At 49.2% G+C, this 217,717-nt stretch overlaps 4 protein-coding genes and 1 non-coding gene across 8 annotated transcripts; 1 reads left to right on the forward strand and 4 right to left on the reverse strand.

The window, feature by feature from the left end:
• Positions 1–20,286: 20,286 nt before the first annotated feature.
• Tmem177 (transmembrane protein 177) lies at positions 20,287–23,736 on the reverse strand. 2 transcript variants are annotated; one of them, XM_006980939.4, is made up of 2 exons: positions 23,627–23,736; positions 20,287–21,739 (listed from the first exon to the last, which is right to left on the reverse strand). In XM_006980939.4, the coding sequence occupies exon 2, from the start codon at positions 21,517–21,519 to the stop codon at positions 20,584–20,586; it is 936 nt and encodes a 311-aa protein (XP_006981001.1). In that variant the 5' UTR covers positions 21,520–21,739; positions 23,627–23,736; the 3' UTR covers positions 20,287–20,583. The 2 variants fall into 2 exon arrangements, with proteins under 2 accessions (XP_006981001.1, XP_042113935.1); XM_042258001.2 differs by having other exon boundaries at positions 23,280–23,692.
• A 10,558-nt stretch (positions 23,737–34,294) lies between these two features.
• On the reverse strand, positions 34,295–111,577 carry Cfap221 (cilia and flagella associated protein 221). Of its 3 annotated transcripts, none has more exons than XR_013043196.1 (24): positions 111,458–111,577; positions 109,409–109,594; positions 105,682–105,782; positions 100,890–100,976; positions 100,622–100,720; positions 97,819–97,919; positions 76,138–76,241; positions 70,133–70,292; positions 68,610–68,727; positions 68,421–68,532; positions 68,120–68,228; positions 65,593–65,680; positions 63,580–63,669; positions 60,176–60,274; positions 58,191–58,296; positions 53,954–54,081; positions 51,598–51,678; positions 50,155–50,262; positions 49,708–49,839; positions 47,577–48,609; positions 46,405–46,496; positions 39,806–39,898; positions 36,554–36,649; positions 34,295–34,574 (listed from the first exon to the last, which is right to left on the reverse strand). XR_013043196.1 is itself a non-coding variant. In XM_015999382.3 (24 exons), the coding sequence occupies exons 2-24, from the start codon at positions 109,545–109,547 to the stop codon at positions 34,466–34,468; spliced, it is 2,511 nt and encodes an 836-aa protein (XP_015854868.1). In that variant the 5' UTR covers positions 109,548–109,594; positions 111,458–111,577; the 3' UTR covers positions 34,295–34,465. The 3 variants fall into 3 exon arrangements, 2 of the variants coding, with proteins under 2 accessions (XP_015854868.1, XP_076403359.1); XM_015999382.3 differs by having other exon boundaries at positions 48,451–48,609; XM_076547244.1 differs by having other exon boundaries at positions 48,451–48,609; positions 111,372–111,460.
• A 13,418-nt stretch (positions 111,578–124,995) lies between these two features.
• On the forward strand, positions 124,996–176,613 carry Sctr (secretin receptor). Its single transcript, XM_006980962.4, has 13 exons — positions 124,996–125,338; positions 138,592–138,709; positions 147,021–147,128; positions 152,634–152,737; positions 157,643–157,740; positions 158,777–158,909; positions 160,409–160,562; positions 167,349–167,409; positions 167,963–168,032; positions 169,006–169,097; positions 170,105–170,231; positions 174,881–174,922; positions 176,062–176,613. The coding sequence occupies exons 1-13, from the start codon at positions 125,243–125,245 to the stop codon at positions 176,233–176,235; spliced, it is 1,377 nt and encodes a 458-aa protein (XP_006981024.1). The 5' UTR covers positions 124,996–125,242; the 3' UTR covers positions 176,236–176,613.
• LOC121821478 (U6 spliceosomal RNA) lies at positions 154,014–154,120 on the reverse strand. The gene has a single exon (XR_006062299.1). It is a non-coding gene; the product is annotated as a U6 spliceosomal RNA (small nuclear RNA).
• A 3,112-nt stretch (positions 176,614–179,725) lies between the features above and the next one.
• On the reverse strand, positions 179,726–186,825 carry Tmem37 (transmembrane protein 37). The gene is made up of 2 exons (XM_006980941.4): positions 186,464–186,825; positions 179,726–180,550 (listed from the first exon to the last, which is right to left on the reverse strand). The coding sequence occupies exons 1-2, from the start codon at positions 186,482–186,484 to the stop codon at positions 179,978–179,980; spliced, it is 594 nt and encodes a 197-aa protein (XP_006981003.1). The 5' UTR covers positions 186,485–186,825; the 3' UTR covers positions 179,726–179,977.
• Between the last annotated feature and the right edge of the window lie 30,892 nt (positions 186,826–217,717).

A 217,717-nucleotide genomic window follows, 5' to 3' on the forward strand; every position in this document is an offset into this window, starting at 1 on the left:
CTGCCTTTCCTCGAGTTTTGTGGCAATTAGATGAGGAAACAGCCTGGCTCCCTGTTTGATAGCTATGATACTGTTCCCTGGAATAAGTTCCTGTTGCTGGAGGGCTTTTCTTCAGGTTCCCCAAGCCCCGCAGTCCTACAATCCACTTATAAAATAATCACTCAGACGCTTATATCACTTATAAACTGTATGGCCGTGGAAGGCTTCTTGCTAACTGTTCTTATATCTTAAATTAACCCATTTTTATAAATCTATACCTTGCCACGTGGCTGGTGGCTTACCGGTGTCTTTACATGCTGCTTATCCTGGCGGTGGCTATAGTGTCTCTCCACTTCTTCCTGTTTCCCCAATTCTCCTCTCTCCTTGTCCTGCCTATACTTCCTGCCTGGTCACTGGCCATCAGTGTTTTATTTATATAGAGTGATATCCACAACACTTCCCCTTTTCTTCTTTTTTTTAAAAAGGAAGATTTTAACTTTAACGTGTAAAATTACATATAACAAAACAATTATCATGCAAGAATTACAGTTACAATATTAAAGAAGATGTCCTATCTATCTTATATTTGTGAGTTTAAGCTTTTATATCTAAATTATCTTTTATCATAACTGAGGAAATTACAACTATCTAGTCTTTAACCACATCAAAGACCCGAGAAGGAACATAATGGTACCTGAGAAATGGTAGATGGATGCAAGCAACTTTCGGGAATCTTGCAAGAGTAGATCAAGACAGCTGGCAGCCTGGACAGTCACCTAATGTTTTTTAGCATTGTTGGTGCATTCGAATTGGCTACAGGCCTAGAGTATCTGACAGACCATTTTCAGAAGCAGGAATTCTGAAAGACCATCTCACCCTGTCTTGGCAGAGTACAGTGGTCACTTTCCTTGTGTCCAGCTTGTCCAGAAAGGACAGCATTGCATTCATACTGTCAGCCGTCAAGGAAAGGGCAGTTCTTTGCCCAGTAGGCCATTTTGTGTCAAGAAGACAAACTTCCAAATGGAAATGTCTTAGAAGCCCAGCATTCTCTCGGGATCAAATTGGTGCAGCCAGGAGCAATTGTGTCTCACGTCAACAGAATTCTAAGTTATTTAAATGCCATATTCTCTAGGTCTATGAAGTGTTTGAAGACTACCTATCTATCTGAAATATATCTATGTATACCTAGAAGACTTAACTAACATGGCTACAAATATGATTATCATATATGACTAATTATTAATCTATTTTTAATTATCCATTACAATTTTAAATGAGTTACATAAACATAATACCTCAAACAAGAATAGAAATGTATATATATATATACAGTGTAACAGAATTAACTTCAAGTTTGTATCAAGAAACTAAAATTTATACCAATGTAAAACATTTTAAACACTAAACTAAAATCTATACCAATGTAAAACATTTTAAACAAGTTGTTTTTTTAAAGTAGGTTCATTAATCTACCCTTTTATCTTATCATCTCTCTATATATATCCTATATATCTATATCATATCCGCTTTTCTTTTTTAGAAAGAGATCACATTTAAAATCAACCTGCTTTAAATAAAATTATTGGTTTTTCTCTGTCCCACACCAGAGGGCTCTTCTGATTTGGGACACAAGAATCTCTTAACTATTTTTTTTTAAAGCAATATGTCTGGGTTTAGAGGGGGAGTGAGTCAATTCCACCTCTAAAGCCAGCTTGGTATATTTGGGAATTTGGGCGTAGCATCTCTTACTACTTCCTGCTGGAGGGGGGCGCTGTATCTTATGGGGACACAAAGAAAATTTTAGGCCTATGGAGTAGTCCATGAGGCTGTATTGTGTGAACCAGTTGCCTTGAAACCGCTCTGGATGTTAGATTATCTGGGCCATGGTGTCATCGGAGACCTTTCAGGGGGTCTTGGCTGGTGAAACCTGATGTATCTTAATCTGGAACAAATCCACAGCCTCTGGCTTTCTGTGGAAACAAAAGCAGAACCTCTTTTCCAAAGCAACATATCCTTAAATCCAAATTTTGAAGTCAAGGTACCTTTAAAATATACATATTGGTTTAATTCAACATCTTTTTTGATAAAATGTTTTTTTGTAGTTAAAAATCCCAAAGACAACACAATCCAGATTTTTTGTGTAATATTCATCTTTACGTGGCTTTTTTATATTAATTTATCTTTTTTTGTCTCTTTTAAGCCTACGTATATTTTATATCGTACATTGTAAACGATTTTATCTGAATCAGTCTTTTTGTGAGCCTATTGCTTTAAACTGTAGCCTTCTAAGCCTGAAACGGCGCTGTGGCTGCTGGCTCTGCCCCCTTCAGCTTTTTAACATGGCGGTGGTACTTTTTTTTTCAGCTCTGGGAGTCATCAAGTCTTAGAAATAGTAGGTCTACGCTTTTATCAAAGCAGCATGTAGTCTAGAAACCTCCTTTTTTTTTTAAAAAAAAATAGTAGTAAAGACTAAATGTACCACACAGCATAATGTGCCGCTGGCAGACGCCTCATTCCCACCATACTGCCGGTCAAACGCACACGCCAGGAACCCGCCAGTGTTCAAACCTGCATTTTGCGGCGTCTAGCTGCCCGTATGAGACAAGAAGCAGGAAACCTGTTTTTGGCTCTGTTTAGAATTGGTTATTAAATATTCTCAGGTTTAAGGTGGAAACTCGAGCCACTGGGCGCCATTTGTTGCTGGAGGGCTTCTCTCCAGGTTCCCCAAGCCCCACAGTCCCACAATCCACATATAAAATAATCTCTCAGACGCTTCTATTACTTATAAACTGTATGGCCGTGGCAGGCTTCTTGCTAATGGATCTTTTATCTTAAATTAACCCATTTTTATAAATCTATACCTTGCCACGTGGCTGGTGGCTTACCGGCGTCTTTACATGCTGCTTGTCCTGGCGGTGACTGCAGTGTCTCTCCCCTTCTTCCTGTTTCCCCAATTCTCCTCTCTTTGTCCCACCTATACTTCCTGCCTGGTCACTGGCCATCAGTGTTTTATTTATATAGAGCGATATCCACAGGAAGTTCCAGTGTTGAGCTGGGCAGAGTAAGGTGAGGTAAAGTCACCTTCATGGACTGTCAAGAACCAACTCTGCTGAGGGCCACCTCCGCTTTGGCCTTGTCCGAGACCTGAGCCTGTTCCTCTCACCTGCACACAGGCCCAGGGCTGCAGCTTACTGGGTCCTGTTGTTGTCTCAAGCCGGCCCTCCCTCTCCCTCCTTCTCCTTCCCTCCCTTGCTTTGGATTCCTGCCTCCCTCAGGTTAATGTGGCCCCTGATGAATTTAGCAAACCCTCCCCTTGCTCATCTAAGGGCCTCATCACAAGGCCAACCAAAATGGTTTCGTACATATGCAAGCATGCCCCCAACAGCTGCCACAGGCTGAGGCAACAGATGGTGCCTGGCATTCATTGGTTGGCAGCGACAGCCTCAGGGGCCAATCAAAATGGGTGGAAGGCGGGGAAAACAGCGGCTCTTCAGGATCAGCAGGAGTGGGCACCAATGACAGGGCGAGGTGGTTTGGGTAGACTCCCGGGAACTCGCTCACCCTGTGAGCTGGCTGAGGACATTTGCACACATGTCCCCTACAGGGCTTCATTACTGAGATACTTTCCCCCAAGGACCAGGCAGGACAGTCAGTGTGCCAGACACCAACCAGGCAGATCTGGGCTTGAGGAACGATGTTTGGGAGAAGCCTCTGGCCGGAGCCAGGAACACGGTCAGAAGATGGGGGTTCCCTTTTGAATTGCATTAGCGGCGGGGGTGGGGGTGGGGTGGGGTGGAGGTATGGGGGAGTGGGGGTGGGTGGGAGGCTGGGGTTGAGATCTCTGGCTGTGTGGTCCCTTGGGAAAGGTACACTGAGATGACTCTCACAGTTCAGTCACTCTTGTGGCTTGGATCTGGAGCCACGTCTTAACTGCCCGCATCCGGTGGGGCTATTTTGGGCAACAGCAGCCTTAGACACCGGGGCCCTGCTGGCAGGAGTTGGTCACTCTGAGTGGGCCTTAGAAGGTTATGCCCAGCCTCTGCTTCCTGTTGTGATCTCTGTTTCCTGGTCCTCTGGTCCAATTTCATTTCTGGTGCAGTCATAAAATGCCCTGACCAGAAACAGCTTGTGGGGTGGTCATTTGGCTTACAGTCCCGGGCTACAGTCCATCATCGAAGGGAAGTCACCGGAGAAGGAGCCGGGGACCGCGAGTATGAGGTCCTTTTCTGTCACTGTGATAAAACACCGTGACCAAGGCAACTGATAGAAGGAAGTTCTTTACTTCTATGGATTTACAGTTCCAGAGGGTTAAGAGTCCATCATCACCACTGTGAGGAAACATGGCAGCTGGCAGGTGAGTATACCAGCTGGAGCAGAAGCTGAGGGTTCACATCTTGAACCCAGACACAAAACAGAGAGGGTGAACTGAGAATGGCATGTGGCCTTCAAACTCCCAAAGCCCACTGTGATAGCTTTTCAGAACCAGCCCCCCCCCCCTCAAGTGGAAAGCACACCTGTGAGGGTTTTTGTTTTGTTTTGTTTGTGTTTTTATTTTGGCTAATTTGCTAATTTGAAGTAGGAAGATCCACTTCTAATCCAGATCTTTGAGATAGGAAGACACAACTTTAATCCAGATTTTTTTTTTTAATTTTTAAAGATTTATTTATTTATTATGTATACATTGTTCTGTCTGTACATATCCCCACAGGCCAGAAGAGGGCACCGGATCTCATTACAGATGGTTGTGAGCCACCATGTGGTTGCTGGGAATTGAACTCAGGACCTTTGGAAGAGCAAGCAGTGCTCTTAACCTCTGAGCCATCTCTCCAGCCCCCAAATCCAGATCTTTTGAGATGGGAAAAGACATGATTTTGATCCAGATCTTGAGGTGGGAAGATGCACCTTTAATTCAGATCTAATCTGGGCCATGCCTTCTGCTGGAGTCTACATAAGGATGTTGTAGAATATTATTTTAATTAGGCAAAGTTGTGTTAATTTTGTTTATGCTCCATTTGTTTAATTATGTAATGATGTGTTGCATTTGTTTCACCTTGCTTGCCTAAGGCATCTGATTGATCTAATAAAGAGCCAAACAGCCAATAGCTGGGCAGAGAAGGGATAGGTGGGGCTGGCGGGCAGAAAGAATAAATAAGAGGAGAAATCTAGGCTCAAAGGGAAGAAGGAGAGGACAAGGGACATGCCCAGGGCAAGAAGCCAGGCAGACACAGAGAAGCAGCGAAAGGAAGATATACAGAAGTAAAAAGGGTAATAAACCCTGAGGCAAAAGGTAGATAAAGAGAAATAGGTTAATTTAAGTTAAAAGAGCTAGCAAGAAATGTGCCTAAGCTAGGCAGAGCATTCAAAACTAATAACAAGTCTCTGTGTCATGATTTGGGAGCAGGTTGGTGTCCCAAAAGAAAAAGCTTGGACATAGGATATGGAAGAAGCAGAGGTTTGCTCACTGCTGCTTGCCCTTGCCTTCCTAGCAGGTCCATTGTTGTTTTTACTCTTTTGGGGACCCGCCATCCACCTCCCAAATAAATCACACATGGAGGCTTTTTCTTAATTATAAATGTCCAGCCTTAGCTTGGCTTGTTTCTAGCCAGCTTTCCTTAACTTTACATTATCCTGTTTATTTTTTGCCTCTGGGCTTTTATATCTCTCTATTTCTGTATACCTTTCTTTCTTTCTTTTTTTTTTTTTACTCCATGGCTTGCTGTATAGCTGGGTGGCTGGCCCCTGGTGTCCTCCTCCTTCTCTGGCTACTTCCTTTTCCTCCCACATTTCTCCTTCTATATCTTCTCTGTGTCTGCCAACCCCACCTATCCTTTCTCCTGCCTTACCATTGGCTATTCAGCTCTTTATTGGATCATCATGTGTTTTAGACAGGCACAGTAACACAGCTTCACAGAGTTAAACAAATGCAACATGAACAAAAGTAACACATCTTAAAATAATGTTCCCCAAAATTTCCTTCATTTTTTTTCCTAAACAAAAATGAAAGGTTTTAACTTTAACATAAGATTGTATACAATAAGAACAATTATCAAGTAAAGATTACACTCACAATATACTGAATTCCAATTCATTTCTGTCTGGTAAATTTAAAGAAAATACTCCCTAATCTATCATATCTTAGAAAATCCAAAATTTCATACTTAATTTACTTTCTATCATATCTAAAGAAAATTGCAACTATAACTATGTAGTCTTCAACTCCATCAAAGACCAGAAGGATGCAATATTATTTAAATAAACAAAAAGTGAATGCAAAAAACTTCCAAAACTCTAGCAATGACAGAGACATCTGACTGCCTGGACAGTCACCCAAAGTTCCTCTGTAACATTGGAGCATCCATCTTCAGCCTACAGGCCCATAGTATCTGGCAGACTTTTCAATTAAGCAGCAAATTTGAAAGACTATCCTATCTATATTGGCAAAGTATGTCAGCCACTTTCCTCTGTGTCCTGTAGAATGTCTGGCAGTTTCTTCTGCGAACCCTGAAGGACCATCCCACCTTGTTTTGGCAAAGTTCAGTGGTCACTTTCTTGTGAATCCTGCATGTCCAGTTTATACAACATACTGTCAAGCAATCTTGACAAGAGCAGCTTCTTGCCTAAATGTCTAGCCTTGCCACTTTGAAAGCAAACCCCATAAAGAATTTCTTTGATGCCCATCAACTCTGAAGTAAATTGGTACTGCCAGGAGCAGAAGTGTTTCATTGTCATGAAAAGCCCTAAGTTAACAAAACATTTTAAATGCTATATTCTGTTTGTCTCTGAAAGGTTTGAAGACCATCTGTCTATCTAAAATATATCTCTGTATGATCTGGAAAGCATACTTAACATATCTACAATTTTGATTGCTATAAATTACTAACCACTAACCTATGCTTCCTGGTTATCCTATATAGCTTATAATAATAGCTTTCAAAAACTAGAACTTCATCCTACATTTCCAAACGAACTGCATAGGCACAATTCCTCAAACAAAAATAGAAACATACATACAATATGTTGTAACAAAAATAACCTTAAATTTTTATTAGTATACAAAAATCCTTTAAACAAGAGTGGAAACATATATACAATGTAACAAAAAAAATCTTTAAATTTGTCTCAATATACCAAAATCCATGCCAATGTGAAATATCTGAGATTAATAATTGGGTTTTTATCCTCTATTCCCCTAAATTATAATAAACATTCATGACCCACCAAATAACCAAAGACTATCCACACCCTGCAACTCTTGGGAACATGAATGTCACTTTCTCCAAACTGCTTCCTGCCATCTGTAGGCAAAGGTATTTTTTAGGGGTCCCTGAGAAAATTTGAGCTAATGGCCAAGTCTTGGGAAGACAAACTATAATCTTTGTTGATAGATATCACCTGTCAAGATTCAGGAGGTCTCCCCTGATCAAACCTGATCCATCCCATTCCTGAAGGGTTGATTTCCATTGGAAAAATATATTTCTTGACTTCTTTTTTAAAGTTTAGATAGCCCTAAAGTATCTAGGTTGGTTCAGTTTTGCAGTCCTGCTCACAATCCCATTGTCTGTCAGCAGCAGATGCCCATCAGCCATCAAAAAATTCAAAATCAACACAATAACATACAGGATCCTGACTCCATGTATTTCCCATCTTACATGGCCTTTTTCTTTTATATTACTTGTACTGTATGTTTAAAGACTTTATTTTTTATTTTATTTTATTTTTTTTTGGTTTTTCGAGACAGGGTTTCTTTGTGTAGCTTTGCGCCCTTCCTGGCACTCACTTGGTAGCCCAGGCTGGCCTCGAACTCACAGAGATCCGCCTGGCTCTGCCTCCCGAGTGCTGGGATTAAAGGCATGCGCCACCACCGCCCGGCCTAAGACTTTATTTTTTTAAACTATTTCTTTCTGTAAGTGCTTATACCCATTTTTTTTTTTTCGTTCTTAAGCCTACACACATTGTAAAGCACACTGGAATCTGTTTAGAGTTTTTGTTTTGTTTTGTTTTTCATCTGGACCTCTTTTACTGTGTATCTTTTAGCCTTTTTTGACTGCACGAGCAAACTTACAAATTGCTAACCTACACCTGGATCCTTCTTGAGTGGCTCTCACCTGGCTCTGCCCACTTCTGGGCTAGTGAAAGCCAGCCTAAAGCTCATGGCCCGGTTGGAGGTTCGTGACTAAAAACTGCATTCAACCTTTTTAGAGCTCTAGAATGCGATGCTTGCACTGTGGCAGGCATTTTTACTTAGTTTTTTGTTCCTACTTAACACACTGGGTACTCAAGGGCTCACTGTCTAGCAGAAACTGTCCAGCGGGAACTCTTAAAGGAGCCATTTAAAAAAAATAAAACTTTCTTAGGCACTATGGAAATTCAAGCCCCATGATGGGTGCCAAAATGTTGTTGTTGTTTTTACTCTTTTGGGAGGGGGGCATCATCCATCTCCCAAATAAATCACACATGGAGGCTTTTTCTTAATTATAAATGCCCAGCTTTAGCTTGTCTTGTTTCTAGCCAGCTTTCCCTAACTTTAAATTATCCTGTTAATCTTTTGCCTTTGGGCTTTTATCTTTCTCTATTTTTGTATACCTTTCATTATTTCTGGCTCCATGCCTTGCTGTGTAGCTGGGTGACTGGTCCCTGATGTTCTCCTCCTTCTTGGGCTACTCCTTCTTCTCTCCCAGATTTTTCCTTCTATATTCTCTCTGTGCCTGCCAGCCCTACCTATCCTTTCTCCTTCCTTACCATTGGCTATTCAGCTCTTTATTAGACCATCAGGTATTTTAGACAGGCACAGTAACACAGCTTTACCCAGTTAAACAAATATAACATAAACAAAAACAACACACCTTAAAATAATGTTCCCCAACAGACCATTTCTTCACTGCTTCCTAGGGATTCAGCATACACTGAAGACCAGCTGAGACATCCGGTTTCATAGACTGAGTAACTGCTAAATTCTTGGACTTACTGTTCACAGCCAGCTATTGTTGAAGTATCTGGACTACAGCCTGTAAATCATTCTAATAAATCCCCTCTCTCTATATATATAAGTCTATAGAGATTCATTCTATAAGCTCTGTTACTCTAGAGAACTCTGACTAATGCACTCACCCCCAGTGACATACTTCCTCCAGCAAGTCTGTACCTTCTACACCTACACAAACAGTGCCACCAACTGGGGACCAAGTCTGCATGTATGTATGTATTTATTTACTTTCTATTTATTTATTTATTATGTATACAGCATTCTGTCTGGCTTTATGCTTGCAGGCTGAAGAGGGCACCAGATCTCATTACAGATGGTTGTGAGCCACCATGTGGTTGCTGGAAATTGAACTCATGACGTCTGAAAGAGCAGTCAGTACTCTTAACTGCTGAGCCATCTCTTCAACCCCCAGGACAAAGTACTTAAATGCCTGAGAATATGGGGATCATCTCACTCAAACTGTGGAACAACAGGTTACACCACAGCCACAAGCCAAGAGCAGGGAGGAACTAATGCGTCCTTGCTTTCAGCTAGCTTTCTTAACCCCTACAGTTCAGAACCACTGCCTAGGGAATGGTGCTGCTGGGGCAGGCTGGTCTTTCTATATCGGTCAGCAATCCAGACAGTCCCCCACAGACATGCTTTCAGGCCAACCTGATCTAGACAATTCCTCAGCTGAAACCCTTTTCCCAGGTGACTCTATATTGTTAGAACTAACCAGCGCATCCACATGAAGTGAACAGTCACACACACACACACACACACACACACACACACACACACACACACACGCACACTACTGGAGCCATGGACCAAGCTTCTCCACCCCACCTCAGTCACGATGGGCTGAAAACCTTCCAAAGCATGAGCTACAATCAATCCTGCTTTCTTATGCCTCTTCTATCCATCAGCCATCTCACTTCAGTTCATTCAGCAAATACTTCCTGAACACTGACTGTCAGGGGCCAGGCTAGGACAAGGTCAGTGATGGCCGCCGTTGTTCTTTTTCTTTTGTAGTTTTAGTTTTTTGAGACAGGGTTTCTCTGTGTAATTCTGACTTGGAACTCGCTCTGTAGACCAGGCTGGCTTCAAACTCACAGAGATTCACCTGCCTCTGTCTCCCAAGTGCTGGGACTGAAGGCATGCGCCACCACCGCCTGGTGCTACCACCACCTGATGCCACTGCTGCTTTTATAAGGGTACCAGGCCAGGGTGGAGCCAAGCACATCAATTCATTAGGGAGATGGGTCAGTCAGTAAAGTACCTGTTATGCAAGCATGAAGACCTGAGTTGAGATGCCCCAAAATCCAGACCCTGGCTCAGTCTCCAGCACCCACATGGCAGCTCACAGTCATCCATAACTCTAGTTGCAGGGGATCCAGCAACTTCTTCTGGCTTCCACAGATACCAGACATGGGCATGGTGCACATACGTACATGTAGGCAAATATGCATATACAATAGGTAAATAAATAGTTTTTAAAACACTGAACACGGCAGTGGGCTTGGCTAAAGCCACACGACACAGGCCAACCCTGGAAGCTCACTGTCCAGCCAGCCTAGCTGAATTGATGATTTTCAGGTTCAGTGAGAGACTGTATGTCAAAAAATAAAGACAAGGGAAAGACATGTGACAGTGATGTCTGGCTTCCACATGCATGCGTACACATGTCCACATGCATCTATCCATACTAACAAATATACCCCCCCCCACACACGTACATGCATACGCACAGGCACACGTACACGCACATGCATACACTACATAAATGAGAAGCTCTACTGTAGTTTGGGCATGGCTGCCACTACATCTACTATCACATGATTCTATGAGTGCCATGCCAGGGTAGCTCTGATTCAGTGACGTCCTGACAGACATGAACAAAAGTGATGCTCAGCCTCAGACTCACCTGTGGGCCAGGCACTGCTGACAGTGCTTTACGAATCAAAGCTTGTGACAGGAAAGAAGTGGACATTGTCACTCTTTCCCCCCACTTTCACAGGGGGGGAAACCAAGGCACAGAAAGGTTAGCATGCCCAGGATATCAAGTTGCAGAGGCAGATGTTTTTGTGTGTGTGTTGTGTTATGTGTGGTATGGTGTATGAGTGAGTGTGTGTGTGTGGGGGGGTTTACACGTGTGTCCATGCACACACATGTGAGGATAGAGGACAACATTGGGTGTCTTGCTCTATCACTCTCTGTCTTATTCCATTGAATTCTGGTCTCTCACTGCACCTGCAGCTTGCAGGCCAGCGAGTCCCAGGGATCCTCCTGTGTTCATCCCCCACAGTGCTGCGGTTACAGGTGCAGCCACACTGGGCTTGTTAACATGGGTTCTGGGGATCCCACAGTATGTTACCCACAGAACCATCCGCCCAGCCACAAGCTCTCCCCCAACCATGTGTGTGTGTGTGTGTGTGTGTGTATGCGCGCGCACACTCATGCACATGTGCACATGCCATGTGTGGGGGTACCCAAGGAGACCAGAAGAGTATATTGTCAGATCTCCCATAGCTACAATTACAGGCAGTGTAAGCCACCTTGTGTGGATGCTGGGAACTGAGTTCAGATCCTCCGGAAGAGCCACAAGCACTCTTCACTGCTGAGTGGTCTCTCTGCCCCCAGAACCTGTATCCTGATGCAGGCTGCCTGGCTTCAGGGCCGAGGCTGCCTAGGGAGGTAGCTGTAGATCCTTCCTTTAGGGCTTGCCAGGACCCTGGCTCCAGTTGTTCCCTGCCTCAGTGATTTGACAAAGACATGCATGCTTGGACCAGTGGGTGCTCACAAGCAACAGAATCAGCAGGGACATCCTCTCCTGCTGGGTTAGCTCTGCTATGAACCAGCTCAGGAGCTTAAGCTCAGGACAAAGGAGAGAGAGAGAGAGACAGAGAGAGAGAGACAGAGACAGAGACAGAGACAGAGACAGAGACAGAGAGACAGAGACAGAGGGTCCTTACCGCTGGGGAGGAGGGCAAGGCCCCTGACCATTTCCTGTGTAGACAAAGTTTGGAAAGATTGGGCTGGGCTGACAGCTCAGTTAGGCAAGTGCTTGCCTTACAAGCATGAGGCTCTGAGTTCCAGTCCCCAGAACCCATGTTGAAGAATAGAAATAGCTGAGCATGGTGGCATATGCTTGTAATTCCAGGGTTGGAGGGGTGGGGACAGGAGGGTCTGCCAGCCTAGCTCATTTGGTGAGCTCCAGGACAATGACAGACTGTCTCAAAATCAACAAAGCTAAAAAGCCGTGAGGAATGACAGCTGAGCTTGTCTTCTGGCCTCTGAACATGTGTGCATTCACATCTGCACACACACACACACACACACACACACACACACACACACACTCACTAGATATCTCGGAGAACCAAGTTTGTGAGTAGACAGTGTCCTGCCCTGGCTCCTTCTTGGTCCTGTTGAGGCTTTGCAGCAGTGAGCTTTGGTGAGACCCCTCCCTATCCTGTGAACAGCTGCCTCAGCATATAGCCCAGGATGGCTTTGAACTCATGCCTTAGCCTCCCAAGTGCTAGGATCACAAGTATGAGCCATCACAGTTGGCTCCTGGCTGGGTTTGTATGGTTCTGAGCACCTCCTGTAGATGGCTTCTTTGTCAACCCAGAGTGCAAATTTCCAGCCACTTCTGCTGGAGTCACACTTCAGAACACCTCAGCACCCATGGCTCATGGGCATATCTTCTTCAAAGAGATCTGGACCGCATTGCTGGTACGCAGGGGCTGCTTCTTACAGCTGGTATTTGTGTACTCTTAAAATCTGTTTGATTTCTTACAACTGAGTTCCATGCAGCCCAGGTTGGCCTCATATTTGCTGTATAGCTGAGGATGACTTTGAACTTCAGATCTTTCTGCATTCTCCTCCTGAGTGCTGAGGTTGCAGGCATGCATCACCATGCCTGGTCTAGGAGGAGCTGGGGATGTGAGTGTTTTGTGCATGCTAGGCAAGCAGTCTACCAACTGAGATGTCCTAACCTCTTGTGTCTTACTGAGTAATGAGTCTTTACCATGAACGTTCCCTGTTCCAATCACCGCGGGGTGTCAGCCTCTTGCTTGGACCTAAACTGACACACAAGCCTAAGAGCCACCTCGCTGGTGGCTCCTGCCCACGGTCTTCTGATAGAACTGGCCAGTGTGGTAACAGTGCTGAGCCAGACCACCTGGGTTCAAAGTGCACACACTGGCTGGTGAACGCCACTCAGTTTCCCTCTATTTTTATGTCCTGTGTAAGATGGAGGTGTCCTGGTACATTTGTCCTGCTGTGACGAAATGACCAAGTAGCAATGTTTGGCTCCTCCCTCTGGAGGCTGAGAAGTCCTGGGTCAAAGTGCAGGCTGATTTGATGTCTGGGGAGGGTCTATCATTCACATGTGGTATCTCCTGTGCCTCTACCTGGCAGCAGAGGCAAATGGACTCCTTCGGTCATTCTATAAACACCTCAACTCCAGTCTGCCTTCACGGTTTAATCATGTCCTGTGATGGTTGGTTTTTGTCAACTCTAAAAACTAGAGACACCTGGGAAGAGGAAACCTCAGCTGAGGAACCGTCTCCATCAGACTGGCCTGTGGGCATGTCTGTGGGCGCATTATTTTGATTGCTAATTAGTGAAGGAGGGTCGAGCCCACTATGGGTCACGTCTCCCTCGGACAGGTGGTCCTGGGCTGTATAAGAAAGGTGGCCCATGTGAGCCGGGAAGCAAGGCATCCGTCAGCATCCCTTCACGGTCTCTGCTTCAGCTCTTGCCTCCGGGTTCCTGCGTCGATCCTGCCCTGGCTTTCCAATGAGGGACTGTAACCTGTAAGCCAAATAAATGCATTCCTTCCCAAGGTGCTTTTGGTCAATGACCTGTCACAGCAACAGAGAATCAACCCGGGACATCTCCCCAGTGGCCTTACCATTTAAAATGACCAGACAAGAGGCTCAGGTCTCAGTGCATGAAGTTTGGAGTGACACAAATATTCAGACTACATCAGAGTAACATGACCATTGCAGGACTCACCAAAGCTAATGTATGCGAAACACATGGCACATAATAAGAGTGTCATATAAGGACAGGGCATTATTACGTCGGTCAACCCTTAGGGTTGGGGCAGCAGGGTTTCTCTCCTAGGATGTCCTTTCTGTCCCTTCAAGCTGAGTTAGATTCCCTCTCCTGTGTTCCTTCAAGCATTTCCCACGTTCTGGTCTCACATGTTATCACTGCAGGTGTGACTGTGGAACTGAGAGCTACCTGAGGGCAGAATTGAGGCCCATGGAGCTCATATACCTGCCTGGATGAGGGGGCAACGGTGTTTGTTGAGGTACCCCGAGATTAGACAATCAGATGGGAGAACACCGGGCGGAAGGCGTTTAAAGGACCAAGGGGGAAGAGACAGGAGAGGTTGGAGGTGTGTCTGGATGGAGCACAAGTGTGCATATGTGTGGAGGTCAGAGGTCAGCTTTGGACATCTTCAGTGACTACCCATCTTTTAAAAAAATCTTATTTATATATATGCCGCATGTATGTGGGTACCAAGGAGTTCAAAGGAAGGCGTTGAATCCCCTGGAGCTGGAGTTATGGGTGGTTGTGAGCTGCCTGTTGTGGGTGCTGGAAACTGAACTTGGGTCCTCTGGAAGAGCAGCAAGTGATTTTACCCACTGAGCCAGCTCTCCAGTGTGGTGATATTGTGTTCCCCAAAATATTGTGCACCCTAATAAACTTATCTGGGTTCAGAGAACAGAACAGCCACTAGACAGACACAGAGGCCAGAAAATGGTGGCACTCACGCCTTTAATCCTAGCATTCCAAAGGCAGAGATCCATCTGGATCTCTGTGAGTTCAAGGCTACACTGGAAACAGCCAGGCATGGTGACTCACGCCTTTAATCACAGGAAGTGATGGCAGGAAGCAGAAAGGTATATAAGGTGTGAGGCTTTTGAGAAGCAGTTCAGCTGAGATTCATTCTGGATGAGGACACAGAGGCTTCCAGTCTGAGGAAACAGAATCAGCTGAGGAACTGGCAAGATGAGGTGGCTGTGGCTTGTTCTGTTTCTCTAATCTTCCAGCATTCACCCCAATACCTTGCTCCAGGTTTATTTTCATTAATAAGACCTTTTAAGATTCATGCTACACTCCAGCCCTGCTACCATCTTTTAAAAAGCTTTTAAAATTACATTTATTTATTTATGTGTGTGTGTGTGCTCAGTGCCACTGCACACGTGAGGTCAGAGGACGGCTGTGGAGTTGGTTCTCTCTTTTCTCCATGCTCATCAGGCTGTCGGGTTTGGCGGCAAGTGTCTTTATTCTGTCTTTGTCTTTTCTTGCTTTTTGAGAAACTGTCTTTCAGTTTACCTGGAAATCGATGAACAGGCTAGGGTGGTTGGCCAGTGAGCCCCAGGGATCCATTAGTCTCTGCCTCCCGTGTTACAAGCCTGGCTTTTTAAAAATGTGGGTTTGGGGGATCAAACTTCATTCCCCATGCTTGCAAAGTATGCACTGTACTGACTGAGCTACCTCCCAAGCTCCAAAAACTCCTCTTGACACCAGAGAGGGCAGAGGAAGAGCCCCAGACTCCGGAGTTCTATGAAAGGCTGCCTGGGACCATGAGGCTCTCAGTGCCAAAGTCTCCCATTGGAGAGGATCTGCCTGCAGGGGGCGCTGTCACCGTGCCCACGCTCAGCTTCATGGGACTGTAGGGATGGAGCTGCCTGCAGGGGGCGCTGTCACCGTGCCCACGCTCAGCTTCATGCCACGGTGGTGATGGATCTGGGGAAACAACTGGAACTGCCAGGGAAATCTGCTTCCACAGCAGGTTCGAAGAGGCTTTCATGGCTTCCACAGCTACCGACAGACACAAGGTTGGCCACACCCCAAGAACGCAGGGCCAGAAGCAGGGGTGCCAGGATCTGTCACCTTGAGGCAGAAAGAGAGTGTCAAGTCCACGCCCCTTTGAATATTATTTCTCTGTCTGTCTGTCTCTGTCACACACACACACACACACACACACACACACACACACACACACACACACACACGAGTTTTCTCCCAGGTCTTACATGTTTCCATTGTTGTGGCTGTCAAACACAAGTCTTGTTTTTTGGGCTTTTTTAAAAAATTCTTCTTGACTATCAATATATATTTGACATATGTATCAGTTATAACTAATATCCCCACACATTCCTACAAGTTCTTGAGATTAATTTCTTTTTTTGGAAATGGGTCTCCTGTATTCCGGGCTAGCCTCAAATTCATAAATCCGAGGATAACCATAAACCTCTGCTTCCTGAGTGCTGGGATTTGCAGGGGTGCACCACCATGCCTGGTGCTGAGGACCAAACCCAGGTCTTTGTGCTGCTAGGCAACCACCCTACCCACTGGGCCCCATCCTCAGCCTAATTACCTTTGAATACAGTTTAGTGCCTAAACAACATTCATGGTTTCCTAAGTCATTGCTAGTCAACAATTACATTATTTCTATTTTCTAAAACTACTTACAGCATGTGCATATTCTTATGTATAGCTTCAGACATACACTGTTTAAGCCTGTGGATTATACTCCTAACACAAATTTCAGTGCCTGAAGTTACTGAGTCAAAAGAGTCGACTGTCACCAGGAGCATATGCTTGTATCAATTTTACAACAACCCAGGAACACTGGATATTCTTCACTGTTATGGGATTAGTGTAGTTGTTGTAAAAGACCATCTCTCACTCTGTGTGTGCATGTGTGGTATACACCCATGTGTGTGCCTCAAGAGGCCGGAGGAAGATGTCAAGTGCCTGGGTCTACACTCTCCACCTTAAATTTTTTTTTTTTGGTTGTGAGCCTAGCCTTTAACGGCTGAGCCATCTCTCCAGCCCAATTTTTTTTTTTTTAATTTTCATTTTTAGTTGTGTTTCTGTGTGCGATATGTACGTGTGAGTGCAATACCTACAGAGGCCAGAAGAGGGTGCTGGATCCTCTGAAGCTTGAGTTACATAGGGTTATCAGCTGCCCAATATATGTGCTGGAAACCAAACCCAGGTCTTCTGAAAGAACAAAGCACATACTTAACTCCCTAGGCGCCTCTCCAGCTCTCTGCTTCACCGTCTTGAGCCGGCCTCTCACTGAACCTGGAGCTACACTGGCAGCCAGCAAGCCCGGGTGATGTCCCCAATGTCTCTGCTCCCTCATCACTGAGGGGATGACATGCACATAGGTAGCCGTGCTCAGCTTTTGATATGGGTGCTAGGGGCCCACACTCGGGTCCTCACGCCTGTGAACCAGCCACTCTTACCCACGGAGCCATCTTCTTTGGTCTCCCCACCCCCTACCTCTCGCTTTACGTTCATTTCCTAGCATCCTCTACCCCCAGAGGAGCGCATGGGTCCTTTCCTCTCGGTTGCCGCCAAGGAATTTCCCAGCGGATCGCTGGAGGGTTAATGACCTAAAGCTTCAAGTGGACTGAGAAGCTCTGGACAGGAAAGGCCACTGCTGACACCTGAGGGTGGGCCGTCAGGTTCCACTTCTGAGGAGAGGATTAACATGCCTCTTTGATGAGGCTGTAGGGGAACAGACCTGCAGGTAGAATCTTCCCCCATGTCCCTTTCCCTCCTGTAACACCCCCACGGCCCTGAGCCACGCACAGTCCCCACGTCCTCAGGGACTGTGGCCCTTCAGTCATTCCGATTAAAGTGACAAACAGTGCTGCTTCTGGAGACGCTGGTCGCCTCCACAATCCCAATCTAACAATGGTAGCCTACAGAACTACCAGGAGTGGCAGCAAATGCCGTTAACCCCAGCACAGCATCTCTTTTAGTTCAAGGCCAGCCAGAGCTACAAAGTGAGACCCCACCCCACCCCACCCCTCACCCCCAGATCACCAGGACAGGCTTTGAAAGGATCTGAGGAAGAGCTGCATGAGCAGCAGTGAGTTCAGTGAACAGGACAGCCTCAAGGACTTGCTAGGATGGCCACGGCTCCACGTCCCGAACATCCTGGTACGTGCACCGTGCAAAAGCCCTAAAGTCTAGGGAACCAATCTTTCAAAGCCCACTGCGTTGCCTTTCCAGGCTGTCCACGCTACAGAACGGCTTCTTTGCAAATGTCCAGCTTCAGACCCGGCTGGGTGGCCCTGAAAAGTGGACAATGCAGGAGACGGAAGCAGGAGGGCCAGCTGGAATCAGGCATGGGCAGAGCCATGCCATACCAGCCATACCTCTCAGATCTGTTCCCTGTATTCTGGCTTGATTGTGTATATTTGACTGTGGTGGTGGGGGCAACACACACACACACACACACACACACACACACACACACACACACACACAGACTCTGGGGGCAGGGAGCCATGTAAAACATGTGGGAGAGTGGAGACAAAGATTTTGCCCAGGAGCAGGAGAGAGAAATAAGGAGCTGTCTCAGGACCAGCTCTCCTCCACACTGGGGCTCCCTTCCTGTACCGGTGTTTTCTGCTGCTACAAAAAGATACTTACAGCTGGATATTTTTTAAAATGGTTTATTTAGCTCATCACTCTGGAGGTTCAGGAGACCATCACCTGCTTGTGCTCATCTCTGGTGGGACCTCACGGAAGGTGTCTCAGAGGAGGGCACAACAGGAAGCCAGGGGGAAGGCCTAGTCTTGCCCTTCGAGACAGGGTCTCAGCCTGGCTCAGTCTTCCTGGAACTCATCACTATAACCCATGCTAGCCTCTAACCCCTCCGCCCCAACCTCCCAAGCGTTGGGGATCACAGATGTGAGCCACCATGCCCAGGTTTTTGCTATCCTGAGACAGGGTATCACTATGTGGCACAGCCAGGCCTCAAACTAGTAATCCTCCTGCCCAAACCTCCCGCGTGCTGGGATTACAGGTGTGCAGCAGTCTGCTGCGTGTGTGGTGGTACACCAGCAGTGCTGGCTACCCAGGAGGCTGAGGTGGCAAGACCACTTGAGTCCACGAGTTTGAGACCACCCTGGGCAACACGGAGACCTCATCTCAAATCTTAAAGCAAACCAAAGCCAGTTACTTATGCCCGGCAAAGTGCAAGACCAGAACAAATCCTTCCTGAAGATGATGCCCCAAATGACCTAATCACCTCCCACGGGGCCCTGCCTCTCGGGTTTCACCCCTTTCAACACCGCCACAGTGGGACTGAAGCCCATTTAAACCCCAGCATTTGAGCAAATCAGCAGAGGCCTGCCGCCACCATCTTGGTTCCTGGCAAGATTGAAAGTAGATGGTGTGGGACTGGAGAGTGTGGAGAAGATGGAGCCCATGGTGTCCAGACTTTCCACCTAAGAATTAGGTTTCTGACGTGGCCTTTTGGCCCTTAGGATACAGCAGCAGCAGCAGCAGCAGCGACTGAGAGATGCCCCGGAGAGCCTGTGGGGTGCTGTTAGCCAGGATGGAGAGCCATTCAGTAACCAGCCATCTGTCCTGGTTAGCTGTCAACGTGACACAGCCTAGAGTCCTGAGAAGGGAAAGTCTCAGCTGAGGAACTGCCTAGGTCATACTGGTCTGTGTGTGTGTGTGTGTCCTTGGGGGATTATCTCAACTGTTAAGTGACGAGAAGGCCAGCCCATTGGGGACGGTCCCTTCCATCGGCAGGCAGTCTTGGGCTATATAAAAAAGCTAGCTCTGCCTAGGCCTGGGAGTCAGAGTGAACCGGCAGGCAGTGTTCCTCCGTGGCTCCTGCTCTGACTTCCCTCAAGGATGGATCAGGACTTGGAAGTGTAAGCCAGCTCTCCTGGAGTTGCTTTTGGTCAGAGTATTTTTACCACATCAACAGAAAAGGAAACTTGAGCACGATCCATTTATCAGGCCCACACTGTATGCTGTCCTGGGTGCTAGGGACCTGTGAGACATGAAGTCCCTGGTCCTCAAGTGCTCAGCCTGCCATGCCCAGGGGAAGGGCCTGCAGCTGGCACCACACTGCGCTCCAGACCACACACAAAGTCTGAGCAGAAGCCAGTGGTATCCGACGCTGTCACTTTCCAGCCTGGCCTGGTTCACCCTCCTTTCGTGTTCCACCAGGGATAACCAGACGCCAGAGTGCCCCTCCCTCGGTGTGGCCTAATCCCTTTCCCCTGCGTTACACGGGTCCCAGGCTGACATCCTTCAAGACTGCCCCAGGGAAGATGTCATTTCCAATGAGAAGACAACACCAATGGCCAGCTGTGGCCTGGCTCTCTGACCACAGCTCTCCCCATCCTGCACTGCTGAAGGATTAAAGGTGAGGAATAAGTTGGCTATTTGACATCAGGTATCGGGGTGGTTCTCCACTGTAGGAGAGGGTAGATGTACCAGAAACGTGTCTCAGGCTGACAGCCACAGCCCACTGGGATTCAGAGACCAAGAAGAACGAACACCCTGTTTATTTATGTTGCTCTCTACCAGGCCCTCAGGCTCACAATCTCATTCGGCCCTACAATCAATCCTTCCCACTTCAGAGCTGAGGTAAACAAGACTCAGGTTCATTTAGGGACTCACCCACAGCCACCAAGTTCATTCATGAAGAGGACAGAACTGTTTAACTCCAAAGATGGCCACTGTTCTGACCTTGGACTATGGATGCAGCCATATCCAAAGATTCCCCCAGAATTCACCACAGGGCGGTGCCTATGTGAGCCAGGAGGGCCCTGTTGACTGGCGTCTCAGGAACGCCCTGGATTGGGCGTCCCCCTCCACATCTGTAGTAGAGAGTCCCGGCGGGTAGTGTAGGGTAAATGTTTGATGCGGAACCAGTGTCCAGGGACAATGTTTCCACTTGGTGTGTACAGCTTCTCCCCTTGTGGGCCCAAAAGGCTTCGGAGGGCTAGGTTGCCTGACAGGATCTTCTCATAGAATTCCACTCCACCCTGGGCATAGGCGGCGGACAGAGAGGCTGTGCGGCGGTCCAGCCAGCCTTCCAGGGCAACAGTGAGCGAGTCCTTGCAAAAAGCGTAGACCACGTAGCCTGCCACTACTGCCACCAAGTTGAAGGCCGCTCGAAAGCTCATGGGGCCTCTAGAGAGCCCCAGGGCGTGCTTGATACCCACACTTAGTACCCAGGTTCCTGCCAGGCAAGCTGGGGCTGGCAGGGCCTGTAGGGTAGCCGCATTGCTCTCCAGGTATACCACCTCTTTGGCTAAGGCAAACTTCTGAGCATTATGAGACAGGGCCAGGGCGTCTCTCAGCCTGGCACCTGCTGGGCTTTGCCAATTCACTCTTTGCCCATGTATGATCACAGTATGGTCAATGGTGGTCACAGAGCCACCCAGGAAGATGGCGGGGATTCCCACCACGGCCCCAGTAGGAAATCTTGGGAAGCCAGCACTCACAGGCTGAAAAGTAAAGGCAGTGAAAGGCTTGTAGTGGTGACCTGAGGGGACACCCATGTCCTGTAGCACCTCCTGGAAGAGGCTCCGCAGCTGAGGGGTAAGAGGAGCCGGCTGGCCCTGAGGCCAGTACTGGTAGAGCCATTGGACTATGGGATCCGAGAAGAGGTGATATGAGATTTGAACCCCAAACAGGCCAAAACAGGACCCCACCAACAGTCCTGTCCTGTGTCTCTGTATAAAGGCTGTAGCCCTCCACAACGGACCAGCCATGAGTATTGTCTCTGCGGATAACTTGGCCAAGAATAAGAGAAGTCAGCCAGTGATTCTGTCAGGTTACAGACCGAGCAGCCTCCGGGGCCACACCGTGGTTAACTGAAGTGCCAGTGCATCGTGACTCAATGTGGGCTCCAGCGTCAGACCACCTGGGGGCTTCACAGCATCAATTCTCCATCCGCCAGGCCAGGCAGGCGTGTGACAGTGGCCTCAGTGGCTGTGGTGAGTAAATACACAGGAAGCATTTCAGTGTCTCCAAGTGTAGTGAACATCCTTCTGGCAACGGCTGGAATTGCTCTGGCTGCCATGGCTAGACACAGCATTAAGTATTCACCAGCCCACTCCACCCACCACTCATGGCATGGAGAATCCCTAACTGACTGAAGAATGAACCACATGGATAGTTCACAGAGAGCTTACTATATGCTAGACACAGTTCCGAGAACATATACAGCTGTCTCTCAGTAACTGCAAGGGTTCCGTTCCAGGATCCCAAAGACCATCAGCGGCTTTATATAAATAGCATAGTATCTGCATATAGCCTATGCATATCTCTTATATACTTTAAATTATCTCAATACTACTTATAATACCCGATACAACACAATGCTACATATAGTTACTCTGCTGAATGTCTTCAGGCTCAGCAGACACAATTTGTCTTGCACAGTTTTAATTCTTGGCTGACTGATTATGCATCCATAGACACAGAAGGCTAACTGTACTAGGAAGCACCTGTAATTCTAATAAACAGGGAAATTTAAAATATTATACATTAACACCCACTACATATGCATATCCTTAGGGGATTAGATTCAAGACCCCCACAGACTCCAAGACCTTCAGATGCTCATCTCTGACAAAAACAGCTTAGCATTTGTACATTACCTGTGTTCTAAGTCACCGCTAGATGACTTCCAGTACGCTACAATGCAAACGCTGCATCTGACCTTGTGATGCTGTATGCTTAGGGAAACAATGCCGTGTTCACCACAGATGAAAACTTCCCCCAAACATTTCTGATTTGCAGCTGGCTGACTCACTATAGTCAGTCCAAGAAAAATCCTCATAACTCTGGAACCTATACTACAACGGTTGATTTTTTCAGCTGTGAAATTAGTTTTTTTGGTTTTTTTGTTTTGTTTTGGCCAAAATCCCAAGTGGCAGTGTCATGTGCTGAATTGTGCCCCCAACCCCAAGTTCCCATGTTTGAGGCCAGATTTTGGTTATCTTAGGATGTGGCTGTATTTGGCACTTGGGCCTGTGGGATGGAAACCTAAGGTTCTTGGGATGGCTCTAATTAAATCTCAGTGCTTTGAGTCTAAGATTAGGACACATGCAGAGAAAATACCACATGAGGATACAGGGGAAAGATGGCCATTTGCTAGCTGAGGAGACCGGCCTGAGGGAGCTGAGCCCGGCCATACCTCTGTCTTGGACCTCCAGCATCTCGAATAAAGGGAAAATAAACTGTCAGTCAGGACATGCACTGTGTGGTGCTTTGTTTGGCATGTTAGTCACTCAGAGTACAGGCTCAGTATCTGACCACAGGCCGTTAGGGGTCCACAGCAAGCATTTCACTTCAAAAAATGTTAACTTTACATGTACACAAATAGACCAAAACTGCCCATCAGCCGGATTCATTATCATCGTCAATATTGTTTGTTTTTTTGAGACAAGGTCTCACAGGAGCACTTCTGAACATTCTGGGCACCTTATTTCGTCTACGACTGTCACTAATTATCACTGTTATTTACCTTTGGATACAACGTCATTGTATTCCTATCCACGCAGAGCGTCTGATTAGCAATGCACTGCTGCCAACATAACGCAGGATTCTGCATTAAGTCATTCATTCCAAGAGGAAACCGAGGCTAGGAAAAGCGGGGTCCAGGAGAGAGCGCCGAAGGACTCTCCCAGGTCGGCCTGTGAGCCCAGGAGCTGGCCCAGCAGCGGGTGTAGGAGGACTCTGGCTTTGGAAGCGTCCCCGGCACGGCTCCGCCATGCCCCACAGGGTTGCTTGCTACAGCCGGAACCCGACAGCACCCGGAAGCTGCGGGTCGCGGGAGAACTCCCCTGAACATAGCTACGAGTGAGCGCTCACCTCTGCAGAACCCTTGGAAAGCGAGACTCCCGCGCCGGACCCGGCAAGCGCAAAGCACGCCGGTCTAGGCCCTTCAGGGGCGGGGCCTTGTGGCTGGGGCGGGGCTTGGTGGGCGGGGCTTGGAGTAGCGCTTGCACGCTGGTCCTGGTGGAGCCTTTCTGGACTCTGAGCTCTCTAGGGTTGTATTCAGACTGCGAAGGAGCCGGCTCAGGGACTTTGTCATCCGGTTCACGTGTCGCGGACCCCATGGGAGCTAAGACAGAGCCGTTCTGGTCCTGATTCCTTTAACAGCATAGAATAAGTATTTGTGCAGTATGCTGGGAGGAGAGCCAAGCTTAGTGAGGAAGGTCTGGAATTTGCTACAAATGACCCCTGCATACCAAAGGTCAAGTGACCTTGGGAGGCCTGCAAGAAGTGAGGTAGGTATTGACTAGAGTACAGTTAAGCAAGAAATGCATACTGGAAGGCACACCCAGCAAATTGTAGAAGCGTGGATAGACCAGAGGTCAACCTGGGATGGCGCTCTCTCCTGGACCCCAGGAACCAGTCATCCACTGTTTGGAGATTGGGTTTCTCACTGGCACCTGGGGTTCAGCAATTAAACTAACCTGCCTGGTCAGTGAGCCCCAGGATCTACCTGCTTCTGCCGCCCCAGTGCTGGATGACAAGCATGCACCAAAACACCCGGCTTCTTATGTGGATGCTAAGGATTGAGCCCAGACCCTCGTGCTTTTGAGACAAGCGCTTTACCAATTGAGTCATCTCAATATTCTCATGAGTTTTCTAAAAACAATCCTGGGGTGCTTTGGGGTGTGAAAATAATACTGAGTATTACTAGTATTTTAGTTACTATTCCATAGGTTAGAGTAATAAGTTTAATTATCTCATATCTTTTAAGCCTAAAAATCTGTTTATAAATATTGCCTTAACCCATCCAGGAATCTTTGTATAAAGATATTATTCTACTTGATTTATGGTCAACTTTCAAATAGCCCACAAGCCTTACAGATTATCTTCCTTATATGTCCACAGTTTTCATCTTTAATTGATCAAGTTTCCTGAGACATTTCAAACCACACTTTGATTGAACTTAGTTGGTTTTTGTTGTTGTTGTTTGTTTGTTTTGTTTTTTTCTAGACAGGGTTTCTCTGTGTAGTCCTGACTGGCTTGGAACTCTCTGTAGCCCAGGCTGGCCTCGAACTCAGAGATCTACCTGCCTCTGCCTCCCAAATGCTGGTATTAAAGTCTTGTGCCACCACCACCTCCATTCCAACACCCTTCCCTACTAGTTGGTTCTTTGGGATGGCGGTGTGTGCGTGCGTGCATGCCTGCGCGCGCGTGCACGCGGTTGAGATAGGATTTCTCTGTGTAACAGCCCTGGCTGTCCTGGAACTTGCTCTGTAGACCAGGCTGGCCTCGAACTCAGAGATCTGCCTGCCTCTGCCTCCCAAGTGCTGGGACTAAAGGCGTGCCCCCCCACCCCCTCCCACATGCTCCCCCACCCCTGGCTTCATTGGTTCTTTTAAATACAGTAACCCCCAGGATTAGTCAGGGTTCTCCAGCGAAAGAACCTGCAGCCTGAGGGTGAGTGGAAAGAGTTAATAGAGAGCACTGGCCCACAGGCACGGTGGCCTTTGTCTTTAATCCCAGCACTTGGGGGCAGAGGAGGCAGCTCTCTGTGGTTCATTCGTACAGTTTAGAAGCCTGAAGGCCCAAGCTCTGCTCTCAGCTGCACAACCAAGGTTGCTCATGGTCTGGCACTGGTCAAAATATGAGCCCTTAGAGCAAGAGGACCAGTTGCAAGAGTTCTGATCTGAGTCGCACTCCAGGAAAACGCTGACCTCCTAGGCTGGCTAGTTCGCTTAGTTTTCGGTGTTAAGGACTAAACTGGGACTCAGAGAAGCTCTCTAAGGACACTCCTGGCCATGTCCCAGTTTTAAGGTGTGTGTGTGGGGTAACTCTTTCTTAGCCTGATTCTTATTCTGGTCGTGATAGTCAGGAGGTCAGCTGTGGAAGGGACTGATCCACAGCCCACCAACATCGGGCATAAAGAACAATGGCTGACCACATCCAGGCCCTGAAACGGGGTGTAAGGTAATGGTGGTGATTGAATGATGGGGGGGGGGGCAAGATATCAAGACAGCAGTGTTCTCCGCTGCGTTTCTCTAAACTAAGGGGTGAAGTTGATGCCCTGACAGCAGCTGTGAATGCCTGTATAGGCTGTGTCTGTCCATATTCTATCACAGAGCATGGAGGTCCTCACAGGCCTTACCCCTCGCTGAGGATTTACAGGTAAGTCCATGGTTGCTGGGGAGACAAAGAGACATTATTGTCAGTTGTGTAGCCCCTGGTAAGACGCCCGCACTCCTTCAGATAACCCCTCACCCATGCTCCTGTAAGCAACCCTCAGGAAATGCATTGTTACACACGTGGACATGAAAGTAGAGGAGAGAGGAATTAGGGAGAGGAAGGGGGTGGGTGGGAGTGGGAGGGGACTAGAGAGGGTGACTATGAGCAATGTACATTACGTACATGTGCGAAAATACCACAATCATAAAGAGACCATTGGTGATTTTAATTAACATATGCAAAAAAAACCTTTAATAAAAAAGGCCCCATGTTTATAGGGTTGGACCCGGGATGGGTGTGTTTGTGTATCTCTTGTTAATCTGACAGATGCAAAGAGAAAGGCCACTGACCCAACTCATCAGAGCCAAATTAATTAAAGCAAGCAATTAATTAAAGCAAGCTTTTTTTTTTATTTGTGTACATGGGCTGTCTCTCTCTAAAGGTGGGGTTTAAGAAATTAGCATTGGACAGGGGTAAGATAAAGTTTTTTTTTTTTGCTTGTTTGTTGTTTTTTATTTGCTTTCTAGACAGGGTTTGTTTGTGTAGCTCTGGCTGACCTGGAATTTACTGTGTAGCCCAGTCCCAAATAAACACATAGAAATTTATATTAATTATAAATGCTTGGCCAATGGCTCAGGCTTGTTATTAACTAGCTCTTACATTTAAATTAACCCATTTCTATTAATCTATGTATTGCCATGTAGCCGTGGCTTTACCAGACCCCTGGCCTCTTACTTCTTGGGTGGCCAGCTCTTCTCTCTCTCTCTCTCTCTCTCTCTCTCTCTCTCTCTCTCTCTCTCTCTCTCCCTCTCTCTCTCTCCCCTCCACTCACTCTCTTCATCCCAGTCCTCAGTTTGATTGTTCCTTGCCATAGGCCAAAGAGCTTTATTATTAACCAATGAGAGCTGCTGTGCATATTGCTTTGTATAAATAAAATGCTGATTGGCCAGTAGCCAGGCAGGAAGTATAGGCGGGACAAGCAGAGAAGAGAATTCTGGGAAGTGGAAGGCTGAGTCAGAAAGACACTGCCAGCCGCCGCCATGACTAGGAAGATGTAAGGTACCGTAAGCCATGAGCCACGTGGCAAAGTATAGATTAATAGAAATGGGTTAATTTAAGATATAAGAACAGTTAACAAGAATCCTGAGCCATTAGGCCAAACAGTTTAAATAATATAAGCATCTGTGTGTTTATTTTATAAGTGGGCTGTCAGACTGCCGGGGCTTGGCGGGCCCGGAGAGAAAACTCTCCAGCTACAGAGAGCAGCATAGATTCACAGTGTACAGAAGGACCATCCCACAGCCCAGGCTGGCCTCAAACTCAGAGGTCCACCTGCCTCTGCCTCCTGAGTGCTGGGATTAAAGGAGTGTGCCACCATGCCCCGCAAGATAAGGGTTTTTATAGTTCAGGAGTAGGGGTTTCCAGATGGGGGATTTGGCAGGCAAATAGGTGGAGTGACAGAAACAGAACGTAAGCATAACAAGTTGGTCATAACAACCTCCTGAAACAGAGACATGGTTGCAAGGTGGGCATAAGGTAATCATAACAAGGTGGTCATAATAACCTTTGAAAAAAAGACACAGTTGCCATTTCCTGGAACAGGCAGTACAGAACCATTTGCAGTTAAGGTTACAGGTGGGGCAGAACCCAATCCTTGAGAAACAGATTTAATCATAAACAGGAATGAGCCTAGTTTGTCTTGATTATAAGATGGCTTTCAAGCCTAAGATAGAGGAGGCTGGTCCATCACTCTGTGTAAGGTGTACATTGTTGGTTACTGGGGGTAGGGTCCTCTGACTACTTTCCATATTCATTTCACTGTTTGGTTTTTAAAATTTTCATGTGTGTGTGCGTGTGTGCTGATTAAGGCTTATGCCATGTTTCTTCCCCAGTCACTCCTTACATTATTTACTGAGGCAAGGTCTATCACTGAATCCAGAGTTTGCCAGTTTGGTAGTCTAGCAATCCAGCTCATTCCGAGAAGCCCTGTCTGTACCTGTCATGGGATGGTTTACAGGCAGGCTGCCATGCCCACCAGGCTTTGACATGGGTTCTGGGAATCTGAACTCTGGTCCTCACACTTGCCGAACTGTCTCCAAAGGCCTTGTTTCTATGTCATTTCCTCTAAAGTTTTTTCACAAATGGTTTTTAACGAACTTCTTCCTGAGTATTTAAAGGAATCAAACCAATTTCGGAGACTATCATCAGACAGACCTCTTGGTCACCACCTTGGCCAAGCCTAAGGTATAATGAGGTCCTTTAAAGTGAAGCTGTTTCTGAGAAAGAGGGTGTACTTGTCCTGGCTGCACCTAGGGCAGCTCACAGCTGGGCATCCTCCAGCTCCACCCTGGCCTGCGTCTTGCTCTGTGTGTTTGTGTGCGCATGTGCATGGAGATCAGAGTCAGGTCAACCTCCAGATGTAGTTTCTCAGTGTTAGGTCCAAAACCCTTCCCCACACCCCAGTGGCAATGCTCATGACATTGTCCTAAACAGAAGGAATGTGACATAATAAACTTGTTTTTCCATTGGCACAGCGGCTGCACCTGAATCTACTGTTGCTTCAGCCAGCAATTTCTGCTCCACAGTTCCTGGCCAGCTTCTCAGGCAGCAGCCAGTGGGACTTTCACATCCAGCCCAATCTGCCTCCTGACGCTGCCACCAAATGTAGTTTTAACTAAATCTCTATCATTCTATTTATCAGTAAGACTCAGGAGTCAGAGGCTGGGGTGAAAACCTGCTAGCTCAGAGAGGTTGCATCTCAGAAAGAGAGCATCCTTCCACTCTGCCAAACCAAAAAAGACTGCCACACTCAAATTCCCTCCCCACTACTTCCTGTGCATCTCTCTATCCAACTTCCGACTCCCTCTGACTCTCTATGGTTACTTTTTGTCAACTAGTTGCTGGCTCCACCTCCTGACCCATGGTTGATTTTATTTAATTAATCAAACACCAACTTTGGGGGTGATAGTGTGATCAAATATTCTGAAACAGTAAATAGAAGGACTGTTATTAGGTAAACACACCTGAAAATGGGTTTCTGTTTAAAAGAAAAGCAGGGACCCACCTAAATCTTCCAGAAACTGTTACTAGGAGCCCACCAGAGATGATCACTTGGACACAGTTTATGGCCACTTGAAAGTCTTTATTACAGCTGGCTGGGACTGCACTCGGGTATTACAGGACCCAAGTGTAGTGTTGAATATTTAGGGTAAGGGGTTTTAAAAGGCAAAAACCACATCCTGGTATCTTACTTGACAGATGCAGGTGAGAAGTTCTGCACAAGCAGGCAGTTCAACAGAAGCTAAGGTAAGCTAGCTGGGGCATCTTCACCTTGGGTTCTTAGAATAGAGTTGGGTAATTTCCCACAGGGTTTTCCATCAAGGAGATCAAATTCTAGTTAAACCCGAAATGGCTTCAGCAAGAATACAAGATGGAGGAAGCTTTCTTTGCACATCTTCCCTGTCACAGACCCTCCCCTAGAGGTCAACTACATTGGACAAGGACACGTAGTTCCTGTGGAATTTCAAACCCAGGACAAATGGCTAAGGTGTCTATTTAACATATCAAAGGACCTGGCTGCCAGGTTCTCCCAGCATGCCTCAGTACCACCTCCCTGTTACAGGGTGTGGCTGGCAAACTCTACCTTTAACTCTGTAACCCGGGGGCTGGGCTGCCCTTCCCCCAGGCTCTTCCCTATATAACCCAGACATTTTGGTTACCTCCCCCATTTTGTACCTTTGGCCTCCTGGCTGCTGTACCTGGTTCCCCTCTCTCCCCTCTTCCTTCCCCTCCCCGGCTCCCCACAGGGTCTAGCTCTATAAAATAAAAATGCCTCTAACCTGTGAGCCCCACTTGCCTAACTTCCTGAAGTGTGGGGGGCTGTTGTTCATGTAAGATAACAAGCCACGTATTTCCACTTGTGTAAACAAGATTGGTTGCCTCAATGTCACAGGATGTGATTGATCACACATGAGCAGGAGATACATAGGCAGGAAATGCATCAGGATGTATGCTTGCTACCAATTGGATGAAGGCAGGAAGTAAGGAACCTTGAGGGGTTTGCCTTTATAAGCACCTAACTAATGTAGTTAATTCGTGGCTATTCTCTAGGAATCCTGGGTATGGACATGGCCAGTGTCTACCATCCCGGCCAGTAGTTAATAAAGCTTGCTTCAAATTAGGCTAAAGAACTGTAGTAGTGGTCTTATTGCCACTAGTTAACAACAGTGCAAAACTTGTTTTCTGCCCAGAAGGCAGGAGCAGGGGTAGTTAACAGCCTGGTGACTTTGGGGCTATCTGTATGACGGAGACCACACCAGCTCCCTGAGATCCTCAGGATGTTACATGTAGTCAATCTATAGAATCTTTATGGAAGGGGTCACGTGTACTTTACGAAGAGTTCTTAAGCTTTATTTTGTACCTGGGATTGAGTTAATTATCAGGAAGAATTTTTTTTTTCAAATTGTGCTGTGATTAAATGTGCCCCAAATAAACTACCTGTTGTCATGCTCTTGAAGCTTGAACCAACACCAGCTACTGGGTTGCGTCAAACCAGAGTTCACCTTGCCTTCCTCGGATTGACACTCTGTTGGCTGTGGTGGTTGCAGAGACCCCCACACCTGGAAACTTAAAACAGAGGCCTAAAAGACCTACCTTGCCAATAGTTGGACCCTCCTGCTCCCCCAAGAAGTTCAAAGCAGATCAGGGCATGTTTTTACAGCAGTCGTGGGCCAATCAGCCACTGACCCTAAGTTAGGGGAGGAAGACCCTTCAAAGACTTAATTTGAAAGGGAAGACTCATATATGATGTGATATTTGGGGAGATCTACATCTGTGTTCCCAAGCCACGGACACACGTTTTTGGGTCTAGAATGATTCATGTTTTATTCCTTTGAGGTGAGAGCTGACTTTCGGTGGACAGCAGCCAAACCTGGTTTGTTGGAGTACAGGCAGTGATCCCCAAGTTCTGCAACATTGTGTAGAAAATACTTCACCAACTGAACGTCCTTGAGAGAGGAATCAGCTCTAACTAGTACGAAAGGAGAGCTATTGAGGGAGTCCTCCAGATCTTTGGTTCTCTAGCCCTAGTCTTAAGAAACCGTAAGGTCTTGAATTCAATAGCGCACACTGAGGCAGATTATTTCTTGAGGCCACAAGAGAGTGAGGAAAGGGTTATGGACTGCCCAGGGGAGTCAAGAAGTCTGTCGTAAGGCTTTGGGGGAAAGGCGTGCAATGTTTCAGACCAGAGGGAGGAGGAAGGGCTCTTGCTAATGTGACTACCTGATGGGGGGGGGGTGTCTGGAGGAGGGGCGCATTTCCTCAACATCTAGCCCCCCTCATGCCTGAGTCTGGCGATCTGAGCTCTGCAAGCCTCCTGTCATTCTCAGGAATCTTGACGCCTGAGGAGTCTGTTTCCAGACTCCCAGGCGCTCGGAAGAGTGTCCATGTCTCTCTGTAGCAGGAGGGATCCAGGGATCAACTATGAGGACCAGAGAGGGAGGCTCCAGATGGGCTTGAGCAACATCTGGTCTGGAACTTGATATTTCTTTCTAGAGTCCTGGTACTGGACACTGGGGGCCTGTTACAGATTCACAGATAAGCTCTCCAGATTAGCCCCTGGAACGGCGTGATAATGTCAGCAAGTGTGAGAGAAGGAGAGCTGCTGGATCTCTAGAAGCAAGTGCACCTGAGATTCCCAGTCACTCAGACACAATGCCAACCCTTGTTCCACCCACTATCCCCCAGAACCTGGGCGATCCCAGAGAACCTCTGAATATCGCATGGCCAATGGCTGCACTGAAGGAACTTATCCTTGGCATCGATTCCAGAATAAAACACAGATGACCTTCCCTGCCTCTTTTCATCCGCAGGAGATCTGAAGGGGGTGGGGGGAGCTCTTTGGACGATCTGGAAGGTGATTTGGGTCACTTAGGAACTGAGGTTACATTCAAGTCAAGAGATGTATTTCTTGTAACATCCACTAGAGGGCACAGGTTCCCCAACACTGTCAACACAACCATTCTGAGGGGTGGTAGCCTTAGGAAGGTCTGGAAAAGCTGGGAGTGAGATTAAAGAAATGGGTGCTTGCTCATAGGTGGGGAAACTGAGGCAGACACAGACACTCACTGACATGTGAACAGATTCAAGTTCATGTAACAAAGCCCGAGCCAGAAAGTCACTGTGATGTTAATCGTGATCTTCACTTGAACGGGTCCAAGCCTCCCTGTGAGGGAGTTTCCAGGCTGGGATGATGGAGGTGGAAAGACCCTCCCTACTTGTGAGTGACACAATCCCATGGACTGGGGTCCCAGATTGAATAAAAATGAGAAAGTGAGCTGGGCACCAGCATTCGCCTCTCTCTGCTTCCTGACTGTGGATGCGTGTGACCAGCAGCCTCACTCACACTCAGCCTGGCACCATGATGGCTGTACCCTGGCACCATGATCCCAAACAAATTCTTTCTCCCGTAAGTTGCTTTTTGTCACAGCAATGAAGAATGTATCAATACAGTCCTGAGTGCAATGTTGAGCACCTGGGAGAAAAGAGGGTGTGGCAGAAGAGCCAGCCAGAGGCTTAGGAACTGATGGCCGGGAGCTGCTGAATGAAGCAGACGAGTGTATCATCTGAACTCGGAGGGAATCGGGTCCTGGACTTGTCCTCTGTGGTGCCAGAGGCTAAGTGGACCTATGGAGTGCAGGGCCCAGTTTATGCAGCGCTGGGGATGGGACTTGGACGTCACGCTGCTCAACAGACACTGCCAGCCGGGCCCCATCCTCAACACAGCGGAAGCCAACTCTCTCTGCCAGACAGGCTCAGATGAACAGGCTGCCCACCCCACAGGACAGGAAATGAGGGGCTGCCCTGCAGATGATGGGCAGCTGAAGGGATCCTGAGCCGCGATGGTCTCCTGACAGTCAGTTGCTATGCTGTTCCAAAGGGGTAAGTCCTGGAATCAGTGTGTGTGTGTGTGTGTGTGTGTGTGTGTGTGTGTGTGTGTGTGTGTGTGTGTGTGAAAGAGAGAGAGGTTTTGACAATTTAAAATTATTGTTGACTGCTAATCTTGGTTGTTAACTTGGATCTAGAGTCACCTTGGAAATGAATCTCGGGGTGTGTCTGTCAGACCAGGAACTTTATACAGGGATTATCTGGCTTAGGTTGAGATGGGGAGACCCATCCTACATGAGCCAGAATAAAGCCTTCTTTCCTTAACTCAAATTTGTTGGGTATTTTGTTGCAGCAATGACAAGTAATTACACACACACACACACACACACACACACACACACACACACTCACACACACACACACACACACACACACTCACAAACAGAGAAGGGACACACACACCTGGAGTGTGACAGAACTCAAACACCATCAATCTTCCTGGCTTGTGCATATGAATGGAGTCCTGTTAAAAGGCCAGGATTCCTGGCATCTTTGCGATGACTTCCTGTCCCAGGTGCTTCTGGGAGTTCCCAGAGGGATCCTGTCCAGTTGTTCCCATGAATCTGCAGGTTCTAGTCTCACAGTGACCACCCCTGTGCCAGCCCTAGTCAGGCTCAGCCACCAGCACAGCTGGTCCAGAGCCAGTGTCCCCACCCAGGTGGTTTCCTTGGGAGTGACTGCTAAGGTCAAAGTCCTGGTGAGGTTCTGGGCAGAGGTGGGAAGTCAGATTCCTCCCAGATCCTTCTGACACCACAAAAGACTCCCAGAAACTCTCTTGGCGTGTGTGTGTGTGTGTGTGTGTGTGTGTGTGTGTGTGTGTGTGACAAATCTGGGTGCATGTGTAAATGTGGGTAGAGGCCAGAGGACAACTTCAGGTGTAATTTCTCGGGATGTTGTCCACATTGTTTTTTATGGCAGGGTCTCTCCAGCAGGGCAATGGTGGCACACTCCTTTAATCCCGACACAGGGCCAGCCTGGTATACATAAGTGAGTTCAGGACAGCCAGCACTGTTACACAGAGAAACCCTGTCTCAAAACAAACAAAACAAGCAAACAAAAAAGGCCATGGCCTCTCACTAGCCCAGAATTTACTAAGCTAGACTGGCCGGCCATTGAGCCCCGGAATCTTCTCCCTTCCCCAGTCTTGCCCTCCAGCACTGGGATTAGACGTGTGGACCTTATACACAGCCTTTTACATGGGTTCTTGGGATAGCATTCAGGTCTTCATGCTTGCAAGGCAAGCACTCTACTGACTGAGCCGTCTCCCCAGCCCCTGGCCCTTAGTCCCTTGTCTCGGTGACTCTTGCCTTGCTCAGGAAGGCAGGCATGTTCCAGCACAGTCTTGCACTAACAATCTCTCAGGGAGTCATCATGGCAATGACATATTTTTTTATTTTCAGAAAGAAAAATTACAGTTTTAAAACAAGGCATCTACATTTCAATTCCTGTCTCTAGAAACTTTAATTCCAAAAACCGACTGTAAATGGACTTAGAGGACCTCAGTGACCTTGTAAGGCGAAGGGGCCGCTGGTACCACAGTGGTTTTTACTCTAGAATCAAGTGCGGGTTGAGGGCTTTGAGCCGGAGGGTCTTCATCTCCTCCAGCACTTTTTCCCCCACCTTCTCCGGCGGCTGGGCCGTGTCCTTGACATCCCTGAATATTGGAAACAGAGCAGAAACACACTAAGCCACTTATCAAAACACGCAAGTCAAGCCAGCTCCATGGCTCCATGGGTAAAGGCAACAGCCCTAAGGCTGATGATCTGAGTCCCATCTGGGGCCCCACACCGTGGAAGGAGAGAAACAAGTGTCCTCTGGCCTCCACGGTCTGCTTACCATGGCCCATGCAGGCCCACACATACATTCATATGCACACACACACATATGCAATCAATGATGTTCTTTAAAAGAATCTAGAAGCTGGACAGTTGACTCAGTGGATAAAGTCACTTGCTGCCCTGCCTTGAAACAAGAGTCTGATTCCCAGGACCCACATCACGGAAGGAGAGAATCTCAATCTCTCTCTCTCTCTCTCTCTCTCTCTCTCTCTCTCTCTCTCTCTCTCTCTCTCTCTCTCTCTCTCTCTCTCTCTCTCTCACACACACACACACACACACACACCCCAAGTAAGTAAACTTAAAAAAAAAACCACACACACAAATTACTCTGATGTCCTGTGACGATTGGAAGTTCTGCTTTGATATAGAAAGAAAGTTTTGATTCTACTTGTAACTTAGTAACCAGTGAGAACCTTCAGCCCCTGAGTGACTCAAACTGGACCTAGGTCTCAGCTACATAGTTTCTTACAGTCTCCACCTCCCATTCCCGTCACCCTGTCACTCTGCACCCACCACCCCCTCCCGTCAAGGTGAAATAAGAAAGCAGTCACGCGGATTCGCAGATTCGCCAAGGTACTGTCTCAATGCTCAGACAGCAATAGCTGGTTTGCATCCGTGTGTATTCGTGTGTGTGTGTGTGTGTGTGTGTGTGTGTGTGTATTCGTGTGTGTGTGTGTGTGTGTGTATTCGTGTGTGTGTGTGTGTGTGTGTGTGTGTATTCGTGTGTGTGTGTGTGTATTCGTGTGTGTGTGTGTGTGTGTGTATTCGTGTGTGTGTGTGTGTGTATTCGTGTGTGTGTGTGTTCGCGTGTGTGTGTGTGTGTGTATTCGTGTGTGTGTGTATTCGCGCGTGTGTGTGTGTGTGTGTGTGTGTGTATTCGTGTGTGTGTGTGTGTGTGTGTGTGTGTGTGTGTGTATTCGCGCGTGTGTGTGTGTGTGTGTGTGTGTGTGTGTGTGTGTGTGAAAGAGGTACACGTTGGGTGTCTCCCTTGGGGGCTCTTAGCCTTAGTTTTTGAGACAGGGTCTCTCACTGAACTTGGAGCTAATTCAGTTAAGCTGGCCAGTTAGTCGCAGCAATCCTCCTGTCTCTGCTTCCCCAGGACTGGGATCACAGTACACACTCTCATGTCTTCCTTTTTTTTTTTTAATTTTTGAGACAAGGTCTTTCTATGTGGCTGTTCTGATATTCACTATGTAGATCAGGGTGGTCTTGAACTCGCAGAGATCCTCTACCTCTCAGTTGCAGGGAATAAAGGCATGCCCCACCGTGTCCAATTTGCCTCTTTAAAAAACAAAACAAATCATAGGTTCTGGGGGATTAAATTCGAGTTCTCATGCTTGCTGAGCACAAACTTACTGACTGATCCTCCCTATATCTCGATTTAAGTTTTAAAAATATTTTATTGTTATTTTTAAAAATTATGTGTATATGTACATGTGTGGGGTTATGCATATGAATGTGGTGCCCAGAAGAGGGGATTGGATCTCCAGGAGCTGGAGTTACAGGCTGTTTTGAGCTGATGTGAGTGCTGGGAATCAAACTCCGGTTCTCTGGAAGAGCGGTATGCATTCTAAACCTCTGAATCATCTCTCCAGCCCTGTGGATCCAATTTTTAAAGGCTTACTTGTTAAAGCATTTGACGGAGACACTTGTGTATAAACGTGACACACATTTAAATATTGGAAGCATTGGAGATATGCCCCTTTCAAAGCTTGAGATGCTGAGATCCGGACATTACGACAGTTCTGACCTTCCCCTAGGATGGATCTTAGTCCAGGTAAAGACACCCACTTACTTCTCCTTCTTGAACTCCTTGCTGTTCAGCACGGGGAATTCCACTTGGATCATTTCCGGAGTTAGCATGATTTCTATACTCTGCTCACAGAGATCCCTGGAAAAGAGGAAGACGTTGAGTGGGAATAGCTTCTTTCTCAGCATAAAAACGTAAAACTCCAGCATAAAAACTGGAGCTTTCCAGTGTGGCAGCTGCTTCTGCGGAGTCCATGTGCAGAGGAGCAGAGAACAGACAAACTGCCTCCACCAGCCAACGATGCTGGGGGAAATATTTATAACCAGGGAATGAAATGCTCTTTTTAAAAAGGGGGTCACAGATTCCAGGCTCCCTTCAAGGGCACCTGGACCGTTTATCAGATGGCCCAGGTCCCTACTGTAATGAAGCCCAAAAGATTTCAAAAGATTGGAGTTATTCAAGGATGTTCTCTGGACACAATGGGATTAAAATAGATTCAAGGCCACAGACAACTAGAAATCCACAGCTGCTGTGAGATCAGTGTATTTCTCCTGAAACTTTTATTTTTAAAAACAACATACAATGTGTTAAGTTACCATTGTGACATTTTAGAGCAAAGTATGTTTTTGTGATTCCCTTCCCCCATCTCCCCTCTCTCCTGCCACCCTTGCATCTCCCCACTCTAGATGAATTACTCTTCATGTCCCAGGTGTCTCTTCACCTATCCCCCTCCTTCCTCATCCCCTATTATCACCCTCTCTGTCTCCTCCAGATTTTTAGGCTTTATTCACACACACACACACACACACACACACACACACACACACACACACACACACCTGCTTACATGTTTATATGTGCACACTCTAGGTTAGGACCTGCACATGAGAGAGAACATTTTTGTCTTTCTGAGTTTGGATCACCTTGGGAACAATCTATTTCTAAATAGTCTTTAGTGAAAGAAATTCAAAGGATCTACTTTATTTATTATTTATTCTCTGTCTCTGTCTTTGTGTGTATGTGTGTGTGTGTGTGTGTGTGTGTATGAGAGAGAGAGAGAGAGAGAGAGAGAGAGAGAGAGAGAGAGAGAGAGGTGAATGCCATGGGATGCACGTGGATGCCACAACCTTGCCTTCTATCTTGTTTGAGGCAGGGTCTGCAGCACTTTCAAGAAAGGGTCTTCGACATGGGCTGGAGAGAGAGCGCAGCAGGTAAAGGTGTTTGTTGTGAAGCCTGGCCATCTGCATCCCTGGGACCCACGTGGTGGAAGGAGAGAACTGACTCCTGCAAGTTGTCCTGTGACTGCCTCACGAACAATGGGGCAACTATGAGGACACACACACACACACACACACACACACACACACACACACACAATTAAACAAATATTATTTCAAAGAATTTAAAAGAAAGGGCTGTATGCAGTACTTTGGGGGGAACTTCAATCTTCCTTTGAAGAGCTTGCTTCTAAGTGTGTATGCCCCAGTACTGTCAACTCTCAGAGCACATGGGCAGGCATCAGAGGAACTAACTATCTCTGCCTCGGATATTTAGGATTTCACTAATTGATTATTTTGCATGGAAATGTGTTGATAAGAGAGAAATAGAGTTTCTCATGAGTAACTATTTTTGAGTGTGTACTGGGTGTGAGATACTTCACCTGGCAAGAACAAGGCATTTCCTGTGCTCAGCAAGCAGGCCGGCATGGACCCTGGTCTATGGCACCGATGGATGGTCATTAGAGGGGTTGGCAGGATTTCTTTGCGTCACTGTAACTTATGGTATAATTTAGAACAGGAAAGTTTGGGTTGATTAAAAATGAAAATGAGGACTTGGAGATGGCTCAGTCGATCAAGTGCTTGCTGTATAAGCATGGGGACCTGAGTTCGGTCCCCAGAAACCGGGGTGGAGTAGCGCATGTTTATGACTCCAGCACTGGGGAGGCGGAGTCAGGCAGGTTCCCGGGCTTGCTGGCCAACCAGCCTGGCACAGTCGGTAAGTTCCAGGCTGGTGAGAGATCCTGTTTCAAACAACAACACACTAGGAAAGTATCATGGGTTGGCCTCTAGCCCCCACATGCATGGGCAGTGTGGCACAATGTGGCAGACACAGGCACGCACACATGGACAAAGTGATGATCCCTGTGGAGAAGCATTTGCAGAGTGGGCAGTGGCAGGTGGTGTAGCTGAAGCTCACATGCCCGAGGAGTTTGGAAATCACATCAAGGGGCTCACAGTACAGAAGATGCTCTGGGGCCTGAACCTGTGCCCTGTTTGGCTCCCAGCTCCTGTTCTCGTGTCCGCTGCTGGGTCTCTAGCTGGATTTAAGGACACATGTTAGATGTCGATTAGTAAAAGGATGCAGGTGCCTTGCTAGCTTATATTTCGTGTGTGTGTGTGTGTGTGTGTGTGTGTGTGTGTGTGTGTGTGTGTGTGTGTGATATGTGTCCATGTGGTATATGGGTCTGTGTGTATGCACAGAGTTCAGAGGTCAGTGTCTGGTATCTTCCTCTATTGCTCTCCTTTTTTTTTTTTTTTTTTTTAAGGCAGGTTTTTTTGCTGAATCTGGAGTGCCCTGATTCAGACAGACTGGCTGCCCTGTAAGCATCAACGATCTGCTTGCCTCCATGACCTCAGCATCATCAGCCGGGGATTACAGGTGTGTGTTACTATGTCAGGCTTTCCTTCTTCCTTCCTTCCTTCCTTCCTTCCTTCCTTCCTTCCTTCCTTCCTTCCTTCCTTCCTTCCTTCCTTCCTTCCTTCCTCCCTCCCTCCCTCCCTCCCTCCCTCCCCTCCCTCCCTCCCTCCCTCCCTCTCTCTTTTTTAAATTATGGCTGTTTGCTTGAATGTATGATGTGTACGATGTGTATGCCTGGTGCCCACAGAGGCCAGAAGAAGTTATTGGATCCCCCAGAACTGGACTTACAGGCAGTGGTAAGCTGCCATGCAGGTGCTGGGGACCAACCTGGGTCCTCTAAGAGCAGCCAGTGCTCTTAACTGCTGAGTCACCTCTCCAGCCCCATGTCTGGCTTTGTGTGTATGTGCTGAGGATCTGAAGCTGGTCTTCACGCTTCTGTGGCAAGCATATGACTAGCTAGCCATCTTCCCTGCTCCTCATGTCTCAGATGTTCGGGGCAGTCTGTTCTGCACTATGAGCCAAGTGTCTCACTTCCGGGTGGCACAGTTGGGCATCGGCCTTACCTGATCCTTTAGGGTAGACACTCAGATGCTGTGTGTGCCTCCCATGGAAAGCCACACCTTACACACAAAAAGCCCCAAAATAATGTTGGAAAAATACCTCTCGGTAGTTTCCAGTCTGTCTTCCTCTGGTAGGCCGTCCAGAGGGGCGGGGATGTCTTCCGGCAGCATCACAGTACTGTACCATTCACCTCTGTGGAAATAACACCAGCAGTGAGGACTGCAGCTGCATCGGCACTCACGTGGGCCCTCGTGGGACACAGGCCCTCACAGACGCCATGGAAGCCTCAGACTGGCCACTTAGCTGAGGATGACCTTGAACTTATGATCTTTCTGCCTCTACCTCTCAAGTTCTGGGATTATAGGTGTGTGGCATGGCGCCATGCCTGGTTTATGCTGTGTTGGGGGATGGAACCCAGGGCTTCCTAATGTTAGGCAAGCACTCTACTAACTGAGCTATATCCCCAGCCCCTAGATATGGATATATAGTATGTATGTGTAGTGTGTGCATATGTATGTGCATGTTTGCACGTGTGGGCACATGTGTGGGTGTAGATCTGCATGCATTTGCATGTGGAGCCCAGAGGTTGATTTCAGGTGCCTTCTTTCACTGGCCTCTACCTTATGCACTCAGACAGTCTCTCACTGAACCACAGCTCACTGATCGGGCCAGCCTGGCTAGACAGCTTACTCTGGGGCATCCCTGTCTCTGCCTCCCAAGGGCCGGGGTTACAGCTCACACCATCTTGTTCAGCATTTTCACGGGTGCTGGGGATCTGAATTCTTGTCCTGATATGTGCATGGCAAATACTACCCACTGAGCCATCTTCCCAGCCTCTAGAAATATAACTTACTATTTAACAAGTCTTGTGTATGGAGGACATTAAAACAGTTGTGCAAAGGAAATTTTTTTTTTTTAAAGTTTTGAGTAGTTCTGAGTTTGGGATACACATGGGTATTCTACATATTGAGACAATAACATTAAATTAGTCAGAAAGGGAGATTAAGAAGCTGGAAGGAAACTGAACAGTTAGTTCCATAGTTACAGTAGAGGGGGAGAAAGAAAAAGGATTGGAGAGAGAGTAGTGGTTAAGCGTCCTTCCAGAGGACCCGAGTTCAGTTCCCAGCACCAATTTGGATGGCTCACCACCGGCCGCAGCTCCAGGTCCGGGGGACCTGACGACCTCTTGCGGACACCATAGGCACATTCCCCCACACAGACAAGCACATATACACATAATCAAACAAAACAGATCTTTAAGGAAAGAAAGAAAGAGAGAGAGAGAGAGAGAGAGAGAGAGAGAGAGAGAGAGAGAGAGAGAGAGAAGAAAGAAAGAAAGAAAGAAAGAAAGAAAGAAAGAAAGAAAGAAAGAAAGAAAGAAAGAAAGAAAGAAAGAAAGAGAAAAAAGGGGTTGGAGAGAAGAAAGACAAGAAAACAGCCCAGTAATGTACAGGCGTGGTGTGTGATGCCACCCACACACCCCCAGACTTGGGCAGGCTGGCAGCAAAAGGCAATTAAATAACTCGGAGCTTTATTATTTTACTTGCTCATCAACCTGTTTATTCATGAGGCATTTCTGAGACCGTTCTCAGATCAGCTATCAGCTCAAAGGTTCTCACAGCACAGAAGAAAGGAAATACAAGCACGTGGAGGTTTCTGCAAGGACAGCTCAGCGGCTGAGTGCCACTCTAGCCGTGGGGAGCATGTGGCCCTGTGTTCAGTCACAGTACCACACTGTGGTGGTTTGCATGAGAATGTCCCCCACAGCCTCACGCGTTTGAACACTGGTCCCCATGGCGCTGTTTGAGAATGGTTACAAACCTTTAGGAGGTAGAGCCCTGCTGTTGGAGGATGACGTCATTCCTGATTCTCCTGCCTCCACCTCCCAGTGCTGGGATTACAGATGTGTGCCACCTGGTCTAGTTTCCACACTGCTGGGGATGGAGCCCAAGGCTTTGTGTATGTTACACACGCACTCTATCAGCTTGTGTATATTGCACACACACTCTATCAGCTTGTGTATGTTACACACACACTCTATCAGCTTGTGTATGTTACACACACACTCTATCAGCTTATGTATGTTACACACACACTCTATCAGCTTGTGTATATTGCACACGCACTCTATCAGCTTGTGTATGTTACACACAAACTCTATGAGCTTGTGTATGTTACACACACACTCTATGAGCTTGTGTATGTTACACACACACTCTATCAGCTTGTGTATATTGCACACACACTATCAGCTTGTGTATGTTACACACACTCTATCAGCTTGTGTATATTGCACACGCACTCTATCAGCTTGTGTATGTTACACACACACTCTATCAGCTTGTGTACGTTACACACGCACTCTATCAGCTTGTGTATGTTACACACACTATCAGCTTGTGTATGTTACACACACACTCTATCAGCTTGTGTACGTTACACACGCACTCTATCAGCTTATGTATGTTACACACACACTCTATCAGCTTGTGTATATTGCACACACACTCTATCAGCTTGTGTATGTTACACACACTCTATCAGCTTGTGTATATTGCACACGCACTCTATCAGCTTGTGTATGTTACACACACACTCTATCAGCTTGTGTACGTTACACACGCACTCTATCAGCTTGTGTATGTTACACACACTATCAGCTTGTGTATGTTACACACACACTCTATCAGCTTGTGTACGTTACACACGCACTCTATCAGCTTATGTATGTTACACACACACTCTATCAGCTTGTGTATATTGCACACACACTCTATCAGCTTGTGTATGTTACACACACTCTATCAGCTTGTGTATATTGCACACGCACTCTATCAGCTTGTGTATGTTACACACACACTCTATCAGCTTGTGTACGTTACACACGCACTCTATCAGCTTGTGTATGTTACACACACTATCAGCTTGTGTATATTGCACACGCACTCTATCAGCTTATGTATGTTACACACACACTCTATCAGCTTATGCATGTCACACACGCACTCTATCAGCTTGTGTATGCTACACACGCACTCTATCAGCTTGTGTATGTTGCACACGCACTCTATCAGCTTGTGTATGTTACACACTCTATCAGCTTGTGTATGTTACACATACACCCTATCAGCTTGTGTATGTTACACACGCACCCTATCAGCTTGTGTACATTGCACACGCACTCTATCAGCTTGTGTATGTTACACACACACTCTATCAGCTTGTGTATGTTACACACACACTCTATCAGCTTATGTATGTTACACACGCACTCTATCAGCTTGTGTATGTTACACATACACTCTATCAGCTTGTGTATATTGCACACGCACTCTATCAGCTTGTGTATGTTACACACACACTCTATCAGCTTGTGTATGTTACACACACACCCTATCAGCTTGTGTATGTTACACACACACTCTATCAGCTTGTGTATATTGCACACGCACTCTATCAGCTTGTGTATGTTACACACACACCCTATCAGCTTATGTATGTTACACACACACTCTATCAGCTTGTGTATGTTACACACACACTCTATCAGCTTGTGTATGTTACACACACACTCTATCAGCTTATGTATGTTACACACACTCTATCAGCTTGTGTATGTTACACACACACTCTATCAGCTTGTGTATGTTACACACGCACTCTATCAGCTTGTGTATGTTACACACACACTCTATCAGCTTATGTATGTTACACACACACTCTATCAGCTTATGTATGTTACACACACTCTATCAGCTTGTGTATGTTACACACACACTCTATCAGCTTGTGTATGTTACACACACTATCAGCTTGTGTATATTGCACACGCACTCTATCAGCTTATGTATGTTACACACACACTCTATCAGCTTATGCATGTCACACACGCACTCTATCAGCTTGTGTATGCTACACACGCACTCTATCAGCTTGTGTATGTTGCACACGCACTCTATCAGCTTGTGTATGTTACACACTCTATCAGCTTGTGTATGTTACACATACACCCTATCAGCTTGTGTATGTTACACACGCACCCTATCAGCTTGTGTACATTGCACACGCACTCTATCAGCTTGTGTATGTTACACACACACTCTATCAGCTTGTGTATGTTACACACACACTCTATCAGCTTATGTATGTTACACACGCACTCTATCAGCTTGTGTATGTTACACATACACTCTATCAGCTTGTGTATATTGCACACGCACTCTATCAGCTTGTGTATGTTACACACACACTCTATCAGCTTGTGTATGTTACACACACACCCTATCAGCTTGTGTATGTTACACACACACTCTATCAGCTTATGTATGTTACACACACTCTATCAGCTTGTGTATGTTACACACACACTCTATCAGCTTGTGTATGTTACACACACACCCTATCAGCTTATGTATGTTACACACACACTCTATCAGCTTGTGTATGTTACACACACACTCTATCAGCTTGTGTATGTTACACACACACTCTATCAGCTTATGTATGTTACACACACTCTATCAGCTTGTGTATGTTACACACACACTCTATCAGCTTGTGTATGTTACACACGCACTCTATCAGCTTGTGTATGTTACACACGCACTCTATCAGCTTGTGTATGTTACACACACACTCTATCAGCTTATGTATGTTACACACACACTCTATCAGCTTATGTATGTTACACACACTCTATCAGCTTGTGTATGTTACACACACACTCTATCAGCTTGTGTATGTTACACACACACTCTATCAGCTTGTGTACATTACACACGCACTCTATCAGCTGAGCTGCACCCTGCCCAGGCCCTGCTCCTGAATTTTGAGCTTTTATGCAATGGTAGTTTACATTGGAACAAACTGGCCGGACAGAGCATTCAGGCACAGAAACTGAGGCAAAAAGTCATGGCAGGAGGTTGTCATTGATGTGGCCTTTATGTTTAATGCATGGCTATTTGGGGCGAAGCCCCCTCCCGACTTCCCATTAAAAGGCCAGCCTTGGGAGATGTTTACAAGGACATTGCTTTGGAAAAACGAACTGGCTAATATTTAATACTTGGAATCCATGTATGTTAAAAGTGGGTGCACCGGAGTCCAGACACAACCCAGACCCAGCAAAGTCCAGTTTGCTGATTACATGCATCTCCCCCCCCACCCCCCACCCCCCCACTGCAGGGGCAAGAGCTTTATTTACTACTGAGTTATGCACCAGTCTTTATCAGGTTTTTCTGTGAGCACGCCTGTGTGTGTATGGGAGGAGTTCTTGATTGTTAGTCGATGTAGGAAGACCCCGCCCATTGCGGGTGGCACCATTCCATAGGCAGCAGGTCTTGGACTGCTTAAGAGGAGAAAGCCGGCCGAGAACAGGCAAGCAAGGACTCTGTCTCTGGGGAAGTGACAGTAGAGTTTCTGCCATGACTCCCCTGCGATGACGGACTGGAACCTGGAACCCAACAAACCCTTTCTTCCCTGAGCCGATTTTTGTCGGGGTGTTTTGTCACAGCAACAGAGAAACGAGAAAATGGGTCAATTTGAAAGCATTCCAGTCTTCCTGCAAAATGAGGGGTTGGGGGCCGATGCTGCCCTCTAGTGGCGAGACAGTGATTGCGCAGTTTTGTGAGCTCTGGAAAGTAGAGATCCTAAAGGCTTCTTTATACAGCCATTTGCCACGGCCCAGAGGAGTTGTCCTCACGGCCCTGGAGGGAGGTACTGCGTAAGGGCCGGGGTGGGATGCGAGGGATGAATCAAGACAGTGTTTGCCGTGCAAGCTTGCACACCCGAGTTTGATCCCAAGAACCTGAGCTCTACCCCCAGAACACACTTAAGAAATCGGGGTTTGGTGGTGAACACCTGCAATCCCAGAGTGGAAGAAGCAGAGTCAGGCGGCTCCCTTGGCCTCATTCACGGCTGGCGACCCCAGTGAATCGGCTAGCTCCAGGTGCTGATGAAAGACCTTACTTCAAAAACAACATCCCCCGCAAAACTTGCAGTTTCTGAGGAAGAACACTCAAGATTGTCTTCTGGCCTCTATAAGCATGTGCACACATGGACATGTGTACCTGCACACAGGCACACACACACACACACACACACACATACACACACACACGCGAATACACACACACACACACACACGTGCATGCATGCATGAACCATGCATATTTCAAAAGGAAATAGTCTTCAAAAAGAAAACATAGACCATGAATATTTCAGCAGAATTATATGATCAGTTAGTTCTCTGCCTGTGCTGAAACTCTGCCAATTAGCTAGCATTGCATTAATTTTAAAAAGTGTGTGTGTGTGTGTGTGTGTGTGTGTGTGTGTGTGTGTGTGTTTTAATCTTGCTTGGTTTTGGTTTTTCCAAGACAGGGTTTTTCTGTTCAGCCTTGGCCGTCCTGGAACTCACTCTATAGATCAGGCTGGCCCTTTACTCACAGAGATCCACCAGCCTCTGCCTCCTGAGTGCTGGGGTTAAAGGCGTGCACCACCACTGCCCAGCTAAAAAGTGTGTCTGGATTAAGATAAAATCAAACTCTGAAAATCAGCGATCTACTATCATAGCTCCTTGGCAAGCCAGCCCTCCCTTATGTTTGAAAGTGTGCCTTGTCACGGTTGGCCTTTCACACCTGGTCCCCCAGCCTCTGTGATCTACAGTGCAAAGGTCCCGGGAGGCCAGCAGTTTCCCTGCTTACCTCTGAGTGGTTTCCATCTTAGAGGGGTCAGAGAAGGAGGAGAAGACCAGGGGCTGGAACCTCTTCCAGTTCATGATCCCAGGAATGATATCCTGTGACGAAAGTTGGGGCAGGGGCAGGACATGAAGAGAAAGCACTAGGTGGTTGCAAGAGTTCATGTTGACAGTGTCTAGAGCCACCTAAGGGACAAACAAACCTCTGGGACGTCTCTGAGGATTTTTAAACATTGGATTAATTGAGGTGGAAAGACCCACCCGAAATGTGGGCAGAACCATCCCACGGTCTGGCGTCCGGGACTGAACACAGAGGAGGAAGCGAGCTGAGCGCCAGCATCCATCTCTCTGCTCCTGACTGTGACAGCCACGTGACCCGCTGCCCCACGCTCCTGCACCGTGCCTCCCTTCCTTAAGTTGTGTTTGCCACATGTTTTGTCAGAGGACCAAGAAGAGTAACTAACGCAGTGGGCAAATGTCTCAGAGGACCTTCGCTTCATTCAGCCGGCTGTCCTACAGTCACAATGGGTTAGATCTAAACTTCATTCAGCTTGACTGACTTCCGCTAACGCACAGACAGTTGCTCCAGTACAGGGTATGTGGTGGAGACCGAGGGCAGATGTAGTCTCCCAGCCTGTCTGGACGGCTGTGGAAGTGACGTTGATGCAATATCCAAAGAGGATGGACAGCACTCAGGCAGGGAGGCCGGGCAGCGGGATGCGCTGGCAGAATTAGGAGGTCACCAGCAGTTCAGCTAAGAGCAGGGAAGACGATAGGGATGGTGCCTGTGGCTGGAGGGGCGGCAGGTCACCAAGGGACTTGAGGGCCAGGCCGGTGGAGCTGCTCTGTGGGCAATGGATACATCCTGAGGATGTGTGTGTGTGTGTGTGTGTGTGTGTGTGTGTGAGAGAGAGAGAGAGAGAGAGAGAGAGAGAGAGAGATGGCAGAGGCCAGTGTCTCTGTCTTCCTCAATTAAGAGATAGCATCTCTTGGGGAACCTGGAGGTTGCAGTTTCTGCTAGACTGGCTAGTCAATAACCTCCAGGGATCCATCTGTTTCCATATCCCCGGTGTTGGGATTACATGTCTATGCCACCATGCTTGGATTTATGTGGGCACTGGAGATCTGAACTCCGCTCCTCACGCTTGTGGGGTTTAGCCATTCCCACAGTCCCCTCACCCACTGAGGTGTTTCCAGATGATCAGAAACTTCCTGTGGCAGCCTGGAGGTTGTGGTAGTGGTGAATCACCATGGAGATGAGAGGGGATCCTCAGTCATGTAAGAGTTAGGCTGGTGTGGGACATGGGAATGTTCCAGAGCTGGTAGGTCAAGGATGGTGTGAGTTCTGTACCTCGGAACACAGGGGCAAGTGGTTGATGTCTGTATACCTAGAGGGTCCAAAGTTAAGAGGAGGCCAGAGCCCAGAGTCATGGTACCACATGATTGTTTTCATGTGGTTGAAAAAGTAATAAGTAAATCATTTCTCCCTTGCGGTCAAAAGGAGTGTTGGGAAAGGGGGAGCAGACGGCAGAAGGTGGGTAGAGGCGGACAGTGGTCGTGCTGAGAATGATCCTGTGTCCTTCACAGCTGGCAGTGTGAGGACTGTGCTCACCATTCTTGGTCCACGGCTAAGGCTACGGGCCCTCTTTTTGTTGTTGTTTAAATGGCATCTATTTACTTTTAAACATGCATGTACACGTGTGTATGTGTGTGCATATCTGCATGTGTGCACGTGCATGTGCATGAGTGTGTGAATGTGTGTGCATGCTTGTGCTTGTGTGTGTTGTGTGCCTGTGTGTGTTTGTATGTGTGTGCACAAGCTACCAGAGGCGACACGCACAAGTCAGTGCTCTCCTGGATCTCCTTCCGTCATGTGGGTCCCAGGGATTGAACTCAGACCGTCTGACTTGGTGGCAACACCTTTACTCACTGAACCACCTTGCCAGCCCGGTCTTCTTGTTCTCGGTCCCCGTTGGTGCCCTCTCTCCCTGTCCCTTGCCCCTCCCCACAGCCCAAGGCCATCTCTGCCAAGGGAGCCTGGTGCTGACGTTACCGTATGATGGAGAAACTGCTTTTGGGTGAGAGGAATGCTGGACCCGATGTGGGTCTCATGGGTGAACTTGTACTTGGGGTGAGAGCACAGATGGTAATCTATCAGAGTTTCTGCGTAGGTCAGAGGGTGCTTCACGGAGAACAGTCCTGGGCTGGGATTCTGTGGGCGAGAGGGAGACCAGATTGATGGTGTTTACCTGTCTCCGTACCAGGCCCGGGACAGGCGTCAGCGAGCTCTCTGTGGCTCCCACTAGCACTAACAATGGGGATGCATGTCAGCTCTTCTAGCAAACTGGGCACAGGAGCAGAGCCTCAAGTTGGCCTGTCTTTCCAGCATCACCATCTTCATGTGAGCATTTGCTGGCTTAAGGCCTTCCTTAGATGCTGTTTAGATTTGCTGACCTCACGAGGAAAAAAAAATGTCACTGGAATTACAGTTTGAAACTGCTTCTAGTCATGATCAATGAGGGGGTTTTTAAATAAGCCAACTGGATTTAAGAGCAAATCCATTTCTGGGTCTGCCGTGGTTCCTTTTCCTGTTGTGATAAAATACTCCAACAAAAGCAGCTTATTGAGAAAGGATTCGTTTTGGCTCCCAGTCCAGCATGGTGGGGAAGTTGGGGCGGTGGGAGCTGAAGCCGTTTGCCATATCGTATCATCCAGAATCAGAAGGCAGAGGGTGATGAGTGCTCGGCTGGCTTGAAGTGCAAAGAGAAAACATTCCAGGGCTGGGGATGTAGCTGTTAGCAGAGCACTTGCCTAGCACACATCAAACCCCCATTCAATCCCCAGCACCACATAAAGATGGATGTGGTGCTGCATACCAGTAACCCTAGTACTTGGGAGGCAGACGCAGGAGGGTTATAAGTTCGAGGTCATTCTTGGCTCCACAGTGAGTGTGAGGCCATCCTAGGCTATGGGACACTGTTTAAAAAAGATGGGTCTGGAATAAGGCTTAGGGGCTAAGAGTGCTTCTTGCTTTATCATGAAGACTGGAGTTCAAACCCCAGTGTCCATATTGGATGGCTCACAAATACTGTAACTCCACCTCCAAGGGGTCTGATACCCTTTCTGGTCCCCACCCCCTGGCATACATACAAATAAATAACAAAAGTAAACACAGATATTTAGTAAAGAAAGATTTAATTAAAAAACTAAAAAGAGAAAACTTATTTCTAACACATACTTCCATTTTCATGCAGGATAATTGCTGAAATAAAGGGACACAGAACACAGGCATCTGCCGACTGGTACTTACGAAAATATACAGCGGCTCATATTCCACAGACATGGCTAAGCCCTCTGGTGCCTTCATACTCAAGATGGAGGGCTTGGCTGAGAGCTGTGTGGTGTCCTGCTCGGGTAGAGTTATGATGGTGGTGACCTCATCCTGTGTAAAGACCAAAAATGACTTGTTAGTTATTATTAGTCGTATTTTCTTCTTAAAGAGTTATTTATTTTACTTTACATGCATGAATGTTTGCTTGCCTGCATGTGCGCCGTGTGCATGCCTGTTGGATCCCATGAAGCTGAGATTATAGATGGCTGCAAGCCATCACATGGATGGTGGGAATTGAACCTGGGTTCTCTTTAAGAGCAACAAATGCTTTTAATTGCTTATCCATCCCTTCAGCTCAATGAGCTGTCATTCTTAGTGGAGGAACATGAGTAGTAAGAGCAGTTCTTGAAGTTGCAGATGCATTACCTCAGCACCTTGTTTCAGGGGTCGAGCAAGCTTCTGAAGTCTATAATTTGTTGAGGACTTGTTGACAGAAAATGGTTGATATCCCTTGATTTTGTATAACTGAGGAACCTGAAATTGAAAGAAGACAGCAGATTGGCAACACTTAAGAGCCTGCTTTGTGCAGCTACTTCCTTCAAATGGAAACATTCCTTCTTGGAGGAAAGCCCCACTGAGGCTCAGGTAGTGAATGAAACTCACAAGTCTCAAGTAGTCCCTGAAATTTACAAGATTCACAAAAACCTCTTTGTCCAAGGTTAACAATTTCTGGGGAGAGGAGCCTCTCTGATTAGCTGAGCTGCCTGAAAATTGTCCATGGTGCTTCAGAGATGCAGCTTTAGTGAATCCTCACCCATGACAATGTGGGGATTCAGTGATGTAGCTGCCTTTGAGTCATCCATGCTCCTATACGAATCCCCTCACCCATGCACCTGTAAGCAATCCCAATAAACATTCTGGATCATTAAACTAGACTGGGGAAAATAATTTCTTTGGTCTGATATCAGTGCTTTATCTAGGGTGAATAGATATTTGTAGTTCCTTTAAAAAAAAAGGCTCACAAGAACCCATTACTGTTTGGTAGGATTAATGTCTCAACAAAGGCTGCCTAACAGGGCCAGTCCTGAGCCTCATTCTGAGTCTGGGCACATGTCAGTATTCAAATTATTTTCTCATGCCAGATAGCTTCACTGGAGACATACATAAATGTATTTTTACTTTCAAAAGCACAAGTGGTCCCACACTTCAAGAACTAGTCAGGATGCCTTTAATCCCAGCTCTTGGGAGGCAGAGGCAAGTGGATCTCAGAGTTCAAGGCCAGCCTGGTCTACCAAGTGAGTTACAAGACAGTCAGGACCACACAGACAAACCCTGTTTCAAAAACCAAAAGAGAAAGAAAGAAAAAAGAAAAGAAAGGCTGACTAACTTGTGTCCTGAGTAGAGCCGCAGTTTCCTATATGTGTAATATATACTGTACCCACAGGAAAAATCAGTTTCCATATTTATGTTAGAAAGAACCTGAGGAGTGCTCAGCACACCATCAAATGATAGAGAAAACTACAGTGTGCCATTCTATATCAGCTAGAATTGAGTGATACCAACGAAATAATGCAATTCAAATTCAAGCATATTTTGCTCACTTGGTAAGGAACCTGAGGGCCAGTGAGATGGCGCAGTGTGTTAAGGTCCTTGTCATCAGGACTGATGGTCAGAGTTCAACTCTAGGATTCTCACTGCAGAAGGAGAGAACCAACCCCCAAAAGTTGTTCTCTGACTTTCACACAGGCACTGTGGCACGTGTGCCTCCTCAGTAATAGACAGATGATAGACGGACAGGAAGACAGATGACAGACAGACAGATGACAGCTATAAGCAACCAGGATAACTTATGTTCTACGCAGGTCTCACCTTCAAAGTGAAGTAGGGATAACTGTGCTTGACTTGAACATCGGAAGGCTTGATGGGGACCAGTCCAAGGCCATCGAGAGCCTACATGGGGAAATGAAAAGAAAGCTATAAAAGGACAGATGACATCTCTGTGGGTTTTCATTATGTTTTCAAACATTGCCTGAAGAGTTCTATGCTCAAAACAGCTCTTCCTGTGACCACAGTTGCTACCTTAGCTGTGGGCACAAAGGCGGCCCTCCCCAAAGCTCTTTGTGTCTGAATCTTATGGACTGTCATGGAGACTGCAACATGTCCTTCTGTGATGGTTAATCCTGGTTGTCAACTTGACTGGACCTTGGAATCAACTAAGAGATAAGCTGCTGGGCACATCTGTGACGGGGTTTCTTGATCAGGTTATTTGAAGTTGGAAGTCGTGCCCTGAGTGTGGGTGGCTCCACCCAGTGTCAGCCAGACAGAAGGTCTGAGGGGAAGCTTTGATGTTTTGCCTCATTGCCTGGGTGTCTCCCCAGGAAGCTCATCTCCTCTGTTTCTGCCACTGCTGTTACATTCCTGTGCTGAGATCAGAACTCAGCTTCTCTGGGTTTCCACTGTGGATTGAGGACCAGTGGCTCTCCAGGAATCCTCTAGGTCTTCAGTGGCAGGCTGGGACTGCTGATGCATGCAGCCTGTGGATCAAGTAGCTACCAGGTCCTCAGCCCCTCCAGTATAAGATAGCCACTGTTAGACTACCCCGGTCATATGGTGTAGACAAATCGAATAATCTTCTCTCAGTATATATATACATTCTATCAGCTCCTCAGACTTGACAGACTTAGCTCATGAACCCTTGGAAGTCAGCAACTGGTGAGGTCAGCCCTCCTCAGGAGTCCCCTTGTCTGAGGGAGCGCCTCACAACCTTCTGGTCTACCTCCTAGGACAGTTTGAAGTCAAAGTTCAAAGGTTAGCTCCTCTCAACCTGTGGGAGCTTCAGAGCTCCTCATGGGCTCAGCTGAGTGCTTTGCCAAGGAGCATCATGGTCCCACCTCTCTAGTGAGGCCCTGCCTCTGTGCTGGCCTTCCGTAGGTGCTGGTCCCCAGAGAGCTTCCTGCATAGCCCATCTGTCTCAGACACCCAGGGATCCTGGGGCAGGGCCTGGTACACTCCAGTACCCAACAAATGTCAGACCAGGGTGTGCTGGGCCGCTAATGCGCCATCATTTGAAAGAGATGTCTCAATTCCAAATTTGCTGCATGTTTTTTTTAAAAATGTGCGTCTTAGACTTGATGAAGTCTGGTACCCAAAGCCCTTAAGATGTGACTTGTGGGAAGTGCCATGTAAGGGTTAATTAACTATGATCATTATTACTATGGCATATTATTACTATGTGTGTGCTGATATGTGTGCAGCTCATGTATGTGCAGGTAGGTGTATGTGTATACACATGTATGTGGAGGACAGAGAACAGTTTGGCTGTGTTGTGACAGTTTATTTTTAACGTTACTGTGTGTGCCTGTGGGAGTGTGTGACATGTATGTGTGGGTGCTGTCTGAGTCCCCAGGAGGACACTGGATTCCCCATAACTGGAGTTATCGACGGTCGTGAGCTACCGTGCATGGGTGCTGGGAACCAAACTTGGATCCTCTGGAAGAGCAGCCAGGGCGGAGCCATCTTTCCTGCCCTCTGCTCTGTTTTGTGACACAAGATCTTTCCTTTCCTCTGGAACTCACCGTTCAGCTACACTGGCTGACCGGTGAGCCCCAAGGACCGACCTGTCTATGCCTCCCCAGCACTGAGGTTACACATGCTACCACGCTGGTTTTTTTTCTTTTTTTTAACCTGGGTTCTGGAGATCAATGTCAGGTTTTTGTGTTTAACTGACGTATATTCCCTGACCAATTAACTATTATTCTTTATAATGAAGCACCATGCTCATAAGGGAAGAGGAGATGGGGGTGGCAATGTGGGATTTCCCAGGCTGATGGGTTGGCTTGCCTGATTCTGGGCCACATGCCCTCCTTAGCAGACTGGGCCCTGACCGAAGCGGCCATTATCTCGGCCTTCCATTTGCCAGGCTGGGAGGCTCATGTGTGCACTGAGCTTCTCTCAGTTCCCACTCCTCTCCGCCCAGTGCCCATGCCAGGCTTCAGACTGGGAATCAGCTCAAGTCAGCAGGAAGCTCCTCCAGGTACCCATGGATACAGAAGGCAGGGCAGATAGGGCAGTGGATGCTCCCTGTTTCCTACTGCTCGTAATTCCCGAAGCACGAGTCTCCTTCAGAGCCTCTCAGAGGAGGTGGACGGACTGAGAGCTGGCTTGTCTGGCAATCCGCCCGTACCCATGTGATCCCATCTGCTGCCCTTACAGAGGAGACACCCACCAGCTCGTTGTAGCTCTGGGAGTCGGATGGGAAGGCGAAGGGCAGCACTTCCTCAGGCTGCAGCGAGAACGGACAGGGGCACTCCTCCTGACTCAGGTGGGCCCATGGGTATCTGTAGGGAGTCTCAGCTAGGGGAAGACAAACATTTCTGTGTGAAACCAGCATCTTTGGCTGTCTACTTACCAAATACCATTTGCAACAGAGCATTCGTGTTTACATTCTTCAGTGGTGTGGTGACTGATATGCCACGATCCCACAAACAGCCCTAGTTAAATGTATTGGGTCACCAAACACACACCCACACCCACACACCCCCACACACCCCTCATAACATATGCAACACACACAAGATATGCAACATACACACACAACAAGATATGCAATACATACAACACATGCCAAACACACACACATAACATATATACACACACATATACACACAACATACCACACACACACATACATATACATACAATATCCCTACAGTGTTACATGCACACACATAAAACATACCACACACAACACACAGCATATAACACATAACATACACACACAGCACACACCTCTCTCACACACATAGGACACACCACTATTGCACACACAGCACACCCACACAGAAAGACAGACAGACAGACAGACACACACACACACACACACACACACACACACACACACACACACGAAGGCAGAGGAGCGATCTACAGAAGTAGGGGAGAAAGGAGAAAACGATGGCTATGGGGTGAATACGAATGATTAAAAGACATATACATGGATGAAAATGTCATTCTGAAAATCATTACTATGATAATATATGCTTATGTAGACTTTAGAGAGAATATTCAAATTTATGCATGCTCAAGCATGTTTGCATACATATACATGCATGGCATATACATCTATTGTCAGTTTACTTGCATTTGTTCCCTTTTTCCCTCTCTCTCATTTTGCGACAGGGTCTCATATGGCCCAGCCTGGCCTCGAATTCACTGTAGCTGAGGATGACCTTGAACTTCTGGCCCTCCTGCATCCATCTCCCAAATGCTGGGATCACAGGTATGTGTTGTCAAGCTACATTTATGGGATGCTAGGAATGAAACCCAGGGCCTCGAGAATGTTAGGCAAATACTCTGCTAACTGAGCAACATTCTCAGTCTTTTTTCCCTTTATATTTATTTATTTGTGATTTTCTTTTTCGAGACAGGGTTTCTCTGTGTAGCCCTGGCTGTCCTGGATCTCATTCTGTAGACCAGGCTGGCTTCAAACTCAGGCATTCGCATGTCTCTGCCTGCAGAGTGCTGGGATTAAAGGTGTGTGCCACCACTGTTAGTTTTAAATTTTTTATTTCATTTTTGTTTATTAAGTTACAGTTCTCTTAAAATTTAATTTTATTTTTAAAAGATTTTATTGTTATTTTTAATTATGGGTTTGTGTAGATGAGTGCAGTCCCCAGAGACGCCAGAAGAGGGCGTTAGAATCCCTGGAGTTAGAGTTACAGGTGATTGTGAGCACTGGGGACCACACTCTGGTCCTCTGAGAGAGCAGCAAACTGAGCCACCTCTCCAGTCCCAGAGACCAAATTCCTTCTTTAACAAAGAAAAAGTTGAATTCTAGAGAGCTTTTGTAGATAACTGAAGAGGCCTAACTTAACATCAGCTATGACAGGCTGCAGACTAACAATACTGGGACTTGGCTTCACCATTGCAATAACCAGGAAAAGCCACAAACTTTACCCTGTGGGAGACCAATCAGAATTGAGACAAACAAGTACTAGATGCTCCAGAACGTTAAGGACAGCTTACATCATCTGTATATAGGTTGCCAATTTCCTTGGATCAACGCCAGTACCAATCTCTGTTTGACAAGACTTCTGTTACCTCACTCCTGCCCAATCAGGAGTCCAAACCCCATCTGAATCTGGAATTCCCCTACATCCCCATCCTTTACTCCTTAAAATCCCTGCCTCAGCTGAGCTCAACACTTTCCCTGATCCAACAGCTGTGTCAGAAGGGACGGGAAGCCCAAGCTTGAGCTTGTGATGAAGGCTCTTTGTGTTTGCGTATGAATTTGGACTCCTGGTGGTCTCTGGGGGACTCTTGACCCGGGTGTAACAATAACCATGTGTGATTTTCATGTGAAGTTTACTGTTTCGTTGGTAAAACACTTCCCTTGTTAGGAACGTCAATATTAGAAATAAATACTACAGGAGGAATAAAAGTAATCAAAATGCTGCAAAGCATTGTGGGAGAGAAGCAAGGTAGTCTTGGTGGGGGGGTGCCTTATTGCTTGGGGAGGTGGGGGAGTGATAGAGGCGGGCCTGGAGGAATGTGGGCTGGCACAGCTGCCTGTGTTCCTTCGTGTGAACTCAGGCTGGGAGAAAACTATGACACGACTTTTGGGTTCTTGGAAGCAGCTTGTGGATCAGAGGGTCAGAATGAATCGATCTCTTTCTCTCTCCTTTAACTTCCTTCCTTCTCGATTGAGATGTGCATGTCTATGTTCAAATGCTGCACACGTATGTGCAAGTATGTAGCATGTGGGTGTCTGCATGTGGAGGCCATAGGAGAACCTTTACTCTTGTTCCTTGGATGCAGTCCACTTTACTTTTTAAGACAGCCTACAACTTGCAAGGTAGACTAGGCTGGCCAGCCAGCCAGCTGCAGGGCTCCTGTCTCTACCTTCTCCGTGCTGGGATTACAAGCATGTGCCACCATGGCTGGCTTTTTCTGTGTGGGTTCTGGGGATCAAATCCAGGTCCTCACACTCACATGCCAAGACCTTTAGTGACTGAACTGTGTCTCCAGCCCTGATAACTCAGAATTTCCTGAAACAATAGACAGTATGTGGCTTAAAGCTTAGTGTGTAAATGCTAGGTTGAGTATACACGAGATTCAGTCATTTAGTAACTATAAATTGCTGGGGGATGTCTTTCTGTACACTGTGAATGTATGTTGTTTCCATTGGTTAATAAACAGGCTGCTTTGGCCTATGGTAGGGCAGCATAGAGGCATGCAGGAAATCCAAGGAGAGAGACAGGAAAGAGAAAGGCGGAATGGAGAAGATACCAGACTGCCATCCTAGGAACAACATGGAATGGGATGCAGGTAAAGCCACGGGACACGTGGTGATACATAGATTAATAGTTATGGGTTGAGTTAAACTATAAGAGCTAGATATCAAGAAGCTTGCTATTGGCCATACAATTTGTAAATAATATTAAGCCTCTGAATGATTATTTTATAAGTGGACTGTGGGGCGGGGCAGGACCGGAGAAACCTTCTGGCTACAATAAATGACAAGTATTCTCCTGTCTCTGCTGATGAGAGGCAGCAATGGGCAACAAGAGGTCAAGCTGAGGCCAGACTGCACAGGTGATACCACTCCGTCTAGGGTGGGCAGACCTTTGTGACTAACGGGGCAGGCGCTTGAGCCAAAGCTGTCATGGAGATCTGAGGTAGGTGTGGAAATAACTCCAGAGATATCCGTATCCCCACCCTCAAGGATGAGCAACCACACATGGTAATTCACACGTGGTGAGCTAGAAGATCTAAGTAAATTAGGGCTCCCGAAGTGGAGAGATGACTCTGTTTTTCCAGGCAGGCCTGATGACATCGCAGGGTCATCAGGTATAAAAGGTGAGAGGTAACAGTGACATGCGGGAGAGCCAGGAGCCAAGGGAAGCAGGCAGTTTTCAACAAGAGCCGCCAAGATGAAGAACTGCCATGCTGACACCTTGGTTTTTGACTCCAGATCTCCAGAAGCCGTGACATGTTTGTTCGTGTGCACACACATGTATGTTTGTGCAGATCACGTGGAGGTTGGAAGACCACCTTGGCTGTCAGTCCTCAGGCGCTTTCTACCTTTTGTTTGTGATAGGGTCTCCCACAGACCTGGAACTTCACCAAAGGCTGGGCTAGGTGGCCAGGGAGCTTCTGGGGACCTTGTCGACTCTGCCTCCCAACTCATCATCACTGGGACGACCATACCGCCTCTTCTGTGGTTTCCAGGGGCTGAACCTCAGGTCCCTACATTTCCCAAAGCAAGTGCTTTGCTTTCTGAACCATCATCCCATCCCTGACTTTGCGTCACTTGAAGCTGTGAAGTCAGTATTGGTTACTTTAATGGCAACAGGAAACTGATGTATAGAATTTGTGATGAGATTTGACTTCGCCAGAGCTGAGCTCATCGAGGAGAGACCTCTACGAGGCCATGGTCATCAGCATCACTCAGCTCTCCTTACCTTGTATTAGTGATTGCTTGGCTTTGTCGAGCCTTCTCTTTATGTCTTCTTTGTCCATGTCACGGATAGCCTCCAGCACAATGAGCATCCTTCGTTCAATCATGATCTGGAATTGGAAAGAACAGCTTCGGGTTAGGAGTTGATACCCGCTTCTCTTGGCTGTCCCAAGGTGAGCAGCTTCACGCCAGCAGACACTACCCACTGTGAGGCTCTCCTGCCACGGGCTCCAGTGTGATGGAGGGAGACCTGCGGAACTGAGCCAACACTTGCCTTCCCTTGGTCTACGGCGATTACTTCAGGGATTTTGTCACGGCAGCAGAAAGTTGAATAACACACCATGTCTTAGTCATTGCTCTCCCTTGCTTGAGGATGGCTTTGTCCCCTCGGGAAGCCACACTCAAGAGGAAGAGAGGTCTGCAGGTGGTATAAGATGCCGGAGGGGCTCAGCACACCCTTTGCGTCAAAGAACAGAAGGATTGCTCTTTTGAGGAGAGGTAGACCAGTTGTTCCAAAGCACAGGGGTGAGCCCTAAGGGGGCAGGGAAGTGTTCTGGTCAGTGAGGAGGAATGGGAATCCAGGTCCACAGCAGGGGATGATGTTCGTGGAAGAGGATGGGGACAGTGTAAAGGACAGAGGTGTGGCTGACTTTTACACAGGGCTAAGGATCCGGACCCCAGTCCTCATTCTTATGTGGTAAGTACTTTACTGCCTGAACCATCTGCCCAGCCCCATCAGACGCTCATTCACCCTGACAGTAGGAAGTCCCTGGAGGCTGTGGCTGTGCTTGATGGAGGACAGGTATGAAGGGGAGCCGCGGTTAGGAGGGGGACTCTGAGAGGAAAGCAGTGAGCCCAATGTCACCCCAGAAATCTCCCATTCTCCACTGAAACAATGCCATTGCTTTCGAGCCATTGTATGACCCCAGCAGCGCCTCTCCTGTGTGCACACCTTGGAGAGTGAAAAACCACGTTGAGTCTGACTTGGGTGTGAATGTTCATGGCAGCATTGCTCAGAATAGCCAAGTGGTTATATAATGAGAATTGCTGGGATACCCATCAGTGCGTGAACAAATAAAGAAAACCTGGTCTACCCCAACAGTGGAATATTACACAGTGATAAAAAAGGGTGACACGCCCGTTATGACACCACTGAACTTGAAGATGCAAGTGCAAGGAGCCAGTTACAAAAAGCCACATACTGTATGATTCCATTCACATGAAATGTCTGGAAAAGCCAAATCCATAGGGTTAGGATGCAGATTTAGTGGCTGCTTGGGGAAGAAGGGAGGGGGTAGGGACTGCTCCTTTCTGGGTAATAAAAATGTTCCGAAGTTAGCTAGCAGGCAAGGGTGTGGCTCAGTCTGAGGGGGCTTGCCTGGATTTCACAAAGCCCTGGCTTCTGTCCATAGCGTAAATCTGGTATGGTGGTGCACACCTGTAATCCCTACAATCAGGAAGTGGAGGCAGGAGGATCAGGAGTTCCTTGGCTACACGTGAGTTCAAGGTTCCCCTGGTTATAGACCCTGACCAAATACATAAAGAGGTAAATGTCACACACCAATGGTGACTGTCTAAATGTGACTACACTAAAACCTCACTGTCCCAGTTAGCTTTAACTCCATCCTAGCTGAGAAGGGAGTCTGATCTGGATTTCCCAGATCAGACCGTCTGTGGAATATTGTCTCGATTGTTAACTGATGTATGAAGACCCAGCCCACAGCTAAGTGCGAGCCTGAGCAAGCCAGCAAGCAGCGTTTCTCCACCGTTTCTGCTTCAGTTCCTGCCCCGATTCCCTTCACGATGGACTGTGACCTGGAAGTGTACACCTCTTCCAGGTTGCTTTTGGTCAGAATGCATTATCACCACAACAGAAAGGAAACTGGGATGCTTGCTCCATGGGACACTTTGCAGAGGCGATTTGATTCCCCCCCTGCTGACAACTAGACAATCAGAAGCTAAAGAAGGCAGTCTAGAGCCGAGAGTTACCCTGCGCGATGCCTGCTGGAACCGTCTTTGTGCCCGGAATCTGCTGAGCCACATGTTGTTAATAAGAGGATCAAAGTTAGGATGGAATTCCTGGACTTTCTGTGAATATAAAAACACAGGCACAGCTTACATTCAATGACAGACTCTTCGGCATGAGCATTTTATAAATGTGTTAGAGTTTGATCTCTGGCTGGGTGTGGTAATACATGAGTCTGTAATGCCAGCATTCAGGAGGCTGAGGCAGGAGCATCGTGAATTTGAGCTGAGACTATCAAAACAAGCAGAAACAGAGGGCAGCAAGGTCGCTTGGAGAGGAAAAGTGCTTGCCACCAAGCCGGATGACCTGAGCTCAGTCTCCGGAACTGCCATGTTGGTGCTGGAAATCCAACCTTGGTCTTCTGGGAGAAGAACAGACAGTGCTCTCACCACTGAGCCACCTCTTCAGCCCCCTGTAGCTAGAGTTTTCCTGCCTTGCCCACAGTCAGGACAAATCTTTGTCACCCGCCAGTCCCTCAGCCGCTCAGACCCAACCAAGTAAACACAGAGACTTATATTGCTTACAAACTGTATGGCCGTGGCAGGCTTCTTGCTAACTGTTCTTATAGCTTAAATTAATCCATTTCCACAAATCTATACCTTGCCACGTGGCTGGTGGCTTACCGGCGTCTTCACATGCTGCTGGCCATGGCGGCGGCTGCAGTGTCTCTCCGCCTCAGCCTTCCGCTTCCCAGAATTCTCCTCTCTCCTTGTCCCACCTACTTCCTGCCTGGCCACTGGCCAATCAGTGTTTTATTTATTGACCAATCAGAGCAATTTGACATACAGACCGTCCCACAGCACTTCCCCTTTCTTTTTTTTTTTAAAGGAAGGTTTTAACTTTTACACATCTCCAAAGTCAGCTTGGTATATTTGGGAATTTGGTCGTAGCTTCTCTTACTACTTCCTGCTGAAGGGGGGCGCTGTTTCTTATGGGGACACAAAGAAAATTTTAAGGATCATGGAGTAGTCTGTGAGGCTGTATCGTCTGAGCCAGTTGCCTTGAAACGATTCTGGATGTTGGATCATCTGGGCCATGGTGTCATCGGAGACCTTTCAGGTGGTCTTGGCTGGTCAAACCTGATGTATCTTAATCTGGAACAAATCCATAGCCTCTGGCTTTCTGTAGAAACAAAAGCAGAGCCTCCTTTCCAAAGCAACATATCCTTATAGCCAAATTTTGAAGTCAAGGTACCTTTAAAATACACATTTTGGCATAACTTAACAGCTTTTGCAATCAAATGTTTTTCTTCAGTTACAAATATCAAAGAGAACATAATCCAGATTCTCTGTGTGGTAGCCATCTTTATGTGGCTTATTTTTTTTTTCCGAGACAGGGTTTCTCTGTGTAGCTTTTTACCTTTCCTGGAACTCACTTGGTAGCCCAGGCTGGCCTCGAACTCACAGAGATCCACCTGGCTCTGCCTCCCGAGTGCTGGGATTAAAGGCGTGCTCCACCGCCGCCCGGCAATGGCTTATGTTTTATATTACCTTGAGCCTATTGCTTTAAACTGCAGCCTTTTAAGCCTGAAACGGTGCTGTGGCTGCTGGCTCCGCCCACTTCAGCTTCCCAACATGGCGGTGGTACGTTTTCCGCCATCTCTGGAAGCCATCGTGGGTCTATGCTTTTATCCAAGCAGCGTGTAGCCCAGAAACCTCTTTTTGTTTTGTACTAGCAAAGGCTAAATCCACCACGCAGCTTAATGTGCCACTTGCAGAGGCCTCATTCCCGCCATACTGCAGACCGAGCTCGTACGCTAGGAACCCGCCAGTAACTCAAACCGGCAGGCTGCCGCTCATTTGAGAGAGACAATTAGGAAGCTGTTTTTAGTTCCATTTTAGAATCTTTTCTCAGGTTTTAGGTAGAAACTTTTGCCAACACGTTGGGCGCCATTTGTAGCTAGAGTTTTCCTGCCTTGCCCACAGTCAGGACAAATCTTTGTCACCCGCCAGTCCCTCAGCCGCTCAGACCCAACCAAGTAAACACAGAGACTTATATTGCTTACAAACTGTATGGCCGTGGCAGGCTTCTTGCTAACTGTTCTTATAGCTTAAATTAATCCATTTCCACAAATCTATACCTTGCCACGTGGCTGGTGGCTTACCGGCGTCTTCACATGCTGCTGGCCATGGCGGCGGCTGCAGTGTCTCTCCGCCTCAGCCTTCCGCTTCCCAGAATTCTCCTCTCTCCTTGTCCCACCTACTTCCTGCCTGGCCACTGGCCAATCAGTGTTTTATTTATTGACCAATCAGAGCAATTTGACATACAGACCGTCCCACAGCAGCCCCCACTTCATTTTTTTGGGGGGGGGGGTGGACAGAGTGTCTTGCTGAAAGTAGAACTCACTAATTTGAATAGACTGGCTCTGTATCCCCAGTGCTGGGGCTAAAGGCACAGGCAACCATATCTGGCTTTTTATGTGGGTGCTGGGTTTGAACTCGGGTCTTCAAGCTTGCGTGGCCTGCACTTTACCAACCGAGCATCTTCCCAGACCATGATTATAAGTTTGGACATTTTCCTTGCAAATACATAGTATCCTAGTTAGCTTTAGTTTGTCATGGCCTACAGACATCTGAGAAGAGAGTCCCAGAGGAGGATTCATCTGGATCTGACTGCCCCGTGCCAGGTCTGGGGGTGGTGGTAGTGTTGGGGGTCCGGGAGCTTGTCTTGACTGTTAAGTGGTATGAGGGCCCAGCTCACCCTCGGCAGCACCACACCTTCGTAGGTGGTCCCAACTTGTTTAAGAAAGCTAAGTGTAAGCCTGCCTGTGAGCCAGCCAGCAAGTGTCCTCCATCGGTTCTGGGTCCTTCCTTGGCTGTGAAGTGAGTGTGTGGTCAGAGGTGATGCTGTGTGGAATGGCAGGCAGGCCTGCCTGGGAGCTCCTGCCTTTAGTCCCCTCAACAACAGAGTGTGATCCAGAGCTGTGAGCCAAATAAACCTTCACTCCTCCAAGCTGCCATTTTATATAAAGAATGTATTTGATTTTAAATCATGTGCCTGTATGTGGGTGTGTGCTCCTGTGAATGAGATGCCAGTGGTGTCCAGAAGGGGGCATCTAACACACTAGAGCTGGAGTTCCAGCAGGTTTTAGCTGTCTGACATGGATGTTGGGACCTAGACTTAGGTCCTTGGAGAGAGCAGCATGCACTCTTAACCACAGAGCCACCTCTCTAGGCTCCTGAAGTTACTTTTGGTCAGAATGGAAACGAAGACACCCAGTAAGACAGCACCCTGGGAATATAAGCACACTAAAAGCAATTGTTCCCTCCTAGTGAAGGGGTTTCTATAAAACTTGTTGGTGCCTTTGGGAATGAACAGTTAAAGAACTGGCACTTGATTAGATGCCAAGTGAAGGGAAGTTACTCACCTCCTCCAGCTCACGGACGACCCGCTTGTTGCTCTGCTCAGTCTCGAGTCGTTGAAACTCTTCCTCAAAAACAGGGTCGCCTCTTTTTTGCTAGATTTTTATATGAATAGACACATTAAAGTCAAAGACAAATGCATAAAACTTTCTCTTTAAAGCTTGTAGGAAGCAGGGCAATGGTAGCGCACCCCTTTAATCCTAACACTCGGGAGGCAGAGGCAGGTGGATCTCTGAGACCACCTGGTCTACAGATCAAGTTCCAGGACAGCCAGGACTACACAGAGAAATCCTGTCTTGGAAAAAAAAAAAACAAACAAAAACCACCACACACACAAAACCCAAAAACAAACAAAGAAAAAAAAAACAAAAAAAAATGAAGCTTGTAGGAACCAACTGGACAATGGGTTACCTGTGTCCTGCCATGGAGTACTGGCGGGTTAAAGTGTTCACTATTCTTACCGACATGGGGAGCTTTAACAGATACAAGGGTTTCATGTAGCCCAGGCTGGCCTCAAATTCACTATGTATTTGAGGATGACCCTGAACTTCTATCTCCTGCCTCCACCTCACAGAGTGCCCCAGGCTAGCTAGGAATCAGTCCCTCACAAAAGACAGGACTCTTTTTTTTGTAACTTGACTGCAGGTCCTGCAGTGTGGACTCTGTATAGGACAGCATATTGTAATGCCCCAAAGGCAAGAACGCCCAGAAGGTGGTAACTCCCGAAAGGCTGGCCACAGGGGCCTGAGAGGTGGCTTGGTTGCTAAGAGTGCTTGCTGGCCTTGCAGAGGAGCCTACATTGTGCTGAGTGGCTCACAACTGTCTGGAACTCCAGCTCCAGGGGAGCCGAAGCCCTCTTCCGGCCTCCACGGGCACCCCACTCACAGGTGCATATAATTACAAATAAACAACTCTTTAAAACAAGATTAACCATGTCCACATCCTTCCTACTCACTGAGATCCTGAAGTTCACACTACTAAGCTTTGCTGGTTTTTATTTTTTTGCAGGGCAGGTTGGGGGGGGGGAGTGTTGGGGGTGAACTGGGTTCCCTATAATTCATATGCCAGTGCCTGTAACACGAATTACTAAATCTGTCTTACAATAAAAAACCCAGAGCCAGATTTGGGGGTAAGTGCTGAAAGATCAGAGAGACAAAGGAACAAGCCACTGCCACATCTTACCTCTAGGACCCCTCAGCCTTAAAAGCCTCAATTCCCATCTCCTCACCCCTTACATACCTTTCTCAGCCCAGCCATATTTCCTTCTTAGTGCTGGGATTAAAGGTGTGTGCCACCACTGCCTGGCTCTGTTTCTCTCCTAGACTGAGTCAATCTCATTCCAGGGTGGCTTTGAACTCACAGAGATCCAGAGAGATCTCTGCCTGCCAAGCACTAGGATTAAAGGTGTGTGTCACCACTGTCTGGTCTCTATTTTTAATCTAGTGGCTTGTTCTGTTCTCTGATCTTCAGGAAAATTTTATTAGGGTACCTAGCGCCTTGTCACGTGACTATATTTGGCATTCAGCTCTGGGGTGGCTCCTGACAGCAGTTTGGGGCCTCTCTTCTTCATGCTCTGTGGACCACAGGACAGGTGCCTCACATCCGGAACCACAGCCTGGGTCTCAGTCATCTTTCTTTGAAGGTCTTGTTCTCTCTGCTAACTCTTGCTTTCTATTAAGATGGAACTCACTGTTGCTCTGGCTTCTGAATGTCCCCAGCAGACCCAACATAGGTCTCTTGTGTCATCTACAGACACCCTTGACTCATAATTAGCAATTTCTGTGTGATCAGGCCCCTGCCTTCACAGACCTATGCCAGGCCTCTCCTCCCCAGGCCCTTCTCTCAGGACTGAGCCTGGGCCTCACACACGCAAGGCGAGCGAGCGCTCTGACGTTCAGTGGTCGGTGGTCCCTCAGCTTTTCTGTGCGCGTTCTTTCTCCTGATTTGGCAATCGCGCATACAGCAGGAGTGAGAAAGACGTGGGAAATAAATGACAGTGAATTCGCAGCCATGCTGACCTTGTACTTGTCCTGTGCTTTCTGCCGTTCCTCGCTGAGCTCTTTTCTATACCTGAAAGTGGTGTGGTCACTACCAAGGTGCACCTGCCTGTGGAGACAAACAGAAACAAAAACACCCAACTTCCAGAAGCCATCAGCAAACACCGCCTCTGCAACGAGTGTATTAGCTATGTTTTATAACCAAGAAGGAAGGGGAGAAACTGGAAGGAGCCACCTCTGGGGTGAATAATCTGTCCCATAAAATGAAGCTTATCACAGGGTGTTGGTGCTGCAGGCCTTTAATCCCAATACTTAAGAGGCAGAGGCATGAGGATCCCTAATTCAGGCTAGCCTGGTCTACAGAGTGAGTTCCAGGATAGCCAGGGCTACCTAGAGAAACCTTGTCTTGAAAAACCAAAACCAAAAAAGAAGGAGGAGGAGGAGAAGATGAAATCAAGCTCATCTTCTAGTGATTCATGCTAAAACATTTATAAATTAATACAACAAGGACTCGAGAGATGGTTCATTCAGTAAAGTGTTGGCTTTGTAAGCAGGAGGACCCGGGGTCGATCCCCAGGAGTGGGCGCCTTGTACAAAAGGCAGAAGTGTGATATGCTCTTGTTATCCCAGTGCTGTGGAGCTACAGACAGATCCCAGGACAGCCAGGACAGCCTGCTCGGTGAGCTCCAGGCCAGCAAGACACCCCATCTCAGAAAACAAGGTTGGGGCTGGAGAGATGGCTCTTCCGGAGGACCGGGGTTCAGTACGTAGCCCCGACATGGCGGCTCACAAGGGACTGTAACTCCAGTACCAGGGGTCTGATGCCCTCTTCTGGCCTCCACTGGTACCACACATACACTGACAAACGTAGGCAAAACAGGATACACATAAAATAAAGTAAATGAGTCTTTGAAGCAAACAGTGTAAGGTGGATGGTACCTGAGGAGCAACACCTGAGGTTGACTTGTAGCTTGCACAAGCACACTCTCTTCCTCCCATTCTCTCTCTCTCTCTTTCTCTCTCTCTCTCTCTCTCTCTCTCTCTCTCTCTCTCTCTCTCTCTCTCTCACACACAGTCTCTTGCACTCATACACATTTATACATACACTCATTCTAATCACACACACTATCACACACACTCACTCTTCCAGACTCACATTCACACACACTCACACATTCTCTATTATACACACTCTCACACACATTCATTCACACTATCACATGCACACACACTCACACCATCTGTCTTTCTCACACAAACATACTTACACACTCACACTCTCTCACACACACATACACTCTCTCTCACACACACATACACACGCACGCACGCATGCATGCATGCATGCATGCATGCACACACATACCCCGAATGCTCAGCATCACTAGCAGTCGGGGCAATGCAGCTTTAAGCCATACAAAGCAACAGGTGTTTCTGAGGATGTAAAAAAGCTGCAGCTCTCCAGTGATGCTGATGAGAATGTAAACCCAAGCCAGTGGTTGAAATGTGGTGTGTCTACACAATGGAATATTATGCAGTCACAAAAGGTGTTGCAGTAGTCACAAATGCTGAGCTGTGGATGGAGCTTGCAGATGTTTTAGCTGACAGAAGCCTGCGACTAAACCTTGCACCATTGGCGAGTGCATTAATTTAGTATCTATTTTAAACTGTAAGTCAGAAGAAACTAAATGGACAGGTGGGATGGCTTAGCAGGAGGAGGGGCTTGCCACCAAGTCTGACATCCTGAGTTCAGTCTCTGGGACCTCCATGGTGAAAGGACAGTTGTCCCCTGGCCTCCACAGGTGTGCCTCAGTATGTATGCACCACATCCACAACAAACAAACAAACAAACAATGTTTTAAATTTAAATACATGATTTAAAAAAATCAAATGTGTCTCTAGAAAAAACAATGGGACATGTGCATTTTCAGCGACTCTTTTTTTTTTTTTTTTTTTTTTGGTTTTTCGAGACAGGGTTTCTCTGTGTAGCTTTGCGCCTTTCCTGGAACTCACTTGGTAGCCCAGGCTGGCCTCGAACTCACAGAGATCCACCTGGCTCTGCCTCCCAAGTGCTGGGATTAAAGGCGTGCGCCACCACCGCCCGGCCTCAGTGACTCTTACTGAAGCTGAACACACGGCCAGGCTCCTGGGGTTCTCTAGCTTCAACTGATATAAGAAGTCCATTTGACCCCAGAAGCACAAGAATGCTTCTCTCTGAGCCCCTGCTGCCAGGACTGTCCCCAAAGGCTCCCACTGCACAGGGGCTCACCCCAGGTCTGTCTGGGAGCAGGGAGGAGGGGCCAAGCCTCACACCGTTCACTGTTGTCCCGCCCTGTCCTCTCTGTGAAGGAAACAACATGTCTTAGCGACAATTATTTATTCTAATAGCCACCCATTCTGAGCTAGGAACACTGGCTGAGGAGGAGGACTAATTGAATTCACCAAGGGAGTTTATCAAGAATGGTGTGTCATTGTGTCTCCTGCGTCAAAGGCCATGCCCTAAAAGCAGTCACCTGTCACTTGAGACACATTAACCCTCAATATTTACCACTTAAGATGGTTCTCGCTCTCTTCCTGGATGTTCTGTCTGACCTTCTGTTCAAAGAGCGCCTCCTTCATCTGTCTGGTTTTGGAGATTTCATCACCCTGGTCCAGGACTGCAGGCAGGAACAGGCAGAGATCACGGCCATAATCAAATCAGTCATTTGTCCAGACAAACACAAGTTTCTAACCATGCTGCCTAACAGACATCTAACTGAGTTTTGTTCATAAATAATAAATGTGACTGGACACATTTCTTTCTTATTCTGCCCCAGGGACTGGTTTATGGCAGACCGAGTGGCTGTTACCTTGTTTTAATTCCTTAATCTTCAACTTTCCCGGTTCTTGGTTTAGGACAGTGGCCACAGCAAATGGATTGGACAGATCTGCTGGAAACCGCAGGTCGTGGTACTCGATTTCCTGGGGACCAAACCGGGAGGGAAATGAGTTTTCTCCCTGCCTTTCCTTTGCACTGGGGGGTGCCCCCACCCACGTACCTTCATTTTCGGAGGCTTGGCCATGGTGGGAGTTTGGTAAAAGTGTACATATCTTGTTTTTTCTGGAGGAACACTTACTTTCTGAGAACGAGTATTTAATCTTTTGAACTCTTCTAGTCTGGAGTTTAAAACAGATGTTAAATTAGTGTATAATCCAACTGTTTGGGTTTGTTTGAATGATTTATTTTTATTTTATGATTGTTGCCTGCATGTTGCCTGTGTACCTGATGAGGCCAAGAGTGCATCTGATTCCCTGGAGCTGCAGTTATAGACAGCTGTGAGCTGCCATGGGGGAGCTGGGAACTGAACCCAGGTCCTCTGGGAGAGCAGTCAGTGCTCTTGACTGCTGACCCATCTCTACACCCCCAGCTCAAGGTGTTTGTTTCTGTGTTCTTTCTGATAAAACTATCATTCATAGATCAATATTATAACTAAACTAAAAGTAAGTTTGTGGGTTAAAAGGAGTCCATGGGAACAAATTTCATATCAGTATATTAACATATAATCATATATAGGTATATGTACTTATGTATGCACACTTATACACACCAGTGGTTGTCTTCTTCCCCCCCCCCAATTCTTTAAAAAAAAAGCCAGTTATTTATTGTGTATGTGTGTGTACATGTGTGTACCATGCATGTGGTGGTCAGAGGACAGCACCACTCTACTTCTGTTGTGTGGGTCCCAGGTACAGAACTCAGGTCATCAACCTTGGCAGCGAGCACCTTTACCTGATCCCTCTCTCCTCTGAATTCCTCATGAATATGGTAAGTGGAAACACAGCAGGCTAGGGAATGCTCTGGTGGTCTAGTATCATTTATTTCTAGCCTGTAGTTCTTCAACAGCTTAAGCTGATTATTTTAGAAACCAGGACTTTGATTTACTTTCTTAGTAAAAGAAGAATTATGCTCTTTGAAGAACAAAAACAAAATGGGGGTGGGGATCTAGTTGGGCTGGCAGAGCTCCAGCCCCTAGGCGTGAAAGCGCTTTATGTAGATTCATCTTGTAATATAAATGTTTTTGTAGTGCTGGGTTGAACCTGGGGCTATGTACATGCCAGCCAAGAGGCCAATGACTGGCCTGCACTCCCAGCTTTAGAAACAAATTTCCGGGGGTATCACAAGAAAAGAGAACATTTGGATTTTTCTTATTTTTTTTTTAAATGCAGGTTCTTGCTATGTAGTCCAGGCTAGCTTTAAACTCATGATCTTCCTGCCTCAACCTCTTCAGTGATAGGATTCCAAATGTGTACCACAATGCCCATAACTGGATTGGATTTTTGATGAAGTGTTAAGTGGAAATTGGGGCTGCGGCTATAGCTCAAGTGGTACTTTTCTAGAATGCACAGAGCCCTGGCTCCCATCCCCAGCACCATATAAACTGGGTGTGGTGGTGCATTGTCTGTAATCCCAACACTCCGGAGGCGGAGGCAGGCAGAATGTCCAAGTCATCGTGGTTCCACAGTGAGTCTGAGGCCAGCCTGGGCTACATGGGTAGACAGAAACACCATGAAGAAGCCATACGGTAAGGCCATGTTGGGGTGGCAGGTTCCAGTGAAGACACATTCGTACGGCTGAGAGTTGAACTGTGAGATCCACAATTGAATTTTTATTTGTGCCATCCCATACTGGATGGGTGTGAACGTGACGGTTACTTTTGTCTTCCCGTTAGCTGGAATTATTCCTGTAAGGAGAGAGAGAGAGGTGGGTGGTGTTGATTGCATCAGTTACTTTTCTTACTGCTGTAGCAAAATATCTAACAAAGGCAATTTAAGGGAGGAGAGTTTGTTCTGGCTCACAGTTTGAGGGGACAGTCCATCATGGTAGGGAGTCATGGCTGCAGGAGTGTGAACAGCATCCACAGTCAGGAAGCAGAGAGATAGCGGCTGTGCTCAGCGCCCATTCTCCTTTTTATTCTGTCTGGGACCCCAGGCTATGGGAAGGGACTTCCCACTTTGATGAACCCATGCCCTGTTCAGAAGTTTTTCTCCCCCTCTGACATTGCCAGGCAAGATGAGCCGTTGCAGAGGTATCTGCTCTGCTCACCAAGTGCCACTGAAGAGGCAACACAAACCCCATCTTGGCAGCACAGCGTGGGTGCGCCTCTGCTTGCTCCACAGTCTCTTCAGTAAGTGCCCAGGACCCAACTTCTGAGTGTTGACACAGACTTGGTTATCAGTGGTTATGCAAATCCTTTCCAACAATCAGCTGATCATGTAGCTATACAAATACGGTCGAAGGCATCTGCATTTGTACCTCAAATGTAAGTTCCCAGAATGCTGACCCTAGAGCAAATGACCAGGATGCAATACCAAAGCTATAAGCCACACGGAAAATTAGGAATACACACCTGGGAGTTTGGGTCCAGACGGTTTAGTTCCCTGTGTTTCTCTGCAGCTTTATTCTTTCCTCTCAAGTCTCCCTCCCTCCCTCCCTCCCTCCCTCCCTCCCTCCCTCCCTCCCTCCCTCCCTCCCTCCCTCCCTCCCTCCCTCCCTCCCTCCTTCTCTTCCTCTGGTGTTGGGGCTGTTGCTTGGCAAGTGCTCTACCATAAAGCTACACCCCAGACCTCCTCCTTTCAAATCTTTCAGAAGAACTGGTGTTGCTTTTACCGTCAAACAGCTCACCTTGACATGTTGCTGTATCTCTGGTGCCATTTGGGCTTAGAACACTCACTGTACGTCTCAGCCTGGGCCTCCACAGCCTGAACAAGTCAGGCTGTGCCACTCATCCTCAGTAAGTCATTAAAGAGACAAATTGATAGCGGAAGATAGAAAAAGGAGATTTAGCCAGTGCACGGCCACTGAGAAGGACAATGAAGAGGTGCGATGACCCCCTAAGTCCACCCATGGGGTCCTGACATGAGGTTCAGGTTTAAATAGAAGATAAGAGGTGTGTGCACAGCTAAGCTGTCCTGGTCAAGGTGTGGTCCTACCCATCACTGACCCATCATTATCTCAGGGTCAGTCTCCCTGAAAGGTGGTCTGACAGGCTGTCAGAACTGTGTGACGTCTGTGTGGCTCCTACCTGGATGTTACTTTCCAGGGAAACTGTAAGCTCCCAAGACAGACATCAGCTCACAGCTCTTTTATCGACCTGAACCCTTCCTACGGTACTTTAATAACAGGTAGTTAATAGTTTCTAAGAGAGGGAGAGAAATTCTCTCTAAGTGGTGTTGCCACTGGCAAGGTACCCATGCCCCTGTGGACAACCCCTCCCCCATGCCCCTGTGAACAACCCCTCCCCCATGCCCCTGTGGACAACCCCTCCCCCATGCCCCTGTGGACAACCCCTCACCATGGCCCTGTGGACAACCCCTCACCATGGCCCTGTGGACAACCCCTCACCATGGCCCTGTGGACAACCCCTCACCATGCCCCTGTGGACAACCCCTCCCCCATGCCCCTGTGGACAACCCCTCCCCCATGCCCCTGTGGACAACCCTTCCCCATGCCCCTGTGGACAACCCTTCCCCATGCCCCTGTGGACAACCCCTCACCATGCCCCTGTGAACAACCCCTCACCATGCCCCTGTGGACAACCCCTCCCCCATGCCCCTGTGGACAACCCCTCCCCCATGCCCCTGTGGACAACCCCTCCCCCATGCCCCTGTGGACAACCCCTCACCATGCCCCTGTGGACAACCCCTCACCATGGCCCTGTGGACAGCCCCTCACCATGCCCCTGTGGACAGCCCCTCACCATGCCCCTGTGGACAACCCCTCACCATGCCCCTGTGGACAACCCCTCACCATGCCCCTGTGGACAACCCTCATGAAACACATTGGGACACATTACATACATATGTGAAAATACCATCACAAACCATTATATCATATAAATAATATGGAAGAGTGCGAGGACGGCTCAGTGAGCAAGATGCTTGCTGCACAAACAGAAGGATCTGAGTTTGGATCCCCAACACCCATGTAAAACCTGACAAAGCAAACACATCTGTAACCCCAGCACTGGGAGGGCTGGAGACAGGTGGATGCCTGGAGCTCACAGGCCAGCCTAGCAGGGACAGTGAGAGACCCTTCCTCAAAAGGTAAGATGGGGGAATAATTATGGTAGGCATCCCAATGCACCAAGTGCACGAGTGCATGCTCTCTCACACACACACAAATGCACGCTTGCAGCATGCACACACATACCTACAAAGTAGGCTTTGGTTAATTTCCTGAGCACAGACAGAGGTAAAAATTATTCATTGATGGCCACTATTGCATCTTAAGTCCGGGCCAGGTAGAAAGAGTCACCAGAGACAATGGGTCTGCAGGCCAACAGCAGGTCATTTGGGTAGGAATCCCAACTGAAGAGACTTGAATACCTTGACCATCACTTGGTCAGAGCATCACCCTGTGGGTCCTGCACACCATTCAGGACTTGAGGCCAAGAGCATCTCCAGCTCATTAACTTAAAAACATAAGGACAAGCTCTGGGGGTGAGGATGAGGATTCATGTTTACCTTGACCTGGGAGATGTGGTTTTTTAAGTGCTCCCAGCCTAGACATAATACATAAAACCCACTGTGGAGACGTAGCCCGGGCAACCAGAGTAAGCTGTTTTTTTTTCCCCCTGTTAGTGCAGCTCTGTCACTTGAACATGATGGTGGCAGGCTGCGTAATGTTGACAGTTGTAGACTATGTGCCAAGTTTTGACAGCCACTGCTTGGCCAAAACTCACAGTGGCACAAAGGAGTGATGTCCTGTGTTTTATAAGTGAGAGAGGTATTCTCAATATTCAACCTCATTTGGAAAAGTCTACCTCAGGGCTGGGGGTGTGGCTCAGTCTGTAGGGTGCTTGCCCAGCATGCATGAAGATCCCCAGCCCCACACAAACCAGCGTTAGTGGTTCCAACACTCAGGAGGTAGAGGCAGCAGGATCAGAAATTCAAGGTTATCCTTGGCTACATAGTGACTTCTGGGCCATCCTGCAAACAAGTGTCTGTGGAGCAGGCAGTGAGATGGCTCTCAGTAAAGGCGAATGCTGCCCAGCCTGATGACCAGAGTGTGATCTCCAGGCCCACATGGTAGAAGGAGAGAACTAACTAGAAACTTGTCCTCCGCTCACAACACAAATGTGCATACACAAGTACATGAAATAAACACATTAAAAGGTCATAAAAATATAAAGCCCAGAGCACTATTCTTAGATCAATTACAGATCACTACCTTCCACACAGCCAGGAATAATGAATAATGTTAAGTCACAGGGTGGGGAGCTGGGTGTGGTGATGTATGTGATGTACGGATGTGGTGATGTGGGTGATGTATCCCAGGACTTAGACTAATGCAGGAGGATCTCCAGGTCTAGGCTGGTCTACACTACCTAGCAAGACAAACAGAAGCAAACAAAAACAAGCAATAGCAACAACAAAAACTCAGAGCCAAGAAAGTCCTGACTGCAGAGATGGCTCAGTGGTGAAGAACAGTTACTGCTCTTGTTGATGGCCTGAGTTTGGTTCCCAGCACCATCATCAGGCAGCTCCAGGGGGTCTAAGGCCGTCTTCTGACCTCCATGAACACCGTATGCAGGTGGCATACATACACACAGGCACACCCAAATAAAAATAAAGAAGGCCGCTGTTTATCAATGTAAGCATTATGAAGAACACAGAACAACACTGAACAATGAAGTCAAGTGGGGCCCAGCTAGTTCAGTCTGTAGCGCATGAGACTTTTAATCTCAGGATCATGGGTTTGGGCCCCACATTGGGCAGCAGGTATGGAATATTATTAAGGACCAGCCTTAATAATATTCTTCCTAGGGGCCCAGGAGAGAAACTACAAACGCCAAGAATTATTTTCGGGAAAAGAATCTCAGCACACTGAGCCCTTAGTCCATTGGTTTATTCTTCATCCCCCTAGTCTCTCAGGTTTACAGTTATAAACCCAAGCAATAGCAGTCCTCCCCCTCCAGTCAGGCCACCAGGCCTGAATTCCTGCAAGGTCATAAAGGCAGGTAAGAGTTTTCCTCAGGCAGTGATGTCAGGCTTTCCTTCACAACCCAAGGAGGGAGTGGTTAAAGGAGGAGGTCAGCTGAGAGCTAATATCGGTTAGTATATCAAAAAGGGAACTTATGTGTTCAATCTACATTCCTAGAAGTGGTTAGGTAAGAAGTCAGAAGTCTATAATGTTAGTAAGGCTGTAAGAAGGGAGGGACTGAGCTTAAACTGTGCGAAACTATTACTTGAGGTCCACCTGATCTCCGTGATGTTTTTGTGTGGAATTAACCTTAATTCAGGAGTGGTGGTCTGGACTGCTATTTCTGTTAGTCCTTAGATGTGCTAAGGGAGATACCTGATTCTGGTGCTAAAAAGGGGGAAACAGATGGGTCTGAGGGAAGGAAGCTTCTCTTGAGGCTGTTCTCCAAATACCTTGAATGTATCTATCCAAAGAGTGATCAGTTCACACTGTTTGCAATTCTTAGGAAAAAAGTCAATTGGGAAAGCTATGAAGGCACAAATGATATTCATAGCAGAAGACAGCTGATATATAATGAGCCATACAGCACCAAATACTTCCTGGGATTTGGCTTCCTCTGGAGGAATTCCTTGATCCCTTCAGGTAGTGGCTTTGCCATAACCAGCTGATTCTTATAATATATCCCTGTGGCCTGCAGCACACCAGGAAATACTGCTGTGTCATATCCTAGGTGACACTAACATAAGACAAATATGGGCATATTCAAATATTTAAATAAAGGAATACAAACATATACAGGGACCTTTTAAATATGTAAGTAAATTAATAGAAAATACAGGCATGGGCAGTGACTAAAAGAGGATAGAAAATAAAAGTATAACATAGAGCACTAAGACCTAGATGGGGAAAACTTGAAAAAAGAAATCATCCCATACTGTTGTAGTTAGGATTTCTATTGCTGTGAAGAGATACCATGACCATGGCTTCTCTCATAAAGAAAAACAATTAATTGGGTGGCTTAGAGTTCAGAGGTTCAGTCCATTACCATCATGGTGGGACATGGCGGCATGAAGGCGGACATGGTGCTGGAGAGGGAGCTGAGTTCTAGAGTCTTGTAGGCTACAGGAAACTGGGTGTGGCTTGAGCATACATGAGCCCTCAAAGCCCTCCTCCACAGTGACACACTTCCTCCAACAAATCCATGCTTACTCCACAAGGCCACACCACCATGGAAACACAGCTCTGCATGTCCATGAGAGTGCTTCCAGACATGTCTAACCTGGCCGAGAGGACCTGTTGGATGTGGGCAGTGCTGCTCCATGAGCTGGGATTCTGGACTAAACAAAGAGGGGAGGGTGAGCTGAGCACCAGCGTTCATCCTTCTCTGTTTCCCGACTGCGAATGCCATGTGACCAGCTGCCTCACGCCGCCGCGCCTTCCCCACCAGGATGGGCGGGCTGTCCCCTGAGACTGTGAGACAGACAAGCCTTCCTCTCTTACGTTGTTTTTGCCACAGCAACAAGGAAAGCGACCGCTATTCCAAGCCCTGCCTCTGACCCTAGACTGCTGGGGCACCTGGCTGTGTGACGTCACACCATCCTCACCTGACCTCGGCGCAATTGTAAAGGCCTGGTGAGACCGAAGCAGAGTGATGTGGAATTCGAAATCCACGGGACAGCTGCACTGCAAGGGGATCACGTAGCTTTTGCTGCAAAAAAAAAAAACACAAGAAGGAAGTGGAACAGGGTCGTTCTTCTCTTTCACTTTCTTCTAGCTGACCTAGAAAGGACCAGGGACTCAGGAAACACACGCAGTAACACCCAGCACCAGCTGGCACCTCCTGTCCCACACTGACCAAGAGGTCTGTCTGGAGGTAGGCTCTCGTGTAGCCTAGGCTGGCCTCAAACTTGTTTCCAGAAAAAATCCCGACAGAAGCGACTTAACGGACAATGGGGCTATTCATTTTCTCAACGCCAGGTTACGGTTCATTGTAGAGAAACTGAGGCAGCAGGATCTTGAAGCAGCGATGCCCACAGCCAAGAGCGGAAAGCAATGAAGTGATGCAAGCCTGCCTGTGCTCAGCTCTTGCTCCCTCTTACACAGTTCGGGACCCCATGCCCAAGGAGTGACGCCCCCCACAGGGAACAGGCCTTCCTGTATCAGTCGATGTAATCAAGATAATCCTCATAGACACACCCACAGGGCAGTGGGATCTAGACCCCCCAAATTAAGACTCTCTTCTCGGGTGACTCTAGATTGTGATGCATTCATGATGAAAACTAACCATCACACCAAGGCTGATCTTGAGTTTCTGGTCTTCTTTTCTCTAGCTCGTAAGTGCTGGGATTACAGGTGCGCACCGCCATGTGCACCGCCATGTGGTGCTGAGGACGGAACCCAGGGCTTTGTGAGCATAGTCCGCAAAGACTCCACCAACTGAGCTCCATCTTTGTTCACGCTCGTGGGAGAACTCCACTGTATCCATTGTGAGTGGAGCTGCTGGAACTTGCCTTCTTGGGAGGTACCCACCTGACCTATCACTGTGGACTTCCCCACCACCCTGGGCCTCACCTGCCAGCACTAGGCTTTCCTGGATTTGGAGTCCTATACAGGTGGAGTCATATGTACAGGAATCTCAGTGCTATCCCAGATACACACACACACACACACACACACATACACATACACACACAATGTTCAATAAATATTTTGATTTCAGTAACTATTTAGGAGACTATAAATGTGGCTTTTAAAAGCATGTCTAAAGCATTTATATTGGGCTTTGAAATTCATTATCTTTTAAAAATCTGTGAAGTATCTAGAATAGTTCAAAGATAAATATTTTTAAACAATCAAATTTCTTTATTCATCCCTAAGAACTCTAAACCATTTCCAAAGAAATAAAGCATCACTGAGGGACCGTCCTTGTCTATCTCTGTTTCGTCTTTCTTTGCAGGGGTGACCCTTACTGAGGATCGTTTGTCTAAAATATCTACGTATTTAATAATATCACGACATTTGATGCTTGGGAAGACATGGCCACAGGAGGAGGAGGTGGCTGGTTACGTCACATCTCCAGTCAGGGAGGCAGATGGTGAGCAATGATGGTCTTCAATGATGGTCTTCAGCTTGCTCTCTCCTTTTTACTAACCTGGGACGCAACCCCACAAGATGGTGCCACCCACAAACAGGGTGGGTCTTCCCAGCTCAGTGAAATTCCTTTGGAAATGCCCTCCCATGTAGTGGGTAGCCATTCCAGCTTCGGTCTGGAAGTTCCAACCCCCATTGAGGCTTCGATAACTGTCTCGCCTACAAGGCGGGACCAAGAGAGGGCCCCGAAGACCCGAGATTCAGATGCGCCGCCTTCTCTTGGTTCCTGGACCCTGGACGCTGGAGGTAGACCTAGCAGAATTCTCCAGAGAACACCGCTAGACTGCGCTACGTCTTCCCCAGACTCTGCAACCTACCTATCCCTTCATTTGTAAGTTACGCCACTAAATAAACCCCCCTTTTAACTACGTGGAGTGGCCTTAATAATTTCACCAATACTCCCAGGCACACCCATGTGTGTTTTCTGGGTGGTTTCAAACTTGAGTCAAATTGCCAGTGCACATGAGAACTCTCAACAGCTGTGATTATTTCCTGAGACCTGCAGAAGATACATCAGCTGATCACAAAGCCCATTCCTGCGTCAGGCACTACTAGGAAAAAGCCAGTTTCCTTCGGGGACGTGGCCTTGGTAGGCTTCCCGGGCTCTAGGAGCCAGCTCTCCACCCATGTGCACTCAGAGGACACCAAATGAACTCAGCAGGTGATATGTTTAAAAAACTGGACCAGGACATGAAGTTGAGAGGAAGATCTGGATGGGGTGCACAGGAGAAGCTGGAAGGATTGGGGTGTATTGTATACATGCATGAGATCTCTAAGAATAAAAAGTTAGCTGTCACACTGGGGCTCTTGTAAATCAGCTGTCTTAGGGGACATTGCCCCCAGCCACTGGGCCAGCAGGCAGCTCGGCCCCCTCAGCATCATAACCTGATTGTCACTGTCCTCTATCTGCCTCTATCCCCAGCTGGGTATAGGCCAGGCCCACCCAGGTCAGGGAAGTTTCTTGGCTTTCCTGCATTGGATGGAGAAGAGAACCTGTCTCCACTCAGCTTCCAGGCAAGGGCGGGTGCTGCTCCCTGGGATCAGTGGGACCGTGGCCTCCTTGATCCCACGGGAATGAGATCCACAGCTAGGAGCCTGCTGCTGCAGCCCCTGAGCCTGCTGCAGCCCCTGAGCCTGCTGCAGCCCCTGAGCCCGCTGCAGCCCCTGAGCCCGCTACAGCCCCTGAGCCTGCAGCCCCTGAGCCTGCTGCTGTAGCCCTTGAGCCTGCAGCCCCTGAGCCTGCAGCCCCTGAGCCTGCTGCTGCAGCCCCTGAGCCTGCTGCTGCCCCTGAGCCTGCTGCTGCAGCCCCTGAGCCTGCTGCTGCTGCCCCTGAGCCTGCTGCAGCCCCTGAGCCTGCTGCTGCCCCTGAGCCTGCTGCAGCCCCTGAGCCTGCTGCTGCAGCCCCTGAGCCTGCTGCTGCCCCTGAGCCTGCTGCTGCAGCCCCTGAGCCTGCTGCTGCTGCCCCTGAGCCCGCTGCAGCCCCTGAGCCTGCTGCTGCAGCTCCTGAGCCCCATGCAGCCCCTGAGCCTGCAGCCCCTGAGCCTGCTGCTGCAGCCCCTGAGCCTGCTGCAGCCCCTGAGCCTGCTGCAGCCCCTGAGCCTGCCGCTGCAGCCCCTGAGCCCCCTGCAGCCCCTGAGCCTGCCGCTGCAGCCCCTGAGCCCCCTGCAGCCCCTGAGCCTGCTGCAGCCCCTGAGCCTGCCTGGAGCCCCATGCAGCTCAGGAGCCTGCCTGGAGCCCCTGAGCCCGCTGCTGCCCCTGAGCCTGCTGCTGCCCCTGAGCCTGCTGCAGCCCCTGAGCCTGCCTGGAGCCCCATGCAGCTCAGGAGCCTGCATGGTGCAGCTTCTCCCTGTTCCGCCGAAGGGCATTGTCTGATTGCTTCGCTTGCACAGGTCCCTCTGAGGTCGCTTTGGTGTCACAGTGCTCACTGATAGGAATAGGAGTAGAAGGGGTGCTGGGCAAGGGTACACTCCCTGCTCCATCTGTGTGTGTGTGTTTACATGTGTGTGTATGTGTGTGGTGTTCAGAGGAAGACACCTGGTGTCTTTATTATTCTCCACTTTATTTTCTTGAGACAGGTAGGGTGTCTCACTGAACCTAGAACTTGACAATTCAGTTGGGCGACCAAAGAGCCACCTGTCTCTGCCTCCTAAATTCTGGGATTACAGGCATAGGGGGCTATACATAAGGTTTTTTTTTTTCTTTTTCTTTCTTACATTCATGCTAGGAACCTGAACTCAGGTCCTCATGCCCAGCAAGAACCTTACTGACTAGACATCTCACCCTCTCCTGCTCCATTGGAGGAAGTGTACCTAATGACTTTGAAGAGATCTGTGCTCTGACTGAAGACCACTCCTGACACCTGCTAGGCAATGTCCGCTGGTAATTGATCCCTCCCTCCCTCCTTGAAACAGGGCTTCGGGTGGCCAGGTTCTTCTCAATCTTCCTATGTGGCCGAGGATGACTTTGAACTATTGTTCTTGTCTCCACCTCCCAAATTCCGGGATGACAGGTGTGTGCTACCAAAGTTGGTTTATGTGGTGCTGGGGATGGAACCCAGGGATTCCTGCGTGGTAGACAGGTACTCTACCCACTGAGCCACACCCCCAGCCCTCCCCTGGTATTTCTTGTTTAAATGTTGTTCCTTAGCTGTGATGTTCTGGGATACTAGGGTAGGTATCCCCCACAGGAGACAAGGCTGCCACGGGCTTCCAACAATGATACTTTCTGCATAATTCCTGGGTAATGGTCACATGGGCTCCTTTCTTCAGCCCAATTTACAGGATTTGCTACCAAACCTATACATTCTGTTCCACCTCAGGTGTGGTGGTATTGTGTTCCCCGAAATATTGTGCACCCTAATGAACTTATCTGGGGTCGGAGAAAGAACAGCCACAATGTTAAACATAGAGGATAGGCAGTGGTAGCACACACCTTTAATTCCAGCACTTGGGAGGCAGAGCTAGGCAGAAATCCATGTATTCAAGGATACAGCCAAGCATGGTGACTCACGCCTTTAATCCCAGAAAGGAGTCTTTAATCCCAGGGAGTGATGGTAGAAGGCAGAAAGATATATAAGGCATGAAGACCAGGAACTAGAAGCATTTGGCTGGTTAAGCACTCAGGCTTCTAGCAGCAATTCAGCTGAGACCCATTCTGGATGAGGACTCAGAGGCCTCCAGTCTGAGGAAACAAGACCAGCTGAGGATCCGGCGAGGTGAGGTAGCTGTGGCTTGTTCTGTTTCTCTGAGCTTCCAGTTCACCCCAATACCTGGCTCAGGTTTGATTTTATTAATAAGAACTTTTAAGATTCCTGCTACACCTCAGGTTCTGCTGGAGGCGTACAGCCAACCAGAACTCCCTGAGAAGTGTTCTGACTCTGAAAACCAGTGTGTACTGGTGGCTGCATTTCAAGGTGTGATAGTCCATCTTAACTGTCTACTGGATGGGGTTTAGAGTTGCCATGAACGGAGGCTTCTGGGCATGTCTGTGAGGAATTTTCTAGTTTGGATTAACTGGGGTGAGAACGACCTAATTGTGGGCAGCAGCAGCCCATGGGCTGGGACCCGAGACTGAATAAAAGAAAGGGAGCTGAGCAACAGTATTCTCCTTTCTGTGCTTCCTGAGTGCAGACGCCAAGTGGCCAGCGGCCTCGTGGTCACATGACCTGCCGCCATGCCTTCCCACCGTGATAGACTGTACTCTAGAACTTCAAGCCAAAACAAACCATTTGTTTAGTTGTTTTTTTATCATTTTTGTTGTTGTTATTGCTGTTGTCACAGCATCCAGAAAGTAGGAAAACTCATGGCTGTGGGAGGTCATACCACGCTGGAGGCTCCCAATCTTGTCTGCTACACAAGATGAGCCTGGCAGACACTGAGACACTCTTGGTGTCAGCCACTCCACCAAACTGCTGAGACTGAACTGACACCCTTCCTTACAGCAACAGGGGGCGGAATCCACCCTGAAGATGGAAGCGGGGTGTGGGCAATGGCTTCCTGCTGTCCACACGCATCTCTGGGGATAAGGCAGGGAACTCGACGGCTCCCCTGAACACCTGCAGGTGTCAGCTCAGAGCTCTCCCAGTGAGGCCCTCCCTGTCTGATGTTCAAGGCTCTTCTGATAAATGCTACACGGCTGGATGTTTTTGAACTGAAACAGTTTCCCCCAAAACTCCTTTGGGGGTTCTTCCCGTTGGTGATAAACGAACTCCTAAGCTCTGACAGTTCTCAGGAAAGGTGTTGAGGTGTTTGTTTAGTGATGATTACCAGGAGCCAAGTTCCCGATGCACTTGCCAGCCTGGAAAAATAAACACATCCTCAAGGAACAGAATTCCAAGCACAGGTTCAGAAGGCAGCAGACCCATGCCAGCCACCCAGGTCACAACGAGTCTGCACTGAGCTCCTGTTACTGCTGTTCCTTTATCAGTGTCAAGGCAGTCGGTATGGTGGGGCTGGACTGCAGCTCAGGAGCCCAGCGCTCAACTCCCACAGTGACTGGCTGTTTGTATTCTTATTATTTGCGTATGTGTTAAATCCCTGCGTGTATGCATGTGCACCCTGTGGATGCTGGGAACTGAACCTTGCTCTTCTGCAAGAGCAGCAAAGGCTTTTAACCTCTGAGCTATCTCTCCAGCCTTGTGTGTGTGTGTGTGTGTGTGTGTGTGTGTGTGTGTGTGTGTGTGTGCGTGTGCGCGCGTGCATGTGCATGCGTGTGCATGCGTGTGTGCGTGTGTGTTGATGATCACATGAGTGCAGGTCTCTGTGAGAGCCTGTGGAGCTAGAGTTACAGGTGGCTGTAAACCGCCAGATGTTGGTGCAGGAAAATGAACTCAGGTCCTCTGCTGTTTGTACTCTTAACCAATGAGCCGTCTCTCCACTCTCTATGTGACAGCTAATTTTAATTTGCCAAAGTGACAGAATCTAGAGTCACCTGAGAGACAAGCCTTGAACTCACAGATCCACCTGCCTTTGCCTCCAGAGTGCTGAGATTAAGGGCGTGCACCACAATGCCTCCAGCTCTGTGGAATTATCTTATGTTAGCTAAGGGAGGAAGACCTCAGAAGGTGCCCTGGGCAGAGGGTGAGTGGGATTCTGAGCCATAAAAGAGCAGAAAACAAGCAAACAAACGTGGAGGAAGCAAGCCGAGCACTTGGAACTGTGAGCCATCTGAGCCCTTTCTCCCTTGTGTTGCTTAGTTAGAGGCTTTTGTAACAGCATCGGGAAAGGAGACTGAGCAGACGTGAGGTCCTGGGTTCAAGCCCGGTACCAGAAAGAAGAAGACTAACATTGTTTGGTGTTTGCTGAGAGCGGTGGTGCAAATCTGTAATCCCAGGTGCAGGAGGATCAGAAGTTCAAAGCCAGCCTGCCAACTTTCTCGAGACAGCATCTCAAATAAATAAATGTCCTCGGCACTGGAGACGCGGTTCAGCCAGCTAAAGGTGTTTTCTGTGCAAGTCTGAGGGCCTGAGTTCAAACACCTAGAGCGTTGGGTGAGACTTCAGCGCACCTACAACTCTAGTACCTCGAGAGCGGAGAGTGGCCCGAGGATGCTGAGGCTTGCCGGCCGCCAGCCTAGCTCCAGGACCAGGGAGAGACTCCGACTCAAGGGGACGGGGCAGAAAATGGTAGAGCTAGAAACTTGATATTCTCCTTTGGCCTCTCTCTCTCTCTCTCTCTCTCTCTCACACACACACACACACACACACACACACACACACACACACACACAACTCTAAGCTAAATCCCTATTGATAAATACATTAAAATGATCTACAGTAAAGAAAAACACCTCATTCTTGTTCCTCAGAAGCAAACAGGACCTTAAGTCAGAGTTCTTCAACTGACAAGAATCAGGTAATTAAAACAGAAAAGCAGGTGGAAGTTAGTGCTCTGGGGTGGGGGAGGGAACCTTAACTTTTACCCCCCTTACTTTATTATTTAATCATTTCATCAATCTTGTTAGGACTGTATATAAAAGTACATTAATACTTTACAAGAATCACTTCCTGTCTTTAAATAAATTACAGCATAAAGCTTTTAAATTTCATCATCATCAGAAGAGATCACAAATTTACCTTATAGAAAGTAAGTATGAGAGGGGAGGGCTGGGGGTGTGGCTCAGTGGGTAGAGCGCCTGCCTAGCATGCGTGAAGCCCTGGGTTCCAGCCCCAGCACTGTGTAAACCCAGCACGGTGGTGCACGCCTGCAATCCGAGCAGTCAGGAGGACCAAGGCCATCCTCAGCTACATAGTGAGCTTAAGGTCAGCCTGGGCTACATGAGACCCTGTCCTAAGGAAGGAAGGAAGGAGAGAGAGGGAGGAAGGGAAAGGAGAGGATAGAAAGAAAGGAGAGGGAGAGAGGAAAAGAGAGGCAGAGACAGAGAGAGAATAAATTCAAATTTCTCTCATCCCATCTCTGATTTTTTTTTTAGAGTGAATTTATTGGAGATGACTTAAAATCAAATAAATTGTTTAAAACCCTGAGTGTCTGGAGAGAGTCCTGAACACTTTACCATAATAGGATTTGGCTCCTTCGCCAGAGAATGAAGGGCAAGGGACAATAAGCATGACAGATGTGGGCTATTCCACGATGGCTGGACTGAGCAGCCACAGCAATTTAATTGTTAGTTATTGTGTTTCATAAAACATTAGGGAAAGGCCTGTGGAAACGGAGCTGGCGAAGTACTTGCCTTGCAAGTGTGAGAACCTGAGTTAGATCCTCATAACCCACATAAAAAGACGGGCAGGATGAAAATGCGCACACACACACACACACACACACACACACACACACACACATACACACACACACACACACCCCGCCAGAGTTAGGAGCCCACTCATACGACCTTATGTACACCTAGTTACACATCCCACCTCCATCATGCACATTGGACCTTGGACATTAGGATTAATGTTCTTTGAAGTGGAAACACAAATCAACCCTCACTAGAACCAGCTCACATCGACACCATAAGCTTGGGCCCCAGAACTGTGAGAAATGCTGTCATATCCAAAGACACTGACTTCACACTTACATGTTTACATGAGGAAAATATTAAAACATTAATGCTAATATTTAATAGTAAAGTCTTGGTTTTCTAGAATTAAATCATTTTTTTAATTTTATAAACTTTATTGCAGAAAAACTTGCAAATAAATATAAATGTCACACTCCAAAATGAAGCAGACCCAAAGTCTACACAACTCAATGAATTTCTATACAGTTAGACTTAGGACCAAAACCCGAAAATCCACGACAGAGTCACAACTAGAAAAACAATCGGCTTTATATCCTCTTTATAACGTGTCTGTCAGCTGCAGTCAGTCCTCCCCTCCCTCTTCTGTTGGCCTTTCTTGTCCTTTCTTCATGTTACATGCATCTTGTCCTTTCTCTAGCCACATGCACAGTTGTTCACATATGAACATGGATTATTGACTAGATTCTGAATATGAAGGAGAACATGTAGATGTTTTTATTTCTGAGATTATGAGACCTTGCTTAATATTATAAGTTCTCAATCTATCCATTTTCCTGCAAAATTTAAAATTCATCTTTAGAGCTGAATAGTATATGTGTGTGTATATGTATGTATATGTGAGTGTATGTATATATGCATTCATATATAACACATTTTCACTATCCATTCATCTGTTGATGGACAACTAGGTGACTAGGACTTTGCTGTAGTGAATAAAGCAGCAGTAAACACAGGACCCAGTTCCTCTACGGTAGGGTCCATTATGTTTCTATTAGAGAAAAAACCTGGTGTGTGCCGTTCATAGAATGCAACAGTCTCCTATCCGAGCAGGGTTGTGCTGTGGGACAGCATGCAAAATGGACATGCCCTGTATTCAGAGGCTTCAGTGAGCACACATGGTATCTGCATGCAACACAGGCAAGCGCAGTGCGAAACACCTGAGATTCATGACACATTGGATTTTGAATTAATTTTTGGTGGACATACATTTGGAAGACTTTTTCTGTTGCCAAAGTTGTTACAACCCACATCTGCAATTATGACCAGCAGTTTGACACTAGGGAACAGCCTGGATTCAGTGAACTCGCCGCTCCAGACCTGATAGAAGATGCTCTTGTTTCTGGGCGTTGGAATAGAATTGAAATTAGAAAAAGAAGGGGCTGGGGGGGGGGATGGCCCAGTATGTGAAGTCCTGCTGTGCAAACACGAGGACCTGAGTTCTGATCCCCAGGATCAGCAGAAGCCAGGTGTGGCCCGGTGTACTTGGAATCCCAGCTCTGGGAGAGCGGGGACGGGTGGATCTCAGGGCCTGTCTGGGATCACAGCAGGTTTCAGATTCAGAGAGACCCTGTCTAAAAGAACAAGGTAGAGAGTAGGAGAAGATGGCCTCTCAATGCCAACTAATTTTAGCGCGCGCGAGTGCACACACACACACAGAAGGCAGAGGTGACATGGTAGCCGTCATCTGTACAGGTAATATACAGCTTATTCACATTTCATAAACACCTTCAGGTGTGAGGTTCTAGGTTCAAATCTCAGCACCAAACCCAAACCCACTCTTTAAAAAAATTGTGATAACATATATCACATAAACATTTTAGGCATGCCGTTCTGCGGCATTAAATACACCACACTGCCACGCCACCTCCAGCCACCCACAGGACCCTCTCTTCATTTAAACCCTGTCCCCATTACGCCCAAGTTCACATCCCCCCGCGCCCCCCCCCCCCCCCCGCCACTGGCAGCCACAACCACACCCATCCCCAAGGATGTAATGACTAGGGGTCCTTCCTATGACCAGAATCTTGCAGCATAAAATGTCTTTACAGACTACATGTAAGGGGGCTGGGGGCTAGCTGTCGGTAAAACACTTGCTATGCAAGCGTAGGGACCTCCGTTCAGATCCCCCACACCCATGTAAAAAGCTGGGTGCCATGGTTTTTGCACTTATAATCCCGATGCTGAAAAGGCAGAAATAGGCAGACCCCTGCCTAGGGCATGGGGGCGAACCAGCCTTGTGGAACCATGGAGCCCCGGGTCCCAGTGACAGAACCTGTCTTAAATAGCTCCAGAGAATGACACCAAGGTTGTCTTCCGGCCTCCACACGCGTGTGTAAATGTATATCGGACCCCGCCCCCGCCCCTGTATATGAACACAACAAACACACCTAAACATACACACACACACACACACAAACCCTAAATGTTAAATTCACTCAACACAAAATTCTTCATAGAAACAATGCGTTCAATAGCAAACAGTGCTTTACGGTTTTGGGTGTAGGGAACGTGGCCGCGCTAGAGGAGATAAAGAGTGAAATTCAGGGATGGCTCCATGGGAGGAAGCCAGGTCTGTGTCTGGAGCCTAGAGAAGAGGGTGAGCTGGTGGCGGGATCCAGGAAGGGAGGTGGGGGGCGGGGGGTGGAGGGAATAGGGAGGGGAGGAATGGGGGGTGGGAGGGGAGGGAATGGGGGGCGGGAGGGGCTCAGCTGGCTGGAAGGAAGAAGAAAGGCCTCCCGGAGGCACCGGCTTTTCATAGGGAGAAAAATAGAGCATTATGGGGGGGGGGGTAGATATGAAGACTAAAAGCTGTGAACAGCGGCTTCCTTTAGAGTAGGGATGGAAGCGACCGTGTGCTGACTGTATCCAAACCTGTTCCAGAGCCTGTAAGAACATTTGACGGACAGACGGATGCAGCCAGCAGGGCACCCTGCTGCCAGCCTGCCTGTCCTGGTGGCCCGGCCACCTGCAGCTATCAAAAGAAAAGGCTCCTTCTTTGTTGGCATAAGAAATGTATTTCTTTCATTTATTTAAAATAGACTTTCTCTTTTGAGATTATAATATCATGACATCATTTTTTTTCCCTGTCCTTTCTCCAAACTCTCCAGGTACCCCACCCCCCAGCTCTCTGTCAAATTCATGGCCTCTTTTCTTTAATTGTTGTTGTTGAACGTATGTGTGTTCCTAAATACATAAATGTAACCTGCTCAGTCTGTGTAATGTTACTTGTGTGTATGCTTACAGGGCTGACCATTTGGTATTGGACAACAATTGCTGTACTCTTCCCTTAGGGGAAGGAAATTGATTCCCTGTAAAGTAAAACAAGTGAAACTCAAATACTTGTGGTTTTGAAGCTGCTGTGTGTAAGAACTGGGACCACATACAAGAGCAGACAGCTGTGCATGAAGTTACAGCTGTGGCTGGGACTGTAGCTCACTTGACAGGATGCTTGCCCTGCATGCAGGAAGCCCTAGGTTCGATTCCTAGTACCACACAAACCAGGCATGGTGGCACACATCTGTGATCTCTGTGCCATAGAGGGAGTTTGGAGCTAGCCTGGGCTACAGCGTGACAAAGAAGGAAAGAAAGGAATTTTAATCGTAGATCTGGGAGCTGGCAGCTACTCCTTTATCCTCACTATTCGACAGGTACTCAATCTTCATACTGTAAAAAGCACATTTAAGACATACACGTGTCTTTGTGTGCCTACGTGTGCAATCATGTGGGCCTGTGCACACGTATCACATGTCATGTGTGCATTACTCAGATCTGGGATGCAGCAGCCATTCTGACCAACTGGCTTCTGGGGTGACATAAGTGTAGGAGATAGCAGTCATGTGAACCGAATGAGTAAGGGGAGCCCTGTTGCTCAAGCACTGGAGACCATCCAGAGTTCCCTTCGCGCCATGAAGGACTGTGCTTTGGGGAGACACTGCCATTCTTGGTGATATATTCTTAAGTGTTAGGCCTAGCAATTTATCCAGGAATACTTTGTATGTGTCAGTGCCCCCCTCCCGTGTGTGTGTGCACGCGTGTGCGTGTACAAGCCCCAGGGATCTCCCTGTCTCCACTTTCCCAGTGTTGGGATCACAAGCATGTACCACACCCAGCTTTTTGACAATGGTTCTAGGGATCTGAACCCAGGTCCTCATGTTTCCCAGCAAGTACTTCTGGACCTAGCCACCTCTCCAGCCTTCACCTCGTGAAGACTTTCTCCAACAATAAAGATCGTCAGGACTTGGTGTGTGACGCTAGCCTGGCTGTTTAAGCATGAATACTGACCACGTGAATTGTAGATTGGATGACCCTAGCTTGAAAGATAGTCTACCTTTAACTGCTCCCCATGCACGCACTCATTTGCTCTTGGGGTCTATCATACATTTAGGCCACTTTACCCACCATGCAAGCCACCTGAACGGCTCGCACTAAGTCAGTGGGAGAAGAGCCTGTTAGAGTTTTAAAGCTAGGCTTTCCTTTGCTTTCTCCAGGATCCTTATGTCCGGGATTTTAGAGTAAGACAAAAAAAAAAAAAAAAAAAAAAAAAAATTAGTTAACTCAGGTCTTCCGGTGAAAGTTCCCTCTGTTCAGGGAGATCCTTCAAGTTTAGAGTGGAAATGGTTTTCTTTCCTGCTAAGATTCAGAAAAGGAGATTGGTTCAAGAACAACTAGATAGATGTGTGTACAGTGAAAGCACTTTAAATCAAAGATATTCTAACCACAAAGGAGAGAATTGTTTAGATAACAAAAACACAGGTGCCTGTTGACCGACAGGGAGAATGCACACGTGTGTGTGTGTGTGTGTGTGTGTGTGTGTGTGTGTGTGTGTGCATGTTCACACATGTGTAGCAGCTAGAGGATATTGCTCCTCACTCTCCCTGTTTTTTGAGACAAGGTCTCTCCTTGGCCTGGAGCTCACCAGGAGGGTAGGCTGGTTGTCCAGGGATCCCTGGAGACCTTCCTGTCTCTGCCTGCCCAGTACTGAGAATACAAGAACACACTACTGTATTTGTTTCTTTTCGGTTTCTGTGATAAAACACTATGATCAAATCAACTTATAAAAGCAAGCGTTTAATTGGGTGTGTGGTTTCAGAGGCCTAGAGTTCATGGTGGTGGAACAAAGGCCTGGTGGCACAAACAAGTGAGAACTCACATCTTAATGTACAAGCAGGAGGAGAGAGGGGCACACTGGGGATGGTTAGCAGTCTTTGGAAACCTCAAAGCTCACCCTCAGTGACACACCTCCTCCAACAAGGCCACACCTCCTAATCCTTCCCCAACAGTTCCACCATCTGGGACCAGGTATTCAAACATGAGCCTATCGGAGGCATTCGCATTCAGACCCTCACAGCCCAAGCCCAACTTTTTTATGGGCTCCTAGGGATTGACCTCGGGTCCTCATACTTGTGAGGCAAGCGGTCTACAAGCAGAGCAAGCCATCTCTTCAGCCCATGGCCATTTCTTTCTTCCAAAGATTGACTTTGAGATGTAAACTAACTACTGTCCCAGAGACCCAGGTAGAAGCTGACATAAAGACACATTTCTCCAAGGTCAAGTCATCCTTATTGGTGTAAGAAGCTGTTATTGTCCATTTCTGTATGAGAAAACCACACAACTCAGCATGCTAGCCATTTTTGCCTTCTCTCTATGCTGGCATCTCTTCCTGCAGAACTGTGTATTAAAAACTGCTTCGTTTTCTTCAGTCTCTCAAATGTGCTGTTATCTTTGCCAACATGGGGACACCTTAGTAGAATAGAATACTGCTACATCTTTAACTCTACCTTGAGTCTGAGACACATAACAGACTCCTTGTTATGAGGAAGGGTAATTTTTCTCTTCTTGGAAGCTCTTCATGAAGATGGATTTCTAGCTTTCTTCCAATGTGTTTGCTGTGACCCACAGCAGTGGTTCTCAGAGCCTCCCATAGGGGCTCAGAGTCTGCAAAGAGCAAGCTGTGCTTGGCTGTTGGCTGTGTCAACAATCTTTCCTGTCAGCTGGTTGGAGAATGCACATTCCTATGCAGCCCATGGGCTTTAAAAGCCAGGCAGAACGTCAGTCACAGTCTGACTTTGGCCATCCCCACCCATAAGTGAGCCACGAGGCCCCACACCTGCATTAGTCACTTTTCTCACTGGTGTTGGTCACTTTGGCTCATGCTTTGAGGATGCAGACCGTAATGGTGGCGAGGGCATGATGGCAGAAGCTGGAGGCAGCTGCTCACATGGCATCCACAGTCAGGAAGCAGAGACAGATGGATGCTGGGGCTCGGCTCACTTTCTCCTTTGTGCTCAGCCCAGGACCCCAGCCCATGGGATGGTGCTGCCCATGTTTGGGGGTGGGGCTTCCTACCTCAATGGTCCAAATCTAGAAATTCCCTCACAGACACCCCCAGAGTTGTTTCTACAGTGATTCTAAGTCTTATTGGGTTGACCATCAAGATGAACCATCCCAAGTAATTTACAACTCACTAGCTGCTTGGTCTTCAGTGGTTGTATGGTGTGAGGCAGATGGAATGATGGGAGAACATGGCTCTGGGATTCAGCTGGCTGTGTGGTACCAGAAAGACTCTGGTTTTATTTTTGAGACAGTCTTATGTAGCCCAGGCTGGCCGTCAGTTTACTATATAGCTGAGGATGACCCTAAACTTACATCTTCCTGCCTCTGTGCACTGGGTGCTGGGATCCCAGGGGTATTGTCATCATACCCAGCCAGAGAGGCAGTGTGCAAAAACTACAGCAGAAGATGAGTTAATACAGATCCAGGAGGAGGAATGGTACAAAATCTCCGTATCTAATACAAGCACGCTATTTATTTTGGTTTATAGGAAGACTAAGACTCCATTGTAACTACAATACTCTCAGAGATATCAAGTGATTGTCAAATTGTGTGTATAGGAATTGTATATATGTGTTCGTGTGTGTGTGTGTGTGTGTGTGTGTGTGTGTGTGTGTGTGTACATACATGTGAAAGGAGCCCAGAGGTCTACATTGGGTGTCTTCCTCTATTGCTCTCCACCTACTTTGCTGAAAGTCTCTTCCTGAACCTGAAGCTCACTGGTTTGGCTAACTGGCTGGCCAATATGCTCCAGGGACCTTCCCATCTTCACTGGCCTAGTGCCAGGGCCACAGGTGCACATCTGGGTTTTATGTGGGTGCTGGGATCCGAACTCGGGTCCTCAAGCTTGTGCAGCAAGCCCCTGCTCTCTGAGCCACTCCCCCAGCCCCAGGGTTACCACACTCAACAAGCCAGCACAGATGAATTTATCTAGTTGCAAATTACAAAGTGACCCTACGGAGGGACCGAGAACTGCGGGTCCTTCGCACCCAGTGACACTGTTTGATTTAGAGATGTTGGATGGACACTGGAATGCAACTTTCTTATTTACAGGGACTGTCAGGGTGCATTTTAGCAGATCTTAAGCCACCAGAGTTGTTTATGGCTAGCTGGCAAGTGTCCTCATGGCATTTTATCTCAGTTAAGGAAAACTTAACAACGGTCAGATCAGCCACCAAAAAATGCAGATGATGAATGTGAACAAGTCCACCCTGGGACCTAGAGGAAGATGGATGGAGATACGGTCCAGATTTCATAGAAGCTTTGGTCAGATCACAGTTGTGCCTCCCCAGAAGTACCCCACAGTATATAAGTAACCCACAGTGAGAAGGCACCCCACAGTTAGAAAGTACCCCACAGTGAGAAAGCACCCCATAGTACGAAAGCACCCTACAGTAATAAGTACCCCACAGTATTTATATACTGTATATAAGTAGCCCACAGTATATAAGTACCCCACAGTGAGAAAGCCACATGAGTGACTTCAGCACAAGACCTCAAATTCTGGCAATTTTGTCCAAATTCTATTATGTGAAAAGGGAAAAAGGCTCCTTTGAGTCCACGTGCCCTGGTTGGTGCTGGCTGTCAGCTTGACACAGCCTAGAGCCATCAGAGAGAATCCTCGCTGCAGTCACTGTCAGGATCAGGTCAGCCTGCTGGCATACCTGTGTGTGGGTGGGGGTGGTGAAGGGTTGGGGTGTTTTGATTGTTAATAGGTACAGGAGGCCCAGCCCACTGTAGGTGGCACCATCCCTAGGAAGGTGGTCCTGAATCATATAAGCCAGCCTTCAGGCCATCCCAGTGCCCAGCATCCTCCAGGGTTCCTGCTGTACTTGTCTGTGAGGTGAGCTCCTTATTTGGAGGTAATGCTGAATGGAAGAGCAAACAGCCCTGCCTTCAAGTTCATGACTCCCCGGACTCCCGAGCCAATGGAATTCTTTCCCCCTCTAAGGTGCTTCTGGCCAGAGTATCTGTCACAGAAAGGATGAAACCAGAACCCTGCCCTTTGGTGGGTTTCCATCTTTCCATGGCTTTTTCATTTCATGTCGGCCAGCGGTCCTTCTTTGGAAGAAGAAATGCTGTCTTACTGGGCCATTTTAAGAGAGCACACACAGCGCTGGGGAGGTGGCCCGGTCGATAAAGTGCTTGGCCACCAAGCACGAGGACCTGGCTTTGAGCCCCATATCCACATCAAAAAGAGAAGGACGCTGGTTCTGCGAAAGCCTAGCTTGGGACGCCTCACACTTGCCCTTCCTCTTCAGTCTCTGTGCATGATGCCCGGGGGTTTTCAGGGGAGCAGGGCGCACAGATGTATAAGGGACACAGTGATGGTCAATGCTGACGGCCATCGTGGCAGGATCTAGAATCCTAAATAGAAGTCAAGCCTTTGGGCATGTCTGTGAGTTTCTAGACCGGGTTAACTGGGAGGGAAGACCTGAATGTGGAGGGCACCGTCCCATGGGCTGCGGGTCCGGGACTCAATAAAAAGGAGAGGAAGCTGAGACCAGTGTGTATCCATCTCCTTCTGTTTCCTGACTGTGGTCACATGACACCAGCTGCCTCACTCTCCTGCCTAGGTGCCTTCCCGCTGTGATGGACTGTGCCCTCCAACTGTGGTCCCTTACTGCCACAGCAGTGATGTCACTGATAAGCCCCACCCCCCCAGTCTTGTCTCTTTTACCTCCTTTAGGTTCTGCCTGGAAGCTGGGGGGTGCTAGCACCATGCACTTCCCAGCCTCCAGAACGAACAGCTGAAGTACACTCTTCTTCATAACTCACCCAGTCTCAGGTATTTTATTATAGCAATGAAACAACTGACCGAGACAGTACCTAACACATCAGGCATTCAGGAGATGAATGAATGAATGAATGAATGAATGAATGAATGAATGAATGAATGAATGAAATGGAGGCTGGATAAAGAACTCATCCAAATGATACACTGGACCACTAAGGTGGTCTGGGATTCATACGGAACACTTTCGGGAAATGCCTATTCAAACAGACCATTCTCGCAGCGCACGGTTTGGGTCAAACGAAGCGAAGAAGGGTCTGAGTGGTTAAATGTTGCTAAGGAGACTGTAAAAGGCACAAAGTCTTGGGAAGGTACCGCCTGCTGCCAGGATGTCTGGAGGAGAAAAATAGCGTGTTTATCTTTTAAGAGATTTTAAAAAAATATATTATACCATTATAAACAGTAACTCAATTAAGTAAATTGTTTAGCTGAATTTTTCATTCTGAATACAAATGAGAGGCATTATGTGGAAAATGGCTTGGGGGAGGCCCCCGGGAGGGTGGACGTTTGTTTCGAGGGCCAGTGACTGATGACCACAGTAGAAGGCATGCTGTTTGCACCACTTAGACCATTTTTTCTCCTCAACCCATAAGCCTTGCTTGTGACCCACATGAGAGGTGCTTTACAGACAGAAAGAGGAACTCTCGAATCAGGGAGTTCTTGTTCCCTGGCACGCTGATTTTGATAAAATGCCTGGCATTGCCCACCTACAGGAAGTAGCTATTTATTTTGCAAGGGCAGCAAGTTCACATTTTAGATGCGTGGGGTCTTTACAGGGACCCCTTGCTCTGAGAAGGAGATGGCGAGGACAGGAAGGGTTGAGAGGGAGAAGGAGGAAGTGCCGGCATGGAGTTCTGTCACAATGGTTTTGGGGACATGGGGACGAGGAAGGCATGGGGCCGAGAATGTACAACCGTGTGCCGGGAGATGGCTCGGTGGGCTGTGGTTTGGGTGTGAAGCATCCCCTCGGGGTGCGGGTGTTGGAACATTGGCTGGTGGTGGGCTCTGGGAAGGCTGCAGAGCCTTTAGGAGGTCGGACCTTGCTGGAGGCCGTAAGTCACAGGGATGGGGTATGCTTCAGGTGTGTATGCCTCCTCCTACTTCAGCTCTCTCTCCTCCGTACGGACGACAACGTGATCGATCGGCCAGCTTCCTGCTCCTACAGCCATCCCTTCCCTGCCCGACGTTATGTCTTCCCCACCAAGATGGACTCTGTCCCTCTCAACGGTAATTCAGAATAACAGTTTTCACCTTTAAGTCATTTTTAACCAGGGTATTTACAATGAAAGAGAGCCAGGTGGAGAGATGGAGTTCTCAGGACAGTAGGTATTTCCCAAAAGAATAGAAAGATTTATTTAAATAAAACGTTAAACTTTTATTTTATGGTGGGTGGTGGTGGTGCACGCCTTTAATCCCAGCATTTGAGAGGCAGAGGCAGGCGGATGTCTGAGTTTGAGGTCAGCCTGGTCTACAGAGTGAGTTCTAGGACAGCCAGCGCTACACAGAGAAACTCTGTCTTGAAAAAAACCAAAACAATGTTTTTAAATTTTATTATTCATTGCGAGTGTCACACGTGTGTGCTGATAAGATAACATGTAGGAGTGGGCTCTCTTCTCTGACCATATGGGTTCCCGGAATTGAACTCGGGTTGCCTGGCTTGGAAGTAAGTACATCTACCCACTGAGTCACCTCTCTGGCTGAAAAAAGATCTCAATACTTTTCTTTTAGAGACCAGCTCTCTATGTAACCTGAGCTGAGTGTTTTAAGCTTTGAACAACCAACATAGCCCCACTCTGTGTATAGCGAGCAGCCAAATGCCATCTCCTTGACATCTCTAGGGCACATGGCACTATGCCAGCCCATAAGCATTTAGTATTTGCTGAAAGAACGAGATACATGGGGCTGGGGAGACAGGTCGCTTGGTAAAGTGCTTGCCTTGCAAGTCTGAGGACCTGAGTTTGACCCCCAGAACCCACATAAGAGAAAGCCAGGCATGGTGGTGTGTGCACTTGTAATCCCAGTGCTGTGGAGGTGTGGACAGGAAGATCCCTGGGGCTCACGGGCCAGGCAGTCTAGACTACTTGGCAAGTTCCAGGCCAATGAAAGGCCCCGTCTCAAAAGAATAAATAGACATAAACAAAAAGTGAGTGGCACCTGAGGAACATCTGAGATGATCTTCTGGTACTTGCCATAGACACACACAGACACAACACACAGACACAGACACACACACACACACACACACACAGACACAGCACACAGACACACAGACACATACATACACACACAAACACATACACAGACACACACACACAAATGAGATACAAACTGAACCACAACTGGAATAATTAGCCATTTCCTCAGCAGGAAGAGCAGACTCTGAGATCTGGTCTCGCTTGCTTTCCCTTCTTCTAAAGGAAGACTGGGTGATAGAAAGTCATGTGACCCAAGCTGGTCCAATAGACAGAGTCATGAGTTTTGACCTAATTCTTCAGGTCCCCCCTGGCCCGTCACCTCTATTCCAGGCTAGCATGGGCCACTAGCACGGGCCTGCTGTGAGAGGGTCCTATGAGAAGGACAGCTCAGGTAGCAGAAACAGGGCATGGCGAGAGCCGGGGTGTTCCAGCTGATTCTGGATCCAGCCATACCTGGGGACTTCAAACGACCCAGTCCGTCCCCTTTCTTCCTTACTAGTGTTTTGAACGAGTTTGTTTGAACTGTTTGAACTGTGTTGTTTTGTCTTTTGTTGCTGTAAATGCTGTCTAACTGAGGTGCAAGGATTAACTTCCATCAGAAAAACCACAAGCCTACAATTTCTCTTGTGAAGGTGTGTGTGTGTGTGTGTGTGTGTGTGTGTGTGTGTATGTGTGTGTACAGGTGTGCACCCCACATGCTTCTGTGTGGAAGCCAGAGAAGCATGCCAGGTGTCTTCTTCTATCACTTGCCACCTTATCCCCTCAGATGGGATCTCTCACTGAGCCTTGAATGTCCTGGTTTGCTTTCTGACTACTGGGATAAACACCATGACCAAAAGCAGCTTGAGGAGGAAAGGACTGGTTTCATCTAACATCTTACAGTATATTACAAAGAGAAGCCGAGGAAGGAGCTTGGAGCTAGGAACTGATGCAGAGGCCGCAGAAGAATGCTGCTTCCTGGCTTGCTCTCCATGGCTTCCTCAGCCTGCTTTCTTAGAGAATCCAGGACCATCTGTCTAGGGTGACACCGCACAGTAGACTGTGCCCTCCCACATCAACCATTAACCCAGAAAATGCCCCACAGGATTGCCTACAAGCCAATCTGATGGAGGCATTTCCTCAACTGCTGGTCCCACTTCCCAGATGGCTCTAACTTGTATGTATCAAGCTGACAAACAAACAAACAAACAAAACAACAACAACAAAAAAAACCTCATCAGCACACGCTCAAGCTCATCATTTTTCTGTGAGTCTGGCTAGCCATGAAGACCCTGGGATTCTCCTTGTCTCCACTAACTCTAGTACGTGGGTTACAGGTGCATGTGATCACAGGTATTGGTTAGGGTTTCTATTGCTGTGAAGAGACACCATGACCACAACAACTCTTACAAGAAAGACATTCAGTTGGGGTGGCTGGCTTACAGTTCAGAGGTTCAGTCCATTATCATCATGGCGGGGAGCATGGCTGTGTGCAGGCAGACGTGGTGCTGGAGCTGAGAGTCCTACATCTTGTGGGCAACAGGAAGTTGGCTCAGTGGGCCATATCCTGAGCATAGGAAACCTCAAAGCCCACCCCCACAGTGACACACTTCCTCCAACAAGGCCACGCCCACTCCAAGAAAGCCACACCTCCTAATGGTGCCATTCCCTATGAGATTATGGAGGCCAGTTACATTCAAACTACCACACCACACCCAGCTTTTTTTTTTATATATATATACACTTGGGATTTGAACTCAGGACCTCATAACTGTGTGGCAATCACTCTTACTCACTGAACCACCTCCCCAGCCCCACATATGTTTCTTAATTTAAAAAAAATTACATATATGTATGTGTGCATGTCTGTGTGTGCTTGTGCATGGGTGCCTGCGGAGGTGAAGAGAGGGTGTCAGACTCCTGGAGCGGGAATTAAGGTGGTTGTGAGCCACTGGGCTTGGGTGCTGGGAACTGAACTCTGATCCTCTGCAGGAGCAGCAAGTGTTCTCAACTCCAGCACTCAGTTTCTTAACCTTCCACCTCCTGTGATGTCTTACTGGTTCACTCCAGGAACTTACCTCTCTCCGAGGAGGACATCCGGTAGATTTATAAATGTGGGGAAGTCCAGGTTATTCAAGACAGGGTAGGCGTGAATGGGAACAAGCAAGGTGTCATCTCCCTGAAATTGGGGAAAGAAGGTTAAATTTAGCATTTAGAAAACTATCATTTTGAAAGATAAACTTTTTTTAACCATTAAAGAATTTCCTTAGGAAACCTCAGTGCTTTAAGTAAAACATTAGAAATACTGTGTTTCTTTTGTGAATGTCCGTGTGTGGATGTGTGTGTGTGTGTGTGTAGGTGCATTTGCACGGGTGTGTGCCTGTGTGTGGAAGCCAGAACTTTGGCTATCACTGTGTAGGTGCCCTCCACCTTCTGTTATGTAGACAGGTCTCTCACTGGCCGGGAACTTAACCAAACACACTGCGATGGCTAGCAAGTGAGCCCAAGGGTCCTCTTGTCTCTACCCCACCCCAGCAATGAGATGGCAAGTCCACATCGCCATAGCAACATTTCTAAAAGTGAGTTCCAGGGGTCAAACTCAGGTCCCCATGCTTGCATGGCAAGTACTTTACTGACCGAGCATCTCTCAACCCCTAAAATCTGCATTCGTAAACCACAGACAAAGCACAAAAGATGTTTAAGGCTATCTTACAGGACCAATGCTCGCTATTACCCATGGAAGCTAAGGGTGCAATCCCCCCGTGTGAATACAAAGATGCTGCCCTATCTGCTTCCACTGGGAGAAGTCATAAGGGAAGACATTATTTAGGGGACCAAGAGAAGCGCAAGGCAGAGTGGAAAGCCATCAGCAGGAAGAGAGCACAAAGACCAGTTCTAGTTCATTCTAGTTTGGTGGCCTTGAACAAGGCCTTTGATTTCTCCGGGTTTTTCAAAGCAGGCTGCGGCCTTAAAATACAAAAAGTACTGCGTCAATATGGACTATCTTTATTTGCCTTATGGAATGTGCCCCTGGGACTCCACACCCCAGCTTCGTGACTCTGTATGAGGTCACATAACTGCATATGGAGCTGTAAAATATTTGGTAATAGTAAAAGGTGTCTAAATGCACAAGGACCCCAAATTAACTTGAAAATCAAATGCATGGTGAATGTTTGTTACTGAGATGTTTCTAGTATACTCGCCCGTGGTTCATCACTCGATGTCATTGTAGCTTTGGTTCTGAATATGGGACATGTACACTTGGGTGCTGTGACTCCAAACGATGACCGTCGAGACTGTCTGAAACACTTGGGCTCAGAGTCAAGACTATTGCATGCTATTAACTGTGGAGTTCTTTTAATTGTACATCTGAAGTAATTCTGTTCTTATAGGAACGTAATGCTTTAATCATGGAAAATGCAGACTTCTTTTTTATTCTGTTGCCCCTGGGCAGTGATGTTGTCTTCTTCTTTTCTCTATTACTCCTTGGAATGTATCAAATTAGTGGATCTTTGGAGTGTATTATGTCAGAATATTCAGTTTTTATGTATTTGCTTGTTTTTTACTTTTATTGTATATGTATGTAGTGTTTGCACACGTGTGTTAGCACACATGCCTGTGAATGCATGAGGCGGCCAGAGGAAGGTGTGGGTGCCCTGCTCTGCATTCTTTGCCTTACTCCCTTGAGACCAGGTCTCTCCATGAACCTAGAACTAGGTAGTCCAGGCAATCCTCCTGTCTCTGTCCCAGCACAGTGCTGGGGATACAGGTGTGTACATTCATGCCCAGGTTTTTACCTGAGTTCTGGGATTTGAACTCAGGTCCCCAGACTTGCAAAACAGGTGCTTTACCCACAGAACTGTCTCCCTAGCCTTGACTTTACTTCTTATACAAGGTTTGGCTATATAACCCAGGATGGCCTTGAACTTGAGACCCTTCTGCCACAGCCTCTTCAGTGCTGGAACTATGGGCATAGGCCTTTTAAAAACGAAATTCAAAGGGAAACTATCTTTAAGTCAGAGCTTACTATATAAATTGTAAGAAATAAAAAAATTTGAAAGAAAAAAGAAACTCATTTGCTGCTGCTAATTTGTAACCTTCCACTGAATGCAGCTGACTTTGCGGCTTCTGAAATTCCAAGACTAGGGCCTGTGACCAAAAAAGAAAGGTGAGTGAGGTGACTGTGGGAGTTGCGGACTCAGGCTGGAGGCCAAAGGGTCGGTGAAGAGATCTGTGATAGACTCCCGAGGGCTCAACTAGTGCGGGTACCTCAGGTCACTTCTCCAAGGCCTCCCCGTCTGTGGACGTTGCTGCTGGAGTCTCGGGCCAGTCCCCGGTGTTTATAACTCCAGAACGGGGCACCATTTATTTCCTAGCCCTGCACTTAAAGGAGCACATAAAAGTCACTGGACAAAGCTTTCACAGGGCCCCAGAACCACAAGATAAACGGAGGCCTGGCACACACAGCGGAGGTCTGCAGGGCGGTGTCCTGGGAGTCCTCCCAGGTTCGCTGTGCCTTAAGGTCTTCCTGGTTGGGATGCCAGCACAGCTCTGAGCCTACAGCCTCATCTACCACTCAAGAGAGTGCCGAGGGGTCATCCTGGCTCTGTCTTCTTCCTTTCGGGATATGATGTGTTAAGTGTCAAGGGAGACCAGCAGGATGTTTCGGGAGCCTGTCAGGATCACCATGTCCAAATCTCTTTCCAGTTAGGAGGAAGGTGGAGCCGAGGACCATCTAGCTCCTACAGCACTGAGAAACCAAGGTCCTTCTAGCTCTCCTTCATCCTCCTTCAGGATATGAAGTGTAATCCCCCCCCCACTGTCCCGCCCCATCCCACACACACATCCCAGCCCAAAGGATAGCTTCTTCCAGAAACTCACCTTACAGTGAATGCGGATGCAGTCGTAATAGTAACGCCACTCATCTGGAGAAAATGTAACCGTGACCATGAGTGACAAGCCTGGGATGAGGCGATGCTCCTGGAAGGCAGGGAGGCTGTGTCAGGACAGACCCCAGACCTGACGGACAGCAGCACTCGGGGTGGGGTGGGATGGAGGATGCACACACTCCTGACCCGGCAGGCCCGAGACAGAAACCACCACCCACTCCACATCCCCCTCAGCAGGGAAGGTGACCCAGGGACAGTACCTTCTTCTCGTAGGCGATCCTGAAGTATTTGGTCTGCGGTGGTAAAATATGAAGGTGTGTGTCTTCATCTGAAATATTGGCAATGTACTGGGGGAGATGAAGGTGAGTTAGAATTGGACTTATTTACAGATTCATCTCTTCACTGCTTACACCTCATCTTTATTACAAAGAGGATTCGAGGACACATGTTATTTTCAACCTTTTAGAAGACGTGAAATACGGGGTGGGAGGTGGCTCAGCCAGGGAACTGCTTGCCTGGCAAGTGCGAGGTACTGAGTTCAGATCCAGCACCCACGTAAAACTCTGGGTACGGCCGCAGCAGCTGGACCTGGGGACCCCAGTGCTGGGGAGGAGGTGGAGAAGCCCTAGGGCTCCTTGACCAGCAAGCCTGGAAGAACAGATTAGCTCCAGGTTCTGTCTCAAAAAATATGGTAGAAAGACACCCATGCCCTCTTCTGGCTTGTGTATACACATGGGTGCATGCAATCACATACACATATGCACACGCACACACGCACACACACACACACACACACACACACACACACACACACGCACGCGCGCGCGCACGCACACATACACATGAAAGAGAAAGCAGAGAGTAGCAATTAGAAAAAATGGCTTTTCCTATCTTCTTAGAACATGTGTGTTATACATGTGCATTTATGTACATATGCTTACATGTAATATAATGTTTAATATGATCAATAGCACACAACTTTAAAAAGACATATGATGGCTTTTAATTTAAAGTTCTAGATTATCACTTGGTTATCACAAAATGATTTGTTAGGACCGGAGAGAGGGCTCAGCAGTTAAGAATACCTTCTGCTCTTACAGAGGATCAGAGTTCAGTTCCCAGCACCCACACCAGGAGGCTCACAATGCCTCTAACTCCAGCAGATCCCACACCCTTTTCTAGACTCCACAGGCACTAGCACTCACATGCACAGACCCCCTCACACACATACAACACACATGTAAATGTAACCTGTACCTGCAGCCCTGGGGATACAAAGCCCTCTTCTGACTTCCTGAGGGAACCCACACACATGTGGCATACATTCACACAGACCATTCTCATCTATGAATAAATAGATAACTAAATAATCTTGTTGATTTTTGCCTAACTCTTGCATTCATGGCCAACTATGACTATAATAAATAAACTAACGCTCAGGTAGGATGCACAGTGCCTGTATGTTAAGGTCCCACATCCCTCATCCCGAGGAGAAGACATTGCTCGTCCTGGCCCTAATTTTGAGAATCAACATCTTGGGAAGGATGGAGTCCTTAAAAGCTGCAACAGGGGTTGAACAGAAGCCGCAGGGCACTGCTCATTACAGGTTAATGAGTTTTGTCTGGGCCCACAACCACACTGGCTGTCTCCTAGGCAAAGTGATGGCTTATTTATTGATAAGTGTAATTTCTGAGACAAAAATATCAGTCCCCTAAAGGAGAAAAAAGAATGTAAGCGTTCTTGAGTTTTGAAAAATCAAAACAAAACGAAGATCATTTAAAATTTCCAAGTAGACTGAAGCACTGATATTAATATTCATGCAAACGGAATGCTTCAAACCTTACATGACCTCAGTGTTAATGAACATACACTCAATCATTCCACTTGTGGGCAATTTGCATAGTTTTCTGTGCCAAAACCTAGTAGAAGTCCTTGTCTCATCTATTACAATAATGAAGACCACCTCAGCAATCCGACTACCCACATTCCAGAAAATGTCTCCCTCACTCTGAGGGGATGCAATTACCTTGAACCGTCCTGAGGGACCTCAAAGGTGTCTATGCAGGGTTCAATCTCCTTGGAAAGAAAAGGAGACTCCAGTTGAACAGAAGAGCAAACCACCAGAAACTGGCTGCTACCTGGACCATCTATAGCCTTGCCCAGAACATGGCCAAGGCCGGAGACTCAGCTTCCACTTCAAGATGAGCTCCGAGTGTGCCCAAGCCTGTGCCTACGTCCCCATCGACACCACCATTCAGAACAGGGGATCTCTTGGTTTGAATGGCAGGGTTTGGGACAGGACAGGTGTTGCATGTTCAGTACATCAAGCCCAGAGTTAATCCTTGAAGGAAATGATATTGCACTTGTTTTGAGTTCAGCTGCGTTTACTCAGCAAGCCACGGCAGTCACAAGCAAGGATATGAAACAGGTTTTAGATGATGTCTGTGTTTCTGAAAAAGAAAGCATGCAACAGGCTGATGATGGCGACCGTAGGTACCCTGCTGCAGAGTCCTGGAATATAAGAATGATTTGGGATCTCTCTCTTTTTTTTTTTTTTTTGGCATGATAAAAGACTTCTGTTGATTTGGGGCGGGTAGAGAGGAAACCCTAGTAAAACAGAACAGTTAAGCGTTCTCCCCTTGTTTGGCAAGAATCCTTTTGAAATTAGGGCCGCCCATATGTGCAAGAGTGTGAGGTCATCTACTGAGGCATAAACAACCTGCAGTTTACACACCTCAGAAGAAAACAGACTCTCTCTCCACTAGTAGCCGCCAATTGCCAGTAGCTCCTCAGCTAGGGGTGGCGCCTCAGCATTCTTTCCCCAAGCCTTGCCGGCATGTTGACTGGCTTGGTTTTGCGAAGGTCTTGTGCAGGCAGCCATGGCTGTGGTGAGCTATGTGCAAAGCCAAGTCCTGTCAGAATGCTGTATTTCATAGCGTCTTCCCATCGCCTGGCTCTTACGTCCTTTCTGCTCCCTGCTCATTACCGTCCCCTGAGCTCTGCAGGCGGGGAAGCGGGTCCATACAGACGTCTCTTTTGCGGCTGAGCCCACACACTTTCTTATTCCCAGCTTCTAACAGTTATGAATGCTTTTGATAAGAATCTTAAGGCAAATGCTTTGGGCTTCTGTTTAGCTTTACTGATGGGGACAGGAAGCTGGCTTTCCCAGCATCTCCCAGAATGCTAGTAAGATGAAATCATGTTGTATTGTTATCTACTTCTTGGTTTTTTTCGTGGCTGGTAGGATCAATGTGATGCTTTAGACGTCACACTGCCCTTACTGTATGAGTCAACTGCCAAGCCAACCTTGTCTGAGAGTGACTTCAGAGTCTTCCCTTTGCCAGGGTTAATTGAGTGTCTTCTGTGTGTCGAGCATTGTGCCGCCGGGCACTGAGGAAGTAGCCATGTGGAAAAAAAAAAAAAAGGCAGGCACGTGGCTGCCCTCCCAAAGGGTGCAGCAGAGTGGAGACTTCAGATCTCAAAGATTTTATCTTCAATGGTGTGTACATGTATGCCTTTGTGTTTGTGCACACGCATGTTGGTGCCTGTGAAGGCCAGGAGGATGTGTCTGATCCCACGGAGCTAGAGCTACCTGTAGTTGTGAACTGCCCAACCTGGGCACTGGGAACCAAAGTCAGGGCCTCTGCAAGAGCAGTAGGCACACTTAACTGCTAAAGCATCTCTCCAGTCCCCCCACGCCCGGCCGCTGTTCATGTTAATATCTGAATCCCACCCCACAGGGTGAAAAAGAACAGCAAAGAGGTGCCATGCCTAAATCGGCCATTCCGGCAGAGAGAATGTGTACACTGGAGTGACCACCGCCTCCTCCCAGACCTAGACACATCTTCTCTGGGCAGGCTTTGCACCTGGCCAGAGCAGGTCAAAGGCAGCCCTGCCTGGGACATTCTAAGAAAGGGATATCATCTTCCCTAGTACTGGAGGAAGACAGTCCCAACCTCTCACTCAGTATCCCGTGCACTGAACAAGTGGACTAAACCTATGGAATCGGGAGTTTCTCTAGATGCCCCGTCCACAGGGCTGCTGGGAAGCCCAGACCCTGGTCTCAGTGGCACAGGGGGGACACAGTTTTGGAAAGAGAGCTGAGAGGGGACCCTTGGCAGAGTGGAGTTAGTTTATTCCGGGACACTGATGTCCCTTTCTAACTTCTCTTCAAGGAACTGCCTTTTTGAGTAAGCAATCTCTCTCTCTGTGTCTCTCCCTGTCTCTGTCTCTCTGTGTCTCTGTCTGTCTGTCTATCTCTCTCATCTGTCTCTGTGTGTGTGTTCAAGCACTTGTACACATCTGTGCATGTGTGTATGGAGGTCAGAGGTCAACCTTGGGTGTCTTTCTTAATCATTTTCTAGTTAATTTTAATTTTTAATTTTTTTTTTATTTATTTGGAGGGTGAGCATGTGCCGTGGCACATGTATGAAGCTCGGACAACTTCCATCACTCTGCCAAGGAGATCTTGGGGATCGAACTCAGGCTGTCTGGGTTGGCGGCAAGTGCTTAACCGGCTGAGCTATCTTGTTGGCACCACCTTTAAAATCATTCATTTACTTACTTGTGGGAGGTGGCGTGTGTCATGGCTGCTTATAGAGGTCCGAGGACAAGTTGTAGGAGTTAGTTTTCTCCCTCTCCTGTGTAGGTCCCACGGCTTGAACTCAGGTCGTCAAGCTTGTTGGTAAGTGCCTTCACCCACAGAGTCATTTCACTGCCCACTGCCATCGTTTTTTTTTTTTTGTTTGTTTTGTTTTGTTTGTTTGTTTGTTTTTGAAACAAGAACTCTCACTTTTACCTGGAGCTGGATTCCCCCAGTCTGGTTGGCCAGTGGGCCCCCTTATCCACCTGTCTCCACCTTCCTGGCAAATGGGCGTACAAGCCCATGCCACCAAAACCCAGCTTTTTAACAGGGTGCTGGGGATCGAACTCAGGACCTCAGACTTGTGCAGCGAGCCTCTCTGCAGCTGAGCCATCCCCCTGGCTCCTGCTCTGTATCTGGATTAGCACCACAGATGCTCCCCCGACCCCATGCCCCTAAGAAGTACCTACCAGAACCTGTTCATGTTGTTTCTCTATCTCATAGCCTCCAAAATGGACTATGCCTGGTCTGGCCTGGATGGCCTTGTTGTTCAGAAGCTTGGCATAAACCTCTGTAACAGAAAGACAAGTCCGTCGTGAGCTATGGAGAAGCAGGTCTTACTGGTGGGGGCTGTCTTTGGTTTAGGGCACTTTAGGCACATGCAATGTGCAGACAGTGGTACAGCCTCCAGTAAGATGGATGGTGAGTCCCAAATAAACAATAAACTGGACTGTCTGCTTTTCTATTAAAAAAAAGATTTTTTTATTTTATTTGTGTGTGTGCATGTCTCTCTCTCTCTCTCTCTCTCTCTCTCTCTCTCTCTCTCTCTCTCTCTCGTGTGTGTGTGTGTGTGTGTGTGTGTGTGTGTATGCCTGTCGAGGCCAGAAGGGGATGCCAGATCCCCCAGAGCTGGAGTTCCAGACAGCTGTGAGCTGCCTGATATGAGTGGTAGGAACCGAACTCAGGTCTGCAAGAGCAGCCCGAGCCCTTGAAGGATTGGCCTTCTCACCATCCTCTCCTTTTCACTTTTGTTCAGACATGCTTATGACCTATTAGTCATTTACTCCTACCTATGTCCCGTCTGTCTGTGTGTGTATACTTGTGGGGGTCAAAGGACATCTTCCAGTGTCAGTCTTCAGTAGGCCAGGCCGGTTGGCCAGTGCGCTGCCTGTCTCTGGCTCCCTAGTGCTGGGATCACAACCTCATATCTGACGTGCCTGTGGAAAGCTCCCTCCTGAGTGAGGACCTACAGACACGTACTACCACGTTCCTTCCTGCGGCGCTGGAGTCAGGGCCTCAGGTGTCAGGCAGGGCACTGCCAACGGGGCGCCATCCATTGCAGCCATTTTTTAATGCTGCAGTTTCCTTTGGTTTGGGGTCATAAAGCAGCATGCTGTGCTCCTGCCCAGAAATGGTCAGGTATATCAATGTGTCCTTGACAGTCTTGAGGTGACAAAGAGTGACTCGGAACCAATGCAGTTCTGAGGTTTAAGGTGGGGCTTGTAGGATCAGGGTATAAATGCTGGGGGTGGGGTGGCTAGTTCTAACTGTGAACTTGACATAACCTACCATCACCTAGGAAGAGAGTCTCAATGACTGTCTAGAATCTAGACTGCAGATCAAGTCGGCCTGTGGGCATGTCTGCGGGAGACTGTCTTGATGTGGGAAGACCCAGCCTGAAACTGGAGGCACCATTCCCTGATTTGGGGGTCCTGGACTGTATCAGAGAGCACAAGCATGCGCTTCTCGCTCTCTGCTCTTGACTACGGGTGGGACGTGAGTGGCTGCTTCAAACCCCCGTCTTGATTTCCCTGCTAGGATGGACTGTGACCTGGAACTGTGGACAGAAATAGACCCTTGTCCTCTGAGTCGCCTTTGTCAGGGTGTTTGACCGCAGCATTGGAAATGAAACCAGAATGGGGTTACTAAACGTGAAGATGCGGAGCTGGCCATGGCTGGCCACCAGCTGAATGTTACCTCCTTCCTCACAAGGTGTCTACTTTGAGTAACCCGTGGGACCTCCCCACGTGTCAGCTGCTCCAACAGTGAAACAGAACTAGAATGTTGTCAGGAAGCTGTTGTAGGGCCGCCAGGTGAAACTCATGCAGATCGATGGTGACCCTCTCCCATCAAGCCGCAGGATTCTCCCAGAGTCTTTCCTGGTGGGCGACTTGTGTGGCTTGTCCTGGGGATGAGTCAGACATGACATATGCACTGCAATGGTGTCAGGTCAGACAGCTCAGGGTGAGGTGGGAAAGAGAGACAGGGAAACCTGGGGAGACGTGAGAAGGGAGGGGGGCCCCTCGCCCTGGAGTCCAGTGGAAGCAGACAGAGACCCCCTTTACAGGGAAGAGACTGTGGGAAATCCCTTGCACAAACCTAGTGGTTTCTTGTTTTACTTTATCAGATTATAACTCCATCTAAAGAATTGCCAGAGTCACCCTGAAATCTCATCAAAAGAGAGAGACAAGGAAAGAAAAGAGTTCTTAGCAACCTTTTGAAATGTAACCCGAGAGCCACCAAAATGGTATATACACCTAATGAGGCCATTAATTACAGCTGTCCGTCCAGGAGCCTGCACCACACCGGGGTACGTGTTACTCCGGGGACTTTCTCGGAGAAGCTTGCATCAACAGCTTCCCATCTGTCTTTCTGTTTTCTGCTGAGCGCCTCTCTTTCTCTTAACCCTTGTGCCTAAACCTTTATCAAAATGTATTTAATAAACCCGGCTCTGCTTCCTAACCTGGCTAGTTCTGAATTTTTTTTTCCATGTCAAAGAAATGAATCCTGGTTTGGCCCAAGTGAGGTCCCTGAAAGATTAGGGGAGCTCCCCAGGCTGCGAAGGGTGACCGTGCAGAGCCCTGTCTCTGTCCCCTCATGCTGAGCAGAACTGTCACTTTATCTGGTATACAGAGAGTCCCTGAGTATTCAAGCAGGACGGAGATGGGTGTGAGGGAAGGAAGTCAAGGGGGAGGAGACTGAGGTGAGGAGTGTGGTGGTCCCAAGAGCTGCTGAGGATGGAGAGTGCCTGTGGGGTTATAGGCAAATATTAGACACTGGAGGGTGCTCCCTAAGGTTGCTCCGGGAGGGTGCTCCCCGAGGGTGCTCCCTGGGATTTCCAGGTTCTTGCATCCCAGAGCAAGGAACTGAGTCGTGCACCAGGATGTGTGAGTGGTGGCAAAACGGAAATGGTTTATTGAGAGAAAAGCACTTTAGGAGACAGAAGCAGGGCTGGAGAAAGGTCGGAGGTTCAGTGGTGGATGGTGTACCAGGATCCTCACATCCCAGTGTGCTGTGCTCTGGGGCCATCTGAGTGGCCTTCACACTCTCTGCAAAGGCTTTACTACACATCTGCCTTGGTGGGAGAGTAGTCCAGTCTTTCTCTGACACTGGATTTTTATTCATATGTTAACCGTGTGTGTGTGTGTGTGTGTGTGTGTGTGTGTGTGTGTGTGTGTGTGTGTGTAGACTGTGTGTGTGTGTACTGCTGGCTGTCATCCACTGTCCACATTGTTTTCTAAGGCAGGGTCTCTTACTGGCCTGGCAATAGCCACTTAGGCTAGGGTGGCCAGCCAGAGAGCCTCAGGGATCCCGACTCTTGGGGATCCTCTTCGGTGCGGCTGGGGTAACAAGTGTGCACCACTACTCATGTCCTCAGGCTCCTCAGACAGGCACTGACTCACTGGGCTCTCTCCCCAGCCTCGGGCTCTCATCTTGCCTTGCTTCCCATCCTACTCTCCTCACACAGCGACAACAAGTGAGGGAAAGAAGCCATGGACCTTGGTGATTCATTTACACCACAAAACCCTATTGTCTGGAGGCAAGAGAAATGGCCCAATGGTTACAGCACCTCAGCTCTCCCAGGGGGCCAGAGTGTGGTTCCCAGCATCCACACTGGATGGTTTACAGCTGCCTGTGACTCCAGCTCCAGGGGATCTGATGCTTTCTTACAGCCTCCATGGCCACCCACACATATGTGGCTTATACATGCAAACATACACATAAATGAAAATAAAAATATATGTTTTTAAATCTGCCATGTAAACAGTTAGGTCTAAATAGAACTACTGTTCTTAATAATAAAAACTGTTATGAGCCTATAAAATGATACAGCTAATCAGCACCCACAATCCCAGCTTCCTGGGCCCTGGATGCTGTGGAGACGTAATTCTCAGACAAATGGCCGCTGCCACTCACTGGATTCCAGGAGGTGGTTGGGCACTTCCGCTCTTTTCTTGGGCTCCTCCACCAGGCTCTTCAGGAGGATGGAGGACACCTTATCGCAGGGTTCTTCTGCATTTCTTAGTTCCTGCATGGGCGTTTTCACAACTGCCATCTTCTCGTGAAGAATGCAGCTGTCCTTCTAGGGGCAAAGGTCATTTCCTGGGGAGAAAAACAGGAGTGGTAGACTCATCCTGAGAAATCACGCACACATTTCGTCTTGGCTTTTGACAAATGTACCTCTTGTCCCGTGCATGGTGTGCTGGGGCTCCAGCCCTCCCTTCTCTCACGCTGCATTCCCACACACGGCTGTCTCATTAATCATTTGACATCACACGCCATAACCCAATATGGCAACACACTCCAAACTCTCTCACTCTCTCACGGCTCTTTAGAGCTTTTGCTTTTTTGAAGTATGCTCCTGGGATGCTTCGTGGGCACACAAAGCGGGGGGGTGGAGGGTGGGGTGGGGTGGGGTTGGGGCTTTCAAAGCCTAATAAGTTTGGAAAGTGTCTGGTTTCCTTTCTGTTGCTATGACAAGACATCCTGACAAAAAGCAGTACAGTGGGGGGGGGGGGTTATTTGGGTTTACAACTCCAGAGCATCAAGGGGAAGTTGAGGCAGGAACTCAAACAACTAGTCACTTTAACATCCACAGTCAAAGCTGAGAGAAATGAATGCTCCCGTGCCACCTGCTTTCTGGCTTTCTTCACTCTTACACAGTGCACAGCCTAGCCTAGGGCATGGACGGTGCTGCCCACCACAGGCTGAGTCTTCTCGCATCAATTAACAGTCAATCTGCAGATCCCCACAGGCCAATCTAATCCCGATTTCCTCATGAAGACTCTCTTCCCAGAGGATTCTAGACTGTGTCAAGCTGACAGTTAAAAATTCTTCTGTCTGACATGTCTCCACATCACATTCAGAGATATGTGAACAAGGGTCCCTTCAACATTTTGACGTGGGCGAGACCCAGGCATTCCTAAGTCACCTCCCCTGTCTGCTAACAGGTAATGAAGCCTGCAGGTGGCCAGGTCGCACAGACTGGGGCATGCCAGGAACTCTGGGGGTCCCTACTGTCCTTGACAGTCACTGGAAATTCCACTTTACTTTCCCCATAAACACTGATTCCCAACCCCTTTAGCATTCTTTCTCAATTACTATTTTATCAGTCATTTGGCATTAATAATTTATTTATTGCCTTGAAACAGGACTTTATAAATGCCACATTTTTAAACACTTTATTATTTTGTGTGTGTGCGCGTGGTGGGGTGCAAAAGTGCACCTGTGGCCGTCAGGGGATAAACCTGGACTGGTTCTCTCCTTCCACTGTTATGTGGGTTCTGGGGACTGAACTCAGGCTTGCAAAGTAAGCACATTTACCTACCGAACCATCTCCCGGGCCCCAAACCCCACATTTTCTATATCAGAGGTAACTCTTAACTAGAGGCCTTTGCGCAAGCCAGGGAGGGGGCTGCTCTGAGAAGCCCCTGAAACTGAAGGTAAAATCAAGAATGAATATTTATGAGTTTTGCTTTTGTTTTTCTTGGAGAAGACCCTGGAGAACGCAGAAATACAGGGAGGTACACGGTAGCGGCCTAACAATCATTTTCAGAAAGAAGTTGGTCTGTCTTCTCCCCTGCACCCCTTCCCAGGAGCAAAGGCGGCTTGCAGTACAGCCTAAACCCTCCTCCTGCACACCTGCCTTGCAGTGCGGTGCCCCACTTCACCCCTCCAGGCCCTGCAGCTCCGGGTCCCACACAGTCCCCGCCTGGATTTCAGGTAGGGTCAAGTTGGGCAGGGCCTCCCCCTGGCTAATCCTCTCTTCCTTTAACTCCAACCCATGCTAAGGGTTGGGTAGAACGTAGACTCTCCCACTACCCCCCATCATTTCTTTGGGCCCCCACCCCGACGCCCGGCCCAGTCCCAAGATGAACACCTTTTGGACACCTGCCTGGGGTTCCCCCGTTTAGCAACTGAGCGGTCACCAGGAGACACTCAAACCCCAAGTCCGAGGCCTCTTACCCTGCAGATGATAGTTCCGGGGCGGGGCGGGATTCGGCGGCGTGCAGGAACCTACTCAGAGCGTCGCCATGACAACGTGGACGCATTCCCAGGATATGCTGAGAGACGCGCCCAAATAGTCCGCAAACTGGGGGGGAAGTTGGGCGGTTCTGTTTCGGAGCTAGGGCTCTTAGGGCTCTGAGCAGTGTGCAGAGCCTGAGAAAGACTAGAGAGCCTCTAAACTATGTGGAAAAACAGTGGATTCCCCAGAGGAGCTGAGAAAGTTTGGCGACACCATGGACTGGGGAGTCTGACGGAGCAGATGGGGGCCGGGCCTCCCAGCACAGTGGGCGGGCCCTCCTACAGTACATTCTGCGCCCCGCCCCACCCTCGGTTTCACGCTTTGGTTTATGGTAAAGTTTATACACTAGCAAAGGTAGGTAGAATTAAAAAGAAGTTCTGCTTCCCCAGCTGCAACCATGATCAAATCTCAGCCAATCAAATTTCGTCTGTACTTTCTATTACTTTGAAGACATTCCCACTTGCCACTTTGTCTCCATATTTTTTTAAAATAGTGTATCTTTTATTTGTTCTTTGACAATTTTATACATGCAAACAATGTATCTTGACGATACGCACCCCCAGCCCTGACCAAGAGCCTTCCACACATCCCCTCCCCCTCCACTTTCTCTTTTGTGAATAACCCATTGATTCCAATTAGTGCTGCAGGGGAATGTTGACTGATCTTGTTGACTTGACCTTGTGCAGGTCTGGTGCGGAAAACCACGGCTGCAGGGAGTTCATGGGCGCGATGGCCGTGTCGTCCCAGAGGCCAGCATTTCACAGCCTTCCTCCCGTCCTCTGGCTCTTACAGTCTTTGTACTCTCCTTTGATTTTCCTTGAGCATTGGGTCAGAAGCGGGGTTGATACAGATGTTCTATGTTCTATGTAGGCTGAGCACTCAATAGACACATAACACTGCGATCAGTTGTGAATCTCTGCGGCCCACTACAGAGAGCAGCTTCTCTGGCCACGGTGGAGGACTGTGCTAATCTATGGGTATAGGCATAAATATTTAGAAGGCCGATTGGCAACATCTGGTTTAGCGAAACCACAGTAGTAGGTTCTTTCCCAGAGCATGAACCTCACCAGTTTTTGACTAGGTTTGAAGTACCAGGCCTGGATCCCTAATTGTGGAGAAGACTTCAAATCTAATCCCAAAGCATTGGAAGTTTATAAAGTCCACTCAGGATTCCCTCTTTCCACATGCTCTTCTGGTCTCTCTCCCTTCCTGTATGACTTGGCACTTGATGTTATTTACAGCCATATGTGATAAGACTCCAGAAGATTCAGACTTCCTACACACTGTCGACTTCCTACATCTGCTGCGCTGGATGCAGCCCTTCCCCCACCTGCAAAGGTTCATTGATTTTTTTTTTTTTTTTTTGTCCACTTTTCCCCTTCTCCTTACCGTCAATACTACCTATTAAAAACCTCATCTTGGGACTGGAAGGATTGCTCAGTGGTTAGATGTGCTCACTTCCAAGTGAGAGGACCTGAGTTTGATCCTTAGACCCATATGATGGAAGGAGAGAAGTGACTCCTGCAGGTTGTCGTCCTCTGACCTCCACATGAGTGCATGTGTGAGCACGTGCAAGCACACACACACACACACACACACACACACACACACACACACAATTAAAATAGTGTCTGTCAACACTGGCATTAGGGAAGATTCACTTTCAACCCTCCTCATAACTTTCCCAGCCACAGAGACTCTTTTTTCTTCTTCGGGTTTTCATAGACCTTTTTCCCACAACTTTTTTGAGTCCAGGTCTCATCTAACCTAGAATGGCCTAGAATTCTTCATATATTTTAGTAGACTATTTTAAGGTGTGTTCCTTTTGTTTATGTTGCATTTGTGTAATTCTGTGAAGCTGTGTTACTGTGCCTGTCTAAAACACCTGATGGTCTAATAAAGAACTGAATGGCCAATAGCGAGGCAGGAGAAGGGATAGGTGGGGCTGGCAGGCAGAGAGAATATAGAGAAGGAGAAATCTGGGAAGAGGTATTGGAGCTCTAAGATCTAGGACCCAGAGAAGGAGGAGGACATTAGGGGCCAGCCACCCAGCTACACACAGCAAGCCACAGAGTAAGAGTAAGATACAGAAGGAAGAGAACAGGAAAAGCCCAGAGGCAAAAGGTAGATGGGATAATTTAAGTTGAGGAAAGTTCGCCAGAAACTAAGCCAAGCTAAGGCCAGGCATTCATAATTAAGAATAAGCCTCCAGGCTGGAGAGATGGCTCAGCGGTTAAGAGCACTAGCTGTTCTTCCAGAGACCCCTGAGTTCAATTCCCAGCAACCACATGGTGGCTCACAATCATCCATAATGAGATCTGGTGCCCTCTTCTGGCCTGCAAGCATGCATATAAGCAGAGCACTGTATACATAATAAATAAATAAATCTTAAAAAAAATAAGCCTCTGTGTGTGATTTATTTGGGAGCTGGGTGACACCCCTCCCCCGAAAAAGAGTAAAATACCAAATAATATATGATGACTTTGAGTTCTTGATCCTCCCGTCTCTACCTCTCACGTGTTGGGATTGCAGGCCTGTGCCACCACACCCAACACCATGTTCCAGCATCTTTATCTCTTTACGAGTTATACCCATCATGACTTGTGTGTGTGCCTTGATTTTGGTTGTGAGATCGAGTCTCATGCATCTTGGGCTGGCTTCAAACTTGCTGTGTAGCCAAAGATGGCCTTGAATGTCTGATTCTCCTGCCTCTCCCTCCCCAGTGCTAGAACTTCAGGTGTGTGCCGCGCTGCGGGGGTGGGGGTGAGGGGAATAGGGAGGAGGCTGGAGGGCTTAGTTCAAGAGCATAGCCCACCATGGGGGATGACATGCGACAGCAGTGTGAGGCGGCTGGTCACATTCTATCCTTAGTCAGGAAGCAGAGAGAGATGGACGCTGGTGCTGGGTTCACTTTCTCCTTTCTTTTCAGTCCAGGACCCCAGGCCGTGGGATGGTGCTGCCCACATTCCGGGTGGGTTTTTTACCTCAGTTTAGCCAGCCTGGAAACTCCCTTGCAGACCAGTCCAGAGATTTACCTCCTGGGTGGCTCTAGGTCCTGTGGGATTAACCGTCCCTCTGAGCCATTGCCATATCTTTCTCTTTCTGGATGATGGAGCGTCTGAAGATGTTTCCCGGAGCTGCAGCGGCCGTCAGAAGCGTCAGAGTGACAGGGATGCCGAGGACAGGGGACCAGAGAGAAGACCTGAACTCACCTTCTCACTTCTGCTTGTTAAGCCCCTACATCCCACGATCTTATTCTTACTGCTTCCAACATCTGACACAATGATCTCTTTTGTGTGTGTACATGCACATGCTTTCATGTGTGTACAGGTACATGCGTGTGAACATGTGACGGCCAGAACACAACTTCCGGTGTCGTCCCTCAATTATCACCCTCCTTGTGTTTTAAGACAGAGTCTCTCACTGGCCTGGAACTAAACCACTTCATCTAGGCTGGCTAGCTGGGATCAGTAAGTCCCAGGGATCTTCCTGTCTCCATTTTCGCAGCACTGGAGCTGCAGGCTGGTGAAACCATGCCTGGCTTTCTTTATGTGGGCTGTGGGGATGAAAACCCAGGTCCTGATGCTCCCAAGGCAAACACTTTACCCACTGGGCTATCCCCAGCCCCACTGCCAGCCTGATTTCTCAACCCTCGACGTTCATTCAGCATAAGCCATGGCACTGGAGCTTCTTAAGACTGTAGGATCTCAGGTTAGCTGAGACCTCCTGAATCAGAAGCTGCATTTTAATAAAATTCCACCAGGATATTTGTAAGCTCATTAACGTTCGAGAATTCTGGATCCCATGGATGCCCTACAATTATGGCTGGCCTAGATGGTCAATTGCTTCCTCTATTCATGTGCATGCCGCAGTTGGCATTCACAATGACCAGACAGAGAGGTGCCCCAGGCCCCAGGGGAAAAAGAGGCGATGAGCAAGACAACAGGCATAGAAGCTTGTCACAAGTTTCCAAGAACAGGAAGGGCCATTGATTTCCTTGTTTAAATCTCTCTGGTGCCTTCACATTGTATGGGGAATAAAGCTCAAAATGCTTAACATGCTCTCAGGGATAGGCAGGGCTCAGCTGCCACCCTGCGCCTACCTTCTCTTTTTGCCCGCCTCCCCCACTGTCCTTTGCCTGCAGTGTGGTGGTTTAGACCTGTTACTGATCTGCTCTACCCCCATGGAGAGCTGTGGTGCCTGTCCTTTCCTCGCGGATCTTAATGAATCTGTGACTGTTTTCACTACCCAGTTGAGCCCCACCTGAATCTAAGATCCTCAAGTTTGGGAGATAGAATAGCATGGTGGTTGTTTTATAGTGGAATATCAAATAGTCAGGAATATGACTGACTACCAAGCCTGTTCCATTTATATGGTCCAGGACTGACCAGGGAATGGTGCCACCCATAGTGGGCTAGTCTCACCTCAGTTAATCTGATCAAGATTATTTCTTTAGTCATTCTAAGAGACTAACCTAACCTGGATTATCCTTTATAGGTATGCCTGAGGCTTGTCTCCAAGGCGATTCTAGATCCTGTTAAGTTGACAATTAATATTAATCACCACACTTGATATTTGAATATGCTGTTAATGATTTTTGTCTTGAAGATTTTTAAAAATGTATTATTTATTTATTTATTTATTTTGAGACAGGGTTTCTCTGTGTAACAGCCCTGGCTGTCCTGGAACTCACTCTGTAGACTAGGCTGGCCTTGAACTCACAGAGATCCACGTTATATAAAGGGATTAATTAAGGTATGTGCCATCACTGTCCCACTGTCTTGAAGATTTTTTTTAATGTGCTGTATTTATCTAATGATCCTTTCAAACTCCTATAATCCTTTATGATCTTTCTCTCATTCTTGCTCCCATGGTTTCTCTGAAACAATGATTTAAATAAGAAACAAAAGGGGACTGGAGAGACGCTGCTCATGCAGAGGACCTGGGTTCAATTCCCAGCACTCATATGGTGGTTCACAGCCATCTGTAACTTCAGTTCCCAGGGATCTGAAGGCTTCATTTGACTTCTACCGGCTCTAGGCATGCATGTGGTACACATACATACACTAAAGCAAAACAGTCACCACATGAAATAAAATAAATAGATCTTTCAAAAGTTGTTTTATATATATATATGTGTGTGTGTGTGTGTGTGTGTGTGTGTGTGTGTGTGTATGTATGTATGTATGTATGTATGTATGTATGTATGTATAGTAAGGCACAGCAGAGAAAGCTTGTCTCTCTTCCCCGATGGCTAGAGCTTCAGTTTGAAGCCAGGAATCTTGGAGGCAGACCTTCGAAGGTATCATCTGATGGTGGACACCAATGCTGTCAGCTGGGACTCTAAAGGAAGCTCTCAGCCAACTATTAGTTTTTCTTTTTTAACTTTCTTTTTATTCATTCTTTGTGTCTTTCACATCATGCCTCCCAATCCCACCCATCTCCTGTCCCCCCACATCCACCCTGCCCCTGGAAACCCCCCCCCCAAATAAAACAAAATAACACTTAAGAGATAAAAAGAGAAAAAGGAAGGAAGTGAAAATCTCATCGTGGAAGCTGCAGTGTGACACAGTGAGTCACACCGTAAACCCCTTTATCCTCACATCTTCACATGCAGGCGTTCATCACAAAGAATCACTGGTCAGGTTCGAGGCCCCTGGTCTCTGCTACACCATCGATGCTGGGCCCTCACTGGGACTCTTCCTGGACATCTCGTTTCAGCCAACTATTTACATGCACTAAATTCTGTTCTTTCTTAAAACACAAACAAAACAAAACAGTTACTAGCTTTATTCTTTGACAATCCCATACATGTATACAATACATTCTTTTCTTTTTATATTTTGTTTGTTTTGTGAGTATGTGTCATGGCACACATGTGTAAAGCAGCAGGTACCAGCGAGGTCAGTTCTCTCCTTCTACCCACTGGAACCTGGGGGGTTCACTCAGGTGGTCAGGCTGGAGGTGAGCACCTTTACTTGCTAAGTTATCTCACTGGATATATTCACTGTGTATTTTACATATTCATGTATAATGTGTTCTCTCTCTGAACCCCACCCTGGGTGCCTTTTAGTCACCCTCCCTACAAGTCCTTTTCTCTCACCCAAGTCTTTTTTTTTCATTACCAGCTGAGTGTGACGAGGGCCATTTGAGTGTGACCAGGGCCATCTGAGTGTGACCAGGGCCATCTGAGTGTGACAAGGGCCAGCTGAGTGGGACCAGGGCCAGCTGAGTGTGACCAGGGCCAGCTGAGTGTGACCAGGACCAGCTGAGTGTGACCAAGGCCAACTGAGTGTGACCAGGGCCATCTGAGTGTGACAAAGGCCAGCTGAGTGTGACCAGGGCCAGCTGAGTGTGACCAGGGCCAGCTGAGTGTGACCAGGGCCAGCTGAGTGTGACCAGGGCCAGCTGAGTGGGACCAGGGCTTTGGAGCTGTCCGCTGAAACTTCGTGGGTACAGCAGCAGTCACAAGGCTGAAGACAATGTCTGTCCCTTTACCACATGGTGATGTCAAAAGACGGGTGTTTACCCCCATACACACACATTGCATAAATAAAGAAACCGAAGTTTCCAGGGTACAAGTAATTTGCCCAAGGTTCTAGTAGTAGTTGATGAATAAGTCAGGGTTTGAATCCAGGTTTGGCTGTTACCAAAATTCTTTTTAAATTCTTATAACATTTATTTATTTATTTATTTATTTATTTATTTATTTATTTATTTATTTATACATTTGTTTATCTTGTGTATGTGTGTGCGCACGCGCGTGTGTGCCACAGCACATTCATGGAGGTCAGGGGACAAGTTAAGAAAGTAAGTTTTTGGGCTGGAGAGATGGCTCAGTACTTAAGAGCACTGACTGCTCTTCCAGAGGTCCTGAGTTCAATTCCCAGCAACCACATGGTGGCTCACAAACACTTGTAATTAGATCTGGTGCCCTCTTCTGGCCTGCAAGGACACATGCAGGCAGAACACTGTATACATAATAAATAAATAAACCTTAAAAAAAAAAAAAAGAAGGTAAGTTTTCTCCTTCCACCATGTGGGTCCCCAGGATTGAACTCAGATCATCAGAGTTGGGGGCAAGCACCTTTACCTGCTGAGCCCTCTCAGCCCCCCAAAAGTATTCTGCTTTTCTTACCAGAGGCCATGTGGGTTTCTGGGAAGGTTGGGTGCTCCTGACCTTCCCAGGAAGGGGAGGTCATGAACGCCCCGCTGACGCTCTCCCAGAGGTGGCTTTGTTTGCTCTTTCATTGGCTCTGCTTAAACTCTCATATTTCATATAAAAATTCAAAAGAATGCTGACAAGTGGTGGAGGAAAATAAAAAAGTAAAGAAGAAACTGCTTCCCCGCGAAAGGCAGTTTATATTTCTAGAGAGTAAACACAGTGGCCGGCCCATAAAAGCCTCATTAAAATGTGAATGTTAAACCTTTGTAGTTCGGCGCTCAATAGGAAAGCACTCTCGCCCATTAGTTACGGCTCATCAATAAAACATCAGTTCTGCTCTCAGTAAAGCTGCCATTCAGGCCCCGGTCTCTCCAGGTAGCTGACTCCATGCCTCCGATGGCTCTCTTTGAACTTGCGCAGTCATTTGGTGGAGACCTTGGACTCAGACACCTGGAGCAGCCGATTTCTTCCTCTTTTCTCTGTTATCTCTTCCCAGAACCTCCAAACCACTGAATCTCAAATATTACTTCCTCAGGGAAGCCTTGTCAGTCAGGGTTCTCCAGAGGAACAGACTTTATAGAATGAATCTATCATCTGTCTATCTATCTATCTATCTATCTATCTATCTATCTATCTATCTATCTATCTATCTATCTATCCATCTTTTTATCTACCTATCATCTATCTATCTATCTATCTATCTGTCTGTCTGTCTGTCTGTCTGTCTGTCTGTCTGTCTGTCTGTCTATCTATCTATCTATCTATCTATCTCTCTAGGAGATTTATTAGAATGGCTTACAGGCTGTACTCCAGCTAGTCCAACAATGGGTGTCTGCCAATAGAAGGTCCAAGAATCCAGTAGCTGTTAAGTTCCCAAGGCTGGATGTCTCAACTGGTCTTCAGTGACACTGGAATCCTGAAGAAGGTTCCAATACCAGTGAAGGAATGAACTTCTCAGTGAGAGCGAGAGCAAGCTGGCAAAGAGAGGAAGCTTCCTTTTTCCTCGTCCTTTGTATAGGCCGCCAGCCATTAAGTGTGGTCTAGACTAAAGGCGGATCTTCCCACCTCAAGATCGGGATTAGAAGTGGGTTTTCCCACTTCAAATGATTTAATCAGGAAAAAAATAAAAACATGTGGGTGACAGTTGTGTAGCTTGGTCTGTTTGTGGGGCCCCTAGCAGTGGGACCAGAATCTGTCCCTGGTGCATGAGCTGGCTTTTTGGAACCTATTCCCTATGGTGGGATGCCTCACTCAGCCTTGATGCAGCGAGGAGGAGTTTGATCCTGCCTCAACTCCATATGCCATGCTTTGCTGACTCCCATGGGAGACCTGCCCCTTTCTGAGGAGTAGATGGGGATGGGTGGGTAGAAAAGAGGTGGGGGAGGGAACGGGAGGAGAGGAGGGAGGGGAAACTGTGGTTGGTATGTAAAATAAATTTTAAGAATTAATAAAAAAAAGAAAGAAAGAAAAAGAAGACCCTCACAGATGTACCCAGCTGCTTGGGTTTTAATTAATTCAAGTGGTCAAGTCAATAACCAAGAACAGCAAGTTGGGATTTCAGTGATGGCTGAACCCAGATGACACACTCTGGGTCATTCCTCTCTCCATCACCGGTTCTTTCCATTCTGCCTGGTTTCATTCTCCACGAGGATGTCCCCATGCTCTGGGGAAGACTGAATCTTGCTATTAGTTTGCTCATGATGCCCACATAGGTATTGGTTCCACTCCTCTTGCTTGGAATGAGCCCCATGCCTGTCTCAGAACCAATCACTGGTTACTGGATTGAGGGGTGCTGATGCGGCTTCCATGCTGGGTCATGTGATAACTCTTGGGCTGTCCTTCCTGAAGGCCCCAACAGGGTCTGTGGTCTGAGAGCGGACAAGAGAAGTTTGTGTAATTAAAAAGAAGAATGGGGGCTGGCAGGAAAAAGTATGCATGGCTGCAGGCTTGGCCCTTATAAAATATGGAGAGTCCAATGTGCTTGGCCTATAAGCCTGGTGACTGGAGCCGGGGGGTGGTGGTGGTGGCGGCGGCGGCGGCGGCGGCGGCGGCGGCGGCGGCGGCGGCGGCGGCGGCGCACGCCTTTAATCCCAGCACTCGGGAGGCAGAGGCAGGCAGATCCTTTGTGAGTTCGAGGCCAGCCTGGGCTACCAAGTGAGTTCCAGGAAAAGGCGCAAAGCTACACAGAGAAACCCTGTCTCGAAAAACCAAAAAAAAAAAAAAAAGCCTGGTGACCGGGAGCTGATGTACAAATCTACCAGGCTCGGTTGTCTGATACCTTCCTATAGGCTGTGTGTGTGTGTGTGTGTGTGTGTGTGTGTGTGTGTGTGTGTGTGTACCGTATAGGCATGTGAACTCATGTGTGATGTATGGGAAGGCCAGAAGTCAGTCTCAGGAGTCATTCTTCACGCAGCATGCACCTTGATTGATCGACTGATTTTTGAAACAGGGTCTCTTAGCGAGACCCAAGGCTCACAGATAAAGCTAGATTGGCTGGTCAGCAACCCCCCCCCCATCTGCCCCTCTCCACCCCCATGAATTAGGATCACAGATATACAGCACTAAGCCTGTTTTTTCATGTGGGTGCTGGGGATCAAACTCAGGTTTTCATGCTTGTCTTACAATCACTTTACCCAGGGAACCATGTTCACAGCTTCACTATATATTTACATAGCATTTACCACAGGCTGAAAAAAATTTTTCCACTGCATTCTCCAGTTGCTTATGTCTGCCAACCAACAGGCTAGCTCATTTTGTGGTGATACAGGACTCTTAAATGGCAGCCTCGGTCGTCCCTTTTAGCCTTCTAGAGTGGGTGCGGGCAGAGCACCTTAGTCTCCCCACATGGGACTGAGGTTGGCAAAGGTCTTCCCCCAGGCTTCCAGCACCCCGTGTAGCACCTGGAGCAGGGCATGTGCTCAGCAAATGTTTGTCAAATAATGTTAATTCTCTACCATGGTTTTTTGCTGCTATGGGGTGTTTTTGTTTCTGTTCTTTTTGAAGGGACCACCACCCAGCTCCCAAATAAATCACACACAGAGGCCTATTCTTTTTTTTTTTTTTTTTGGTTTTTTTTGAGACAGGGTTTCTCTGTGTAGCTTTGCGCCTTTCCTGGGACTCACTTGGTAGCCCAGGCTGGCCTCGAACTCACAGAGATCCGCCTGGCTCTGCCTCCCGAGTGCTGGGATTAAAGGCGTGCGCCACCACCGCCCGGCAAGGCTTATTCTTAATTATGAGTGCCTGGCCTTAGCTTGACTTAGTTTCTTGCCAGCTTTCCTTAATTTAAATTATCCCATCTACCTTTTGCCTCTGGGCTTTCCCATTCTCTTACTCTGTAAATCTTACTCTTACTCAGTGGCTTGCTGTGTAGCCAGGTGGCTGGCCCCTGGAGTCCTCCTCCTCTGGTTGCTAGATCTCCTTCTCCCAGATTTCTCCCTCTATATATTCTCTCTGTCTGCCAGCCCCACCTATCCTTTCTCCTGCCCCATTGACCAGTTCTTTATCAGATCATCAGGTGTTTTAGACAGGCACAGTAACACAGCTTCACAGAGTTAAACAAATGCAACATAAACAAAAGTAACACATCTTAAAACAATATTCTACCACAGTGGGGAAAGAACAAAGAAAAACCAAAACAAGAGGTAACTGGAAAAATAATTTAAAAACAAACAAACAAACAAACAAACAAACAAAAAAGGTCTCCAGCTGGTTTGGCAAATCCTCTTTACAAAGTGAAGAAAATAAGACAATTTTCTAATTCAGTGTGATGGTTAATGTTATCAACTTGACAGGAGCTAAAATCACCATGGAGACAAACCTTTGGGCATGTCTGAGAGGGAAATTAGGGTAATTGAGATGAGAAGATCCAGTCTGGATGTGGGCAGCACATCCCATGGCCCAGGGGTCTGGACTGAATAAAAAGGAGGAAGTGAGCTGAGCTCCAGCATCCACCTCTCTGCTTCCTGACTGTGGTTGCCATGTGACCCGCTGCCTCCTGCCTCCATGCCTTCCCCACCATGGTGGACTGTGCCCTCCGACCATGAGCCAAACAAACCCTTGTGGCCTGAGTTGCTTTTGTCCTGGTATTTTATCACCGCAACAGAAAAAAATGACTAACATGGTCAGTTAGCATCAAGCCAGGCGGAATGTGCTGTAACCAGCCCTCGGCAAAAGCAACAGAAGCCTCACCCTTTGATACAGTCAGAAAGGATGCTCATTTACGCTCACATGATTGTGTTTAGCTAAAATGTTCAGCCCATTCCCTCAAGTAGGAAGCTCCAAGCAGTAACCAAGCTCCTGACATTCACAAAGCCCTGGGTTTGGTCCCAGCATCACATAAAACTCGATACGATGGAACCTGTCTGTAATCCCAGCACTTGAGATGGAGAGGTAGGAGGACCAGACCTTCAAGGGCATCCTCAGCTATATCCTAGGGAATTAAAGGCAAATCTGGGCTAGAGACACACTCTCAGAAAATAAGGGCTAGAAGGAGTCCGGGGGGGGGGGGGGGCGGCAGGGTACTGCGATTTAGAACTGCCAAGAGGTTTGTTTAGATTTTTAAGGGTTTGTATATACTGTAGAGAGACAGAAAGTATTCTGAAGGACACGCTGAAGGAAGAGGAGGAAAGATTTCTTTCTCTTTTGGCACCAGGTAAAATTTTCATTGACTTTTTTTGTTTCTTGAAGAAGATTGTGTTTACCCTTACAATCTGCTTCAGTGGGGTTCTAAGTGTCTGTGCAGATGGGCTGGGGAAATGGTTCAGTGTGTAAGGTGCTTGCCGGGCAAGCATGCGATCTTACAAAGAGTTGGGCACAGTGGAGCACACTTGTTACCCAGCGCTGGGGAGGCAGAGACAAGAGGGCTGCCTGGGGTGGGTGGGCCAGCAGGGCGGCCAGGTAAGGAACTTCAGTTTCACTGAGAGACCCTGCCTCGAAAAGTAAGGGAGAGTGACTAAGGACGACACCCACCGCTGACCTCCGCAAGCCTCCACACAGGCACACACCCTCACACCGCAAGAGTCTGGAGACTTTGCCCTGAAGCCGAGAACAGACTCCCCTGTCCTCAGGAAAACCTTTGAGACTCACTCTCATGGGAGAACAGATTGACTTTCTAGGGTTCTGAGAGCTGAGACTTTGGTTTAGATGAACCACTTCCCTGTATTATGTGACTGGGGTTACTGGATTGGAATGAAGAACTAAGACACCGTTGACATAAAAGATTGGTCCCTCTCTTTCACTTGGAGGCTGACATTGGAGGATGTACAGTGTGGTGCTTCCCTGTGGTGGCTACCATGGTATCTACAGTCCCGTGCTCACACCAAGTGCTCTTTGCCGGGCTTTCAGGGTGCTTGCCTAACTATTCGGGAAGCATGAGTTTGATCTCCAGCTCTGCATACACACAATCCTAGCATCCAGGAGATGGAGGTAGGATGGTCAGAAGTTCAAAGTCATCCCCGGCTACATAATGAGTTTGGGGTCAGGATGGGACTTTACCTCAAAAAAAAAAATCTTCTACAGTTTGGGGTGTCAGTGTTGCTTGCCCACGGGCCCCTGTGTGGCCTCTGTCCCTGGGGTGGAACTAGAGAAAGCAGTGGCTTTCAGGAAGTGGGACCTAGTCAGAGGTCTTTGGTCAGAAGGATGTGACCTCAGAGGAGTGCTGGGCACTGATCCCTTTCTCTTTGTCCCAGGACTCATTAGCCAGGAAGTTTAGCTCCACTAGGCACTCTCAACACCCTGAGCGTGGTGGCTGCTCCGGCACAGGCTCAAAGCAATGGGAAGCCAGTCATGGACCCGAACCCTCCAGACGATGAGCAAATCAACCGTTTTCTCTTTTTGCGTGCATTAGCTGCTGCATTTACTGCAGTAGTGAAAGCTGAATAATAAGAGATTTTTATGTCACTTCAAGCTGTCCTGTAGGATGCAGTAGACATTGACTTCTGTTTGTCTAAATGGCAGCCTGGGGGAGTGTTAGCTGATTATTAGAGATGGCCTCGACCAGGTGTGGGAATCCACATCTGTAAACCCAGCACTGGGGAAACTGAGGCAGGAGGTTTGTGAGTTCAAAGCCAGCCTGGGCTATATAGTAAGCCGCTGCCTCAATCCTCAGAGGATTAAAAAAATATTGCCTACTTTGTCATTGCTCAAGGCGCATGACTTATATCTTTATACTCCAGAGAGAGTAGTTTCTGGGTTGGAGGGGAAGGAGGGAGGTTGCCGCTGCCTCCAGGCCAGTGGCTGGGGTCCCTCCCCCTCTCTCCTCCCTGCCAGCTCTGTGCTCCCCCATCGCCTCCCTGCTATTCCCAGCGGGTGGAGTCTCGAGCCCGCGTCCAGTCCTTATCAATAGGCACGGGCAGGTTAACACTCGAGCCGCCTCCTTCAGGGAGCAGCAGTCCCTAGCCTAGCCGTGGACCTGGTCGGATTGGATAGGTTCAGCCATGGTTTCTCTGGGCCTGGGGGTCGCTCAGGGTCCTGGACGCCGTGCGGGACGCTGAGCGAGTCACAAAATAGACACCGAGCTCCCGAGTGGCCAGAACGCAAAGGCGAACTGCAATCGGCGAGCATGCCAGGCACCGTGAGCCCCTGGCCGTCATCGTGGGGGCCACGGTCGCTGCTTCTGTTGCTGCTGCTGCTGCTGCTAGCCGGAGCAACGCACACAGTGAGTACCGCGCCCCTCCAGGACATGGACCCGAGGGACCAGCCCGCATTCCTCTACTGGGTCCTAGGAATTATGAGGAGTAGCCGATCTCCCCTCCCTCAACAATAATACCGTTCACTCTGTCGGAGTCTCCTTCGGAGTCCCCTTCTCCGAAGGCAAAAACGTCCTGGGCTCTGTGTCCCAGGTGAGGCAGAGCCAGGCTTGAGTCCCCTCGCCCTTCACTCATCCCTTCCCGCTGCCCGCTGAGCTCACTTCTTTCCAGGAGACAGTTCTGCAGCGGCCCCAGCAATGTCAAGTACGCTGGACACTTGCTCTCTAGTGTTTCATCAAAACCCCCTCTTCCCCTTTTGAGACCCCGGTCACTCAGGCTTCACAAGCAAAGAGACCCAGGCTCAGAAAGGGGGCGGGAGAGGCTTATCCCACATCGGAAAAAAGTCAGAACCCACATTCTTCAGGCTAGCTAGAGCCTGGACGGTTTTACACACTCCGGTTGCAGATGGGAAATTTCAGAAAGCTATGAGTCGAGTTTTTGCGTCTGTGGTGGGACCATTTGTCCCGTCCCGTGCCCCCCCCCAGCCCGCCTAGAGGGACTGGCTTTCTAAAGTCTGTGCCTGTGGGCTCCTGGGAGCAGTGGGTCGCAACAAACTCGAGGCAGGAGAAGGAGAAAGTTGGAGGAGAGAGAAGCCAGGGGATAGTTTGTGTTTCTTTCCCATAGAAACTCCTGGGAACTTTGGGCGGCTTCCCCTGGGATATCCGAATGAGAGACAGGCTGGAATTGAGGCTGGCGGGGATGGAAGGAACTGGAGAGAAGGTCAAGGCTGCCCGGTTGAGGACTCCAGGGTTTCTCCTCTGGACAAGCTCCGCAAAGTGCCCCACCCCCCAGGTCGGGGTTCTAAGAAACTACAGATCCTGAGACTCCGGTCTTGGTCAACGACTTAGTTTTCCCCATTTCCTGAGGCATTCTGTGCAGCTCCAGGGCTGCAGAAACAGTCCGCTCACTTTCTTTATGGTCTGGAAGGGATACTCCAGGTTATCTCAAATCTTCACTGCACCTCGGAACGCTGCTTGTGTATAGTTTATTCAAGTCCTTAATTTTACAGATCAAAAGCCCTCAGAGAGGGACTTGCTTGAGTTCAGCATGTCAGGAGCGGGGCTGGGTCTAGGGCCCAGATCTCTAGATTCTTAACTTGGGGTTGGGAGTGGGGGATCCCGCCAGTCTGAGGTTTGTTCTGTCCCATGTGCCCCTTGTATTTGCACGTTATTTACACACACATATGCACCGTGTGTCTCTAGGAGAAGGGTTCACGTGGGCCTCTGTTGCGTGGGCTTATCCTGACCGTGCGTCTATCTCTTAGTGTTTGCGGCAGAAACCGCCTTTAATAAATGAGGGTGGAATTGACCTACTTTGTTTGGACAGTCTCCCAGCTTCTGCAACCTTTTCCTTTGGCTTGTTTGACTCTGGGTGGCCAGACATGGGATCTTGAAATTCAAGGATAACAATGTCTTCCTTCCTTTTGGATTTCCCTCAGAGGGACATCATGGGTCTCTTCCAAAGAGACCACTGGGGCTGAAGTGCTTGTCCCTGTCTCCCTTCCTGGCCCCTTCCTTCAGGGGAGGTACCAGAAGAGTCCTTTGCAAGGAGAAACTGAGAATTATTGACCGCTGAAGGGGGCCGCCTTTCGTTTTGTTTTTCCATAAGAAACGGAGCACACCACCTTCTCTCCCACCTTGCTCCATAAGCTCATGAGGGCTTTCACCTGGGACGATAACACCTCCCCCCCTCCCCCCCGCCACTGTCCCACAAGACTCATACTGTAGCTTGAGCAGTGAGCTTTGTCTTTTCCAGTTTTACCCCTAGGACCTGCCTCAGGGTAAGAGAGAACTCAGTGGGTGTGTGTTCAGTGAATGATGGTGAAGGATGAAATGACTTTGGTTAACAGCAGAGTGTCTCTTGTGTGTACGGATGGGTGTGCATGTTTGTGTGTGCAGGTGCATGTGTGTGGATGTGGAAGCCAGAGAGACACTTCTGGCTTTTATCCCTCAGGTGCGCCCACCTTGTTTTTTGAGGCAAGGTCTCTCCCTGGCCCGGGACTCACCAAGGGAACCAGGCTGGCTGGTCAGTGAACCCCGGGCACCCTCCTGCCTCCACTTCCCAACACTGGTTAGTTTGGTTGCTTTATGTCAGCTTGCCACAAATTATGATCATCAGGCATGCACACAGTGCACAGACCATACATATAAAAAGCTTTTAAAGATTATTATGCTCTCTATACTAGTTCTGCTGTTTCTTATTGAAATATTTTATCAATGTGTTTTGATCATATCTACTCCCTACTTATTCTAACTTCTCCCAGACCCCTCTCCACCTCCTCCCAAATTTCTCTTCTCCTCTCTCTCTCTCTCTCTCTCTCTCTCTCTCTCTCTCTCTCTCTCTCAGTCCAATAACACACTGAGTGTAATTTATGCTGCCCATATACTCATGGGTATGGGATAATCCACTGGTGCATGGGGAACCTACCAGGGTGCACATCTCTGAAGAAAACTGATCCCCGTATCAGTGACTACCTGCCAGTAGCTCCTCAGCTGCAGGTGGCGTCTCATAAATCCCTCCCCATCCATGCTGGGATGGTGACCAGCTTGATTGGTTTAGGCAATCACAGCTGCAGTGAGTTCATATGTCTGATTGCCCTGGCATATCAGGCAATCACTGCCTTGTAGCAGGCCTCTGTAACTTCTGGTTCTTGTCACCTTTGTGCTTCGTGATTCAACCAGGGTTTCTTAGCTTTGACACATTTTTTTTTGAGACAGATCTCATGTAGCCCAGGATAGCCTCCAATTCCCTATGTAACTAAGGATGATCTTGAACTTCTGATTCTCTTGCCTCTACCTATGGAGTACAGGTGTGTGCCACCATGCCAAGTTTATGCTGTGCAGGGGGATTAGAACCCAGGGCTTCATGCATATGAGCAAGCATTGTACCAAATGAGCCACATCCCCAACTTTGAGACTATTGACATAGGGACCAGACATAGCAGTGCTATGCGTTGTATGAGTTCCAGCAGCGTCTCTGACCTCTCTAGATTAGAGGCCGGGAATATCTCTGCAAAGCTGTGACAGCAGAATGTCTGTCAAATGCTCTATGACTACAAGGGAGGACATGGCCCTGTGTGACAACTTCTGCCTTGAGAGCAGTCATGGTTCCGAGGGTACATCAACAGGACTGAAGTAGGTGTTTGCTGCGCATTGGATTTGAGGCACCGAGACTGATGGTAGAGAATCCAAGTCCAGTGGTGGAAACAGGCTGTTGGGACTTGGATCTTGTGTGTGTGGAGGTCAGAGGTCATCTTGGGTGTCTTTCCTCAGGACCCTGGCCAGCTTGGATTTGGGAGACAGGGTCTCTCACTGGATTTTGAAACTTGTTGATTTGGCTGGCTGAGTAGCTTAAAACCCCCAGGGACCTGCCTGCTCCTACTTTCTAGCACTGACATTTTATGTATCTGTCACTAGGCTGTCTTTTTAATGTGGGTTCTAGGGACTTGAACTCAGGTTGTTGTGCTTAGAATGCAGTCACTTTAACCAAGTGAGCCATCTCCCCGACCCTGTGGTTTAGATCTTGTATACTCTCCGAAGGGATGATGAAGGCTTGGTGTCCAGTCATAGACTAGAGAGTGATGAGAGGAAGTCAGGGGACATGTGACCCTGGCCCTTCCTCTACCTCTGTCTGTTTCTTGGCTGTCCTGAAGTGAGCAGCGTCCTCTACCACATGCTCTCACCATGATATACTCTGCTGCCGCAGGCCCAAAACACATGGTCCCAAATGAAACTCTAAGAAAAGTAAACCTCGCCTCCTTAGTTGGTTTCTCTGGTGCTTCGTCACAGCAGTGGGAAGGAAGCTAACACGCGAGTGTACAGAATCACAGCCTAGTTCCAAACCGGAGCGAGTCTCTGCAGAGAACGCATCCTTTGTCTTCCCTCTCCAGCCTTTGCGTGTTCTCCTTCTTGACCCCTCCCCACCCTCCTTAGCTGATGCCCCTGGAAACAGAAACTCTCCAACTGCAGAGCCTGGACAGACGCTGGGCCATCCTCCCAGCACCCCCGCTGGTCTGAACGGCCCAGAATGACTTTCCAAGACTAAAGTTCTGCCATTGTGGTGGCCCCTTCTGGTGTCTCTTCAATGGACCCCAGTCTCTCTTCTGCCAAGGACGCTGACCTTCACCAGGCTCTGAGGTACCTTGCAGGCCAAGGCAAACCCACAACACTCAGATCCTATCTACTTGCTTATAATAAATAGAAGGCTGCTTAGTATTGTGAGGACTTGAAAAAAGGAGACTGTCCTGGGGCTGCCGGCTTCAGCAGACCGCTCTGACAGATGAACTCTAACGGGGTGGGCAGACCTGGTCAATTGTGCCTGCAACCCAGACCATTCTGTCCCTTACATGAGTCTCTCAGGATCAGGACCTAGCCCACAACCTCAGTTTACCCCAAGGACTCTATCTGGAGCCCCCACGTCGTTCCCCTCAGCCACAGCTCTCAGAGGCCCTCTCATGTGACCTGTCTGTTTGAATTCCTGGCCCCCTGATTCACACTCTCGTTCCTAGCTGATGCATTTGCCTGTCATTTCCAGAGAGTCGAGACTACCTCCTCTGATGGATGTGTCTACAGTGAAGCCTCTGCTTCCTCCTTCCTGTTCATCTAGGCCAGCCAGACCCCCTAACACAACCCATATTCTCGGGGCTGGGGCGGTGGTTCTGTTGGGAAAGTGCTTGTCTAGGCATCACAAGGACCTAAGTTTGATTCCCAGATCCCCGTGTTTTAAAAAGTCAGATGTAGCTCGTGCTTATAATGTCAGCTCTGGAAAGGTAGAGACTAGAGTCCCCTGTGGCCCTCTGGACAGCCAGCCTAGCCTACTTGTTAAGTTCCAGGCCAGTGAGAGGACCCCCCCCTCCAAAAAAAAAAAAAAAACAAGAGATGAAGAGAGAGAAAACCAAAAACAAGATACACAGCATGTGAAGACTAATAATATGACAGGTTGATCTCTGGTATACCTGCACACACACACACACACACACACACACACACACACACACACAAACACACACACATACACACATACATACACACACAAACGTACACACACATATATACACACACATACACACATACATACACACACAAACATACACACACATCTATACACACACATATACATACACACACATACACACATACATACACACACATACATACACATATATATTACACACACATACACACATACCCATATACACACTCATACACACATGCACACACACGCACACATACACACACAAACACACACACATACACACACATACACACATACATACACAAACATACACACACATCTATACACACACACATACACACACACACATACATACACACACATACACACATACATACACACATACATACATACACATATATATACACACACATACACACATACCCATATACACACTCATATATACACACATGCACACACACGCGCACACACACATACACATACATACACACATACACAAACACACACATACACACACTCATACACATACGCACACACATACATACACACACACTCCACAGACTGACCAGCAGAAACAATTAGGGTTTCCTTTCCCTGGCTCTGGAGCCGCAGTCCAGATCCGGGTCCGGCAAGTGTGGTATGTAGTGAGGATTCACTTCCTGGCTGCTTGGTATCTACTCGGTCATCACACGACCTCTCCAGGGAGCATGGTGGGTGGAAATTGTCTCTTCTTACAAGAACATGGATCCTTGAGGGTCCAGCCTCTACCCTCACCACCTCACTGACATTCACTACACTCTAAGTGCCTCTGTCTCCAAACACGCCCCCACCGGGTGTGAGGGCTTCAGTGTATGGAAGTGTGTGGATTTGGGGTGACATACCACTCTTTGAAGAGGGGTACTGCCCTCTCGTGGTGCCCAGTCCTCCACCTTGCCTGCCTGTGCTGCTCAGCTTTTTGTCGTTAAAACAAACACATGGAATGATCAACTTATGAAGGCAAAGGTTGATTTTGGCTGACAGCTTCGGAGATTCAGTCCACAGTGAGTTAGCCTGCTGCTCTGGGCCTGTGGGGAGGCCAGCATCACGGTGCAGGTCCATGGTGAGTTAGCCTGCTGCTCTGGGCCTGTGGGGAGGCCAGCATCACGGTGCAGGTCCATGGTGAGTTAGCCTGCTGCTCTGGGCCCGTGGTGAGGCCAGCATCATGGTGGAAGTTCACAGAGGAGCAAAACTTCATGATTCATAGCCAGAAAGCAAAATGAAGACAGGAGGGGCTGGGGCCCCACAATCCCCTTCAAAGGTACACCGTGGGATGGTTGTTTGGAATCATCTGGGAAGGGAGTGTCATTGAGGGGGTGTCTAGATTGGCCTGGCCTCCGGGCACGTCTCTGGGAGATTATTCAGATCCCATCAATTAAGGTGGAAGGACCTGGGGAGTTACCATTCTCCGGTAGGGGTTCTGATTGTGTCAGAGTGGAGAAAGGAGCAGAGCGTTGGTGTGCACACATTCACTGCGGCTTCCTTCTGACTGTGATGTCATGGGACCAGCTCTCTCAAGCTCCTGCTGCCGTGACTTCGCCACGGTGGACCGTATCATGGAACTGTGAGCTAGAACAACTCATTTCTCCTTTCATTCACTTTTGTCAGAGTGTTTTGTGGCAGCAATAGACACAGAGCTAAGCAGACTCCCGCTGACCAGTCTTCTACCAGTTCCTGCCTTCTCTAAGTCCCACGACCTTCCAAAAAAAACACTGAGATAGGAACAGTCTCTAACACACAGGCCCTGGGGGAACATTCTAGATCCGAACTCCAGCACCATCTCACACCTCAGAAACTTCCTTCCCCGGGTGACTACATCTTGCGTGACCAGCCCCTGAGGTCTGTCCCAGCCCTGCTTCTGGGCCTGACTTCTTCAGCGTCCACTCAGAAGTGAGGTCGCACTGAGAGGTTCCCTCTCTTTGGATGCCCACCTTGCTCCGTCCCTTCAGGGCTGGTAACAGTCTGGACCCTTCATTCCTGGTCCCACCTCTGCCCCCTGGTGGCAGCTCCTTGGACGATGTGTCTGGACACATTATCTCCACTCTGTCACACTGCCTCCTGGCTCCTTCTCAGAATCTGGCTCATCAGTGGCCTCCGTTCAGCCACATTTGCTAGACATTTTTTTAAACAAAATCTTTAAAAGTGTATGTGTTTGGGGCTCAGGATGGGATGGCTTAGCCGGTAAATGCTTCCTGGCAACCATGAGGACCTGAGTTCCATCCCTACCACCCATGTCAAAGCATCGAGCATGGTGGTCCATTCACGATTTCAACCTCAGCACTAGGGAGACTGAGCCAGGAGAATCCCTGGGGCTTGCTGGCCTGACAGTCTAGCCGAGGTAGTGAGCTTCAGGCCAATGAGAGACCTTGTATCAAAGGAGGAAGAGGGTATTCTTGAGCATGACACCCAAGGTTGTGCTCTGACTTTCACATGTGTACACACTTGTACATACATGATATACATACACATGCACACACAAATCAAGTGTGTTTAAGGGGACTCCATGTTTTGATGTACATTATAAAATGATTGCTTCAGTTAAGCAAATTTACATTTGTCCCTTCATAGAGCTCCCACCCCGTGTGTGTGTGTGTGTGTGTGTGTGTGTGTGTGGTGTGGTGTGGTGTGGTGTGTGTGTGTGTATGTGTGGTGTGTGTGGTGTGTGTGTGATGTGTGTGTGTGGTGTGTGTGTGTGATGCGTGTGTGGTGTGTGGTGTGTGTGTGTGTGTGGTGTGTGTGGTGTGTGTGGTGTGTGTGTGGTGTGTGTGGTGTGTGTGTGGTGTGTGTGGTGTGTGTGTGGTGTGTGTGTGATGTATGTGTGTGTGGTGTGTGTGTGATGTGTGTGTGTGATGTGTGTGTGTGGTGTGTGGTGTGTGGTGTGGTGTGTGTGTGTGATGTGTGTGGTGTGGTGTGTGTGTGTGTGTGTGTGTGTGTGTGTGTGTGTGTGAAGAGCTCTTGATATCAATCCTCAGTATCTCACCCTATCCTCCATCTCCCAGCTCCATGTAATCACCATTTTACTGTTTTTATCCATTTATTTTTTGGAGTCTGTGTATGCTGGGGTTTGACTCAGCCTCACTCCTCGTGGACAAGCGTGTTTCTACACATCTGACTTGTTTTGATTCTATAGAAGTGATATCATACAAAATTTGTCTTTCTATGACCAGCTTATAATACCCTGAAGTGTGCCGTCAATCATGGTAGGGATTCCTTTGTTTCCCTGTGTGCGTGTGCATGTGTGTGCATGTGTATATGAAGATGCGCATGCATATGGAGGCTAGAAGCTAACTTTGGGTGTCATTTATCAAGTGCCATCTGCCTTGTTTTTGTGAGACCAGGTCTCTCCTTTGGCCTGGTGATTGCTGACTCAGTTTGGTGGTGGGCCAGTGAGACCCTGGCATCCACCTGTGTCCACTTCTCCAGGGCTGAAATCGCAGAGCTCGTAGCCACGTTTGGCTTTTTATATGGGGTCTAGCAATCAAACCCAGGTCTTCACACTTGCATGGCGAGCACTTTACCAATGGAGCGATCTCTCCAGCTCAGAGTTATTTAGTACAGTTTCGGAAGACAGAAAATCCTGTACTGGGGAGCTGCTTCTAACCAGGGCCTTCAAGCTACATCATCGTGTCATCACAGAAGGTAGAAGGACAAGAGACTCTGTGTGTGTGTGTGTGTGTGTGTGTGTGTGTGTGTGTGTGTGTGTGTGTCTGTGAGAGAGAGAGAGAGAAAGAGAGAGAGAGCAAGCAAATATCCCTTTATTTGAGACCCATTTCTAGTATAACTAACCCTTAAAATATATACATATGTATATAAATTATCAATATGTTAATTATATTATATTAACATATTATTGTATTATATACTTTAACTTATATGTAATTTAAACATAATTATATAATGTATAATATAATAATTATATTGATATTATTATATAACATATATATTAATATATATCATGATAATAGCATTAATCCATTTATGGGTGCTGCCCTAATAACCTCATGTCCTCTTTAGAGTCCCCTTCTCAACACGATTACACTGGGAATTGATTTCCAACATGAGAACCTTGGTGACACATTCAAGTCACAGCAGCACATCATCTGGGCAGGAGAAGGACACAGCAGTGGGGACATGGAGTCAGGAAGCTCTCACCCGGCTGCCCCGGGCAGAGGGGCGCAAGAACACGCTTCCTGCTTCCTGTGCTGCTGGGGCTCTGTCCGGACTCTCTGCCTCCTTGTCCTCTGCTGCTCCTGTGTTCTTGTCTCCCACCTGCCTCTGCCTGCTTCTTCATGCTGCATCTTCTCAGCCTCACGGGAGCCTTCATATCATAGGACCCAGTCGCCATTGTTCCCTTGCTTTGTTGATGCTACCAAATGACCTTCAGCAGCAGTCCTCCATCTGTCCATCCGTCCATCCATCCATCCATCCGTCCGTCCGTCCGTTCATCTGTCCGTCCATCCCCCTCACCTCTCTGTACTTAGGTCATCCCACCCAAGCTTTGGTTCCCCACCTGGAATACCTTCAACATCTGCACCTCTTCATCTGGACACACTACTCTCACCTCAGCACCCAGGTAAAGCGTTGTCCTTTCCTGCTGTCCCATGCCCACCCCCGTCCCCCACCCAGCACCTCCTCCCTCAAAGCCTTTACCACCACACACTCTGGCCACTGACCTTTCTGCACCCACTGGAGACCTAGAAGCCCAGCAGTGGAATGGTGACATTTCATGTTCTGAACTGCTCAAATGATAGTGGGTTCCCTTCTGATTTTTCTCTGTACAAACGAAACTATCGCTGTGCTACCTACCAGAAGCATTCATTGGCACACTCAAGTTGTTAGGCAAGTAATGGCATTATAGGCTGTAAAGAGCAGGATGATGCTGAATCTTTTCACTGTCTTCAGCATTTAGATGTGTGTGTGTGTGTGTGTGTGTGTGTGTGTGTGTGTGTGTGTGTGTGTTTTCAAGTGTGGTGCATGTGGAAGCCAGAGTTCTACACCAAATGCCCTCTTCAGTAGATCTCCACCTTATGTTGGTTTCTTTTCTTTGCATGTGCATGCAGTGTGAATGCATGTGTTTCTGTGTGCTCATATGTGTGTGTGTGCACACTGTGTATGTGCACATGGAGGCCTGAGGTTGATGTTGGGTGTTTTCCTTGATCACTCTCCACATTTTTTTAAAATTTATTTTATTTTATTTTTATTTATGTATATGCATGCATTTCTACATGGGTGCATGATCACATGAGTGCAGTTTCCTGAGGAGGCCAGAAGGTGTTGGATCCCCTGGAGCTGGAGTTACAAGTGATTGCCAGCCAACCAACATGGGTGCTGGGAACTGGACGTGGGGCCTCTGCAGGAGCAGCACGTGTTCCTGACTGCTGAGCCTTCTCTCCAGCCCCGTCACGTTATTATCAGAGGCAGTTTCTCACTGACCCCAGAACTAGACAACTGTTTACCTAAACAGCCTCCCTGGGGATCCTCTGCCACCGCCTCCTGGGCACTGGGACTACTGGCAGGCCACCATTTTGGCTAGGTTGGCTGGCAAGACCCAGGCACTCTCTTTAGACCTCTTGTCTCCCCATCACCAGCCTTGGGATTCCTGCAGAAACTGCCATGTCCAACTTTTTACATGGGTGCTGGAGAGCCGCACCCAGGTCCTCAAGCTTTCTCGGCATTTCACCAACCAAGCCCTCCTATACACGTCCAAGGATTTAGCAGAGTTCTAAATTCTATCATCACACACACACACACACACACACACACACACACACACACACACACACACACACACACTTCTCTGTGTAGCAGTGCACCTGTCCTGGAACTCACTCTGTAGCCCAGGCTGGCCTCAAACTCACAGAGATCCACCTGCCTCTGCCTCCCGAGTGCTGGGATTAAAGGCGTGTGCCACCACCGCCCGGCTCATCTTATATTTTATCTACTCAGGTTTAAGAGTTCAAAATTAAACTCACAACAGTTAATAGAACTCAGCATCTTTCTTTCCTTCTATTGATGTTTGCTTCACTACCCCTGCCCACCTCCAAGCTGGGCTGCATTCTTCCATTGCTTTCTCAAGGACAGACTTTGGCTGCCATAGCTTCCAGTCCATCTGCTTAGTTAGCAGGGTAGGCTGACATTTCACCCCACTGCAGGACCAGGAATCCAAGAGCATAGAGATTGCCCCGAACTGGACTCCTTTGGATTAATCAATGGGATGGAGACACACAGAGCTGCAGGAGCTGCAGGACTGCTCCCAGGGGGCAGTTTTTGGCTCTCAGGTCAAGAAGATTTAGGAAAACATCCCAAAGACAGAGATGGTGGATATCAGAGGACTGCCCAGAGGCAAATGTGAGCTTGTGAATGATAGCATGCCCAACCTCAACCAAGTGACATTACCCACAAAGACACTGTTGGATGTGTAAAGACACACAGATGACATATCACATACCAATGCTTTAAAAAGGAAATCACTGGAGCTGGAGAGATGGCTCAGTGGTTAAGAGTGTTTGCTGCTCTTGCAGAGGACACAGGTTCAATTCCTAGCACCCACATGGTGGCTTAAAAATGCCTGTTAACTCCATTTCCAGGGGATCAGGGCCCTCTTGTGGCCTCTAAGGGTGCTGCATGCACATAGTGCACATAATTTCATGCAGGTACATACATATAAGTTAAAATAAATCTTTTTAAAAAGCAAATTAGTATGGGACATACCCCGGCAATAGCAAAATTGAATTAAAATATGTAAGATTAAAAAATAAAAGTGGGCCAAAGATGTGGCTCGGTTGGTGTAATGCTTACCTGGCACGCACAAAACCCTGGGTTCAAGTCCCAGAGGCTGTTAGCACTGGGCATAGGGGTAGAGTGGAATGGAGACAGGAAGATCAGAAGTTCAAGGTCACCCTTGGCTACACAGGGAGTTTAAGGCTAGCCTGGCATGTGTGTTCTCACAAGAGAACAAAACAGACAAAAGAGCTTCCACAGATACTATCAAGGAACTCTTTCATGGGATGATTGCCAAGAGGAAATGGAAGGGAAAAGTTCAGAAGGATGAAAGGCTGGAGGGTTGGCTCAGATGGCCATCATTCAACCAGCAGGGATTCTAGAAAAACAGGGGGAGGGGGAAACGGGAAGTCAGCACAGGTACACAGAAACTAATCGAATGGAACAAAAAATCATTGACCTGGGGGGAGGGGATGGGACAAAAATGCCCAAGGACACATAATCCTCTTGTGGGACTCACTTCAACAGCTAACAATATCTCATTGTCAAAAGAAGTCATTATAAACACTGAGCGCTGCTTTCACCAAAAGTGATGTGAACGGAGCGTACGGAATCCGGGGGTGAGAAATACTTCTAGGGAGAATTTGAAACATCTAAATCTTTAACTTCCTTAATAGGAAGTTTGGGACATCCCAGTAACCCAAGAACAGTGTTGGTTTAAGAGCTGGAGAGCTGGGCTAAGAGGCAGAACTATACGGCCCATTTTGGTTCTCAGCAAGAATCCTGGCTCCATAACCGCCTGAACCCCCAGCTCTAGGAGTCTGGCGCCCTCTTTTGGCCCCTAGGGGCGCTTGCCCTCATGCACACCCCCATACATAGCTATCAACATTTATATATTTCTTATCACACAAGTTTGTGCACGTTTGCTAGCATTACACTTAAATTTTTATTTTTGTTTTTCTAAAAATTGATTCTGGAATGTTCCCTGACTCCCAGGTGTTGAAGAGTTACCCAAGCTTGGCGCTGCTGGGAGATGGTGGAAGTTTTAAGTGGGGACCAAGGGGGAGGCCTCCGGGTACCTTTGAAGAGGGGAGTAGGACCCCAGATGCGCTTCTTCCTCGTTCTCTCTCATTCCTGGCCATGAGGTGGAGGGCTGGTATCCACAGAGATGAGTTTGACCCCGTCCTAGAGGTAGCAAAGGTCCCCTTCTTTACCGAGCAGTGATTATGAGGAGGCCAGTGGAGAGTTAGGTCTTCCTAGAGATAAGGAGGTCAGCCCCTCTGCAGTGTTGGAGCTGATGTTGGAGACCAACGCGGGAGTCGACGCTCCCACCCTCACCGTCATTGGTCTGCCTGCCTGTTCTTGCTTGAGGAGTCTGGGTCCATCAACAGCTGACGGACACTGATGACACTCTTCGGTTTTCCACTCGCAGGCCGGAGCTCTGCCCCGATTGTGTGATGTGCTCCGAGTGCTGCAGGAGGAACGGGCCCAGTGCCTGCAGGAACTCTCCACAGAGAAGACAGGAGACCTGGGGCTGGAGACCGTATCAGGTAGGAGACCTCCCCCAGCCCGGGACCACTCTGCAGGTGGATCCTGTCCAGTCATCTGGGGTGGGGATGTCCAGGGTGCTTGTCCGCAGGTGGGCTGTCCAGAGTGGGTCCAGGTTTGTCTGCTCCATCAGCTGAGGGATCGGGTCGGTGGTCTACATGGACTCTGAAGCTTCAGACCTCCTTTCTCTGGGGACAGCCAAGGCTTTCTCACCATCTGCTTCTGCACACAGTTTATCAAGGTGAGGGTTTTTGTTAGTTTTTAAGTCTTTGAATGTGTGTGTATGTATGGGGTGTGTGTGTGATACATGTGTGTATGTGTGTATGCACACACATGCCAGGGCATATGTGTAGAAGTCGAGGACAATTGGCCCTTGTTGGAGACAAGCTTCAACACTGCTGTGCATGCCCGTCTAGCTAGCTGGCCAGAGCGCTTCCAGGGACTTTTCTGTTTCTTCCTCCCCCAGGAACTCCGGGATTACAGATGTGTGATGTCACACCTGGCTTTATGTGAGTTCTGGGCTCTGAACTCAAGTCCTCATGTTGGTATAACCAGCACTCAGTTACTCACCGGGCCACCTCCCCAACCCAAAGTGAAGGTCTGGTGGGAAGTGCTTCCTGGGGCCATTGTTCTCAAATCCATACTCTTGGCGAATTGTGATGAGTGAGGGGGGAGGGGCAGTATGGTGTCGGGATGGCTGAAGAGAACACACCTGTTGCTGATGGTGTAGACCAAGAAGCTCAAAAGAGACCCTGCCTGAGAGCACCATGCTGAGAGGATTCCATTCAGCACCAGAGAGAGACACATGGCTTCCGTTGCTGGATGACTCCTGATGTCCCCTCTCTGAAAGCCCTGTAAGGGCCAGGAAGCATCTTTACACTTTCAAATTTTTATTTATTTTATTTTATATGCATGAGATTTTGCTTACAAGTATGTCTGTGTACCCTGGGCATTTCTGGTGCCTGAGGAGATCAGAAGACAACATTGGATCCCCTGGAACAGGAGTTATGGATGGTTGTGAGCCACTATGTGAGTGCTGGGACTTGAACCCAGATCCTCTGCAAGAACAATAAGTGCTCTTAACCACTGAGCCACCTGTCCAGCCCTACCAGGGAGCGTCTTAGCAAACATGGCCTAGTGTAGCACCCTTCAAACCCAGCTTCCAAAGAGGGCACGGCTAATCACCCCAGCTTTCTTGTTTAGGGAGTGCTGACCGGCAGTCACTGGTTGTGTGACTGTGGCAAATTATGTAACCTTCTGAGGCTCAGTTCCCTGATCTCTAGAATGGGGCTATCACGTCTGCTTCAGAGTTATGATGATAAGTGTGGTAAAGTGGGTATGGGACAGGGCAAGACCCTCCATTCAATGCCTAGCACCATGGTTGGTCAGTCAGTCAATAAATAAATACCTATCATTATTATCAATCAACACTATTATAACTCTTGTATTTAAGTGCTAATTGCATTCCTGTTCTCTTCTTTGCAGTCTGTCATCTAAGAGTATGTCATTGAGAAAAGAACCTGGGGCTGGGGAGATGCCTCAGTCAGCTAATTGTTTGCCTTGCAGCCATGGGGACCTGAGTCAGATCCCAAGAACTCACAGTTTTGAAAAGCCGGGCGTGGTGGCATGTGCTTGCAATCCCAGTGCCGGACTGGAGGCACACGCACCGACAGGTTCCTGGGGCTCACTGGACAGCCAGATTATCCATGTTGGCCAGTCCCAGAACAATGAGAAACACAGACTCAACAAACGGGATGGTAGTATCCTGAGGAGGCTGTCTTCTGACTTCCACATGCACCCACGCACACATGAATGCACAGTAACACATATGTACAGAACACACATATATGTGCACACACACACAAATACACACACACCACACAAATACACAGGAACACACATACACGAATACACTGGAACACCATACACACACACACACACACACACACACACACACACACACACACACACACACACACATGACACACATAAACATGTACACACACACACACACATGGTTGAGGATTTTTCTTAGAACCAGGCAGGTGTCATATGCTCTGAGCCTGATGCAAGACCCAGGAGGGACTGAGGTGAGCTCCTCATCCAGCCCTGCGACCTCAGTGGGTTCCCAAGGAACTCAGCCCTCGATCCCTCCCAAGGTTCCATCTTGGCTCATGCACTTGGGAGCGGTCAGGGGACTCTCTGCTGGGGGCCTGGGGTTAATGGTTAAGCTGTTGATTCTCTCAGGTAGAGATTAATGTTTGAAAGCTAGATAAATGACAGGAAATGCCACTCGTGGAGTGTCACCAAGCCTGGAATACTAAAATAAATAAAAAATTAACTCTCCAGATCTGTTGAGTTAGGTGACCAAGTCCACTCCGTGGGAATGTCTCAGGGTCGTGAACCCCCCCCCCCCCCCCCCCCCGTCCGCCACTCTACTGGGATGTTTATTACTTGGCTTACAGAAGCCCTCACCCTCTCAGAGTGAGCTGGGGGATGTTTCTGACTCTCTCTACAAGAAGAACATTCCGGAAGGATAGTATGGTGGCCAGATATTTGTAGGTTCTGTGGTCCTAACAGACCTGGGCATCCATTCAGCTTTGTCACATAGGGTCTGTGTGACCTCCAGCAAGATTGTGCCTTTCTGGACCTTGGTGCCCTACTGTTTCCTTCAAGTGGAGCATGCTAGCACTTTCTTCTATCTCTACCAGAGGGTTGATCTCCCCACAGCATGAGTGGGAAGGCACAGAATGTTTTGTACTCTTGTACTTTTCTATCGAGATGAAATTCATATTAAATCACCCCCTTGGAGGGTTACAATCCCCTGTCACTGGTCACACTATGCAGCCTCTTGTATCAAGTTCTAAAAGGCTCTCATCAGGCAAGGAGGAACTGTGGGCTCCCTGATGACCTCCATCGGCCGATGCAGGGCCCCAGAGCAGGGCTGCTCCGACTCCTCTGTCATATGCTCCAGAAATAGTCCCGGGTTATCATCCGGCCATCTGTGCTGATTTAAAAATAAGCCAGGGACTGAAGGGTGGCCCTTGTGGGTCAGCCCCGGGAAGAGTGAAAGTTGCCCGAGGGCTCGCTCCCTGTGACCCTGCTGGCTGGGGCCCTGAAGATCCCCAAAGCCACATTCTGTCCTCCAGCTTGGCCTCCCACATCCCTGTCCAGCTTCACCCTAGACCTGCCTCTGGGGGCCATCTCTAGGCAAGACGCAGGCACACATGGTATTGGGTGTCTGCCTTGGGCCTGGAGCCCCTGGACTCAGGGGCTTTCCAAATCTAGAGGAGCCTACACCCTCCACTGGGTGGCCACAGAGCATTGTCTCTTCACTGTGGCCTTTATTTTAACTCCGTTCTCCTGGGGTGGCTGACACGTAAGCCTTGGCAGTTTCTCAAAAACACCTCAAGCTTTGCTCTGTGTGGGTAGTAACTAACAGATCCCTGTCCCTGGCCACAGGCCCGTGTGCACATGGCTGGGGAAGTGCGCTTGGCAAAGCTGTCTGTGGTCTCATCTCCATAGCCATTCTCCTCTGGGCCGAGCATCACATCAGTTGTGTGGCTCTCCAGCAGCCTTGTGCCTTTTTCCTTTCTTCCCTCCCTCTCTCTCCCTCCCTCCCTCTCCCTCCCTCCCTCCCTCCCTCCTTCTCCCCCTCCCCCTCCCCTCCCTCTCCCTCCCTCCCTCCCTCTCCCTCCCCTCCCTCTCCCTCCCTCCCTCCCTCTCCCTCCCTCTCCCTCTCCCTCTCCCTCTCCCTCTCCCTCTCTCTCTCTCTCTCTCTCTCTCTCTCTCTCTCTCTCTCTCTCTCTCTCTCTTTCTTTCCCGACAGGGTCTCATGTAGCTCAGGCTGGCCTCAAACTCACTAGGTAGTCAAAGACGACCTTGAACTTCTGATCCTCCTGCCTCCACTTGCTGAGTGCTGAGATAATAGGTCTGTGCCATTATGCTTGGTTTATGTGGTGCTAAGGCGGGAACTCCGGGCTGTGTGCACACTAGGCAAGCGCTCCCCCCACCCCACCTCCCGCGGACCTAGAGCTCCAGCACCTGTTAACTATTTTTTTCACCTTTTGAAGACATAGTAAATTCTCAAAAAAAAAAAAAAAAAAACCACTCACAAAACTAGTAATATAAAAATTGTTCAAAGTACCACCCAAAAGCTAGGGCCTCCATGTAGACGGTTTCCTGGCCAGCCGGGAATTCCTGGGTCTGCTCTTAGCCTTCTTTGCCCCGAGGGTGGAGCTGAACTGGCTGAACAAGTATCCGTGAGTGTTCACTAAGTGCGCTGTGCAGGGGCAGCTTGGCAGGGTCACCCTTCCCTGGGCTGAGAAGATAGGGAAGCTGTGTGGGATTCCCACTCTATCAGCCCCCCTGCATTTGCCACTGTGCCGCCACCCTGGAGTCCTCTGCTCTTCCCCTAAACACCCCATGACACTCCACGACACCTGGGCTGTTGGGATAGTCAGCTCCAGAACATCGGCTACGCCTTGCTGAAGCCTGGCATGGTTCCACCCCAGCCCAGGGCCTGACTGAATATCTCTGGGCCGGCTGGCAGGGGCTCCTACCTACCCCAGGCACTCTTACCAGGCCTCAGCCAGCTCTAGGTTGACTGTTCTGTGGTCCCTGCCCAACATGACCTCCGGAAGGCTCTCAGACATTCTGACACCTCATTCTGTCTGACCAAGCAGACAAGGTCATCTACCACATGGACTGGAGCCTTTGGCTAGTGCCCTGGTGGCTTGGCCAGCCCCAGCCAGCTCCGAGTCCCTCTTCTCAGGTGACTAATAGGCCCTGGACGTGGTCACCTGCCTCCAGTACTGGAGAAGCCACTGAGTAGACAAGGAGGCTGCATCCTGCAGCCACCTGGCAATGTGTGCTTAAGGAAGGGGACACAGGTTCCTCTTTGGCCTCCTGGGACTCCAGATGCTGGAAATAGAGAGCAGCATCATCCAGGAAGGACCCAGTCAGGGCCAAATCACACCCGTTCCGTTACTTTTCTCATCATTGTGACAAGAGCAGCTAAGGAAAGGAGGGCTGACTTTGGTCATAGTTTGGGGGTACAGTCCATCATGGCAGGGCAGGCACAGCCGCAGGGCCTTGAGGTAGCCGTTCACATGGCATCGCAATCCATCACGGTGCGGAAGGCAGGCAGCAGGAACGAAGGCAGCTGGTCGCATGGCATCCACACTCAGGAAGCAGAAAGCGATGAATGTCCATGCTCAGCTGACTTTCTCCTTATTTCACCCCCAGCCTGTGGGATGGTGCTGCTCACATTCAAGGTCACCTTTCCCACCTCTATGAGCTCCGTCTTGAAACTCCGAGCAGACAGGTCAGAAGTTGACCTCCTATGCGATTATAGAGCCTATCAAGCTGACAGTGAACATGGACTCTCCTACCCAGGGACACCTGGGAAGATCCTTCTCAGACCGGGGGTGGGGGTCTGACTGGCTGGAGGAAGAGCAGCCTCTGGGATGGTAGGACAGACAGACAGACACTCTGTGGCAGTTCCAAAGCAGAAATGCACAGGGTTTTCCACTGCCAGGCTCACTGTGAGATTCTGGGTGAAGATTCAGAAGCATCTAAGGATAGCTCACCCCCTGGGTTCCTCAGAGGACCAATGCCTAGTCCTTGGTCTTGTAGACCCATCTGCTGGCCCATAGAACCCTATCTATATTAGTTTTCTTGTTGTTCTGACATAAACCACCCAAGAGAGGAGGGATTTATTTTGACTCATTGTTTCTGAGTTCTGTCTGCAGTCCTTGGTCCTACTGATTCCAGTCCTGTGGTGGAGGCAGAAGGTCATGGCGGTAAGAACATGTTCAGAAAGATACTGTTCGCCTCGTGGTGGATGCAGGCAGAGCACAAGAAAGGGATTGAGTACTGTGCAAAACCTTCACAGACTGCCCTCGAGTGACCCACTCCCTTCAACTAAGCCCCACTCAAAAAGTTTCCAGAACCTCCCAGAACAGCGCCACCTGCTGGGCACCAACATGAGCCAATAGGGGACATTTCTATTCCTGTCAAGACACTCAGGTCTGGGATGTGGCTCAGTGGATAACCTAACACGCGTGAATCCCCAGCCATTTGTAAACCAGGCGTGGCATGGCACTTGTGATGGTTAGCTTTGATTGTTAACTTGATCAAGCTCAACTCACCTGAGAAGAGACTGGGTTGGCCTGTGGGGGACTGTCTTAACTGAGTTGATAGGTAGGTGTGGGAAGAGCCAGATCGCTGTGGGTAGCGCCATTCCCTAGGCAGGGCTCCCGAACTGTATAAAAGTGGAGAGGTTGAGCTGAGAACAAGCGAGAAAGGAGCAAGCATGCGATCATTCATTTCCCTCTGCTCTTGATGGGGATGCGATGTGACTAAACACTTCAACTTCTGCCACTGTGATTTAACCTGGAGGTATAATACAGTAAACCCCTTCTGCCCTAAGTCACTGTTGGCTAGAATATTGTATCATGGCAACAGAAATGAACGAGGACCGTGGTCCAATCTGTGATCTCAGGACTCGGGAGATGGAGGTAGGAGGATCAGGAGTTCAAGGCCAGCCTGAGATATACACCAGGTTCAAGGCTGTCCTGGGAAATTTGAAACACACACACACACACACACACACACACACACACACACACACACACACACACACACGGGGCGGGGGGGGGGGGAGACAAGAGAGGCAATGTCCAAACATGGGTCCAACCATGCTATGTGTCCTCATGACATCATTACCCCATGGTAACCTGCCCCACCACAGAGGCTCTGCCTTTTACTTTGCATTGGAAGCAGCTGGAAGCATGTCCAGTTCACAGCTCTCTGGGTTTTGGTCTACAGAACTCTAATTCAGCCATTGGGAGGTCAGACCCAGAATCTTGCATCTCATAAACGCCCCAAAGATGCTGCTTTATGTGTATCAGGACTTTGGAGAGTCTGCTCAGCCTTCCCAACCTCCTGATCTGCGGGTCCAGAGTACCCCAGCTTCCAGTACACAGTGACAGAGGCAGTTATTGACTTAGTTTCCAAGCACTGTTGTCCACCAAGCAGAGGGTTCCCAAGAGCAGACGCCTATCTGGTGGTTCATAACTGGAGTCCCTGGGCCTCCCATGGGTCTGGCATAGTGAAGGTACTCGGTATGTGGCCAATGAACTGGTGGAGGGACCACTGTTGGCACAGTCCTTTCTGCATATAGACTTGTCCTTGACATCTCTGCAACTTGTCAGGTCCATGTCTTCATCAGGGCCTTCTACACTATCTGGCTTGGTATTTGTGTGTGTGTGTTTGGCGGGGGTGGGGGTGGGGGGAGGCTGGGGGGGGAACAGACGGACGGGGGGGGCAGGCATATGATTCAACTCCCACTTTCCAGTGAAGCAGAAACTGTGAAGTAGAATGAGGAGGGGTCGTTTAGTGAGTTAGCATAGCCAGGAAACACAGAGGCAGGATGTGTCTGCCTAGCTCACCGTTTGGTGCGTTTTATAGTCTCCAACCACCTGATCTGTCTCGAGGCTTTGGTCAACCCCAGGCAGGCTCAGGGGCCAGAACGAAGAGGCAAGGAGGTGTGTGTGTGTGTGTGTGTGTGTGTGTGTGTGTGTGTGTAACACAAGGGATGGGCCTGGCCAGGATGAATGGGTCAGCAGAGGGTACAGAGGTCTGGGGAGGTAAGAAGGTAAGTCACATGTGACGTGTTTCTGTCCTGTTAGCAGCACCAGCATCGAGTGGGCTGGGAAGGGTCTTTGGAGGTGGGGTGAAGGACAGGACAGGCTACGGCCTGGAACAAGGATGGTGGGGGTCTAGAAGAGAGTGACCCTGGGGAGCCCCTTTACTTGGATGACAATGCTTTTGTTTTGTTTTGTTTTCTTGACCAAATTTTACATGGCCTCCATCTTTCTACGTAGTTGAGGATGACCTTGATTCTACTGCCTCCTCCCTACTGGGGTTATAGGCATGTGCCACCACACTCAGCTTCTCGGGTGCTGGGGACCAACCCCAGGGCTCTCGTATACACTCGGAGGGGCTCCACCACCTGAGCCGCATCTGCAGCCCCGCTGTTAGGAGTTGATAGGAAATGGTGTCCATAGGCCCCCCGTGTTAACGCCTCTGGTTGGTGGTGCTGCTTTGAAAGGTTCCGAAATCTAGGAGCCGGGAGCTGAAGAAATCTCTCAGAGGCGTGGCTCTTGAAAGACCCTGGTTTCCATCCATGCCCCAACCCTGGAAAGGTGGAGTTCGAGGAGCCAGCGCATATGGGAACTGGGGTTAAAGGGTGGTGATGGTGACCGCCTTGGTCCAGGCTCCCTCCTGATCCAGAGCTCTTCTCTGCAGGCTGTGAGGGGCTGTGGGACAACATGAGCTGCTGGCCGTCCGCGGCACCGGCACAGACCGTGGAAGTGCAGTGTCCGAAGTTCCTCCAGATGCTCTCGGGCAGAAATGGTAACCATTCAGCACCGAGGGCCCTGACCAGAGGTTGAAATGGCTCCTGGATGAGAACTCAGGCGCCAGGAATCTCTGAGGACAAGCAGTGGGTGAAATGACCAGGAGAAACCTCTGGAGACAAGATTCCATGCGTGGGTGTGTGAGAGCACAGTTTCCAGGGTCCCAAGGAAGGCACCAGGAGACAATGTCTTTAGGGAAGTCTGAAGAAGGCTGAGACCACGGAGGTGGCTCAGCATGCTAAAGATGCTTGCTGCCGAGTCTGTGGATCTGAGTTCGATCCCCATGACCCACATAATGGAAGAAGAGAATTGATTCCCACAAGTAGTTCCCTAATCTCCACACAAGTGTCCAAAAAAGTAATAATAAAAAAGGAAGAGGCGGAGGAGAGGGGGGATGTGGAAGAAGAAGAGGAGGAGGAGAGCAGGAGGGGAAGAGGAGGAAGAGGAGGAGGCAGCAGAGGCTAAGATGTGCCTTGTGTCCCCAGCTTTGGAACCCTCTCCCCTTCTTCCATATTTCTGTTCTCTTAGCGACCAGCCACCTTGCTTCAGATACCCCACAGTGCCAGCTTCTGAAGCTGAGTGCCTCTAGAACACTCACTTTCTGTGCCCATTATTCTGGGCCTTGCTGGTAGCCGGAGGTGTCCCTGGGTGCCCTGGCTTCCTGGGGGATGCCTTACCTGAGTACATCTGCAGTTTGGGGTGCTTACCGGCACTTGCTGCCATGCCCGGCTTTCATGGGTGCTGGGCATCCAAACCTGGGTGCTCACGCTTGCACAGCAAGCTCCCCCTCTGCCCCCCACCTCCAGCGTCTCCCCAGCCCTGGGAGTCAGTTTGAAACCCCTTCCTTTGTTCCTTCTTCCTCTCCTCTCTTCCATCTCTCATCTTCTCTTCACTCCCCTCGGAACCTCCATGCTAGCCCCCTTTTCCTGTCTTGCTTACACCTTCAATCTTCTCAACGGTCTTTCCTGTCAGGACTCCTCGGGGGCACTTGGGTCTGTGAAGTTCAGGACTCGGGCCGTTCATGCTCCCATGGTTGGCTTGGAACAACGAGCTGCCCAGGTTCCTGTTGGAAAGGACTTGTGGCTCTCCTCTCTACCAGCCACCCCCTCAGAGCCTTCTCAGAGCTGGCACACCTATTGCCTGTGGGCACAATGGTGACCAGAGGCTTGCCCGGTCACAGCCCTCCCAGTGAACGGCTTCAACTCCTGCCCTCCTCATTAACTAGAAGACCTCTGAGTTGTTGGTGATTCACAGCCAAGTCCGTTTTCTTATGCTGCAGTTTGGCCTGCTGCCACATGGTGTCGCTGTGGGGCCGCAGGTTTACCCCGAGGCCCCGCCTTCTGGGCACTGGCCTGGCTCCCGGCTTGGTAGGAAGATCAGCTCATACCTAGCCTCAGGGCGTTGGCTGACCCAAGGTGAGGACCTGTCTGAGCCTGCCAGTCACCAAGAGCTTTCCTGTCCCATAGCTCTATCTTGGATCCGACTGGACATTTGCCCTCTGGCCCTCCAGAGGGGAAGGCTCCCCACAGTGTGTCCCCAACCCCAGAGGAATATGTTCATGGACACCAGTCAGTGTTCCAGACAGCTTCCTTTTGAACAAGGAAAATACATTCTGGAGTTAATTCCTAAGGAGTTCTTTGCCGCAACAATCTTCATGCTGGCCCAGACAGGCATCTGAGTGACTAGAAAAATTGCAGGCCAGTTTCTACCCCAGATAGTTCTCATGCCAGGTCTAGCATGTATTCCTTCAAGGAGGCATTCCTTCGATTTATTTTCCTTTGAAAACAGTACTGGTATTTTCAAAGTTCCTTGTCAAAAATGTATTTAGCAGGACATGATCCCATGGGCCTGTAATCCCAGCCTCCTCTGCGGCTGAGGCAGGAGGATCCCAAGTTTGAGGCCTTTTTGAGCAACTCAGTGAGACTGTCTCAAAATAAAGAGTAAAAGAGGCTGGCGAGACGGCTTGGTTGGCAAAGCACTTACTACACAGATACGAGGACCTGAGTTTGATCCCCACCATCCAGGGCAAAGCTGGGCGCAGAGGCACATGCTGTAACCGCAGTACTGGGGAGGCAGAGGCATTAAGATTTGGAGTTTGCTGCCCAGTCAGGTTAGAATACTAGGTGAGCTCCAGGTTCAGTGAGAAACCTTGTTTCAAAAAAATAAGGTGAAGGGTGGCCAAGGAAGATACTTTATGTCACTGTCTGGCCTCTGTGTACACACACACACACACACACACACACACACACACACACACACACACACACACACAGAGTTAAAGAGGGTTAAAGACAAAATTTAGTGAAAGAGCTCTTGCCTAGCATGCCCCAGACCCTAGGTTCAATCCCCAATCTCTTTCTCCCTCCCCCTCCACCCTCACACACACACACACACACACACACACACACACACACACACAGAGTTAAAGAGGGTTAGAGATAAAATTTAGTGAAAGAGGCTGGGTGGTGGTGGCGGTGGTGGTGGCGGCGGCGGCGGCGGCGGCGGCGGCGCACGCCTTTGATCCCAGTACTCCGGAGGCAGAGGCAGGTGGATCTCTGAGTTTGAGCCCAGCCTGAGTTCCAGGAAAGGTGCAAAGCTACACAGAGAAACCCTGGGGGGGGGGGGGGAGGAATTAGTGAAAGAGCTCTTGCCTAGCATGCCCCAGGCCCTAGGTTCAATCCCCAATCTTTCTCTCTCTCCCCCTCTACCCTCCCATACACACACACACACACACACACACACACACACACACACACACACACACACACGTTTCTGGGTGGGATCAGGTGCCTGTCCAGTCTTTTAGATAGGACCCCAGGGACTTGAGGATCAAATGGAAGCTTGGGACAGGTTCTCCCCTGAACTGCAATGCATGCGCACGCAGACGTGCACACTTAAGCTTTCGGGGTGCTTATGAGGGACTCACTGTCCCCGTTAGGAGTGAATCCCAGGAGAAGTGAGTGGAGTTGACGGCACGGAGAGAGTCCATCCTTCCACTGTCCCGTAGGGGTGCCCCATCGGGGCACAGCCAGAGATCTAGGGAATATGCTACTGGGTCCCTGAGGATAGAGGGCCCTAGACAGGTGGGCAGCTGGGCTGGGCTGGACCCACAGAGAGCCGCCATCTCAGCGTGTGCCGATAGATAGCCTTTGGCTCTGGAGTCGTGTTTTTATCCAGTCAGCTCACACTTGTCCATCATTCTTTCCCATCCCCCAACCTCGCTCCCTGACTTCATTCCAAAGCTCTCTCACCCCTCCCTAGAATGCTAAGACGCTACACTCTACACTCTGCCCACGCCTGCCTCTTGTGGGAAGGCCGTTTCTGGCTGGCACCAGCCTGGGCACTTTCTTGTGACAGGCTGTATCCTGCTCACCCCGATTATGGGGAGAGTGATTTGTTGCAAAGTCACATTAAGACTAAGAAACGGCGCTGGGCAGAGAACTGGGATTCGGCCGATTCTAGGCTGGTGGTTCAGGCCTCCTGAACCTTGGAACCTTAGGGCTGGACATGTCTAGGGCCCTAAAGACACGGCCTTCGGAGACTGGGAGCCTCTGTGGGAGGGACCACAGGGAGTTTCCTGATGGGAGAGGACTAGCAATGGGACCCACCCTGCGTGGGCACCGTTATCCAGGCCTCCTTCACTGGGCTGTGGGGTGAGACACAAATCTGCACAGGAGTTTAGAACAGCGACTGGTCTGAGACAAGCTGATAGTGTTTCTCCGGCTCAGTGGAGCCTGCTGGACCCCAAACAGCAGCCTAGGCCCTGGGGTCTCTAGGGGAGACCAAGCCAGGCCCAGCAATGGCTGTTAAGGGGCCACTGGACAGGACTGTCATTCACGGAACTTGGTGATGGCATCCTCAGCCTGTGATGGACACAGGTCCTTGGTGACTAGAATGAAAATTCAGTTGGTCATTCAGAACAAGGAGAGAAACTTCTGGAAACTGTAGGAGGCCTTTCTGGCCAGTGTCTCCTTCCTGGCCAGTGTCTCCTTCCTGGCCAGTGACTCCTTCCTGGCCAGTGTCTCCTTCCTGGTCTGTGCCTCCTTCCTGGCCAGTGTCTCCTTCCTGGTCTGTGGCTCTTTCCTGACCAGTGGCTCCTTCCTGGCCAGTGTCTCCTTCCTGGTCTGTGCCTCCTTCCTGGCCAGAGGCTCCTTCCTGGCCAGAGGCTCCTTCCTGGTCTGTGGCTCTTTCCTGACCAGTGGCTCCTTCCCTTTGCCTTTGGATCCTGGCCTTGTAAGGCCAGGTGGGGGACAGGGATGGGTAGGTGTTAGAATGTGTGTCTAGCATGCAAGAGTCCCTGGTGAGATTCCCCAGAGCCATACATGTGCACATACCAAGCACACCCATGCATCCCCACAGTGGGAAACCCTCCCTTCTGGTGTACCCCACGCAGTGGGAAACTCAGCCCTGTTCTCTACGAAAAGAGCTCAGCCCAGGTCTGCCGACCTCATACCTTCCTCTGCCTGTGCAGTAAGCTGGTGCTGGTACCCAAGGACACTGGGAAAGCATTACCCAGCAGCCCCGTGCCTGGCAGGGATGGAGAGCAAACACAGTTGCAGCTATCCCAACAGGCGGCCTCAGTGTTTCAGCTAACGGAATAATAACCCAATTCCTCCCATGAGGGGCGGCTGCCTGACAGGCTTTGACTCAATGGCCGCTGATGGTTTCCATCTGGTGAGGCGAGCAGGACGCAGTGGTCAAGCTTGAAGACCGGAGTTCGATCCCCAGCACCTTTGTAAAATGCACTTGTAACGCCTGCGTCAGGGAGGCAGAGGCAGGTACATCCCTGGGACTCACTAACCAGTTGGATTAGTCGAGTTAGCAAGTTCCAGGCCAGTAAGAGACTGTCTCAGAAAGCCAAGGTGGGTGGCATCTGAGGAATGGGACCCAAGGTTGACTTTTGACCTACACACACACACACACACACACACACACACACACACACACACACACACAGAGAGAGAGAGAGAGAGAGACAGACAGACAGACAGACAGACAGACAGACAGACAGAGACAAAGACAGAGAGAGAGACAGAGACAGAGACAGAAACAGAGAGAGGGGAGGGAGGGAGACAGAAAGACAAGGAAGGAGAGGGAGAGGGAAGGAAGGGAGGAGAGAGAGAGAGAGAGAGAGAGAGAGAGAGAGAGAGAGAGAGAGAGAGAGAGAGAGAGAGAGAGGAGAACTCTGAGACCCTAAGGATTCATTGTAACAGAAACCAAGTCCTCACCATCCACCCAGATGTTTCAGGACCGACCTATTACAACAGCAGAACTGGGTGTGAGTAAGAAAGGGAATTCGTACCTGATGTGAAGAGCTCCACAGACCCAGCCCTTGTTCTCCATTTACTGAGATAATGATGTGGGCAAGTCATGGCACCGCTGCATGCCTCAATTTGCCCACTTATAAAGTGACGGTAATACTTTCATGTTCCCGGAGAGTTTCTTGTCACGGTTCCATCGCCTGCTCCCCACCACTCATCTGCTGTCTACTTGTCACCCTCAGGGTCTCTGTTCAGGAACTGCACACGGGATGGCTGGTCAGAAACCTTCCCCAGGCCTGACCTGGCCTGTGGGGTCAACATGAATGACTCCTCTAATGAGAAACGGGTAAGCCTGTCACGTTGTACCGCCGTGTGGGTGGGTGAGCGCAGGATGAGGTCCAGGAAGGACATGGGAGTCAGAGAGGACCTGGGTGCCAGCATGATCAGCATGCACCATCACACCCAGTTCATAGGGGTGGGGGATGGAGCCCGGGGCTTTGTGCACACTGGGCAAGCAGCTCTCCTCGGGCCGAGCAAATCTATGCTGGAACTTCATTCTTTTTGTTAAAACCCCCCTCCTTCCAGGGCTGACGATGACAGGTCCTGCTTGGCTTTCTCTTCCTTCCTTCCTTCCTTCCTTCCTTCCTTCCTTCCTTCCTTCCTTCCTTCCTTCCTTCCTTCCTTCCTTCCTTCCTTCCTTCTTTCCTGCCTTCCTGCCTTCCTGCCTTCCTGCCTTCCTGCCTTTCTCTCTCTCTCTCTCCCTCCCTCCCTTCCTCCCTCCCTCCCTCCCTTCCTTTTCCAATCCCCCTCCTGGGCATGTGTCACTAGACTGATGACAAATGTCAGTAGTGTGCTCAGACTGATAGAAAAGCCAGGTACAGATGCCTCTTAAGCATCTACAATGTCTAGGGCTCCTACTTAGAGCAAAGATTGCCGGACTGTGGCCTTGGGTCCTGACCAGCTTTGGCAAATGAAGTTTGGTTGGGGCATAGCCAAGTCCATTAGCTCCGCAAGGCTGCTTCTGGGTGACAGGGACGGAACTGAGTAGTTGTGAGAGACTGTGTGGTACTTTGAGCTTGAAATATTGACTGTCTGTCTCTGAAGAGGAGACGCTCGCTGTCAGCTGGGTAGAGGGACAGCAAACAGGTGGCACTGCCAGGCTCCAAGGGAGAGACACTGAGTTTGACCCAGGACAGAGCCAGGGTGTTCCCGGACTCTGTGCCCTCTAGGGGCAACACACAGCTGCCGATGTTAAAGGCTGAGGGAACAAGGGTCACAGGAGAGCTCCTGGGAGTCAGGGTCATGCTGGGGTCAGACTTCACAGATAGGAAATCGGGGCTGAAGGTCACTTGTTACTGAATAGGACAAATTCTTCTGCCAGGACACTTCACACGGTCAACCTGTGCCTTCTTGGGCTCCCATGAACTGGTGTAGGCATCACCAGACCAGATGGCCACCGTCAGTAGTGCGGGCCTCCCTGTGCCAGGTTTCCTGTTGACGGGGAGGGCACGGTGTAGTGGTTAAGAGCGTGAACTCAGGAGCTGGGACTGCACACCAACAGGTTGAGCCAAGAACTTGTGAAATTCCACAGATCTTTTTCTTTCCTTACTTTCTTTTTTTTTTTAAATATGGAATGCTTCATGAATTTGTGTGTCATCCTCACACAGGGACCATGCTAATCTTCTCTGTATCGTTCCAATTTTATTATATGTGCTGCCAAAGCGAGCACACTTTTTTTTTTAAAAGCAGCCTCATATAGCCCAGGCTAGCCTCAACCTCCCTAAGTAGCCCAGAATGATCTAGAACTCCTGTTCAACTCAGCCTTCCTAAATAGCCCAGAATGACTTAGAACTCCTGGTCCTCCTGCCTTCTCCTCCAGAGTACTGGAATTACAGGCATGCTACACCATGCCTGATGAGTGTGGTGCTGAGACTCGAACTCAGAGCATTTAACCTGCTAGGCAAGCATTTGATCAACTCTTTGTCATCTTAGGGAGGGGACGCTCCACACTTACTGAACCAACCACTCCGTTTCCCCTCCCCAGCTCCCGAAACGCTCCCAGCCATAAGCATTCCACTTTATCTTATTTTGTTTTATTAGGAAGGGTCTCATGTAGCCCAGGGTGGCTTCAAACTCCTCATGCAGCTGAAGTGACTGAACATCTGATCCTCCTGCCTCTGCCTCCCACATGTTGGGTGACAGGCGTGTGCCACCATCCTCACTTTATACAGCTGGAGCTGGTCCATACCCCAACCCTACACGATTCTTTGGTGTCCCAGGCTCTAGGGGTCATTAGTCTAAGGTAACTCATCACCCTCCACAGCTCTTCTCTTCACCCCCGTTGCTGGAGGAGGGAGGCTCCACCTCACACAGTCATCACGTCGAGGGTCATCTGATGCCAAAATGCCCTTGTTTATTCTGAGTCAAAATCTACATGCTTTCTCTTAAGCTTCCTCCACTGGACCTTACACAGGCAGTGTTGTCTTTCATTTTGTCAATCATTGGAATAGTCTCCCCATAAATTGTCACCACTCTGCCACCCCACACGCTTGGCTGGTCCTGTGCACTTCGGATGATGCCGCCGATCACCGTCTTCCAAAAGCACCCTGAAGATTCGTTAAGGTGCCTCTTAAAATAACACCCTTGCACTCATGACAACCCAGTGACATGGCCACCTGTTCAGAGCATTCTGTTGGTGAAAGAGAAAATACGCCCATTTTTATTTTTGGAGCCTAACTCATTCCTCAGAGGTCCTGCCGTCTGGCCCTGCTGACTCATGCTGAAGAGCGGATGGTGCTGGGGAAGGGCCACCACGTGCTGAGGGTCTTCTGCATGCCAGGCATTGTGGACACACCCATCTATTAGCCTCCTCCTGTTTCCAACAAGCCTGCAGGGAGATAATATGACTCCCATTTTGTAGACAAAGAACTGGAGGCTCAGAGACGTTAAGTAATTTGCTCAAGGTTGCACAGCTGGTAAGTGACAGGCTGGCCTTCTTGGGTTTGGAAGCTCGTCTTGTTTCTCTGCTGTCTACTGCGTGACACTGTGAGCCATTCCGATCCCAAGGCCGTTGCTGTGCGAAGCCAGCAAGGTCCCCTGTACGGTTCTTGTGCCTTAGAACCGCATTTCCCCATTCACTCTTACTGAACAGCACTTAGCCACTGTAGGAAATGCCAGGAGAGAAAACGATGAGTGGACTCATACCTCTGCTCAGAGCCGTGAAACCAAGGTCAGTTACCGCCTGACACGGTCTCCTTGCCGTATTTTTTTATTACACCTTTTTGTTTGTGTTATGGGGGAAGAGGGCTGGTACCCGTGCCACAGCTCCGGGGCCCAGAGGACAACTTGCTATAATCAGTTCTCTCCTTCTATTATGTGGAGCCCAAGGACTGAACTAGCGCAATCAAGTTTGTCCACAAGTGTCTTTACTAGAGCGACCCTACCAGCCCACCACAAGTTCCCCTCCTCCCCCCCCAGACAGGGTTTCTCTGTGTAGCTTTGGAGCCTGTCCTGGAACTTGCTCTGTAGACCAGGCTGGCCTCGAACTCACAGAGATCTGCCTGCCTCTGCCTCCCGAGTGCTGGGATTAAAGGCGTGCGCCACCACCGCCCGGCTCACAAGCTTGTTTTTAATGAAGATAAGAAATTGAACAGCACAGATTGGCTGATATCCTTTTTTTCCCCCTTCTAGACAAGGTCTTGTGTATCATAGACTAGCTTCAAACTCACTATGTTACATGGCTCCATAGATTTTTAAAATGTGATTGTAAGATCCATTCACAGGATATATAAATGCAGGTCCCAAGCAAGACCCCCGGAACATGATAATCAATTTTTAAAAAAATATTTTGCACAGATAGCAAATTCCAGTGGCTTGCTTTATTTCTTTTCCATCAGACTTTCACGTAGTCAAATGTGGCTTTAATCTCTCTGTGTGGCCGGGAAGAACTCTGAACTTTTGATCCTTCAACCTCTGGCTCCAGATAGATTCCCCAGGAACTGGAGTTAGTTACAGGCGATGGTGAACTGCCTGACATAGATCCTGGGAAGCAAACTTGGGTCTTCTGAAGAGAAGCAAGCTCTTTTGAGTGCTGAGCCATTGCTCCAGGCCCTGGGTGTCTTAACTAAGGGCACTAACAAACCTCACCGTTTTAATTGAACTAGATGGTGAAGGATGTGGCGAGAGATGAAAACAGACCATGAAGGCAGAGGAGGTAATCGAAGGACAAGGGGAGGAATCGCTTTATCTGAAAATGACAGGGCATTGCTTACAATCACAACTTTTCTATGTACGACAGACAGCCTTCCTCTAGAAGACTAATTTATTTTAGGTGATTCTAGAAAGAAAAAAAAAGAAAAGACTAATAGGTGGAATGCAAAAGTTAGCTACTTTGAGTGCTACTCAAAAAGATTCTGAGCCAGGCTTGGTGGCACATGCCTTTAATCCCAGCACTAGGGAGGCAGAGGCAGGTGGATCTTTGAGTTTGAGGCCAGCCTGGGCTACAGAGTGAGTTCCAAGACAGCCAGCACTACACAGAGAATCCTTGCCTTGAAAAACAACAACAACAAAAAGTTTCTGGCTGGGACTGCTATCATACACCTTTGATGACTGCACTTAGAAGGTATATGCAGGCAGATCAGGAGTTCAAAGTCATGTTCAGTTATATTATGGGTTCAGGGCCAGCCTGGAATGTATGGGATCCTTTCTCAAAACAAAACAAGGAATGGAGGTGTAGTTACATTGAAAGAGTGCTTGCCCAGCATGCATGGAGTGCTGTGTTTGGCTCCCAGTACCTCATAACCAGACATGGCAGCACATGACACCTGTAATCCAAGCACTTAGGAAATGGAGGCAGAGTTCAAGGTCATCAGGAAGTTTGGCCACACAGGAAGTTTGAGGCCAGTCTGAGATACATGAAAAACCCTTTCTCAATATACATATATACATATATATATATATATATATATATATATATATATATATATATATATATATATATATATATATATATTCTGGTATTTCCCATTTTGTATGCCAAATGGCTTCCTCCAAAAGTAGTGAGCACCTAGTCTCTGAAAGTATTCCAGTTAAGTCTTGAATTCATAGTGCTGGTAAAGGGACCTACCAACAGCCATTGGAATAGTCGTCAAGGTTGTCGGGACCAATGCTGCCTCAAGCCAGTGCTCTGGGACACAGCGGGGCCAGCTAGAGCCGATGGGCAGGCAGGGCTGACCTGTGCCTCTCTCTGCAGCATGCATACCTGCTGAAGCTCAAGGTCATGTACACTGTCGGCTACAGTTCCTCCTTGGCCATGCTCCTGGTCGCCCTCAGCATCCTGTGCTCTTTCCGGTGAGAACATATCGCCCATTCTCAAGCACCCCCAGCCCTCGTGGACACAGCCCTCAAGTCTTCCTATTTCCTTGGGATGGAAAGAGGGAGGTCTGGGTGGGTTGCCTGGCCATTTTGTGAAGCTGAGGACAACTATAAATGTGGCTCAACACAAAATTGGAAACTTAAAACATATTTTTTTTTGTAACTCAAAAAAAAAAAAAACCCAGTAAATTTTGTAGATGACAATGTGCCGTTAGAATGTCATGCAAATGATTGTTTGTAGACATATGTATGCCCTGCAGTTGGATAGCCCTGGATTTAATGTGTATACGAAGACAGTTCTTTGTCCGGTACAGTCCAGAGAAGCTAAAAAGTTGAGGGGCTTCCTTGGGGGGGGGCTAGGGGTGTGGCTCTGTTGGTAAAGTACCCGTCTAGCAAGCACAAGCCTGGGTTCAATCCCTGCTCTGCATACACTGGCCGTGGTGACACAGGTCTGTGGTGGCCCTAGGTGGAGTAGGAGGATCAGAAGTCCATAGTCGTTCTTGACTATGTAGGCAACTGGAAGCCAGACTAGGCTGCCTAAGATCCTATCTCAAAATAAAATATGGGGAGGACCAGTATCAAACTTGCAGTCCCTAGAGCACAGGGAGAAAATCCGGTAGCTGGAGGTGGCGCTCGGTCGGGGCCGAAGACAGGTTGCTGTTGCAAAACCAGTGATTATGTTACTCTGTTCTCGTCTGGTCTATTCTGAGTCACCGTATCGCCATGTAGCCCCTACTAGCCTAGAACTCGAGGTGATCCTTCTGCCTCCACCGCCCGCATGCTAGAATAACAGGTATGCACCACTGTGCCTGGCTTTCTTTTCTTCAGTACCGCAGGGTTGCACCACCCACCTCGGGACCTCTGCCCTCATGCGGGTTCATCCACGGAGAGAGATGGGACCTGAGGGCTTTGGCTCCCCCGTGTAAGGGAAGGGCAGGGAGGGGCAGGTAGACCCCGTCAGAGCACCAGCCCCTCTTCCCATGGTCTTGCAGCCCCACATTCTCTCTGACAGGCGGCTGCACTGTACCCGAAACTACATCCACATGCACCTGTTCGTGTCCTTCATCCTGCGCGCCCTGTCCAACTTCATCAAGGATGCTGTCCTCTTCCCCTCCGATGACGTCACCTACTGTAATGCCCATAGGGTAACGTGCCTAAGTGTCCTAGACTGCCTTGGAGAGGACCAAGCCCCGTAGTCCATTGTCCTCCTTGCAAGCATCCATTAAGATTACACAGATGCTCCAGGTCAAAAGTGGTGCTTGGAAGCAGATAGAAGTTTCAGGAGGTTCTATAAGGTTCTGTGGCCCTGGCAGTGTGATGTAGGTCATGTGTTTTGGGAGGTGGTGGAGGCTGCCTTTAATCCCCCAGTGCCCCGGAGTGGACCAGCCACTCTGAGAACTAGACCTGGGGTTAGGCTTCTCCTTTGGACCCCTGCCAACTCCCAGCTAGAGACAAAGCAAAGTCTGGGGGAAGACACCTGCTTCTTGGAAGAAGAAGGTGAGTGCCTGCCCGAATGTCTGCCTACCCAGGCCTTCAGAAGAACATCATTTTCTAAGTCTGACCCATTTTTCTCCCCCGCACTGTCTAGATGGCGCTTAAGTCATGGCACTCACTCTGTGTGTCACCTGGGGTCCCCGACTGCCCACCATAAACAGCTCACTCTTGAAGAATCCCTAGCATTCCACAACCTTTCCCTCTGTCTGTTCTGCCTGCATGTGGGCCTGCGGCCTCAGGCTTTTACCTCAGGGCTGCAATATGGCTGTTACAGCTCCAAGTTTCACATCCACATTCTGGGCAAGGAGGAAGGTTGCTGATTAAACATTTTATTTTCATTTTGAGAGATTTTGCTTTTTTCATTTATCTTCCAGAAAGCACACACACACACACACACACACGGAAGAGGAAAAGGCAGTTGTGTTAACTTTGACTCAGCACCCCATTCTCTCCCTAGGCTATAAGTATCCTCCTTGGAAAATGAAGGTGTTGGTCAGTACTGGGTGGCTTTCTCTGGAGGAATGCAAGTGTCTTCCTCACCAAGGCTCAGGGCCAGCTCACAGTTGGAATCCACTGCCTGATTCTGGCATCTCCTAGGTCATCTTCACTGGGCCCGGGGACTTGGAGGCTCTAGAGAACACCGTGGACCTGGCCTCCTGACCAAGGAAGGCTTCAGGAGAACCCTTGAGTGTGTTCATATCTGTGTGTATACATGCTTGTGCATGAGTGTGCACATGCATGTGGGGAGAAGAGGTCAAGCTCAGATACCTTCCTCAGACGCTGCCTCTTATTTTTTGAGACAGGGTTTGTTACCGGCCTGGAGCTCCCCAAGGGTGTTAGGCTGACTGGCCAGTGAGCCTCAGGGACCTGCCTGTCTCTGCCTTCCTAGTGCTGGTTGCAAGCATGCACTGCTGTATCTGCCTTTTTAAAATGTGGGTTCTGGGAATCAAACTCAGGTCCTCATGCTTAGCCAGCACACACTTGACCCACTGGGTCATCTCCACAGTCCTGTGGAGACAGCTGTGCACCTCAGGTTTCACCCTGGGCCTGCCTCCTGCCTCCTACAGTGTAGTGCTCTTCTCTGTGGGAGCAGTTCCCCCAAGGGGAGGCTCAGTCACCCCGCCCACGCTCACATGCCTGTCTCTTCCAGGGGGGCTGTAAGCTGGTCATGGTCTTCTTCCAGTACTGCATCATGGCCAACTACGCGTGGCTGCTGGTGGAGGGTCTCTACCTTCACACGCTCCTCGCCATCTCCTTCTTCTCAGAAAGGAAGAGCCTGCAGCTGTTTGTGCTCCTCGGATGGGGTATGTCTGTCCAGGGCGTTGGACCCGTGTGCTTTGCAAGGAAGGATGCTAAGTTGAGAGATGGGAGGATTCAGTTTCTAGTTGCAACTCCATCCATCCACCCATCAATCCACTCACCAAACTATCCACCATACACCCACCTGCCCATCCATTCAACCTATAGAGTATGCAGAGAGAGAAACCGGGGATTTCTTGTCTAGTCCTGGATCCACACTGAACTCACTTGGGTAATCTTTGGCAAGGTGCTGGATCTTTAACCATCCAACCTCAGGTTCCTTCCTTTCAAATGTGAAATAAGAGCTGTAATTTAGCGTCAACTCAATGTCGGGAATCTGAGCTCTTTCCAATTTTATTCTGCCCAGCACTTGCCTCCTCTTCCATAGATGATTCCTTCTCATGTCCTCTTTATGGGGATCCTTGCAAGTCTGAACTCAGGAGAGATGGCTCAGACAGACTTCAGCATAAAGAAGACAAACTGACCCACATAACTGACAAGTACAGAGATCACCAACTTCACACCAAGCTGAATTCAGGCATTTAATGTTTTCCCTTCTGCCTTTACATTGCCGTTTGTAACAGCAGCTTTATCCCCGCTGTTTTCTGTGTTATCACCAGGAGCTTGTGAGATGCCTGCTTTCTCACTACCAGGCTCCAAAAAGATAAAGACGAGGAACCTCTGGGTACACACACACACACACACACACACACACACACACACACACACACACACACACACGCACGCATGCACACACACACACACACACACACACACACACAGTCCCACTTATCTCATACATGTGACTGAGACAACCACAGGGGACTGAGGGAATGGAATGCACTGGAATGCACTGATGGCCGCAAGCCTCTCAAGCTACCTGGTTTCCAAAGGATGCTCAGGATTTAGTTTCTAGGAGAGAGAAAATGATAGCAATCAGTTGTGCAAAGGTCCCACAGCATGGTTTTTCTCCTGTCCTTTCTGGCCAAGGGAAATAACTTCCGTTTCTCGATCACTTACTGTATTCTAGGTGGTGGCTTGGTACTTTACACTAGTCACTTAATCAAGTCACAAACCTCCAGAAGTCTCTCAGAGACTTGAGCTCAGAGATGGGGTACATATGTGCAACTCACACTCTAGACAAGAGTGGATTCAGGGTTACCTGCCAGTAACAAACATCCACCCACCCACCCACTCAGTCACGTAGGTGCCAAATATCTGTCTATCTACCCATCCATCTACCCACTTATGAACACAATCTATACCCACCCACCCATGCATACATTACACACCCATACACCTCCCATGTATTCATTCATACACCCATGCACCTCCCCATACATCCATCTAGCCATCACTTATGAAGCCCAAACCCATCCATCAGTCCACCCATCTGTTCATCTAACCTACCCTTTTATTGTTCTTTTGATTTATCACATACGTAAGTAACCTCAAGGCTTAAGGTAGAATAAGGTTCCTTAGGAGTGGTTCACAAGCTTCGCTTGGTGTCTGCCTGGTGTCCCTGCAAGGAAACCCTCTTCTGGGGTTTCTGCTTGTCTAAATCCCCACAGGCTAGAGTCGCATCTTTCCATCAGACCAGCAGGGAGGCTGGCAAAACACACTGCCCCTCGTGCTCCAGAACTTCGGCCTAATTAGCACATGACCCTTGACCCACAGGGGCTTGTAGGGCCCTGCAGATGGCTGCATAGGCAAGTAATCCTGTTGGCAATCAGGGACTTGCCTTGGACTGCCCCTGATTTAGAATGCAGCTCACGGAACTCCACAGCCCTAATCGGTCAGGATCTGAGAAATCTATAAGATCAGGACCCCAACTGACTCAGTGCCCAGCAGTTCTTTGTGTTCAGTGCTCACAGAAATGCAGGAGTTAAGGCTGGGGGTGTGGTTCAGTTGGTAGCACACTTGCGTTCCATTCATGAATCGACTCCCTGGACAGCACTAACCTGGTTGGTGGTGCACACCTGCCATCCCAGGATCGCAAATACAAGGCCGTTCTCTTACACACACAGCGAGTTCGAGGACAGTCTGAGCAACAGGAGATGCTGTCTCCCACACATATTTACTAAAGCAATGCAAAGATTACTAACACCAGATTAGCAATCCCATCACCCCCAGGGCTTCAGTCAAGGAAGGAGATGTAAAAGTGTTTGGGATTGGACCCAGGGCCTCCTGTATACTACACACATGCTCTACCACTGAGCCACACTCCCCAGCCCTGCTCTTCAGCTCTGCTGTTCCCCCTAATGTTCATCCTCATGTTCCTCTCTCCATGGGGGATGATGCACTTGAGAGGGCACCCACGTACGTGCCAGAGGACCACCCAGGCATCACATCTTGGGATCCATCCACCAGGAAGACGGGAGCTGAACTTCCTAAGTGCTAGGCTGACTGGTGCTCAGGCTCCAGGACTCTGCCGGTCTCCACCCCCCCCAGTGCTGGCATTACAAGCATGCATCAGCTCACACAGCTTTTTCTCCAGGTCTGGGACTTGAACTCAGGCCCCCATGCTGGCAAGGCAAGCTTCTTATCCAGTGAACCGTGTCCCCAGCCCGAATTCTCACATTCCTGAACAACACACCCCGCTTTCTTGATCTTCCACCTGAAATACTGTTTTTGAGTTCCGATGGAAGATAAAGGTACCGAACCCCTCATCTGCACCTATGTTCCTTATTACTGGTCTTCACAGCCGTGGCTCAAGCCCACGTGTTCATTTACATATCCAGTGTGAACATTATCAGAGCTGTGAAAATACCGTTTACTGCTGAGCCAAGTGGTGTCCAATTATTTTGTTTTCTGTTTATTTATGTCTTATTTTTCCTAGAGTCATATTTTATTTGTACATTATTATTATTATTATTATTATTATTATTATTATTATTATTTTGATACAGATGTAATTTACCCATTGGGCTTAGACAGATTCAGGTTCCTGTGAGTGACTCAAAGTTTAGAGAGATAATCATGTTTCCTAACTACTAGCTTCATTTGGCTTCTCCCTGGTGCCTTTAAAGATTTTATTTTTTAATTTTGTGTGTGTGTGTGTGTGTGTGTGTGTGTGTGTGTGTGTGTGTGTGTGTTCCTGTGGCTTTATGTGTGTGTGCAGTACCTGTGGAGGCCAGAAGAGGGCATCAGATCCCCTGGAGCTGGAGTTACAGGCAGTTGTGAGCCAACCAGCTGGGGGTGGGAACTGAATGGGATCCTCTAAAAGAGCAGCAAGTACTCTAAACCATCAAGTCGTCTCTCCAGCTCCTCTCCCTCCTTTGTGCACTGAATTAACAAGTGTCTCTCCCAGGAATGCCCTCCTCTGACTCTTCTGCTTGTCTAAGTCTCCAGGTGCGAGGGTCTCGTCTCTCCGGTAGACCAGAAGAGAGGCGACCAATCGGACTATTTTTATTAATGCTTCCAAATCCTCTGAAAAACCCTTCAGTCTTATTTTACAAATCCTTAAATGCAATAGGAAATCTCTAAGTTCTTATATGTTTTGTCAACCTGAATTTTGTGTGTAATGTGTGTGTCTATGTGTGTGTGTATGTGTAGTGTGTGTGATGTGTGTGTGTGTGTGTGTGTGTGTGCACATGTATGTAGAAGTCAAAGGTTTATGTCAAGTGTCTTCCACTACCACTGTCCATTTTATCTTTTGAGATGGGGTCTTTCCCTGAACTAGAGCAGACTGATTGCCAGACTGAAGGGCAGTAGAGTCCAGGGCTGCCCCTGCCTCTGCTTCCCTCTCCCATGCTAAGACATCTATTGCCATGCCTTTTTCAAAAAGATACATTTACTTTTACTTTATGTGTGTTTGTTTTTATGTATGTATGTGTACCACAGAGGCCAGATTTGGGCATCAGGTCCCCTGGAACTGGAGTTACAAACAGTTGTGAGTCACCGTGTGTGTATGCTGGGAACTGACCCCAGGTCCTCTGGAAGAGCAACAAATACTCTTAACCGCTGAACCATCTCTCCAGCTCCCTATGGTGCTGGGGATACGAACTCAGGTTCACAGTGTGTATAGGAGTCTTTCTACTGACTAAGCCCATCTCTCCAGCCATGAATACCTAAATTTTTTTGAAAAGCAATTAGTCAGAGAGAGAGAGAGAGAGAGAGAGAGAGAGAGAGAGATATTATCTAACGACTGGTTTCAAAAATGCCAGGATTAGAGATGTATCTCAATGGTATGGCCCTGCCTAGCATGCTGGAGGCCCTGAGCTTGAACCACAAAAACATTAAGAAAAAAATGAGAGATGTCTTTGTGTTTTCAACTGTCACAAGGATGTCCTATAACACAGCTTCCCTCTCCTGCCCTCCCCTCCCCTGCCCTGCCCTGTCCCCTGCTCTCCCTTGCCCTCCCTGCTCTCCCCTGCCCCCTCCCCTCCCCTGCCTTCCTCTGACATTTGGTTGCCCTTTCTTCTACAAATGCATGTCTCCATTTCTTTTTCTTGCATTTTTTGTTTTTGTTTTGAGATAGGAATTCACTATCTAGATCAGGTTGACCTTGAACTTGCAATCCTTCTGCCTCAGTCTCCTCAGGGTTACATTACAGGCCAGTGGCTCTGATCCTTCCTTCCTTCCTTCCTTCCTTCCTTCCTTCCTTCCTTCCTTCCTTCCTTCCTTCCTTCCTTCCTTCTTTCCTTCCTCCCTCCCTCTCCCTCCCTTCCTCCCTCCCTCTCTCTCTCTCTCTTTTATATTTAGTATTCATGTATTTAATATGTGTGTGCATGGGTGTGTGCATGAGTGTGTATGGTGTGATATATGTTTGGAGAGACAGAGGGCACCTTGTAGGAGTTGACTTTCTCCTTCCTCCATATAGGTCCCTGGGGTGCAACTCACTGGGCCATCTTACCAGACCACGTCCTGGCTTTGGAAAATGCTCCTAGGCTGTCTCTTAGATCCTTTCCTCGTGCCCTGGCTTCAGGCTCTGCTGAAACTCTTTAATCACTGATCCATCCTCCCTTGTTCTTAGCTCCTGCTCTGCCTGCCCAGGTTCCGATGGTGTCTTCTGCCTTCCTTCCTTCCGGGGGATCTTGCCATTATCTTCCGGCTCCTCCACTGACTGTTTATTTTGGAAATCATGTGTTCGTTTCTCTGCCCTCTTTCTTTGTTCTCTGGATGCTCCCGGTTGGCAGCACCCTGCTGTCTCTTGTAGATGTAATCTTTCCCGACTCTCTGTGATCTCCTTGGGGTTGTTTTGTTCAAGTTCCTTCTGCTCCCTGCTTGGTCTGTTTCCTCTCAGTCCCTTTTCTCTGGCTGTTTTGTTTCTAGCTTTTGATGTAATCTGATGTCTGTGACCTTGACTTTCTGTTCGTAGTTAAGAATGAGTCAGTCCAGCGTTGATGGAAAGCCCCATTTCCCCAGGGAAACCAGCTGGGAAGTGGCTACTGTATTGGGGGTCCTAAGCTATTTCTAGGCTTTTTTAAAAAGTTGCCTTTATTTGTTTATTATGTACAGGTATGTGTATATGTATATGTGTGTATGTGTGTATATATATGTGTGTATGTGTATATATGTGTGTGTGTATGTGTATGTATATCTGTGTGTGTGTGTATGTATGTATGTGTGTATGTATGTATGTGTACGTGTGTGTATGTATGTATGTGTGTGTGTGTATGTATGTGTGTGTGTGTGTGTGTGTGTGTGTGTTGTGCAGTCCGTACACATGCCACAGTACAGATGTAGAGGTGAGAGGACAGCTGGTGGGCGTTGGTTCTTGAGTCCAGGGATCAAACTCAGATTATGAGGCTTAGTGGCAAGCACTCTGACCAACAAGTCATCTCAGCAGCCCTATTTCTAGGCCTTTTGTCTGGGGTCATTCAGTTTATTCCGAAAAGCATCCTTTAATGCCTTTGGTTGGAGTCAGGGGAGCAGAGTGAGGTAGAGATTTTCCTCCTAGAGATCTAAAAACATAGTAAGTAGCCCGGGCACCTGACCTCTCTCCATCCACAGTATAGACCAGCAAATCCAATAGAATCACTGCATAAACTTCAGTGAAAAACTAAGCAAGCTGGGTACAGTGGTGCTCTCCTGGGGCCTCGGCCACCAGGGAGGCTGCGGCCGCGGCACGAGTGTGGCTTCCGTCCAGGAGCTGGAGGCCACTGTTAACACCGGGAAACCTCGTCTCTCACACAGTAGACAGCAGAGTGCTTGTCTAGCAGGTACAAAGTTCTAGGTTCGGTCTCTAGCACCCAGCATGGTGGTGCTCACTTGTCAGCCCAGCACTCAAGAAGTAGAGGCAAGAAAATCAGGAGTTCAAGGTCATCCTCAGTTACGTATTGGGTCCCAGGCCAGCCTGGGCTAAATGAGATTGTCTCAAAGAAAAAGTAAAGCAAAGCAAACACCCAGACCTGATGGTGTGGGCTCCCAATGCTTCAGCAAAGTTAGCAGCTTTTCCACCAGCGGGCTCCTCCTCCGTCTACCCCATTCCTCCAGGTACATCCCACCTCAAACCAGGGCCTCACCAAACTGCATCCATGTGCTTTCTCTCCCTACCGGAAGTACTCAGGAATCTGGCCCAGGCTCCTGGGAGTATCCTAACCCCATGTGGCTCTCAGGTTCCATATGAACCCACTGCAGTTTTTAGGGTGCTGACAGGACCCCGGAAGCATGTGGCTGCACTCTAATCTAAGATGCCAAAGGGGTTTCCATGGCAATAAAATCTTGTCATCCGCCTGTTACCTTTGAAGACACACCCAGAGCCTTGTCTGTTCAGTCATTCTAAACTCTGTCAAGCTGACAGTCAACATCAAACGTCACACTGTGTCTCCCTTTGTTTTGACCATCAGGTTCTCCGGCCATTTTTGTTGCTGCATGGGCTATCACCAAGCACTTTCTAGAAGACATCGGGTAAGCTGGTAGGAGGAGGAGAAGCAAGATCCTGGCACAGCATTTACAGCCAGCCTCTGGAGCGGCTGATTCTGCAGCTAGGCATTCAACCAGCCTCACTGCGGGCCTGAGAATGCTTGCCTCGCATGCATGAAGTCCAGAGTTTGATTCCAGCACTGCATTAACTGCATGTAGCAGAGAAGGATGGATATACCCTTAAGATTAAAGAATGTTTTAATTATGTGCATATGTGTAGGTGTGTGCATGTGTGTGTAGATGTCCATGGAAGCCCAAGAGGGCATTGGATCCCCTGGATCTGGATTACAGGTGGTTGTGAGCTGCTCTACATGGATGCTGGGAACTGAACTTAGGTTCTCTGCAAGAATAGTATATGTTCTTAACCACCGAGCCATCTCTCCAGCCCTGAGAGGAACAGACCTTAATGGTGGTGGGCTCATGTTATGATGACTAAAGGCATAAACACAGTCTTCCTTTCAAGGGTTGCCTGGGAAACATGTCTGCCAGTCAGCCTAGGTCCCCACTCCTAATGATGCCTAAACACTCTCTTCCATAGATGCTGGGACATCAACTTCAACACTTACATCTGGTGGCTTATTCGAGGGCCTGTGATTCTGTCCATCCTGGTGAGTAGCCATCCTCTCCTGAGCTGGGGACAAGTAGGGGACACTGGACCAGTGAGCAACCCGAGGGTTGGACAGCTTGGAGCTTGAGTTCCCCGTGGGTGCCATGAGGGTGGAAACTGCAGGATCCCAGAGGTTGGCAGGCAAGCTGTTCCCTAAGGAGTGGCGGGAGGGAGGGAGGAAGGCTTGTCGGGATCATTCACCTTGTCTCTTGAGACACAGTCTCTCACTAGGACCTAGAGCTCATAGATTTGAGAATAAACAACTCCCAAATATCCTGCCCCCCCCCAAAAAAAACCCACTGCCAACAATAAAACAAACAGAAACCGAATCCTTCCCAAGCATGGTGAGTTAGTTTCATCCCTCTGGAGACAGAGGCAGGAGGGTTGAGAGTTTGGGGCTTGTCTGAGCTCCGCTGTAGAATGCTGTATTAAAGAGAAGAGTGCGGGCTGGTGTGATGTTCAGTGAGAAAAAGCACCTGCTGTGCACACCTCACCACGGGACTTCCATCGCCAGAACCTGCAGTGGGAGAGAGAAATGGTTACTGCAAGTTAGCCTTTGACGGCCATGCACACGTCTGTGCATGTGTGTGCGCACGTGTGCGCGCATGTGGGAGAATGTGTGCAAACACAGATATAATTAAAGTAAAGAAATTAAAAAAAAAAAGTGGACTCCAAGGCTCAGCCAAATCTGCATTCATCCAGATTTACAGGGGACTCCAAGCCCCAAGAGCGAGTGGTCTGGCTGGCAGTTGCTTAGACCCATGAGCCACTGAGCCGGGACACAGGGTGTTTCGATTCCAGCTGCGGTCTCTGGATTTATGTGTCACTGGAACTCTGGGTGCAGGGATGAACAGCCATGATTTGCTGTCCTGGCTGGGGAGTCTTTCCTGTCCCCAGCTCTAGGGGTCAGGGCCAGGACAGAGGACTCAGGAAACAAGACCCCTTTAGCTTGACCTCTGCCTTGTGCTTTGCAGATCAATTTCATCTTTTTTATAAACATTCTAAGAATCCTGATGAGAAAACTCAGAAGCCAAGAAACAAGAGGAAATGAAGTGAACCAGTATAAGTAAGTGTAAGGCAAAAAGCTTGGCCTGCGGGGGCAGTCAGCAAGCATCTATTGAGCACCTACTGTTTATGCCAGTAGTGCCAAGTACAAAGACAGGCCCAGGGCATACCTGTGGTGTAACTGGGGTGGGTGGGTAGAAATATGCCTGACTATGAAGGCTCAGACACTGTGGGGAGAGAAAACTGAAATCAGACAGGAAGGCTGCAAGCAGAGATCTGACCACCGCGATCCTGGCAGGCGGGGGAAGTGGGTAGGAGGTGCTGAGATGAGGTGGGGTAGAAAGGCACAGCAAGGCAGAAAGCTGGGTCTCCACATTTGCTGAGCACAGCAGCACTAGCACAGGCCTCTGGTTTACACGATGGTCAAGTTGTTGAATGGATATTTATTTAGATGTTACCAATAGAGGTGGGTGGTCGGAAGCACTAAGACTTGGCCATGAGTCTGGCGAGTGTTGCGTCTGGGTGATGAGCATGTGGGAACTTTGGAGACTTGGCAAAATAAGTGAAAACAAGTTGGAGATGTTATTCTGTAACAGAATACTTGCCTAGCGTGAGTGAGGGCCGAGGTTCAGCACCCAGCACTGCAAAATACACAGATCATAGATAGGTGGGTAGACAGGCAGAGGTCACATAGGTAGTTATATGGATGGATGATACATACAGATACAAACATTCAAAGATGATAGATAGGTGATAAACAGTTGATTGATACATGATAGATGAGCAGGTACATACAAAGATAATTGGCAGATGATAGATAAATTGCTGGTAGATACACAGACAACAGATATAGTTAGACAGACAGATGATAGATAGATAGATAGATAGATAGATAGATAGATAGATAGATAGATAGATAGATCCAGAAAAAAAACAAAACTCCCAAATTGAAAAAATATCTGGAGACATCGTAGCAAAATTAAAGCAATCAGGCCCTAGATGAGTTGAGCTCTGTGTGAGGAGGGCTGGCGGCAGATCAGGAGTGGCAGCATGTCCCTGTGTCCCCAGGCGCCTGGCCAAGTCCACCCTCCTGCTGATCCCCCTCTTCGGCATCCACTACATTGTCTTCGCCTTCTCCACAGAGGACGCCATGGAGGTCCGGCTGTTCTTTGAATTGGCCCTGGGTTCCTTCCAGGTAAGTTTTGGGGATTGTGACTCATGAGAGGATTCCTTAGGACCAGAGCAGTGGCTCGGTCAGTGGAGCACGGGCATGGAGGGCAAGGGACCCTGAGTTCAGTCCCCAGATCCTACAGAAAACCTGCGTGTGGAGTGCGTGCCTGTAATCGCACTGATGCTGGAATGGACCAGAGACACAGGGATCCCTGGAGCTCACTACTGAGCTAGCCTAGCTTACTTGGAGAAGTTCCAGGCCAATGGGAGACCCTATGACAAACACAAAGGACACCTGAGACCTCCACATCTATGTACACGCATTCACCTGCACACATGTACACGCACACACACACACGCACGCACACATGCACGCACACACGCACGCACGTGCACTTTCAATCTCCTTAGAGAGAAATGAGGCTGCAGAGATAGCAAGCCGAACGTCAGTCTCATACAGTGTCAACCCAGGGGCCACAGCGGGAGGACCTTAGGATACCAACTGATTTTGAGTCTCCAATAGTAAAAGCATACTGGAGGTTGACTCCTGGGGGAAAGAAAGCGGAAATCAGCCGAGCATGGCGCACAGAGTAACACAACCTTAGCAGGTAGGACATTTCCAGCCACAGTGAGGCACACACGGTGGAAAGCCACAGGCAGGCAGATGAGCCTCCTCCTCTTACTGCAAAGTCCAGAGGAAATGCCGAAAGTCGAGAAACTGGAAACTCGCACCATCAGCATGTTATTTAAAAACCAGTTAAGGGAGTTCAGGCTGGACTCAAGCCACCCCCAGGAGCAGGAAGTGGGAGTGGGTGGCAAGAGGATGCTGGACGTGTGTGTGTGTGTGTGTGTGTGTGTGTGTGTGTGTGTGCTCGTGAGTGTGCCAGGGGACAGCTGCACTTGGTTTTTGTTGTTGTTGTTGTTGTTGTTTGTTTTCTAGATAGGATCTCCCTGGAGCCTGGAACTTCCCAAGTAGGCTAGACCACGCTAGCTGGCCGGCCAGCCCAATCACTGTCTCCGGGTGTGCCACACAGCAGATACTTTAGATGGGTTCTGGGTTGGAACTCAGGGCCTGGTGCTTGCCCATTGGGCAGTCTTCTTAGCCCCTGGTTGTTGGGGTTTTCACCAGAATCATTTGACAGGGGGCGGGGGAGGTCACCTACCTCTAATTCACCAAGATGTTGTGAAGTTAGGACGGCAATAACAAAAAAGGGTGAGAAGATTGCCTAATTGGAGTCTCAAGCCTCACATTGTTACTTTATTTTTTTGCGTGTAGCCATTTCTTTCCAAAAATAACATAAAGTCACTTTCAGCAACAACAAAAGGAGAAAAAATATGTAGATGACTTATCAGTGGAAAAAAATATAAACCTGGTGTGGTAGTGTACTTTGTAATCCAAGTACTTGGAAGGAGGTGGGAGTCAAGGTCATCCTTCACTGCAGAGCAAGTTTGAGGTCAGCCTGGGTTTGGAGCTTTCCAGAAGCCGAAAGAACAGTTTGTTTCCAGACTTACAGTATCCCTTAGACGAAGGCAGCGGACCTGGCCTGTGCCTTACGGGTAGAGCGTTTGCCCTGCGTGCCTGAGACCCTGGGTTCCACCCCCAGGACAATCTGTGCATGCGTGTGTTCACACATGTATGCAGACAGAGACATACATATACACACATGCCAACACACACACACACACACACACGCACACGCACACGCACACGCGCACACGCACACACTAATGAAAGCAAGCCTATTGCCCCCCACCAAAAGGCTTGTGATCATGCTATAAGGCCTGAGGACATCTACCCCCCAAGCCCCACCCCATCCCCGTCGGTTTCCCTTGCTAACATTCCCACAGGCAGCGAGACTCTAGCAGAGCCCTCCCAATGGAGAGGGGAGCCCTCCTCAGAGTGAGGTCTCCACTCTTCCTTCATCCCTTGGATTCTGCTCCCGGTAGGCAGAGCTCTGGGTTCCAGGGAAGACTCTTCACTGGGGACACAGATCTTGACCTCTCTCCTATTTCAAACCCAGCCCCAGGCTGTCCCTTGTGCCCTTCTCTGAGAAGCTTCCCTGACCAGAGCCTCTGCCAGCACCCCGTTCCTACTGCACACGTAACAGTGGGTTCACCATGACCCATCCCGTCAGGGGCTCTGAGGTCCAGGCTGTTGGAAGTATTTGGCTGGACCACCAAAGTGGGTAGTGATCGTTCAGAGAGCTTGGGGTCTCCAGAACGGCTCTACATGTAGATAGGGACTTCCTGTTCCCAGAACTGGGAAGATAAGATTAAAAAACAAACAAACAAACAAAAAACAAAAACAGGAACGCTTTCCTCATGTCCCATGGACTTGCTTATAAATGAAAAGGTCATTAAAAATGTACAAATATCTGGGCTATTTATACCCCCAGCCCTTGGGAGGCACAGGCAGGAAGACAGAGTCACACTCTACACCAGCCTGGGCTATACTGCAAGTCACAAGCCAGCCAGTGGCTTGTGAAATTCTGTTCCCAAAACAGTGTGTGTATGTTCCTATGTGTACACATACTTTAAATGAAATATGTATATGTACCCATCTGTACGTATGTGCATTCATATATAAACATATCAAAGTTTCTTCCATGTACCAAAGCGAATAACAGAATGAGCCTGCATCTACCAACCATCCCAGAGAATGTAGCAAGATCCTGTCTCCTAAAAGAAAAGAGATGGGGGGGGGGGGCAATGGGCTGGAGGGATGGAGAATTCTTATTGCTCTTGCAGAGGACTCGAGTTTTGTTCCCAGCATCCTTATCTGGTTGCTCACAGTCTCCTGTAACTAGTTCTGGGGACTCTGATGCTCTCTTCTGGCTCCCACAGATGCCTGAACACATACAGCATACACATATACACACAAACATACATAACTGCATAGAAATAAAAACAAATCTCTAAGAAAAAAACGTATACACCTACAACAACAACAACTCACCAGATTGTTCTGGCTTCATATCTCCATGGTAGAACATGTGCTTAGCATGCATGGGCCTTGGGTTCAAGTCCTGCCTGCTTCAGAAACAGCCTGGGGAGATTCCTCAGTGGGCAAAGTGCTCACCGCACAAGCCTGAAGGCCTGGGTTAGAACCCCTGACACACATGTAATCCCTGACACACTGGGGTGTGGGTGCTGGTACTGAGGGGCCCGAGACAGGTGGATCCTGGGAGCTCATGAGCCATTAAGAGTCATAGAGAAACCTGTCTTTAAAAAGCTTGTAGAGACCTGATTGAGGATAATGACCGGTGTGGACTGGTTGACTTCAGGCCTTCATCAGTCAGCACATGTGTACTTACACATAAGTGTACACAAACACACATGCACACATACGTACACACACATACCTCACAAAGCCAATATTCCTGAGCACTTGTAGATATTAAGCCCACCTTGGAGGGGTAGGTCCATTGCCCTTTGGGGTCCTTCAATGTGGTAAGTAGCTAAAGGCTAGAGAAGAGAGGCCAGGCCAGCTAAAGGTCTAAACTGTGTATGGAAGGCCCTGGGGGAGGAAGATTATCAGGGAGACAGAGGGCAGGCCTGTGAAGAAGGCGGGATGGTAAGGCAGGCTCTGAGAGAGGGAGGAAGCGGGTCTCTGTGGGTTAGTCACTTTCCCGTTGCTGTGATAAAACACCCTGACAGGAGCCGTGTAGGGAAAGGAGGGAGGCTTTAATTTGCCTCAGAGTTCTAGGGTACAGCCCATGAGGGTGGAGAATCTTGGCAGCAGGGCCCGAGGCAGCTGGTGGCACTGTGGTGCTCAGCTGACTTTCTCTCCATTGGACAGAGTAGTGCCTCCCACACTTGGGGAGAGTCTTCCTACCTTGATGAATCTAGAAAAGCCCTCACAGGCCTGCTCAGAGGTTCTCCTCCTAGGTGATTCTAGCCTCCATCAAGTCCACAGTAGCAATCATCACACATCACCCGTGGCTCTGCAGGCATTGCAGACTGACATCCCTAACCTGGGCCAGATGCATGCTGGGACCCCGGGAATGCCATCGGGAAAACAGGAGCTCCCAGAGAAGGTCCAGACAAACTCTACCCTCCACGTCCGGAGACACAGCCTGGCCCCCAGAGCTGCTCCCACTTGTTAGACCTGCACTCGGACATACTTTACTCTGACCACACGTCTGTTCTTCAGCAGGAATTGGTCATCTTCCTTGTGAGCCCAGGATCTCCCACTGGGGTGACCCTGCTCCTCACAATGGGCTGGGGTGATACTTCCAGGGCCTCCTGCCTCTGCTGTCCTGAATGGGCCTCTCTATCAATTCCAGAGACCTGAACCATCCCATTCATTAGTCAGGGTCCAAGTCAGCAGCTCTTCCCTTATCACCACTGACACCGGAGTTGGGAGGCCATATGCTAGGCCTCGGGGTCAATAGATACAAGTGACTCCTGTCTGTGTTGAGCAAGGATGTCACATCAGTGAACTGTGGGCCCCAAGGTAGGGAATCCCCCCAGGCTAAAGGACCACGAAAGAGAGGGAGAGGTATGCGTGTGTGCACATGCGTACATGAGTGTGTGTGTATGTGTGTGTGTGTGTGTGTGTGTGTGTGTGTGTGTGTGTGTGTGTGTGCTCGCTCAAGGACAAGGGCAGGAGCAGGTAGGAGGGATCACCAGCTAAGTCTACAACCCATGAACTAACACAGTTCCTTCTGGCAGGGGCTGGTGGTAGCCATCCTTTACTGCTTCCTCAATGGTGAGGTGAGTGTCCTGGGGAACCGTGGGATTCCAAGGCAGGAGCTCCCTGGAGAGAGCAGTGGAAGGGGGTTGGGGAGGGTGCTGGGCAGTGCTTGGCAGAGTCACCTAGGAGTATGCTAAGTCACATCTTGGGCAATGTCCCCAGGAGAGAGCCAGCAGAAATAGATTCTGTGGGGCTGGGCTGGGCCTGTTAAGTGTTCCTTACCAAACTCTCTGGGTGCTTCTTATCCATGGGCAAGCTCAGCAAACCCAGGGGAGCCCAGGCCCCACTCAGAACCCAAGTTCCTGACAGCTCTGCATCTGGCTCTGTGGGTGACCTGGGTCACTTCCTGCCTGGAGCTCAGTCTTCCCCTGAGTGAAGTGGGTCACTTGGAACTGGCCCGGCCTTGCACAGAGACTAAGGTTTCAGGATATGAAGTTCCAGTCATTGACCCTGGTTAAACAGGTACTTCGCACAGCCAAGTGTCTCTGTGGCTGTTGGCCAATCCGTCTGGTTCACACACTTGAATGGGAATGTGACCTCAGATGTTTCTCCAAAATCAAACATCAAACCTGAATTCAGAGGTCCGAGTGTTCTCTTGGGAACCATGGAGGAAATGTCCACAGAGCCAACCCTCAGGTCCCGGATAGAGAGAGGCGGTTATGGGGGTGAGCATGCAGGTTTGGACACTCGATTCTGCAGTTTATGGGACAAATCTCACACCTTTTCTGAGGAACACAGTGTTAGCCCAAGGCAGGTACAGCCCAGCAGGATGCCTCTGCAGGTGAATGGGGCTGGCCCTAAGTCTGACAGCCTGACCTGGATCCCCAGAACTGATGTGGAAAGGGAGGTCAAGTTGTCCCCTGACCTTCACAAGAATGCCATGGCATGCATGTGTGTTCACACCTGTCTCTATAAATAAATAAAGTAAAAAATAATTTTAAAAAATTGAAGATAGCCTGTACAAGTGCCCCAGGGCAGAGAGGGCTCTCAGTACCTTCTATACATGGGGTAGGAAATGGTCAGTCAGAGACCTATAGGTGAGGGGACACAGCAGGGCGTGAGACTGGAGGACCGGGACTGATCAGTGAGTCAGGTTCTAGGCACAGGCCCGTCCTTCCCTCTCAAGCGACTGCTGCAGCTGACGGCCGGTCTCGGGCAGGTGCAGCTGGAAGTTCAGAAGAGATGGCGCCAGTGGTACCTGCAAGGGTTCCCGCTGCGCCCCGTGGCCCTCAGCAGCTCCTTCAGCCACGCTGCCAGTGGTCCCACCCACAGCACCAAGGCCAGCAGCACCTCGGAGCAGAGCCGGAGCACTGCCAGGGCCAGTGTCCTCTGAGGCTGCGGCAAGGCTGGCCGTGGACAAAGCTGGACATTCGGTAGGACGGCACTCTCCCTAACGGCCGTTTTGTGTTCCGATGGCTGGACAAAGCTGGACGTTCGGTAGGACGGCTCTCTCCCTAACAGCCGTTTTGTGTTCCGGTGGCTGGACAAAGCTGGACGTTCGGTAGGACGGCTCTCTCCCTAACAGCCCTTTTGTGTTCCGGTGGCTGAAAGGCCTTCCTCCGGGTCTGAGCTTCTTCAGAGCTAAGCGAGACTGGGTCACCACGGATGGGGCAGGAAACAGGCCTGTGGTTTGGTCTTTCTTGTTCTTCTGAGAGAGCAAGTCAGGGGCTCCAGAAGAGGCAGGCGAATAAATGACGTCCAGAAAACCCTAGTCTGTGTGTATCCATCTTTTACCACCTGGGGAGGGGGTGTGCTCTAGACCGCCCCCCAACTTCTCCCTGCAGGAGCAGGGAGCGCCCCTGCCTTCACATACCAGCTCCCTTTTAAGGACAAGCTTAGAAGCTCAGAAAATATGAGCAATCGAGACTCTTGGCCTGAGACAGCTCTCGTTTGTCCCCTACAGCAACTCATCTGCCCTAAAGCTCTCAGAGCATTGAGGACAGCAGCTAAATTAAGCTGTCGAAGTCGCGGGGCACCCGAAGCCCCTTTTGTTGTCCCTGATGTGGCATGGAGGACTCCATGGAAAGCAGGCACATCAGGAACTTAAGCCATGCTCTCTGTGGATGGGAGACAGCTCCTCAAAGGCCCAAGACTTGCCCAAGCTACTTGGTAACGATCTGGAATTCTTGTTGTTATTTTGAGACAGTGTCTCCTGTAGCCCAGGCTGGTCTGCTATTCCCTAGGTAGCTGAAGATGGCCTTGAACTCTTGATCCTCTTACCTTCACTTTCCAAGTGCTAGGATTACAGGTGTGCACCGCCAAGCCTGGTCTATGTGGTCCTGGGAATCAGACTCATGACTTCAGGCACAATAGGGAAGCGCTATAGCAGCTGAGCTCCATCTCCGTGGAGCCCTGGTGCATAGCTTTTTACTTTAAACATCTGAGCTTCAAGGCAGGTGTTGGTTTCCTACCTCTCCAACAGGGAAGGACAAAGGCCCATCTCCCTGCACTCTAAGCTCTCATAACCCTGGCTCTCCATGCCTGAGTATTTGCCCTCCTTGACTCCGTAAGAGTGTAAAAGAGGACGAAATGTTTGAACCTCCTTCCGAAACAAAACTTAACATGGAGACCGAAACAGAAATGGAGACAGGGCCTCCCATTTGCATCTCGAAGGCTGCTGTAGGACCCCTTTGCCAGGCTGAGACTCAGCATGGGTGGTCGATGAACTCTGCTTTTGGTAAAACCAGACAGCTCCCATGAACTCCTCAGGTGGAAATGGCAATCTGGCTCAGTCGGAGTGGGTAGCATCTGAGTTTCACATGCCTGTGTACCCTCACACACATTTGTGTTCACACGTGAATACGTATGCATACATACACAAAATCACATGGGGAGGCTGGGGCAGAAGGATCACTTGAACCCACAAAGGAGAGACCAGCCTGGGCAACATGTTGTCTCAAAATAAAATGAGCCCTCAGTGGTGAAGTATTTGATTAGTGTCTAGAAGGCCCTGGGTTTGGTCCCCAGCACCAGAAAAAAAAAAATCATCACAGGTGTATTCATCTAGCCCTGCAAGGGACCCAAGATCAGGGCAAAGTCTAAGAATGCACACACAGTGGCTGGAGGAGAAAGGACCTTAGAGAACACAAAACACTTCACCTGTTCCTGGGAGGTGAAGAATTGGGAATGGAGCTGAGGATGGAGGTGGTGATGGCTTCATCAACCACCTTTCAAGCACAAGGACCTGAGTTCAATCCTCAGAAGCAGTGTAAAAAAAAGCTGTAATCCCGGCTCTGGTGAGATGAGACCCAGAGGTCTCTGGAGCTCACTGGCCAGCCAACCTAGGCCACCCAGAAAATTTCAGACCAGAGAGAGACTATCTCGAAAAACAAAATGGGGCTGGGGGTGCCTCAGTGGGTAGAAACGCTTGCTGCACTAACCTGACCACCTGAGATGGGGTTCCCAGCACCCACATAAAGCTGGGTACGGTAGTGATCACATCTGCAATCCCAGTGCTTGTAGGGTGAAAAGAGAGGCAGGAAGCCCCTGGGAGCTTACAGGCTGGCTAGCCTGGCATATGCAGCTGAGAACAATAAAAAGACCCTTTCGGGAACAGCATGGAAGGTGAAGGGCAGTAGGGAATATTGACCTCTCAACTCCACCTGTGTGCCATGGTGTGTGCATGCCCACATCCACACACAAAGATTAAAAAAAAAAAAGTGGATAGCATCTGAGAAACAACACAGCCGAGGTTGTCCTCTGGCCTCCATACACTGGTGTTCACACATGCACTTGTACACACTTGCACCTGCTCACATATGCACCTGCACACACATGCACCTACACACACCTGCACCTGAACACACATGCCCCTGAATACACATGCACATATGTGCACACACAGAGAGGGAGAGAGAGCACACACGCACACGTGCGTGAGAGAGAAGTTCTTCCAGTGAGTGTGGAAATCTCCACTGGTTCTTGACCCCTTCCACCTCCACCTATCCCCTGCAAGCTGTTAATTATTACTCAACATCTGTTTGTTCCCTCATCCACTGTGGAGTTCAGCAGGGCAAGCATGTGCTCTTTGAAATGTGTTCCAGGATCAGAAACGGACGCTGAGGTCACCTGACCCTTACAAATGACAGTTTCACAAACAGTCCCGCGTCTAAACTGGCCTCAGGGAAGACTATGCTGGAAATCACCTGAGCACTCTTGCAGGGACATTGCTCAGGGAAGACTTCAAACTAAGCCCAGGAGGAGGACAGCTAGCCCTCTAGAGCTGAGGGAGGTCCTAGCCACTGACTGGTCCCTGACGTGGAGGACTGAGCCATTCTTAGAAACCTCAAGAGTCCCAAGGGCTGGGCTGGGAGATGGCTCAGTGGTTAAAGTACTTGTGTGAGCAAGAAAACCAGAGTTGGGCTCTCTAGAACCCACATAGTGTTGGATGGTGTGGTGGCTCACCTGTAATTCCAGCCTGGGAGGCAGAGACAGCACATCTCCAGAGCAAGCTGGTTAGTGAGACTAGCCTTACGGGTGAGCTCTGGGTTTGACTGAGAGACACTACCTCCATGAATCAGGTAGAAGAGCAATTGAGGATGAGTCCAGATGAGTCCATCAACCTCACATCTCCACATGCACACACTTGCATGGACATCTACACATACATGAACTCATACACGTGTGAAGACATGTACACACACACACAGCACACACATACACACAAGAAAAATTAAAAAAGTATCCCAGGGCCCCTCCAGCCCACATCCTAGTGCGATCAATGAAACAGGTGTGAACCCTACTTAGCTGGGCAGCCCGCCTGGAACCGACTGCTGGTGTTTTTCACAGTCTATTCCAGTCCAGGGAAGAAAACACCCAAGGCAGAAGTTTTAGAATATTCTTATTTTAGAATTGACATCTTAATAGCTTGGCTAACCTCTACAACTCGCTGTGCTGTGGTTCTGAGGCGCTCCTCTGGCCTCTGGCCTGGAGGGCAGTTGAAGAGATCCCCAAGGGCCATTTCCAGAGCTTAGTGTCTAAGAGGCAGCTTCAAGGTCATTGTCCCACTCACTCCCAGCCAGAGGTCCCGTCATGACCACACTTCCTTAGAGAAGCCAGGGCCCCCAGGAGGAGCCTTAGACTTTCCTTAGCTGGTCCCAGGGCTGAGTGAGGCTGTTGATGTGAAGGCCGCTGGTGGCGTTGAGGAAGAAGAGGAAGGAGGCAGTGAACTCACACCAAAACATCAGGGTGAAGCCCATGAGGGTGATCTGATTCTTGAGGAGGATCATGAAGATGAGGAGGCCCACAGAGGAGAGGACGAAGGCGACCAGGAGGAGGTAGGAACCGATGGTCCACTTGCGCCGTGAGCGGACATCCTCACACACCTGGGATACTATGAGCAGCTCCAAGCCAAAGATGGCAGCCACCACGGCCATGGCAGCCACGCTGCGCGCTAGGCCCATGCCCACAGCCAGCCCGGGCACGTGAGCCTGGCTCAGGTCTCTCAGGCAGTGTGGTCCACTGTGGTTGCTGATGGTGCAGAAGTACCACAGCCCAAAGAGGCGGTCCTCTTCCAGGAGCCAGTGGCCATCGCAGATGGAGACCGAAGAGAGTACCACAGCCAGGGCAGCGCACACGATGATGAGTGTCCGGATGAAGGACTCAAAGAAGGACCGGTGGGGCCTCTTAGGGCCCAACAGCCTCTGGGTCTGGAAGACACCACAGGAATTAGTGAGTTGGCAAGGGCCTGTGACACCAGGGAAGACAACTCCCAGCACTCAATCCCACTTCCTCCAGCCCTGTTTCTGCTCTGATATCATGGGAAACCATGAATTGACACCCCCGCTTCCCACTGTAGACCCACCTCCACTGGGGGCCTTCCTTTTTCTACCTGTCCTCCTCCTCTGCCAGAGCCCGCCAGGTGTTTACCAACTGCAAACTAATCCCTCACTGTTCTTCCTCTCAGCATCTCTACCCAGGGTGAAAAGCCCACATCGGAGCTGGGAAGATGGCCTTGTTGGTAAAGTGTTTGTTTTGTAAGCGTGAGGACCACAGTTGGATTCCCAGAACCCACATCCCAATGCTGGAGGCGGAGACAGGCGGATCCTGGGGCTTGCGGGCCTGCCAGCCTGGCCTGCTTGGTGAGCTCCAGGCCAGCGAGAGACCCTGTCTCAGAGAGAGAGAGAGAGAGAGAGAGAGAGAGAGAGAGAGAGAGAGAGAGAGAGAGAGAGAGAGAGAGAGGAGGGAGAGAGACAGACAGACAGACAGACAGACACACAGAGGGGGAGGGAGGGGGAGAGAGAGAGAGAGAGACAGACAGACACACAGACACACAGACACACAGAGGAAGGGAGAGAGACACACACACACAGAGGGAGAGAGACAGACAGACAGACACACACACACACACACACAGAGAGAGAGAGAGAGAGAGAGAGAGAGAGAGAGAGAGAGAGAGAGAGAGAGAGAGAGAGAGAGAGAGGATGGTGCCTGAATAATAACAGCTGAAGTTGGCCTCTGGTCTTTACATGTGTGCGCGCACCACACCCACACCCACACACACCCACACCATGGCAGCTGATTAATACAGTTCCAGGCCTGGGAAATCCCTCTTTCAGACCTCTTGGCCCCCTCTTTGACAGCTCCTGGTCCACTCTCTCACCCCCAAGAATGGCACCTTCCTTATCCTTCTCATTCTCTCCGGAGAGGCAGCTCCCGCCCAGGCAGCCAGCCCACTGGGTCCTCTACTGCTCTTCTCCACCAGGGGCCCTGTTTTGCTCTCCGCTCCATTCTGATGGTGTTTTGGAATAACTGTCCTACCCCGACCCTGTGTCCCCCTAGAGGGCAAGGTGACATGTCAAGAGACTGCTGTATTTGCGGTACCTGGCACGCTGTTAGATCTGTGTACTTGGTGGGTACTCGAGGAAGAACACTGGGGGCATTGGTCAAGTGTGCTTGAAGTTCCTTATAGACTGAGCCTCCTGCCCAGACATAAGCTAAATGACTCATTTATAGGATGCACAGAAGCAGGTTACATCACTGTTTGGGAGGCAGGAAAAACAGATAGCACAGAATGGTTGATGCTGGGACATAAGGGAGTGAGGAAAAGGAGACCGTGGGGAGCACTGTGTGTCGGCTGTGAATAAGATTTCCAAAGGCAAGTGTGAGCCGTGCCTCGCTAAGAAAGACGTGACACTGAGCCTGGGTCCCGGGAGACTGTAGGCAGAGCCCTGCTAGGGCTGGGAGATGGGAGCCATTAAAGTGCCTGCCTGGCAAGCATGAGGACCTGAGTTCAGATCCCCAGCACCCATATTAAAAAGTCAGGTGTGGTAGTGAGCCATATTTGTAACTCCAGGGCTGGGTGGGGCTGGGGCTGGGGGGTAGATGGGCGGATCCCTAGAGCTCGTTCACCAGCCAGGTTAACTTGATGAGTGAGCTTCAGATTCAGTGAGACCTGTCTCATGTTCTCTCTCTCTCTCTCTCTCTCTCTCTCTCTCTCTCTCTCTCTCTCTCTCTCTCTCTCTCTCTCCCTCCCTCCCTCCCTCCCTCCCTCCCTCTCTCTCTCTCTCTCTCTCTCCCTCTCTCTCTCAGTTCACTTGTCTCCCTTTACTTGGAGCCAGAGTTTTATACATCGGAGCTTGGCCTTGATTCCCTGTACAGCCAAGGCTGACGCTGAACTTCTAACCCTCCTCCCTGGGTCGATGGGCGAGCGTCACCACATTGGTTCATCTGGTGCTAGGGTTTGAAGCCAGGGCTCCACGCGTGCTAAGTAAGCATTTTACCGACCGAGCCACATCTCCAGGCCACCCCCTTGTTTTCTCATCTGCCCAGTGAAGCTGGCGATCCCTGCAGGAAAGCACCTGGCAAGGTTGTGAAATCCCTAGAGACTAATACGGTCACAGGATGGGGCAGCCACAGATGCAGAGACCGGGTCACAAGACACGCAGGCCAGCTCAGACACCTTTTGACCCTGGGCCTCACGCTGTCTGGGAAACAGGCACATCCAGTCCCTTCCTCAGCCCCGCCTGTCCCAGGCCCAGACTGGACTTTAATCTTCAGGCCTTAAGACGCCGCCACACTGGGATCAGACAGAGGTGACAGAGATCTGGTGTCACCTTTCCTTCTGTTGACTTGAAGCAGGCTTCGTTTAAACTCTCTGACCACCAGTAGAACCACAAGGATTAAAGGCTCATGTGGATAGAGATGTGTGGGACTGGGAAGCTCAGTCTGTAAAGTGCTCGCAAGCGTGAGGACCTGAGTTCGATCCCCAGAACCCACGGAAAAAAAGCTGGGTATGTCGGGGCATACTTATAATCCCAGCACTGGGGAGGGAGAGATGGGTGGCCCACTGGGGCTCACTGGCCAGCCAGTCTTCCCTACTTGGTGAATTCCAGGCCACATCATTGGGGTGGTCAGAAAAATGCCTGCCTTGCAAGCACAAAGATGAATTCCATCCCTAGAACCCATGTTGAGAGCAAGCGAGCAAGCGAGTGGATGCCAGCAACCTCAGCACTGGGGAGACCCGCCGGTCACTGGGAATTGCTGGTCTTCCAGCTTCTAGGCCAGTGCAAGACCCTGCCTCAAAAAAACAAGGTAGACAGAGCCGGAGGAGGAAGGGAACTTCAGGTTGCCGGGTCCCCCTAGTCCCCACATACAAAATGTGTGGCCACAGGTGGCTCCTGATTCTTGAGAGTGGTCATTAACACCAGCAAGGGTCGTGCACACTTTAGCCTTCATCTGGAACCACTGTGTATTTCACCCCACACTGCTGGCACCTCCACCAACTTCCGGTGACCCCGGGGGCGGGAATCCTTTCCTGGAGGTGGGGCGGGGGGGATGAGTGCGTGTGTGTGTGTGTGTGTGTGTGTGTGTGTGTGTGTGTGTGTGTGTAGGGACCTGCAGCTGAGTGGCAGCAGCTCGGTGGAAGGGCTGGGAAAGAGGAAGTGGGCAGCCGGCCCCTCGCCATCAGCTTCTCCTCCGTTCCTTGCACCTTCAGGCCATTCCTTCTGTCAGGGCCTGGACCTCCTCCAATGACAACACTGGTCTTTATTCCCTCTTTGACCCTGTGGCCCTGTGTCCCAGCTGACCTGTTGTTGGCTACGGAGACCAACCCCAATGCCATGTCATATCGTCCTCTGCTCCCCAAGACCGACAGCACCTCAAGTACACACGCTGAATTCACACTCATTCCTCACATTCCTGTATCCACCACTCTGCAATGCCTGGGTTCTCTGCCCAGGCCTGGGTCGGGTCCCCATCCCAGCATACCTCTCCTAACACATTGCCATTTCTGCAGCCAGCTGAGGGGCCAGCCTAGCTGTTCCCTTCAGCTCCGCCTGCACTTGCTTGATCCGGGCCTTGTGCCCACTCTTGCCGCTGGGCACAGACCCTTGTGCGTGCTAGGCAAGGGCTCTACTCCTGCCGCACACGTTTCAGTCTTTTGTTCTGAGACAGAGTCTGACTAAGTTGCCTTACACTCAGTTTAGTCCAGGCTGGCCTTGAACCTGCGATCTTCCTGCCCCAGCTTCCCAAGGAGCAGGGAGTGAAGACCTGCACTAACAGGTCTGGCTTTTCAGCTATCACTTACTCCCCCTTCACCTCCTCTCCACTGAAGGTGATAATAGTACCTAAGTGCTAAGGTTGCTATGGGGATGAGGTCATTGGCCAAGTTCTCCTCAGAGTAGGGACAAGGGAGCTCTGTGTCCCGCACTGACATTGGTGTAGCTCATCTTCCTCACCGCAGCACAGCTGAGCCTTGGGCAAATGCGCCTGGGCGGTCCTCCTCCTCCCTCCTGCCCTCCCTCCTCCTCTCCCGCCCTCCCTCCTCTCTCCCCTCCTTCCCTTTCTCTCCTTTTCCCACCCTCCCTCCTCTTACGGCCTCTTCCTCTCCTCCTCTGCCTCTTCTTCTCCTCCTCCGCCCACTCCCTCTCTCCCTCAGCTATTTCTCTCCCCTTCCTCCTCCTCCCTCCTCCACCTTCCTTCCCATCCTCCTCCCTCTCCTCCCCCTCCATCGATTCTTTTCCTTGTCTCTCCCCTCTTCCCCATAGGCTTCTCCTCTTCCTCTCCTTGTTTCTCCCATCCTCCCCTCCCCTCCTCCCTCTCCTCTTCCTTTCTCCTCCTCCTCCCCTGGAAAGGGGCTCCTCCTAGCTATGGTTTTTTTACTTCTTAGCCTTGCTCCTCCCACATCCACACTGGTTTCTAAGCATCTCCTTGGGGTGCCCACAACTATTTCAAGGTGCTCCACATCTGTTTTGGGGTACCCACACCTGTTCTGGGGTGCCCCACTCTTGTTTTGGGGTGTCCCACACCTGTTTTGGGGTGCCCACACCTGTTTTGGGGTACCCATATCTGTTTTGGGGTGCCCACACCTGGTCTCATCTTCTCTTCTTCGTATGCTTCCCTCCCAAGGCCCCTCCCTGGAGATGGTCTGGAATATGCCCAGGAATAAAGAAAAAGAAGCCACCAAATCAAAGTCCCTGTCACACCCCAGCAACCGAGTTCTGCTTAAAGGGTTTGGGGTGGCCTGTGCAGGGCCGGTTTCTTTTCACCAAAGGGGTAAGTGAGGTTTGGAGGTAGGAAGACTTGAATTTGTCTACATTCTGTTACTTGGCTACCCACTGTGGGCAGGTCACTTTTGAGCCTCAGTTATCTCTCTGTAAAATGGGTAGAGCTGTAGGGGTGGCCTATGCCTATAATGCCAGCTACTCAGGAGGCTGAGGAAGGCAGATGAATTGAGCCCTGGAGTCTGAGACCATCCTGAGCAACAAAGCAAGATCCTGTCTGTGTCAAGCAGTATCGATAATGATAAAAATAATAATGACGACACGACCTAACATTATCAGTGTCATGGGGCCTGAGCATCTGAAGGCAAGAGTCAACTGACCTCTGTGCTCCTCAAGACAAGACCAGACAGTGGACAGCCTGGAGAACAGCCAGCCACCGGGATGCCTGGGTGAGCAGGAAGCTAGCCCGCAGGGTAGTGGACACTTCCCGACTGCCCTTTGAAGGGGGTAGGAATGTGGAGATTCTCAGCCAACACAAACACTCAGCTGCTCCAAAAGAAGCCAGATCTTAGGGGAAGCGGAGGCTCCTGTCTCAGGAGCCTTTTTTCCGGGCTGTCGGGGCCCCAGTGAGTACACTCCCACCTCAGTTCTACCTAGCTCCCCAAACCGATTTAGGGGAAGATGATATTTGCAGTCTTGGCTCCCAGAAAGTTCTGGCTTTGCAAGCAACTAGTCCACCGTTACATAAACCAAGCCTAGCATTTTGCAAGTCCATCCTGTCAGTCCTCCACTCCAGATGCCCGGTTTTTAAAAAATTCCCAACGACCCCCTGCGAAAAGCCTAACCGACAGGTCACTCACTGGTGACCTCGCAGGAAAGTTTGGTGGCCCCTGGCGCTCTCAGGGGCCGAGAAAACCGCAGAGAGCGAGCTGCGCTGGGGAAGCAGGTACCCCTCGATCGCTCTCAGAGAAACCTTCCGGGGGGGGGGGGTTCCCAGCAAGAACTGGGCACCTTGGGGAGTTGTCACCCTGACCCTGGGCTTCAGTCACGGAGAGTCCCCAGTCCTCCCCCATGGTAGGCTGTACCCCGGCTCTGCTCCCCGCGGGCCCCTGAGGCTACCTGCGCGCCGATGGCCGTCATGCTGCGCCCGGGGCAGCCGCTGTTGCCTGGCCTAGCTGTCGCACTCCGGCTGCGCTCGACCGCGGGGCTGGCCCTCTCCCGGGGCGGGGCGCAAGTCAGGGGGCGGGGGCTTCGCTCAACAGGCGGCTCGGGTTACGCTGACTCAGCGTCCTGGGTTCCAGAGAGTGGGTACCCGGTGACCCCGCTCGCGCGATCCTCGTCTGGGTGCAGATTCTTCGAGGGCTGGGATATTTGGTTCCAGTCCAAGCTCGAAGGGCCGCGTGTCCCGAAGGGAGCACCTGGGGGCAAAAGGTGGAGGATCCCGCCAGTATTCTGGCTTCTACACTCACTGTGTGACCTTGGACTGCTAGTTTAACGTCGCTGAGCCTTGGTTAATAAGTGAGACAATGGGTGATTGGCTGGGCTCTTGGGGGGCTTTTGTGACGTGTGAGTGGGCCAGAACCTTCTGGGGGCTGTCACTTGCCTTAGTTTACCCTTTAAGGAGGGCTGACAGCGTCCTTGTCTCCTGATCCCCTCAGGGACTATCAGCAAATATACCAATGTGGCGGCAGATTCCTGTAATCCCAGCATTTGAAGGGCTGAGGCAGAGGGATTGCCTCCAGTTGGAGGTCAGTCTGGGTTACATGGTGAGTTCCAGAGCGCCCTGGTATAAAGTGACACCCTGCGATCACGGAAAGAGGAGGGAGGAGGGGGATGGGAAGAAGGATGAGGAGAGGAAGAAACAGGGGAGGGGGAGAGGAAGGGGAGAGGGGACAAGAGGAAGGAGAGGAGGAGGAGGGAGGCAAAGAGCTTTGTCTAGCATGTACAAGGCCTGAGGTTCCTTTTCCAGCAACATAAGTAACTAGGAAGAGAAAAAATGGGTATACTAAAATACTCCCACCCTCATAGGATGGAAGGTCTGTCCCAGGGCAAGGGTTTCTGCTAGCACTATACCTCCTCCATCCGATGTGGGGAAGTGGGTAGGTGGGGTCTTGATTAAGGTAAAACAAGATGCTGACTACAGGATAGATTAGATGGATTAAATCCTCTAGCTTGTTCTGGCCAGCAGGGAGCTCTCTCTGGTTTGTCTAAGGACATTGGACACTGAAAGCATTACCCGTATGTCTCCCTGGAAGAGGCCTGGGGATGAACAGGAAGACGCAGTCACACATGCATCTTCTACTTCCATGTTTATCTGGTTCCATCACCGTCAGAGAAACCCTCACCTGGTCCTGGGGCAGGCAGATGGGGTGTGGAGGTCTCTCCTAGCCTTCTCATGCCTTCCAGTTCTGAGTGAGCGTCACCCGAAGAGACTGGCAAGCACACTGTTGGGCCCCTTCCCAGAACTTCTGACCAGTGGGACTGGGGTGACACCTGTAGTGAGTGACATTTGTGCTGCTCTAGGGCTAGAAGCCTGAGCTCCGGCCAAGGGCAGGCGGCCAAGTGCAGCCACTGGGCTTTTCTTCACCCTCGGGCCTTTTCTCCACAACACCACCTAGGTGCTTTCTCCAGTCCAGGATTCTAGAAGCCAGGCATTCATTTCTCTGAGGCTGTGGACTCTAGTGGAAGAACTCATAGAGAAGGACCTGGCCCTCCCCCAACCTGGGTGTGTGTGGGGGGGCTGGCCATCCATTCAAGCAGCTCTAGAATAGTCTGCCAGAGGGACCCGGGTTACTTTTTTTCACCTGACCTGAGGTTGGCCGGTTCCTGGAGTGAGTACCAGAAAGAGCCATTGCTGAAGCTGTGGCTCAGCTGGTAGAGGGCTTGCCTAGCATGCGCCAGGCCCTGGGTTCCAGCCCCAGCACCACATGATGGGGTGTGATGCTATAGGTACCTGTAATCACAGCACTTGGGAGGTGGAGGCAGGAGCATCAGAAGTTTAGTCATTCTTGACTACATGAAAAGCTTAAGACCAGCCTGGGTCACATGAGACCTTGTCTCAAAAAGAAGAAGAAAAAAAAAAAGGAGTTGTCGGTTTCATAATCTGCACCCATCTCGGGCCTTCTGAGATTGCTAGATGGACTGCGCATGTCTGTGGGAAGGGTGCCTGTTAGCTGATGTTTATAAGAATAGAAAACTCTTGAATCAGTTGAATTGAGAGTAGCATGCCTTGTCAGCAAGAAGGTCTAAGAAGCAGAAATGAGGAAGTGTCTGTCCAGTTCCCAAAAGGCGCACGGAACAGGGGCCTGGAGTCTGGGTGGGGCTCGTGCCAAGATCTGACCCTGTTGGCTGGAGGCAACCACGACACTCCCTCAGCACACCCTCTTCCCAGTGGCACAGCACAGGCAAACACTGTCCCAGCAGAAACAAAAGTATTCCAAAGAGAGACCCCCGTGCTTGTGAGGTGGCGCACGCCGCCAAGCCCCCAATGCTGTGTTCGGTGAGATCTACATAGTGACTTCCCAGCTAGCCGGGGCCACAGTGTTAGGTCCCCATCTCGAAAACTGAAGGGAGGGGAGGAAGCCTTTCTCCCTTTGCCTGTCAGACACACACACACACACACACACACACACACACACACACACACACGGACCCCAAGGAATTGGAATTTCCCCACGAAGTCCAGGCTGGGGAAGGATGGGCTGATGCCCAGCACCAGAGAGAGCGGAGATTTGGCTCCAGGAAGAGAGTTCTCACAACCCTGGCAACTTGTTAGACCACCTTCCGGGAGAAACTGAAGCTGAGACAGTGGTGGACAGGACCACAGCGGCACTGCTTAGCTATGCACACCTCTTGCCCTCTGTTTAAACCTGAACTTCACATCAGGACCCTGGGGCTGGACTCGGGGGTCGCTGGACCCGGGGGTCGCGGGACTCAGGGGTCACAGGACCTCTTGATTCGCTCTTGTTTCTTTCACTCTCGTGTCTAATTGGCCACTTGGGGACCAGTGGCGAAGTCAGACTGGTCAGGTTGCCAGGGTCCAGGCTGTGACTCTTAGAACTGCAGGAACAGCAGGGATGTGGGTGTAACGGAGTCCATGGTGGACGGGGACGGCAGGGCGGGGCCCCAGGGGTTAGAGCCAGAGGCAGCATGGGCAGGCCTGGCGGCCTTCCAGACGGCGCAGAACCCCTTTTCCTTGACATTCTCTGCCTTTTCTCCATGGTCTGACAGGTTGAGCCTCTGCCCCCTCCCGCTAGTCATAAACCTGGTCAGACTTAGAGAAAAAGGAATGATATAAAAAGAGGCACCCCTGGCCCCTGGCCCCCACTCTCATCTGATAGGACCCAGGCACCAGCCCTGAAGTTCCCGGGTGAACTGATGCTGATTGATGAATCAGTAAGCACTAACTTCATTGGTCGGTCACCAAGCACCGTCCCCAGCTCTCTTACTGAGCTTGGGCTTTGTGCACAGACCCTCTTCTGTCCAAAACACATCACACCTGAGCAAGGAGTGCAGCTCAAGGGGAGAGGACTTGCCTATCGGGGACACGTGTGGACAAGTCCCGGGTTCGATTGCCAGCACCACAAATAGCTGGAGAGACGGTTCTGTTGGTAAAGTGCTTGCTTTGTGAGCACAGGGACATGAACTCAACACCCAGAACCCTCATAAGGCCAGCTAGGCGCTGGGACATGCTTGCAGTCCCAGCCCAGGGAGGCAGGGACAGGTGTCCACTTGGTGAGTTCCAGGACAGTGAGAGACCACGGCTCAAAGGACACAGTGGATGCACCTGAGGGATGACAGCTCAGATTCCCCCACGTGTGTGTGTGTGTGTGTGTGTGTGTGTGTGTGTGTGTGTGTGTCTCAGCCTCTGTCTCTAACACACACACACCAATCCACATACTACATATACAGACAAACAGAAAAGAAGAGAGGGACGGAGGGAGGGAGCCAGTGAGAAGGCTTATCGGGCTAAGACACTGGCTGCCAAGTCTCATGGACTGAGTTAGATCCCCAGACCCACAGGCTAGAAGGAGAGAATCAACTCCTACAAGTCATCCTGTGTTCTGACTAAAGTACGGAACACGCACACGCGCACGCACACGCACACGCACACGCACACACACACAGAGTAAATAAAATATAAGAGAGGAAGGAAGGGAAAAGAGAAGGAATAAAAGCTTTTAATATCTAAGACCACTCACCGTTTGGGATTCTGGGCTCTGGTATCCCCTGAGAAAGGACAAGGCCACCCTGTCTACAACAGCTCCCCTCATCCTCTTCCCTTTCCCCTTCCTTCTCACACCCCCTCTTCCTCCACAGTGTCAGCTCTGCCCAGGAACAACAGCACATAAATCAGAACACCCATGCCATAGGAGAGGACACACGCTCCAATTAAGCTGAGCAAGGGAGGTTTTATAGACCGAAAGGGAGCTTGAAGAAAATAGAAACTTGAAACAAAAAGGCAGTTTGATCATTTTGGTTTTTCTTCCTTGCAAGGTGGAGACAGTAGAAAAACCCTGGCATCAGCTTAGCATCCGGTTGCTCCAGCTACCTGGAGGGAAAGGATTAACCAGGGAGAAGCCTCATTATCAGGAAGGAAGTAAACCTGTGGGAGGTGGGTTGTCTCTCTAATCCTTATTTCTCAGAATGCAGATAACGGGTTCCTTGCAGGCAGGTGACCTGCAAATTCAATGGTTAATTAAGGCTGGAAAATGCCTCAGTCAATAATGGTGTAGTCAATGCCTCATTGCGTTGAAGATCTGAGTTTGTTTTTGTCATCCCCAAAACTGAGAGGAAGAGAGATCCTGGGGCTTGCTGGCCACTCAGTCTAGCCTACTCAGTGATCTCCAGGCCAGTGAAAGATTAAAAAAAAAAAAAAAGACAAAAAAGATGGAGGAGGGTGCGTGGGGGTGGGGGTGGGAACAACTGATGAGACGACTCAGTGGATAAAGCATTTGCTTGCCTTGCAAGACCTGAGTTCAATTCCCAGAACCCATATGAAGGTTGAAGGGAAGAACAGCCTCTGTGAAGTTGTCCACATGCACGCTGTCGCACGAGTGTGCCCCTAACACACACACACACACACACACACACACACACACACACACACACACACACACACAGAGCGACAGCAAAGTGGACAGCTCCAGAGGGACAAGATTTGAGGTCTTTGCATATACGCACACAGTCACATGAACACACACAGGCAAGATTAATTCATTATACTTTAGAGACTGGGTCTCATTGTTGGATCCAGGTTGGCCTGGAGCTCCGGTCCATCAGCTGATCATTCTGCCTCAGCCCTCTAAGCGGCTGGGAATGACAGCTTTGTGTCACTCCGCCTGGAGCTATGATTTCTAACAGCTCAGGCCAAGGACTTTGCTAGGCTCTAACAGAGCCTGGCACACGGTGAATACCTAACACGCATTAGTTGAATAAGTGGGTTGATCACTCACTTACCATATCTGCAACACCATGCTGGCCAGGAACACACACTCCAAGTAAACAGCATGCATGGAAGACAAATTCAGCCTCCATGGGAAAAGTGTTTGGGTTTAGGGGTAAATTCTCCCAGGGCTGGGGAGATGGCTCAGTGTACAAAGGTGCTTCCTGTGTGAGATGAGGACCAGGGTTCAGATCCTCTCTGGGTACGTAACTGCCTTCTAAATATTTACCCTTGTACCCACAGATGAGTTAGCTCTCACATCTCATCAAAGGAACTACTCTTATAAAAAAAAAAAAAAAAACAAAAAAACATGACCAGTCAAAATGCAGAGGATAAGTGATCGAGGGTTGCCCCGCCCCAATACATCCATCTACCACGCAATTCCTGCACCTTAGCTCAGGGAACATCATGGGAAAGGGTGTGGAAAGATCACAAGAGCCAGAGGACCACGAACTCTGCTGTGAGATCATCTCCTAGAAAAGACAGAGAAGCTTCCCCCGGGACACTTCAACAACATGGCTGCCTCAACAAGACCTGAAGAAGTATAACACCAACAGATAATTTAACACGAAAGAGGGAAATCTCACGGGGCCCCATCCATGAAAAAGAAGTACAGGCAACCAAGGAATGCTGAGAGCAGGAACAGTCTCCCCAGGGATGAGACCCCTAAACGCTTATCCAACACCAAATAGCCCTGCAGTCATAGACATACAAGTAACGCTAAACCTCAACTGAGCAGGGTGTATCTATATATTGAGATATACGTATGTAGCAATACAAAGGAAGAGGTGGAGCAGGGCGGGGTGGGGGTAAACTGGGAACGGTTAGAGGGAAGGAAGGGGGAGAATGACTCAGCTGTGGAGAGTGATATAGGAAGACAGCTGGTATCCTCCTCTGGCTTCTCACTTGCACATGGACATGCACACACTCAGATACACACTCATACATGCACACACACACACACACACACATATGCACACACACACTTCATTTCCTGAACCATAGAAATGATCCTTGAAAGTATCTCCTTTTCATTTCTATTCCCATCCCTGCCTCCCCAGTTGTACTGGCCGGTTTTGTGTCAACTTGACACAAGCTAGGTTCATCAGAGAAGAGGGAGCCTCAGTTGAGAAAATGCCTCCCCACGGTCCGACTGTAGCAAGCCTGTAGGGCATTTTCTTGATTAGTGACTGGATAGGAGAGGGCCCAGTCCGTTGTGGGTGGTGACACCCTCATTTCTCTAACACAGGTTTCTGTGTGGCACCTTCATTTTGTACCCTTTGGGTATCCTCATTACCCCTTCCCAAGGACCATGAGGCCAGAGGGACCTCTCCCTCAGCCATCTGGCCCGTATCTGGCCCCAGTTCCTGTGTTCAAGGCTCCAACTCTACCTGCCTGCTCAGACCTGGATAGAGCTCTGCCTACTCTCAGAGGCTCTGGACAGACTGCTGTCCGTGTGATAGATCTTCCTGGGATGTCTGTGGGGACCTCCTTGACTTCTCCAGCCAGATTAGTCCCTCCCCAGCACCAAATTTGCTACTCTATTGCTTTTGTATATCTGTGTGTGTGTGTGTGTGTGCCTTGTACATACTAAAAAGTACACCCACAGCCACCTCTGTAAACTCTTGACCACCAGCTGAACACTGTTTCCTTTATTTTCCTCCACTCTCCCCCGCCCCCCGCTTCTCCATCCCCTTCCTGTCTCGCTTCCTTTTATTTCATTCCCCTTCCTCCTTCTCTTCCTTCCTCTTCCCTTTCCTCCCCTTCCTCTCCATGCTCTTCCGTCCTCCTCCCTCTCCTCCTGTCCTCATGTAGCTCAGACTGGCCTCATATTCTCTGTCCTCCTGCCTCAGCCTCCTGACTAGCTGGGATTCCAGGAGTGGACCGTGACACTTTCTCCTGCCCTCTCTAAACACACGAGATCCCTGAGTGACAGGACTCTGTCTCTCTGTCACTGTTCTGTGTCTGGCCCCTGGAGAAGAGCCTGTGAGCAAGGCTTGATGATGGACCAAACAGCAAATGTGTTCCAACAAATACCTCTCTTTGGGAGCCTCAGTCTTCTGTCCAGTGGTATGTGACCTGTTTTGATTTGTTTCTCTGTGTTAGCCCTGGCTGTCCTGGAACTCGCTCTGTAGACCAGGCTGGCCTCGAACTAAGAGATCCACATGCCTCTGCCTCCTGAGTGCTGGGACTAAGGATTGTGCCACCACTGCTGGGTGATACATGACTTTCTTGACACTGTGAGGACCCCAGGAGACAGTGCACAAGGACTATCAGTGGTCTCTTCCATCCCTGTGTATAGGGGCCTTATGATCTTGGTCATCCCCCTGTCCAGGGTGTTCCATGTCTGATGGTCGTGTCCACCAGGAACCTCAGATGAGAGAGTTGAGCCCATTTGTACTGAACATTAGTCGGGAGAGGCCATCTGGTCACTGGAGGGTTCCCCTTTAAGAAGTAGGGTGCATGAACTGAAATTCTCTGAAGAAGCTCCTCTGGTTGACCTTGGCTGAGCGGAGCATCATGAACTGGAGCCCAGGTTAGCCAGAGGTGTTAGCCAGGGGTGAGGGGCGTTAAAGCAAGCATTTAGGAGTCTGAGGCAGGAGAATGAATAGTTGGAGGAGACCATCTCAGAGTTGTAGATGGAGAAAAAAAAAGTAGGAGGGAAGGGAAGAGAAGGGCAGGGAAGGAGAGATCAATTTTAGAATCTCCTGGGCTGACAACAGGGCTCAGCTGGCAGCATGCTCTCTTTGCATGTACAAAGCCTGGGTTCCACCACCCCAGCACTGCGTAAACTGAGTGTGGTGGACACCCCAGAGTGCTTGATTATAGGCATACACCACTTGCCGAGGTTTAAAGCTGAGTTGTTGTTTTGTGTAGATAGAGGTGGAGAGGGGAGCCGAAGGTATCAAGGTCAGGTGAGTCAGGCACGTGCTGGGAGGCCCAAGGGTCAGAACAGCGTCTTCTAGGAACTCACAAGAGCATTTGGAGAGCTGCGGGTGTCTGGAGCCCTCACTCCCACCTGGCTTCGGGCTCCTGGCCTCTTCCCAGGTCTCTTTGGTGCTTGCCTCTCCCGCTCCCCGTCTGCCCCATTTGGTTGTCCTCTCCGGTCCCCTGCTGGTGGTAGGCAGGTTCCTCCCCCTCCTCCCGTGCCTCCTGGTGCCCTTTGCCTCTGCGACTTTGAGCTCCAGCTCCTCATTCGGATCTCAACCTACCTGCAGATACCTTATTGCAACATAGACGCTTTTCACTGCCGTCTAAGGCTGCCTGCCGGGAGCACCAGCTCCGCCCCCTCCCGAGCCTTCCTTCCCCGGCAGCGGGCAGTAGTGGGTGGGACCATGGGTGTGATGCTGACGCTGCTGCTTTTTTATTCTCAAGTGAGTGTGCGTGCGAAAGGGCAGGAGGTACGCACTGTGAGGGCACAGGGAAGGAGGCTGGAAGACAAGGTTGGATGTCATCCTCAGGAATACTGTCCATCTCCTTGGAGACGGTGTCTCTCGCTGGCCTTCAGCTCCTTAATTAGGTTAGGCTGGCTGGCCAGTGAGCCCCGTTGTCCACCTGTCCCCACCTTCCCAATCTTGCTGTCGCATGCGCATCCCACCAAACCCAGCCTTTTAACACAGGCTCTGGGGCTCACACTCCAGTCCTCATGCACAGCAAGCACGTCTCCCCATCACCTTCTTTCTGCGCAAACTTAGAACACTTACCTTGTCAGTACGTTCTGAAATACCCTGTGTCTTGGGGGTGGGGGTGGGGTAACAAAGAAATGCCCCGGGGTTATCCTATTGAGCAGACTGCCAGCTCATCACTTCCAGGAACCTGTCAGCATTCTTTCCTTACCAGGAGCCCCGCAGGGTCAAAGGGCCCTGAAAGCAAAGCCAGGCACCAAGAGTTGGCCAATGAGAGCAGTGTGTTGGCGGGAAGCGTGATACAGCCTGGGCAGGGCTTTGTCTGGGTTCTGAGGAAGCCTGGGACATACTCCTACCCGATCTGTTATAATTGTGCTTTACAAGAGAGGCAGGCCAGGTCCAACACCCTAAGGGATAGAGACCAGGGCTTTCCAGACGCTTCACTTGGGGCGGTGGGGGAGGCGCTCTTGGAAGGGTGGGGCAGCCTCTGGACCTTGGACTGGGTGTTTTGATTCCTGGTGCTGGTTGCCTACCCTCTTTTAATTTTTTTCCCTCTGGGGCTGGGAAGCAAACCCTTGTTTGATTAGCCTTGTGTGTGCTAGGCATGTGTTTCACAGCTGAGATGCAATCTCAGACCTTTTTATTTTACTTTATGCAAAGATGATGGATGGATGGATTCAGGTGTGTGTGTGTGTGTGTGTGTGTGTGTGTGTGTGTGTGTGTGTGCATGTGTGTATCAAACCTATAGCCTCTTCCATGCAGGTGAATATTAATCCACTAAAGCTACATCCCCCACCACATAAGCATGTATATGTGTGTGTGTCCTTTTGAAAAAATCAGATTTGTTTTATGTATATGAGAGTTTTGCTCTTATGTAGGTCTGTGCACCACGTGCATGCCTGGTGCCTGAGCAGGTTAGAAGACATTGGATTCCTTGGAACTAGAGTTAAGCGTGGGTTGTGAGACACCATGTGTCCCGGGTCCCCTGTAAGAGTAGCAAGTGCTTTTAAACACTGAGCCATCTCTCCAACTCCTGCATACAAAATACTTTTTGAACAGGGTCTCTCTGTATAGTCCTGTCTGTCCTGGAACTCACTGTGTAGACTAGGCTGGCCTCGAACTCTCAGAGATCCGCCTGCCTCTGAGAGTCTCCTGCTTTCGTGCAGCGCTTGGGATTGAATCCACATCTTCATGGATGTTAGGCAAGCACTCTCCCTGCTGAACTATATCCTTAGCACCCAGGAGGCTACACACACACAGAGCAAGAGAGAGAGAGCATGCCTCATCTACAAATTCTTTTAAGAATTCATATGTGTGTGTGTGTGTGTGTGTGTGTGTGTGTGTGTGTGTAAGTTAACACAATGGTGGAATTAATTAATTTAATGTTGCTCAGGAATTTGCCTCAAATTCCTGGCTCGAAAATCATCTTGTTTCAGCCCCCTGAGTAGCTGGGACTATATGTAGATGTATACAACCATGCCTACCCACAAAGTGTATTTAATACAATTGTGAAAACTTATCAACTGAGAGGGTTTGATATTATACCCTGCATTTTAAACTTCTCTTTAAAAAGCAAGATCACTGGGGAGCTTGAGAATCACTTCTCTATTTTAGACAATCCTGCCTTGAGAGGCTGCCAGTCTTACCTCAGGCTCTGTCTACTCCCAGGAGGCTGACCTGGTGCTAAGTGGTATATTGTATATCTCCCAGAAGAACTGGGGAATCAAAGGATGACCCCTGTACTAAATCTTCAGCCCTCCCATATTTTACTTCTAGATAGAATCTCACTAAATTGCCGGGCTGTTTGTTAAACTCAGAATCCTCCTGCCTCTGCTTCAGGCATGCTAGGTTTACATGTGTGCTTCGGCATGCCTGCCTCAGAAATAGTGTGTGTAAGGCCAGCTGGGTGACAAGGGTGTAAGATGGCTCAGCCTTGCTTCCCTTACTTCGGGTGTCATCCTCTGCCTTCCTGCTGATAGCTGCTTGGCCTGCTAGGCTGTAGTTTCTGTTCCTTGTAACTGGCCTGGGAGTCGCTCCCATCCCCCACCCTCCAGGCCCAGGTCTGCCTCAGGAATTTCCCACAACTGCCCTTACCCTTGCAGACAGTCCGCTCTGCTCTTGGGGATTCCGATTCCTTGCAGCTTCTCCAAGTCAGAGTGAGTGATTGACTTGACGTTAGCCATGTTAGCCATTTGAGTGACTCTCAAGTTCTATCTCGAAAAGTTGCTAAGAAACACACCCCACTCTTGATAAGGGCAATATGGTGTGTGGATTCAGAAATATAGTGGATAGGTTTGATGGCCTGGAAGGTAAAAGAAGCAGCCATTGACACCACACAGGTGCCTAGCTGGGTCCTTTCTCTGTAACTGGGGCTTCCGGTACACTTTCCAGAAAACTTCTGGGTTATGGCTAGGAAGAGAGAGAGCCGAAGCAGTTGTTAATTTTGCTAGAATTTTGGCCATGCTGCTGGTGAAAGCCTTCAAGTAGGTGCCTGGGTGAGACGCTTCTCTCTCTTCTCGCTGTCGATCGCTTGTGTTTCTGGTGCTATGGAGATGGAGGCAGAAGATCAGAAGTTCATCCTCCGTTGGACAGCTGGTCTGAAGACAGCGTGCACATTGAACTCAGGTTGTGAGGCCTTCATAGCCAGAGCTTTTACCTCCTAAGTCATCTTGCCAGCTACAGCAAATGCCTTCATCTGTGTTCTGTCTTACCGGGGCATGCTAACAGCTTACAAGTATACTACCCAGGCAGGTGGATCCAGAGGTCAGGACCTAAAAACAGACTCCGCACCTGTCATGGTGAATAGTGACTGTCAACTTGACCGGATCTAGAATCTCTTTGGAAACCAGTCTTTGAGCCTCCGGGTACATCTGTGAAGGTTTCTCACAGTGAGAAACTGGAGGAAGTAGGATCTTGAAGAGGCAGCTTGTGACATCCATCGTGTGTACGGTCAGGAAGCAGAGACAGATGAATGCTTGCGCTCAACTCAATCTCCCCTTTTCATTAAGTCCGGGGTGCCGGCTCATGGATGGTGCTGCACACAGTTAGGGCGGCTCTTCCCACTCCTATGAATGGAATCTGGAAACTCCTTCACAGACATGTCCAGAGGATTGTTTCTGCAGTGAGTTAAGTCCCGTCAAGTTGGTAACAAGGTTAACCACGGCAGCCCGTTCCCCTGGAAACTGGCATATAAACTCCAAATCCGTGTGTGTGTGTGTGTGTGTGTGTGTGTGTGTGTGTGTGTGTGTGAATCCACGAGTATATGATGAAAATCAAACTTTGCTCTTGTCCACCTGTCTTTTTGTCATTTTATCTCCCAGGTTCCCCAGTAGCTGGAAGGGGAGAGGAAATGCTTCCTTGCCAACGGTAGACGGCAGTTTCCTTTCCTCCTTCCCACACCAGCATTCTGCTATGGGGTGGCTTTCTCCTCTGACCTACAGCTCCCAGGCCAGGCTACCCCATGAATCAGTCCTCTGGAGTACTTTTAAAAGCATGGAGTCCTGGGCCCCACTGTGCAGGTTTAGACTCACTGGTTGGAGCTTGAGCTATGGCTGAGGCTAGCCCCAGAATTCTACCCTACCCACCATTCTCTAACTTTCTTTCTTCCACTGACCTGAAACTCAGCAGGATGTCAAACTCATGACCGATAAGTTGTTAGCGGCCCCTTTAACCCTTCTAGTGAGTAAGAGTTACTTCCCCTCTGCCCCCCCCACCTCTGAGTTGAACCCAGGGGCTCGTACATGCAAAGAACATACTTTTTAACTACTGCGCTACACCCGCAGCCCAGGAAGGAAACATCTAATGTGTGGAAACCTGCTGAGTGAGCAGGGAAACGACTCAGGGGCTAAAACACATAGGTGCCCAAGAGGGAGGGCGGGGGTTTCCATGGCCAGAACCCTGTGAAGGCCAGCAGATGTGTCAAAGCCTCCTGTAATGCCAGCCTTGCAAGACAGAGACCGGCGATGCCCGGAGCCAGCCGGCCAGCCTGCAGAGACTAGCCTGTCAGCGAGCTCTGGGTTTGATAGACAGAGCCAGCCTCTGTGACTAGCCACAGCATCTGTAGGAGGGGGACCTCAGTTCAGGCTTCTCTGCAGGGTGGGCCCCCTGTCTCATACCCACATTCTTCACGTACCCATTGGGTGTCTGGCAAGGACTGTCTTGGTGCCAACGCCCCTGAGAGACGTTTCAGAATGTTTATCTCTGTAGGTGAGCAGAGAACCAGGAAATGCGCACTGTAGGGGAAAATCCCAGCACATAGAGCAGACTGGACTACGCTACGTCCATAACCTCTCAGCCTCCTGGCCCCACATCCCTGGGCAGGGTGTCGGGGCTGGGCCACCCTTCCCTCAGCCATTCCCCTCTCCCTCACTGCTCCCTACAGAACGGTGCCAGCTGAGAGCAAAGTTGTGTGTGGGCAAAGGACAGGAAGCATCTCAGCAAATATCAACATCTCCCTCTGCTGTCCTCTCCTGGAGATTGCAGTCAGTAAATTCTCCCAGGGAAGCTGGCAGACACTTAGCTAACAGCCCAATGTTATTTTCAGTGCCTTGGGGATGAGGATGGGATGGTGATTGAGTGATGGTCCAGTCTGTAAAGTGCTTGTCTCACATGCATGAGAATGAATCTCATTGCTAATCTCTGTGTTCCAGTCCTGGACAGGGTGGGTGGTCCACAGCAGTGCCCAGTAAGGGCTCCATAAATCAATGAACAAAAGTGAATGAATGAATGAATGAGTGAAGAGTATAAAGATACCTGGAAAGAAGGGGGAGACACCTCAACTGTCTTCAGGTTAAGTTGTGTCCCTCTTCCGTATGCTGAGGGGAAAGTTCCCCAGAGGCCCCGGTACAGAGTACAGCAGGAGGCCCATGAACCGGAAGCCGTTGGCCCTGTACTGGGTTCCGTCTTCTCCCTCCCGCCCTCTCACTGTCCCTGGATCTGGGGAGTTGTAGCTCCCAAATGCCTGGCTCCTTCCATGGTGTAGTTGTGAAGACAGAAACCAAGCCAAGTTACGGGGACGTGGGAAGGACGGGAGCCCCCCACGAGGAGTCTGCCTGAATGAAGCCTCTCTCATCTGGAAAGGAGGCCAACACAACTGGCATCCGCTTCAGGCCTTCCCCTTCCCACTGGGGAGCTGCAGCCTTCCGGGACACTCCCTGGAGCGCCAATGGATGGTATGCGACGTCCTAAGCCTCGTGGGCACCCTTGGGACTCCTGGATTACCTTACCACCTCTGGAGCCACCCTGTAGTCTGTTATCCCCCCCCCCCAAAAAAAGGAATAGAGATAGGAGAGGAGGGTCCCTTAGAATCCCAATAAGCAATGGAATTCTGAAAGTTCCCAAAACTCCTGTATACTGTCATCACTGAGACACTTAACTGAGACGTCTACACCCACACTCCTGGAGTGCCTTAGTCCCTCCTCAGTGCCTTGCCTTTTCTCCCCCTCCCTGTCTGTCTGTCTTTTGTGTGTTTATATCTGTGTGCACATGCACACACATATAATTAAAAATAATAAAAGTCCCCTGGGCATGGTGGCGCACGCCTTTAATCCCAGCATTTGGGAGGCAGAGGCAGGCAGATCTCTATGAGTTCAAGGTCAGCTTGGCTTACAACTCAAATTCTGGGAGTGCCAGAGCTATTATACAGAGAAACCCTGTCTCAAAAACAAACAAACAAACAAACAAACAAACAAAAAACAAAAACAAAAGCAAAAAAAAAAAACCCAAACCAAACTAATGATAATAACAACAATAATTAAATAAAAAAATAGTAAATCTTAAAAACAACCGACAGCAAAAACCCTGCATCACCAGACCCATTCCTGGGTTCCAAAGGTCTGGGCTGAGACTAGAGAATGCGTCTTTGATCATGTTCCCAGGTGAACAGATTGCTACTGGAGAGGAAAGACTGTTTTCTTTAAGGGGCTTGCTGCCCCCCCGGGAGTTGGACTCTGTGCCATTGACTATATGGACAACACAAATTGGAGTTTTTAAAAATCTTTTATGGGGGGGGAACAAGGGTGGGGGCTAGACCTGGGAAGACTTGGGAAGTAAGTAACAGGCCTCTCCAGAGGCCCATTTCTCAGGTGACTATACAGCGGATCAAATTGACAGTTGATATTAACCATCATAACTCACAAACGAGACCATTATTTACCAACTTGGAAAAGCCACAGTTTCATGGTGGAAAGATTGGAAGTTACGCTGCCAGGCAGACCTGCCTGGAAGTCCCTCGGGTATGAGCAGAGGGGACCACTTGTCCAGGATTGCCTGGGACTAAGGATTTGGCAGATGAGTGACTTACACTGTTAATATGAGGAGAATCCTAAGCAAACCTCACCTGCCCATGGGATGGTTCATCTGCTGTATCCATGTGAACACTGAAGACTGTGGAGACAGTTGCTATGGTTTGAATACAGAGCGTCCCTCACAGGCTTCTGTTGGGGAAGTCTTCCAATCGGAGGGCTCCGATCGAAACGGATTGATATCCTGACAGGATCATAGTATGGTGGCACTATGGGTAAATGGTGAGACAGGAAGTAGGGTCTTATTGGAGGAAATAGGTTACCAGGGGCACGCCTTTGGGGACTGTATCTTGCTCGGGCTCCTTCCTTTATTCCATTTTTTTCTCTGCTGTCTGTCCGCCGTTAAGCGAACTGTTCGGTTCTGCCTCTCCCTCTCTGCCTTGACGGACAGAGACCTCGGATACCATGAGCCTCACTTGTTTTTTCGGTGTTTGGTCACCGTGGAATGAAACTATCTAACACAACGGTAGACAATCACAAAGACCTCACCACTGGTACCCGGGAGGAGAGCCCAGAGTTCGGAAGCTCAGGGGTCATCTGTGCTCTCTACAACGCATTAAGGAATGAATGACTCGCTCTGACTTTCCTGCGCACATGCGTAGGGATAGGAAACCCTTGGGTGGTTGGGTGGGGCATGCGTGTTCACAAATTAGATCAAGTTACAGAATTTACATCTAGAAAAGGACAACCCCCTGAAGAAGTGCAACACAGATCGCCAAAGTCTGATGGGAGGTGCTGACCGGTGAAGCTGGAATTGGCTCCCCCATTGGGTAACCAAAGCGAACGCGCGCTCTCTAGCGGCCAGGAGTCCAAAGTGCAGCGCGGGCCATGCTGGCTCTCGGGCCTCAGGCTTGCATACACCACCGAGGAGGGTAGGTTCTAATGATGAAGGGTGGAAGACCAGAATGGTAATGTCACCGTGGCATCTTTTGGTTTAAGGGAGATTTTTTGTAAAGATCTAGTCTTTGAGAGTCAAGACTTCTTTTCAGAACTCCTCTTTCTCACCTCTCCTTAGCAAGGGGTCGGGGGCAGTGGCAGAGGGTGACACCCCGGACTATTCAGCTCTTTCAGAAGTTCCTTACTGATATGTGGTTGGCTTCAGGGCTCTGACCTGCTAAGCCTTCTCCGGAGTCAACATTAAGCGCTAAGCGTTAGAGGGCGGGAGAACTGGCTGAAAGGAATGGGAAACGGAGACAGCAGAGGCTCTGGGCTGCTTGCCTCACCCCTGCATTCCTTGAATGCCCCATTTGCAGCCATGTGCTTGCACAGCCCTGGCTTTGTATTCCACAGCTGCTTCTCCTGCGGGCCCTTCTTCAGCCTCTTTCTTCATCAGACCAGGTTGCCTCCCAAGGGAGCTCTCTACTCCACCATATTGGATCTTGGTGAGGCTGGAACCCTCCATGCCCCTCCATGCTATTCTCCTCAGCAAGGATCTTCAAACCTCCCCAAGGCCCAGTCAGGTGTCCAGAAGCAGGAAATGGGGCAACTTGTCTAGCCCAGTCCCCCTTCCCCAACCACCCTAATGGTTTGCTCTCCTGAGACTTAATCACCCTAAGGTGCTGGGGGTTGCTTCTGGCCTCATCCCTGCCCCTACTTGCTTCCCCCTGAGTCTCCGTACAGACTCCTTTTTACTATGGCCTGAAAATACTCCTTAGAGCAGACTGTAAAAATATCGTCTTTTAATTTAAAGTTTTGATTGAACATTTATTTGTGTGTGCGTTGGGGGGGGGGGGATTCCCACTCATGTGGAGGTCAGGGGACAGTTCACAGAGCCAGTTCTCCCCTTCTGCCCAGTCTGAGGGACTGATCTGGGGGAGTCACCTCGCTGGCCCCCAAGTGTATTCTGTGTATGCTCTGGTGTGCAGTGATGCTTTGCCCTTCATCTTCCAAGTTCCCATTCTTCTTTCTTTCCTCACGCTGCCGATGGAACCTCAGGACTGTATGCACTGTTTTACCAACGAACTATACTCTACACCTGATTCTCTTTTGAGAGTTCTGATTCTCCTGCCTCCACCTCCCTGGTACTGGGACTAAAGGTATCATATGGCATCATATCCAGGTTATGTGGTGTTGGGGTAGAACCCAGAGCTTCATGCATGCTAGGTCAGCACTCTACCAACCCTCAAGCTTCCTTTTAGATCTCTGTTCTAACCATGTATCACTGTTGTTGTGGCACCAGAGCAGCCATAGGTAGTATGCGAGAGTGTATCTGTGTTAATAAAGCTTTATTTATAAAAGTGGGCAGTGAGCTCCAGTTTCTGAATCCCAGGCTAGCATTCTGAAGTCTCAAGGAATTATTCAGTAGAACCGACACTTCCACTTTTGAAATTTGACCTTTCCCTGGCTGTATAGGATGATCTTCATTCTTAGAGTTGGGCACTTTGTAACCCTCCAATCAACTAGAGTCGTTATCGTAAATACAGACACTCCATGGTGTGCCAGAAGCTTAGCTGTGATGCTTGGTGATAAGACACAGCCAATCCCTTTCTACACAATGCTTTCATCTTCAGATGGGGGCTGTGACTTCAGACTTGCCATGTAGGTGAGGATGATACTGAACCTCCGTTTCTCCTGACTTCACTTCCTGAGTCCTGGGACTGTCGGTGTGTGCTGCTACACTTGGTTTATACAGCGTTAGGGACCGAACCTGGGGCTTTGTGAATGATAGACAAGCGTTCTACTAACTGAACCACGTCAACATGCGGGGTTCTTAGTCAGGAGCGCGTGTCCTTTGAAGGAGGCAGAACTGAGGGAGTCAAGAAGGAGATGGAATTTCGATAACAATCCATCCATCCATCTGTCCATCCATCCATCTGTCCATCCATCCATCCATCTGTCCGTCCGTCCATCCATCCGTCCATCCGTCCGTCCGTCCATCTGTCCATCCATCCATCTGTCCATCCGTTCATCCATCCATCCATCCATCCATCCATCCATCCATCCATCCATCCATCTGCTTATCTATTCACCATGTATTTCTTAGGGATTTATGTAACTGATGTCTGAATATGCAGGACTAGGGAAGGTAGGCCATTGTCTTCAAGGGCCTCAAGCTGACTGGTTCTTTAAGAGGGAGCAATCCATCGGGTGGTGGTGGCACATGCCTTTAATCCCAGCACTCAGGAGGCAGAGGCAGGCGGATTTCTGTGAGTTTGAGGCCAGCCTGGGCTACAGAGTGAGTTCCAGGACAGGCTCCGAAGCTACATAGAGAAACCCTGTCTTGAAAAACCAAAATAGGGAGCAATCCTCTGTGCTAATTGCACTTCGGTATTTAGAATTCCATGACAGAAAAGTCTCTGTGGGGGTGTTGTAGGACAGGAGGGGGATCTATGGAATGAAGGAGAGTTGAGACCAGTCCTCAAGAATGCAGGAAACCTGTTGCAGGATTCCGGTGGAGCAGAAAGAGGTGAACCAGAGAAGCAGGGACTTTGTGTGTCTCATCAGGCAGGTGATGGAGTCTCAGATAAAGATCTGCCTCAAGAGCTCAGGACTCAGCAGGACTCTGTTTTCACAGCACGTTTTCCAGCTAGCAAAAGAAGAGGTTCTGCACTTTGGCCTGGCGGCAGGAATTTGAGCAAGCTTGTCGGTCTAGGCTGGAACCGTTAGCTAGCAGTGCTGTTCTTCCTTTGACCTCCAGAGGGCGCTCCAGTGCTTCTGTTAAAGGTTTTTGATTTTTATGAAAGTGGATAAGTCATTTCAGACTCTCTTGAAAGTGAAGTTTTGATAGTTATCTTCTCTCTGGTTATTGTTTTCTCTCTTCCTGCCGCTGGCACAACCAGAGAGACTTTGGCTCACAGTTTCAGACACTTCCATTGGTGGCTGTTCGGTCCTGTTGCTTTTTGAACACATCATAGTGGAGGAGAGGAAAGAGAGCGGAGGAGAAGAGAAGAGGGGAAGGAAAAGGGAGGAGGGAGAGGGGAGAGAGGAGGAGCTGAGACCCCAATAGCCTCTTCAGAAGCACATCCCCAACTGGCCTAATATTCCTGCATGAGATCCCACATCCCTAAGGCTCCACTGGTTCCTGATAGAGTGTGTTGCCAAGCTTTCAACATGTTGTACGTAAAATTTGTGCCAAAGAAACAACAGACATGTATGTAAATACCAGCACTAATTGATAACGTCCATGCTTAAGACTATGGGGACGTGTACTTTAAAATGTATGAAAGTGCGCTCAGCTTGCTGGAAGAGTCCTGGGATGGATAAAGGGCTCCATGTGTGATACGGCGCCCAGGATAAAGTGCTGAGATAAGAGTCTCCTGAGAGGGCACATGGCTGCTCACTACAGTGTTCTCTACCTTTCTGGGTGTTTGAAATATTTTATAATAAAATAGTCCCAATAGGGCCGGGGAGATGCCTCTGCTGGTAAGGTGCTTTGCTGTGCGAGCCTGAAGACATGAGTTTGATTCTCCAGAGCCGTGTGAAAAGCTGTGTGGTGGTGCACATGATCAATCCCAGCCCCGGGGGAGGTAGAGGCAGGAGGATCCCACTGACCAGAAACAGCTTGGAGCAGCTAAAGTAAGGCTTTCTGTTCTGGCCCCTGCTGGGGGGGGGTGGCCCCCCATCTTTGGCAGCTCCTCAAACCCCTTGTGGCTCTCTGCTGGAAGGTGGCTTTCTGCTCTCAGAGCTCTGAATACGTTCCCACCAGATGACTCACAGTCTGCCCACAGGAGCCTTTCCGGATCCTTTCTAAGTATGAGTCCAGGTGGTGTGCCTGAAGGCTTGCTTCCTCAGACACTGACCGTTTTTTTTTTTGGTTCACTGAGTGCCACATCCGGTCCCGGGGGTGGGGGAGGGGTGGGGTAGGAAGGCCCAGTCCACACTCGCACTGGCCCCAGAGGGTGCTTGGTAATCTCTCTCTCTCTCTCTCTCTCTCTCTCTCTCTCTCTCTCTCTCTCTCTCTCTCTCTCTCTCTCTCTCTCACACACACACACACACAGACACACACAGGACCTTGGTGACTAGAAACATCTGTCTTGCTGCTCCTGGGCACAGTTAGACTTGAGAGTACAGCTGGACCCAAGAGTCTTCAGGGAGAGGACAGGAAGAGGTGTTCAGCGGTGAGGTGAGCATGAGGGGGAGGGAGAGGGAGGGGAAGTGAGAGCCAGCCCCATAGAGAAGGCAACTGTCAAATTTTCATTTTCAAGGAAGCCTGAAGCAGCAAAATACCATCCCTGCTTGCTAAGCTATGAAAATACAATCATTCTAAAAATGGTAACTCCAGTTTAGCAAAGACACATTAACATTTAAAACATTAAAGGGGGGCTGGGGGTGTGGCTCATTTGGAAGAGTGCTTGCCCAGCATGCACGGAACCCTGGGTTTAGTCCCAGCACTGAATAAATTAAGCAGGTGGTACATGTCCATGATCCCAGCACTCGGGAGGTAAGGGCAGGATCAGAAATTCAGAGTCATCTTCAGCTACAGAGTAAGTTGGAGGCCAGCCTGGGCTGTATCACACTCTGTCTCAAAACCCCCCAAAAAGAACAAATCCATTTTCAAAACCTTTTGTTTATTAACAACAACAATAACAAACAGGCCCTAGTTTAGAATCCTATCGATGGAAATGTCAGGAATGGAGGAGCAGAATTCTGTCCACACCAGGCTGGAGCAAACACACCATAAAACAACAGAGTGTCATTGCAAGGCTATGAACTGTCTGTCCCAAGTGGTAAAGGTTGCGGCCACCGCTCAATTGCAGCACAGATGGCCAGAGTGGTAATTGCCACCAACCACAGTGAAGTGAAGGGTCACTGGAAGAGAGGCATGTGATGCACGTGCATGCAGCCAAAACGTATCATAAAAAATAAACATTTTTTAAAGCTGGAAATGGTGGCACAAGCTTGTAACCCTAGTGTGGTGTGCTGGCTGGTTTTATGTCCACTTGACACCAGCCATTGTCATTTGGGGAGAGGGAGGCTCGTTGAGAAAATGTGTCCACCAGACTGACCTGTGGGCAAGCCCATGGGTGCATTTTCTTGATTGATGATTGATGTGGGAGGGCCCAACTCAGTATGGGTGGTGCTGTTAGGAGCAGGCCTATGGGAAGGCCTACCCCATGGCTTCTGCATCAGCTCCTGCCTCCAGGTTCCGGCCTTGCTTGAGTTCCTGTCCTGACTTCCTTCAGTGACGGACATGTAAGCCAAATGAACCATTCCCTCCCTGTAGATGTAACCAACCGTCTTATTAATTAAGAAACACAGAACCAATGTAAAAGAGAAAGCCAAGAGGTCAGAGCTCAGAGCTAAAATCTCACCCTTCCTCCTGCGGTGTCCCAGCTTCCCGAAAGAGAGCTATATCCTGTCTGTCCGTCTTTTTATAGTATTTTGTTCTGCCTTCTCATTGGTTGTAAACCCAAACACGTGACTGCCTCGTCACTGTCTGTATGTACAGCCCCCCAGGTCTTAAAGGCATATGTCTCCAATGCTGGCTGTATCCCTGAACACACAGAGATCTATGGGATTAAAGGCGTGTGCCACCACTGCCACACTCTTGCTATGGCTCTAATAGCTCTGACCCCCGGGTAACTTTATTTATTAACATACAATCAAAATCACATTTCAGTACAATTAGAATACCACCACACCTCCCCAACTTGCTTTTGGTCATAGTGTTTTATCACAGCAATAGAAACTCGAACTAAGAGAGCTGGGGGTGGGGTGGGGCAGAGATGGTTGGGTGACTGGGGCTGGATGTCCAGCCAGTCTAGCTGAATCATTACATTCCAGGCCAGTGAGAGACCCTGTCTCAAAATACAAGGTGGACAGTGTCCTGAAGTATGACACCTGAGGTTGGCTTCTGGTCTCCACATGCATGTGCACACACGTGCGTGGACATGAACATTTGTGTACACATGCATCCACACACACTCACACAAGGGTGATGCCTGGATCTCTGGAGACTACATGGGAACTCAGCCACCATGCTGTAAGGAAGCTCAAGCCACGTGAAAGAACCCGGGTGGGTGTCTGGCTACACAGGGGTAGATGACCCTCGATCTTTTTGAGACAGGGTCTCATGTAGCTCAGGTTGACCTTGAACTCACTATGTAGCCAAAGACAACCTTGAAGTCCTGTTCCTCCTGCCTCTACCTCCCACCCTGTTGGGATTACACAAACACACCACCACTTCTGCAGGGCGGAAGTTTGGCGTGGGTCCCCATGGGTGAGTGTCTAGGTATAACAGGACCATTTTCCTTCTGGTGTCTCCAGGGGGAAACTGTTTCCTTGACCTCTCTGGTCTCCAGGAGCTTCCCTGTGCCTTGTCGTGATCTGTCTTCGAAACCAGCTCTCACTTGCACACTGATTGGATTTTCCTTGCCTGCCACTTCCACATCTTGTGATCACAGTGGGCTCTTCTGGACTATTTTGAAAACTGGGTGAGTTAATAACCTCGTTTCTGTCTGTACCCTTAGTCTGGGGCTGAGGACAGAAACATCTTTAGGGAGACTATTATTTTGCTGACTATGGGACTCTGAAAAGGAACTCCTGTTTTTTCTCCCTCCTTCTTCCTTCAGAGGCCTTGCTGGTATTCCCATGTCTGTGCTTACTTATGGTGAGGGGCAGCCTCCCAGAACCCCCTTTTGGCAGGGTCATGCAAGTATGACGACCTAAGCTGCATTGCCCAAATCTACATTTTAAAGAGCTGGTTCTGCCGAGCTGAGCTTTCGACCCCAGTGCTGGAGAGGCAGAGACAGGAACATCCTCGGGGCTTGCTGGCCAGCTAGTCCAGCTGAATCTGTGAGAGACCCTGCTTCAGCAAAGGTGGAGAGTGACTGGGAAAGAAAGCAGAGGTTGACCCTTGCCCTCCATATGCACATGCATATACACACATGAACACCCACATGGAACAGACACAAAATATGCGTATTTGTAAAATATGTATACATACTTGGTACACATACCAAAACAATTTTTTTTTTAAAAAAAAGGAATCGTTATGAATGCAGTGCAGGATGGGATGGCATGAAGACGTCAGCGATGTTAAATGTCAGCACCAAGCACTTGGGGCAATGGTTCTTGTCTTACTTTTCCTGTTGCTGCGATAAAAAACACTTGGCAGACCTGTGGTGGACGAGAGAGCTGCCCCTGCCCTTCCCCAGATGTAGAACTGCCTGAGCAACACAGTAGAGCTGATCCCGTTGATGGAGGTGTGGGTGAGCTGGCCCTGAGAGTGTGAATGTAAGAGACCAAGCCCCATCCCTCACCTACCATAGAGTGGTGTGGGCAAGAGAGATGAACCCCCTACCCATGCCCCTGGAGGACTGTGGGAGGTGGGACCATAGAAGGGGTGGGTGATGGGATGGGACAACTCACAGTTCTGGTTCTGGGTCTAGGTGGTTGCTGGGTTGGTCAGCCTGCCAGTTCTCCCTCATCCTGAACACCAGGGTGAGCTTTCCAGTACTGTCCCAGCTAGCTCGCCCTATGTAGTAAGCAGTAAGGGGAGGGGCCGATTCTCCTGCTGTCAGGTCCTCCATTGGCTTGCCCACAGCTACACCACCAGGGCCAGCTCTACTATGTCGAGGTGTAGGGGCCACTCTGTGCTGCAGCTGGTGAGACACAGGGCCAGCTCTCTGGCGCTAATGACCTGGTGTTGAGGATGAAGGAGAGCTAGCCGGTCTGACCACCCAGACCCAGAACCAGAACTATGAGTTCGTGCATCCCATCATCCACTCCATTTATTATCTGCCAGAGCAGGTGAAGGGGTTGGTCTGCAGATCCAAAGTTACCGGATCTCTACAACACAGCACAGCAGGATATCCAAGAGGAGCCCCAGCATTGATGATGTTGCAAAACCCAGAGACCTCAAACCAGACCAATGATTCATTGTAACGAACACTTGCAAGTAACAATACACTGACTAAAAGACTGCGTGGCTCACTGGGTCACACTACAGCTTCCACAACGAGATTTTTCTTTTAAGTTTTATCTTGTTTTAGCCCGGGGCGGGAGGAGGTTGCAAGGGTAGAGGGTAGATGGGAAGGGACGGGGAGATGAGTAGCCTCGAGCAAGGGTGAATGCACACTTGCGCTCAGCTCACTTCTCTAGACGATCCAGCCTCTCAGCCTATAGAATGGCGCCACCTGCAATGAGCAAGTCTTCCTGACTCAATTGAAATAATCAAGATCCACCTCCTCAGACAGGCCCAGGCCCAGTCCAGACAATCCTTCCTTGAGACTCTCTCCGCATGTGATTCTAGATTGCGTGGTACCGACGAGTCATCACAGTGTCGCTATGTGGCCAACTCCGAAGACACGCTCTTTAGGATCACACTGTCCACCTGTCTCCGGCTCACAGGTGTCTAGCTGCTGGGGGCTGGGTCAGGCTCGCCTGGGATTGGCTGGAGTTGGGTCTACACTGCAGTTCATTTCCTGGTGTAGTCTCTCCCACGCGCTCAGCAGCTGCTGCTGGCACACGCCCTCACTGGATGCCCTGAGCTGCGCCACTCCAGTCTATGCCCGTTTTCAAGTGGTCTTTGTACGCCTGTCTCTCCATAAGTTCTCGGGTTGCTGAGCCAGGCCCCACCTTTATACCTTCCCTTTATACCTGCAAAGACCGCAGAGCCATCCCCTCCTCACGCATACCTCACTTCTGTTAGTTCAGTTAGCTGCACATGACAGCAGTTCCAAAATGTCAAATGACAGAAATCACTTCAGGGGTTCGCTAGCCTGGGTAGCATGCCAAAGTCTCACACACTCCCCTGCAGATACAATGCCTGACCCAGAGCCCAAAGGCAAAGCTCTAGGAAAGCCTGTCTCACTGGTGACCTCTCTGGCCTCATCTTCAACTTCAGTACCTGTAATTTAAGTAGCTATAATTATCTGACTGTTTAAGACATCTATTTACAATATTCCAGCCTGGCTTTAGTAACCCAGCCACCCCTGGGGGCTTCTCTTTGCCCTTCTGTGGCTTTCATGGGACACTGACCTCCTTAGTACTGCTTAAAAATGTTTCTATTACTGAAAAAAATCATGCATAGGTGTGTGTGTGTGTGTGTGTGTGTGTGTGTGTGTGTGTGTGTGTGTGTGTTGTGAACATGTGAGTGCAAGTGCTGAGAGACCGGAGACATCCGATGCCCCTGGATCTGGAATTACAGGTGGTTGTGTGTGAGCCTTCAGACATAGCGCTGGGAATCAAGCTTGGGTCCTCTGTAAGAGCAGTGAGTGCTTTTAACTGCTGGGCCAGCTCTCTGGTCCTCGGGTCTTTGTGTGTGTGTGTGTGTGTGTGTGTGTGTGTGTGTGTGTGTGTGGTGTGCACGAGTGTGCAGGTGCCACCGCACATGTCGAGGTCAAGGACAACGGTAGGTGGTCCTTTCACCTTGTTTGGGACAGAGCCTCTTGTTTTCTAGGCTGGCTGGCCTGAGAGCTCCCAGGAATTCTCCTGCCTCTGCTCCCATCTCCCCTGTATGAGCACTGCGATTGCAGCAGTGTGCTACAGCCCCAGCTTTATGTGGGTTCTGGGGAGCTGAACTCAGGCAAGCGCTTACCTACTGGTCTCTCCCCACCTCGTAGCCTTCAGCTCCATCTTGTTGCCGGAAGAAACTGAGGCTCCCTGATGTGACATAATTTGCCCCGTGTCTCATTAACTTGGGTGGCTGCTGAGCTGAAGACCCCTGACTTGCAGTCCAGTGACACTTCCATGTGCCTTCAAGATGCTGTCTCCAGACTTCTGGATCTTGGAACCACTTTGGTGTAGGGAGGACATCTTTGAGCAACCCACATTTGCTTGTTCTGGAGCTCTGCCGAGGTGGAGGTACAGCGCTGTGGCGCCAGGCCAGGACCTGTGTTACTGTGGAAGCCCAGAAGAGCCCCTGAGGGGAAGCTACTGCTGACACCTCAGAATGCCAGGTAAATACCAGTAGGACTGCTCTCCAGTGTGTATCCAGTGGGGTGGCTGCGGCGGCGGCAGGGGTGGCGGCAGGGGCAGCGGCGGGGGCGGGGTAGGGTGGGGAGGGGTGGGGTAGGGTGGGAAGGGGTGGGGTGATGGCTGGCACACCTACTCAGCCTGAGAATCACCTTAAAAAGCAAGTTGCCCCCTCCAGGTAGAGCTAGAACTGCTTTCGCAAGCCTGTTCTCAGGAATGGATTCCAGGACTTGAGCACAAGAAGTTGTTGTTCTTGTCCTCAGACAGTCCAGCTCTGAGGTGTGGCCGGTGATCACGAGATGTAACCTGATGGAAGGGGAGAAGCAGGGCTTCCTAATGCATCTGTATCACCCGAGCCTTAATCTCCTTATTTGCATCATGGACACAGCCATCCCCCAGCCAGGTGCAGTGGGGGCCTGCTCATCTGTGTTTGTTTGCTGTGGTTTCAGGACCAGTGATGAGCAAGTCCAACATTACTGAATGGGAGTGGGGCATGGTGGTGCGTCCCTGTAACCCAGGTACTCAGGAGGCTGGGACAGGAAGATCCCGAGTTTGAGGCCAGCCTGGGCTGCGTAGTGAGATTGTCACAACTAAAAGAAAAATGTGCGAGGAAGAAGGCTTAGCGCACGTAGTGCTTCTCTGAGATAAAAACTCTTCCTGTGCAGGTGTGAGGACCTGAGTTTGACCCTGGAATGACACAAACGTCTGGGTAGCGTGTCTGTAATCACTGCACTCCCACAGAGAGATGGAGGCAGAGGAGAGGATCCCCAGAAGCCCGAGGGCCACCTGGTCTGGCAGACAGCAGAGGAAGAAACCCTGTTCCAAACATAGTGAAAGGTGGTGAGGGGTACAAGAGGTTCTGACTCCCACACGCGGCCGAAGTGTACCACACGCCTGGATGCACACACGAATGCATGTGTGCGCACACACAATAAATAAGCCACAGTTTTAAACCACTTTTAAAAGAGGAGGCTCAGGGAGTGAAATGTTTGCTGCACCAGCAGGAGAATCCACATAAGCAGCCCTGTGCGTGGAACAGGGACCGGTGGATTCTGGGAACTCCGTGGCCAGCTAGTTCCACGTTCACTGAGAGACCCTGTCTCAAAATATAAGGTAGAGATTGAGGAGGGCAACCCCCACCCCTACCCCGCCCTCCACTGGGTAGGTTAGGGATGGGAAACTCCACAAGTAAGCAACTCATAGTTTTTAGGTTAACTAGTGTATGATTATACTTTTCTAGTTCATCTATTTCATTCTAGTTATTGTTAATCTTTTGATGCGTACATTTCATAAATTAAGCCACAGATATGCATATAAAGGAAAAAATAGTGTGTGCACAATTTGGTACTCAGTGGCCTCAGGCATGTTTACCGCGTCTTGTAATGTGTACCCCAAGAACAAGTTCACTGTAATGAGGTGTACTCCCCACACCCAAGGATGCAAAACCCCAAGTGAAGACTGTGAGTGATAGCCCTGTCAGGTCCTCAGTAAACAAAGTCCGCTGATGGGAGGCCGTGGAGATGGGGACCCCAAAGGCCCAAGGCCACTGGCTTTTCATTCCCACAGAATGGCTCCTTCTCATCCCCAGAGAGATGTCAAGAGGTCAGAAGACAGTCTTAGAGCCAGGCAACTGTAGTGTCAGGCCTGAAGGTTTCCTCACAGGAAAGGTCCGGACATGGTGCCCTGTCCTGACCTTTCTCAGGTTTTAGGTGGAAACTCTTGCCAACTCGATGGGTACCATTTGTAGATAGAGTTTTCCTGCCTTGCCCACAGTCAGGACAAATCTTTGTCACCCGCCAGTCCCACAGCTGCTCAGACCCAACCAAGTAAACACAGAGACTTCTATTGCTTACAAACTGTATGGCCGTGGCAGGCTTCTTGCTAACTGTTCTTATAGCTTAAATTAGTCCATTTCCATAAATCTATACCTTGCCACATGGCTGGTGACTTACCAGCATCTTCACATGCTGCTTGTCCTGGCGGCAGCTGGCAGTGACTCCTTCTGCCTTCCTGTTCTTTCTTTTCTCCTCTCTGTTAGTCCCGCCTATGCTTCCTGCCTAGCCACTGGCCAATCAGTATTTTATTTATTGACCAATCAGAGCAACACATTTGCCGTACAGAACATCCCACAGCAGTGCCCTGCAGGCCCAGCTGCCTCACAAGCCAGTCAGAAGGCTGCACAGTGTTCCTTATCCACTCACACCATGTTACCGGCTGAATGGTCAAGAGCTCCAGGCCTAAGGCCTCCTGGATTCCCACAGCGATAGACTGGGAGGTTGCTAGGGAAGGTAGGAAAGCTGGTGGGAGACAAGATCCCGATGAAGGAATCTCGATGGTGACAGCTCCGTGTCATAAGCCTCTCACAGTCTCAACAAGGTTCACCACTGGCCTCCAGGGGAGTTTGCTGAGTTGAGCCTTAAGCCAAGTCTGAATGGAGAAGGACATCTTGGACTTCATTTAAGGATATTTTCCCCTTAAGTTTTTTTCTGTCTGTCTCTCCTTCTTTCCACGTTAAACATACTCTCTACTATTGCGATTTACCCTCCGTGGATTTTGTTGCTGATTTTCTGAGATGGTGTCTTGTTGGGGAGGTATCTCTCCAAACACCATGGTTAGCAGAGTGTCAATCTGAGAGAGGCTGGAAGTCTGGTTCAACACGACTCAATAGTCAGTGTTGGTTCAAACTTCAAGGGTCTAAAACCAGGTAGTTTATTATAGGCATATTTAAACACAGCACAATTTGGACAAAAGTTTCCTGGTGATAATTAACTCAATCCTATGTGCACACTAAAGCCTAAGACATGATTATATCACGGCTCTTACAAAATACAAGTGACATCTTCCATAAAGCTAGGTGAATCTTCCATAAAGATTAAGTAAAGAAGTAGGCTCAAGGTAAACCATAAGTTCCAGAGAGGAGAGCGCTGCAGATTGGCTGAGATAAACAGGTTCAAGATGACCGTCTGGGGGAGACTGGCCATACAGGATAGCACTGAGGTCACCACGCTATTAACCACCTCAGCTCCCAGCCTTATGGGTGGAAAACTGATGCTCCATCTCTCCCTTTAAGGGGCAACCTGTGTGGTAACACACTTGGTTTCTCTAGTGCTCATCGGTGAGGGCAAGGACCTCTGTGCCTTCTACAGGGTCTTGCCCAGGTTGATCTCCAATGTGTGATCCTCCTATCTCAGCCTCTGAGGCAGCTGGGACTCTGGGTGTACCTCAGTCCGAGCCTGACTCTTTTGGCATGCCTACGCCCTGCTACGCCCTGCCCCGCCCCTCCCTGCCTCTCCTGCGGGCCCCCCTCCCCATTTCAGGCCTGTTTACTTTTAGAGCAATAACAGAGCAAGGAAATGATTGAGCTGAGTGGTCTTGACAACCTCAGTGGCATGGAGCTAGGAAGGGCAGAATAATACAGTATGTGTTCTGCCTCAAATACACTATTACATTAACAACCAGAAAAAACACACTTCCTCATAAATGACCCTGCCACTTAGGAAGTCACACCCTCTGGGTGCATGAGTGGAATTATAATCTTGGCCTCTTGCTATGTTAAAGCAATCTCCCACTCACTCAGATGAGGGGTGTGTGTGTGTGTGTGTGTGTGTGTGTGTGTGTGTGTGTGTGTGTGTGTGTGCCAGAGAACAACTTTTGAGTGTCATTGTTCAGGCACTGTCCACCTTTTAAAACAGATTGATTTCTATGTATGAGTGTTTTGTCTGTCTGTCTGTGTACCACATGCATGCCTGGTGCCCATGGAAGCCAGAAGAGTGTGTTGGATCCCCTGGAACTGGAGTTACAGGCACTTGGAGTGACCTGGGTCCTTTGCAAGAGCGGCAAGTGTTCTTAACTGCTGAGCCACCTTTCTTGTCCATCTTGTTTGAAAGATAGGCTCTTACTAGCCCAAAACTGGCCAGGTAGGCTCGGCTGGTTTCCCAGAGAGCCCTGGGGAATTGCCTGCTCCTGTCTCTCTGGTGCTGGGATTACAAGTGCAGGCTACCATGCCTAGTTTTTTATGAGTTCTGGGGACTGAACTCAGGTCCTGCAGACAGCAGCAACCCCTCAGCCCTCAGATGGCACCTTCACATCTGCTTCCTGTGCTCCCACTGCCTAGAACAGAATTACACACATTTAAGCCTGCTCTCCCTCATCCTGTGGTAGAGGGCACCACACCCAGCTGCTCGCCTCCTTTCTGCCTCTCTGCAGGCTTTGGCTTTGGAACCAGGGCGATGACCTGCATTTAAAAGCTGATTTATTTACCAGGGGAGGGAGCCGGTATGAGTTATTCTCAGGCCTCACTGTAGTTCTGCGAGCAAGGCTGAACTGCGGCCATGGACCTGGGCTTTGGAAGAGGAACGCTTAGGGAGAACTACTTGCCTTTAGAGCATTCTTGAGCTCAACCTCAGCACCCTCACCCACGAAATGGAAAAGCCCTACAGAACCCCACGTTCAGGGCTGCAGAAGGGACTCACGGTAGTGTGACTTTGCCGGCTGTCTCTTTCCTTCTGTGAGAGTCCAGCCTTGCGCCTCTGTGGCCTCCCCAAGCCCTTCTCTCCCTTCTCCCCCCCCCCCCCCCCCCCCCCCCCCCCCGAGGAAGCCCTTGACTCATGGCTGACCGGCCTTCCTGGCCCCACTGTGGCCCAGTTTCGAAAGGAAGCCTGGGAGACCTCAGGCGGGGAGCATGCTGTTCCCAAGGGTGCTCCCACTCTTACTCAACTGCTCTGGATCCAGGGAGAGGCTGGATCCAGACAAAGCTCAAACGTGGTCAATCCCGCCTTCCTTAGACCTGAGGGCGGCTCCCGAGACGGAGCTCTTAGGACATCTGTAGGCTCAGGTGCCAGCCGGCTCACCTCATCTGAGGTGGCTGCACACACCTGGGAACAGTAGGACCACCCCTCACAGTCCATCCAGGGACAGAGAAACAGGGCAGGGGGGCTCTGGGAACACATCTTCATTTATTTTTACTTTTATTCGATTTTTATGACCCAGGGTCTCAGGTAGCCCAGGCTGGTTCCAAATTTGCCGTCACCAAGAGATGGCCTTGAACTCCTGATGTGCCCGACTCTACCTCCTGAGTGCTGGGATTACAGGTGTGCACAACCATGCCTGATTTTTTTGTGCAGCGTCGGGGAATTGAACCCAT

Source organism: Peromyscus maniculatus, chromosome 11, assembly GCF_049852395.1.
Source record: "Peromyscus maniculatus bairdii isolate BWxNUB_F1_BW_parent chromosome 11, HU_Pman_BW_mat_3.1, whole genome shotgun sequence".
In the NCBI taxonomy this organism is placed as follows: Eukaryota; Metazoa; Chordata; class Mammalia; order Rodentia; family Cricetidae; genus Peromyscus; species Peromyscus maniculatus.

Bases quoted from the DNA above. Each gene is read 5' to 3' on its own strand.
- Tmem177 (XM_006980939.4), bottom strand. From the start codon at position 21,519: ATGGCTGGTCCGTTGTGGAGGGCTACAGCCTTTATACAGAGACACAGG.
- Cfap221 (XM_015999382.3), bottom strand. From the start codon at position 109,547: ATGGCAGTTGTGAAAACGCCCATGCAGGAACTAAGAAATGCAGAAGAA. The intron at 105,783-109,408 runs GTGAGTGGCAGC...TTTCTGTTACAG, and splicing joins CAACCACCTCCTGGAATCCA to AGGTTTATGCCAAGCTTCTG. The intron at 54,082-58,190 runs GTAAGGAGAGCT...GTCTTCCCCTAG, and splicing joins CAAGCAATCACTAATACAAG to CTGAGACTCCCTACAGATAC.
- Sctr (XM_006980962.4), top strand. From the start codon at position 125,243: ATGCCAGGCACCGTGAGCCCCTGGCCGTCATCGTGGGGGCCACGGTCG. The intron at 152,738-157,642 runs GTAAGCCTGTCA...CTCTCTCTGCAG, and splicing joins ACTCCTCTAATGAGAAACGG to CATGCATACCTGCTGAAGCT. The intron at 174,923-176,061 runs GTGAGTGTCCTG...GGTCTCGGGCAG, and splicing joins ACTGCTTCCTCAATGGTGAG to GTGCAGCTGGAAGTTCAGAA.
- Tmem37 (XM_006980941.4), bottom strand. From the start codon at position 186,484: ATGACGGCCATCGGCGCGCAG. The intron at 180,551-186,463 runs GTAGCCTCAGGG...GGTGTCTTCCAG, and splicing joins TGACGGCCATCGGCGCGCAG to ACCCAGAGGCTGTTGGGCCC.